The following is a 243,591-nucleotide window of genomic DNA, read 5'->3' as shown; positions in this document are numbered from 1 at the left end:
TGATCGAGGTGCCGAGCCGAGGTCTCCCTTAGTGGTTGAGGTGTTGTCTAGCTCGAGCCCGATTCAAATTAGAGACATGAGCTTGATCTCAGAAGTTCGAGCTCGGCTCGGTTGGAGTTTGACTACCTTTGATTGCAAGTCCCCTAGCAGTCGATATGCCGAAGTGAGGTCTCCCTCAATTGGAGAGAGAGTGGCATTCTTGTAATTTATAAGGAGAGAGAGAGAGAGATGACATTCTTGTAATTTGTAAGAAAAATAGAGAAAGAGAGTTAGTAGGAGAGAGAGTGGTATTCTTGTAATTTGAAAGAAAAAAAGCAAAAGAGAGAGAGTTGGTAGTAGAGAGTGGCATTCTTGTAATTTGAAAGAAAAAAAACAAACTAAAGAGAGTTGGTAGAGTGGCATTGTTGTAATTTCTATGAAAAAAAGGCAAAAAAAATACTGTTAGATTCCATTTCCCTCGTCCTCAAGCCTTATTACGTACACATTTTAGCTTAATATATTTATATAGATTATTGGTTCTTTGTATATTTTATATTATTATTTGATGCCAGCTATGCATCATGAGATGCCACGTAGGAATAAAGTTAAGACGTTTACATGGCAAAAAAAAAAAAAGACTGATGTTTTTTCTAAAAGTTGCTTTCACAAAATTCAAGGCATTCTCATTCTTTATTGTTTAAAATCTCTGAAAAACGCTCAACCAAACAAGCAAAAAACTAAGGGAGATAGATTGTAAAAATAAAATGTCTATATGGAAAGATACAAAGTATCAATACGTATCATATCAGGAGCTTCCCAATACACCCCTACAAAGGGTGTATTGGGATTTTGATCAGTTCAGAGGGTAGATAGACCTTAAACTAGCACCTCTGAATCGGATTTGAAAAAAAAAACTAAAAAAACTACCGAGACTGCCCAATATGCCTCTACCAGAGTATCAAGCGTATCGATATTTTGAACCTTGCTATATGGTACTGACATGGAGGAAATGCCTGGGAAAAACAACTCTAGCACCAAACACTGCCTAAGTATATGTTTGGCATCGATGTTGTAGACATAGAACCGTTTTTGCACCATTCTCAAAAAGCGGTATTGCTGATGTGTAGGTTGGAAATATCGTTTTCTCAGAAAATGGTGTTTTTTTTTTGTTTGGAAACGTTGCTGCCAGGTAGGATGTAAATTTCCTAGAGCAACAACAACATTTCTGTTTGGTACCAATGCTCCAAGAAACGTTTTCAGCACTGGTACCTATTATCCAGTGCTTCTACTATGTGTGTATTATCTTACATCCAACGGTGGAAAAAAATACATTTTTCATCCTATGGTCCCAATTGTTGAATAGACTATAAAAATAAAGAAAGAAATTCAGGAAATCATGAGAAAAAAGACAAAAAAATCTAAAAATTACATGGAAAAAAACAGAAAAATTCATATAATATCTAGATAAATGGAAAAATATAAAACAAAGTACGAAAATCATAAAATTGAATGAAATTGCATGGAAAAAACAGAATATAAATATAAATATAAATGTACATATTTATATATTTATATATATTCTAATTTTCATATATATATATATATATATATATATATATATATTATAAAGAAAATCACAAAAACAAACTGATAAATTTATATTTATGTTTATATAAATATATAAACATAAATATAACTACAACTAAAAACACAACCAAAACACAATAATTGTTACATCGATGTGAGTATCAGATGTGGCAAAAATGAAGAAGAGCAAACTGTAATCAGGTTCGATTGTTTCAAATCAACTTGAAACAATTCCAAACTGAAGTCTCCTCTATTCTCAAAACTAATGTCAATTCAAAGATATTCTTAATTATTTTACTCATAGTGAAAAAATGAAGAAGAGTAAACTGAAAAAAAAAAAAAAAAAAAAAAAAAAAAAAAAAAAAAAAAAAAAAAAAAAAACTAAAGAAGTCTCCTCTGTTCAAAAACATGGTGATTAGAATGATAGAATGGTGAAGGAAACACAAATATGTTTTTCCAAGTAATGAAAGAGCAAATATCACACTAATCGACCAAAACAAAAGAAAATAGAAAAAATAAACTTGGAATGCTTGAACAATGGTATCTCCGGTGGTCGAACAGACGGTGACTAAAAAAATGAACTTGAAGAACACAAACTTCCGGTGAATGAAAAAATGTTCGATGACCGAACAGACAGTAGAACTAATCTCCAGCATTCTATTTGATTCTCCGGTAACTGACTACGCGGGTAGACCTCCGTTGACTGGTTGCACAGGTGACCTCTGGTGACTGGCTGCACTTGACCTCCAACGACTGAAAAAATGCAAAAGAGGATTAGGGTTCGTTAAAAGCAGAGGAGAAGCGTTTAAGATATGGTGCATTGCGATGCACCATATAAATTCAAATAACGACCACGTTGGTTGCCACATCACTGCCATCTCATGTCCCTATTGGCAACAACGAGCTACAGCTCTAAGAAACACCAAATTCGGTGTTGCTCTAAGCCATGCCTTGCTGATTTCCAAGGTGTGACTTGGAACACCATTTTTTATGGAAAAACGGTTCCAAACAAATGGGCATTTCCTGGAGCACCATTTTTTCCGACGTGACACTGATGTATCACCGTTTTTTGGAGCAACAACAACGATGCCAAACAGACACTAAATTTACATATATACAGTTTTGTCCCATTTAGGTGATGTTGGGAGGCTGACAAAAAATAAAAGTGATGCTGGGTATCGTGGTTGTTTCTACTTGAAATATTGCCACACCAGAACCACATGGGCATGCATTTTAAGTTTAAATACAAATTTTATATTTTGTTGAGGCTCTTTTGAGTTAAAAGAGTCATAAACCAAGGTGTGTTGGATTGGAGGAAACCTATTATCTTCCCATTTGAAGGAAGAGTCTAATGAGCTGGTTCTTAGGTGGCATCCTACATGGTAGTGTAAAGATATAATTTGGTGCATCATACGCTGCAAAGATGGATATACACCACTAAATGCCCATAAATCCTATATTCAAAATAAAAGTTGTCTTTTTGGTTCTATGGTAGTAGGGATGGCTATACTCTTCATTCCCAACCCTAACTTTGAGACAAATCTCCATTCTTGACCCTAATCCCCACCAGGGATAAAAATGACCCTCCATCCTCGATCTCAATAGAGATAGGTTCCTTGTTAGGTGTCTGAATCCCCAAAAATTAAAAATTTTTACATATATATATATTAAACATTTATTCCTGAAGCCCTAAAGTGGATTTGTGTATAAATATAGTGCCATTCAACTCCTACATGCAATAAAATATCTTGTATACTTTATGGTGTTTTCATCACCTGCTATATTTCTAGATCTATTTCAGACCAAATTATTTACTTGTAAGAAACCATTGACCAAATGAATAATTTGTTTACTTGACAAGTTGATCCACTGAACTGTGTTTGACCCAATCAGCCGGTCATGGGTTTGTACAGATTTCCTACCTTTTATTTTTAAACCAAATAATAGTGCCAATTATAAGGCATTGGGGACTGAGGCGTTTATGTGTTTGAGGCTGGTTAAATCCATTTAACTTGGATGATTGATCTGTTAGATTGTCACTTGAACTTGAAGCCAAAAAAATGGTTCTATTTTCATGCCAATTTTAAAAACACTATAATTTTGGGCCTTCATCATCACCCATAGACGCTCAGTGTGTTAAACTGTAGATGAAAAATCTTTTAGGGAGTGTTTGGTTTTATTTTTGTTTTAATCAGTGCAAGACCCGTTCGATCAGCCTTGACAGCCTTGCATTGGGAACATTTCCATATTTCTGTATTTTATTTCATTGAAGATATTCCCAATGCAAGGTTATAAAGGGTGTTGGAACGGGCCTTGCATTGACTGAATCCGGATCCGTCAAACACCACGTCCCACTCCAACACTTTGTTGTGCCAGTTTTTAAGTTTAAATATCCTGTGGCTGCAGTATTGGGTGGCTTTTCATCAAACCAAAATGAAAATCCACTTATTATTCATTCAGCTCACGGCTTAATATGTTTGGGTGGGCCAGACCAACAACAGAGGAGTGGGGTATGAATGGATCATTATAAATAGTGATACTAATACATGCCCAACAAAATCATGTCTGTTGACTCTATTTACCCTTTAGCGTTGTTGGCCCAATAGTAAACAACACTATTGAAACTTAAGCCCTTTATACAAGACAACTAGTGATTTCTTAAAATTTATAATTAAATAATTACAACTGTTTTTTTTTTTTTTTAAATACGGGATACAGTAAATCCAATTGGATTTCGGATGTAAATTTTTAACAGTCAGATTGGATTCAGATGTGACTGGACCCGATCCGAATGTTACCCATTTACAGTAAATCCAATTGCCTCTGTTTTCAAAGGCAAAGGTAGACAACAATCAAACTGAAGTTGTATTCTTAATACTGGCTCAATCATGCGACAGAGAACGTACTTCTGTATACTAATGAACACAACAGGCCAAAGCCAGGCTGAAATTGAATCATCATTCGTGTTTTTTTTTTTTTTTTTTAATTCAAGGTAGTGTTTGTTACAGTTCAGCTTGTTAGTAGGCATTTTGGGGGGAGGGGAAGTCTTTGAGTGGTGGTTACACAGTTTTGTTCATCCGAGGTAACCTGAATTTGGGTATGGATCTCACCTTCACCCTCTTGCAATTGACCAGCTTCTACACTTGGGAAGGAAAGAAGAGACAGGAAAAAGGAAGATAGTTAACAAGAAATTTTCCACAAATTAACAATGGGCATGACAAGATGTTTATCGTTAAATTTAACAACAGAATTGGATCATTTGGAGAAGAAAAAGAACTAGTAATAGTATAAGAATTGGCAACAAGAAGATAGATTTCTTTTATATATATATTTAATTCCTTTGTCTGAATTGATACAAGAAATAAAATGGCAGGGCACCACATTATGATAATAGATATGTGATTCAGTATTTGATTTGATTTTGTTTTTGTCTTTTTCATTATTATTTTTGGGTTGATATGATACGGGCCTTCATGGCCCGGCCCATCAAATAAAAGGTGTCTCGGGCTTGAAGTTCTATTCTAATCACATTGCTTGATTGCTCAATCCCTTGAAATGTTAACGATTTTGTCAAGTCCATTTGAAAATTTGGGCCTTTATAGGCCCAGTACTTCGATGAACAGAACCAGAAGCCGAGCCTGAATCCAACCTAGAGCTCATTGACATCCCTACCAAAGATTCAAACCAAGACAAATACGAAAAATTATTAGTTTGAAAAAAATTGCGTAGGGCTTATTTGGGAGGGATGAAGCCATTGACCAATTTCCCCCCCTCTGAAAATCCAAAAAAAGAACGCCCCCTAAAAAGAAACCTCATGGGAAAGCCATTTTCTTGGCTGAAAGACGGCTAATATGGGCTTTAATTTTCAGGGGTTTCACTTCACCAAACATTGCTTATAGGTTATCTGGGCGGGGCCCGCCTCGTAAAGCCGAACGCCCCCATTGCATAAGAATCTCCCAAATGGGCACTTAATTGATGCTACTACCCTTGTTGATGACTGTAAACTAAAGAACCATTCCATGGATTCGAAGGATATAATAGACTAACAAAGGGTAATAACTAGCAAAGATAGATGATGGCTGGGAGAATTAAGGTCAGAACAGAACAGCTTTTGGTGAGCGTTGAAGATTTTGGCATTTCCAAAAGAGATGCACATAAAGATATAAAAACTTAGAAAGGTTGGTTAAAATATGTAGATGTGAGCGAAGAATGAGATAGGCGATCAGATCTATAAAAGGTTGCAGTTGCAAACCTGCAAATGATTCAAAGTTCAAACATTGTATTGCAATGGATGACAGAAAATCCTGTTGCAGAATTCGGTCCATTTTTGCTTCAAATTACATTCTTTTTACTTACTATTCACTGCAAAAAAAGGGTAAAACGTATAGCTAAATTAAACCAAAAAATTGGTCTAAACTCATTTGCACTCTCATACTTTTGTTCTCATGCAAATGAAACTGCACTGTAGACACAAAAAAAAGGCCAAAATGAATAACAGAACTCACCTTGACTAGCATACTGAAATTTCTTATATAAGAAGTAGTGATGTTTCTCTTCTGAGGATAATTGGAGAAAGCAATTTTGATCAAGTGAACTTGGTAAGACTTAACTGAGTCCCAAGTCCCAACTCCCCAGACTTGGAATCAAGTCAGCTTAAAAGAAAACAGAAGTCAGTAGTCCATCAAATGTTTATCAATTGATTGCCTAATGCCTACCTAGTCATGATTCATAGGATTAGTAATCAACAATATCAATTTATCACCCATCTTAACTATCCAGTTGGCTTAATTTTATACAGAGGAAAAAAGGAACTAATCCATGAGATAAATTGGCAGAGGCAAAGATCTGGGCTGCCATTGATACTGAAATGATCAAGCCCTTGATAAAGGAAACGATTGGGAATTTGTTATCACCAGTTCCAACTTGCAAGGCCAAATAATGGAGAAATGGGTTAAAATAAATTGACAAGCTGCAGCAGAATGGTGCAACTAAATTCTCCACCTTTACTGCCCACGATCCTTCCACTTTTGGGACAAAAGATAGAACCGTCCATAAAGTTTCTGAGGCTCACAGAGTGTAGATGGAGACCTCTCATCTCATGTGTGTATAGGATGGGATGACATTATTGCTACAAATGGCGTACATTTATGCCACCATCATGGACAGGAGCTGTCTTCTGTATTCTTTTGTGAGGCTGTCCAGCCCTAAGATGGGCTTAAGGTGCTGACATTAAAGCAATGAATTAGGTGACATGCTATTCCCTTGTTAAAATCCTTAGATTTAAAAGTTTTTTCCCCTAAGATCATAGATTGTTTGTCCACCAAGGGAGAAAAAAGAACAGATCATTATTGATTTTTTTATTTTTTTTTATCATACTTTGTGTATTATCTTACTCTTTTTTTTATTAAAAATGTTTTGAATTGATCAATAGAAATTGTTGTTTCTATCTCAAATATTGAATTTGACATTTCAACCATATATCATGCATGTATTTTTTTTTTTTTAATTGAAATCACTATCTTATGCGATGTAACAAGTCATTTTTGTTTGAGGTAGAAATGACAACCATACCAAACACAACCTTTTAACCCCACAAGTTTTCAATCCATGGTCGAACCAGCTGGTTGGAATGGTTGACTCATTACCCAATTATGCTTTGCTTGCAAGCTCATTTTGCCTCAAAAAACTGTTGACTCGATCGATCAATAAATTGATGACCCAATTGGTTGCAGTGTTGAATCATTTGACCCAATCAGTGGGTCACACAGTAAACATTTTTTTTTTCTCTTTTTATGTCTTTTTGAGTTTTAGCCATTTCCATCCCTTAATAACAATAATTCCCATTTACCATATTTTTTTTCTTAATAATATACACATGCCCAATTTTGAATGATTTTTCTATAATTTTTTATATTTTTTTCTGAGCTACAATTTACTGCAATTTTTATTTACTTTTCTTTATTTAATATGTTCAGTATAGTAGTCACTTACAACAAAGTCACATCATCAGTTATGTTTTCTTTCTCTCTTCTTACTTATTAGACAAAAATGAACACTTCTCTATACAATACTTTATTAATTAACAAACATAAGCTTTTGCTCTTCTTGTGTTAGAATTTAAAAAAGAAGAGAACCATCTTGATAATTTATATTTTTCTATAAACATGCTACTAGTCATTATTTTCTTCATCTTGCTTTCATGAGAACACATTAGATTCTGATTCTCATGTCCTTGTCCATGCCTAATCTGGATGAAGGGAGGACGGTTGCTGTATGAGTGGGTCGGAACAATCCACAAAGTCGCACAAATAGACTGTTTTTTGAGTGGTTAATAGAAGTTCCTGTATTGCGGTATAACTGTTACTATAGGGTGTAGGGAACTCCAAAGTCCAAACAAAAATCTGTGTTGTTTTGTCTTGTGGGTATCAATTATCAAATGCGCATGAGAGTAAGTTGGGGAAGATGTATAGCTCTGGAGGATATTTGTCATGGCAGACTACAAGATAAAATCAAAGACCAGAATAGCCCAGTGCTTGGCATTTTCACCTTTTGCCACCAATTTGATGGAGATGGCACCTTTTCAGTTGATTGTCATTATGTAAACTGATGTCCCGGAGGGCTGAACTCAAGATAACCTTTGGTTCAGCTACATAAGTCTCAGATTGAACTGAGCCTAAATGACACAAGTCATTTATTGACAACTGCTGCCTAAGTCAGACAAGTGGTCAGGTAATCATGCAAGGCACTCCCCCATGATCTATTGATCAAAGAGCGGATCAGAGATCGGATGTGTTCCTCAGTCCTCACAGAGCACACTTAAGACCGCCCTTACAGAGCATCGCAGGCAGGTGTGCATTAAAAACATCTCCCATACATGATGGGAAGATGCTCCCAATGCACAGTCACAATGCGTTGTGAGGCTCTCTCTGTGATGGAATGGGCTAGAAGCAAAGTCATCCACAGCGGGTTAGGCAACCTATCAAGAGCAAACATGCACATGGGGCCCATGTGGAGACCACACTGCATGTATATGGGACAGTGGCGTGTTCATTCATGATGGGTCACCTAGCACATTGCAGCCCCATCCAGGTTGAATCTGAATTTCCTCGTCCAGATAGAGCGCTCCTGACACCAATCTCAAAGAACATTGCAGCCCTGCATTGAGAAATGTACTGTGAGGTTTGGTATGAGGAGAAAATCAGTTGGGCTCATTCAAAGATGCTGAAGCGAACAGTCCTACTAGCTGATGATCAACAGCTTATTTGGCTTTTTGGATTTTTTTTTCACCAAACATTGCTTATGGAAGCCGCTGCTTCTGCCCTCCTAAACGGGTACCACTTAATTTTCTTCCAAAAGTGCCCGAGACCAGAGAGAGAGAGAGAGAGAGAGAGAGAGAGAGGTAAAATCTGAGACAAGAAAGGTGCAGATGAGGAGAATTTGTGTGTGGACACAGTGAGGTGGGAACCTCCTGGTGCCCTGTCAAAAACACGTAAACAACACCTAAAGACAAAGCAGATTTTACCTAAAAGAACAACATTTTTATGTATGTCCACTTCATCCCCCTCTAAGAAGTTGTACCCTTCCAAACGCCAAACTATATTTGTCCAACCTCTTTAACCCAATGTGAGGTGTCTACAAAGAGCTGGGACCTCTTTCCCCCTTCCCCCGACCCCACCACTATGACACTACCAATAGGGCCTGCCCCACCATGATGTCTACCTTCCCCAACTGACCTCTCTGATTTTTCTTCCATTTTGGGGTTTATAACAACCGGGTTAGGGGCTGGATCAACCAACATCAACCAGAAAACTTACCTTTGTGTTTCTTTTTTTTTTTTCTTTTGCCTCATAGAACTTGAGAATAGGAAATACCCATGGTTCAAAGTATCAATACGCTCAAGACTGAAAATTTTTCAGCTTCAAGCACTGTTAACCCCCTTAATCCTTATCTATTATTGTTATCTAAAGTTGCCACCTGTCCCTGATTACTTACATTTAATGTATTGATAACTCCAAAAACCAATTCATTTGTGTGATACTTATCAATACTTTGAACCTTACCCATACCCAAAACTGAAAACCGGAAAACCCTTCAATTCCGACCAAGACAGGAGTTGCTATCAAGTTTCCACTACAACCAGCCAGAGAAGAGACTTTACCAACAGAATCAATTGGCACTTTCACAGTTTCACTCATACATCATTTGCTCACTAATTCGAATGGCTTATTACTTTGTTTTTTAGTGAATAAGTTAATCATAGAATAAAATGTTTAGGCATAATCACCCAACATGACACTCAGCCATTAAGAATCTCAAAAGTCACAACCTACTATTCATAACTTGTTCAGTAAACTGCAAAGCAATAACTCGTTAAGCTCAGCTGCTTCAGCCATTATCAAACGGTCCTTAGTGCTTTGGAGAATATTTCTTAAGCATATGATCAGTACAATAATGTCGAAATATTCTTCCAAGTGTGTTCGCTGTACATACCTAGGTTAGGTTTGGTGAACTCACAAAAAGGGAGATGATGAGTCAGAGATTCATCGTCAACATATATAATTATCATCATCATTATGCCTGAAGAAATTAAATGAAGTTTTTTAACCAGAAAAAAAAGAAAAAGAAAAAACATGTAATAATTTTAATTACGAAAAGGGCAAAGGGATACTTTGGTAAATTGACTATGATGGCGTTTTTGGGATGAAGTGATCCATATAAATCTGCCCTCATGAATGAGTAAAGAGACCGTCCACCAACAATTGCAATTGCGTGGTTTAGTTTGCCTTGCCATCACTCAGAGCTTTTAATACTGTGACGTGCAACAGACAACAGTTGCTCATTCAGGTTTGATCCCTCACTTTTGTTCTTCCCAAATCTTCTTCTCCATAGCATTTATTTCTGTACTACAAATTTCTCTTGCTGAAAGAATTAGCCCATCTCACAGGTTCATTTCTTGTTAATGTTCTTAATCTGTAACTAATCTAGCAGTTGTTTTTGTTGTTAAAGGGTGCTTGGATTCTTTTTCAAGGTTTCAACATGGTGATGATGGGCTTGGAGAGGTTGGTGGTGACTCTGAAGTCCAAACTAAGATCGCTGCGACCGAAGAAACCATACGATAAGATAGACAAGAGTGAAAGCATGAGGGTAGAGATGAGAAGCAGAAAAGCCCAGAAGCTAATAGCCCGGACTCTCAAGATTGCAGATTCACCAAGGAACAGAACTTATGCTTTCTGACTGTTTTGTATCAATAAGTTGCATACAGGGTTCCTCTTTCCCTGCCTTCAATGTCCATCTATCTTGGGTTCCAAAGAAACAATAAATTAAATTGGCTTTAGTTGTTTATCTTCTTGTTCGTTGGTACTGCACAGTCTTTTCCTTGCCTCTGCAGGTAATTTCACGTTGTTGCTCAATTAACCAATCGATGCTAAACTGTGGCGTCAAGTCTTCCTAGTTCCTATATAACTATTATGTTTGGATACTCCGAGTATTCAAGATAAAACAACAAATTAAAGGATGTCATCTCTTGATTATATGATATCAACTTAAAGGGCCGAAGCCTCAGTTCTATTGGTGCTTGCTCTAATGCATCATCATCATCATCAAAGTCTTAGTCCTAACTATAGGGAGTCATCTACATGAATTTTGTTTCGACATTCCATTCTGTTTTAGTGCCATATCCATTCTGTCTGAACAGTCAAACACCCATAACACTATAACCCATGAAATTCCAGTCCTAATAGCCAACTGGGAAGCGGAAATCAACCGACTTTGATTTGCATTTTATTTTAAAGAAGTCCACTATAGATTGTGTTGCCAATTGCCAGTTATTTTCAAGAAATGAATAGATCTCTGCTTTTACTGTTTTAGTCTTGGTACATTCTTTTCCTTTTGGTAAAACTATAGTTCATCATCATCATCATCATCATCCTACTCTTATCCCAACTATATAGGGTCGGCTACATGAGTTCTGTATTGCTATCCATTCTCTTTAATGCCATATCCATTGTTAAATTATGAGCACTTAAATCCTTTCACTAGTACAACACATGTCCTTTTTGGTATAATTGACTCTACTTTCAAGAAAAGCATCTCACTTTAAATGCAACTGTTGGTGCATCCAAATCCAAATGAAAATAGTCCACTACCATTAGGTCCTTGATTGAATCGAAAGCACAAGAGCATAATATAAGCAAAAACAAAACATCTTGTTAACTTAGTGATAATGCTCTATGACGATAGCTAGCTGTGTCTAGTTTGACAGAAACTAAGAGAAACAAAAAGTTGAGAAAAAATAATTCTTGAAGTATATATCAAAGATAGACTAAAGGAAAAGATCAATAAAATATAGATAAACTATGAGTCATGAGGAACCAGAAAAAAAAAAAAAAAGCAGAAAGAGTAGGAATCGGCCTCTGAATCACAAGTGAGTGCTAAAACAAGAAAATAGAGACACAGAGCGAGAGATTCATGGGGAATACGTCAAAAGGGATGTCCTTCACCACTACAAAATTTTCAATTCAATAGATTCCGTTGAGATGAAACTGCTTTCCACGTATGGCTGCTACTCAAAGAAAAGCCACTTTATAATTAGCTACTGTCATCAGTCCTTTAGGTTCTCGAGGATTTGCCTTTTTTTCATTTGAATGAAAAGTCAGAATATATTACTGGTGCAGCAAATGGGTCATTCCGATCGAGCCATGGTCATCATCTATCCTATCAAGATAAGGGGCTCGCTCATTAAGCAGACTAAAAAGGAATACAAATGGAGGCCCAATAATGACACTCCTTTAATCTATATATATATACTATCTATAAAAATACGGACGGATGTGGTTGGCTTCTGATATTTTCACTAGACTAAAATACCCCATCTCTAAGGTTTGAATAAGAGAATTAGCAACAGTAAATATATAATTTTGTTTTCTAATTTAATGCTTCAGAAAATGGCTCTTCTTTCTCATTTAATGCTTATTACAAAAAAAGACAAAAAACTCCATTCTTCTTGTTCATAATTGTAAAACAAGTCAATGACAAAAATGTTATTTAACATTCTCATTTAATGCTTGTTTGGGAAAATACACAAAAATCCCTCTTTTTGTTCAATAGTTCGCAAACAAACCATGGTAATTGCTGAAACATCCCTTAAATTTTTTAACCGTTGGCCAAACCTCCCCTGAAGTTTGGTAATTGCAATCACCTCCCATAAACTTCTTGACACAATTGCAAGTAGACCCCTTTTGTAAAATCCTCTAGCAAGAGGTATGAAAAAGAGAGTTTAAAGTTGCAATTTTACCTTTGAGCAATTGATATGAAGGGCAAATTTGAAAAATACATCAATTCCGAAAAAGAAATTAGAAGGGATTGGGGTAGTGATTGATATGAAAAAAAATGAAAAATAAACATTTTAGTCAAAAAGTAAGTATATGGGTATTTTGGACATTTTTTGTGCTTTTTGTTGGAAGATTTTAATAGAGGGTCTAATTGTAGTTGTGTCAAAAAGTTCATGGGAGGTGATTGCATTTACCAAACTTTACGAGGAACAATATAATAAAAAATTTTACAGGAGCTTTTAGCAATTTACCCTTTAATTTATTTAATTAAAAAAAAACTTGAAATTACATCTTTTGTTCTCAATTGCCAATGTTGGGCCATATTAACCACCATGAATATATTTTCAACTTGCAAATGGCATGGATGAACAATTTGTTCTTTAAACTATATTCTTGTTTTTTTAAATATTTTTAACCTATTTTCATTGGTTTAGTTCTTGATCATATGGTGGGTTCATTTTTAATTTGTGTTACCTTTGCCCACATCATTGAATGACAAGATATTTGCAAGAGTAAGTGATTTTTTATAGCAACTCATTGTAAGGGTTTTAGTGGTTGAAGGAGCTAAAGTTGGATTTATGATTTATCATATAGAAGTTAATTCTTCCAAAAGTAAAAGGTAACGAGAATTCAAATAAAATTCTGAATGAAGGTAACTGAAAAAAATTATTAATTTCATTTATGAAGAATAATAAACAATTTATTAATGATAAATAAAAAATAAGAATAATAAGAATTTTATTAATTCTTGTTATCTTTACAAGAATTTTATTTGGACATATCTTTATATTAATGAACCATAATAAATGTGATAAATAAAAATAATTTTTATAGATGTAGAAATATAAAAAATTATAAACAAATTTTGGAAATATATTATATACTATCTTCACAAAATTTGTTACGTGCAAAACATACAAATACTAGTATATATAAAAATTTAAAATTTAACATTGGATTTGGTTCAAGATTCTCCACAAATTTTACCCGGTTCAAAGAAATAAGATACCATTCTCGAGCATTAGAAAAACATATAAGGAGAAGCTATGAAGGAGGAACTACCACTAAAAAGAAAAAACTAAACTTTCACAAATTAAGATTTGGCTCGGATATATTTACGGATTTTAGAGGTCACGTAGGGTGACCCAAAGCTAACGATGTGAATGGAGTGAAACACAGGATGTTCATACAAGAATTAGTATGAGTTTTGCCCAACTCCAAAGTCCATCCTGATCTAAAAATGCAATCAACCTGAACCCAACAAAGGTTGTATTTAAATTTCTCTTGCAGTAAAAAAAAATTCGTGGGAATTTTTCTTTTGCCGAAAATCGATAAGCTAGTTTTCTTACAGACTTGGATTCCTCTGCTTCTCTCTGCGATTACATATTAGTTGTAACAAAATCATTTTTTTTCCTTTGGTTTATCATTATGCTTTATTTACCATTTTTTATTCGTTTTCTTGATTTCCTTTTGCAGAAGTTGGAAGAAAGTTTCCGTGATTAGGCTAGGATTCTTTATTTACCATTTTTCTTGCGTTTGTTGGTCCATCAAAGGTCAGTACAAGAACTGCATAGACGTAGGCTAGGATTCTGCCATAGACATAAACTTATTTAAAATGAAATCTATTTTATCATTTTAAATGATGAAGTTATCTAAATGCTATGAAAAAACAAATAGGAATTGTTTCCTTTTCCATGAACTTGGATCGTTGGTAAATTACAAGTAATGGCTGCTTCAGTGTTTCAGGGACCTAGGTTTCTGGAGTTCACTCAATTTTCTTTTGCAACGGTATGCTGGACATGAGAACTTCATGTTTTTTGTTTTCTTCATTTAACCTTTTCTGTTTATTTCATTTTCTTTTCTCTCATTGTCTTTGTAGTCAATTGACAAATTCTGTTATGTTTGCAAAATAATGTTGGATATGGTGTTTGGGATAGAAATATAACTCAGCCATTATCAGATGGCAGGAGAAGATGCGATGCGATCTCTGTCTAAATGCCTGCCCTTCATTAGCTAGCACATAAACAAACCAGTATCCTGATCAAACCCGTTTCCCTCTTATTCTCAATAATTCTATTGCCTAATTTTCACTTAATCAAAGCTTCCAGCAACAGAAGAAAAACGAGTTTATCTAATTACGAAGAACAATAATAAAGTACAATAAATCTATAAATTACGAAGAAAAATGAATTGGTCAATAGAATGTTGGTATAGTTGGTTCAGCCTAGTTCCATCCGTCCATCTGAAAATAAATAACCTTAATGCAACTAAAGAGCACAAAAAGAAAAGAATCAATTAGGTTATCTCATATAGAAGAATCAAGATAATAATTGAACAAGCAATGAAGCAACTAATGGACCAAAGTAGGGCTAGTTTAGTGATAGGCTCCTTGGTAACGGTAGCGGTCTTCTCGGCTGTTTCTGTAAGCGCAGCATCCGATAGTGTAGACAAGCATGATGAAGACGAGGACAGAGATGTTGACAATGGCGATCTTCCTCCACCCAGTCCTCAGGTTAGCCAGGAACCCTGCCTTGCATGACTTGCATCCATAGCACAGCGTCTGCTGCTGGTTGCTCCACGCTGTGCAGTCGCTGTCTGGAACAGCTGGGCCCGATCTAGGCACCTTCCAGAAGGTTGCATTTTTGTATATGAATTTGCAGTAAGTTGGGGGCTTGCAGCAACCCGACTGAAACAAATAATAGAAATAAAAACAAGGATGATCAGTAAACAGAAAATAATTTCTTAATCTTGTTAATCTTTTACTATGTTGGAAAGGCGTAAAAGATTTTCTTGCATAGTTTGATAGTGTTTTAGAAAAAGAACTGAGACAAGGCTGAAATGGGTGTCGTCCAAGTAGTCTAAACAATAAACATGGCCATGTTTAGACTATGTAGTGTAATGGGGTGGGTCAAAGCAGGAATCATGTGGGCTGCAAACAATTGGGATTAAGGCGGATTTGTTGAGTTTCCTCTGCAAGTTCTATTTTATCTTATCAGAATTGATGAATAGCACGAATTGGGGGCTGCATATATACTAGAGCAAATATGTTAGGAAAGGAGTTAGGTAACCCCAACTCAGATTTTCAAATTTCATATTGATTAGAAGATTTTCTCCTTGGATGAACAGTTTTAACTGCTTCTGCTTTATCTTGTCTGATGCCTTCTCTGTTTGAGCACTTCTTACTATAACCTATAATACAACACAAATATAGATTTTCTTCTTTGGTATATGTATAACAAGTAAGAGTTTCTATATTTTGTGCATAGAAATATTTAGCCAAGATCAAATGCAAGCCTTTTGTTCATCTCAATTCCAAAATGTTATCCAAAATCTATGTTAGTACGATAAAAACAGAGAGAGAGAGAGAGACCTGTATCGGAGACAAGTTCTTCTGATAGAAATGGGAGGTCCTCTGGTTAGCATCCTGTCCGAGACTCCGGCAGACCTGAGCATCAATCAAGCAACTCTTGATTTTGTTCCATTTGTCGCCATCGACGACATGCTTCTGCAACCAATTGGAGTAATCGCCAAGCTTGTACTCCTTGTACCCTGTTCCCGATATCACTTTGCCAACGCCTTTGTTGGTCACTACGAAGGCAAAGATGGTGAAAACGAAGGTTGCAACAATGAGAAGGAACATCACAAAGAGGTAAAAGCAAAGGAGGTACGACACCCGGCAACACGAACCGATCAAACCCAACAACGATACGAAGAGCAAGAAGGCTCCGAATATCAGGAGCGGAAGTTGCAGGAGCTTCTGGCATTCGGAAAATCCTTTAAATTTAAAGAAAAACCCTATGACGATTATAAAAATCGAAAGGACCGCAGTCAGAATGTTTAAGAACCCGATCAAGTTGTTACTCAAGCGAGCCATCGTATATTTTGTTTTTGTGTATGGGGAGAGAGAGAGAGAGAGAGAGACTTGTCTAGATCTCTGTAAAAGCGGGCGTGAACAATGAGAGTTTCTTCTCTCTCTCTATAGAAATGGGAGAGAGATTCGAATCTAAACCAGGCGAGTAGTAACAGAAGGAACCTCTAAACCAGGCGAATGGGGTGGCGGTTGTTTCTGTGGGACGTGTTTTTCGGAGTCCGATCTCCTGCTCACAGAAGCTCTGCCAACGACTACCTACATAACATCACAGTCACACATGGAGAATATCTCATCACATATAGAGAACATCTCATTTCTTATATAGTATTACATAGTATTATGCAGGAGAGATGTTCCCAATTCACGAAGGGTGTCGGTAGACGTGGACAGAGTTTGTATGGGCGGGAAATCCGGAGTCCGTGTTTCGTCCCTCTTCCAACTGTTGCTGATAGAGTTTCAGTTGTTGCCGTTACTTCCATCTTTTCAAAACTATAGAGTTGTCCTTGTCTTTATTTTTATTACGGATATGCCCTTTATCAATTATTATAGTTTATAGAGCAACGAACGGTTCATTGATAAATCGAGCCGGGTTTAATTAATAACTGTTTGGGTTCGGTTTAGGGATGGTAATTTCGCGAGATTTTTTGGGTACCTGACATGGCCCTAATAGGACCTGTTTATTAAAACCTCATAAGATTTGGGCTTTGACTTTAGGGTATCCGATATTCAATACCTAGTTTTATTTGACGTGATTACCTGTTCCTAATACCTGATTATAAACCCGGTTGTATATAATTATAAGAAATAAAATATGTAGCATGATATAATATAATGTAATATAATATATAGTATAAAACAATTTATAATATATAGTATATTAAGAGGAATTAAGTAGAAACCAAGACAAAGGAGCCCTATGGCCAATGGCATTCTTAATTGGTTAATTTTTAAATTTGGGGCATTTGGTTAGGTTCAAGTCCAATTCAAACAATGCTTTTAGGTGATTTGTCTATTTACAATATTTAAATTTTTATTAGTTAATTTTAAAATTTTATTCACAAAATTATTATTAAATTTAAATGAATTTTAAATTAATATAATTAGGATTTAAGATTGCAAAATACAAATGGCATCTATTTGTCTAAATTCAAATTAAGAATCAATTGGTTTTGGCAAATTTAAGTCCAATCCAAGCAAAAATTCTAGGTGAAATATTTGTCTATGAATTTTAATTTTTTATCAATTAATTTTAAAAAATTTATTGATGTAATTATTTCTAAATTCCATTTAAGTTAATGTTATTAGGATTTGGGATTGCGCATGCTATCTATTTGTCTGAATTTGGATTGAGACTCAATTGATCTAGGTAAATTTAAGTCCAATCCGAGAATTATTTTTAGGTGACATACTTGTTAGTGGTTTTTAAATATTTATAGTTATTTTAAAATTTTATTGGTACAATTAAGATTGCAAATGGGTTCTATTTGTCAAAATTCAAACTCAAACTCAATTTGAAATGATAATCTCATTTTTAAATATCTATATAGACTCTTCTTCAAGAGTTGATTCAATGTACATCTCTTCAGTTAAGGATGATATTCTAGTGGGGGATTAGAAGGCAGAACGAGTTCTTGAATAACAATCCTCTTATGTCACTTAATTTTATTTATCTTTTAACTTATATTATTTTGTTTTGTTCTTCTAAATGAAAGCATTCTATGCAATATTGGTTCTTATTGAATGTTATTGGTTCATAATGAACTTTGAGGAACATTTTTTATGTACTTAATATTGAACTTGAAAAAAAAAAAGTTTAACTTGATCATATGATAATTGGGTGGGATGGGTTTAATGGGTTTGGAAAAATTGAGAGGAAAAGTTAAACGGGTTTTGGATCAAGAGTACCTAGGCGGGTTTGGAAACGAGTAGGCAATCTGCATGGATACCCTACCCTTTGTCATCCTTAGTTCGGTTTGGATTCGATTCTATCCAATTCCAACCCATCCCAATATTAGGTCTGGTTTCCTCAAGTTGAGGTGGATTTACCATTTTTATCAATGTATGTCTATGAGTAGGGATGTCAATGGGCCGGGTTTGAGTTAGATCCTGTTCAACTCAAAACCAATTTTGATGGGTTGGACTTGGACAGTCCAATAAGACATATTAAATTGGATGAATCTAGACTTAATGGTCCAAAGCATTTATTGTAATGGTTGGATCTGGTCCATCTGTAATGGATTTATATTGGACTGGGTCAGGTTGAATCAATATCCCCTGCATTGATAAAAGATAAGAGTAGGGGGGACCAGGTTTAGGTTGGACGCAATCTGAATTAAATCCAATTTGAACAGATTGGACGGTCCAATAAGACATTGAATTGTACCACTCCAATCAAAAATATTTATGGCCTTTTCAGAATTAGTCCATCTTATAATTGTTTTATTGGTTTCCCAAATGTATTTATGCCCACCCCCATAAACACCATTCCCCCTGAATTAAGAATCTTTCTCCCCCTTGACACTGACCCAAATTGTACGATCACATTAGGAATTCTGAGGTGAACTTAACGGACCTGATCCATCTGTAATGGACTCATCGGACCAGATTGGATTGGACCAATATCTGGTCCATTGACAGTCCTATCTGGGGGTAGAGGCATCCCTCGTTGGTGTTGGGCAAATCACGAACCTATATTATCAGGCCCAACTAGAATTGCAAATTGAACAGATTGGGTCTAGTTTTAAGCCTTTAAGGTCTACTAACGCCCAACTGTCCAGACTCCCAACCTAACTTGTGGTGACATCCCAATTTGACCAACCCAAGCCCAACCAAAGATTAACCTTACATAAGTCTGGTAGGATGAGAGAGAGCGAGAGAGAGAATTTTTTGAATAAACTCAGTAATGAAAACTGCTAAAAGTTGATAAAAATGGCTTACAAGCATATTTCAGTTTGACAGGGTAGTAGTAATATCATACCTTAGTTGAAGAATTTACATTTGAGCTACTTGTATCCTTATAAAGCTGCATTTCTAGTGGAAAATCACTTTATTGGAATTTGCATTTCCTTCAACCATTGTGTAGTGCAATCGGACCTCTCCATCTCAAAATCAATGTTTGGACGGTAACAGAGGCCCATGGGATTTTTTGCAAGCAAAAACCCTGCACATATTATGCAACATTAGGAATATCTACTTATGAATTTAACATACATGTATGGGAGTAGTCTCACTGTGTACCTAGAAGTTGTGTGTACAGAGTTTTTATTTATCGGAGAAGGGTAATTATTTTTAAAATAAAGAATATTTTAATGATTTTTCTGATATCTTAAAAAACAAAACCATATATTATACATTGACAAACACCGTTTTAGTTTTCCATATAGCTTGAAAAAAGCTACGGTAGCAAGAATAAATGAAACCCAGTTGTTGAAAACGTCCTCAAAGAAGCGACACTGAATATTCATTGAATTGCCAAAACCCAAAAGAATACTAAGCAGTTTCGCTATAAGTCATTCTTACTTGAAACTTGGATTAAGTTTCAGAGGACACAAGGATGTGAGTGGGCTTGGGCTAAAACTAATTAAAATCTATTGAAAAGCGCAAAGGATGTGGGTGGGCTTGGGCTAAAAAATCTGTTCCATCTTAACATAGCTCTCATTATTAAGTTGTGTTTGTGCTTCCCTGTTGAAAACTCTCTTAATTTGAGCTTCTATTCTGCAACATAAAGTGCAGCCCAATGCACAAATCTTCTACCAATGTGGAGTTTGGGGAGGGACCGATGTACCTAGCCTTATCCCTGTACATACAGAGAGGCTAATTCCAAGATTTAAACCCTGATCACCCAAGTCATAATGGAGCCACCCAATCATTGTGACATACATATCTAAAAGCTAAGGGTTCCTTTGGTTTACAGTCAGAATCAGAATTGACTGGAATAGATTCTCATTACCAAGGGAAGAGGCCATTCCCTCAAATGGGAGAATGACATTCCACCAGGAATAGCATCAGCCGATTCCATCCAACCAAATTCTAATTCTGATTTCAGACCCCTCTATTCCTATGAACCAAACAGACCTTGAGTACTTCCAGATTTGTGAACGAGGGTTGTATTAGGATTCCCACCATTTCTATTAGGGAAGTTCCGAGTAGAAGCCTCCTCAAGTATTTGTCAAAGTCAACAGAGATGGGGCAGTTTCTAACTCCTGTTCAGGTGTCATTTTTACCATAAGAGATGAGATGGGCCAGGTTCTCTTTGGCTCCTTGCAACTGAATCCATTGTGAATCTGTTCTGTTGGTTGTCACTTGTCAATACTCAATAGTGAGCCATCTTGGCGCATTCAGACTTTGATTGCAGACTGCAGAGGAGTTTTACATCAGCTCAACAATCGTCAATTGTGCGGTGTGTTACAATCCAAAATGTTGCAACTTGTAATAGAATTGCTCATAAACAGGACAAAGTAGCCACATCGTTTATCTCCGCAAAATTTGTTTTCGGCAGTTATTGATTGATTGAATGAATTTTGCGGAGGCGGGAGGCCCACATCACATAAACAGTCTTCTTTGGCTTAAAAAGAAAAAAAAAATGATTTTCTTTTTGAAAAAACAAAATAAAGGATTTATTAAATAGAAAAAAAGTACAGCTGAGCCATCGTCCCAAGGCCCAGGACAACCAGCCCAGAAACAACAACCGTCTTGACACTTTGACAGCAAAAGCTCAAACAAAACAAGGCTTCCAAAAACAGAAACACCATAACCACCTCAAGACAACAAGAGTCTTTTGCTTCTCACCCTCCGCACAGCAACTATCCCAGTAGGTACGGCAACGGGGCGGATATCATATTCCTCCGTTCCCAACTCTCATTCTGAAATTATATAGAAATAATATAATAATTTATATATTTAATATAACATTATATATATATATATAATCGGGGTTAGGGTGAGAAAGTTAGATAGGGTCGGGGAAGTCAGATCCCGTCAGGAATGAGGAAAATTTCCATCCCAATACACCATAACTTTGCTCCTTCTCAGTTTTCTGCTTCCAGTCACATAGAAGTCGATGAGTCTTTCTCTCTCTCTCTCTCAGTTGTAATAAGTATTAAGAAATGACATTTGGCTTCAAAAACCAGATATAAACACGTTATAAAAGCATATTACATAGGGATGATCATGGGACGGGCCGAGCCGGGCCGGGCTTTGCACTTATGATAAAGGCTATAGCTTAGGCCCAGGCCCGGCCCAGCCCAGGGTTCTGGGCCATAAACATAAATCCTAGCCCAGGTCTATATGGGCCCAGGCCGGGCCGGGCCTGATTCCAGGCCAATGTCACTCATATATAAAACATTACATGTTTATATATTAAATGACATAACATGCATATAAACTTATTTTATACATTATATAATATAAAATATTATATATAATATAAATTATACATATCATGTTATAATATTTATATACAAAATATATATAATATAATGTAAAATAACATATGTATACATTATACACAAAATGTGTAAATTTAAATATATGGAAACCAGGCTGAACCCAAGCCGAGCTTGAAGTATTAAGCCTAAGCCCAGCCCTAAAATTTGTGGGCCTATTATGGGCCCAGGCCCGGGCTAGGCCTAAACACAAAACCCAAGCCTAAGCCCAGAATTTCCAGGCCGGGCTGAAATAATCACCCCTAATATTACATAGGATATCTGTATTGATAACTATGTCCAGAAGAGAAAAAAGGGTGCGTCTGTGTCTACATCCCTATCCATTTCCAGGCATCATATACTTAAAATTATTTTCCTTATTCAGTTTGGTTGCTGTGTAAATTTCATTTGCATTAGACAGGGAGTGCAAATAGGCTGTGTAAATTATATTTCACTTTTGTATTAGATTTATCTTTCAGAGAAATAAAATAAGTGGTACAATTAATCATATTGTCCCCACCTCATATTCAAGAGAATGGAGGAGGTAGGAGGAGGGGAATTTATTATTTAGGAGTGAGCTAGAAAACTCCACTCTATATGAGAAAGAGTTGAAGTAGGTGGAAAGTGGTATAATTTGGTTCAGTTTTTGAGATACAAATGCTTATAAGTGCAAATGTAACAAAAAGTACAAATTTTATATTAAATAAGAGTGCAAATCAATTATTGTAAATAAACTGTTACAAAATTGAACTGGGTGCAAAATTTGTATCTGTATCATATTTGAATTGCAATCAAACAAGGCCTTAACTATCCTATTTTTGTCAGTTTCTATTAATCCACATGGCATGACTCAATGTGTTTTTTTTTTTTTTTTCCAATGTTATTGTTTTCTTGTTGCAAGTTCGAAAACAACCAGCTGGTTTAAAAACAAACTGGTTCTTGGAAAGAAAATATTCATCTGAATTTTTAACGTCATGTTCCATAAACAATACAACTCCTATACTACAGAAGTTATTAATTTATGTTTTAAAGCCACCATTTTGATGGTTTCAAAAAACGTGTATTATTTTTTAAAATAAAACCAAATTGTTTTTCCTTTTAAAAACAAATCTTATAGTATAGAATTATATGATTTATGAAACATAACATTAAATAACTAAACAATTGAAATAAGGCATGGATGATGATGGAATCATGGAATATTAAATAATCAAATGAAAAAACATGTTTTTTGTATTTCTTGTTTTGAGAAACAATCTATTTTCAAAAGCAGATGATTTTGAATTGTTTATGAAATCTATAACAAGATAAATAATTAGCGGTTTATCATCTGAGTAGACCAAATGGTCCACTTCAACCTTTCCATAAGTTATTGGGTCGTTCAAGAAAAGCTCACCAACATAAAGACAAAGAGGAAGTGATAAAAGTAAAATTGAGTTACCCAATTAAATTGATTACTCAGAATGTCAGGTGGCAATTCAATTGCACCGACTTCAATTGGAGACTGGAGACGTCTACTTCAATTTCTGAAATGCTTTTGAAAAGTCTGGTCATATTTTCTTTTCCAAACAAACAGTGGGAAAATTGAAACGGAATTTGGAGAAAATAAGGAACCAAAGGCGAAAACGATGGTCAAGATTGATGAACTAGGATATGTCACCACGCCGGCATCACTTGTTAAGGAAAGAGAATGTGAGTGGTCTCCTGACCAATTCCACGTGACCAGACAAATGAGATCTTTCTGCGATATTTCTCAATACACAAATCACGAACCAGGATCCTAACTTCAAAAGTTGGAATTAAATTATATTGTATGGCACATTATGCCTGTACGAGACCCTTAATTTTGATGGGGTATGTGTTCTCTTGTTTGGTATTCCTTGAAGAATGAAGATGATAAAAATAGTGTATATTCATCCATATGCAATAAATGGCAAGAAGAAGAAGATGAACAATATTTTTACCCTTTATCGATATTATTTTTAAAAAGTTAACCTGTTTTTGAATTTTTTTAAATATATTACTTTTATTGATATTAAACCCTAAAAATTGCCCTTATATGCTATTAACCCTTGAATATTCACTCCTTTTGAACAAGGTTTCCATGTTCTTTTCAATTGCATGTAATTAATATAGAATCACGTTTAAAAGGAGTGATTGAGCGTTGATTCAGCAAGTAAATAGGAATAATAAAGGGGTTTTCAGGTTACGTTAGAAAAGGATGCAAATTTACCGGAGACCGGAATGAATCTGGATAGGGTTATCGAAATCCAACTGATAAAAATGGCATCCAAATTTACTTCAATATCGAGGGTTCGACTATGATATCGGAAAAGCTCGTAACAAATCAACAGTAAGAGAGTGATAGCAGCCAGTCGGCTAGTATTCATCAAAATTCATGGAAAGGGTTGATTGCTTAAATTAAAACTCTTCCCATATATGATCTTTTCAGCATCATTAATTCTGACCAATCAATTGGAATCATAAACGTGGTAGTCAATCAGGTGTCATTTATCAAAATTCATGGGTGAGTTTTGATTGGTCAAAACTCTTCCCATACTATATCTTTTCCACATCATAGATTTTCCCAAAATATTGATATGCCATGTATATCAATATCATATTGTATTTTTGGTTATCTGCTATACCTCTTTACATGTGTTTTTAGGGATCCAATTTTTTTAATGAATAATATATGTAACTGAAATTTGGAAAAAACTAAAAAATAAATTAAAAGGTGCATGGTTTAATTAAAGTGTATCGAACCATTTGTTTTTTATTTGTCACAATTATTTTTCTTTCATATATTGAATATGTAATATTAGGGGAATGTTTGGAACCGTGGCCATTTTTCAAAAAAAACGGTGCCACATCGGATCCACATAGGCGTTTCAACAAATGCCCATGTATCTCATTGTTTGGTTCAGCCGATTATTAAAAAATCGGGCATGCCTCGAAAATCGGGATCCCACCGATGCATTGGTGTTTCATACATCGGTGAACTGTTTCCCCCAACGGTTGACTGATGTATATCTTATGTGGTGCTTACCTGTCAGCACATACATGAAAAACAGTAATAAAAATCACCTTACAAAACAACATAGTGTTACTCACTGCCTACGTGGCAGAAGCATTTTTTTTGTGAAAAACATAGGGGTGTTCCTTCTTTTATTTTTTCTTTTGTATTCTTATCAATTTTAAATTTTATATTTAATTTTGATATCACACATTAAATTGAACTGTTGACCCACCGCTATGATGGAAAAACAGTTTTGGGGTTGACTTAAACTTTGGTTTTATAACATTACAATTATGGGTTTCTTTTCTTTTTTGGTTTTTTGTCTCATGGAGCTGGACAATGGGGGCTAGCCCATATGGGGTCAGCTGCATGAATTTTGTTTCACCATTCCATTTTGTTATACATATTGTTGAATCATTGGCACTTAAATCATTTTTTATTGCTTATACTCATATCGATTTTGGTCTATCGCTAACCCTTCTAATCCCCTTTAACTTGCAATAAATCACTTCTTACGGGTGTAGTTGATGGTCTTCTATGCATGTGATTAAACGTTTTTACTCTACATTCTCTCATTTTACCATTTATTGGAATTATTCATAAGTTCCTTTGGATGACTTCATTTCCGAACCTATTAGTCTAGCTTTCTACTCATCCATCTCAGATTACACACTTATGTCACATTCATTTTTTAGACATGTTTTTTCTTGATTGTTTAACATTTTGCTCCTTATAGCACAATTAGTCTTACAATTATTTTATGGAATTTTTCTTTTAATCTAAGTGGTATTTTCCTATCACATGAATTTTGGATAAACCCCTCCATTTTGATAATTTCTCTCTAATTCTAGGGTCTTCCTCAAAACTCTCACGTGTTATGAATTATTGAAACAAGGTATACCTTTATTATTATTATTATTATTATTATTATTATTATTATTATTATTATTATTATTATTATTATTATTATTATTATTATTATTAAGTTTGCATTTAATCCACTAGTTAATTTCATCATCAATTAAAACAATGTCATCAGCAACAATGAAATCACCACCCGAATATATTTAATTAATTCATCTATAATAAATGAAAATCAATTTGAGAGAGATAGAGAGATGAACCCAAACCTGGAGCAACTTTGATCCATACCCAACGCGACCTGTGTGGCACATAATTCAATACAATTATACAAATGTTACAATGCTGCAATGTCAACGGATCAAGTTTATCATGGGCCACCTTAACCCAAAACCCAATGACACTAACCCGTTTTGGGTTGGGCCAATGCGACTTTAATTAATTACCCAACCCAATGGCATACATAACTATCCAAAACTGTTGCTAACATGGATCACAGTTTGGTGCAACCTCTCTTCAGCAGTGGGACACATTATCCATTGTAAAAATTGCCTTTGGAAAACTTGTTAATGTGTTCCATGTGCTGAGGATAGGTGGCACAAAATTGCTTTGCATCAATCTATATCCACCTTTTTTTTTTTTTGTTTTGTTTTTTAACTATATTGGCACTTGTGACCAGAAGTGGGCTTCCCAAAGAAGACGACAAGGTTCAGGCTTGGGCTAAAATTAAAACAGTGAATCAGATCTTTTGGTAGGGCCATACTTTCTGTATGGGCCCCACCATGATGTCACTTTGGTAGGGGCACGCAGATATGACATGGAAGGCCGTTTCACGAACCAGTGGTGTCAATAGTTGGATTGACCAAAGACTTCCTCCTTCCTATGCTATTCGTCTATAAATTAGTTGCAAACCTCTCTCCAAGACATATACAAAGCAAAAGAAAAAAAGAAGAAAAACATTTTCTCGGTACTCACTCCAAGGAAGAAGCATGGATATCCAGGCTTCGTCTCTCCTCCTGCTTCTTCCTTTCCTTCCACTTCTCATTCCATGCATGTTCATCTACTTCCTTCCAATATTCAGTTACAGAGCTGCGGCAAGAACCCATTTTAGCTTGTTATTGGGCTTCTTCCACATCAACTCTTCTAATGGCGATGCCTCCGACGACGTTGGCGGAGATCCCGGCGTGAGGCGCTACTTCACTTTAAATCAGCCTGCCGCAGAGTCTGAGACGAAACAAGCAGAGTGCGCCATATGCTTGTGTAAGATAGAAGAAGGAGAAGAGATCCGAGAGCTGAGATGTGAGCATCTCTTTCACAGAGTTTGCTTGGATAGATGGATTGGATATAGGCAGTCCAGTTGTCCCCTTTGTCGGGGTTCTATAATGCCGGCGAGCAGGATGACAGCCAGGCTTTCCGGAGGGAATGAGGAGGTTGTGGAGGAGATAGTCTTCATGTTCTCTTCCTTCCAACGTTCCGACGCTCGGGAAAGATGGTGGCTAAGGTGAACCAAACTAACCATGATAGGTTGCAGTACTAGAGTACTACCAATAGCTACTCCGTCAGGATCAGGATCTCAGAGACCATGCGCGTCGAACCTTCTCTCCACTGAATCGATCGAAACGAATGCTTGCAGCTGGTTGCTGCTAAGAGTTAAAAAGTTGTTGGAGATTCATGGGGCTGAGTTATCATTTTACAACTGTCAATAGCTATATTAGTTATATGTATTATCTTCTTCCTGTTTCTGCCAGAAATAAAAGGGTCTTACCTTCTGCTTTTGATCCTCCTGGCGGTGGTGGTGGGATGCAGGATTCCATGTAAAATAGTCCATTCAAGTACACTTTCATATTAAATAATTAAAATCAATAAATCTTTACTGTAATTGGCTGATAAACCTATTCATCCACAGTAATGCATCTGCGTACTGGTTGTAATAAATAAATATTAATTTGAAAATAGGAGAGGGTATATATATATATATATGCATATATGCTATGGAGCCATATTCATCATCTATTAAATGGGAGGGCCAGTTTAACTGGACCATAATCATATTGGGCTACACTCCACATATATTTGCATGCAAGATGTCTAAACTTTAAATTTTTAAGGGTCATTACTAGATATGTTGTGGTAACAAATCTCCAACTGGTAAAATCTCGAGCTGATCGAAGACAAACATGAAAATGCAAGTGCGACTCAAAGGTATTAAGATATGATTATATCTACTCTATCTGATAATGATAAACAATATTTAAACCTTAACAAAAATGGGTTGAACCCAACTTCCATCCATGCATGGCAGCCGTTATGTTTAGTGGAACATTAATGGTCCATACGTATGAAACAAGAGTATATATTTTATGATTTATGACTCACACACTCTGCAGTTTTCTGAACCCTCATCATCCTCATTGGAGAGGAGCAGGTGAATTCATGGGCCATTTAAAATAGGCAAAAAATGGCAAGAATTGATTATTAAGTTATACTTGCATATGGGTCCCCATTAGTTCTATAGATTTTAATTCCAATTGGTCTCTACACAACGTATCCCAGTCCAGTTCCAATTATTAATCGGGACAACATGATGGACCCAAAACGGAACCAAAATTAGTAATGGGACAATCGAGTCTTCACACAATTAATTTAGAAATTTATTTTAGTAATATAACCTTAATAAAAATGAAACTAAAATATAAAATGTGTTTTTAATAATAATTTATTATGTACTGCCTAGCTATGAAACCAATATAAATATAACTAAAATTACAAAAATACCAAGAAATCTCTATATATTATTAACTTTAATTATAATTGGTGGTTTGGTATGAATGGATTCGGGGCAGCAGGAACAGGAATCAGTCCCAATCCAATTACTAACCGGGACAAAATCTCATAACTAGAACTGACATAATCAATTCGGTCAGTTTGGTTCTGCTGCTGGGTAGACCCGACCCATTCTAGGTCCCCGCTATGTGGGTTCTTTCAAGGGTGGACTGGGACTGGGTACGTTTTAACGTTTGGCATTTTTTTTCAGGTACAAAGTGGCCCCCTCGTATTCAAACCAGAATTTTCACGCTTGACAGCTTGAGAAAGAATAGACTAAAGGCTTGAAAAAAAGGTTCAAAGCTCAAACTTTACCGACACCAGTTAGAAATACATGATTAAGATAAACAAAAAGAGTTCTTTTGGTGACAACAGATTATACTAATTTTGAATTTAGGATTACTAAGTTGTGCGATGCTTAGAACCAATCTTCTTCTTTGTTGTTTTCTTTCTTTTTTTTACCCATAGAAATATAAGGTTGATAAAGACTCTGGGGCTGCAAAAAGGTGGGTATTCTCTACTTTCTCTACTTCAAAAATATGGATAAAGACTTTTCAACTACAGGGGTGAGGGATCTGATACATTGAATCAGGCATGCATACACCCTCGCAACGCAGCCACAAAACGTGAGTCCTACCAGGATACAAGTCGAATAAATTGATGGGTAAATTTCTTAAATTATCTTTATGGTTTAGTTAATTAACCAAGTTTTGAAAATTGACTTACACTACCTCTAATGTTTTTGACAATTGTCTAAACATTACCAAAATCGTTAAACATTGACGGAAAATATAAAACGATTATTTTACCCTTAAACTCAAACACCCGACCGATCTATCCCTCCTTTTAAGTTTTAACTCAAAACATTCGAGCTCTCTCTCTCCCCTTCTTCCAAACCCCAATGAGAGCCACCGAATGTTTTTGCCAGAACCTGAGTGGAGAACGAACACCATTGGCTGCGTGGGTCACCGTTGCAACTCCCAGCAGTGTGACAGTGTTTTTTGTCTAGGAGAGCTCAGTCTGAACCATGGAGAATCAGTCTAAACATGAGTGGAGAACGAATACTATCGGGTGTGTGGGTTACTGCGAACTAGATTCCTCTTCTGATTTTGCTTCCACCAAGAATCTCCAGTAACTCTTACATGGGAATCTACGATTTCGACGAGTTTGAGTATTTTATCAGTCAGTGATTGAGGATTTGGAGAATGCGATGATGGCCGACGATGGGTGGCAAAATGGAGGAAGCGAAAGAGGAGGGGAGAGAGAATGAGAGAGAGAGAGGAGAGAGAGAGATAGTGTCTGAAAATGGAGCAGAGCGGTGGTGTTCGGAGCGATGGAAGGAGAAGTACCAAATCCACCGCTGCAAGTTACAGCTTGCAGCTAGACCTGTTCATGGGCTGGGCTGGGCTTTTACTCTTTACTAATAGAAAAATGTTAGGCCCGAGCCCGAGCCCGAGCCCGAAGCCCGACCTAATAAAAGAAATTTGAATTTTTTGCTATTCAAATGGACATTATCTATTTTAATTCAGATGTTTTTTCCCCTATTTAAATGAACAATGGGCCTACAAGTGAATCAACAACCTTCTTAAATCAAAAAATTTATTCAAATGGACATCACATAGGATTTTTACTTAGGTATGTCGGGTCGGGTCGAGCTCGGGCCGGGCTATTTTGGCAAAGCCCGGCTCGAATTTTATGTGGGCCGGGCTTTTTGGCCCGAGGTTAAGCCCGCGGGCCAAAAAGCCTGTTCAAGCCCGTCCGGGGGCCGGGCCGGCCCATGAACAGGTCTACTTGTAGCGGCAGTGGTAGAACAGAGGAAGTGAAAGAGGAAGGGAGAGAGAAAGAGAGAGAAGGAGAGAGAGATAGAGAGAGAGAGAGAGAGAGAGAGAGAATGTTTGAAAATGGCATGGAGCAGTGGTGTTGGAAGCTATGGAAGGAGGAGTACCAAATCCACCGCTGCAAGTTGCAACGGCGGTGACAAAACGAAGGAAGTGAAAGAGGAGGGGAGAGAGAAAGAGAGAGAAGGAGAGAGAGAGAGAGAGAGAGAGAGAGAGAGAGATAATGTTTGAAAACGATGCAAAGCGGTGGTGTTGGAAGCGGTGGAAGGAGAAGTACCAAATCCGTTGTTGCAAGTTGCAACGACGGTGGCAGAACGGAGGAAGTGAAAGAGGAGGGGAGAGAGAAGGAGAGAGAGAGAGAGAGAGAGATGACTCGTTTGCCCTATGTCAAAGATGACTCATCTTCGACACTCGTTTGCTCTCCGTCAAAGATGACTCATCTTCGACACTCGTTTGCTCTCCGTCAAAGATGACTCGTCTTGCCCCTGTTCCCCCCTCCCATTGAAGAAATTTTCTCCTAACGAGGCATGGATTTAGTGCCAGAAAAGTGCTAGAAAGCAAATCATGTTCTTATTTGTCTCTGGTATCCGAGTCAAACCTATGCTCATGTTGCTAGTGAGAACACTGCCACTGTTGGAGTTGCAATGGAGACTATAGATAAAAAATGAGAAAAATGAGAGGGGGAGAGGAGGCTGTCGAAAGATTAAAGACTTAAAAAATAAAAAGAAGAGAATGGAAATGGGCCAAAACAAATATTGTTAGGAACTTGGTCGTAGGTCAGAGGAAGGAGTTGTAGGTCAGAGGAAGAGAATGGAAATGGTTCTCACCGTCAACCATCAAAATCTAGATTTGCTCCTCCAGTCTGAGAAAGGTGTTATAGGTCAGAGGAAGGGAACGAGGGAGGGGTAATATTGGGTTTAAAAGAATTTTAAATGTCACATGGTCTCACGTGTATTCGAGTTTTGACGGAATATTAACAGATGTTAACGGTAAAGGTAGAGTTAGTCCATTGTCAAAAATAGTAGGGGGTAGTGTAAATCAATTTTTAAACAGTAAGGATACACTTAGTCAATTAGTTAAACCATAAGTATAGTTTAAAAAATATGGATCTTACCCTAAACCCAAATTGATGCCAAAAATCAAAATTTGTCAATCAAAATCCTACTCCTACCCAACTCTAAATATGAATCTTAATCTAAACCCAAATTAATACTAAAAATCAAAATTTGCCGACTAAAACCTAATTTTTGTTCAAATATCTCATAAACCCAATTTTAACATAAACCCAAACCTAACTTAAGCCCTGGCATTGCATGGATTTAGTTTCTAGTTAATACCCAAAGTGTATCGCATGGCAGTATTACCGTTGAAATCACAATGCTTATATGACGTGATGTGTCATTGTTTCAACCTTTTTTTTTTGAAAAAGTCAGTATTTCAAGTTGAAACGATAACATCATATCTGCACAAATGATGACGCAAGACCATATTTTGTCACGCAGATGGTCCAATTATCAAGTGAATTACTTTATTGATCCATTTTAAAATAATAATAATAATAAATAATTCGAATTTATCAAGAAAATATAATTCACGTAGAAACAATATTCTAGAAATATCGTCAACTAACGTGTGGATTTGCCATCACTTGAATGAGTTAAGCGGATTGTTATTTAGTCCAAGCAGTCCAACTATCTGGTCTAATACTGTGATCCCAATGGACCACCAATATATGACATTGACATGTGTAGGATGATTTGAATAAAATAATTAAATAGAAGAACCGATCAAAGTGGAGAGAAATAAGAATCACATTCCATTGGTGGCGAAAAGGAAAAGGAAAAGGAAAATTTATGGAATTTGATCCCTCATTGTTTTGTGAATCTATTGCCCCAAATGTTTTATGCCTAGGGGTGACTTAAAAAACTGAAAAACCGTACTGACCGAAAAAATCAATCGAAATTGAATAAAAAAATTGGTTAATTGAACCGGTCAGTTTGGTTTTGATTTGGTGTTTTTAAAAAATTGAAAGTATTAATTCGGTTTCAATTAACTAATATAGAAAATCGTCAATTAATCGAATCAACCGGTATATATATATATATTGTATATATATTTATGTATATTATAAATTAATAAATATGCATTATATATTATAAATGTATATATTTATAATATATTATATATTATTTATTAGTTAAAATATAATATTTTACATATATTTATAATTTTTATTATATATTTATATATTTTTTATAATATATTATAAAAAATAAAAAAACCGACGAACTGAACCGATCAATCGGTTAACCGACTGATTATGGTTTGGTTCCAATTACCAATTTTCAAAAAATTGGTAATACCGGTTCGGTTCTGAAAAGTGCCCCATGGTTTGGTTAACCGAACCGTGAGCTCCCCTAATTATGCCACAATATTCCCCTTGGTTTGTGATAAATTGCTCTCCTCTGTTATTGTTCCCAATTGTATAAATTCATAAAAATCTATGAGATGGAATAATCAATAAAAACCCCAAAGCTAGAGAAATGTCATAGAAAGATAGGTTGAAAAAACATAAGAGTGGTCAGGATTTTCATGGAACCATACGTCACAAATGGGTGACTTGTTGAAAATATATATCATAAGGTCAATGCAGGATAACCAAGAAAACACTTTGAATTTGTTAATTTCTAGTTTATGTTTTGTAAAAGAGAAATCCCGCATGGTCACAGTGGTTAGGGCTCTAACCCGTTGCTTGGTATTGTGAGAATGGGTGTGGTTGCGGTTGCTGTGGAAGAGAAAAAAGAAACAATGGATTGAGGACAACCAGAACTGGATCGAGGAATAACGACTTATTGGGGAGGAGCAAAACGGGCAATATTATGGTTCATGGTTGCAGTGGCACTGTTGCAAGAGAGGAGCTCGACGGGAGAAAGGAGAAGGTGAGGGGAGAAGACAAAACAAGGGATAAGCTGCTTCTCTCCTGCTTCAAAATTCTTCAGATACAGTAACACCATTTAAAAGTGGTTTCCGGCAGGAAAAGGAGGTTTTCCGGTGGAAGGAAGGAGATCACATCTGCGCCCCCACAAACGCCCCACATATATGCACATCTCAGCGTGCATTGAGAACATCGTTTGGGGCGTTTATGCATAGGGGTGCAATTGGACCGGATCCTATCTAATCCGAAATCAAGAACTGATCCTACTTGGCTGAATTCGGATCACTCCTGATGGGTTCTTCAGATCGGATTCGGATACCCCTATTCAGGCTTGTACTGGATACCCCTATTCAGGCTTGTCACGTAGAGAGACAGCCTGCCCAACGTGGAGACCCAAAGATGGAATTCATGAAGCTTTCTTTTTTTGAGTTGATATTTTTGTAGTAGACAAGCTCATGTGTCTGAAAAGAATGACCATAACAACACCCCACATTGTTGGTCCACCATTTCACAACCCCCCCTCCCCTAGCTACCATGGATCGATCGATATCATTGGCAAAGAGACGGACCAAATTAAATATACCTACAAATACAAAATGACACTCACTTCGATCATTAATATTGCAATCAGATATGGAAGGAAATTCTCCAACCAGGAATCCCCATCAACAGTTAATGTTGAAGCTATATATCACAACCACACAGAGGCCGAGGCCACCAACTATATATTGATCCCAGATAGGGGTGTCAATTGGACTGGATTTGGTCCAATCCGGTCAAGTCCAATGTGAGTCCATTACAAATGGACCTGGTCCAATCCAGTCCAATGAATATTTTGGACCGGTTCAGAGACTATCCAATTTGTTAAAATTCCTATTAATTTAGATTGGTTTCAACTCAAACCTGGTCCATTGACACCTATGTTCTTATTTTCTATCAATGGATTAGATATTGGCTCAATCCAATAAAAATTCACTATGGACGAACCAGGTCCAATCCAATATGTCATATTGGTCTGTTCAATCTATCCAAATTCAATGTCTTATTGGTCCATCCAATCCGTACAAATGGATTTTGATTTACTCCTCTGGTCTGAGAAAGGTGTTGTCAGTTAGAGGAAGGAGATGAGGGAAGGGTAATATTGGGTTTTAAAAGAATTTTAAATGTTACATGGTATCGCGTGTATTCGGGCTTTTACGGAATATTAGCAGATGTTAATGGTAAGGGTAGAGTTATTCAATTGTCAAAAACAATAGGGATAGTATCAATCAATTTTCAAACAGTAAAGATACACTTAGTCAATTAGCTAAACCATAAGGATAATTTAAAAAATTTACACTAAATTAATTCACATTTACTATGATACTTGTCAAAAATTTACCCTAAATTAATTCACATTTGCTATGATACTTGTAGCAGCGCTGCACTGAATCAACGAAACCAAGTCTTAGTGGGGGTCATTGCAATACATGTAAGACCATGATTTTTCAGTTTTTCATGCGCTACAGGGCAGACAGAGAGAGAAGACTAAGCAAGCAATGCACATGAAGAGTCTATTCTCAAGCATCAAACATCGGGAAAAAAAATCCAAAGAGAAATAAAGAGGGCATTACAATTTAGAAACCAAAAAGATTCAGCTTGGACCCAGACAATAGAGATGGATGATGACAAATAGTTGGTTGGTTGAATTAGACCAATTGAGAAGGGAATCAACTAAAGAAAAATGAAAAATCTACTCCATGACATACTGTATTTGAAAAATCGACTCTAAGAATTAGAAGCGAAAGCGACTGCGATCGAGCTTGTGGAAAATAAGATTTTCAGCGGCGTGATGGTGCCAATTACTTGGCTAATTAAAACAGACTTGGGAATGGTATCGTGATTATTATGATTACCACCATTTCAGGCTGGCATGCATGAAAGGGGTCTAATGGGTTTAATTTGGGAAATTGGATAAACTTTCACTCAAATGAAAGGATATCCATTAGAGCTCCTCACCGAGATCCATACATACTCAGAATTGTATTTACACGACTTTATTTTCCACGTTGAAGTACAATCTGACAAATGTGCCCGTAAATTAGGATCTGAATCGATAGGCAAAGCACTGAATAAATATTGGGAAAGTTCTCGATTAATAGCATGTACTTTGGAGATATTGCCACTTTGGTTTATGTAACAATTTAATATTCAAATTTTTAAAACATGACAACCCAGTACCCATTTGAAAAATTTATAAATGTCCTTCAAGTATTATTTAATTTTCTTTATCAATCATCTAAATGTTAATAAAAAGTTAATTATCTTAAATCTTTGTCTCTTCTGTTAAAAAAATTTAGAGTTACTAGAATGTCCACTCAATCAATCAAAGCAAATTCCAATTTAAACTACATGATTTTGAACCATCTTACTAAAAATCTATATCAATCCAAGTATATTTGAACCAAAGTTTTAGCCCAATTAGACCAAGAAAACATTGGCGGGCCTAATAGAAAATTCCTTTGATGTAAAAAAAAAAAAGGAATTTCTTTTTTAATTCAAATCTGTCATCGGACCATAAAGGTCTGAATCTTAAATTAGGATATGTGGAATCTCATTTAAAAGGCAACTAAGACATAATTGGTCAACCAATTAAGGATGTCATGGTTGGTCAATACACTAAATGATGCATAGGCCCAATCCCTTTGCCAAGTGGCGCTTTATACCAAGTGTTGGGAGATAAATTCAATATGGAGACCAGAGATGTATCACGAATTGTGAATTTAATGGGGCCCAATTAAATGGCAATCAAACTTAATAGATGGCTGACCATAGATATGAAGAGGGATAACTTCAGGGGTGTTCATGGGTCGGGTTGAGTCGGTTTTTTGGGATTTTCCCAACCGACCCGACCTGGTCGGGTTAGCTAAGGTGGGAATCGAAACCGACACACTGACAGGCCAAATCGACCTGGTCGGTTTGAGTCGGGTTGGGTCGGTTTCGGTTTTGCTCCTTTACAAAGCCAAATAAAATCTGAATTAATTGATAATTCGATATTCAAGAGTCCAAGATAAATCTAAATTTAATTCAGGTAAAGAATAAAATCAATAAATTCTTCATGTAAAAACAAGTGTCAATAATGGGCCTTCTAGAGTAAAAAACTAGGTAAATCAATAAAATAAAAATTTAGAAACTTTCTAAATTCTAATCTAAGTAAAAAACTAAAAAATGACACCTAATTGAATTCTAATTGTAATTGTCTAATGGGCCTTCTAGAGTTCTAGTTCTAATAGAAGTCTTATGGATATTAGAGACGTGGGAAGAATATTTTGTAAATAAGAGATCCAAGTGCATTAGGATTAGTTAAATGCAATAGTTGTTCAGTGGGCTATGAAACTAATGTATTTCTAGGCCAATAATAAAATACATCTAACCTACAACCTTTTAATTTCTCATTGTGGCTCCATATATTTTTCACTGGCATTGACCAAATGGACATTACCATTGATTCCACAATCCATTGAACAATTATTGCATTCAGCTAATACTCGAGGCAATGAAGCCTAGAAAAAATGCCGACTCTCGTGGTAGTCTTGGTATGACAAGGAGCACTGTAATTCAAACTCAGTCTTTGATTTATGGGATAGACAACTGTCAATTCTTGATTGGAGATTGGCATGGCTCCATATAGTAAACTTTTATTGATAATGCCACATAAGTGCCCCGTCAGCAAATGCATCATTAATTGTATTTGTGTGTATTGAAGTTTGCAAAAGCAAATTTCGGTTTCTATGCGCCTCTCCCGTTTCAGAAATTTTCCTGAAACGGGTAGGTGTTTTTTGGCATTTTGCTGATGTGGTGCCCTAATGGCGCCTATGTGTCATAAACACCCTCATTAAATGTGTTTCTTGATTTTGCAGTCACACAAATACAAAACGTTTACTGAATAAACGTAAGCGGAACCAAACACCCTCATAATTATACCTCTTAAGTCCTAACACTTAAGCCTATGTTTGGTTTGAAGGAAAATGTAAGGAAAGGAAGGAAAAGATAGGGAAAGGAAGGGAAAGGTAGGAAAACCTTTACAAACCTTGTATTGATTTTCCTTCCTTTCCCTACCTTTTCCTTCAAACCAAACATAGTCACAGTACTTTAATAAATTTTTATATGGTAAACTCCAAACCACCCCCTACCCCTACTATATGGGGTGTCACTTTACCACCTAAACTATCAAAAGTTGTAAATGGATCCCTCTTCCCCCAAGAATTTTGACAAGTTAAACGGCATTAATGGCCTAATTTAAACTGTTTATTTTACATGTGTGGCATATGGTGATTGCCAACCCTAACAAAACAAAAGAACCTTGGGTTTCTTTGGAACAAAAACCTCGCACTGCCAAACCTACAGTAGAGTAGAAAATAAAATAGGCCCATTTCTCCTCTTGAAATGTCAAATTGAACACCAACTACGTCTACAAAGTTAAGTTGGGCATTTTTGAAAAATTACATTTTCCATCCATTTTCCTAACGGCCTTACACTTCTCATTTTCCTCCTTTCCTCCTTTCCTCCTTTCCTCCTTCCTATGCTATTCGTATATAAATTAGTTGCAAACCTCTCTCCAAGACATACAAAGCAAAAGAAAAAAAAGAAGAAAAACATTTTCTCGGTACTCACTCCAAGGAAGAAGCATGGATATCCAGACTTCGTCTCTCCTCCTGCTTCTTCCTTTCCTTCCACTTCTCATTCCATGCATGTTCATCTACTTCCTTCCAATATTCAGTTACAGAGCTACGGCAAGAACCCATTTTAGCTTGTTATTGGGCTTCTTCCACATCAACTCTTCTAATGGCGATGCCTCCGACGACGTTGGCGGAGATCCCGGCGTGAGGCGCTACTTCACTTTAAATCAGCCTGCCGCAGAGTCTGAGACGAAACAAGCAGAGTGCGCCATATGCTTGTGTAAGATAGAAGAAGGAGAAGAGATCCGAGAGCTGAGATGTGAGCATCTCTTTCACAGAGTTTGCTTGGATAGATGGATTGGATATAGGCAGTCCAGTTGTCCCCTTTGTCGGGGTTCTATAATGCCGGCGAGCAGGATGACAGCCAGGCTTTCCGGAGGGAATGAGGAGGTTGTGGAGGAGATAGTCTTCATGTTCTCTTCCTTCCAACGTTCCGACGCTCGGGAAAGATGGTGGCTAAGGTGAACCAAACTAACCATGATAGGTTGCAGTACTAGAGTACTACCAATAGCTACTCCGTCAGGATCAGGATCTCAGAGACCATGCGCGTCGAACCTTCTCTCCACTGAATCGATCGAAACGAATGCATGCAGCTGGTTGCTGCTAAGAGTTAAAAAGTTGTTGGAGATTCATGGGGCTGAGTTATCATTTTACTACTGTCAATAGCTATATTAATTATATGTATTATCTTCTTCCTGTTTCTGCCAGAAATAAAAGGGTCTTACCTTCTGCTTTTGATCCTCCTGGCGGTGGTGGTGGGATGCGGGAACAGAAGTTTATAACAGGAACAGGAGTTTTTCAATCCAAGTATATAATATTATTAACTTCAATTATAATTGGTGGTTTGGTAATTGGTATGAATGGATTTGGGACAGCAGGAACAGGAACCAGTCCCAATCCAATTACTAATTAACGGGGACAAAATCTCTATTGCTCCCCGCTACGTGGGTTTTTCCAAGGGTGGACTGGGGAGTTCGGATCTCCTGCCCACGTTTATTGCAGCCATACATGAAGAATATCTCTATTATGCAGAGGGAGATCTTCTCAATTCACGGGGTAGTGTGTTGTGGGTAGACTCTGGACAGAATACGGTTTTAACGTTTGGCATTTTTTCATATTCAAACCAGCATTTTCACGCTTGGCAGCTTGAGAAAGAATAGACTAAAGACTTGAAAAAAATATATTTATTTTTTCGTCCGGAAAAAAGGTTGAAAGTTCAAACTTTACCGATATCAGTTAGAATTTAGAAACAAGGTTTTTAAAACCGACTCGGTGACCGAATCGGTCAGGAGTCCGGTTACTGGTTCAAACGGTCTGAATTAAATGCTCAACCCGTTCTGATAAAAAAATAACAAAAATTCAAAAAAAATAAAAAACGGTCAAAACCGTTCAAACGATTAACTATCCGGTTCAGCGGTTTATTGACCAAAATCAATGGTTTTAGAGGAAAATTCGGTTTTTGGAGAAAACGGAACCAGTCACCTGACTGATTCCTGGTTTTTCCAATCCGATATCATCCGGTCCGGTCCAGTTTTGAAACCCATGGTTAGAAATACATGATTAAGATACACAAAAAGAGTTCTTTTGGCGACAACAGATTATACTAATTTTGAATTTAGGATTACTAAGTTGTGAGATGCTTAGAACCAATCTTCTTCTTTGTTGTTTTCTTTCTTTTTTTTACCCATAGAAATATAAGGTTGATAAGGACTGTGGGGCTGCAAAAAGGTGTGTATTCTCTACTTTCTCTACTTCAAAAATATGGATAAAGACTTTTCAACTACAGGGGTGAGGGGTCTGATACATTGAATCAGGCATGCATACACCCTCGTGACGCAGCCACAAAACGTCAGTCCTACCAGGATACAATAACGAGACTGGATCTGTTCCTCACAAGTACATTCTACCTTGCATTTGGGAATATCTTTCGTACTTTTAAGTTGTCTTTCACGGGAGATATTTTTAATGCACCGTGGATGTGCAAGTGAAGCGCCCAAGTGTGAGGAGCAGATTCTGCCAATAACTTGCTAATTAAAACATAGACTTAGGAATGATGTCGTGATTATTATGATTATTTTTTCAGGTTAATATGTTCCTCACAAATGGGCGCCTCACATGCACATCCACCGTGCATTGAAAACAAATCCGGTCTCGCATGTGAAAAATAAGATTTTTCAATGCATGATAGGATATGTATATGGGGCGCCAGGTGTGAGGAGCAAATCCGGTCTCGCATATCACACGTTTATTACCTGATTGAAAGGGATCAACACAGCTCATCCTCAAGAGCTCCTCACCGAGATGGGCACATACTAAGAATTGTATTTACACAACTTTATTTTCCACGTTGAAGTACAATTTGACAGGTGCCCGTAAATTAGAATCTTAATCTGGTAAGCACAGCATTGTAAGCACAGTGAATAAACATGCAATGAATAAATTTTATACGTGTATCAAAAGTAGGCCGGTTTGGATAGCAACCACCAAATCGATTAGGGTTTATTTTCAAGGAAGAGATGCAAAGGAAAAGAGTTAAAAAAAAAAAAGACGTTGCCTGAGGTTGACCCCATCACTGGTGATGGTTGTTTGTCGCTGCTAGAGGTATATATCGAGTTGTGTTACCCGTAGTCCGCCACAGCCCGGCCTAGTATGGCCCAGCATGATGGCACACTGGCCGTATCAGGACCAACACGATTATGTGGGCCATACTGGGCCTGGGGTTTTAGGTCCGCAGCCCGTGTGTCGATATGGCCCGGAACAACCCATAATTATATAGTAATATATATTATATAATATATTAATAAAATAAATAATTGTTTTCAATTTTATTATAATAATTTTATTTAATTATTGTAAATATAATCAATTGTATACATTAAAGTTCATATTAAATTAAAATTTTAAGTTTTTTTTTAATTTTTAAATAAATAACTTTGACCCGACCTGACCCATGGCCAGTCCGTGAATTTTATTTGCAAGCAACACTCGAGCGAAGAGCGGACTCAAAAAAACAGATTTTATTTACAAGCTAACGGCGTTAAACATTCCGCATGCTTCAAACATTTTAAAGTAAGTGGAGGAGACGTGGCACGTCCTCGTTTAGCGCGAACCTTGCCCTCACCGAAAGTGCCTGGACTGAAGCCGGACTCTCCAATTTGTGTATAAGCATTTCGTTTATGACTAACATGTGTGCTAGGTCTTGAAGCATTCAGATTCAAATCAAATTAGGTTTGGTTTTTAATTAGATGTCACACTTTATCAAGAAAATTGGGGAAACAACATCATCATCACCTCTTGATAGCCTCTGATGCTAAACCTTCTTTTCTATTTCATCAACTAAGTTGTGATTTAAGGATAACATCAGTATATATCTGTGTGTACGTCTGTTGCAGATGAGAGTGCAAATTTTGATTCATTTTTGTTTTAGGCTCAGTTTGGAAGGAATATAAATATAAATACGTACAATTTAAATACATATAAAATACATAGTTCTGCGCTCTATATATTTCTATTTATACTCTTTTCAAATGGGACCTTTAGGTTTTAGGAATCATTAGTTGGTGTAAAGATAAAATCTCATATTGCCAAACAAGACTGAGAGTAGTCATTTTGAATATATGCAGTCTACCACTCTCCAGACCCCAAATGGCTAGGACCAGGACCAACTGACCAACATTGGAGAATGTATGACTCCTTTTTTTTCTTTAGCTTTAGTACTATTTAGAAAATTCAACTGGCCCATCCGGTCAGACCAGTTTAATTGTGACCCGGGCCCCTATCCAATTCGACCATACCCCCAAAACTGTTTCTGGAAGTCCTAAAAATTCAGGCAAAATTGTCAACCCGACCGGTCCACCCGGAAACCAGTAAACTGGTCCCAGTTTTTTTAAATCTTATTTAAAACTTAAATCCAAACTTTTGAATGCCATAAATTTGTATTCAAATGTTCAATTGGAATGATCTTTTTTAATATTTTGCAAAAAAAAAATAAAAGCCTTTTAGCCTTGTATCTTAATTTTTAATATAAGAATTAAAAAAATTAATATTATTACATGTAATCATGGCTTGACCCTAATTAAACATCTGACCCATAAAACTCTCTCTTTTCTAGGCCGGGTCAATAGCTCTATGCCGAGTCTGGTTCAAACCAAATTTACATTTATACATGACGATAAATATGCATATCGCACTCTTAACAAACACAACAAAATAAAATAAGTACATATATTCATGATCTGTATGAGCAAATACACGAAAATCAAGGTTCTATAAATGTTAATGGCAATGTACCACCTTGGTTTGAAGACCACGTTTTTGTAACTAGCCAAGAGAAAACGTTGCAATTTGGCTATTTACATTAAAATCAAGAACCTTCTTTCTTATAATTATGAAAATCAACAACTTGATTGCAGGCAAACAATCAAAAACATATCTGCTTTCAAACTTCAACATTTAATTATTCATACTAAAAGTACTAAGGGTCCGTTTGGTTTGACCGAATAGGTGTTTTAAATCGAAATTGAAATAATTCATTTCCATTCTGTATGTTTGGTTAAATGGAATGGGAATCTCATTCCCATTCTAGGCGGAATGGGATTCCCCATATGGGAAAATGCCCATTCCCCACCCCACCCAAAGAATGCCATTCCCATTCCGGTTTATGCTTTTTGATGATGGTACAATAATAAAATGTCGTGTTTCATGTTTGCTACCAAAATGTGTTACACACCCGCACACTCTCCCTGTATCTCTGGCATGAAATGGCTTTGTATTATATTTGAATCATTGAATGCTGAAGGCATTTGTAGTTGCAAAGAGCTGGTGGTATTGGACCCTGTACAGCCAACAGTTCCTCTCCTCATTTAGAGTTAATACTTACCACATGGTACTTACTACGAGACAAGATGGACCCCACTTATTAGACACCTCTTAATAGAATTTCTTTCTGCATTTTTTTTCTTGCAAAATTTCTACATTTTTTTTTTTGCAATTTCTCTAAATTTTGAGTATTTTCATACATTTTTTTGAATTTCTATAAAATTATTGTAATTTCTGCATTTTTTTTGTATTTTCATGAATTTTCTGCTTTTTTTATTTTTATTAGGGGCAAAATTGGAAATCATGGCTGATTCCGATTCCACCCTCTTAATAAACAAACAGCATAAATCAGAATCCGATTCCAACTCCGGCCTGAACCAAACAACCAAGCAAAATAGGCCATTCCAATTCCGATTTTGATTGCGAACCAAATGGGCCCTAAGTATATGACCCACCGTAAACTTTATGCTACTCTAACCACACAATCCCCTTGTATTAATATGTGTGCCACTTTATGACCTAGGGTCTATGCCCTATGATTCTTACAAGTTGGCATAATTCTTTTTTTTTTTTTTTCAAACACATCAATTGTATCTGATTCCTAATAGGAATCCATCTCCAATTCTAAATATAGACCTAAGCCTAAACTTAAATTGACACCAAAAAAAAATCTTAAATTTATCAATCAAAACCTAATTTGTGCCCAATTCTAAATATGGACCTTAGCCTAAGCCAAATTAACACAAAAAATCTTATTTTTACAACCAGAATCTAATTCAAATTAATGACAAAAACCTAAATTTGTCAATCAAAAACTAACTTCTGCCCAACTCTAAATATGAATCTTACCCTAAACCCAAATTGATGCCAAAAATCAAAATTTGCCAATCAAAATCCAACTCCTACCCAACTCTAAATATGAATCTTAACTTAAACCAAAAATAATACTAAAAATCAAATTTTTCCAACTAAAACCTAATTTTTCTTCAAATGTCTAAATATGAACCTTAGCATAAATCCAATTTTAACATAAACCCAAACCTAACTTAAGCCCTAGCATTTCATGGATTTAGTTTCTAGTTAATATACAAAGTGTAATCTTATGGCAGTATTACTATTACCGTTGAAATCACAATGCTTATGTGACGTGATGTGTCATTGTTTCAACTTTTTTTTTTTTTTTGAAAGAAGTCAGTATTTCAAGTTGAAACGACATCATATTTTACATAGAAACAATATTCTTGAAATATCGTCAACTAACATGTGGATTTGAAATCACTTAACTGACTTAAGCGGATTGTTATTTAGTCCAAGCAGTCCAACTATCTGGTCTAATACTGTGATCCCAATGGACCATCAATATATGACAGTGGCATGTGTAGGATGATTTGAATAAAATAAATAAATAGAAGAACCGATCAAAGTGGAGAGAAATAAAAATCGCATTTCATTGGTGGCGAAAAGGAAAAGGGAAACTTATGGAATTTGATCCCTCATTGTTTTCTGAATCTATTGTTCCATATGTCCACTTATCCCTAAGGGTGAGTAAAAAAACTGAAAAACTGAACTGACCGAAAAAATTGACTGAAATCGAATCAAAAAATTGGTTAGTTAAACCTGTCAGTTCGTGGTTCGGTGTTTTTAAAAAATCGAAGGTATTGATTTGGTTTCGATTAACTAATATAGAAAATTGGCAGTTAATCGAATCAACCAGTATACATATATTTCTATATTTTTTTTATATTTATGTATATTATATATTTTATATTTTTAATTGAATCGGTAGTTAATTGATTCGGTTTCGCTGCAAGTTGCAGCGGCAGTGGCGGGAAGCAGGAAGACATGGGGAGAGAGAGAGAGAGTCGTCGTTGCTGAGAGTTTCAGCGGTGGTGATACGAGAGAGAGATACAGGGGTAGCGTGAGAGAGAGAGTTGCAAACCCCCATCTCCAGCCTCCCTATCTTTCTCTCTTCCTTCTTCCTTCCTCTCTATTATTTTTTTTTCTCTTTCTTCTTCATCTTCTCAAGTACACCAGAATACATTGTTCGACATTGTGCACTCACCCCTTCCTCTCGACAGCGGCAGCAAACCAGTAGTAGGTCTCCGTCCATTCTCTCTCTCTTTCCCTTTCTTTCCTCTTCTTCTTCCCCATGGCATTTTCCTCCTATTCTCCTATTTTTCATCACCACCACTGCAAGTGTTGCAGCAGCAGTTCTCCGCTACAATTTCAGGCAGCGGTAGTTCTCCTCCGCCTCCTCCTCTTCTCCTTATCTTCCTTATCTTCTCCTCCTCTTTCTTCATTAAAAGTTTGCCCTCTCCAATCTTGCCGCTGCAATTTCAGGCAGCAGCAGTTCTCCACCCATCCCTCTCTTCCACTCTCTCCCTCTTCGTTTGCCCATCAGCTCTCTCTCTCCTTTCTACCTCTCTTTTTCTCCTTGTTTTCGTTCGCCCGTCAGATTCTGCAGTAGAGAGAGAGAGAGGCGTTCTTCCTCCCAAAGAAATGATTAGGTTTTTTGGATTTGGGGTAATCAAGGGTAGCGCGTCATTTCTAAAAAATTAGAAGGGTAGATTCGACCTTGCACCAGCTCTGAAACGCATCTGAGCGCGTTAAGAATCGGCCCAAAGTCTATTATTTTCAAATCTAAAAATAAGATTCAGACCATATTTAAGAGGTAAAACCAAACAAGGGGTGAGGTCTGAAAAGCAACATTTTCAGATTCAGACCTCTGAAAAGTGCAATCAAATAACACCCAAGTGAGTTGTATAAATATCGTTGCTATTTATGGAACCATATCAGCTACTAAAAAGTCTTATATGAATTTGAATGAATTTATGGAACCATATCAGCTACTAAAAAGTCTTATATGAATTTGAATGAATTTATGGAACCATATGAACTAACTTTGTTTTTGTTTTTGTTTTTTTTTTTTAATTTCGGGCTCAAGGTTCAAAATATCGATACAGGTCAATATGTCGGCAGGGCAAATCAGCCTGTATCAGTACCGTTTTCTTATGTATTTTTTTTTTTTTTTAAATTAGTTCAGAAAAGCCGATTTAAGGTTGGTCTATCTTCTGAACCATTTGCCGACCTGAAATATCCCCTTATAGGAGCGTATCGAAAAGGCTTAGATACAATACAGATTGGTTGATATGGGCTAATACGTGACGCAATTTTGATCCTTGTTCGGGCTACAATAATATTGTTCGGCTGTTCCAACTCCCCATAAAAAATTGAGCACGATTTCTTCATGACCTAGAGTCATAGCTGGTGAGACTTAAAGATTTTTTACTGCATCATATTGCCGACTTCGGATGATGATTATTTTTCACTGCATCAGGCCCAAGCCTTAATCTTGAGAAGTATTCAACCTCAACCTAGTGTTTGGAAAGAGAGAGATCCTAACGAATTTTACAAAATTTGTTAAGAATTCTCTCTTATTTCTGTCAAACCAAGCATAGCATCAAGGTTGAAGACAAACCTAATTGATTCCCTGAATGTATTGCTGCTTCAAAAGTAAAACACTTTAATTGGCTGATGCGAGTCTGGGTCTGACTTACCTACACAAGCTTCCAACATGATTTACAGCTGCACATCGCAAACATATTTCATACTGTTTATTTGGAGACTGCAGTCATGTTTGAATCGGATTTGCTCCTCACAGTCACAAAGCGTGCCTCACTCACCATCCTCACAGTCGCACTTGGATCTGCATATCAGAAACATCTCCATACTTGTAAGTTGTCAAGCAAATCTGGACTCATCGTGTTTGAGATGTGCACATTTAGGCTATGTTGGAAGCCGTGTAAGTAGCAGATCCGGCCTCAGCTTAGGCAGCATCTCTGGGGCATTTTGGTAATCAACGTCCGTAGGTACATTGATCCAAATGCCAGAGGTGCTCTCTAATTCAACCATGGTGCTTCAGTGCTTTTTTGGTTAATTGCCTTGCAAATTTTTACGAACCCCGGTATTAAACGATTAATACGAGTATATGACATTATTTTAAAGCATATTAATAATTGGAAGTTACAAAAATATATGGCATTCATCATAGAATGGTAGAAAACCCATAAATGACAAATCTCAGATAAATTATATGCAAGTGCAACTAATAATTTTTAATTACAGAATTCATTATTTTGCATCTTACTTGTTTTTATTTCTATTAACTACAAAAAATATAAGTTCAATTTTATTTTGTATATAAGTTGCTGATGGATTCATGAAAATTAACTTTTAGGTTTTCCTATTTTTTTTTTCTGTGTCATTAAGCACACTAGAATACCATAAATTTACATAAGCACATGCTTCATAAAGAAACGGGTAGTGCACCATCCAGGGAAACAGTATGTATAACACATAAATATTGCAAATTGAATGAGCTGAGATACTGGAGAAATCACAATTATTCGGACAAAATTGATATAGAACTGGGACATCCTTACAGTTGGAACCAAATAACATCAATGTGAAGGATAGAACTAGCGGATGCTATGATACAACATTCCAAGGCCCCTGCAGTGATCACATGTCCATGGAACCAAAGGAGGGTCCAGGCAATACGAATGTACACATCTACTCTGGCAAAGATGGCAGGTTATTAGCAGATCTTCAGGTTCTCGAAAGCGACATTTGAAACAGACAGACACTACCAAGGGCTATTCAATCCAAAAAAAATATATAAAAAGTTAGTTATAACAACCAAAGCACAAGTATTAACACAATAACATGTCAAAGTAAAAGGTAAATTTGTAGGATTTGCATTAATGTTATATAACCATAAAGACGGCTTGCGCCTAATCTTAACCATTGCATGATCATCCCTTTAGCATTGTGGAAAAATGGAACATATGGATAGTAATCTAAAACAAGAATTATAAGGAATAAAGGAGTAATGATGCACATTTAGGAACATCTGACATGGACAATTTTATGCACAAGATCTTCAAGGTATCACCAATATTGCATGGCAATAGGCATGGACGCAAATTGTGCATTGCATACAGGGAATATATATAATAACAGCAATAAGCCAATAACCCTTCATGAATTACGTGGAGTTGCAGGCTTTATACAAAGTTAAGGTGTAGAAGAAAATACACACTAAAAGGATAATGTATGAAGCGCATATGGACAATTACACATGGTTAACCAAGGTTTTCTAGTATATATTAACTATATGCATAATCTTCTTCCCTTGAGAATGTAGTCACACTGTTAGAATAATTCTAGCCAAAGAATCCAACAAATGGTACCAAAAAATATCTTAAATGAAATTCTGGCAATTCCCCTGCCCGCAGGAGAAGCTCAAGATGAAATAACTAAATATGATAGGAAGAAGATCCAGGAGGTATGTTCTCAGTTAAAATGTTAAATAAGCAAATAGCTCTATAAGCAATAAGGTATGGAAATTTAAATGTAGCCCAAAAATCAAAGTCTTCGCATTGTTACTTCTCAACAATAAACTGCCAACCAAGAATAGACTGGTTAGTTGAGGAATTACAAGGGATTTGGACTGCCCTTTCGTGAAGAGACAGCAAATCACCTCTTAGAAATTGCCCTCGGACAAACAAATTCGGATGACTGTGGATGATGTAACTGATAAGCCAACAAGTGAAGACAATGATCTCTTTACATGGTCGGAGAAGATAATCCATAATAAATAAGAGAAAAGAATCAACTTCTACTGGAAAAAGTGTTGTACCTATTATAGGCATATGGAAAAGTAGAAACAAAAGAATCTTTAGGAATAGATCAAGAATTTTGAATCAAATGACAAGTAGAAATCATGGAAATGGATAAAAGGGATCCCTCTGGAACTAGGAGTCATAAAAATCAATTTCAATGCTTCAAGAAATGAAAACAGCAGCTATGCAATTGGGTGTATTATGAGAGATCATAGGGGAAAATCACGAAAGCCATGGCAAAAAGTGTAGGAAACACTTCAATCAACATAGAAAAGATGTGAACGACCTACGGGGCCCAAATAATGGGTAAGAACAATGGCTTTAGAACAAGATGGGATCGTGAGAGACTCCAAGATATTTATTGGGAGCCTTCGGAACGAGATCAGTGCCCCATGGAGAGTCAAAGTTATCACATTACATGCATGAAGACAGTGGGGGACATGGAGATTCAGATCTAATATATTTATACTTGCAGGAAAGGCAATAACGCATTTGATTGGTTAGCCAACTTAGGTCACAATGGAGTATTCAGCTTTGATAGGGAGTTTCCTTGGATCTCACTGTCTCAGTTATTTATGTAATTTGGATTATTGAAGAAGAGGTACCCTATGGTAGTATGCCATCACTGTCTACGAGGAATACTGTGTGGGGCCCAGGTATTTGGTAACTCCCTCTGAACGTTGATGGAACTGTACCCATATTATCATGTGCCATATGGTTAGCATTGCTCTCATTATTGTGCATGAACTGTCTTACACTAACATTCCCATCCCTTGCTAGTTCCCTGGATAGGGATTGAGAAATTGAATCAGCTTTGCAAAAAGATTAATAAGATCAAAGATGGAAGGGTCTCAAAAGGTTAGTATGATAAAAGGGCATGGTGTTATTTATTTGTTTATTAATTTCAAAAATGCTAAATAGATCCAGTAATTAACTTGTTATACAGTTGAATAGGTCTTCACCTGGGCTCCGAAATTTGACATTTCTCGATCTGGATACAGAAAAACATCAGTTGCTCCTGAAGCATATGGAATAGTCTGGGAGTATATTTTCTGGTCAGAAGAGGCAGCATCATCCACTTTTGTGATACTCACAAATGTAGCCTTGCACAGAGGGCACGTTGAAACTTTTCTTCTTGAAACCTGCATAGATCATCACTTTTATGTAAGCCTTTATGAAGGACTTAGGTCCAAGGCACAATGTAAGTTCTATACAAAATGGCCAATGTAGAAAGGTCATAAACCATTAACTCTCTCATCCTTACCACCAAAAAGTTTAACCAATTGATAGCCCAGGCACAGAAAAAATTGAAGTGAACAAGGTAAGCTTTTGATAGTCATTAAATTTGAATGATCCTGAGTTATATAAATGTACTCCAAGCCCAGTCAGTAGTTGAGATGGTCACTCAGCGTCCCTCCAAAAATGGAGACACAGAATAAAGGGGACAGAGCAGAAAGCCTGCTACATGATGTGGAGGGATGCGGAGTGACCATATCAACTACTGCATCCCCCTGTGATGCATATTATGTAATACCAAAAAAATGCACTACAAGAAAATTATGACTGGTAGCCAAAAGATCATGGAAAAATAACCTCTGCAAAGCATTTTCCAAATCTAAGTTCCAAACCAAATTGTAGAATTTCACAAATTTCTTAAAATCAATGTTATGGTCATTCCCAGAGAATTGAGTGCATGTGACAAATTTCAAGACTAATAGATCAATATGCTCACTTTAAAGGACCAAATGGCCAACACTACATTGTTTCATCTTTTAGAAAGCCATAGAGTATTTAATATGTATAGAAACTTCAGGAGTATTTAAGGTTTAGGGTAAAGAAAAGAATAAGGATCAAGACCATTGCTATTTATTCATAAGATAAAGCCATCAAGAACACAGGAGTGAATCAGGAAAATTAGCATAACATGATCAGAATGCATACCATATGATCAGCCCAGCTTTGGATGCATGAATAACAAAACCGGTGTCCACATGGCAATACACCCCTCGTTGAACTAAAATCTGTCCAACATATGACACATGATAGATCTGTTGAAGTAGGTAATTCACCTGTTTCTCCAGATAAAACATCTTCAAATTCCTCATTCAAATTCTTCTCAATATCAGGACAAACATTTTCTGATGTCCTTTCTTGAGTGGGAAGTACAAGCTCTCTCACTCTATCCAAACTATTTGAAACATCCATGTCATTCAACTCTGAAATGTCTTCAAGGTTCTCCAGCTCACCATTCCCATGTTCTCTTTTGTTATTTGCTTCTTGGGCTGCCAATGAGTTCTCATTCCTCAAAGCATTTGAATCATTAGATGCATGATTGATGTTGTAAGAAGTTTCAGTCAAGTAAAATTCTTTTTCAAAATTCAAATCTGCAGTCTCCACAATGCCTCCTGAAGCATTCTTTTTCACAAGTCGTCTGCTTTTTCTAGTGGTTCCAGCTGCACTGGTGCTTTCAACAGCACTGACAACATTTGTTTTATGTCTTTTTGAAAATAAAGATGGATGGGGACTAGATTCTTGCTGTTTACAAAAAAAATTCAATTACATAAAACATAAGCTCAGAGATATCTAAATCACCTCCAAGCGCAAATTTATTCAACAAAACAAACAACTGTGTAAACAATGGTCACAGAGGAGAAAGAAATTATATCCAGAAGGCTAATAGAAATACAAAGAAATGAGCAGCTTACTTGCATTCCAACCATGCCAGATAAAAGCGGCTCAAAAGAACAATCTTCAGTACCCGACCTGTACTGCTTTGAAGTTTTTTGACCTTTGCTTTTCTGAGTTACAAGAGAGCTTCCTTTTCTTTCTTCCAACCGAGGTAATAATTTCTGCAACCACGTTTATGTCATATATACCACATTAAAGACTATCTATTTAATGGATGGTTATGCCTCAAAAAGCATCCTTAGTTTAAGTAAAAACCATGGGAAATTTTTCCAGAAAGCAAGAGTTCTAAAATTATACTCAAATAGCATGACTAGAAAAGTTGGTTCTCATAATAAGTGATAAAATCAGTCACACATGAAATATTGAGAAGATTCATTCTTTGACTTTTTTTTCTTCATATATAATAAATAGGATATAACTAGATCTTAAGAGCTTTTGTTCCAATTGGGAAACATATATCATTTAGGATATCTTTATTTAGAAATTTGTAGTCACTGCTTGATACAATGGTAAAATCTCAGGCTGACAAGCATTAGAAATGGGTTCAAGTCTGAGAATGACCACTTTGTGCAAAAAATACTAGAGATTAGGTCTGTACCTGGTCCCTCCCAAGGCCCTGGATGGGATCAACATTGGGTATTGCCCCCTTTCTTTATTTAAACATTCTTAGATAATAAGCTTATAATTCCAAATAATTAAAAACTTATGTTGTTATGTTTTATTAGTAATGCAGAGTCTTTTCATGTTTAGTTATGTCACCCTAATAAAATAAGAGAGTGGTCACCACCAGGCCTACTTTGACTTCCTCCAATTCTGTTCGCATGCTTCTTCTTCTATCCTTTTTCTCTTCCTTTCTCTTTTCCTCTCAATCTACATCAGATTTCAACTAAAGACTGTTTTTGCCTCGATACACATCAAAACTCCTTTTTTATTTTTGCAGATCCACTAATTCAAGGATAGATATTAGGGCTGTAATCAGAGCGGATTCATCTCCATCTAAGTCCAATTCGATTAGATATATGAGACATCCGGATTCTATCTGAAATCAAATCGGATCTACAAACTGTATGTTTGAATTCAAATCCATCGGATATCGTGGATTATCAGATTTAATCCAACTCCAGTTGATGGTTGAAGCCTGCGTTTGTAACCATGTTTCATGCCTCACTCAACAAATCTCAGAACTTGGAACTTGGACTACAATATTATAGATCAGATTACAAAACAGAAAAAGGTTGGTACTTGAATTTGAATCCCCTTCTCTACCATGAAATCAATCTTAAAATCTCAATAGCATGAGTGTACAAACAAAAACAGGAAGAAACCTGAAACGTGGATTGTCTAATGTCTACGTAGAGGGAGATGGGGAAGAGAAGTTAAAAGTTTCAATATGATTTCAAAGAGTACCTTTTCTAGGGAACGGGGATCTCTTCACTGAGTTCTCTCAGTTTCAGCAACTTTGCACTATGTAGGGGTGAGCATAATTCAGTTAAAACCAAAAAACCAAACTGAAAATTCTGGTTTTGGTTTTTTCAGTTCGGCTTTTCTGGTTTTGGTTAATTTGGTTCAGTTAGTTCAGTTTTTGAATATTTCAGCTTCACTTTCGGTTTTTAGAATTAGAAATTTGGTTAACCAAATTAGCCAAACTTTGCTATATAATATGTAATATAGAATACATATAACATATAATATATAATATAATGAAATTTGATTTCATAATATATATACATATATATATTATAACATATAATATACATTACATGTTATAATATATAATATAGTATATATATTATTAAAATTTGATTTTAACCGAAATAACCAAAATTTTCAGTTTCAGTTACTTCAATTATTCTGTAATTCAGTTTCCATTTTTCAAGTTTGGATTTAAAATTTTGGTTTATTTGGTTTGGTTTTTAACTGATTAAACTGAATGTTCACCCCTAGCCACTAAGGTCTTGGTATCTTGCTAACGATGGCAACCACAGCAGAGCTTGGGTTTAATGGTGGTGGAGCTTGAATTTCATGGTAGTGGCAGAACCTAGGATTACACAGCAGCAACAGACTTGGGTTTCATTGCAATGGTGGAGCTTAGGGTTTCATGCAGCGGCAGAACCTAGGATTTCACCACAGTAGCAGACTTTGGGTTTCATGTCAGCGGCGGAGCTTAGGGCTTCATGGCAGGGCAGCAGCGACAAAGCTTGGGTCTCACGACAGTATAGTTTGGAAGGATTTCACAGCAGTAGAGTTTGGAAGGATCACAGCAGCAACAGATTCACAAAAACAACAGAGTTCATTTTTCATGGCAAACAACAGGTTGAGGAGAATGGATTGCAGAACCAACGGAGGTTAGCTTTATGAATAGACAAACAATTTTGTTCAAACAAAAATGGTAATGGGGACTTACCTAAGTTATAAATAATAACAATATATAAAAGGTAATATCGGCCAGTAAAAATAATAACATATATAAAAGTTATAACAAGATATTTTTGAATGTGTCAGCCGATACATTCAAAATATCAGCCTATGTTGATTCTGTATTGGTCAATACAGACCCAAAACAACCCGATGTGGGTCCATATCAATCTGATACAGATGAAAAAGAACAAAGTTACTTGATTTGTAGTGTTCCATGTATAAGAATGTCACCAGAATGATACGTATCGACCGATACATTGTGGTTTTTTAAACCTTGAGTACAAGTATTCAAATTTCTAATTGTCTTAAAAGTAGTAATTTGTTTCTAAGTTTTAGCAAAAGTAGAAGGATAGCTTGGTGTGATGATAATATTCAAGTTAACAAGCATGAGAATATTCAATGGCAAACTTATATTGCAGGCATTTGACAACTGCATATCAGTTAAGGCTACTTTGTGTGAAAAATGCTAAAGTTTAGGTTAGTATACAGTCCATCCCTCCCAAGAGGCCAAGACCCCATATAGCCAGGATCAACATTGGGTAATGGCCTTTTAAGCATAAGTAGGAAACAATCCATATGCTTTATCCCTATATTCTACAAGTATTGGTGTGTCTATGTAACGATGAAATGACAAGCTATTTGAATTGAACCTATGCTTCATGCAAATTCACATATCTTGTATGTGCCATTCTTAAGAGCTCTGAAATAAAAGCTTTAGTTATATTCTAGATCAAAAATCAAAGCTGGATTATTCTAGTTTCCTTTTGGTTTATTTCGTCATTTTTCTTGAATCTTAAATTCTTAATATTGATTTTTAGGAGTTTCAGCTTCCCTCAATCTCTTTCTACTTTTGACTTTGACAGTAATTAATTAATTTGGACTTTTGACCTTTAAAGGTTACTTTCTTGATTTTCTTCCCTACACCTAAACCTTCTTTTAGATCTATTTTGATTGGTAATTTTTGACTACTTTATTAATTTTGATTGTGAATTGAAGAAAACTGAAGAGAGGAGAGCTTGAGAGTTCAGCAATGAGTGTTCTGAGAATGAGAGTTTCGAACATTACCTCTCTCAGCACCCTAACACTCTTTTATTAAGATATATTTGAATAATTACAAGGAGGCCCTTAGTTGGGCAAGAATTTACACAGAACTTAATATAGACAGGATGGGCCCAGAATAAGGCCCATTACAGAAAAGAAACATAAATAACAGGAAAGACTAAACAACCTATGGGCCATCCGGCCCATCTTCTCTACACTCCCCCTCAAGCTGAGCATAGATGTCAATCATGCCAAGCTTGCCAGTATCATGCTGAAGTTTTGCCTTGGGAATGCCTTTGGTGAGAAAATCTACCAACTGTCCTTCAGATGTGATGAAAGGAAGACACACTTCACCCAAAGAGACCCTTTCCCTAATGAAGTGTCGATCAACTTCAATATGCATGGTTCTATCATGTTGCACTGGGTTGTGAGCAATGTTGATGGCAGCCTGATTATCACAGTACAACATCATTGGCTTGTCATACTCAACTCCAAGTTCTTCCATCAATGATTTTAGCCATAATAATTCAAAAACTCCATGTGCCATGGCCCTGTATTCTGCTTCAGCCAAAGACCGAGCAACAACCGATTGTTTCTTGCTTCTCCAAGAAACAATATTACCAGCCACCAAGTTGCAATACCCAGAAGTAGATCTTTTGTCATCAATGTTTCTGGCCCAGTCAACATCGGTGTAGGCTTCGAGTTTCAGATAACCATGCTTGGTAAACAGAATACCCTTTCCTGGGGAGCCCTTCAAATAACATAGGATTCTCTCTGTTGCTGCCATATGAGTGTCTCGGGGAGCATGCCTGAACTGGCTAATGCAACTGACTGCATATGCAATATCTGGCCGAGTCATGCTAGGTACAAAAGTTTCCCAAGAAGTCTCTGAAAGATTCCTTTGTCTTCTAACAATGTCCCTTCTGAGGCTGAGAGTTTATGACTCATATCAATAGGAGTAGCAACTGGTCTAGCACCCATCTTTCCAGTCTCGGAGAGCAAGTCAAGAACATACTTCCTTTAGGAGATAAGAATCCCATCCTTGGATCGAGCCACTTCTATACCAAGAAAGTATCTCAAGTCCCCCAAATCTTTAATCTCAAACTCTGTATGGAGAAAAGATTTTAGATCATGAATTCCTGAAACATCATTACCAGTCACTACAATATCATCTACATACACAATGAGGTATACTGCCAGAGGTCCACTCCTCTTCACAAAAAGAATATGATCGGATTGTGTCTGCACATAACCAAAGTTAACAAGTGTTGTTCTAAACCTCTCAAACCATGCTCTAGGGGACTGTTTTAGTCCATAAAGAGATTTCTTCAGCCTGCATACCTTCCCTTTCATATCAGTTCCATACATCCCTGGAGGAAGAGACATATAAACCTCCTCATGTAATTCACCATTCAAAAATGCATTCTCCACATCCAATTGATAAAGAGGCCAGTCAAAATGAGCAACTAAAGATAGAAGAACCCTCACAAATGTCATCTTGGCAACAGGTGCAAAGGTCTCTAAATAATCAATCTCATATGTCTGTGTGTAGCCTTTTGCAACCAGCCTGGCCTTGTACCTTTCAATGGTACCATCAGCTCGGTATTTGATAGTAAAGACCCACTTGCAACCGACTAGATCCTTCCCTTCAGGCAAATCCACCACTTCCCATGTGTCATTCTTGTATAGGGCATCGATTTCAGATCTCATAGCATCCCTCCACTCTGGAATCTTAAGAGCTTCTGACACAGACTTGGGAATAGGATGAGAAGCAACAGAAAAGGGATAGGCAAAGTATGGAGGTGAAAGCAAACTGTAAGAAAGGTGCTTTGAAATGCAGTGTGCAGTGCACTTCCGTTTTCCTTTCCTAACAACAATGGGAATATCGAGGTCAGGGAAGGATGAATCCAAATGTGCTAAAACAGTACATGTTGTCTCTTCTGTGACTGGAAGTGTATGAGGCTCATGTGTTGTAGGAGAAACAACCTGCACATTTCTGGATCTTTGCCTTTGATACACCTTGGGATTGAGAATAGGACGAGGAGGTAGTGTTGGGACAAGGAGAAGGAGACACATCAAGAGACTCAACAGGGACAGGAAGAGGAAGAACAAACACCTATGACAAATCCTCCCCCTGTGGACAATGTCCTTCTGGAGATGAACCATAAAAGGGGGAAAGCTCATCAAAGGTGACATCCATTGAGACATACCGATTGCCAGACTTTGGATCAAAACAACAATAACCCTTCTGTGTGGGGGAATAACCAAGTAAGATACACTTTTGAGCTTTGGGTTCAAATTTATGCCTTTGGACACTTGGAACATGTACATAACAGGTGCATCCAAAGACACGAATAGGAACGGGAAAAAGATCCTTGTCCGGATGAAGAAGATTGAAGGGAGACTTAAACCCCAAAACCCTGAATGGCATACGGTTTATAAGGTAGGTAGCAGTAAGAACGGCATCACCCCAAAACCTGGTAGGAAAATGTGAGGCAAATAAGATACTTCTTGCAACTTCAACAATATGCCTGTTTTTCCTCTCAGCAACCCCATTCTGTTCTGGGGTCCTAGCACATGAGCTTTGATGAATGACCCCCATGTCAAAGAGATAGCAAGATAGGTTTTTCTCGAAGTATTCTTTTGCATTGTCAGATCTGAAGATTTTAATCTTGGTATCAAATTGGGTTAGAACAAATTCATGGAATTGTCTTACAAGTCTTGGAACTTCATCACGGGATTTCATCAAGAATATCCAAGTGAACCAAGAAAAATCATCAATAAACAGGATAAAGTATTTATAGCCACCCATGGAAGGTAAGTGGTAAGGCCCCCATACATCAGAGTGCACAATATTAAAAGGAAAAGAAGATCTTTTATTACTCAAAGGATAATTGTTTCTACAATGCTTTGACAATTCACAAGACTCACAATGAAGACTAGACAAACTAATTCCCTTAAACAGCTCAGGGAAAAGATGACTCAAGGCAAAAAAAGACAGATGACCAAAACGACGATGACACAACATAATCCGACTAACAGACTCAGAAGAAACAGATCCAAGAGCAGCATTCCCAAGATGATTAGTGCATTGTTCCGGGGTATCAAGCAGGTATATTCCGTTCGCCTCATGGCCACTTCCAATCACCTTCTGAGACTCCAGATCCTGAAAAACACAATAAGAAGGGAAGAAGGTTACACAACAGTTTAGTGACTTGGTTAAACTGCTTACAGATAACAAATTTGTATTTAATTTAGGTACATGAAGGGCAGAAGGTAGGAACAAGGAATCCGTAGCCTTGCCCTTACCAGAGATAGAGGCAAGTGAACCATCAGCTAAAGTGATTTTATCCCGTCCAGGAAGCAAGTCATATGAAACAAATAAGGTAGAGATATTGGTCATATGGTCAGAAGCACCTGAGTCAATAATCCAAGGGATCTTGAGATTACCTGAAGTAGTAGCATGATTAGCAGAAGCCCTTATACCTAAATGAGCAAATGCTGAAGCAATAGAAGAATTGCCTGAAGGGTTGGAAGAAGAGGTCACATCACTCAGCTGATTGATCATCTTCCCAAACTTTTCATATTCTGCTCTCATGGCTGCCAACTGTGCAGAAGCAGACATTTCTTCACTATCTGGCCCGGCAGCTACATTTGCACTTCCTGATCTTTTACTATCATGCCTTCTCTGAAACCAACTGGGAACAAGATTATGATGTAATTTCCAGCACTTGTCTTTGGTGTGCTTCGGCTTCTTACAGTACTCGCATATAACTTCTTTCTTTCCTATGCCACTAGAAGTTCCAGCATTCCCTTTGGGTTTAATCCCCATATTGGCAAAGTGATCATTAATATCAGCCCCTTGAACCTAAATAGCCCTTCTGCTCTCTTCACTACTCTCCAATGCATAAGCTTGTGACAAAGAGACACACTCCTTGGAAAGAATATTCTGTTTTGTGATATCATATTATGGGTTTAGTCCAGTTAAAAACTCAAATACCCTGTTCCTTTCAACCAATTTTCTATAGGCCTCTGCATCATTGGTGGTGTCCCAAGTTACAGCTTCTATTAGATCAATCTCTTGCCATAGGGACTTAAGGGTTGAGAAATATACAGCAAGAGGTTTCTCCCCTTGCCTTAAACTCTTTACATCACTTCTCAATTTATATGCACGGGCCACATTTAGTTTTTGTGAATAGGTTTCCGCAACATTGTCCCAAATTTCTTTTGTTGAATTCATCCATAGGTAGTGTTGGTTGATTTGTGGCTGCATTGAATTCACAAGCCACCCAATGACAGTGTAATTTTCTTGCATCCACTTCTCGTAGAATGGATCATCTTCTGGGGGAGCCTTCTTACTCCCGGAAATGAATCCCCACTTTCCTCTACTACAAACATGAATCTTTACTGATTGTGACCATGCTAGATAATCAGTTCCATCGAGTTTAACTGTGGTCACAGTCAATAAAGAATCACTTGGAGTCCCCTGAACCAGTCCATATTCAGCACCATTTTTGTTTTCAAACTCTGAGGAATACATCATGTACACACTTTAAATATGATTTCAGATGACTTATACAAGTATACTGAATGAGGACAAGCAATAACAGAGTTCAGCCGACCACAAGAAGACAATATTCTGAGTTCAGCCTTCAAGAGGTAATCAGAAACTCCTAGGCATTGTGCACTCAGCCGAAGTACCTTTTCAAAGTTGTGCACTCAGCCAAAAAGAGTAAATACCAATCGGTATTGCTGAACAGGCCTTTTCACAAACACAGTGTGGGCAATAGAGACAACCCCACTGTCAAGGAAGAGAAAAGACCCCAAAAATAGTTCGTACAACCCCCTAAAACAGCCAAAATATGAGTAACAATACACAGCCTTGTTACAAAGATGTTTCGGCAGGTTTTAACAGTCCAAGAAGAAGAGAAAAGCAGTCCAGAAATTTCTGGGTTAAACCAGATTTAATGCAGTCGAAGATAGTACAGAACAGCTAGGATTTTCGGACACTTCAACAGTCCACACACAGTCGAAGATAATACAGAACAACCAGAAACTGAGCACAACTTACAGTTTGCTTCAACAGTCCAAACACAGTTGAGCTTCAAAACAGAACAACTAGAAAACTGAGCACAACTTACAGTTCGAACTCTAACAGTCCAAACACAATCGAGCTTCAAAAACAGAACCGAGTTGTTCCTCTTCCCCTCTTTCTTTCTCTGATTCTTCCTGGCCACCGAACCACTTCACCAAGAGATTCTAGTCTTGGGCTCGTCCAATGACCTCCAAGAATCAGGCAGTACGTAACTAAGTTTCCAGCCCTAAGATATTCAAGTTCAGATACGCTCTGATACCATGAAGAAAACTGAAGAGAGGAGAGCTTGAGAGTTCAGCAATGAGGGTCTGAGAATGAAAGTTTCGAACATTACCTCTCTCAGCACCCTAACACTCTTTTATTAAGATATATTTGAATAATTACAAGGAGGCCCTTAGTTGGGCAAGAATTTACACAGAACTTAATATAGACAGGATGGGCCCAGAATAAGGCCCATTACAGAAAAGAAACATAAATAACAGGAAAGACTAAACAATCTATGGGCCATTCGGCCCATCTTCTCTACATGAATAATACGCAAAAGGATATATGACTTGCACCCCTTATAGAATTAGGCCAACCTTTGCTGCCCTCTCATTGATCTGGTCCTTTTACATTCCTTTCCACCTAACAGTCCAATCCCCCTAGGATGTTCCCTGAATACAATTGTTCCCTTTTTTATCAATAGTACAATTGTTCCCTTTTATTTAAGAGTAACTGAAAACCTTCTAATACTTCATTTTAAAAGAACCAAAGGAACAAAAGGGATAGGACATTCAAAGTCTATGTAATGGAAGTTCTTTTTTTTCTCTCAAGTACTTTTATTATTATAAGTTTTTCTGGTCTGATTCCTACTATTTCATTTTGGCTAATGATAAATTCCGTGCACTTCTTGACAAAAAGAAACATTTCTACCATTCACAGCTTTACAGTATTAATACAATCAATACAACGCACAGGGTTGATAGTACAATAAGCCAAGTTCATAGTTTTATAGGCAAAACCTGAGAGATAAGAATATTGGAAAGGGAGATGGATGCATGACTTAACTGGGTACAGAGATCAGCGAGTGGCATAGCTGACTCTCTAGATAGAAGAGGAGTGAACAGGGATCATATGTACCAAGTAACAATATAAAGGGATGTAATGTAAAAGTAGGTTGCTATTCTGTAGCTTTAGGAAACCACTCTTTATCTATTTTCTTTTTAAATGAAGTAATAGAAGGTTTTCAGTTACCCATAAATAAAAGGGAACAATTGTATTCGGGGAACATCCTAGGGGATTGGACTGTTAGGTGGAAAAGAATGTAAAAGGACCAGGTTTATGAGAGGGCAGCAGAGGTTGGCCTAATTCTATAAGGGGTGCAAGTCATAAAATTACTTGAGGGGGAAAAAAAAAAGACTTAATGACTTATAATCATAAAAGTACTTCTGTACTTGAGAGAAAGAAAAATAAGAATTTCCATTACAAATGCATTTAAAAAATGTTCAGGTTGAGGTTAAAGCCTAAAATCCAGTAGAATCAATAACACAGTCACCACTGAAAATTATGGAAGTCAAAGGACTTTTCTATTATCAAACAGTTTACAGCCATACAATTTTTAAGTAAGAAAGTCTATTGTCATCAACAATGCAACAATAATTTCACTATTATGGAACTACCTGAGTTAACAGATGAGAATTGGTCCAAGCCATTTCCACAAGTTCATCAGTGTCCTCACAAACATTGGTCAGATCCTTGAAGGCTTTACCTCTTTTACTAGTGAATAGAGTCTCCTTACCAGCAAATACCGGTGCTTTCCACATCAAGGGCCCTACTTTCTGCCCACTGTAAATGAAAGCACTACAAATATGAGTAAAGCAGAAAAAGGATTCATATTGGTTACAACAAAATAAGCCTGAGTAGCCTTGATAAGTTTAAAGGACTAGAATGGACAGATCAATGATCTATGCTTTGTTTTAAATCCATGTATGAAGCTTATTAAAAGGCCATCACCCAATGTTGGTCCAGCTAACTGGGATCTTGAGGTCCGCGTATGAAGCTTATTAAATTGCACAAAGGAAAAAAAAACAATGTGGAGTAAAGCATAAAAGTTTCCATGGATGAAGTTTTAGCTGAAACAGAACATGCAATTTCTGGTATTGAACTTCATAGGCAATACCATTGGCATCTTATTATGTTTGTGATATAATATCCAATAGCAACTTATATTTCAGGCATTTAGTAACCTTGCATCAGTTAAGACCTGCACATGAATCAATTGTCATTACATTACTAACCTAATATCAGTGATGCTGGAAATTTAACACAACCCAACTACTTATGTCCAATGCCCACAGAAGCAATTAAAGTTAAGACTTTCAAACTCCTTAAAAGATAACAAGAAATAAGTGTCATTCATATAGTTCATTACCACAGGTCCACACCTGATACACCACCTATGCCATCAAAAATGTCAGTCGGTCCACCCTTTCCAAAAGAACGAAAGGAACAAGAGGGATAGGATATTCCAAAGTCTATGTCATTTATGCTATGACCTTCAACTAGCCATGTTTCAGATTTACAGAAGAGAGTCAGGAGACTAACGATCAGAGACAGGATAACCACAAGCATGAGGAGATTCAATCAGGTTATAAATTCCCATGAACTCAAGGACTTGTATCTTCTCCACCATAGATTCACCTGGTCAAATCTTCAAAGTAACCCTATTTGTTCCAGATTAGATAGATTTTTATTCTCAGTGGACTAGGAGGATCTTTGGCGTGGGTTCTCATCTAGGGCCATACCTAGGGTAACGTCGGATCATTAGCCAATAACTTTTTATAAGGAGTTGAGAGGTGTGGGTCCTGCCCCATTTAGGTTTGAGAATATATGGTTGAATCATCCAGGGTTTACTCAAAAAGTGAAGGTTTGGTGGGAAGGAGAGAGACCTAGAATGAGATGGAAAGGAATTTTTTTCATGGGAAGTTGAAGGCTCTAAAGGCTAGGATTAAAGATTGGAACTTAGAGCATTTTGGGAGATTAGACTAAAGAAACAAGAGGTTGTGGATCAAATTGAAGAGGTGGATGTCAGAGAGTCTCAAGGTCTATTAGAGGAGAGAGATAGGGTATTAAGGTGGTTGCTTAAGAGACAATTGGAGGACATTTTGTTGAAGGAGGAGATTAGTTGGAGACAAAAATCAAGGGTTCAATGGATTCAAGAGGGAGATAGGAATACAAAGTATTTTCATGCTATGGCCAATGCAAGAAGAAGAAAGAATTTTGTAGAGAGACTGGGCCGAATGGGCCCTAGCCCATTAGTGTGTTTCTTATCAGTTCTTTCTTGGTATGTTTTCTTATTGGGCCTTTAGCTCTTATTTATGTTTTCTAAGTATAGTGCTGATGTGGACGCCTACTTAAGGGCAATCCTGTAAATTATGTAACCTAAGTAAGATAATTAAAAGATTAGTGGGGGAAAGAGGAGATTATCAAACTCCTCCTTTCTTTCTCCTTTCTCCTCCAATCTTCCTTCTTCTTCTTCTTGTCTTCTTCTTCTTCCTTACTTTCTTTTGCTTTAATCTAAATTATTTTGCTAATTTTATTAGTTGAATCACATCTTGGTATCAGAGTAGGTCTCCCTTCTGCTTTTCCCTTTTTTTCCCATACACCTTTTTTTCTAATCGAAAATTGTATGGAGAGATAAATTGCTGACTATTCAGAGATCTTGTTTTCCTAGTTGGTAGAGGGTTTGGAGAGTCAGAATCTGGCCAAAAGTTGCCAAGAAAGTGGGACTGCATATTTTTTTCCCAAAACCCTAACTGACTAGAGAATTTCCAGTTACGGGTTGAAGAGGCTGTTTGGGTGTGGCACTCGAGGCTTGGAGGGTTCCTTTTTATCTCCAAAAGTGAGCAGTTGCAGTTGGAAGTGGTTTGGATAGCTCTGGTTTGAGCAGCTACCTCTTCTCTCTTTCTCCCCGGAGGCCGGGTACGGTGAAACCCTAGTTTTGGGTCATTAGTGCTTGACTAACCTTAGTTAGGTCTATAAAGGTTGAAAACATTGTTTTTTTATTTTCGTTTGATTGATGGAGCAATATGGAAGTGAGGTGGAGCAGATCCCGGTGTCGGGGGTTGGTCCCGTAGATTCCATTCTGACAGGAGTGACTACAATTAAACTTGACGGAACAAATTACCTTGCTTGGGCACAATCTATTAAGATCCATGTCTGTAGTAGAGGTAAACTAGGGTTTTTCACGGGTAGTAAGGTGATGCCAGAAGAGACTAATCCTACATATGAAAAATGGATGCAAGATAACTACATAGTTATTAGGTGGTTGGTAAATTCTATGCAGCCCCGCATAAGTCAACACTATCTGTGGATGACTTCAGCCAAGGAGATTTGGGATAGTGTTACAGAAACATACTCTCAGAAATTAAATGTTGCAAGGGCCTACAAACTAAAGAATGATGTGAAAATTTTAAAACAGGGGGAGAAGAGTGTGGCTGTCTACTATTCGATGTTGAAGTCACTATAGCAGGAGATAGATGTTATGGAAGCATTTGTATGGGAGAGCACCAAAGATGCAGAAACTTTCAGAAAATTTGTAGAAGGAAATAGGGTGTTTGAATTCTTTACAGGACTCAATCCTAAATTTGATATTACAAGGCAGAACATCCTGACCAAGGATGAAGTGTCACTTGCTCGGGCATACTCTATGGTGAGCAATGAAGAGAGCAGACGATAGGTACAGCTACAAATCCCACCTCCTCCAGAACATTTTGCACATGCTAGAATAAAACCAAAGGGGATAAATGAAAAAAAGGAGGTGATATGTGAATATTGCAAGAAGCCGAAACATATGAAGGATTCTTGTTAGAAACTTCATCCAGATCATCTTCCTGAGAGGTTTCGCAACAACAACTTTAAGAAGGGTGGTCAGTCTAGAAAGCCCAAGAATGCAAATGTTGCTACAGTATCTGAATGTGAAGAAAAATCTGTTGTGGAACAGTTAGAAGCAGTGAAGGTAGAATTTGAGAGATATGGGAAGTTGATAAACCATTTGGAGTCTACTGTTGCATCTTCCTCCTCAAGCACCCCCTCTACATCCGCTTTTTCCCATTCAAGTAACCGTGCTTTTGCGAATCATGCTATAGCCTCAGGTAATCGTAGAATTCCTTGGATCATAGATTATATTGCATCAGACTATATGACTAGCATACCCAACCTTTTTTGTTCATACTAGCTCCTCTAGGATAGAGAGAAGATTTCTCTTGCCGATGGGTCTCTTGCTCCCATCTCTGGCAAGGGGAATATTAAACCCTCCAACTCACTTGTATTATCCTCTGTCCTTCATGTTCCCAAACTTAGCACTAACCTTTTATCTGTTAGTAGTTTAACAAAATCAATGAATTGCAACATAACTTTTTTTCATACTTATTGTGTTTTTTAGAACCTAAAGTCTCAGAGGACGATTAGGAGTAACCATGAGGCGAATGGGATATACTTGTTGGATGTCTCTGATCAAAGCCCTGGATTACCTAGTGAAGTAGATTTGGAGTCTGTTTTATCAGAGTCAGTTAATAGAGTCATGATATGTCATTTCAGATTTGGTCATTTGTCTTTTTCTGCTTTGAGTCATTTGTTTCCAAAAATGTTTAAGGGAATATCCCTATCGAGTCTTCATTGTGAGTCATGTGAACTTGCAAAACATTGTAGACAATCTTTTTCAATGAGTAATAAAAGATTTGTTTCTCCTTTCCATGTTGTGCACTCTGATGTGTGGGGGCCATATCACTTACCTGCTATGGGGGGTTACAAATATTTCATTCTTTCCATTGATGATTTCTCTCGTTACACCTGAATTTACCTTATGAAAACCCGAGATGAAGTACCAAATATTGTACAAAATTTTCATAAACTTATACTTACCCAGTTTAACACTCAGATCAAAATATTTCGATCTGATAATGCAAAGGAATATTTTAAGAGCCTTTCTTCCTACTTTGATACCTTTGGAGCTACTCATCAGAGTTCTTGTTCCTACACTCCTCAACAAAATGGAGTGTCGGAAAGGAAGAATAGACATGTGGTTGAGGTTGCGAAGAGTCTCCTTTTTGCTTCCCATGTTCCTGTTAAGTTTTAGGGTGATGCTATCCTTACTGCTACATACTTGATAAACTGAATGCCTTCTCGGGTTCTAGGGTTTAAAACTCCCTTTAGCTTGCTTTTCCTAAATGAGGAGGATCTCTTCTCTCTTCCTCTCAGAGTGTTTGGGTGCACTTGCTATGTCCATGTTCACAGTCATCAGAGACATAAGTTTGAGCCTAAAGCACACAAGTGTGTTTTTTGGGATATGCTTCACACGGAAGGGATACTGTTGTTTTGATCCGGTTCATGGCACTCGCTTTGTTTCTAGAGATGTCACATTTGCAAAGTCTGTTCCTTTCTTTAGTACTTCTCTTGAGGGGGAGCATTCAGAGGAGTTGTTTGCATTGTCACCATCTGTTCCTCTTCCAATTCCCATTGAATCAACTATAAAGTCTCCTCCAATTGAATCTTCTCATGTTCCTGCTCCCCCTCCTCCTCCTACTCATCCCCCTACTTTTCCTTCCCATCCTATTATTCAAAGGTTGTACCAGAGACATGCAAGTTGTTTCCATGCCTTCAGATGTGCCTCTTGCTCCTCCCATCACTATTGAGGTAACAAGTCAGCCCTCTTCTACCACTTCGGATACCTTCTCTGACATTGCTCTCCCTATTGCCCTTCGCAAAGGCAAACGGAAATGTACAGCTCATTGTATTTCCAAACACCTGTCCTACAACCTTCTTTCCCCTTCCTACTATTCCTTCCTTGCCTCTGTTTCCAGACATGTGACTCCCAGATCTGTCCCAGATGCCTTGTCCAAACCCGAATGGTGGGATGCTATGATGACTAAACTAGATGTTTGCATAAGAACAATATCTGGGAAATTGTGGACTTGCCTAGGGAAAGGAACCGGTTGGCTGTAAGTGGGTGTTCACAATTAAGTATCATTCTGATGGTACTGTTGAGAGATATAAGGCCCATTTGGTTGCTAAAGGATATACTCAAATGTATGGTATTGACTACTTAGAAACTTTTGCCCCAGTAGCCAAGATAACTTCATTTCGAGTTTTGCTATCTTTAACTATTGCCTTTGATTGGCCTCTTCATCTATTTGATGTAAAGAATGCTTTTTTGAATGGAGACCTATATGAAGAGGTCTATATGTCTTTGCCTCCAGGTGTATGAGAAGGAAATGCAAGGAAAGGTCTATAAACTGAAGAAGTCTCTTTATGGCCTTAAGCAATCTCCTAGAGCCTGGTTTGACAGATTTCAAGCTGCTCTTGTTGCTTTTGGGTACACACAGACTTAGTCGGATCATACCTTGTTTGTTAAGAGAAGAGATACCTTAGTGACCCTTCTGATCGTCTATGTTGATGATATTGTGGTTACTGGTAATGATGTTCAAGAAGTTGTTCATCTCAAAAGTTTTCTTAACATTGAGTTTGAAATTAAAGACTTGGGGGAACTTAGATATTTCTTGGGAATTGAAGTTGTCAGATCTAAGGATGGTATCTTCATTTCTCAACAGAAGTATGTTCTTGATCTCCTTACAGAGACTGGAAAACTGGGTGCTTGACCTGCTTCTACTCCTATAGACCTAAATCATAAGTTGTCAGCTACTGACGGGGAACTGTTGCCTGATAAGGGAGTGTTCCAGAGACTGGTCGGGAAGTTATTATACCTTTGCATGACTCGGCCAGATATTTCCTATGCAATTAGTGTATCAGCCAGTTTATGCATTCTCCCAAAGATACACATTTAGCAGCTGCTGAGAGAGTTTTATGCTATCTAAAAGAGACTCCAGGGAAAGGTATCTTGTTTGTAAAGCATGGACACAAGAAGCTGGAAGCATACACTGATGTTGATTGGGCCGGATGTATATGATAGGAGGTCCACTTCAGGTTACTGTGCTATGGTAGTAGGAAACATTGTATCATGGAGGAGTAAGAAGCAGTCTGTAGTGGCAAGATTCTCAGCTGAAGCGGAGTACAAGGCAATGGCACATGGAGTTTCTGAACTTTTGTGGTTGAGATCACTTTTAGATGAATTGGGTATAGACTGTGAGAAGCCAATGATGTTATATTGTGACAACCAGGTTGCTATCAACATTGCACATAATCCTATTCAACATGATAGAACTAAGCACATTGAAGTTGACAGGCATTTTATACGAGAGAGTTGCCACAAGAGAAGTCTATCTGCTATTTGTTGCATCTGAAGAACAGTTGGCTGATGTTTTGACAAAAGGTGTTCCTAAAGGAAAGCTGGTTCACTATATAAGCAAGCTGGGCATGATGGATATCTATGCTCAACTTGAGGGGGAGTGTAGAGAGACTGGGCCGAATGGGCCCTAGCCCATTAGTGTCTTTCTTATCAGTTCTTTCTTGTTATGTTTTCTTATTGGGCCTTTTCTTTATGGACCTTTAGCTCTTATTTATGTTTTCTAAGTATAGTGCAGATGTGGACCCCTACTTAAGGGCAATCTTGTAAATTATGTAACCTAAGTAAGATTATTAAAAGATTAGCGAGGGAAAGAGGAGATTATTGAACTCCTCCTTTCTTTCTCCTTTCTCCTCCAATCTTCCTTCTTGTTGTCTTCTTCTTCTTCCTTACTTTCTTTTGCTTTAATCTAAATTATTCTACTAATTTTAATAGTTGAATCACATCTAATTTTATTTCCAAACTTTACTAAGGCAGCAAGACCCTGAGATCATATCTCAACAAGGAGCAATTGCAAGGGCCTTTGTGGAACATTTTAAATCAACATATAGAAGGTCGTTAGGTGAGAGATTGTGGGCTGATGGTTTGGATTGGCAGAGCTTATCGGGGGACCAAAAGAATTGGATGGAAAGACCTTTTGAGGAGGAGGAGATCAAAAAGGCGATGTTTTCTATCAAGATTGTTGGGAAGTGCTCAAAGAGGATCTAATGGGGACTTTCAATGAATTCTTTGAAAGGGGAATAATAAACACAGGTTTGAACTCCACATTTATTGCCTTGATTCCAAAAAGAAGTGGAGCTAACCATCCAAAAGACTTTAGACCCATCATCTTGGTGAATAGTTTATACAAAATTCTGGCTAAGGTCTTGGCTCTAAGAATTAGAGAAGTCCCCCCTCTCTTGTAACTTCCAATCAAGGGGCTTTACCCAAAATAGGCAAACCACTGATCAAATCTTAATTGCTAATGAATATGTTCAAGAGATGAAGAGATCAAAGAAAAAAGGATTAATCTGCAAGTTGGATATGGAAAAAGCCTTTGATTTAGTTGATTGGACTTTCTTAATCAAGGTTTTAAGGCAATGCGGGTTTGGTGAGAGATGGTGCAAATGGATTTGGGGGTGCTTAAATTCTTGCCACTATTCTATCTTAGTCAATGGCACAGTAACAGACTTCTTTCCAGCTAAACGTGGGATAAGACAAGGAGAACCTCTTTCCCCCTTTATCTTCACACTTATAGCTAATGTTCTAATCAGAATTATCTTGGGGGCTGATCAGCGAGGATGTGCCTATTACACATTTACAGTTTGCAGATGACACCATTCTCTTTTGTGAATGAACTAAACTGGAATGGGTAAGAAATATGAAGCTCTCAGTGCAGCTCTTTTAAAAGATGTCAAACCTTAAGGTCAACTTGGAGAAAAGCTCCATAGCGGGGATCAATAAGGGAGAAGGGAAATTGGCAGAATGTGCAAAGATATTAGGTTGTAGTATTGTGTCGTGGCCTCTAACATATCTAGGCTTGCCCCTTGGAGCTAACCCAATGATTTAAAAGGCGTGCCTAAGCACACAGGCGAGGCACATTTTAGGGTAGGCGCCTCGCCCAGGTCCTAGGTGCAGCCCTTTCAAAAGGTGCACGCCTGGTGCACCTGGTGTGCCTTGTGCCTTAGCCCAGGCATGCGCCTTTTGAAAATTTGACACTTTTTTGCTTTTTGTGTCTAGCAACTGGGCCACACCCACCAAAGCTTCGAGAACCTCCTATTTGGTAATGTTGTTCATTCATTCATCCTAATAAAATGTCTTCTTAAAAAGCAATTAAAACTATAAAATCATTATTTTTTATGTGAGAACTAAGAATTTAAGGCCTAACGTGGACTTGTTTGGGCTTGCCTCGAGGGGCGTGGCACAAAGGCGGCTCGTAGAATTAGGAATGTAATATATTTTACATCACGTTAGCTAATTGAAGTAATGCAATTGAAAAGAAAAAGATTGTAGGTTTTATATTCTTGAAAATGTTTTATATATTTGATTTTATTTTTAAACTCTCATTTGAATATGCTTTACATGTTATATTTATGTATTTTAATTTTAGATAATAGGTTTTTTAAAACATTTATTTTAAATTTTAAGTTTATATTTTTTATTAATATTATGTTTAATAATTTTTTGATTTTTTTGCATTTTTTTGAATTTTTTGGTTTTTTTTATTTTTTCTGCCTTACTTAAAAAGGCATGCACCTTGCCTTGCACCTTGCACCTCAAGCGCAAATTGATCCCTACACCTTTTTTGCGCCTTGCGCTTTAAAACACTGAGCTAACCCAAAAGAAGTTGTCTTCTAGAATCCAGTCTTAGAAAAGTTCTCTAAAAAGCTAGCCAGCTAGCTGAAAGGTTATTTGTCGTTAGATGGCAGGATTACAATAATCAGCTCAACCCTAGCCAATTTGCTTGTCTACTATTTGTGAGTCTTCAAGGCTCTAGTTAGCATATGCAAAAGCTTAGAGAAGATGATGAGGAATTTTTTGTGGGAGCCAGGAGAGGAAAAGAAAGATCATAGGGTAAGTTGGGAGGTTGTGTGTAAGAACTAAGAAGAAGGGGGGCCGGGCTTAGGAAACATATAGAAAAGGAACTTAGCATCATTACTTGGGAAGTGGTTATGGAGATTGCCTCAAGAGTCGGGATAGGGACAAATTGTGGACTAAGGTGATAGTGAGCATTCATGGGCTCTTGGACAATGGATGGAATGCTGGTCTACTGCCTAGGGCAACCCGGAAGTTTCCTTGGAAGGTTATCAGTGCAATATTACCTATGTTCATCCCCTACATCAGGTACAATCTTTGTAATGGTAACAGTATAAAATTTTGGGAACATATCTGGATAGGTACCTCCCCACTAAAGAACCAATTCCCTTAAAAATGAATCAATATCCAAGTTCTGTACTCAATCTTCTTCAAATAATGGGATTAATTGGGGTTTGGATTTCCGAAGGGGTCTCAGAGATTCAGAGATTCAGAGATCCAGAGTGTAATGAACCTGATATGGTTGTTGGAGGGAGTGTTTTTTGATCCTTCTTTACTTGATAGCCAAATCTGGACCTGTACTACCTTTGGATTTTTTTTCTTGCGCTTCTTTCCTCAAAACTTGGTCACAGTCCTCCCCCAGTATTCTGTCATCTTTTCCTGTGAAAGAGGTATGGTGCAGACCTGTCCCGCCAAGGATTACGGCTTTTGTTGGGAAGTTGTACATGGAAAGGTTAACACCATTGATCTACTTCAAAGAAAGCAGCCCAGTTGGTGTTTATCTCCTCACTGGTGTGTATTATGTAAGGCTGATAGTGAGAGCTTATATCACTTATTTGTCTCATGTTCCTTCACTACTTTGGTTTGGGAATGGTGCTTTTCTTTGTTTGGCTGCAGGTGGGTTCCTCCTGTAAATGTACAAAGCATGTTTGATGCAACTACTTTCTCTTGGCCAAAAAAGAAAGGGAGAATTATGAGGAGGTGCATAAGAGCTGCTACTGTTTTGACGATTTGGGAGGAGTGGAACTCAAGAATCTTCATGGATAAAGCAACAAGTAAAGAAGCTTTTGAAGCAATTGAAATAAAAGTGGTGCACTGGTTGAAGTCCTTAAAAGACTTCTCTTGTGTTTCAGCAGATGATTTATTGAGGAACTGGAGGGCTGTGGTGGATTCATCTGCTCTTAAGGCTGTCACAGTTCACCAATGGAGCCCAACAGACGGGGGATTTATTAAATTAAATTTTGATGGTAGCAGCATAGGCAATCGAAGACCTTCCAGCATCAGAGGTGCATTTACAGATGAAAAGGGCTAAATTATTGCCCTATATTCTGGGCCGGCTGGGGAAGGAGACTCATTGAGAGCAGAAGTCATGCCTGTAATGGAAGGCATACAAAGGGCAAAAACTCTACACATCAGTAAACTAAGTGTTGAGGGGGATTCTAAACTGGTGATTAACTAGTTACAGGATGAGGGAATAAAAATGTGGATGTATAATAATAATAGGAAGAAATTCAGGTGGTTAACTAGAGATATGGAGGTAAGGACAGGGTGGGTTAAGTGGAGTGCAAATGCCTTAGCTGATACATTAGCTAGGCAAGGGATGGAGAGAGACTCATTGTTTTGGGCACAATTGTAAGGGAATTGGGGCTTCTTGGGGGAGAGATAAGTGGTTTTATCTCTCTTGAACTTTCTGTACTTACCACATTCTACCAAGATTAATAAAATTTGATGTTATTGATCAAAAAAAAAACTAGCCATGTTCCAGTGAATCTTAAACAGCTCTACAAGGTATGGATCCACAGTCAAAATTTTGCAAGTAGAATCACAACTCAGCAAAATCTGCTATCAATAGATAGATTATTGATTCCTTGTAGCATGAGGTGCACATATTTCTCATGCCACACTTTCCAAGAGATACGTGCTTCATCATCAGAATTGTATTGAACACCACTGTCCATATGAAAAAGGAAACATCAAATAGGATGTTGAGGGATCAAATCCATCTTCAAGAGTTGGGATTCTCCTCACTCTTTTCTTGAGGGCACCATTGCCTAAATGAAACCCCTTAAGGATTGATTCTTCATTTCATTTAATCAGAAAAATCATTGTCTTTGAAGCTTTGTCCGTTTCAAAAAAGCTAGTTATCATTCCAATTGTATATGAATTAACTTAAAGCTCACAGTTGCAATAATCAATACTACCCAACCACCAATAAACACCCCATATTTATCCAATTCAGTAGTAAGAAGGGTCACAGAATGCTGGATTTAAGGGCATCAAAATATAAAACCCAGAAATACCTCCTTTTGGGATTCAGCGATAAAGTTAGAACCATGGAGTCCACGTGACAAAGTTTACAATATACATAAACAGAGAATATACCATGCTTATTTACCAAAAGAAGGATGATGACTACTATAACTAGTAAAACCGATTCACTTCATATGTCAAATCATATTAAAAAAATTAATAACACTTAGTACCATTGCATGATATAGGGCCGCTCTGGAAGACGTTTCCCTTCCTTCAAACAATCCTCAAACCAACTATGGCTGACTATTAATGTTCCAAAGCTCCTAGCCATATCATATTTCCTTCCTTCAAATTTCCAACAAACCTAATCACCCACAAGAAAGAAGAAGAAAAATCTGAATCCAGTATCATATAACTTCCACCGTTCGGCAGCAGAACACAGAAGGAACCCCCCCCCCCCAATAAAAAAAAAAAAAAAGAAAACTATTGTGACATCAATTGTCCATGATTTCCAACCATAACTCACCAAATGAGTCGTCGATCTAGTCATTGTCCCTACATAGTTTGCACCAGTTTGGTTAATAAGCTTGATGAGTTTGAACCGCTCCGAACCGTGGTAGCCACTAACCGTAGCAACAACAGATCCCATGCCTCGAATGGTAGAATCTTCACATATGCCAAAAAAAGAAAAAAAACTCAAAAAATTATAGCGAAATTTGCATAGAAACCTAACCGGATGAAGCACTTGAACTGATTAAAAGTTCTCAAGACCTCTGATCACCAAGACTATAAGTAAACAGTATCAGAAGTGAACATTATAGAAACGGAAAACCGAAATCTGATGTATCAACCTTCGCTTTTCAACCTTGATTAGAAAGAAATGGTAAACAAAACCCTAGAAAGGTTGGCACGTATGAACAAGGGAGAGAAAAAGGTCGTATGTTTAAACCTTTGGATCGACAATCCAAAATTGATAGAGAAATTCAAACTGAAGAGATGTCGTCTCGAGAGCTTACCTCCATGCAAGTTGCTTCGACGGGTAATTTCACCTTCCAGCGATTCGGCTTCCATGTCTCCGGTTTGCCGGGAAAGTGCAAATTTTGAATTTTTGAGTGTTGAGGGAGGAAGAAGCGTCTCTTGCTTGCCTTGCGAGTTGCGTGTGCGACTTGCGGAACGCAGCAAGTTATATGAAATTGGATAAACTCCACATACACCCCTGTAATTTAGGGAATCTATTATTTTGACTCCTTAGTTTTTGAGTCATTTACTTAAATAACCTATAGTTTCACATGTTTAACTAAAACAACCCCTGTATAGTTTGCAACCGCTTGATAGGGTGTTTGGTTCGTGGGCGTTTATTCACTAAATTCTGCCACATAGGCACAACTTCAGTAGTTCACCTTTCTTGCTATGTATACATCAAGAATGGCGAAAGTGAACTTTGGTTTTGTGCACACCTACCGATTGGGAAATTGTTTTTTAAAGCTTTCATAAATGGTTAGGCGTTTTTTCACTATTTTTGTGTACATCTACATGTGCTTGGTTCCATTTATGTTTATTCAATAAACGTTTTGTACTTGTGTTATTGTAAAATCGAGAAACACATTTAATGAGGGTGTTTATGAGACATAGGCACCATTAGGCACCACATCAGCAAAATGCCAATAAAATGCCTACCCGTTTTAGGAAGCTCCAAAATGAACTTTTTCGAAACAGGAGAGGTGCACAGAAACCGAAGTTTGCTTCACACAAATGTAATTAATGAGGCATTTGCTGACGGGGTGCCTATGTGGCACCGTCAATAAATGTTTACTCAATAAACGTAAACGGATGTAATTATTATCTTTCTCGGTTTTACAAGCAAATAAAGTACAAACGTTGAATAAAAAAACGTAAACGGAATCAAATACATAATTAAACAACCTTCCCATAAAGAAAGTTTTAGGGGGTGTTTTTTAGTGTAGATGAGAAATTGGTGGGTGTGGACCGGTCCACACCACACTTGTGGTAATGACCAATCCACACTACACCACAATCCATAGTTATTTTGAATTGTGGATTGGACCAGTCCACATCCACATGTTGTTCTATAGGTGTGGTATGGACCTATCCACACCACACTTTTTGACTCAATGTATCTCATATACAGTTTATGAATGATCTACATAGTCGATCATAAAATGTCTAATTTTTGCATTTTATATGATAAATATATTGAAAATGCATTGATAAATTAATATTAACCAATAAATATTAATTTTAATAAAAATGATAGTAAAATAATAAATAAATAAATTATTTTAAATATTAAAATACTATTTTATTGATAAAACATTAACAAATTAATATTTAAATAAATAAATAAAGAGTGGAGAAGGAGTATTGTTAGGTTGTGATATAACTAAAATTATAAATTTTTTTATTGATAAAATTTAAAAATAAAATAAAATAAAATAAAAATATTGGTTTAAAATATAAAAAATAAAAAGAAAAAAAAAAGTATGTAGAAGAGATGTATTGATCAAAATAGAGTGGGAATGTTGTGGACCAGACACATCCACGAGATATGTGTGGTCGAGATTTTGGGGTGTGGACGAGGACAGTCCACAATATAGTGTGGATTGATCCTATCCACGACCAACCGAACAGGGAATTCATCCCGTGGCATGGACCGAAATGTTCCATCCATAATATGAACATGTTATTGAACACCACCTTAACTTCCATCTAAAATGGCCACAAACCCATACAAAAAATGTAAAAGAGCATCCGTACAATGTCTTTTATTCCAAAATTACACCTAATATGGGAAGGGGTGGGATGGGATGGGATGAGAAAGTGTGAAGTTTTCACTTTTCATCGTTTGGTTATGCAAGGAAAAATTATTTTTCCCATGTTTGTTTTGTGGGAAAATCATTAGATCTAAACTAAATTTCTTGCACCCCTTCATATTTCTTCCTCTTAATTTGTAGAAATATCATTTTGTTGGAATGATGAGAAACTTGGGTTGGATAAACACCTTTTTCCCTCTTTGGCCACTTTTTTTTTTTAAATAATCCTGCACTTAAACTAACTACCAATCTACTTTATTTGCAATAAAAACTTAGCCTTTTTTTTTTTAATTCAATGCACTATCACTCAAATGCCATAGAAGAACAAAGTAATAAGAGCTCTAATAAAAATGATCTTACGTTGACTAACAAATAAAACGCAATATTCAAGAGGGTTAGATCTAGTTTCTTTGCTAATAGATGCAATCGAAATGACCAAGTCGTTGGGTTAGAAATGACCAAGTGATCTCAAAATAAATAAATAAATAAAATATAGATCTAATGGTAAATGAACTCAGATAAACAAATACATGCAAGATTTTGAGAGAATACAGTAACGATAGATGCAATGAGGATTTCCATCGTTAGGTTAGAATATGAACACAGGAAAAAGAAAACAAAATGCAAGTCTTGACTGCACAAAAAGAATGGAGTTTTTCTCTGTTGGAACTAGTGAAGAATAGGTTCAGTCATTGCAGAGATTGCCACATAATGAAAATGGTTGATGGCTTGCATCGCAAGAGATAAATCAGGTCTCACCTTTGCTCGAGATCATCAGAGAAACCATCAAAGATACGACTGTTGGGACGCTGGGTGGAAGGGACAAGAGACTATCTTGTTTCTGGTCTGACAAAGCCCGATAATTTTTCTTAGACACGTCTCACTTTTTTCCTTTCGCACCTTGGTCGCACTATTTTGGTGGGATCTCACTCACTTGTTTTCGGGATCCTGTATCTCACTCTTTTCTCATTTCAATCCATTGTATCCCAACAATTAAACATGAGGGAAAAAAAAAAACATTTAGGAATATTTCTCTTTTCCCATCCTTTCTTGCAAACCAAATGGAGCCAAATCATGGAATAAAACCCTTCCCCTGCCATTTGGGAGGGGATAAAATGCAACATCATCTAGTCTTCAAGGTAGGCCCTCACATAAAGTCAAATCTCCTATATCCTACCCACGCCTCACTACATTTGCACATTGAGAACATCTCCCCTATTTGCATGTCATGGGAAAATATTTTCGATGTACAGCTGTAATATCATATGGGTAGGTGTGGGTAGGAGATCTGAATTCTTTATGAACAGGCTATAATTATAAGGTATATTTGGAGGGAAAATGTATAGAGCCCAAATCTGCTGCTTATCATTCATTCGAAGGATCATCCACTTCGGCCTCTTTGAATAATTTATCTAGAGTACTCTAAGTCAAATGAGCCAATTTAGCAAAATTTTCATTCAAAATATCAATACAATAATATCCAATACAGTTCTATTGTATCGGTGTTCTGGATTAGCAATAAGATGAATATTTAGAATTCAATGATTTAGGTCGTTTCACTTAATAACTTATGATATGTCATGTCTCCTAACAAGAGGTCAGAATAAAAAAATTAAAAAAAAAGTTTCATTTAATCTACTCTCTCAATATATCAATACTTTTAACCATGAATTCTGCATTCCGAACACAAGCTCTGGAGAATACATGTAGAGGTGTAATCAGATGAAATTCAAATCGAATCAGACAATATTCAAATCCGAATCCGATTAGAAAATTCAATATCTAAATTTGACTCAATATCTGACGGATATTGAAAATTAATATACAAATTTAATTAAATATTTGAATATTTGATTTGATTCAAATTCGACCAATTAATTATTTTAGGCAGTTAATAAATATATAAAATAAATATTTTATTTATATTAAGTATAAAAATATATAAATTATTTATATAATTTAATTATTATACATATAAACCATATAAAACATTTATATATTTATATATTATATATAAAAGTTAAATAATCAATCAAATTCGAATATTTATTGAATCAAATCAGGTAATACCCGAAGTCTAATCTGATTAGCTATTCAATATGAATAAATTATCCGAATTTTATTCAATTATGTCAAACCTCAAATTCAAAATCAGATTTTTGAATACCATTGACACCCCTAAATACATGGACTACGTATGACATGAAATTTGTAGGCCGAGTTCAAAGCATACAAACATATCAGTGTGTACTGTATGATAGTATCGATTTTGGGACATGTGGCCACTTTTGGAGGGCATACCTTAGAGAACATGTTTTACAAATACAAATATGTAAAGCGCAAAATCTTATATTTTGTATTATTTTGTATGAAATTGTATTGTACATATTTGTATTTGTACTCCTTCCAAATTAAGCCTAATTAATTAAACAAATTCCATAGTCATATAATCTTTATACTACAAAATTTGTTTTTATTTTAATAACCACTATTTTTTATGGTTTAAAAAATGTGTTGTTTCCTTGAAATAAAACCAAACTTGTTAGTTCTTACATTTGAAGATATATTTTTTGTTTTTTTTTTCTGATGTAGAAATTAAATAACAAATAAAAACCAACAAGATTCATGTGGCAGTTGTTTTTTGTTTATTAGCAAACAACTGCTATAATAATAAGCATTCATCCACGCCTTATCACACCTATAAGGGCTCACGTTTTACCAATCCATTCTATCACAAAAAGACAAATCAGGATCCATACACCTGCTATAGTAAGAAAAAGAGGGTTGATCAGAACAAGAAAAATGCATAGCAGGAATGAAAAGAACAACCACCCCTGAGGAACTCCCCAATTTCATTAATATCATGCTCCTCCAGACAAGCATGCCTACACTCAGTTCACAGATTGCCCTGTAAATGTGGAGTTTCCAATCATCAACAACACATGTCTTGAGTTAAAAGGAAATGAAGTACGAGACCAAAAAAAAAAAAAAAAAACATGTGAACAGAATCTCTCCAATAGCCCACTTAGTAAAGCAGTTTTCAAGAGCACCGAACTATAAATGATGACAGCACAAACTCATCGCCTAACAGGATTCCCACCACGAGGGGCATCATATCCCCCGCCACCAGCACGAGCAGGAGGGGTTGCTGAGCCATAAGGTAGATTATTTGCAGATTGTACCTGTCCCTGGGATCCAGCTGCACCTCTGGGTTGTGCTTCATAACCAGCGTTTCTTGTTGCATCGTATCCTGAACCTCCTCTTGGTGCATCATACCCTGAACCTCCTCTTGGTGCATCATATCCGGGACCTCTCGGTGCATCGTACCCTGAACCTCCTCTTGGTGCATCGTATCCAGGGCCTCTATTTGAATCATAACCAGGCCCTCTATTGGCATCATAGCTAGGCCCTCTGGATGCCTCATATCCAGCACGTGCAGTAGGACCAGGTGGGCCTCCACCATATGCAGCAGCAGCAGCAGAACCAGGAGGGGGTCCACGTCCCTGTTTGGTTAAAAAAAAATGGAATGAATTTTTGTCAACCTAACTGCCTGAGAAATAAACATGAAATGGCAGTGAAGAATCTTTAACAACTTGGTGGACAATTTGTAATGCTCAATTGTGGCCAAATCCACTCAATTAACCACTAATTGAATGGCCAGTCCTGCTGCTATTTTGGTATTATATTTAGTTAAAAAATTACATGAGCAAATTTCCCAGTTTTGCTTCCGTACCACTTTGTGCGACAGCATTTGAAACTCATAGCAAAACTGTTTCAATCCGTGATTCCTTATTGTTTAGGTCTCTGCACAACGAGACTAACAGTTCAGTTTTTAGTGATATTATTGTTTATTTCCTGTGTCTTATGATCAAAGGGTTACAGTCTGCTGTCTGCTGCTAGGACATGCTGCACAGTGATGTAAGAATATTAATTTGATTACTTTAGAGTTCATTACATTGTGATTGCAATGAAGACCAATAAATAGGTCAGGAACTTAAGAACAAGTATATCCTATTTGTGGTCAAATTTCAATCAGGATTGGCAGAATTGGAGTTATGCTCTTTCTCATTTCTAAAGGAATATAGGGAGCTGACCTTTGAAAGACCCAAAAAAAGAATGTAACATATAACATGTGACATGTGGATCGCTTTCATGCCTCAAATTAAAAGCATAAACCTTATGAGTATGTAGCATTTTAAAAGAATGGCCTATAAATAGGCTATCTCAATCCAGCAGGGCAGTTCCCCAGGGTAAGTTGGGTCCTAGAAACTTGCTCTAATATCAAGTGGGGGTGAACCCAGAATATAGAAAAGGTCCGGTAACAGGGGATAAGAGTAGGAAATTTGACGATAAGCTTGGGTCATCAAACTTCCTACCAAAGCTTCACTGAAGGAATAACAAGAACGAATAAAGAAGAGGAGAAGGCTATCTATTGAAACAAAAATAAAGAAGAGAAGGTTTTCTGGCCACTAGTTGTGAACCCTCCTATCAGTAAAGGGAGTTCTATCCTTATTCTTCATTCACATTTTGGCCCCAAATTCATGCATTGCCACTTTGACTGCAAGCTTAAAACTGTACTGCATTATTGTCAAATTTTCACAAATTACAATACAATTCACAATCCAAAACAGGGTTTCAGTCTGACCATTACATATTAATCCTTTTCTTTTAAAAGAGTTTTAATTTGCTGTTTAAATCTTTTGAATCAATTATGGATATTTCAAATTATATTATTCACAAGATTCAAATTAGCTTAATGGGGATATAGTTTTTTTTATCGGTATTCTATCAAAATATAGCTCTCTACTTTATCATTCCCTTGCTGCTTCTTTTATTCATCAAAAAAAAAAAAAAAATCCCTTGCTTCTTTTTAATTTTTCTTTTCAAGGGACAACTGTTTTAAAACCCTTGTGAGAACAAAATTTATTTAGAGATGGAAATACAAACTTCCAGCTCTTTTCTTAATGAAATCTTAAATTATTTATTGAAAAAAAAATTATTTAGGTTACTTAATACCTACTCAGAAAACTTGTGAGTTTATTTTCTATCATATGTAGGTTAAAGGGCCATTATATAAGAGTTAATTGACTTTCTAGTCAAAATTAAATATATAATCTTGCAGTTCTGATATACAAGTTGTATACACTATATACTGGACAAGGATGCCTCTGTTAGGAATTCTTATGAAATCTTGGGGAACAGGCCAGAATGGTCACCAATGCCGTGTAGGAATTTCAGGATCGGGAGTCTGCTGGTCTGCTCCAAATGCTTAGAACTATTGTCTAATCACTCTCCTAATCCAGCACTAAGTGACAAATGGTGATGAGAAGCTGATGGATCAGGCATCTTTTCTGCCAAGACCTATAAAATCTCTTTTTAATTAGGAGGCAGAAACAGTTCTATGGAAATGGATTTGGACTTCTAGGGCCGAGTCAAGATGATTTTCTGTTTTTGGACAGCCAATATTGGGGAGGATCCCCACTAAGGAATTGCTGGTTGAGTGAGGATTGCAGATGGATGCAGCTTGTGGCATTTGTTATAATGATTCTAAACCCATTCAGCCCTGCTATTGGTGGGCCAAGTATCCAACAGGGTATGGACCCACTTTGTGAACCAGTTTAATAGGTGTTGAGTGCTTCCTGGTAGTATTCAATGTTTGGCGTTTGCTTGGGCAAGTCAAGGTTTCATCTCTAGAGGCAAAATCTCGTTTGGAAATTAATGCCCCTTGAAGTCTATTGGTGTCTTTAGAAGTACAATAGCAGGGTTTTAAAAACTTGCACAGCCTGTGGAGGCAGCCTTTGGAAGGATTGAGAAGACTATATCAGGTGGCCTGTTGCCATAAGAGTTTTCTCCACTTTAAATGTCAGCATTTTTGTTCATACTGGAGGAGATTATTTTTTTATGATAGTTTTGATGTTGTGATATTAGTTAATTCTTTATCTTCCATCTATCCTTTTGCTTCACACACTTGTAAATGTTCTGTTGAGGGAACCTAAACCCTCTTTTATAATCCTTTATTTATCAAAAAAAAGTCACGTACACTGCATATATGGTAAATGTGGAATAAAAATGGGGTAAATTCGCTTTTTATATTTTAATTTTTTAGTATATATGTTTTTGACTTTGTGGAGGAAAGAGGTAGTGGAGCCAATGGAAGAGCTAATAGGTCGGTTTACGATTTCTTTGAAATTTAAGGGTGTGGGAGAAGAGTTTACCTGGGTGATGACGAATGTCTATGGCCCGAATAGATATGGAGAGAGAGGCGAAATGTGGGAAGAGCTCTATGATATAAGGGGTTTGTGGGAGGGTCCGTGGTGTTTAGGTGGGGATTTTAATGTGATTAGGTTTACAAATGAGACCAATAACCCCAATCAAGCGATCACAATTAGCATGAGGAAATTCAATGAGTTTATTAATGAGTGTGGTTTGTTAGAAACCCCCCTCCAACAAGCTGTCTTCACTTGGTCCAACCTACAATCTAACCCGAGATGCTCTAAGTTGGATAGGGTCATCTTTAGTTCAGATTGGGGAGAGCATTGGTTAGGTCTATCAGCTAGGACCTTGCCAAGAGTCACTTCAGACCATTGGCCGATAAGCATTGGAACTAGGAATTTCCTGAGTGGGCCTAAACCTTTCAGATTTGAAAATATGTGGTTAACACATCTAGACTTTACTCAAAAGGTCAAAGAGTGGTGGAGTGAAGAAGTGGTGGGTACCCTTGGGAGGGGTGTCAAATTTCATAGGAAAATTCAAAGGCTAAAATGTAAAATTAAAGAGTGGAATAGGGAGCATTTCGGGAGAGTGAAGGAGAAGAAATTAAGTGTTATTTCCCAGATTGAACTTTTGGATGAAAAAGAATGACACAACTCTCTCTCAGAAGAAGAGAGGACCTTAAGATGGAATCTGAAGAAGGAATTGGAAGAGATAGTGCTAAGGGAAGAGATGTGTTGGAGACAAAAATCGAGGCATCAATGGATTAAGGAAGGGAATGGTGATACTAAATTTTTCCACGCAATCACTAATGGAAGAAGGAGAAAAAACTTCGTGGAGAAGTTAGAGATTAATGGCAAAGTAGTGGATGATCAAGAGGAGATTGCTAATGTTTTCACGAATCATTTCAAGGCAATTTACAAAAGACAGGGGGATGTGAGGCTTAGAGTGGATGGGTTAGAGTGGCCTAGATCGGACTTAGAGGTGGCAAATCAATTGGAAAAGGAGTTTGAATTGGAAGAAATAAAGGGAGTTGTGTTTTCAATGGATAGATCTAAAGCTCCTGGACCTGATGGTTTCACTATAGCTTTCTTTCAGGATTGTTGGGATATCATCAAGTTAGATCTATTGGCAGTATTTGAGAAGTTTGCGGAGACTCACTTTATAAGTCCAGGGATCAACTCCACCTTCCTAGCTTGGATCCCTAAAAAGGGAGAGGTTGTTCAACCGAAAGACTTTAGACCCATCAGTCTAGTGACTAGCATTTATAAAATTTTGGCCAAAGTGTTGTCGTTAAGGTTAAAATCAGCCCTGCCAACTTTAATAAGCCAATCACAAGGGGCCTTTATTCAAGGTAGACAGATCATAGATCAAATCTTGATAGCAAATGAATGTGTGGAGGACTTCAAGAGAAGGGGGAAGAAAGGTTTTGTATGTAAACTGGACTTGGAGAAAGTATATGACATGGTCAATTGGTCCTTTTTGTTGGAAGCCCCGAGGAATTTTGGGTTTGGAGAGAAATGGTGTGGTTGGATTGAAGCTTGTTTAAAAACTTGCCATTTTTTAGTTTTAGCTTAACGGAGTGGTTAGAGACTTCTTTCCAGCCTCTAGAGGGTTGAGACAAAGGGATCCTCTTTCTCCTTTCCTTTTCACCTTGGTATCCGATGTATTTAGTAGGCTCATTTTGAGAGCTGATGGGTTGGATATGTTTAGAGGATGGAGGGTAGGAAGAGAGGGTATTGTGGTGTCACACTTGCAATTTGTGATGACACAATCATTTTTTGTGTGTCTGGAGATCCCTCAAAGGCTAGAAACTTGAAAGGAGTAATAAAGTTGTTTGAATGCGTGTCAAAGATGAAGGTCAATTTTGAAAAGAGTTGTGTAGTGGGGGTAAATTTGGAGATGGAGGAATTGAGTGAGGTAGCAAAGTCCTTAGGTTGCCTTACATCTAGCTGGCCCTTGAAGTACTTGGGTATGCCTCTAGGAGATAATCCAAAAGAAGGAAGATTTTGGAATTCGATCGTAGAAAAATGCACAAAGAAGTTGGCAGTTTGGAAGAGAAACTACATTTCCCTTGGAGGTCGGATCACTTTAAGTAGAGCTACTCTTGCGAACTTGCCAACTTACCTTCTATCTGTCTTTAGAATGCCACAAAAGGTGATTTTGAAGGTAGAGAAAGTCATGAGGGATTTCTTGTGGGAGTCGGGGGAAGGGAGGAAGGATCATGTGGTTAGGTGGGAAATAGTGTGTAGGAGGAAGGAGCAGGGGGGATTGGAATTAGGCAATCTAAGGAAGAAAAATACAGCATTATTAGGTAAATGGCTATGGAGGTGGCCTCTAGAAAGGGAGAGACTTTGGCATAAAGTGGTAAGGAGTGTGCATGGTGTTGCAGACAATGGAAGGGATGCTAGTGTATCTCGGCGTGCTACGCTGAAATCCCCATGGGAGGCTATTCATAGTATTCTTCCTGTTTTCCTAAACCTGATCAGGTACGATGTTAGTACTGGAGATAGGGTTTTGTTTGGGGAGGATGTTTGGATTGGTGATTGTGCCCTCAAGGACCTCTTTCCCTCCTTGTATTCCATCTCGTGCTTTAAAAACGGGCCAATTCAAAGGTTTGTATCATCATCCTTTTCTTCTGGCATAAACTGGAATCTGGGTTTTAGAAGAGGTTTGAGAGATTATGAGCTTGACCAGGCTGCTTTGCTCCTCAAAACTATTGATTTTGTTTGCTTGGACCCTCCTTCTGTAGACTCCCGTATGTTGGAAGCCATTACCTTCAGGTTCCTTTTCTTGTGCCTCCTTCTTTGCTTCCTTGTGCTCCTCTCCATTGCCTCAACCTTTTCATAACAAGGAAGTTTGGTCCAAACCTGTCCCTCCTAAAGTTGGAGCCCTTTGTTGGGAAGTCTCCCTCGGGAAAATCAACACTTTGGATGTTTTGCAAAAAAGAAAACCTAATCTTTGTATCTCTCCTAACTGGTGCACCCTATGCAAAGCTAACGAGGAAAGTTGCTACCATATACTAATCACTTGCCCTTTTGTTGTAGGCCTCTGGGAAAAGCTTTTTGATCTTTTTGGGTGCAGGTGGACAGAACCGGTGCAGATTTGCAATCTTTTTAATCCTACAACTTTCAGGTGGCCAAAGAGAAGAGGAAGAGTTTTGTGGAGGTGTGTTAGAGCTACTTTGGTGTGGACTGTGTGGGATGAACGAAATGCTAGAATCTTTAATGACAAGGAGAGGGATCAAACATGTGTGCTAGAAAGTATCTTATGTAGGGCCATAAGTTGGGTAAAATCCTTGGATCTGTTTTCCACCTACACTTTCGATGACATAAGGAGAAAATGGGAACAACTAGCTAAAAGTTCTGTAATCAGAAGCAAGCCGGTGGTGGATTGGAAGCCTCCTGATGCAGGTGTCATTAAACTAAATTTTGATGGCAGTAGTTTGGGCAACCCAGGGCCATTTGGAATTGGGGGAGTCTTCAGAAATGATGAGGGCCAGATTGTAGCTCTATTTTCTGGTCCTATAGGGTGGGGAGACTCTGTAAATGCAGAACTCCAAGTTGTGTTACAAGGAGCAAAATATGCAAGAGAGTTGGCAGTGGAGCATTTAATGATTGAAGGTGATTCCAAATTGGTTATTAGATGGCTAAAAGAACCAGAGACGGCAGCCTGGCCGTACAAGGGGGCTTTGAGAAGATTTAAGTGGCTGGCTTCAAATATTTCAGTCACAGTTCAATGGGAAAGAAGATCGGCAAATGGGCTGGCAGACCTTCTACCTAAACAACAAGGGATCAAGTTCCACAAGAAATTAAAAAGGTTGAGAGCCGAAATAAAAGAGTGGAATAGAGATCAGTTTGGTAGAATTGAGGAGCAAAAATTGGGCCTAATCTTGGATGTAAAGGAATCTCACAATGGGCTGACCGAGGAGGACAGAGTGTTAAGGAGACAATTAAAAAAGGATTTGGAAGAGGTGTTATTGAGGGAAGAAATCAGTTGGAGACAAAAATCTAGACACAAGTGGATTAAGGAAGGCGATGGGAACACTAGATTCTTCCATGATTTGGCAAACGGGAGATGAAGAAAGAATTTTGTGACCAAACTAGAGATAGGAGATGAGGTGTTTACCAACCAGGATGACATAGCCAGAAAATTTGTGGACCACTTCAAATCGATTTATAGAAGACCTTTGAGAGAGAGGACAATCATGGAAAGGGTGGATTGGCCAAGAATTGATGAAGGAGTGGCAAGGTGGCTAGAAAGGGATTTCGAGGAAGAAGAGATTAAGAAAGCTGTCTTTATAATGGATAGATCCAAGGCTCCGGGTCTAGATGGCTTTACAATGGGTTTTTATCAAGACTATTGGGAGGTGTTGAAAGAGGATCTAGCTGAAGTCTTTAAGGAATTTGCAGACAATCACACTATAAGCCCTGGAATTAATGCCACCTTTTTGGCCTTGATACCTAAGAAGAATGATGCCAACCACCCAAAAGATTATATACCTATTAGTCTGGTGACAAGCATCTATAAAATTCTGGCTAAAGTGCTCTCATTGAGAATCAAAACAGTCCTCCCTACCATCATTAGTGAAACCCAAGGGGCTTTCATTCAAGGGCGAAAAATAACAGATCAGATCTTAATTGCGAATGAGTGTGCAGAGGAAATGAAAAGGTCTAGTAAGAGAGGATTCTTTTGTAAATTGGATCTTGAAAAGGCCTATGATTTGGTGGACTGGAAGTTTCTATTGGAGGTTATGCAAAACTGTGGACTTGGGGACAAGTGGTGTAGTTGGATCTTTGGGTGTATCAGTACTTGTCACTACTCTATTCTAGTAAATGGTACGGTGAGAGACTTTTTTCCAGCTTGCAGGGGTGTCAGGCAAGGGGATCCACTTTCACCCTTCCTTTTTACCTTAGTAGCTGATGTGATTAGTAGGATCATTACTAAGGCTGACAACGAAGATGCCATTAGGGGTTGGAGAATAGGGAGACACCAAGTCCCCGTCACCCACCTTCAGTTTGCAGATGACCTAATGATTTTTTGTGAATGAGGTATTAGTGAAAAGGTAGCAAACCTAAAGGAGATAATAAAAGGATTTGAAAGTGTCTCTAATTTGAGAATAAATCTGGAAAAGAGCTGCATAGCGGGTATAAATTTGGAGGTAGGGGAGGTTGAGGCTATTGCGGAGTGTCTTGAGTGTTCCACCTCTGCTTGGCCTATGTCATATTTAGGGCTTCCTTTAAGGGCAAATCCTAGGGAGAGTAGATTTTGGACCCCAGTGATAGAAAAGTTTGAGAAGAGATTAGCCTCATGGAAGAGGAACTATATCTCTTTAGGAGGGAGAATTACCCTAATAAGAGCTACCTTGGATAACTTACCTACCTATTATTTGTCTGTCTTTAGGATACCAGTTAGAGAAGCCAGGAAACTGGAAAAGTTGATGAGAGACTTCTTATGGGAGTCAGGACAAGAAAAAAAGGATCACTTGGTAAATTGGGAAATTGTGTGCAAAAGTAAAGAAGAGGGTGGCTTGGGAATTGGGAGGGTAATTAGAAAGAATCAAGCTCTGTTAGGGAAATGGTTGTGGAGATGGCCTTTGGAAAGAGAGAGATTGTGGCATGAGGTGGTGGGAAGCATTCATGGGAGGTCAGAGAACGGATGGGATGCTGGTGTATCGAGGCAAGCTAACCTAGCAGCACCGTGGAAGGCTATTCACAACACCCTTCCTCAATTCCTCAATTTTATCAGGTATGAAGTTTGTTTTGACAACTCTGTTCTTTTTTGGGAGGATATTTGGGTAGGAGACTCACCGTTAAAGGACTTGTTCCCTTCGCTTTTTTCTATTTCTTTGTACAAAAAAGAGGTGGTCTCAAAATTTGTTTCACCTTTGGGAACACCCTTAGATCCTACTTGGGATTTTGGGTTTCGTAGAGGACTTAGGGATGCTGAAATTGAGTCTCTTTCTATTTTGCTTGGTTGTCTTAATCAGGTTTGTTTGGATCCCTCCAAGCCAGATAAGAGAGTTTGGACTCCTAGACCCATTGGAACCTTCTCTTGTGCTTCTTTCTTCAAGTCCATCTCTCAACTTTCTTCTCACCAACCCTTTCCGTCTAAAGAAATTTGGTGCAGGCCAGTCCCCCCAAAAATTATGGCTTTTTGTTGGGAAGTATTCCAGGGGAAAGTAAACACTTTAGACAACCTACAAAAGAGAAGACCTTTTCTCTGTATTTCTCCTAATTGGTGTATCCTCTGTAGAGCTCACGGTGAGGATTGTTACCATCTACTAGTATCTTGTCCCTTTTCTGCAGACCTTTGAGCTTGGCTACTTTCATTGTTTGGGGGTAGTTGGAGTCTACCAGCAGAAGTTCACATGCTCTTCAACCATTCTACCTTTTATTGGCCTACAAAAATAGGGAGAATTATGTAGAGATGTGCTCGTGCTGCTTTGACTTGGACTCTTTGGGAAGAAAGGAATCTCAGAATTTTTCAAGACATGGAAAGGAACAACCAAGATTTGAAAGACTGTGTGTTAAACAGGGCAATACATTGGCTGAAGACCTTGGAAATCTTCCATCAATTCTCCTTTAATGACCTTTGGAGAAATTGGTCAGCAGTAGCAAGGTGCTCATCTTTAAAGGACAAATCAATTACAAGCTGGTCTCCTCCACCCGAAGGCTCAATAAAGTTGAACTTTGATGGAAGCAGCATGGGTAATCCAGGATTATCCAGAGTGGGGGGTGCTTTGAGAAATGAGAAGGGAGAGATTTTGTTGCTCTACTCAGGTCCCTTGGGAATTGGGAACTCCATCAGGGCTGAACTCTTAGCTGCTGTACAAGGGGTGTACTTTGCAAACCAGCTGGGGGTACAACACCTAATAATCGAGGGGGATTCCAAAGTGGTGGTGGGTTGATTAAAAAATTCTGAAGAGGCTATGTAGCGATACAAGAATGAAATGAAGAAATTTAGTTGGTTGACAAGGAATATGTTGGTCACTGTACAGTGGGTGGGGAGATCAGCAAATACTTTGTCAGATGTGTTAGCTAAGCAAGGGGTAAATAGGGAAGAATTATTTTGGGCTCAGTTGTGATTATTGTTTTTCTTTCCTAGTTTACTTGTAAGACTCAAGGAGGGGCTGCAGCTCGTGCCTCTCGTTGGGATGATGTATGAACTCACTCTAAAGTTGCTTCTGAATCAATAAACTTATTATTATTCATCAAAAAACAAGGAGTATATAGGAATCAGCTCTTTTGGGCCCAATTGTAAGCTTTATGATGTAGTTTGGAGGCTGCACCTCGCGCCTCTTTGTGGGGAATTGTATGATGAATACTTGGTTCTTTATTTAATAAAATTTTCATTATCATTATCTATCAAAAATGTATATATGTTTTTAATTGTTTGACAGAAGTCTTAAAATAACAAAAAATAATCTTATGGCTTATGATATGAAGCATGATTTGATTCAATTCAGCCTTCTGTTCAAATTACAATACGGTTATATTTCCAGAATATTAGGTACTCAGCCGTAAATACAAGCTCATTAAAACTTCACCTTCTTTCTTATTCTTTTTTAGAAAAAAGGGCAACAGCATTGTGTTGTAATCAAAAAGCAAAATGCATAATGAAAGGACCAATTAGAGCTATGGACAGGCACTCCACAACCCTAAAGAAAGGGAAGAAATTATTAAATAGTTGTTGTTATTAAAACTTTACTTTATTCCAAAGACCAGCACTATTTAAGATTTTATTGGAGTTTTAAACACAGAGCTTGGAGATGGGATAATATTTTGCAAAGGGCATAGCCCTTGATAATGCAGAATGGGAAAAAAGAAAGATTTGTTTAATTGACCCTAAATAGATGGGATAATGTTTTACAGAATTTAATTTAGTTTCTTCACTTATCACAAAAGATGTAACAAGTACCCCCATTTTGACATGTAGTGCAAGCACACAGATAAACTTAGATGTCACCAAACTTAACTATACCATTTTCACAAGTAGAAGATTATAACAATCTTTAAGGAGGAGCTTCTATGATGCTGAAAATTTTAGACATCAGAATAATGTAATAAGTAGCCCCCCCCCCCATTTTGACATGTAGTGAAAGCACACTGATAAACTTAGATCAGACAAAACTTTACCATTTTCACAAGTAGAAGATTATAAATATATCTATCTTTAAGGAGCTTCTATGATGCTGAAAATCTTAGACATCAAAATAAATAGTTTAAAGATAACAGCCATTTAATATTGCAAGAAAATCCTTAAATCAACAATCTCAGCAGTGATTCATGATATTTTTATCCAAGTCAGTTAAAAAATCTTTTCAACATGGCACAAAGGAAGGTGGTTGGGAGGGAGTATCTTTCTCCCAAGTCCCCCAATATGACATAAACAGTTGAGACTGATATGATCAAAATCAGCAAAATCCAGTATAAGGAAGACATGATACCTGAGGAACACTATATCCATCCTCATAAGCATTTTGTCCAACAGTATGGTTTCCTGTTGCCTCATTTTCCATGTATCCAGACATGCCACTATATGGTGTGCCACTATATGGCCCACCTGCATTCTGATTGGCTGCACATACCACATTCATGAAAGTTAGGATGTGAGAATCAGAAAATTCAAAGTAGGTATGAGACTTGATGGACAATTACCAGTTCTTCTCTCAAGGTTAGTGGTGTTAGCCAGTTCTGCTCGAAGTTTTTCTACCTCCCTGGCCATGGAAACATAGTTTTTCTCCATCACCTGTAGCGACTCAAGGTGATCATTGTATAGTTTCTTTTCATAATCATAAGTAGCCCTGCAAGATCAGCATGCAAGCAGCCATCTGCATCTTCAAAACCAAACTAAGAACAAGGAAGAAGAAACAGATAAATGATGAAATAACCAATACCTGCAGTGTTGATATTCCTGCCTGAGGCTGTCAAGTTCTGATATTAGAGAAGGAACCTGTTGAACATCTGAGTGTGTCCTCTGGAGATCCTGTGTGAGTTGTTGCACCTTTGAAATGAGCTCCTGTCTTGCTGCAATTAAGGTCTGGGCTTCAGTTCTTGCCTGCTGCAACTCCATTTTAACAGGTTCTGCAGCCTGCAGGTCCACTTCCATTTTGGCTATCTTATCCATGAGGCCGCTCATTTGTTGTTCTTTATCTGTCTTCATGACGCTTATATGGGCCTGCAATCTCTGCAATTCCTGCTGTGCTGCAGCAAGTTCTTGCCTCAAAGTTGCATGAGTAGCTGCAAGCCTTTGGTTCTCTGTTGCAAGTCTCTGCATCTCCACATGCTGTCCAGCAAGCTTCTGTTCCATGATTTCTGGAGGGGGCATCATATCAAAAGGAGGAAAGCCACCAGGTGGAGGGCGGATGCCGGGACCAAATGGATCAGGATGCATCATGCCAGGGCCAGGAAGAGATCTTCTCAGATGAGGAGGTGGGATACGACCTTTGCTTCCCATTTCAAATCGACTACTATGGCCTGGATGAATAACAGGACAGATCTATTACTACAATCAACTAGCCCATTTTAGTTAGTAAATCATTACTTGATGAACAGATGAGATGATACAAAAATCATCAAAACCAAATCATGCCAATTAAAGAGTAAGAAACTAAGAAAATTCTAACATAGAGATTAGAAGAAGTTTCCTTCTACAGGCCCTATGGATTCTTTTAATTTAGTTTCTGAATTGCAGATAGTCATCTAGATTGATATTTGATAGTAATCTTGTCAATGTAGTGAGGCAGTGACTAGATGTTTTGACCTCCAGCCTCCTTAAACCCTAGTTGGTGCCTAGTCACAGGGGCAGAGCCAGGGGGGACCCAGGGGAGCCATGGCTCCCCCAATGGTCCAGAATTCTTCACTTGGAAATAGAGCTTTCCATGTAAATTCCCCCCCCCCAAACTCTCCACCCCAATGGTTGCCCCCCCTATGGGCCCATCCATACTTATTCCCCCCTCCCCCATTTCACTTCAGGTTTTGGCCCCCCTCACAAAAAACTTCTGGCTCCGCCCATGCCAAGTCACGAATAGTTAACAGCAAAAGGAAACATTCTGAGCTTAAGATATTGAAGCAATCACATATATAAGTTAATATATAGAAATATGCAATAAAAAGTGATATAGAACAACCAAAAAATGGCAATGAACACGTAGTTTATAATTGTTCTTTTGCAAACATGGAAAAAGAATGCTAGATAGGCTGTGATAGAGGTAGTCATTTAATTTTTAAGGAAAGAGGGAACCTTGACTACTTGGTGTTGCCCCCTTGTTTGTGGAAATCCACACCAGTACATATCTGATTGAAAGAGTGCTGAAAAGAACTCATCTTCCACCACCCTTCTTTTATTTTTATTTCATATTTACATTGTATATACTAATCACTAGACCAGTGTGCCACCACAAATGAATAAAACAACTAGTATGCGTACAATAAACTAGAAGGCATATACAGTATTATTTTAGAACTAGAGACATAAATAAACAAATAAAGCTTAACACAATTTTTTGGTTGACTAGATGTAAGGTGCGTGGAGAAGGCTGAGATGGTCAGAACTCCTAAGGTCTGAGGAAAAGGGGTTGGGGAAGATGGAAAATGGCCAGCCTATGGAGAGGCTGTGCTATGTACCCTCTGATGAGGGATCAGGCCACCTGTAGTTCACTGTTGAACGTCAGTGATTTGAGAGAGAAACTCAGACAGAGCAGAGGAGAATCTATGAGAAATTCAGAGAGAGAGAGAGGGGAAGATGAGGATTCAGGTTCTGGATCCCCCCCCTTTGGGGCATGGACCTCCATATATATATAATTTATCCCTCCAAGGGATTATTCTTGAATGTTCTAATAATTTCCTCGGTTAATTATTAGACCAGATTGACTGGACAGACTTAGCCGGGTCTATGGCAATTTGCAACTCTATGCTCTTAAAGTAGTTAGATAGTTATTAATCAATCTAGTCAACCTAGCCGATAGTTAGCAGCCCCATGCAATCACATCATGGATATTGACTGGCTAGTTGATGTAGTTGATATGGCCCTTAACTAGCTAACTCATGCTTTGGTAACACAAATTGATAGAATACTCACATTTTTTTTACTAAGGGCCTGTTTGTTTCCTCTTAACTCTTATCTCTTAAGAGGAATCTTTTAACATTAAGAGAAAAATGGTTGTTCGTTTCCTCTTATCTCTTACCTCTTAAAGTGCAATCACACAACTTTTTGTTTTCCAATGATACCCCAAAAAAGACAAACAAAAATTCTCATATATGGGGTCAAAATGGATGTTTGATAATTTTTATAATTTAGAATTCATAACAACATTCTATGCATTCAGAGTTCAAAGGAAAAAAAAAGTTCACCAATACCAATATACCTCTTAATGTAATTATTGCACTTTCAAATGTCAGACTTCAAAGCAAACGAACAGGCCCTAAAATAAACACCAAGTGGTGTTACTAAATATGCCCTTAATCCAAATTACTAAAACAGAAAGTTACCCAAATAACATAGGCTCCCATCACCATCAACTGAACCACTCGAAAAATGTGGAGGCAAAAACAAAACAAAGATAAGGAACACTATTTGTTCCCCCTATTATTTGGATAAAGATAACAGAAGAAAAGGTAATTACCTACTAATTATTTGTTCCCTCTATTACATCTTCTGCAAAAATCATTAATCATGTCCAATGTTTACATTAAGCACTAATTAAAATTGAGTTCAGGTAAATGTATTAAGTAATAGAGTCAATTCCACATTCAACACCTATGTAACTGATTCAAGAAAGCAATAACCCTCATCTAAGTAAGCTTCCAACATTAAGAAGATGGTTTCCTAATTAAGTCTAATGACAGGCTCCCGAAGCAGATACTATCCCCTCATCCACACGATTCCAGAACAAGACAGATTTTTGCACGTTGTGGTTTTGTAAGTCAGCTTCTCTTGGTTTACAAAATTCCAGAGGACTCTTCCCTTGAAATCTACGGTTCAATAGCCAAGCTGGTTTTCCAGTTCACGGAGTCATTTCTCCAACACGATGCAAACAACGGAAACTCATTATGCATTCACCAGAAAACCCAACAAACTAATTAATCCTAAAACTAACGCCAAGTTACAATCTAAAAGTGATTACTTGTACATAATGGGGCTGCTCAACGAATCCATCGGAACAAACTAAGAGAAGCAAAAAACATATATCGGCACAAAACAAATTCTGCAACTGCAAAAACGCTCATAATCAAGAAAGTTCCTCTCATTCGATTTGCAAACAAAAGCTGCAGGATAGTGCAAAAACATCGAAGTCTGACTTACAAAACAATTTTTTTCTAAAATATCCGAATGGAATAAAAGCCCAAACAACCCTAACCCTTAGCAAGATTAAAAAAAAAAGCGCTTTTCGTTTCTGAACCATGGAATCGCTTGACAGAGAACGAGATGGATAGAGAGAGAAACTCACGAGTCACGACGATTACCAGAAGAAAGATATTGGCCTCTGCAAACAGACTGAAATTGAGCGAAAGATGTTACTCACGGAAACATCTTTCGAACTTAAACCCTGGGGTGGCAAGTGAAAGGCTGGGTCTGAGAATGCACCTCCAGCGGGGGATGGATCGGGTTAAGACCAACCTTAGCCCAACCGTATTTGCTTACGTCGAACCGGACACCTCAACCCTAGTCCCAGCTCCCAACCCAAACCGATTTTCAACCTCGAAAGTCAAAAGTCATATCTTCAATCTTAAGGGTCCGTTTGGTTTCTTGAAATAGGTGCTAAAATCGAAATCGGAGTGGTCCAACTATTTATTTGGCAGGAACGAGATTCCGATTCTCATTCTTGGGAGATGGCCCCCAATCCCCCGTATGGGAGAATGGCCATTTCAAGCACCCCTAGGGAATGGGGTTCCTATTCTGGAGTCGAAAAATAAAGAAGTCATGCAAAAACCCCCTAAATCCTAATATTAATAAAAAATAAAATATTATTAGTTGAATATAAGATGATAATAATAATATATTAATAATAAAATAATAAAATGTTAATAAACTATTAACAAAAATGTTGTAAATTATTAATAAAATAATAGTATTATAATAACATAATACTATTAACAATAATAGTACTATAATAATAATATAACATATTAATTAAAGTAATAATAAGGGAAAATAGAAAATCCCACTTTAGTACCCTGAGCTTTGGGGGTAGTTCAAGTTAGTATTCGAACTTCCATATGTGTCATCAGAGTACCTAAACTTTCAAAAAGTGTCAAATTGATCCCTGCTATTAACCAATCTCATGGTTTTCAAAACCATACTAGACCGGACGGTCATATCAGAAAAATCGGTAATTGTTCAGCCCCCGGGTCCAGTTTTATTGTAAACTGTTATTTAGTAATAACCATTGAAAAAGTCAAAAAATCGCTGACTCAGGTGGTCAAACTGCTAAACGTTCGACCCGGGTAGCGGTTCATGAGTAAGCGAAATGTATTTTCGTCCGATTAAAAAAAAATCCATTCATATCCCAAATTCTCCCTTACGAGTTAGGGTTAGAATGAAAGTTCATTTTCGTTCTAACTTCTAACCCTTCCAAGTTCCAGCCTTCCTTTCTCATACTCCATTGGTGCGACCGACAACCTATGGTAGCCACAACCGACGTCGATCAAAGGTGAATCACGACGACTAGCGACTGTCGTCCGGATTTCCTTCCTCAAAAGGGCTTCATCTACGGTGGTGAGCAACAAGGAGAAGTGGCAAATTTCCTTCTTATTGTCATTAGCAGCAAGAAGAAACAAGAGCAACGATAGCTGATGATTTTGCAGCAACGGATTTCCTTCTTCTTGTCATCAGCAATAAGGAGAAACAAGAGTAGCGACGGTCGGCGATTTTACATAATTTCTCTCAAAATTATTGCTTTTGTTTTCGAAGGAGCACATCTACTATGCTTCGTGAGCAGCGAGAACAATGTCGTTGCTCCTCTCCCCTTTCCATCTCTCCATTTATTTTCCCTAACTCTTGCTTTTACTTTATTAATTTATTCATTTTATTGTTTTTTTTTTAAACTTTCTCCATCTTTAGAATAGAGACCGTCGGCTCTACTCTTTATCGTAGTGAAGAAGAAGAAGGGAGAACATAGAGGATAATTATGTACTTTTTTATTTTCTATTTGTTATATATCTTGTTATTTTTGTATTTAGATAATTTTATTTATACTATTTTTTATTTTAATTTATTTATGACATCACAAGTCAAACCATTTGACCCGAATGGTTGAACTGCTTAATCGGAAACCCGTCCCCTGACCTGTTCTGTTTCCGATTTGTTTTTAAAAACCTTGACCAATCGTCACTTATCTACTGAAAATATCAAAACTACCCTTCAAAAGAAGACATTGTTCATTGTCTTCTACCTTGAGACTGAACAGGTTGAGGTGTTTGAAATTATAGACTAATGAAGTCATTGTATTCTACCTTAAGATCTAAAACACATTATTACCTAGTTATTTATTTTCTTTTAGTCATTGTTTCCCTCTATCATATTTCATGTTTTTTCTCTCTTTTTCTTTGAAAATAGTTGGTTCAATCTCAAGGTAGAAGATAATGAACAATATCTTCTCTTGAATGGTAGTTTTGACATTTTCAACAGATAACTGACTGTTGGTTAATGGTAAGGACCAACTTGACACTTTTTGAAAGTTTAGGTATTGTAATGACACGCTTGAAAGTTCGGGTACTAACTTGACACTACTCCCATAGTTCAGGGTACTAAAGTGGAATTTTCCTTAATAATAATAGCAATACAATATTAATAAACAACTCATTAACTAATAATAAAACATTAATAATTAAATAATAAAACATTGTGAAAGTAATAATACAATAATAGTAATAAAATAAGAATACAATAATAATTAAAATAATAATGACCTATTAGTAAAATAATAGAACTATGATAAAATATTAATAAAAAGCAATGGTGTTATTTATTAAACAATAAACATAATAATTAAGTAAAAATAAAATTTCAATATAATATAATTAAAATAATAATAAAATACTAACATAATAATTATTAAATAATAATAAATTAATTTTAAAATAATAAACAAAAATAAAATATAAGAAATATATGGAAGAAGCACTTAAATAAATATGGGTCAAAAAAAAGAGTACAAATGAAAAAAGAAGTAGGGAAAAAATAAGTTATTAGTTTCTCTTGGATATATCAAGTGAGATTTTTTTTTCTTGTTATTTGAAATCTAACATTTTAAGTTTGTTATTTTCTTCATTTCATGTCCTAATGGATTTATTTTCTTTTTATTGATCTTTTTGCATAGATGAAACTAACTAGGTTTTTTCTTTATTCTAAACTATTGAATGACCATAAATCTAATATCCAATCACATGGATTATTTTTCATATGTTTCCTTACTTCTAAATTAGCCATTTGAATTATTTGAGAACTTTGCATTTTTTAAACATGGAAATGTAGAATTCTTATAGTTGCTATTTGATTAGTTAATATTTTATTTAATACTTAAATGCTGAAACTTATTGCTTATAAACTTTTATCTTATTTATACCCATATCATTCTAATTTCTTATATTATATGTTGTTTTGCCGATTTTAATTATTTTATTCTTAAGCTTTGAGGCTTACGCCTCACGTATTTGGGCCATTACAATTTACACCTCAACTACGCATTTAGCCTTTAAAACCTTAGCCTCATTTTTCACTTGAAACAACGAGGTGCCTTGTAATTTAAAAAATCAACACTCAAGTCAAACCCGATAACATTCTATCAATTATCAGCCTTATCAGGAGCACACAATGTCATGTGCACCTTTTTTTGTTGAGTCTCTAAAACCCTGGTTCTTAACACTTTATTTTCCATTTTATTTCTCAAATTTGGATGAATAGGACATTGAAGCAATACAGTGATTTGCACATTAGGCTTAGTTTGGAAGGAGTACAAATACAAATTTGTGGAGAAGGCTATAAATACAAATTTGTAGAGTGCAAAACCTTGTATTTTGTATTATTTTGTATATATTTGTACTGTACATATTTGTATTTGTACTCTTTCCAAATGGAGCTTTAATGATATACATTTTTGTCATTTCACAATTTTATTCTCTTAATTATGCAAACCATTAATGGGCATTTGGGTAAAATTACCATTCAGCATAACTAGGGGTGTCAATTGGACTAGATTTGGTCCAATCCGATCCACTCCAATGTGAGTCCATTATAAATGGACCAGGTCCAATCCAATCTAATGAATGTTTTGGACCAATTTAGACCGATCCAATTCTGGACTGTCCAATCTGCTCAAATTCATTTTGATTTAGATTGGTTTCAACCCAAACCAGGTCCATTAAAACATATATTCTTATCTTATATATATATATCAACGGACCAGATAGTGGCTTAATCCAACCTAATCCAATATAAATTTGTCCAATCCAATCTAATAAATATTTTGGACTAGATGGGGTCCAACCCAAAACCGGTCCATTGACACCCTTAAGCATAAAGTAAGTTAATTGACTTGGACCTGAATGTTGATTTCTGAAAGTATAGGGTACCTCATTGTTTGCAAGTGAAAGGTGAGGCCCTCAAGTGTCACTACTCTTTTTTTTTAATGAAGTGTCACTACTCTCAAAGTAAAGGCTACCTCTCGTGTAAATTTCCCTAAAATGTATGATTTCTAAATTCATAATACACCAATTTTACCTTTATCGTGCCACGACTAATTTTGTTAAAAAAACATATTCCATAATACACCAATTTTACATTCTCGAAAGGAAGAGACTGATAGGAAGCATATAAAAAGAACAACATCATCAAAAAAAAAAAAAAAAAAACTTATGGCTACATGGGTTCTCTTGGAAAAGGAAAAGATTTGGTTGTATATCTTCCACAACGTATATCTACAGGGTTCTCCCTCCAATAATTCGAATATCTAATCAGTCGAATTTGGATATCCTATTTTTACTGAATACTTAATCGGATTCAAATTCAAATATAACCTGATTCGATTCGATAAATATCCGAATTTGATCGATTATTTAATTCTTATATATAATATATAAAATATTTTATATATAATAAATAAGTTATATATTTATATACTTTATATCAATAAAATATTTATTTTATATATTTATTAATTATCTAAAACAATTAATTAATCGAATTTGAATCGAATATTCGAATATTTAATCGGATTCGGATATTGCCTGATTCGATTCAAATTCGATCCGTTTACACCCCTACCCTCCATAACATGTTAGTCAATACTTTCGATATAAATTTCATGTTTCAACAATAATGATAAGAAATACAAACAGCCTAGGCTTTTTTTTTTGTTTTTTAAGTTCTTTCAACTAAAGTTCTAAATATTGATACGCCCGCCCGTAGGGGCGTATCAGACAGTATCGGTACTGCTTTTTTATTTTATTTTTAACTTTTCTTTTTCAATTCTGGTTTAGGGAACCAGTTTAAAGTTCCTCCACCCCCTGAGTCGGTCAAAACCCCAATACACCATCTGTAGGGGCGTATCAGGGTGCTCCCGATACATAGGTACGATATGTAACAAGTTTTTGAACCTTGCTTTCAACATGATACCTTAACTCATTAAGTCCCATGTTTGTCTTCTTCTTTTTTTAACTAGAGAAATATTGGTTAAATTACTCTAATACCACATCAGAAGCACTCAAACAGCCAAGCCTTTCCCCTCCACCAAAAGAAGCATAATTAGGTTGCATTTATTTTCACTCCTCAAATCTCAAATTAAGGATGAAAGTTTTTTCAAATTATAGCATTGTACTACGATTTGCCATAAGGATACACCACCATCGCTCAGCCTTTGCTTTTTTTTTTTTTTTTTTTTTACGAGGATAATTTTGTCCAAAAAATAAGATTATTATTATTTTTTTTCATTTACAGATATAGGCATCTATTCTCAAACGCTCTTTTCTTATCGGCAATTCAAAGAACACTAATGTTAAAGATAATCTTGTCCAAAAAATAAGATATTTCTTCATTTAGAGATTTAGACATCGCTTTTTTTTTTTTTTTTCCCTCCAAACATAGCTATTTTGTTAACATTGGGTGATTTGCTCTTGGATTGGTTCGAGGCTTTTTGTTTGCAGTGCAATTTCATTTGCACTGGTGCAGAAGTATGGGAATGCAAATGAATAGAGTCAAAACTTTAGTTTGTTTTGTTTACTTGCAGGGCAGATGGAGGAAAATGAAACTTAAAGCAAACTAAAATAAAATCTGAAGTAAGATGAACTAAACATTGTAATTTTCACGCTTGTACTCCCATCCATTTGTATTAATGCAAATTAAATTCTCACTACAAAAAAAAAAAAAATAATGTTCGTATATGGTTGGACAAGAAAAATGATATGATGGTTAGAGCAGATGCACTATGTTTTTCATGTTATTTGTTCCCTTAACTGCAGCTCTTGCCGCCCCCACATATCCACCAACTTCTTGAATCCCGTCACTGCTACTCTCGGGCTCTCAGCAGTCAGCCACTGAGCCTTGAAATGACTACCTATCATTGAAGGGGGAGGGAAGGTGCTAAGAGTTTCCTGAGAGATTTACAGTGGGTGGTTGCTAAAACATCAACAACAACAACATAAGGTAACATTTATGTTACCCTGCCTCTTAGGACAGATCTCTCCTATCTGTTGCTCCACAGTAGAAGATTATTACATCTATACTAGTTCCCACTCAAAAAAGGACATAAATGAAGTAGTAAAAGAGGATCTTCTGGGGTAAGTCTTGGATGATGATGATGATACCAGTTCCCATCCCAAGTCATGAGGCTTCAGTTTAGGCAATTTGAGGAACTTTGGCCAGCGATGCATGCATCTTTTCATCTTCAAATGACAAATCGACCATTTTTCCTTGCAAATACTTCTCATAAGCTGGCAGATCAAAGTGACCATGGCCACACATAGCCATGAGAATAACTTTTTCTTCTCCAGTCTCTCTACAGTGGCAAGCTTCCCTGATGGTGGCAGCTATAGCATGAGTTGGTTCTGGTGCTGGTATCAGACCTTCTGACCGAGCAAATTTTATGGCTCCTAAGACAGCAAGAAGTTTAATTAGTACAACAGATTCTTTTCAATACTTGATTTATATAGATTCATATTTATGGGTATAACAAGTCTAGATTATTTTCTATTATTGGCGCAACATAAAACACACACATCCCAACCAGCCAAATCCCATTAACCAGCTTCTCAAGTAGGGCTATCAATGGGTTGGGTCTACCCAACAGAGCTGAACCAACTGAACTAATTATGTCAGTTCTGGTTCTGGGATTTTGTCCCGACTAATAAGTGGGTCAGTTCTGGTTCTCGCTTGCTCCAAACCAATTATTTTTTTAACAATGTATAAATCTTTTCTAGCTTTCTTATAATTTTAATTATATTTTGTCTAAAAGGGCAAATTTGATAGATAATATATAAAATACTTTTAGTTAAAAACACTTGATAGGTAATACTATCATATCAGTATAGTTGGGTCTATAGGGTCAGACTCGATTATCCTGATCATTAATTGGGATATTTCTGGGTCTATGATTTTGTCCCAATTAATAATCAGTTAGGGACAAGATACCCTGTCCCGACCCATTGCCAGCCCTATCCTCAATCTTGGATTTGGATTTCCCTGAAGGTTAGAGTGGCTAGACAAACCAGCTGGTTATGTTGACCAAAATGAGTATGGATCCACAGTGCTGAGACTTCAGCACACACAAACACATAAAAAAAAAGGTGCTGAAGGACATTTCATTGGCTCAAGCAATATCCGCAGGTCATTTTAGTCATTACACTTGTAGATACTTTATTACTGAAATATCCTCTATATGTAATATGTCATGTTGAATGACCAACATACCCTGGGGATGCTACCACAGCAGAAAACCTGCACTCAATCAAAATGATGAGACATGTTGGTTATACCTAAAACTGGAAAAACTGGGGTGGGGGAGAAGATCTGCTTAGAGTACCACTCGGATCCTTTCATATTCAATTCTAATGATTATGGGGAGAATCACCATCCACTGCCTTATTTTCGAGGTGTGCAGGCTCCATTAATCAAATATTTGGAAATTACTTTTATTTGTCTCACTTAAACACCTCTTGACAGCAAAATATTGAAGTGCTCTCATTGAACAAGACCAGAACTGCACTACAAAAATATGAAACTACACATCATTACAGTATATATTAGTCTCATCTCGGTTATTGCCTGTACTAGCCAAGAAGGTGATAGGAGTTTAACATTGCTTCCTAATTATCAAACATCCCTTTCCAACACCAAGTTCTCACTCTTAAAGACAATTCTTTTTGTAATCTGAAGAGCTATACTCGAAGTAGCAAGGAAGAGAAGAAAACCACAGAACTGAAGAGAATGTCGAACTGTACTAGCCAGTTGACCAGTCCTTTATTTATAGATGAATATAGTACAAGGTACAAGAAATTACTGGGATGCCCCTGATTAGTGATGGGACACCCAGATGACTTAAATCATTAAACAGGATTAGGCCCATTAACACAAGCCCAGTTACAAGATAAGTTAAACATAAGAATGGGCTAATAAGAACTCTTATCAGCCGAACATAACTCTAACATTCTAACACTCCCCCTCAAGCTAAGCATGGATATCAATCATGTTTAGCTTGCCAAGTATGTCCTTGAACTTCGTTGATGCCAGCCCTTTAGTTAATACATCTGCAATCTGCATCTCTGATGGAGTATAAGGCACACAGAGTTCTCCTGAAATAATTCTCTCTCTGACAAAGTGTCGATCAATTTCAATATGTTTTGTCCTGTCATGCTGCACAGGATTGTTGGCAATGTTGATAGCAGCTTTATTATCACAATACAGCTTGAGAGGACCCTCAGTCTTGATACCAAGCTCATTAAGGAGAGTCCTGAGCCATAAGAGTTCAGCAACCCCGTGTGCCATAGCCCGGTATTCTGCTTCTGCACTTGATCTAGCCACAACATTCTGCTTCTTACTGCGCCATGTGACTAGGTTTCCTCCCAAGAATGTACAGTAACCTGAGGTTGATTTTCTGTCTCCAACAGATCCAGCCCAATCCGCATCAGTGTAGGCTTCAATTTCAAGTCTGTTGTTTTTTCTGAATAGAATTCCTTTCCCTGGGCAAGTCTTCAAGTATCTAAGGATTCTTTCCACTGCTCTCATATGAGGGGTCTTTGGTGAGTGCATGAATTGACTGACAACATGCACTGCATAGGCAATGTCTGGCCGAGTAAGGGATAAGTATATCAGTTTTCCTACCAACTTTTGGTACCTTTCCTTATCACAGTATTCCTCACCCAGTGATTCTTGTAATCCATGGCTTGGTTCTATTGGAGTGTCTGCTGGCCTGCACCCCATCATGCTTGTTTCCTCTAGGAGATCTAGCACATACTTTCTTTGACATATGTAGATTCCTCCTCTTGATCTAGCAACTTCAATTCCAAGAAAGTATATCAGATTTCCCAGGTCTTTGATCTCAAATTCTGAAGCTAAGAACTCCTTCAGCCTCTTCATCTCTTTCACATCATTTCCAGTAATCACCATATCATCCACATACACAATGAGTGCTGTAAGTTTGTCATCCTGTCTCCTTATAAACAATGTATGATCTGCACTGCTCTTAGTGTACCCTACTTTCTTTATGGCCAAACAAAGTCTCTCAAACCATGCCCGGGGAGATTGCTTCAAACCATATAATGCTTTCCTTAGTTTACATACCTTCTTTCCAACATCATATCCAGGTGGGGGTTCCATGAATACCTCTTCATGAAGATCACCATTTAGGAAGGCATTCTTCACATCCAGCTGATGAAGTTCCCAAGAGAATTTTGCTGCTAGTGACAGTAGAACCCTGATTGTGTTGAGCTTTGCTACTGGGGCAAATGTTTCCTTGTAGTCAATTCCTTCATTTTGTGTAAATCCCTTTGCCACAAGTCTGGCCTTGTACCTCTCAATTGACCCATCTTCCCTGTGCTTTACTGTGAATACCCACTTGCACCCAACAGTGCCTTTCCCCTCTGGCAGGTCCACCAATTCCCATGTCCTTGCTTTCATTAAGGCTTTCATCTCCTCATTCATGGCTTCTTTCCACCTTGGATCAGATGCCGCCTCTGAATACCTGGAAGGGACACATACAGAGGAAAGAACAGACACAAAGGAATGATAGGCAGGGGATAAGTGTGAGTAAGAAACATAATTGGCTATGGGATGCCGAGTGGTACAAGAATGAACATGCTTACGGAGAGCAATAGGAAGATCCAAATCTGAATTGAGTGAGTCAGAATTACCTTGGATTGCAGAGACAGATTGATCTGAGTTCAACTGGTTGCAATCATGAGGTTGAGGGGCCTTCTTCCTTTTACTGTATGTAAGTATCTCTTTCTCTTGTTTACTGGAACCTTCAGAAGCATCAGCCGAATCTGGAGAAGCAACTGGCACAGTGGAAGTCTCACTAGGTTGACCCGGAATGTTACAGCTAATAGTAGTGGAAGGTGATGAAATGGGAACAAAAAAGAAGGGAGAATGAGAATCCTCTTCCAACCCACTACTCTCCCCTTGAAGAGGATTCTGAGAAGACTGAAAATAGGGTTGAGACTAAAAAAAAACTACATCCCTGGTGACATATTTTTTCTTGGAGACAGGATCATAACACTTATACCCCTTCTGCGTAGGAGAGTACCCCAAAAATATTCCCTTTGTAGCCTTAGGATCCAGTTTGGTCTTCTTTGGATCCTTCACATGTATGAAGCATGTACAACCAAAAACCCGTGGGGGAAGAGGAAATTCTGGAAGAGTGGGACACAAAACAGAGAAAGGGGTCTTCATACCCAGTACCTTAGATGGCATCCGATTTATCAGGTATGATGCAGTGAGAACAACTTGAGACCAATATTGCTTGGGCACATTGTGCTGGAAAAGAAGGGCTCGAGCTGTCTCCAATAGATGCTTGTTCTTGCGCTCAACGACCCCATTTTGCTGAGGGGTGTAAGCACATGATGATTGATGTAACATGCCTGCATCTTCCATGAATGAGTTCAAGGATCTTTCAAAGTATTCAGCTGCATTGTCTGAACGGAATTGCTTGACCTTTTTTATCAAATTGTGTTTCAACCATCTTGCAAAACATCATAGTTATCCGGGGAACTTCTTCACATCCTTTCAACAGATAAATCCAAGTGCACCGAGAATAATGGTCAATAAAACTGATAAAGTAACGAAAGCCATCAATGGAAACAATGGGTGAAGGACCCCAAACATCAGAATGAACCAAATCAAAAGAGGCTTGAATTTCATTACTAGAAATTGGATACATTGATCTACATTGTTTTGACATTTGACACACATCACAAATTAAACTCTGACTCGGAATGCCCTTACATAATTCGGGAAACAACATTGCTAAGGAAGAAAAGGACAAATGACCTAGCCTAGCATGCCACAAGTGCAGCCTAGCTATTGACTCCACACTTTCCGGACTAGTAGTAGAAGCTTGCAAGGCTGAGCTGACATCTTCATCAAAATAGTAGAGGCCCCCATACTCATGACCACTCCCAATCGTTCTCCTCGTCAATCTGTCCTGGAAGACACAATGAGAAGGAAAGAAAGTTATACTGCAGTTCAAGTTTTTCGTAAGCTTTGAAACAGACAACAGATTTGAGGTAAGACTAAGAACGTGTAGGACTGATTTAAGAGAGAGATCCTTGCTTAGGTCAACCACCCCCTTTCCAGAGATGGTGGAGAGGGACCCATCAACTACTCTCATCTTATCCTGGCTAGACAACAAATGATATGTAGAGAATAAGGACATATGTGTCATATGGTCAGTGGCTCCGGAATCAATCACCCAAGAGGTAGAATTAATGGAACTAGATGCACTAAATGCAGAGGCTGTACCTGATTTGGCAAGAGAGGTGGAAGCTAAAGAATTGTTCTTCAGACGGGCTAATGCCTGGCTGAGAACCTCTTCCTCACTAGCTGTGAAGCCCGAAGTACTTGATCCAGAGGAGTCGGCAGCCTGCCTTGCGATGGAAGATGACACTGTCTGAATACTCTGTGAGTTGTCACTACTGTTGTTATTGGCAAGATTCCCACTTGCTGTGTGGCCCTTATGTTGTCTTTTGTCCTTTCTCAGAGCAGCTGGCTTCAAATGAGGGTACAAGACCCAACATTTCTCCTTTGTGTGTTTCTCACCACCACAATGTGTACACTCGAGGGACTTCTTGTCTGAAAATCTATTCCCCTTAGTGGAGACTAAGGCTGAATGTTCTCCAGGTAGTTCTGTTGACTGTGTCTGGGAGTCAACTTGCATCTCCTTTCTCCTTACTTCTTCATTCCTCACCAGGTAGTAGACATGGTGAAGCTCAGGTAATTCATCTCTCCCTAGAATCTGTGACCTTATACCTTCATATACAGGGTCAAGCCCCGCCAGAAACTTGAAGGCTCTGCCCTCCTCAATCTGCTTATCATGCCTCCTCTTATCATTAACATTTTCCCAATCCAAAATCAAATGGTGGTCAAGCTCTTCCCAGAGGCCTTCCAGTGTTGCAAAGTAGGTTGCCACGGACATGTCTCCTTGCCTTAGGGCTGCAATGTCTTGGTTCAGCCTGTAGATTCTAGCATTGTTCTTTTTCTGGCCATATGTCTTAGATATTTTCTCCCAAATTTTAGCAGTTGTGGGGAAGTGATGAACAGTTCTGGCCACCCTAGGAGTCATAGAGGCCAGCAACCAAGACATGACTGTGGCATTTTCCTTGCGCCACACGGTGTATTCAGGACTGCCAATTTCTGGTTGTTTCTTGTCTCCATCCAAATAGCCTGTGAGCTCACGAGAGGCAATGAACAACATTGCTAAGACAGACCACTCTCTGAAGTTATACTCATCTAGCAGCACACTTGTAATCTGCAAGCTGTGCAGATTAGGGTTTTCCAGGTTTGAGGACCTTGTAACAGGTCTGTTATCTCTAGAGGAAACTTCACCGGATAGTGAGGACATCCTGACTTCAGTCAAAGAGTTGTTCACAGTGCTGTAGGTGGTTCTGTTTAGGACTGGCCGAAGTGGTCACAGTGCTGGTAGAAGTGTTCACAGTTCGGGTATTGTGCAGTGCTGTTTAGGACTGACCGAAGTAGCAAGTAAGGGGCTGTAACTGAACCAGTTCACAGTGCTAGTAACTGAAGTTACTTCAGTTAGGGCTTGTTCTGCGACCTGAAGTAACTGTGCAGTGCAGTAACTGAAGTTCACAAAGTAGGACCGATAACCGACCTAAAGAAAATCTGTAACTGAAGTTACCACAGTTCTGCCCAAGTCTTGCTGGGGCACGAAGCTGCAACTGTAGAGAAGGCTAAGTCTTTACCACTTGTTCTGCGCAAGTCTTGCTGGAGCACGAAGCTGCAACTGTAGAGGAAACTCTCCCCCTTTCGGCTAGTGCTAGGACTGCTGAAATCAGTCCTCAACTAGGTCTGTCCTATACAGACCTCTCTTAGTAGCCCAATAGCTACTATTTGCTGGAGATAATCTAGTAGGACATCTACTTCTGGGTCTTACTTCCCTTGAGTCCTACAACCAAGAGAAACCCTAGGTTCGAACTTGCTTTACTCTCTTACACTCCTAGGTCTTCACTGCAGCAACCCAGAAAAGGAAGAGAGAAGATGAAAAGACAGCAAGAGAAGAGAGTGCGCTTGCTGAAACCAGGAGGGAGCTAATGCTCTGATACCATGTAATCTGAAGAGCTATACTCGAAGTAGCAAGGAAGAGAAGAAAACTACAGAACTGAAGAGAATGTCGAACTGTACTAGCCAGTCGACCAGTCTTTTATTTATAGATCAATATAGTACAAGGTACAAGAAATTACTGGGATGCCCCTGATTAGTGATGGGACACCCAGATGACTTAAATCATTAAATAGGATTAGGCCCATTAACACAAGCCCAGTTACAAGATAAGTTAAATATAAGAATGGGCTAATAAGAACTCTTATCAGCCGAACATAACTCTAACATTCTAACACTTTTAACCCCAATTTTCCTGTACTTTGTCACTTATAACAAGACTCAAGACAAGGCAGTGATAACTGGAGGGCATTAAGATAAGCAAAGAATTGGTTGCTTTTAGAATTTATTTTTTAAATCAAAACCTTCTTAAATTACACATAATGTTTTTTTTTTTTTGATGAATGAATGGTATTTTATTAAATAGAGATAGAAATAGTACAAGCATGAAGCACCCTAAGAGGAGGCACGAGGTGTTACCTCCCCTTAAAGGTGGTTCCAAACCCAACTCTTTTCAGATTGCAGTTACAAATTAGCCAAAAACAGAGAATCCCTTGAAGCCCCTAGTTTAGCTAAAGAATCTGCCAAAGCATTTGCCGATCTACTAACCCACTGAAAGCTAACTGACATGGTTCTTGTAAACCATTTGACTTTTTTGATGATGTTCCTATATCCCCAAACAATAATTTCTGGGTCCGACATCCACCCCACTATCACCTTAGAGTCTCCTTCAACTACCAAATTAGTCACTCCAAGTTGGTTGGAAATCTGTAGTCCTTGTACCATAGCTAATATCTCAACCCTTGTAGAGTCTCCATAACCCACTGGACTTGAGAATAAGGACAGGATGTTGCTATCCTTTTTCCTCAAGATACCTCCTATACCGAAGGTCCTAGGTTGCCTTGACTGCTCCCATCAAAGTTCAACTTTACAACTCCTTCTGGAGAGGGTAATCAACTTGCTTGTGTTCTATTTTTCTTGGATGATGTGGAGGCCCTACTGCCCAACTCCTTCGAAGGTCATCACTAGAGTAATCCGCAAAGAGATTAGTAGTTTTTAGCCAAAGGATTGCCCTTGTTAGTATACAATCATTTATTTCAGCAATGCTTATCTCATTCTCCTAGAAAATTCTGGCATTTCTTTCCTCCCAAATGGTCCATAAGAGGGCTGCCCTAATACATTTCCACATTACTTTCCCTCTCTTTGTTGGCCAACCAAAAAAAGACGGATCAAAAAGCAGATTTACTTTAGAAGGCAGGTTCCACCTGTACCCAAACAACATAAAAACCCAATTTCAAATATTTACTGTAAAAGAGCAAGAAATCAGTAGGTGATAACAGTCCTCATTTTGCACTTTACATAAAATGCACCAATTGGGGGACAAGCATGAATAAGGTCTCTTTTTTTGAACATTGTCCACAGTATTAATTTTACCATAATACACTTCCCAACAAAAACCAGCAATTTTAGGTGGAATTGGCCTTGACCAGACTTCTTTAACTTGGAACAACAAAGGGGGAGGAGTAGAGCATAGGGACTTAAAGAAGGAAGAACAAGAGAAGGAGCCACTCGAGGTCAAAGACCAAATTCTTCTATCTGGTTTAGGAGGGTCCAAACAAACAAAATCAAGTAAAAGTGAGAGCTTAGAGGCAAAAACTGATTCCTCACCCCTCAACCCTCTATGGAACCCAAAATCCCAATTAAGAGACAATGGGAGGATGGGGGGAGAAAGAAAACTCGAAATAGACTCCTTTTTATAGAGGGAAATAGAAAAAAAGGAAGGGATAGAGGTCTTTTAATGGTTGGTTGCCCACCCAAACATCTTCCCCCAAAAAGCACAGAATTACCATTGCAGACATCATACCTTACGAACTTGAGAAATTTTGGGAGGATGCCAAAGACCGCCTTCCAAGGTGTAGTGAGTGTGACTCGTTGCGATGCCCCAGCATCCCAACCAGATTTAGAACAGCCATGGATACTACCCACCACCTCGTGCCACAATCTCTCTCTTTCCAGAGGCTACCTCCATAACCACTTGCCCAAAAGAGCTTCATTCTTATTTACTAACCCTAAGCCCCCTTGTTCCTTGCTTCGACTCATCACCTCCCATCTAATCAAATGATCCTTTTTCTCTGCACTTGGCTCCCACAAAAAATCCCTCATCAACTTTTCTATCTTCTTGACTTTCCTAATAGGTATCCTAAAAACAGACAAAAAGTAGATGGGTAAATTTGCAAGTGTAGCCCTAATCAAAGTTATTCTACCCCCTAGAGAGATATAGTTCTTTTTCCAGGTCACTAGCCTTTTTTTAAACTTCTCTACCACTAGGATCCAAAACCTACTTTCCTTTGGATTTGCACCTAGGGGAAGTACTAGATAGGTCAAGGGCCAACCAGAAATAGGGCATTCTAAGCAGGCAACAATAGACTCCAAATCCCTTCCCTCCACATTTATTCCCACCACACATGTTTTTTTTTTTTTGATAATTTATCCCCACCACACATGTTGTTGTTGTTTTTTTTTTTTTTTTTTTAAAAAAGCACATAATGTTGTTTTAAGAACAGTTATCTACGCACATTGGCACTATAAGTTATATAATACCTTTGCTAGCAATTATATATCCTCTATTCTCTAATTATGAAACAAGGGAATCATCATGGGAAAAGAACCGAGTACCTTCAAAGCATTCAGTCTGAGGAATAGATAGTGCTTCCATGAAGCCTAGTTCATAGACATGTGAGATAAGTGGTGCCATACCATGGTAACGCAAGCCTCCTGCAAGAAGAACCAAAACTTAGGATGAGATACTAATGGAAAATGTAGAGACAAAAAGCTTCCCGTACCCAAATAATTATTACCAGCATGAATGGGGTCCGGAATGAAGTCATGTCCAAGAGTATGCATCTTCATTAATGGTGTCATCCCAGCTGTATCTCCATAGTCATATGTGTAGACACCTTTTGTTAGCGAAGGGCATGCTGCAGGCTCAACTGCCCTTATAACAGGGTTAATTTTCCCATTGAGCTTCTCCCGAATAAAAGGAAATGCAAGTCCTGCAAAATTGGATCCTCCACCTGTACAGCCAATGATCACATCTGGTGTCTCTCCTATTGCTTCCATCTGCTTTATACATTCCTCACCAATGACAGTCTGGTGTAGTAGGACATGATTCAGAACACTCCCCAGACAATACTTGGTATCAGCATTTGTAACTGCAACCTCAACAGCCTCTGAAATAGCTATTCCTAAACTACCAGGGCTAGATGGGTCCATCTGTAAGATTTTTCTGCCAGCTTCAGTTATACTAGATGGAGAAGGGTGAACCTTGGCACCCCAGGTTTGCATCATTAATTTACGATAAGGTTTCTGATCATAAGAAGCACGAACTTGCCACACCTACACATAATATCACACTCAAAAGTCATTGACTAATAGACAAGATAAAGGCCATTCAATTTTCATATCCATGGGTATCTGTTCATACTTCACAATTAAGACCAAATAGGCTGCATGCAAAGGCCAATGAACTTCCCCATTGTCCAGCACCAGTTTCTGTTGCAACATTCTTGATGCCTTGCTGAGCATTATACCAGACCTGTGGAACTGCAGTATTGGGCTTATGTGATCCAGCTGGGCTAACACCTTCATATTTGTAGTAGATCTTGGCAGGTGTATCAAGAAGCTTTTCCAATCTCTTAGCCCTGTTTTACATTGCAAAATATATATGCTGTTTGTTTTCTGATAAAGGTAGTAAATTTTCTAACTATAAGTATAAACAGAAGACCCTACTATAGCAGACCTTATCAATGGGGTTGGGCGCCAAAGCCGGTAAATGTCAATAACTTCAGGTGGGATGTCGATGAACTGGTCATTACTTACTTCTTGCATGATCAATTCATCAGGGAACAAAGGAGACAGATCCTCATGTTTAATTGGCTGAAGAGTCTTTGGATGCAAAGCTGGCGGAGGTTTAATTGGGAGGTCTGCAACAAGATTATACCATTGACGAGGAATTTCCACTGCTCTAACATCAGCTGTGGAAGAAATTGCCCTTGCTCTCACTCCATAGCCAGAAGGGAATTTCAAATGTATCAGCTTTGTCTTTTGTGAAAACTTGCCGAACCATTGCTCCTCACCTGCAGCTATCATTGAGGAAGAAAGTATCAGCTCCAATACCCCAAGAGAAAAAATTAACCTATTTCATAGAAATACGTTTTTTTTTCTCTTCTTTTGGGAATGTAACGTGAATGATCACTAGCACAGCTGCCAAGCTCCCATACACTTATTCCAACGGACCACCACCAGCAGAAGCAGCAAGAAAAGCAAGCGGGTAGCAGTTATAAAGGTAATGATACAGTAACAATCACAATTTCTTCTTCAAAATTCTAAAGCAACTAAACAAAACATATATTATCAGAGAGAGAGAGAGAGAGAAAGAGAGAGATTAAGATTTAATTGAACAAAAACAGAGAGAAGAATAAATTAGTACTCCTTTTATGAGTTCCTGATCGTGAAACTAGAGGTGAAAATGCAGACGGAATCGATTTCGCCATCAGAACATTTAAGCTTTCACCTTCAATCAACGCCGCAGTAGCTCCGCAAGTAAATTGAAGATGCGAGTGGGATGAGGATGACAACGAGATTTTAGGGTTGGTTTCTTCTACTTCTACTCTCACCTTCGTGAATATGTCTGGTCAAAACAGAAACCAAGAGAAAAAATTATACATCAATGTTTGTTCGTGAATTAGCATCAAAGCCTAAAAATTTCAACTCTCGGCTGAACCGTCATTCAAATTGTCAGTACGAAAACGATGTCCGTATGACGCCTTTCCCTCTATCAGAAGGGTGGGTACGGGTTGACCGTTGGCCCGACCACCATTAGACCCGACCCAATTACGATCCCGGACAAATTTGGATTGATTATCTTGAGTGCACGTGTACATTTGAAGGGACCAGATCAATCGAACGGTGGACAGTAGATTACATCATAGACTAGCGTCACAAGCAATACATACGTAGACCACATAACTCAGAGCTTCGCTCCACGCTCCTTCGTCTTCTTCCGCAGAGGAGGTTTGCCTTTAGGGAGACGGAGAGGTTTCGTTATCGAGTTGGTTTAGCAGCAGAAGGAAGGTAGAAGGGATGATGAATCAGAACCAGCCACCGAGCGATGGAAGGCACGACGATGATTCGGCTCTCGCTGACTTCCTCGCTTCTCTAATGGACTATACCCCCACTGTAATTCGGATTAAAAGAAAGAAGAATTGTTCTTTTGTTCTTTTTGTCAAATTAATGAATGAATATCAATTATTTATGGGTTTGGATAATGGGTTCTCCTGATTTTACTGGGGTGTTTGCAGATACCTGATGAACTTGTGGAGCACTACGTCGCCAAGAGCGGATTTCAGTGTCCCGACGTGCGATTGTAGGTACTTCTCCCCAAGACTCAATTTGATCCGTTTATGCTTTTATGGTCGTTAGGGTTGATTATTTGGTGAGTTATGTTTGTTGTTTTGTATTCGAGAGAGAAGAGATTACGAGGAGACAAGTTGTATAATTTATTTAGAGTTTAGGGCTTTTGGCTTGTCATCCCAACAATATAATTCAGCTAGTGTTTGGGGATTTATTATTCGTCTTCTTGGATAGACCAGTAGCTTAAAACAGTTGTTGCTATTATGTGCCAATTATGGATTTTTCATGTTTTAGTCCTATATCTTTCTTCTAAGTAGTCAGTAGCATTATCATACTGTAATGCAATCATGAGGTTGAGTACTATCATAGTCCGGCTTACCCGCAAAAGGAGATATCCATTTCCTTGGTACAGGGCAAGGGCCTAGATCAAGAAAGAAGCAACTCATTAAAGCCCAAATAGGAAAAAAAGCAAGAAACTATGGTCCCAGGATTCTTTTTTTTTTTTTTATGAGCAATTAAAAACTTTATTATTAGTATATGCAAAAATGGATAGAAACAGAAGACCAACAGCACCCAAAGCAGCCACCCGGTTGAAAACTAAGGCCAAGTTAAATCTCCTGTTTGAGACATCTTGATGCCAATTAAGAAAAATCCTGATGAGAAAGTGGTCAGGCTTCAACCCACCTAAATATGAATGGAAGAAAGTCCCATAAAGCTGAAACTTCAGGGCAACCAAGAAACACATGATTAATTATTTCCTCCACCACAGATCTACAATTCATATATGACACTTCATTAGAAAATGCAACACAAGGAGCCCTAGTTTCATATGGATAAGGATGTAATGAAATTAGTTTGGGATTATAAAAGGAAACAGCAAGTTTTGGGAATGCTTCCGGAAACCATGCTTTAACCAGTATTTTTTTTTTGCTTTTTAATTTCACCTTGTATTTTTGATAAATGATAGAAAAATTTTACCTTGTATTTATATAATCTTATTTATACTTTCCCTACTGTTACGATCCCCATCATCTTATTTCTATTATAGATGCCACTTCATTATTTCCTTTATTCAAATAAACTCGGGGCCCAAATAACTCTGGCAGCATATGAACTATGCTTTACCGGCATTTTTTCTTATTTCTTAAATCTCCTTTTATTTCCATCTTCCTTTTGTTTTCTGTTTTATTAAGTTGTTTCCTAACCTTCCCTAATCCCTACTGTTTCGGTCCCCATCATCTTATTATCTGTTAATAGATGTTACCTTCATTCATTTCCTTACCATTTCATCATGTTGCCTCCTATTTTGTCACAAAAAAATGCCCCTTGCAACATGATAAGATTTCAGTGAACTAATTTTACCATCAGATACACTATTCAAAATTCTTTTACCATGTGGGTGTATGCCTCTGCAGATAGATGCTCATCTCTTGGTAAAGAAGGGGTTATTTGTTCAGTTGGATGTAAGTGTAACTTCCAAATTCCCAATTTGGAATTGCTACTTTGTATTGAAAAAATGTAGTGTTTTTTTGTTAGGATATTCCATTTGGTTTGTCCTTTTGAAATTTTACAAGCAATCTAGAAATTAATTTACATAGTACAATCTTTCAAAAGTTCAATAAAAAGATTCTGAACTACACTTGGATCATTGTAAAAATCTTCAGAAGAAAAGGTTGCAATTCTTAAGATTATTTTAATTTTCATGTCAATATTAGATCCCAAACCAATAATTCGTAACATGGGAGAGATTGAGGGGGATGTTGCCCATAGAGTTAGAGCAGGATGTGCAAAATGGAGGGGTGCATCCTGAGTCTAATGTGATAGGCAAATACCACTTGTGGTAAAAAGAAAATTCTATAAAACAATTGTGAGGCCACCTATGTTATATGGAGCTATGTGTTGGGCAATTAAGAAACAGCATGTCTAAAAAATGATTGTGACAAAATGTAAATGCTTAGATGGATGAGTGGTAAAAATAAAATTAGAAAGGATAGGATAGGAAATGAAGTCATACGCAGGAACCTAGAAGTAGCTCCAATAGGTGATAGAATGAGACAAAGTAGATTGAAAATTTGAGATGGTTTGGTCACGTGCATAGAGGACCATTTGCAGCACCTGTCAGGAAAAGTGATCTGTTACAAGTTCAAGGGGCTAGAAAGCCCCCAGCTCAAAACATCCTAAAGCTTAACTTTGATAGAAGCTATATTGGTAATCTTCGATTTATATTCAGGAACTCAGGAGTGGTAATGGCTTTATGTTCAGGACCTTTGGAACATGGGGATGCATTGATAGCTGAATTGGTTAGTTTACTGCATGGCTTAAAATTAGCAAAACAATTTGGCTTCCACAATCTAGAAGTGGAAGGGGATTCCCAGGTGGTAATTTCTTGGACAAGAGAAAATGTCCAAATCCCTTGGGCTTTTCGGCAAACATATAGGGAGATTGCACATTTAAAAAGGGAGCTGAATGTCTCTTTCAAATGGGTGAGAAGAACAGCAAACGGAATGGAAGACACTCTAGCGAAACAAGGGGCATCAAGACAGCAGTTGTTCTGGCCACTTCTGTGAAATCTTGTACTTATGGGATGGATCTTAATCAAATTTGATTGTAATCTTCGATTTTCATTAAAAAATCTACTGATCAAAAAGAAATGTTCAAGGGGCTAGAAGAGATAGGGGAAGTCCAAAAAAGACTTGGGTGGAAGTGATGAGAAATTACTTAAGCACCTCTGCACCTATAATTCAACAATGGATATGGCACTTAACAGAGCGGAATAACAAAACATGATTCGTGTAGTCAACCTGTATGGTTGGGACAAAGCTTAGATGATGATTAGATCCTAAACCAGTTAATAAAAAAAATCATAAACCAACATTTATATGTGACTTGAGACTAGGTTCTATGATCAATATATTACATTCTCGGATGCTAATGTTTTTATCATGTAAAGCACTTTCAAATTCTTCGTAGGTAGTATCTTGTTTCTTGTTTATCAGCTTTCTAGTTTGTAGCTAACCAGCATATTCTTTTCTGTTGGCAGAATCAGGCTAGTAGCTGTTGCTACTCAAAAGTTCATTTCCGAGGTCGCCACTGATGCTTTGCAGTATGCTCATATCTTATTCTACTTCTGAGTTTCATTTGTTTACATATACAGATAAATCTACCATTTCTAAGAGAATTTTCAGCCATATAGTTTCTATAATGTATCTCTTATAAGAATGGCTGCACTAGGGTCAGATTCTGTCAATTTGTCTTCAAATCATTGGTGTAGTTTCCTGGTGTTCTTTTACTATGCTCTGACCTGCCTGAAACTATTTTTCTCTCTATGCATCCTGAGCTAGGCAGTGCAAGGCAAGGCAATCAGCAGCAGTTAAGGATAAGAGAGATAAGCAGCAAAAGGTGTATTTGATTCCCCCTTTTTGTTTAAATTTTTGCATATTTTATGCAATCAAACAGCTATACATAACCCTTATACTTTCTGTTGCAGCAGGATAAGCGCCTGATCTTGACAATGGAGGATTTATCCAAGGCACTGCATGAGGTAAGCAGATAGAGAGCCTTAAATTCCATTTCTTTTTTCCAATAAGTTAAAGGTCCTTCTATGTTTTAACACTCAATTGCTTCTGCATAAAAATGCTGGTTAAGTGGCTGGCAGTAATTCAGTTTTAATTTTGTCTAATGTACAAGAAGCCCAACAATAATGGTTTCCTTTTGCTTGGAGTCCAATGGAAAATTTCAAGTTTCTCATTCATGTGCAACTCTACCGCTTGTAATAGTGCATGTATCAGTTTCTTGTGATTATTCATGGATTCTTTGCAGTAATTGGGGCATCCATCATTAAAGCAACCTTTTTTTTCCGAAGGTTGCCCTTATCTCAGATTTGAGGGTTTTGTTCCTGTAACCAAGGATAAATACCCTTGGTTATCAACAAAGTCCTCTTGGCTCTTTCTGTATCTGTTGCATACTCCATATATGGCTCAATTACACAGTGAATTACTGATTAATTTTTTTCCTTTTTAATCGCAAACAGTATGGTGTTAATGTGAAGCGTCAAGAATATTTTGCTGATAGCCCTTCAGCTGGAATTGATCCTGCATCAAGGGAAGAATGAGCCAGGTCACACGAAAGTATTACTGGGAGGATCTAGTCATTGTTTTCTTCCCTTTGGGCTTTAATTGCTAAATATATTCTTCTGTTAAAAATGTATTGGTTACAGAGTTTGTATCTTTTATGCCATGTTACAGAATTGCAGGGAGGCGTAGATTTTTTTACCCCCATGTTTCTCTTTCCTAATATCCCTAGAGGATCTATTTCTTACTTTGGTTGTGTTCTAGTGTGCATGTATTTTTCTCCTTTCTGGTATGCTTTCTACTTTTTCTCGTGCTTGTGCACAGGGAATAGGGGAAGATGATCATAACAATGGTTGATGGCAATGTTTTGCATATTAGACAACAGAAACTGTAGAAAATTTGTGCTTTGGGGTCTCCATAAGGCTATGTTTGGTTTGAACTTTGAAGGAAAAGGTAGGAAAGGAAGGGAAACATAAGGATACAAGGGTTGTAAAGGTTTCCCTACATTTCCTTTCCTTTCCAAACCAAACACAGCCTAAACCCTATCCCGTTTCCCGTCGACTCTTCCAAATGATCATGATTGGTTTTCTGTATATGACACGCATTGGTTCCGGTCGAGGTCAAGGGAGACCTGGTCCCGAACAAATAAGAAAACCTTTCATTACCCCATTTCGGGAGCAGATGGCAATTGGCAGCAGACCCTGTAGGATTTATAATATAATTAATCATCCAGAATTAGCTCTATAGACATAGTTGTACGGTTGTACCACAAAAGCTAAAAAACAAAAATAACCAACCCGGGCGTTTCGAGTCTTTAGCTGTTAATCGGGTTGGCGCTTGGAACTGGTAAAATCAGTCACAAACTCACAATCTGATTCGCCAACCGGCAAGTGGCAACAACCAGTGCTCCCATATTAAAAACCTTCTTGATCCGTTTGTATAGAATATAATAAAACTTTATATAGTTGACGAGGTTTAATTAAACAAATCACCCATCAGCATGACAAATTACTAGACCGTATTACAACAATATAATATTATTTTAACATTTTAGGCATCTTGTATGGAAAAAATGAATGTGGCATAAACAACTCTTAGGTGATAAAATGAGATAAACTATATTAATATGATCTGGTTATATGCATAGAAGATCATCAACTTGTTGCAACTTACAAGTTGGAGGGGCCAGAAGGGCAAAGGGACAGACAAAAAATGACATGGATAATAGTAATAAATGATTTCAAAGTGTCAATAATTTAACAATGGATATGATATTGAAAGCCAGAATGGCGAAGTGTGTCAATAATTTAACAATGGATATTGAGCAAAACAGAATGGCATGATTCATGCAGCAAACTCCATATAGTTGGATAAGACTTGGAAGTTGATTATGATGATGAAGGTACCTTAATTCTTATACCACTCTGCAATGCTTAAAAGTATTTTCCGGTAGCCTAGACTACATAAATTATTAAAATATGTATTTTCTTATATTTATACTTGCATTTACTTGAGCTTTGGATTTGAACCTTCAATGAAATTACTATTGAAGCTTAGAACAGATCTAGAAATAATAATGCACAGGACCTTCCGGGTGGAGTTCTGTACGTTATGACCTTACGGAGCTTATCAACTTGTGGCCAGTAATGCAGGTCCTAAACACCGAATTCCATCTTACACATCTTATGTTCTTGTTTCATGATCACATCTTGTGCATATTTTATAACACATTTAATGTGTAGGTGCAAATACGTTGTCTTCTATTTCTATGCTTGTCATAAGTCCCAGTCCCAACTACTAGAAGTCTAGAACTCACATCTGCAGCAATCATAGTCTCCACAAATTACAGCAGCCACCAATGTTGGAGGGAGACTTAAATTTACAAGAATCTCTTTCCTCCCTTGAATGACTTCTTGTCCCATATTGACTGCGAAAGGGGTGAAAGTGGAGTTCCTGCAATTCATAGTTTCGAGTTCCTGCAACTTCACACCACTGCAACTTCGGTTTGAAAAGTGATTACCGATAAATTCCATATGCTCTCTTTAATATTATTACAACAACCAATCAAAAAGCGAACACATCAGTGCTTATCTTTTTTGCATTTAATGGTAAGTTAATCGGTGGTAAATGTTAAAAATACTTCTCTCCTGTGTCCCCAATCAACCCATTTGTCTTCTCTTCCCCATCTCTCCCCTTCTCCAAGATACAAACCCCATCCCTATTCTCCATTTCGTCGATCACACCAACGCAGGCAAGACTGTTTGAGAATCTCAAAGGATAAGCGTAAGAGATTTTTAATGGACTCTACATAGAAAAGGTCCATGAAGATTTGTAAGGGATAAGCAAGTACTATACTGGTTTGTAGAACACTTTGTCTCTCTAGATTCTGTCATTCTCTACTTAATACGATCAAAACATGTTGAAAACAAGATCACCATCATCTTATTCATACAATCCTCAGAATTAGTCTCAGAAATACAACTGGTCTGCAACAGGTTGTCCCTGTCAAATCCCATCGCTGAATAACACTAAGTGTAATGTTTACAGAAGTGTCGACCATTCGAAAGCTGCAATGAAGCAAATTCATTAATGGGTAACAAGGTTCAAAATATTTATATGCCGGTAGGGGCATATCAAGCAAATCAATACTGTTTTTTTTTTTTTTTTTTTTTTTTCTGAAACTGGTTCAGGGGGCCGGTTTAGGGCTCCTCCACCCCCTGAACCGGTTAGACCCCTGATACACCCATTATAGGGGCGTATCGGAGGGGTCCCGGAATGATACGTATCGGCTGATATATGTCGATACTTTGAACCTTGATGTGTAATAGTTGTTTGAAGGGTTTCAGACCAAAATCTACGGAAGAGTGGATATAGGAAATTGTTCCAGTTGGTGTCACTGCAACAGATCGATATTGAAGAAGAAGATAAAGAAGACAAACAGGGTGGGCCTACGCAATCTATAGTGACCACTGCAACATACACCATTGTTGGCGTTGGTGTAATTGGCAGAGTGAATAATGAGAATGGGGTTTGTAGCTCAAATACACGCTAAAGTGTTTTAACATTTATATGGGTTCCACCTGTTAACTTACCATTAAACGTGAAAAAGATAAGCACTGACATGTTCGCTTTTGATTGGCAGTTGCCAAAGTTGCAAAAACGGTGCAGATGTGAGTTCCAACCACCAAAAGACTAATTACCCTCTTTTCGATCTCTTTATTTTTCTGATATAAATAGGGGAAAATCACGGAAAAGATATGGTATAAAAAGAGACCAATCAAAACCCACTCATGAATTGATAAATAACACCTGAATCATTATCACATAGACATGAAATCTATCGGCCCGGCTATTTGCTTATTTTGTTTGTAAAGCCCAAGTTTCTATTAGCTACAACTCTAAAACTCATAGTTCTCTAGTATATTTTAATTTTCTCTTTGGTTAAAAAAGAGTCCCAACTCCCACAAGGCATGGCCAAGGAAAAAAACCATGGCTTTTTAAAACCAAACCGGATCAAATGGTTGGACCAGAAAAATTGGGAATCGGTCCATTTTCCCTAAAAACTAAATTTCCCCCAAAACCATTGATTTTAGTTAACAAACCACTGAACCGGGTGGTTAATCATTTGAACGGTTTTAACCATTTTTTATTTTTTTTTGTCACAATGGGCCAAGCATTTGGTTCAAACAGTCAGATTGTTCGACCCAGTCACAACAGTGACCAGTTGGTTTTAAAAACCATGAAAAAAACAAAATGAATTGACAGCTAACTAAGACTGATTCAAGGCAACGGGCTGGATTTAGTCGAAGCTTGGACTAACCGTCATGACATCAACCAATGATAAGAACTACCCTCATCAGTTATCATTTCAACCTTCAAATCTACCACGAGTTTTCTCCCCTTGAAAGATATTGCTGGTTTCGATCTTGGCGGCATCTTGATGGATCAGGCTGCATTTGATTCGCATCCAGCCCTACCAACCACGCCTATCAAGTATAATATATCATAGTGGCGATACCCAAGAAAAACACAGCTATTATGCAGACTTGCAGAGTCAAAAGAACCTACTCCGACAAACCAAAGGTTTTAAAAACCAGACTGGATACAGAACCGTTCTGGGAATCGGTTCCCAGGTCAAACAGTTTGACCATTTGGTTCAAACAGATGATCCATTCTGACTTAAAAAAAATAAAATAAGTGGCCAAAAACCAGTCCGGGTTGACAGTTTGACCACCCAGGTCAGCAAATCACTGATCAAATCAATAGTTTTTGGCTAAAAAGCAGCTTTAGGGTGAAATGGAACCGGTTACCTGACTGATTCCCAGGTCAACCGGTCCATCCATCCGGTCCAGTCAGGTTTTCAAAACCATGCGACAAGCCCTTATTCAATACAAAAGCTGGCACTAATTTTTAATCTTTCCTGGGTTTTTATTAATAGAAAATGAAGCGTAATATTCTGCTTCTGCAAACAAATAGGATCTCCAAATAAATTTAGGGAGTTAATGGTAAATCTAACTTATTGCTACCAATTTTTTGGAGGCATTGAGATCTGGGGAAATAAAGGGACGGACACCGTACATCCATAGCTTCTCTAAGCATTTTCCTTGCTTGGCAGTAGTTGGCACTTGGCACCATTCATGTTAACAATTCATTATATAGACATCACTTGGCTCTTCAGTGTACATAGAAGAAAAAATATGAGAATGAAGAATGGATGCAGAATACAAAGAAATAAATAAATAAATAATAAAGATTAAAGACATTTTAAATACATCTAAACAAGAGTTATTTCCAAATAAATCCGTAAAGAATAGAATGCAAACCGTACAAAGATAAAATAAGATGGACCCACACATGGTGGACACTCAACTGAAAGGCAAACCAAAATCTGGAACCAGAGGGAGCACTTCAACTTTACAAACTCAACCATACCGACCTAAGGTTGGTGCTGCAAGAATATGATAAATTAACTAATGGTCAATCAAATATTAAAGTTACAATCACTAATTATTACAAACTTATAATATACAAACAGGAATTAAGCTGTGTTATCGATTCAGGACCGTCTGTATTGCGCTCTGCTGAGCCTGTGCCAAATTCTGCAGTTCCAACGAAAAACAAGATATGCCATTTGTACTTCAGAAACCAGAAAATGTTCCAACAAATAATATCCCTCCTAGTTTACAGAAAGAAAAAAATCTCTCCCATACATATGCTTTGATTGTTGAGTGACAAACCTGGAAAAGATGATCGAATACCATTCTGTCACCGTTGGAGAACTTTATTACGAAATCCACAATAAAATTAGCCAGGTTAATCTGCAATACGGAAATGCAAGAATTAAAGGGGGCAAACTTCAAATACTACATAATACCAAAATGAATGGTTAAAATTGGCTTGGCACAGACCTCATTAATAGGGTCTGACCCACTTAGAAGGTCATCTTCATCATTGTCGTCATGGCTCTTACGAAAAAAAACAAGCTTGATTAGCAACAAAATTGCAGAATGTAGGAGACTAAATGAAGTCACTCACAGCTTACCTCATTAAAAATTTTTGCCATCCTGTCAAGATGTTCAAATTTGGGCTTGTTGAATGTTGTACTGGATGAATATAGCAAGTCTTGGATAGTGTCACCATTTGCATCTGTATCTTCTTCCCAGTCACTATCCTGCCATGATGTTTTGTTCCATGTTTCAAGTGCCATTCCTGAACGAGAAGCTCTATATAACAGAAATACTAAATGCACATTAACTACCTCATCATCACTAACAGAAACTTGCTCTTGGATCTCTATCAATACATCTGCCAACAAGGCAAGTATCTGTAATGCCAAAAAAGAACACATTGTAAGTATAACCGTTCCATATTGGTCTATTGACTCAGAACTTAAACAGACGAAGTCCAATAACTGATACGAGTAAGGAAATAAAGAAAACCTAAAAACCCACATTATCCCCAATTAGAGCATTGCCCACAGGAGTTGAATAAACAATCTCAACTAAAAATTGAAGCATCTAACGCAAAATGACACCTCATGTGGAGGAATTGAGGTATCATGGCGGAAGTCAGTTTTTGACTTGTATTAGTGCTCAGGTAATAGGTGGGAACTCCAATGGATACCCAAAACATCATAACAGTATGAGAAAAACAGTATTCAGATATCTTCTTAGATACCATTTAAATTAATGATAGGAAAAAAGATAAGCATTAAAAAGCACGGCAAGCTTGACAGTAACACTATGCTGGTACTTGTATCTCCTAGATGGGTCAACCGTCAACTCAATCCAACCTTTTGGAATGTTAAGGTCTGAGAAATGCAGCATAACCTTTCTTAAAGCAGTGATTTCTATTTCTAAGCACAAAAATAAATAAATAAATAAATAAAATAAAACACACCATGCCCAGAACAATTGAAGAGAACCAGAATACCTTTGCGGGAAGTGTCATCATAGTCCATTGATCTGGAGCTACTTTGGCTTTTGACCGAGTAACTATGCCTGCAGTTGACTGTACAGGAAACAAGGCTAAGCTTCCTAGGGATTGTGTCCATCAGTAACTATGCAGATGAAGCCTTGAAAAAATTATCCATCCATAACGATGCAGATGGAGCTTATACAAACCTTAATAAGATGACCTTGGGCATAAATTTTTGACAGTTCAACATGCCTTGTGGAGAGCAGTAGGGCCAAAGCTGTTGTTGTCACTTTAATTTGATAGGCCCCTTGAATTTCCCCTGAATTCAATTAACATCTGGTTAGGTTAGAATTCAGTTTTATAAAAGCTCTTAGTTATGAGCATCTAACTTCTTTACTTACAAATAAAAAAACCAAGAGCATCTAATTTTGATAAATTCAGAAACAACTATGATAAGTTCATTAAGTTGCATGTGCAATAATGATTATTTCATGAGAAGCCATTACCTATGTTGGTCCCTGCTACTTATGGGCGTGGGTGGGGAGGATTTGGACTGGATATGGATCTAACCTTGGCTTTTTTTGCGGGTGCAAAGTGGCTGTTCCCAGACTAAAATGTGTCTTTCACACTTGTCAGCCCAAGATTTTTCCATTGAACCAAATTATGAAATTGAATGAATTAGTGCAAACAAAAAACTCCGAAAGGGGAAATTGGAGATAGACCTGTTAATGGGCCAGCTCAGGCTTGGCTTTTGCCAAAATTTAAATGGGCCCGGCCCGAAGCCCAAGCCCAACATACTGTAAAGTCAGGCCCGAAGCCCGGCCCGTGAACAGGTCTAATTGGAGAACAAAGAAACAATTGTCTGAAGCATTGTTTTTAGCCCGTCATTCACCCAGTTGGTCAGACAGGTCAATCCATCATCCAGCCAGCAATCCATGTCCATTTTGCCCCTGAACCCCTGGCTTTTTTGCATGCAAAAAGAATGTTGCTGTTGAATTATTGAAACTTTAGACCCAATCAGTGGGTCACAAACTAGACAATTAACCACCCCCCTTATTGAAGAGCTTTCATCCAAATCCTAATATCGAATGTTTTAAAACTGATATCCATGTAAGTTTTTTTTTTCTTTTTTTTTTTGCATTTTCTTGTATTGTTAGCCATTTCCATCATTAAGTAAAAAAAATTCTAATTTTAAAACTTATTTTTGTTAAATATGAGCTGATTTTATTTTTAAAATTTTTACTGTGTAATTAGTTAATGACATTATGGGCTGACCCATTTGACCCAGAAAATTGAACCACTGACCTGCCACCCAAAGGGAAAAGCAATACCATTTCAAGCTCAGCTTTTAAAACAGAGGTCTAAAGTGGCAATCCAATAGAAAACACAACTTTTGATAGAGCAGAATTGCAGGATATGATTCATTTAGCTGACCCCAAATATTTTCTATTAAAGTTACGTTTTGTGTGATATGGTTAAAATATTAATTGTTCAAGACAAAATCTGTATGAATGATGCTCACCTTGTTGCTTTGTCCATTCTGACATTACATACACAAGAGCATTTTCATGATCTTTAGCCGGCAGAGTGATCAGCAAGTCAATGAACTGCTCAACATTTGGGCAACTTAGATGCACCTAGAGAAACAAATAGGCAACAAAAGATGGAAAATTTATCCAATCAAAAGAAAATATGAGAAGACCAATAACACTAATATAAGCAATCACACACCGAAAATATGAGAAGACCAATAACACTAATATACATGCCACCTTCATCATGGTAGAAAGGAAACTTTAATGTCTGACAGAAGGGGGGGGGGGGGGGGAGTATTCAGATTCTACTCATGGACAAGTGGATAATTGTTCTAGTTAAGGTATTCGACTTTTTGAACCAATCACACACTGAAATTTTGCATGAGTTGGATTGGTTTTTGGTCAACGGGCTACCCCAATGCTTTGTGCTTGCTTAGGCCATGGGTACCCAAGCTTGCCTGAACACCGCTTATGAAACATATATAATACAGAACATGCATTTACATATAGATGACAGATGACACACTAGATACATATACTCCATGAATTTATGCGCTACATATGAAGTGTTAAACTTATATGTTTTATATAATGTTATTGTATTAGAAAAGAACTGCCAACATTATTTACTTTTCACACAGTTCACACTAAAAGCCCAGAAACCAACCAAGTTGAACCCTTCTGAAGATTGAGCAAAAATTTGTTTAGCATTTAGGTTAGGTCTCTTGCAATGGAACATATTTCAGACCGAGGGCCAACCCTTAGTTTGCCTGAATTGAAGCGACACAACCAGCCCAAGCTGTATTCCTAGTTAGAGAGAAAGAATTGGATAGGGCTGCAGCTTGGGTGGGTTGGGCCATGTTCAGGGCCAACCCAAGCCAATCTATAAAAGCGAACCCTTGGGGCTTGGCCCAAGTTGAAGACCACCCAAACCAAAACCAAAACATTTTTTGACCTGTGTTAGCCATGCCTGGGTTGGGAATAATATATATACTCCATATATATATATATATTGTTACTAAAGGTTGATTGAACTTGGCTAAATGGTTGAAGGGTTGTTTATTATATATAAGATTTAGGGTTCAAATCCTCTTACAAAAGCATTTTGACACCATATTTGTAAATTGCATCATTACATCACATTTTTTAATATGTCAATGAAGTCAATCCATACTTTTTTTAAGATAAAATAAAATTTTACTAAACAAAAAGAAGATACAAGAAAGGTGATAAACAATCACCTGAGGGAAAACAACAAACCCGGGAACACCACGCAAGAAAACCCCAAACCCCAACAAAACCAACCCAAACTACACCCAACGACTTTTACAAACCAGAAAAAACATCGAGAATCAACATGGGAGTACTAAAGCAAAAACCCAACCCTAACACCACAGCTAACACTCACAGAAAACCCATCCCACAAAGGACTCCCAAGTCCCAAATACAAACTCTTCTTATCAACTTTTTGAGAAACCTTCTTCTAGTTATCTTCTATCTGCTCTTTTGGTTTTTTTGACGAGCTTTTTAGGCCCAATACCAAATAAGCCTCCTTTTAGTTGTGCAAAAAACTTAAGCTGGATCCATACTTTTTTTTAGGTATTACATATTATACATTACACGGGGATTAAGGGACAAGAACAGAGCAGTGTGCATGTAACGTCATCGGCAAGTCAAGCCATACTTGGGCTGGACCAAACTTGGCCTACATTCAATAGGCTTTGGGTCAAGCTCAGGGCTACCAAGGTGTCAACCTAAACCTAACCCAAGATTTTTCAAGGCCCAGGCCAAATCTGAAGCCTGAAAATTTAAATTCAGGTCCTAAAAAAGCTCAGTTTGGGTTAGGCCTAGCTTAAGTTGCGCCTACAGTTTACCTAAGTTGCAGCTCTAGAATTGGGATATGACCCAGGTTACTACTGAAGAAAGACAGCCAAATTACCAAATAGCAGAGTTCTACATTAAACATATAAATATATATACATTCATATGAAACCCTGGATTCAGTACCAGTATTGATCATTGCTAGTCCAGCCTGTCCAGTGCACAAATTCCTAGGCCTAGACCAAGATTTTCTGTGCAAGCGCGGCTTGCCTGGACCCTAAACTTCCATCAGGCCTCGTATAATATGAAATACAGCTTTTAGGACCAGAAAGTCTGGTTGCAACTGGGGCCCAACATGCAGGCCAGGCTGGGTCCAAGCAACAAAACCCCTTACCAGGTGTGTGGCCCAGGCTCCCAGACCTTTGGGCCCCAATGAAGCCAAAAGCCCTGTCAACCTAGCACAAGACCTCAGTTTTCTAGTGAATTCTTGGCAATCTAAGATTTGGCCTTTTTCTTCTCTTCTTCATGTCCTGCATCATTTTCACTTAGAGGCATATATGTCATAGAAGGTAATATGAGAAACTCAAGCAAATGCAAAGCAGTACAAGATTGCAAATGAAGAACTCAAGCCTCTCAGACAAAATGAAGACAAGTAGAAACAAATTACCAATCTTGCAAAAATAACCAGCAACGAACTTTTCAAAGCTGCAATTTGACAAGATTGCATGCGCCTAACAAGAGCTGTAATGAGATCCCGGATATGTTGTGCCATTTGCAAAGGCAAATGCAAAATAAGTTGTAGAATGTAGCTACCAACAAATAGTGATCCAGAACTTTCCAAATCTGGGTCAAGAAGCCTGCTTGAAGATCACTCAACATTAGGAATGCAAACCCCAAGAATGAATGAGAAGCAAGCATAACCAAACAAATAAAATAAAATAGTTTTGCCAACACAAGTTAAGCTCTGGGTGCTTCGTTCAAGAAAAAACAATCCATCCATACTACTGATGTAAAGAAGAAAAAATTACAAGATGACTCAACCAATTAATTAAGCACATCATAAACAATCATTAAAATATTTTTATGCCTATTGGTAAGTCAGTTACAGGATTCATATCTTTGAGAGGCATGGTACAGGTATATCTGGGAAATGGATACAAAATTTACAGTCTTTCTCCATACCATTAACAAAAAAAAACTCTATTAATTAACAGCATAAGAAAGTATATGCAAGTCTATTGCTCCAAAGACAGGAAAAGTGGCAAAGTGAGCCATCATCAGTACACCCTCCTAAAAAAAAGCAATAGCCCTGTACCATTGATCCCTAACGCAAGTCAATCTCCATTCTTCAAGTCCTTCTAGCAACTATTTTTCATTGAGTTGTTATGGCCACAAACAGTATCCATTAGTCCAAATTCAGATTCAATCCAATTATGGTGATTCAAAATTCAATCAGTTTATAGTTGGATCATATATGGATCCACACACACACACAAGTATAATTCAAAGTTGGATTGAATATTGTTTTTTTACTTAAGAGCCGCAGATTTTATTCTCATAAAAGTCATTTTCAAATTCATTTTATTAATATCAATGCCACTTCTAGTTTGCTTTATTAGTAATATATAAAATTTTGATAATATTTTACCTTATATTATTAATGGTAGGCTGGATATGGCACTGAACAGAACGAAGTGGCAAAACAGGATTCATGTAGCTGCTCCCAAAACGCCCTGAGGAGTATGCCAGAGGCATTAATACCTTTAAGGTATATATGATTTTAATTCAATCCATTTACAGCCCTAACAGTTACCCAACCTTTAAGTGAATCCATCTAAACATATTCAGTCTAGAAGCTAAGGCCCTAGCCTCATTAATAAAGTCTCTCAACTCAAGGTCCATCACCCTCAAAGTCATCTAATTTCCGAACTATCACCACCCTAGAAAACCCCCACAACCTCACATATGTTAATGAATCAACTTTGGATAGAGGCATATATGATTCTAATTCTATCCATTTACAGCCCTAAGAGTTACCCAACCTTAAATGATTGAATCCATTTAAACATATTCAGCCTAGAAGCTAAGGCCCTATCCTCATTAATAAGGTCTCTCAACTCAAGGTCCTTCACCCTCAAAGTCTTCTAATTTCCGAACTATCACCACCCTAGAAAATCCCCACAACCTCAACCTCTCAAGGACCAAGTAGAATATTAACCTAATTCCCTGCAACAATGCCATGATCTCTACTCTCAAGGAGTCACATATGCTAGGGTACCTTCAAAATTTTCTAAACGTATCTAGTTATTCTTGAAAACCTGGCACCAATCCCCTTTCAGACACACGGTTTAGAGTATTTGTTTTGACATTGAAGGTTAGGAATCTGGTTTTGTAAAGGGATTTTTTTATTGTCCCTCCAAGAATTTAAAATCAACATATTACAATTCTTGGGTAGCCTCAGCTGCCCCCATATTGTCCCTTCAAGGCTTCCTTCTCTTCTAAAAATTCTAAGATTTCTTTCCTCCCATATTGTCCAGATCACTGTTTCCCTCATACATCTCCAAAGTAACCTCCCTCTTCTCTTTGGCTACCTGAATGTAGAATAGCCAAATAACCTGTCCATTCTATTTCGAGTGTTCCATCTGCAACCAAAAAATGACAAAAACCAAACCCAAATACAACAAGCAAAGGGGTAGGAGATTAGAAGATGATAAACAGTTTCACCTTAGATTCACACAAGATACACCAATTTGGGGAAGGCACCAGCCTGGTCTCTTCCTTTGGAGCAAGTCACAAGTATTAATAGCACCATGGATCACATCCCAACCTAAAGCACCCACTTTGGGGGGGGATAGGCCGACACCAAACTTCTTTAACTAGAAAAAGCATTGGAGATTGGGCAGAAGACCTAGAAGGATGACTAGTCCACAAATGAGTGCCTCCTTTACTAGTATCAAGGAAAGCCTCCTCAAGGATTTGTAAAAGGTTTGAAACAAGGCCCAATTCTGTGTCTCTCACATTCCTACGATACCCAAATTCCACCCACACCCAAAAAGTGAGGGAGAGGGAATTAAAAACTCAAAAATTGATCTTCCCCTGAAATATGAAAGGGAAAACAAATAAGGGAACAAATCCATTAAAGGAATTTCACCCACACATAAATCTTCTCAAAACCTAATTTAATTACCTGAATTGAGATCAAACCTGATGCGACCGAGAAAAAGTGGAAGAACCTTATGAACAACTTTCCACTTGGAAGCAACTAGATGCCCTACTAGAGACTCCAACATCCTAACCATTCTCAGAGAGCCCATGAATGTTGACCACCACCTTATACCACAGTTTGTTTGTTTCCCACAAGAATCTCCATAGTCATTTACCTAGTAGAGCCAAATTCTTTTCCTTCATTCTTCCTAATTCCAGGCCACCAAATTCCTTTCTTCTACTCACCACTTCCCACCTTACTAATTGGTCCTTTTCCACCCCTGGTTCCCACAAAAAAAAAAAAAACCCTCATAATTTTCTCAATCCCTTTCACAAAGGCTAAAGTGGACTTAATGAGTGTTATTGTGCCTCCCAAAGAAACATAGTTCCTTTTCCACACTGCCAATTTCTTTTCAAACCTCTCCACTACCAAATTCCAAAAAGTCAAATTCCTAGAGTTGGCACCAAGAGGAATCCATAAATATTTAAGGGTTTACACCATTTTAGAATCCCTTTCTATTATAAGTTTGCTAATGTTCAGCTCCTTGGCTCTTTGTACACCTTCCAAGGCTGCTAGAATCTCAGCCCTAAGGGAGTCACCCTCTCCAATTGGTCTTGAGAAAAGAGCAACTAAATTCCCTTCCTCATTACTTATCACACTCCAATGCTTAAGGGCCCTGGATTTCAACCACTGCTTTGTCAAAGTTCAGCTTGAAAAAACCATTGGGAGGAGGGCTCCAAGACAAGACCGGGGCCTCCCTAATCAGGGCTGAGATGGCAATTGTTTTCCAACTTCTTTGCAAATCATCCAAACCTTGAAAGAGTTCCAAAGACTTCAGCTAGTGTACCACTTTGGTAAAAACCAACCCCATAAGAGCTTCCTTCTCTCTAAAAAAAATTCCTGAATTCCTTTCCTCCCAAATGGTCTAGCTAATGGCAGCCCTTACAAACCTCCACCTCCCTCTTCTTTGGCCAACTGGAAAAGATTGAGGCAAACAAGCTTTGCACATTGGGGGGTGGGGAGGGAGGAGTCTACCTGCACCCAAACAAAGAAGAAAACCATTCTCAAATACCTTTAACAAGTAGCAGAAGATTAATAAGTGGTAGCAATTCTCACCATCAGCCTTACAAAGAATATACTGATGAGGGGATGAACACATTTTAGATCTTTTCTTTGAAGAAAATCACAAGTGTTGATCCTTTCCAGGAAAGCCTCCCAACAAAAGCTCTCAACCCTTCGTGGAATAGGTTTACCATTTACCCCAAACCTCTTTTGTAAGAAAAACCAAACCCCCAATACATTTGGCTGCGTCAAGCCTTTGAAAAAGGAAGCACAAGTGAATGAACCAGAGGGAGAAAAGGTCCAAATCCTTTTGTCAAGCTTAGTAGGATCCAGAAAATCCCCCATCAAGAATACCCACTAAAGTCAAAGTACTACTTAACTTTGTGTCCCTAATAGCCCTTCTGAATCCCAAAACCCATTCAAACCCAATACTATAATTGGAAGGCATAAAAAAAAGCATATATAAGCTCATTCTTATAGTTGGAAATAGCAAATAAGGATGGAAATTGATCCCTCAAAGGAAAATTCCCAAACCAGACTTGTTCCCAACTTAATTCGGTTATCAAAATGCAAATCATACCTGAACCAAGGCAAGAGCAATGAAAGAATAGCTTGGATGGCTTTTCACAGGGAAGCTTTAGTAGTCTAGCCTGACTTGCAACATCCCATTCATTAGCCACAAGCCCATGATTGCTCAACACTACCTTCACCCACAACTTTTCATAGCTTCAACTAAAATATTTTAATCTACAAAATCATAGGCCTTTTCTAGATCCGATTTGCACAACACACATTCATTGGCAATAAGTACTTGATTCAAAATTTGTCCCTCTTGTATGAAAGCCCGTTGGAATTGTGAGATGATTGAAGGGAAGACCTTTTTTAGTCTAAGGAAAAGAACCTTGGCTAGAATCTTGTACGGACTAGTCACCAAACTAATCGGTTTAAAATCCTTTGGATGGAAAGTACTTGACTTTTTAGGGATCAAAGCAATGAAAGTTGCATTAACAACCTTGCTGATAATCTCCCTACGAAAAAACTCCTCATACAAAGTCCCCTTTTAACCACTCCCAATAGTCTTGGTAAAAAGCTTAAAGGCATAATAAAACCATTAAGGCTTGGTTCCTTAGAACAATCACAGAGAAAATTGCATTCTTTACCTCTTCTTCACCAAACCATCTACCCAAAATTCTACTCAAATTACTATCCAATGTTGGCCATTCCAATCCTTCTAGCTTCTATCTCCCTGTCACCGGCTTCCTAAAGACTGATTTGAAATGATCCACAAAGGGCATTGCAATATCATTTTGTTGGGTAACTATTCCACCCTCCAAGTCCAACACCGAAATAAAATTTTTCCTTCTCCTACCATTTGCAAAGGCCTTTAGATTATTACATTGAAATAAAATTTTTCCTTCTTCCATTTGCTATCCTATGGAAACATTTTGTATTTCCATCTCCTTTGATCCACCTCACGCTTGATTTTTGCTTCCAAGATATCTCCTCTCTCAAGAGGGCAACCTCCAACTCTTTTTTCTACTTTAAACTCCCCTCCCCCACTAGTTGTCCCTGCTCTTCCTTTTTGTCAATCTCTTTAGTTTGACTTATCCAACTCTTCTCCTTTACCATTGCTTCCTCCACATGTCTACTTGCATCATTGCATGTTTACTCAACTCTTCTATTTCTCCTTCACGTGTTATCCAACCAGCCATGTCAACAACAACTTCCACCTTCGACTTCCCCAACCAGAATGACATTTCCACTTCTAAGGCTACCCAATGCTTTAGAGCCCTTTGGCGGACAGGTAGAAAGACTGTGGAATGGCTTCAGGCTTAACCCTATTAAAATCTAATATGCTCTTGAATTCTGTTAGAATAAGGACTGTAGAAGTAAGAGAAAGATGAGAAGAAAAAAAAGGAGAAGAGAAGAAAATAGAGAAGGAGAAGAATTCTGGTTCGAACAAGAGAGAGTTATATTCTCTCTAGTCGGCCAGGTTTAATTTATATGTTTCTATTCAAGAACAAAAAGACTCCTTTGTCCCCACTTAAGTAAGGAACACAACTACTAATAGAACATTACACATCAGCAACTTAAACATAAATATAAAGACTAAAGTACCCCTACACAGTCGACATTAACACTCCTCCTCAAGCTAGTGAGTATATATTATATAGTCCCAGCTTGTTACATATGTAGCTCACTCTCCCCTGACTCAACCCTTTGGTGAACAGGTCTACCCATTGGTTTCCTAATTATCACAATAGAGCTTCATTGGAGTGTCAATGGAATATCCCATCTCCTGTAGAAGATTTCTTAGCCACACTAATTCACAAGTAGTATGTGCTATAGCTCTATATTCTGCCTTTGCACTGCTTCTTGCTACAACTGTCTGTTTCTTACTTTTTCGTGTCACCAGATTATCCACAAGGAAAGTACAATAGCCTGTAGTGGATCTCCTGTCAGATAAAGAGCCAGCCCAATTAGCATCAATATATCCCTCTATTTTAAGTTTTCCTCCACTTCTAAATATCAAGCCACGACCAAGAGCCCCCTTTAAATACCTTACAATCCTTAAAACTGCATCCCAATGTGGAACCCGAGGTTTCTGCATGAACTAACTTACCACACTAACCGCAAATGAGATATCTGGCCGAGTAATAGTTAGATAATTTAGTTTACGCACCAGCCACCTGTACCTTCCAGGATCTTCAAACTCTTCACCCATATCACTGCTCAGCTTAATATTTGATTCCATAGGTGTTTCAGCTAGTTTGACACCTAACAATCTTGTTTCTTCCAACAAATCAAGAACATATTTCCTCTGACACAAATTAATACCATGCTTAGACCATGCTACTTTTACCCCGAGAAATACTTTAGTTTACCAAGGCCCTTTGTTTGAAAGTGTTCCTGCAAAAAGATCAACGTGGCATTGTTTCATACCAAACTTCTTTACCACCTCACTAAACCTACCAAACCACACATGGGGAGACTGTTTAAGTCCATAAATGGCCTTCTTTAGTCTGCACACCTTACCATCCTCCCCCTGAGTAACAAAGCCCGGTGGTTGCTCCATATAGACTTCCTCAAGTAAATCACCATGTAAGAAAGCATTCTTGACGTCAAGCTGAAAGAGAGGTCAATCATACATAGCAGCTAGAGATATCACAACACGAACTAAACCAATCTTAGCAACCGGAGAGGTCTCTATGTAGTCAATACCATATGTTTGGGAGTACCCTTTGGCAATCAATCTAGCCTTTAACCACTCTACACTACCATCGGGTAAATACTTAACAGTGCATACCCACTTACAACCGACAACCTACTTACTAGGAGGAAGTGTGGTGAGGTCTTATGTATGATTATGAGTTAGAGTAGAGAGTTCTTCCATTGCATGGCACCGCCCTAGAGAGGCAAGAGCTTCCTAGACATCCGTAGGAACAACAACAGAGAATAACAATGAGATAAACTGGCAATGGGAAGCAGAAAGGTTAGTGAGAGAAACATAATTAGAAATAGGATAAAGGGTGCAACTCGTTTACCTTTCCGCAAGGCAATGGGAAGATCAAGTTCAAAAACTGGGGTTGGGGCTGGTGTGGGAACAACTGTCAGGTCTGTCGACAATGATGGAGTTGTAAGAAGAGCCAATACATGTTGGCGATGTGTATACATATGACGAATAGTTGGCCGTTCAACAGGAGGTGGCACCGGAGTCAAAGACTTGGTTACAGCTGGAACAAGTAGAATGGGATCCGCAAATGGAACTGGAAGAGGAGGCGGTGGTGAGGAAACAAAAAACATCACTTGATCCCGAGAAAAACGGAGTGGACTCAAAGAAAGTATCATCAACACACACAAGTGAACGTCGAGAACTAGGATTATAATACTTATACCCTTTCTGGGTCCGAGAATAGCCAAAGAAGATACACTTAAGGGATTGTGCATCTAACTTGTCCCTTCCCGGTCCGGGATTATGAACAAAATAGACACCCAAAAATCCAAAGAGAAAGGGGAAACGAAGACAAGGTAGGAAACAAAGTGGTGAAAGGAGAATGACCATCAAGGATGGACGTGGGCATCCGGTTAATCAGAAAGCAAAATGTAAGCACAACATAGTTGTCAAGGCGATGCCTAGGCGGGCGCCCTTGGAGGCTCGCCTCGCCCAATCACCTAGCAACTTTGTATAGTGTCTTATAAAATACTTTTATATTGTTACTTTTTTGAGATTATAATTATAAAATTGACATTATTAAACAAAAATATTCATTTTTTGTGTTTATAAACTAATTTCTTTTTATTATTTTCTTATTTGTTAGGGCTTAATCAACACAAACATTGCTAACTACTGTATTGAACCCTCAAAGACTTCAGAATTTGAACCAATAAGGGAAAAACATAAAGTTTTGTCTAATCAGCACATTTCTTCCTCCATATCTTCTTCTTCTTCTTCTTCTTCTTCTTCCACCTTTTCTCTTCTTCTTTTCCTATAACAAAAATAGGGGTTCAATCCCCATATTTTTTGAATTTTCTTTTCTTTCTTCTTTTTCTTCTCATAAATATGTTTATTTTCTAGACATAAACATGAAGTTTATAATTGGATCGAGCAGTTTGGGTACATTCATCTGGTGCATAAGGGATCGAGTAGTTTCCAAAAGGTTTGGGTGCATTCATCTGGTGCATAAGGGATCGAGCAGTTTCCAAAAGGTGACGATTCTTTCTCTCAGCTACCCCATTTTGTTGTGGGGTGTAGGTACAGAAAGTTTGATGGATAATGCCATGTTCCAAATACTCCTAAAATGGTGTATAAAATATTCACGGCCATTATTGGAACAAAGAATTTTAATGTGTACACCAAATTGGTTACAAGTTTCAGCATAAAATTTTTGGAAAATGGTAAACAATTCACTCCTTACTTTCATTAGGTAAAGCCACATCATCATTGAATAATCATCAACAAAAATAACAAAGTATCTATAACCATTATATGACATTACTTTATTGGGACCCCAAACATTTGAATGAACTAAAGAAAAAGGACTCGACATACGATTATCAACCCTAGGAATAAAGGGAACACGATGATGTTTCCCCAACTAACATGACTCACAATCCAAAACAAAAAGATGACTCAACGAATGAACAAGAGACTTTAAAACTTTAAGTGATGGATGACCAAATCGACAGTGCCACTAGGGAGGAGAGAGAGATGTCTGCTGAAAAGTTGTTGACGTACTTCCACCACCATCAAGGTAATATAGTTCACCATCTTCATGCCCTCCACCAATCTTCATCCCGTCTTGAGATCCTGAAAAACACACAAAGAAGGGTAAAAAGTGATAGAGCAATTAAGAGACTTGGTCAACTTACTAACAGACATAAGGTCAAAAGGAAATTTGGGGACATACAAAATTGAGGATAAAGATAAAGGATCCACATTAACATTACCAACATCACAAATGGAGGATGTGGAACCATTAGCAAGGGTAACAGATTGTGATGTTGAGCACTGAGAGAGAGAGGAGAACACACCTGGAGTTCTAGTCATGTAATCGGAGGCTCTAGAGTCAATAATCCAGGGATTGGGTTTAGCTGCCAGACAAGCCATACCTGAGTGTGCAAGAATGGTTGTATTCTGTTGAGATGTGGCCTGAACAAACCTCTCATACTCATCACAGGGAACACTCATCATCTCCTTCCCGAGAACATCTGTGGATATAGAGGGCATCTGATCAGCTGAATGGCTCTCCTATCTAGAGCCACTGTCACTAGTCACGGCATGATTGGCCCAAGTTGAAGGTGGACCATGCAAATCATAACAATAATTGATGGTATGTCCATCCATACCACAGTGTGTACATCTTCTCAGACCAGAACTGCGTCCTCTACCACGGACTCCCCCTAAATCTTAACCTCCAATACGGAAACCACCACGACTATACATAGGTCCACCACCACCATTACGACCATACACCGGTCCATTGCTACCACTATAGCCAGATTGAGCTCCTCGAGCTCCACCTCTAACACCATGACCCCTTGATACTGCAAAGGCTGACCTATCAGAGACACTAGAATTCTCGGTAGATCTAATAGAAATCCTACTAAGCTGAGCAAACACCTCTTCTAAGGAAGGAAGAGTTGATCCGCTTATTATCTGTGCCTGCACTAGTTCATATTTAGACTTCAGCCCCACAAAAAATCTAGTCACATCTAGTTGTCTCTCTGCTATTGTTGAATTTTAACATCAAGAGGTGAGGGGGTGATACACATTCAGCTCATTGCGAAGGTTTCACATGCTAGCATAGTATTCCTCAAGACTCTGATTACCCTGTTGCAAATTAAAGCATTCCTAATACAGCTGATATACTCTAGTTGTGTTGTCTTGTCCCGAATATAGCTTCTTAGCATGGTCCCAAACTTCCTTGACAGTATTGAGAAACATGAAATTCATACTAATCTTCGGCTCCATACTGTTCCATAACCAAGTGATAATCTGTGCATCTTCTTGTTCCCAATCACCATACTCATGAGATTCAATAGAGGGTTTTTCTTCCCTTAAATGCTTCACTTTCTTCTTTGCTTTAAGAAAGACTTCTACAGATTTCACCCAAGGCACATAATTTTCTCCATTCAACTTGATAGAAGTCATCTGAACATTCAGGTAGTCGGTGGGAACCATCAAACTGGTTTTTCTTAAACTGTTGTCTCCCATGGCTGAAAAAAAAAATTCTTATTTCACCTCTCACCACACTGCACACTATACCACACACTGCTCTCAGCACCAGTTGTTGCTGAATTCTTCACTCTCTACACCACAACCCTACTACACGACTACCTAAAAACTCACCACACTACTCGAAGATCATTCCCCCTTCAAACCACACAAAAATCTGCACAAACCCTAACACAGTACAACCTGAACTTTCACCACACGACTTGGAACATATCCACCATTTGATTCACACTGAAAAACTGCATAAAAATCACTTACCTAATCACCAAAAAATCAAGTTGTACTCGACACTCCACTACATCACTCGAATCAGCCCTCTTCTCTTCATCGATTAGGGGGAGCTTCCTACAAACCACTGCAAACACTCACGAACTGCATGGCTGGAGGCATAGAAACCTCCAAGGGAAGAGGGCGATCACTCCTTTTCAGCCCCTTTCCTTATCTCCAACTGAAGACGAAGGAAAGATTAAAAAACCCTAGGCTGGATGCGTGAAGATCAGAATTCTGGGCAGATTCGATTTTCTCAACCTAGCTTTGATACCATATTAAAATCTAATCTGCTCTTGAATTCCGTTAAAATAAGGACTGTAGAAGTAAGAGAAAGATGAGAAGAAGAAGGAGAAGAGAAGAAAATAGAGAAGGAGAAAAATTCTGGTTCAAACAAGAGAGAGTTATATTCTCTCTAGTCGGACAGGTTAAATTTATATGTTCCTATTCAAGAACAAAAAGACTCCTTTGTCCCTACTTAATTAAGGGACACAACTACTAATAGAACATTATACATCAGCAACTTAAACATAAATATAAAGACTAAAATACCCCTACACAGTTGACATTAACAAACCCCAACAATCCTCAAACTTACCGCTCTCAAATCAGAGTTTTGAAAGAGATGAAGACTTCACCCAATGCTACTGCAATCTTTCAAGTATGGATTTCCACCAGCAATCTTTCAATGGAAAGATACTATCATTGACCTTCATTGAGTTACAGGACAGGCACCAACTTTCAACCATGATGGTTCCTTCTTGAGTTTCCACTATAACAAAATCAACCACCTTGCTTCCAACATCCAAAATCGTTTTCATCAAAAGGTATTAAGATAGTTGTTTGTGTCATGCCTAACTTCTTCATCACCTCCTCCAAAATCTTCTTTCAGTCTTTCACATCAACCTTCGAAGATAACACTTATCTCTATTCCCAAAATCCTTTTCCCCATTTAACCACACATTTGGTTCTGGTGCAGAGAGGGCAACTGTCCATCCCCAACCTCTCTAACCACTTTCTTATCTCTTTCATTTCCTCCTTTTCCAGTCCCCCTCCTTCCATAGGTTCTTTCTCTCACTGTTTCTCCCTCTTTCTAACCCACCTATTCACCAAAATATGATGCAAGTCATTTGCTACCTTCTCCCTCTTTCTTCCCCCTTTCGAACTTCTCCTCTAATGTCACAAACCACCCTTTGGAATTCCTTTTCCGCTCTGCTACATACTCCTCCAAGTATAATTATCTTTCCAAACTGCCTGCTGACTTACATGCACTGCTCCGTCAAAAAACATTGAAACCAAAATGCTGCATCACCCACCAGCAGGACTTTCCCAAATCATCACTGTAAGCTCCTGATAATACATCTCGTCCAACAGCAAAATTTTCATCTCCTCCTTAATGACACTCTATTTCCTTGCTTGAAAGAAACTGTCGTCCTCCATCTGACACCCCCTCTCTTTCTGCTGTATATTCTCAAAATTCTTTCTAGGGCAGTTTTTATAATAGTAGTACATATCAGTTACCTTTTCTCAGCAAAAAACTAAAACAAACAAACAAGTGTACTCATGTTGAAAAGTGAGGTATTTTTTTTACAGGAAGATGTGTGTGTTGTAGTTTCTAGGCAAAGCATAAGATTAATAACAGGCACATATATAACAAGGAAATTAAAGGGGCATGAATTAGTTTAGCAGGATGTTTTGAAAAAGTTAACAAAACAATCAATCCACAAAAGTACCTGGAAGCTGCCTCAAGTAGACTTCTCATTGTAGACCCTGGATCAACACCCCAGGAAAGCACTTCATGTTTTGCTCCAGATACAAAAGTGGCCAAACATTCAGTAGCATTCTGTACTTGGGGTATATGCCAAAATAAAATATAGAAAGGACATTAAAAAGTCTAATTTAATTTTGATTAAAATTACTTAGCCAAAAGCAACAAAGAAATCTGTATATTTTAGTTTACCAAGAGGTACCTGCAACTCACTATGATCATCACTTTGAAGGACTATCCGGATAACTGAATTGAAGCAAACATCAAACACAGCTTTCACAATGTCAATTGGAGCATTCTGCAACATACCATCACAAACCATTTACTAAAATATATAATATGATGCTGCATAGTTATCAAATCATTTAAAAAGGTGCCCACCTAGGCCACAAGCTGACATCCTGGGCAACAAAAATTATAAGGAGAGCGCCTTATTGTAAATTTGTAATAATACCACTATGTGCGCATCTTTGTCACCTTGGGGGAAGCCCACCAAAGCTGGATTTCGGGCAGGGGTGGGGAAACAATACTTTATTAGAATATGTCTTAAAATACCCTATCATATATTATATATGTTTATGTTTTCTTTTACAGTTTTACCATTGGAACATAAAGAAGGGCTTCAAAATGAGAGAAACAAAGAAGGGGAAACAAGAGGCCCCTTTTTTGATAGACAACAGAAATATTTTATTAAAATGATAAAGACAATATTACATCTGAAGCAGAAAACCCCTAAAGAGTGTAGTTAACTGTGGCTGACCACCAGACAACATACAAATACTAGCCCCTTTAACTTCCTTGATCACAAAACATTTGACCCCAATACATAAATAAACATCCCTACCCATTTCAAATTTACTATTGGGCCCAAAACATTTGTCCCCTACGTATCCCCAGTTTGGCTAGAGCATCAGACAATGAAGAAGAGGTCCCTTTTGTTCTTTCCCTTCTTGGCCACTTTTTTCCTTTACATTATTCATCTTTCTCTCCCGCTCACTAGTATAAGAATATAGCCATCCTTAGTTGATAATATTCTTTTAATTGCTTTATTAAATCCTCTTCTATAATATTGTTTTTGAACTTAGGTTTGTCAAAATCTGTCCCCAAGGCATTCCACTGTCACAAAGAACCCCTATATACCATTACAACTATGGAATAGTTCTGAAAGCCCAGTCATGAAAAAGAAAATTCACCATTGCTTACACCAAACAAAAAATTTACCTTCAGCAGCATAGTTACAAGATCCAAGGAGCCAGCTACTAATCCATCGGGTTGCTTCTGTGGCTTATTGATACAATAAAGGTGTGTAAGAGATCAAACTTTCTAAAACCAAGAATGTTCATACAAACTTTTCTATTTTAGGAAGTACTAAATGTACCTTATCTAGTATGGGTCCAATAGAAGGTAAAATCCGAGAAACAAGAGGGTGAATACATCCAGGAGAATTCTTAATTGCCTGAACAGACACAGAAAGAAATCAGGATTACATTACCATAATGAACAAATAATACTTGAACAACGATAACCTCATTATAGATATGAGTTTCATCTTGCTCATTTATTTCAGCTCAGTTTTCAGAAATTCAATGGAAAACATTGCATTTTTAGAATAACAAAATGTACGTCAGAAATTGCTATAATAGATTCCACCATTGCACTTTGCAGTGTTACTTGAATGTAACAATGTGCATTTGTGCAGTTTTACAGCCTTTATAAAGGCAGCAGAAGAAGAGAGTTCCAACTGGTAGAATGAAACTGCTTTTACAGTCGATGCATTGGTTCAAACAGACTTTGTCAACATATAAGTCAAAGAACAGGGGAATAACAGACAACAGGACATCAAAATATGTTCAATATCCTGTATCTCAACCCGAGGTTAAACCATGTCTCCAAAGTTTCATGTCAATAGACAGGAGGATTGTTCCTTACAAAGATTTTCCTCCTTATTTTTAAAATTCATTCAATGAACAAGCAGTCAAATGTTGAACAGGACCTTCAGGTATTGAGGAACAATACTGAGCACTTTCTTGCTGTTTACTCAGGACCAATAGAGGAAAGGGACTCTACAAGAGCAGAATTGTTGTTTTTCTCCAAGGATTAAAGTTGTGTAAGATGTTGAACCTGCATAATGTTGAGATAGGGAAGGTGACTCCAAAACAGTGATGGTATGGCTAAAAATGATTCTCTAGTAGGGACTTGGCTGTACCAGCATACCTTAATACAAACAAAAGAACTTACAAGACTAAGAGAGCTGCAAATGTGGTGCAGACACAGTGACAAGACAAGGGTCAACAGGGATCAACCATTTGTGGGGATTTTGATGGAATACTCTTCATGTAAAAAAAGAAAAAAGGAAATATATGTCAAAAATGGGTTAAGTAAAAGAAATTAGCCCAAATGTTGGAAACTTAGACACATATAAGTATCATTTTTTACCTGTACCACAATCTAATAAAAGTTTACAGTTGCTGTTCAAAAAAGAAAAAGTTAAATGTTGAATAGTTGGCAAGAAATTTGGTAGAAGATAAAATAGAGCAAGAGGATCTGTGGTTTAAGCTGTTTTTTACTTGATCAGAAGGGACAGGTGTACACAGCCTTACCCCTGCAGATACATATAGAAGCTGTTTCCAGGATTTGAACCCTGGACACCTAGGTCGCAACGAGTAACCCAACTTATGCACCAAGGGTAAGAGTGGCTATATATCTAAGTGAAATTTTTGCACCTCTCATTTTATTGCACATATTATATAGAATGGAACAAAAGCGGGCAAACGTGTAATAAAGAAGGTTGATGCCTTTTTTGGCATCAGTAAAGTTTTATGAATGATTCAAAGAAATTTAGATGGAAAAGGATCATTTCAGTCAGAATAGGAAACTTTGTACAATTCTTTTAGTAAAGATAACTATTTTTCTGCATTATGTACAGCCATGCTACAGGGCAATCTTCTTAAACATGTGACATTCTCATCCCCTTTTCTCTCTAAAATATCTCAGCAAGGTTTCTCTTCCTTAACAATGAAATTGTAATGCACAAGATTTTAAATTTCATCAAAATCCTTGAAACTCCAACTTTTAATTCCAATTTCAGAGGGAACCAGAACAAAATAGATGGGGAATATCATATCCTTTGATGTTGATCCTAGATGGAAATTGAACAAGAGAATTTTAAGAAAGCCGATGGGATTAGGAAAGTAAAGAGGTCAAATAAGTATGATACAGAAAAAATAGGAAAAAGAAGAAGAAATAGGCTATACAAGATTCACCATTTAAGTTATGATTTTCCTTGACACTTACTCTCCAAAATTGCACTGAAATTTCAGAGAATTTCAGCCTGAATCCAGGTTGAAACCCAGTTTTAAACTAAGATTCAAAACCTTCATTATGCAGCACAAGGAAAACTGGACAAAATCAAGTATACCATGAATCCAGATCAACATAAGAACAGTTCAAATATTACCTCCAGAACTTCAACAGCATCTATACTAATGAATGGATCTGAGATATGTTGTGCCCACATATTAAGAACGATAGGAGAAATAATGGATTCTATTGATGTTGATGCCTCGTGACCTACTGTAAAACCAAACAAGCAAATAATACTTTAGAAACAACTACAAAAGAAATACTCATTTATTTGATATACTGAATGTGTAATATACATGCTGGCAAACAAAAAGAAAATTTCTGCAAATACTACACAGACCTGCCTTAACCGCTGCTTGAAGTGTCTCCAACACAAGGTGTAGGGTTTCATCAGATGCCTAAAAAGCCACAAATTCTTCAACCATTGAAGCTTACTTCAACCAATATTAACAAAAGAAGGCTTTACAGAGATACATTACATGCTTAAGAAGATCTGTTAGTGATGAAAGTAAACCCATTATATGGGGCTGCAGCATTTCTTTGTTAGCTTCTGGTAAGAGCTGGGAAACAGCCCGACAAGTACCTACTTTTACAGGTGGAGGGCTGTCCAAAAAAGTAGCAATTTTACCATAAGTAGAGTGCATTCTTCTCTTCTAGATGGAGAAATACATAAGAATAAAACTTCTTACATGTCCAGACCAATTGCCTTAATAGCAGCAAAGAGGAATTGCTCAAGAACTCCCTGGCTAACCTGCATAATTCTAGGAAATATTAATTTGCTTGCAAATGATTGCACCCTAGCAAAGGATACAAAAATAGTCTAATATATACCATGGAAGTGAACTTGGCAACAGCTGAAAATACCCGTGCATGAAGAAAGGGATATTCATTTATACCTGCAAAGTGGATCAAACCACCCAATCAATTAAAGGAGATCATAAAGGCAATTGTGCACCAGCTAAAAAACAACAGCTACCTGTTCCAATATCTTCAGTTAAAATTTTCTCTAGTAGATTTCCTACAGCAAGCTCTTTTGATATAGAATCCTGTGATTTATTTTTAATCAGTACTCAATCCTACAAAGTTGATGGATAACAACAAATTTTATTAATTATGAGTATAATAAGGATGTAAAGATGAAGAGAATAGGAGACATGCTTCAAATGCATTTTTGTAAGTTCATAGCAGTAAAGAACAAAATACAAGAACAAGTGAGTGAACAAAGTGAGCTGCTAGTGCCTCACTAGCCCCTCCTACATGGGACCAATTTTCTGGATATCATAATGCTGTCATAAATTGCAGAGAATCTTGAATCTATAAACTGGACAAAAAAGTAGAAACAGATATACTAAAAAATAGAGAAGTAAATAGATAGCTAATAATTTAGTGTCAGAATTAAATGGAAAAAATGTAACTACCACAGCTTAAAAATAAGCTAAAGTGGAAGGAAAATTGAGTTTAGATTTATAAAAAAACTAACAATGCAACCTTGAAATGGTTAACAATATAGAAGAAACTAACAAAGAGAGGTTTTAAGAGAATCTAAAGGAAAATAGCAAGGCCTTAAAGATATTTGGCGGTGCAAAAAAGAGGTTCAGAATAATAATCAAGGCAAAACAAACATGTTATAAAGATTGGCAAAAAACTAAATCTGTATAAAATTTAAAATAAAAAAATATAAAGACACAAAAAAATAATTTAACTGAATCTAAATTCAAGGAATATGATGATTTCTATCAACAAACCAGGCACTAGAGGGGAAGAAAAAGGAATTTATAAACTTGCAAACAAGAGAGAAAGAAAAGGCAAAAAATTTTTCGATGCATCAAAGTGAAGGATCAGAGAGTGTTGATAAAAAGATAAGGAAATCAAGGAAAGATAGAAAAGCTATTTTGAAAATTTACTAATAAAAAGACTTAAAGATGATGCTACTTAGGGAAGGATTAATAACCCTAAAGTGTTTTAAACTCATCGTTAACCCGGATGGTCAAACTATTTGAACAATCAGCCTACCCTATTTCTAGGTCTGATTATCCTAAAACCTGGGATTTGACCAAAAACCACTGACTTGGTCAAAAACTCATTCGACCTACGTGGTTGAACCATTGACCAACTCGACCCAACCAGCAGGTTATGGGTTACACACTACATGTGAATGCAAATTTCCAGCGTCCATAACTTTGCGATCGGTTGTCCAATTAGGATGATCTTTATATTGATTTTGGGTATCTTTCCGAAATCTACTCGTTCAAAGTAGGTGCCTTGCCCCGCTATTTTGGCCAAAAAACACTTTTTTGGCTTCAGATCCCAATTTTAGCTTTTTTATTTATAAAAAAATAAAAACTGAAATAAAAAATATAAATTAGACCTAATATAAACCTATATATATATATTGCAAGTAGATACATTATTTAATTGATAAAATACATGTTTATACATATGTACACATATATTTATATATATATATGTCTGCTTATATTTTATTTTAACTTGATGGCATGTTACGGCCTAACCCAGACCCGAAGGCAAAAACAGTTTAACCTCCAGGTCAATTTTTTAAAATATTAACCTTGACATTACTAAAAGAAATAGGTACCTTTTCTGATGTAATATATATATATATATGATGTAAAACATATATAAGGCTTGAGGGAACAGATTTGACAGCTGGCCCACTTCACATAAATTTAATTTTTAAATTATTCTGGTTATTGGGGGAGTTAAGCAACCACCCCACATATGAAGAGTGGGGAGGTTGCTCTAACATCCCTGCCCATAACTACATCCTCTATAAAAGGGAGAGAGGAGAGGAAAAAAGGGGCGGCAGATAGAGAAAAGAGAGAAGATAGAGAGAGAAAGGAGAGAAGAGAGAAAATAGAAGAGGGAACTGTAATTCTGCTGATTGAATAGGATTAATACACAGGTACAGATTTTATTTTCTTTTTTGATCTCTTATCTTCTATCCCTTTAAACTTTATCTACTCTCAATCCTTCTCTCTCTCTCTCTCTCTAGAGTTCTGTTGAACTCCAAGTCTTATCTCAATTGTTTTCTTATATATCCAGTGGATTCTTTCCACTATCAAATCAACATAGTGGGGCCCACTATTAAAATATTCAAGCTTAAAATGTCAAAGTGGGCTATGCCCACTATAAAATCAACATAGTGGGTCCCACTTGTCAATGGAGCCACTATTAAAATATTCAAGTTTAAAATGTCAAAGTGGGTCATGCCCACTATCAAATCAACATAGTCGATCCCACTTCTCAGCGGGGCCCACTGTTAAAATGTTCAAGTTTAAAATGTCAAAGTGGGTCATGCCCACTATCAAATCAACATAGTGGGTCCCACTGTTAAAATATTAAAGTGGGCCATGCCCACTACAAAATCAGTATAGTGGGTCCTACTTGTCAGCAAGGCCCACTGTTAAATTTAAGTGGGCCATGCCCACCATTAAATCAGCATAGTGGGTCCCATTTTTTTACCAAAAAATGCCAAAGAAAACGAAACAAAGATAACAAAGAAAATAAACAAAAATGCCATTGAACATGATACAACATGGCACTAAACAGAATGAAACGGCAAAACAGGATTCGTGTAGCCAACACCATATAGTTGGGATGAGGCTTAGATGATGATGAAATATGATATGACAGCCTTTTATAGGTAACCTGGTATCATAGTTGGCTTTACACTAGGGAGATCAACCACAAAAACTTTTTTTTTACTGAGAAAATTGATAGAAAAGTTTAGAGGGAAGAAGAAAGTCCCAAATTATATTCATTAGTCTAGAGAACCATATGGTAAAGTTCCTAGATAGATAATATGGTAGGTTTTGGGAAAAAATGAGCAGAAAATGGATAAGTATGAAGCTTCAACAATCAATGTCAGAATAAATGTGGGAGAGACAATAGAGTTTCCAATCACTATAGAACTTCACCAAGGCTTGGTACTTAGCTGTTATTTATTTGCACTATCATGGATGAATTGACTAAGAGGAGGTGCACCAAGAGCCTTATATGATAGAAGAATACTAGTTAGCCTAAAAGAAAAACTTTATAAACAGTTACAAAGCCAATAATGTTGTATAGGGCAAGTTTTGGACAGTAAAGAAATATCACATCCAAAAGATGATTTTGGCAAAACATGCAAATATTGAGATGGATCAATGGGAAAACTAGATTGGATGGCATCCGAATCAAACTTATTGCAAGGGACCTAGGGGTATGGCTCCAATAGGTGATAAAACGAGAGTAGACTAAGATGGTTTGGTCACATGTAAAGAATATCATCTACACCACTAGCAAGAAGAAGGGATCTCTTAACATGCTTAAGGGGCTAGAAGAGCTAGAGGCAGACAAAAAAGGTAATGGGGTCATGAGAAACAATTTAGCGGCTCATTGTTTAATATTGGATATGGGACTGAAAATAACAGAGTGGTATAACAGGATTCATGTAGCCAACCCACCCAATATTGTTGGTACAAGACTTGAATGATATATGAGAAGTGATTTTACCCTATTCTTAATCCATACCTACCAATATATATGCTTACTACAATAAAGTTTACCACTTAAACACTAGAAGTTCCAGATGATATAATCAAAGATTGACTTGCAACTTGCAAGTCAGCTCATCCACATACTTGATAGTACAGTGCCTTTTTTTATCAATAACAATCAAATTTTATTAACATGATATGAAGAAGTTCATACATGTACAAAATCTCTTTTAGAGATAAGGAGTCTTATCTCTACCCTTTAAATTTCCTTTTACTTCTTTTCATAACTGTACCCAAAACATCTGTTCCCTTCACATACTATAGAGCTTTAACCTACATAGGATGGATAATGAACTCTAAGGTTTGTAAATTGGTCTAAAGTAACCTAAATAAATTGTGTTTGTCTATGGGATTTAAAAGAACAGCCCACTAAAAAAAATAGAAGAAAAGGAATAATGAAGTAGAAAACAACATCTCAATTGGAATGATTCAAGTCATACGAATCATCTAAATCATAAGCTTCATGAATGGATTTGTAAAACAATAATAAGATATTTGCAGAAAATGATCAGGACATAAGATATGAACCAAAACCCTTGGGATTCACAGTTCTGTAGTGTTGTAATGCTTGGGTCTGAAACCAATCGTGTTTAGAGAACTGATGTACTTGCATATCCACTGAATTTTCACATTTGAATTCCACATGGAAAATGAGAACACAATATAATCTAAATTGTAACCGATCAAAAAAACCAAATTGCTGGAATTCTCAACAGCTACAAATACTGGAACAGTGGTACTAGTATAATGAACAAATCAGAGGATTAAGACAAGAGCAAGAAGATAACCACAATACCAGTAACAATGACAAAGAACAGACCTGTGCTTCGACCAATGGCTCTGAAATTGAAGACAAAGCAAAAATGGTGGCCTCCCTTATCTGCCAAAATGATTAGCTTTAATTTAAAACCGATTTCTTAAATTTAAATCAAGGCATACACCTTCATTTAAAACAAGTTCCTTCAACAAGATATTCCTCATTTTAGAATAGCATTTCACTAACAATCCCTCAGAAGCAGGGGCAGAGCCAGGATGTTTAGGGGGCCAAAAGCTAATAAACATGCACCGGAGGAGCAAAAATATAAATGGGAATGGGGCTGTGGGAAGTTTCAAGGCAGGGGGGGGGTGTGTGTGTGTTTGGCTCCCATTCACCACCCCTGCTTGGAAAGAAGTAATGTTTGAACACTTCACTCAAGTTGTTATATACCACCACCACCACCAAACTAGTTATCTGACCAAACCCAAATCCAAATATCATTCACAACCTTCAGATATTAATCACTTTTCTTGCAACATTCCGTTATCCTTCCAATACATCAACCCTATACAAGTAGGAATTCAGAATATCCCTTGTTCTAAGGTTGGATACTATTCTTAAAATCAAACATCAAACAAGAAAAGAGCTTTTCTTAGACATATCGATGCAAGTGGAAAAATCAAACCCTTTCAGAATTTTTTTTTCCTTTCAGTAACAGTGCACAAAGGTTTCACATCAGAAAACAGCAAAGGCAGGTTGATTGGAACATTGGACAGAACCAGCTACAGGAAGGCTGAAATTACACATTGATGGGTGCAGCCTAGGCAACCCATCATTCAGGGCTTTTTATAATAAATAAAAATTTCATTAAGATAAAGCATTACAAAAGATTAGAGTGATGAGGTATCATCCAATACAACAAAAGACATATAAAAAGAAAATACAACCAACTTATCAACCGGAACCTCAATATTCTAACTCTAAAATAGACCAAAAATCAGATCCAAAACACTCTTATAAATTCTGGTAGGACCAAAATCCAATCCAGTAGCTTTGACTAAATGTCCATGTCAGGCTTCTCCTTGCATTTCGGTTTTCCTTCAAAGACTCTTCTGTTCACTCCCTTCCACACCTCCCAACACATTGCAAGGTACACCACTCAATAGAATCTTTGTCATCCTATTCCCATTGAGAAACAGCCAAAGAGCAAAAATGTCTTTAGGAAACCAAGGTGGCCATAACTCCATATTCAAAAGCCAAAATAGGAATCCCCAAATAAAGTGCCCAACACGTTCTCCCATTCGGCTTCACAGAGCAAGCACCTATTAGCCATTTGATATCCTTTTTCTCTTCAATAACCTTAAGTATATTGTCAATTGCCACCAGCTAGGCAAATTCTTCCACTCTTTTTTTATCAGCACAAATGCTTCCACATGGGGATATTGTTAGACAGTTTTGTATGCCCTTAACTTCAATCAGAATGATGTACTTTATGAGTTTATTGTAAATGAATAAAAGTGCATATTTGATTCATGTTCCCTTGGTATGTTTCTGTGTAATACCCTTAAACTGGACACTTAATGAGACTCGTGTTAGTTTAAAATGTTCACAGCCAGTGGGTCGGTCTGGGGAGACCTATCCTGACAAGGCTGACACAGTGGTGCCACCAAGTCGGTTGGGGTGGCCTGTCTCAGCTGCCAGGGTGAGACCCTAGGCACATACAGTGTAGGATTAATTGAATCTTTGAACTGGACCAGATTTCCAGTATTGCCCTGGACCTTGGAGATTGATGGGCAAAACTGGAAAGTTACACCCGACCCCTACTCGATTATGATACTGCACTAGGTGTCGGATTGGGCTATCTTTGATGTACCAATCAATGAGATCCTTAGCAGGGGTCAAAACCTGGGTATGTTGGAACAATCCGAGAATTCATCTGAGTGGGTGATCATAGTGACAGGATCAGCCCCTTTGTCAGACAAAGGTAATGATCGGGGATGCACTCTCACTGATGGAAACCAAGACTGTCGGCAGCCGATTTTAACCGTTGAGATTTGTTTTGCAAAGTATATTTTACATGAGATATAAAAGTATATATATTATGGTTTCTCAAATGTTTGCAAAAAGGTTTTAATTCCCGGGATCCATACAAGTAGAGAGTGCAACACTGTTCCTTGTAGCCGAGGGAGAGGTCCTCTCTTGTCGGGCAGTGTATGATCATTATGGGCTGAGAGGTTAAGTGTAAGACCATTGAGAATAATACCTGATGGGCTAATCTTGCATCTGCCCACAGTCCCTGGGTGTTACAAGGTGGCTTGGCCCAGGGACCACTTAAGGTAAGTGTTGGACCCATAGAGCCCATTTGATGGGTTTTCAGGGGGTGCACTGTCCTTAACAGTGTATTCGGCCAAGCCTTGTAATAAAGGTTGGGCCGAACCCATGTGGCTGATGTGTAGATCAATGCTTGGGTTCCACGCCATACAAGGAAGCCCAACTGGGCAGCAGTTAGGAAGGTTAAGTGAGTACATAAGCTTAATGGGCCTAAAGCCCATTTCGAACTGGGCTATTTATTTAGTTAATAATGGGGCAAATTCTGAGATGGATTAGCAGATAGGATAGGGTCTTGACCCTATCCACTCAGAGAGTCCAGATCTGAATGTGATTCAGATCTAGAAACCTCCTAATGAGATTAGGAGAAAGCTAATCTAATCTGCAAATAAGATAAGGGTTTATCCTTATCACCTGAAGAGAAGGCTGATCCAAATATGATTTGGATAAGCAGCTCCTAATGAGATTAGGAGCTGATCTTTTTAGGTTAACAAAAGAAGAAGGGGGCGGCAACCTTTAAGAGACACACATCAGATTTTCTTCAGTACTGAAATCTCAAGAAGAGAGAATTCTGCACCCTGTGAATACTCTCTTGTCGCCTCCCTGTTCTTGCCGCCCTGTTAGCCAGTTCGATCTCCAGTTGTGGGAGAAGTCAAGATTCAATCTTGACATCAGTTCTTTGAGAAAGAATTGATAGGAAGCTGTACTCACGTGCCATCCTGTTGATTCTTGCGAAGGACAGAGTTCTTGGAGAAGAACACTGTTGATTCTGCTCCATCCTGCACTGCGCCATCTTCAGTGTGAGCAGTCTTTGGATCCTTCCTTGGGCGTGAACACCTTCGTTGGGAGAAACTATTTCTCCGTATCATGTATAATCCTCTCCTACTCCTTTTGGTTCAGATCTGGTTCAGTTTATGGTTCAAGAATGATCTTTAAAAATATGATTTTCTAAAATAGGGAATGTGATTCCCAGTTGAAGGGAGAGAAAAATTTTTGAAATTCGCCCCCTTATTCCGCAATCTTTGGGCGTCCATACGATGGATCTCTCATCCCTTCAGATATTGGATTACCCCAAACACCTTTGACTGAAGATCTATTCACCTGATTTCTTGCCATCATATCCACTGTATATGGGGTCAGCTACATGAATCCTGCTCAACCACTCTGATATATTTAAAACCATCACTGTTAAATTATTGATGCCTAAATCATTTCTTACAACTTCCACCCATGTCCTTTTTGGTCTACCCCTAGCTCTTTTAGCCCCTTCCACTTGTAAAAAATCACTTCGTCTAATTGGAGATGTCGGTGGTCTTCTATGCACGTGACTGAACCATCTTAGCTTATTCTCTCCTAGGTCTCTTCCAACCTTAAAACCATACATTAACCCAGCCTCCACACTTGTATTTATTAATCTACTCAAAACCTCTACCACCAGCAAAAAAAAGCATAGGAGAAAGGGGGACTCCTTGTCTTAAATGCCTGTATGAACTAAAGAATTTGTAGAGACTGTGTACTAATACTGAAAAAAAGGTTAATAAGATGCAAGTAAACATCCAACTTTTCAATTTCTCCATAGGGATATGCAAATGGATCAGATCGGATTCGAATCAAGGCATATCCAAATCCGATCCAATAAATTATAGGTCTGATTCAACTGGATCTCAAAAATATTGATTTGATCTCGAATCCGATAAGGATGTCAGATATCCAAATCTGATCCGATCAAGTCCGATTTATTTTTAAAAATTAATAATTTATTAAAAGAAAAAAATAAAACAATTTAAACACATAAATAACAAAAAAATGCAAGTATTTTTTCAACTATTTTCATCATACTAGTAAACATGTGCGTGCATTTGCACATGACAATATCTCCAAGACAACTATTTACAATTCATGGACAGTTTTTGAACAGTATAAATGGGCAGTTTCTTAACTGTTATAAGTGGACAGTTTTTGAACAATTATAAGTGGGCAGTTTCTTAACTGTCATAAATGGGCAGTTTTTTGAGTGAGAGTAAAGAACATATATGCCTTTTTTTATGCCCGTTGTATGTTGCTTAGGTAAGGGGTAAAAATGACTAATGAAAAGTCCAGAAAATGGGGTTATTCGCTCTTTTTTTTATGAATGATAATAAATTTATTAATTCAGAAAGAGATTTAGAGTGACTTCATACAACATCCCAGGGAGAGGCGCGAGCTGCAGCCCTTCCTTGAATCTTACAAGTAAACTAGGAAAGAAAAGCAAGAATCACAACTAAGCCCAAAAAAACTCTTCCCTATTTACCCCTTGCTTAGCTAACACATCTGACAAAAGTATTTGTTGATCTCCCCACCCACTGTATAGTGACCAACATATTCCTTGTCAACCAACTAAATTTCTTCATTTCATTCTTGTAACGCCACATAGCCTCTTCAGAATTTTTCAACCAACCCACCACCACTTTGGAATCCCCCTTGATTGTTAGGTGTTGTACCCCAGCTGGTTTGCAAATTGCACCCCTTGTACAACAGCTAAAAGTTCTGCCCTGATGGAGTCCCCAATTCCCAAGGGACCTGAGTAGAGCAACAAAATCTCTCCCTTCTCAATTCTCAAAGCATCCCCCGTTCCGGATAATCCCGGATTACCCATGCTACTTCCATCAAAGTTCAACTTCAGTGAGCCTTCGGATGGAGGAGACCAGCTTGTAATTGATTTGTCTTTTAGGGATGAACACCTCGCTACTGCTGACCAATTTCTCCAAAGGTCATTAAAGGAGAATTGATGAAAGATTTCCAAGGTCTTCAGCCAAGGTATTGCCCTATTTAACACAGTCTTTCGATTCCTGACTGCTCCTTTCCTTTTCTTAAAAAATTCTAATATTCCTTTTCTTCCCAAAGAGTCCAAATCAAGGCAGCACGAGCACATCTCCACATAATTCTCCCTATTTTTGTAGGCCAATAAAAGGTAGAATGGTTGAAGAGCATGTGAACTTTTGCTGGTAGACTCCAACTACTCCTAAACAACAAAACTAGAAAAGCCCAAAGGTCTGCAGAAAAGGGACAAGATATTAATAAGTGGTAACAATCCTCACCGTGAGCTTTACAGAGGATACACCAATTAGGAGAAATACAGAGGAAAGGTCTTCTCTTTTGTAGGTTATCTAGAGTGTTTACTTTCCCATGGAATACTTCCCAACAAAATGCCATAATTTTTTGGGGAACTGGCCTGCACCAAATTTCTTTTGACGGAAAGGGTTGGTGAGTAGAAAGTTGAGAGATGGACTTGAAGAAAGAAGCACAAGTGAAGGTTCCATTGGGTCTAGGAGTCTATACCCTCTTATCTGGCTTGGAGGAATCCAAACAAACCTGATTAAGACAACCAAGCAAGATAGAAAGAGATTCAATTTCATCATCCCTAAGTCCTCTACGAAACCCAAAATCCCAAGTAGGATCCAAGGGTATTCCCAAAGGTGAGACAAATTTTGAAACCACCTCTTTTTTGTACAAAGAAACAGAAAATAGCGAAGGGAACAAATCCTTTAAAGGTGTGTCTCCTACCCAAATATCCTCCCAAAAGTGAACAGTGTTGCCAGAACAAACTTCATACCTGATAAAATTGAGGAATTGAGGAAGGGTGTTGTGAATGGCCTTCCAAGGTCCTGCTAGGTTAGCTTGCCTTGATACACCAGCATCCCATCCATTCTCTGACCTCCCATGAATGCTTCCCACCACCTCATGCCACAATCTCTCTCTTTCCAATGGCCATCGCCAATACCATTTCCCTAACAGAGCTTGATTTTTTCTAGTTACCCTCCCAAGTCCCAAACTCCCCTCTTCTTTACTTCTACACACAATTTCCCAAGTAACCAAGTGATCCTTTTTTTCTTGTCCTGACTCCCATAAGAAATCTCTCATCAACTTCTCCAGTTTCCTAGCTTCCCTAATTGGTATCCTAAATACAGACAAAAAATAGGTAGGTAAGTTAGCCAAGGTAGCTCTTATTAGGGTAATTCTCCCTCCTAAAGAGACATAATTCCTCTTCCATGAGGCTAATCTCTTCTCAAACTTTTCTATCACTGGGGTCCAAAATCTACTCTCCCTAGGATTTGCCCCTAAAGGAAGCCCTAAATATGACATAAGGCAAGCAAAGGTGTAACACCCAAGACACTCCGCAATAGCCTCGTCCTCCCCTACCTCCAAATTTATACCCGCTATGCAGCTCTTTTCCAAATTTATTCTCAAATTAGAAATACTTTCAAATCCTTTGATTAACTCCTTTAGGTTTGCTATCTTTTCGCTAAAACCTCCTTCATAAAAGATCATTAGGTCATCTACAAACTGAAGGTGGGTGACAGGGACTTGGTGTCTCCCTATTCTCCAACCCCTAATGGCATCTTCACTGTCAGCCTTAGTAATGGTCCTACTAATCACATCATCTACTAAGGTAAAAAGGAAGGGTGAGAGTGGATCCCCTTGCCTGACACCCCTGCAAGCTGGAAAAAAGTCTCTCACCATACCATTTACCAGAATAGAGTAGTGACAAGTACTGATACACCCAAAAATCCAACTACACCACTTGTCCCCGAATCCACAGTTTCGCATAACCTCTAATAGAAACTCCCAGTCCACCAAATCATAGGCCTTTTCAAGATCCAATTTACAAATGAAACCTCTTTTCCTAGACCTTTTCATTTCCTCCACGCACTCATTCGCAATTAAGATCTGATATGTTATTTGTCGCCCTTGAATGAAAGCCCCCTGGGTTTAACTAATGATAGAAGGGAGGACTGTTTTGATCCTCAACGAGAGCACTTTAGCCAAAATTTTATAGATGCCTGTCACCAAACTAATAGACCTATAATCTTTTGGGTGGTTGGCATCATTCTGCTTAGGTATCAAGGCCAAAAAGGTGGCATTAATTCCAGGGCTTATAATGTGATTGTCTGCAAATTCCTTAAAGACTTCAACTAAAACCTCTTTTAACACCTCCCAATAGTCTTGATAAAAGCCCATTGTAAAGCCATCTGGACCTGGAGCCTTGGATCTATTCATTAGAAAGATAGCTTTCTTAATCTCTTCTTCCTCGAAATCCCATTCCAGCCACCTTGCCACTCCGTCATCAATTCTTGGCCATTCCACCCCTTCCACAACTGCTCTCTCACTCAAAGGTCTTCTATAAATCGATTTGAAGTGGCCCACAAATTTTCTTGCTATGTCATCCTGGTTGGTAATCACCTCCTCTCCTATCTCTAGCTTGGTTACAAGATTCTTTCTTCGTCTCCCATTTGCCAAATCGTGGAAAAATCTAGTGTTCTCATCGCCTTCCTTAATCCAATTGTGTCTAGATTTTTGTCTCCAATTGATTTCTTCCCTCTGTAACACCTCTTCCAAATCCTTTTTCAATTGTCTCCTTAACACTTTGTCCTCCTCGGTCAATCCATTTTGAGATTCCTCTACATCCAAGTTTTCTACTCGAGAGATTAGGCACAACTTTTGCTCCTCAATTCTACCAAAATGATCTCTATTCCACTCTTTTATTTTGGCTCTCAACCTTTTTAATTTCTTATGAAACTTGATCCCCTTCCATCTTACCCCCCTCTCCTCCTCACCCCACCATTCCTTCACTTTTTTCACAAAATCTAGATGGGTAAGCCACATATTTTCGAATCTAGAAGGTTTGGGTCCCGTAGGAAAAAACTCAGTACCTGTCTGGATAGGACAGTGATTGGAGGTGACCCTGGGTAACGCTCTAGCAACCAAGTTTTCCAAACTATTCTCCCAGGCAAGGTTAAATAAGAACTTGTCCAACTTCGGACACAAAGGGGTTTCCTAAAGGTTTGATCAAGTGTAACTGGCTTGCAGCAGAGATATTTCCTTCAATTCACATTCTTCAATAAAACCATTAAATTTCCTCATGCTTGTTGTAATTACCTGTTGGGGGTTACTGGTTTCATCAGAGAATCTAATGACACTAAAATCCCCGCCCAGGCACCAAGGGCCATCCCATAGCCCCTTGATTGCATACAGTTCCTCCCACATCTCATTCCTCTCTCTATAGGAATTAGTGCCATAAACATTGGTTAAGACCCATACACACCCATCCTCTACATTCTTACACTTAATGGAAACTGAGAATCTGCCTATCAATTCTTCCACTACTTCCACCACATCCTCCCTCCACAGTGTTACAAAATCCCCCCCGAGGCTCCCCAAGAAGGAGACGAGCTCCAACCTAAACCTCTAGACCTCCAAAAACTCCTCACCCATCTCCCATCTAATTTCATTATTTTGGATTCTTGTAACAGCACAATATCGGGTTTTTCCCTTCGGAGTAGGTCATTGATCACCCTTCTCTTTCTTGCACTCCCTAACTCTCTTACATTCCAGCTAATAATTTTCATCGAGACAAAATAGTAAAAAACCCATAAAAAGGCCATAATCTCCTCATTTTAGGCCCTTCCTCCTATCCCCTCTACCACTACATTCTAAATCACCCTCAATGTCTGAGATTAGCCTTTCCACTTCAGATCTTTTTTTCTTCTTTGTTCCTTTTTCCCCCCTTCCTAATACAACAATCATCCTCTTTCTTTTCTCCATCCTTTCCAGCCAATATCTGAGGAAGAATTTTACCCTGCTCACACTTATTTTGTCTACAACATTACTCTAAGAATCCTTCCTTTTTTTTAGTTCCTCCATCATTGTACAGATCAACTCCCAAATTCGGTCTGCCTCCCCCTTACTACTTCCTTCCATCACCCTCTCTCCTCCTTCCACTATCACCCTCTCTCTTGCATCAGAACCTTCTGGATGGGAAGTTGGAATATCTGTTACAGGCATAGCAGACAAATCAATACCTAAAATAGAATTGACACCCATACCTGGTAGGACAGGGGTAGGACTAGAATCATTAGAATTGAGTTGTTGACAAGCGACAAATGGTTTCAAGGCATTTCCCCTTTTTGGACAAAGTTGTGAAGTAGACATAGTGAAAGAATCACTTCCTGACGACCTACCCACTTGGAAATCCTTTCTCTATGTTTCTGACACTGGAATACCCACATCCATCCTCACGGCCGATTCTTGTCCCTCTCCACCAACATCCTGTAATTCATTAGACTCAGGGTCAGCTCCCTCGACGAAGGGAAGAGGATTTTTCACAGCTTTAGGACCATTTTCTTCGCCATTTCTAGTCTTCCCGCCACCTGCCTCCTCAATCTCTTCCTCTAAAAACAACAGCTCTGTATGCAAACTTTCAATCAGAATCGTCACTTCAGGTATCTCGGGTTGCGCCTATCTGGTGAGAGACGGTTCGCCAAGTTGGATGGAACCCACTATAGAGAGCCTCAACACTGAGAGTCTTGAGATTTTGCACCTAAACTGTTTGACCAAAAGGAGGGATTCGGGGTAGAAGAAGATGGACGCTTAATCTCGTCTATCAGCTCATCCCTCCTCCCAGTCATGTGCTTACTTAAAGGGTCCCTTGGCCCATCTGTCTTGTAATGGGCCTTAGGCTCAAAACTTGTAATATAAGAACCCAGCTTTAAAGCCTTTACTTGAGTTGCCTTCTCCGACCCACCAGAAAAGGGATCCACTCGACTAGGCCCATTTTCTAAGTCTTTTCCTCCCACGTGACCTTTTAACAAATCATGCCCCCCTGTTTTAATGGTCGAACCAGCAACCCTCCTTGTTTGAGGTTGCTGGGTCAGCACTCTCCCATTAGACACTGGTATATTTTTGTCTATTTCCCCTAACGCCACCTGCGCAAAAGATCTGCCATTTGTATATTTTTGGCTTCCCAGAATTTGTTGGCCCTTTTTAGTGAAACATTCCTTCCCATTTGAATTAACCAATCTCACAAGTCCACGTAATGCTTCTTCTTCCTCCTTCTCCCCTCCTACCATACGAGCCTCCTTCCACAACCCTTCTTCAATGGAGGATGCTAGCCACACAGAGACAAAACTCCCCTCTGTTCGTACCTCTACCTTTCGTGGAATGTCTTCTAGCTTCACACCACTTAGCAGGATTGCTACTGAATAAAGATCACCCCAGAAAGTTCCTTTCAAGATTTCTCCACACAATACTGCCATAGACTCTGCTACTTCGTGTTTCCACAGTTGAAATGGCAAGCCTATTACACGCACCACCATACCATCTTCGACAAATAAATCCTTGGAGTTGGATGTTGGATTCCATTTAAAGACTGTGAATGATTCGAAATCAGCCTGAACATTGATAGCTGATATTTCCAATTCATTCTCTACTGGATCTAGGAGGGCTTTACAGTTATCGAAGGGGGTTACTATGAAGACTCTTCAGCTTCAACCTGGTTGCCAGTAAGTCAGCTACCCTCCTCCTATCATTAACCTTTTCCTTGGCTTGTATCACAAACTTACTATCCCACTCTTCTCTCTCTAGACCTCCCACCATTCTGCATTGGCCTTTTGTTTTTGCCATGAACACTGGCCCTTGTTCTACCCTGCTGTTGCTGAGATATGCCTTCTCCTCCCTTATGGAGGCTTTTTTATCATTTGCTACTCTTTGAGCTAAAAACTCTTTGAGCAACCAGTCAACTTCCCCCCATCCTTGGTTCTGTTTTCCTGCTGGTAGACACACCAGTTGCCTTCGTCCCTTACCAAAAAATTCAGCCAAAGCTATGAAGAAGCCTTTTCTATTCCTCTTACATTCAACAACATATCTTCTCCCTTCTAATGTACTAAAATCCTGCCAGTTTATCTGCTTACCTTTTGAACAGGCTCCAGCTATGAACTCTCGTAGCCACTCGATCACTTCTAATCCTTCCAGCAATATTGTACCCTTTTTCGCTTCCCTTACCTTCAGGCTTACCTTCCCCTTGATTCTCATCTCTTCGAACAGGAAATTTTTTGCTCCTATCTTCAAGGATCTCCTCCACTGACCTGCCTGCACGAACTCTATTTCTCTAATCTCTTATGTTTGATGAGAATTCCAATTTGTATAGAGTAAAATTACTTTATTCTTTTCAATCTAACCTGGAGATCTTTTTTAGCCAGGTGGGTTTGTCCTCCATCAGTTGGCAAGCAACTTGGAAGACATACCTGCATCTAGAATCTGGAATCCTTCCTCCCCCTCAAAAGTTAATGCCCTGGTGTGGGCTGCAGCTTTAGACAGATGTTTGACCAAAGCTCACCTTCACAGCAGGCTTCCAACTCCATGATCAGAGGTCTGTACTGTGTGGGCAAGGTGTTGAGGATAACTGTCACCTGTTTCTTCACTGCCCTGTTTAGTTAAAGTTTGGAACCATTATTTCTCTGCACTAGGCCTTGCATGGGTGATGCCTGGTTCAGTAGAGGAGTTGCTTTGGAGCTGGGACTTAAAGGGGCTGCCAAAACTTGCTGCTGCTATTTGGAGATCCATTCCAGCTGCTGTGATCAGCACCACTTGGACTAAAGGAACAAAAGGATATTTTACAATATTGCTAGAACTCAGGAGGATCTAATTTCGATTTCAGTTGGAAAATCAATCTCTTGGGTGTCGGCAACTAAAGGGATTCAGGCCTCACAGTAGTATAGATATATACATGTTTTTTATAAAAATAATAAATATAAAAATGCAATATAAATGCAAAATAAATGCAATATAAATACAATATTTATAAATAAATAGCATATATATTATATTGGATCGGATTTCGGATTGGATAGGGGTGACCCAAATTCGATCTGATTGTTAATCTGGTCCTATTATCTGACCCGATTGAATCCGAAAATTTGAAATGGGGATATCTGAATCCGACAAAATAGGATCAGATTTTGCACCCCTATCTCTCCGCAACACCCATCCTCAACATCACATCTTTCAATAGCCCCCAATCTAAATGATCATAGGCCTTTTTCATATCAATTTCACATATCACTCCAACCACACCACTCCTAATCCTTGCATCCACACACACACACACTTCCAATCAACACTCCATCTAATATTTGTCTTCCTTCTACAAAGGCCATTTGAATTGGACCCAAAATCAAATGCAACACCCTCTTCAATCTTGATGATAATACCTTTGCAATTATTTTAAATGGGCTAGAGATTAAGCCAATAGCTCTGAAATCCTTTATCCTACATGTCCCATCCACCTTGGCAATTAGATAAATAAATGTTCCATTAGCATTTTTCAATTTTCTGTTCTTCCCATACTTCCTTAAACATCTCCATCATTTTCCTCTTAACGACACCCCAATAGGCTTTAAAAAAAGATAAGTTGAATCCATCCAAGCTCAGCACCTTATCCCCCTTCACTGTTTTGACCACAGGCCCCGAATGTCTTGCTGACTTCCACCTCCATCTCTACCAGTCTCCACATCAATCTTTCTCCGAACTGTATGTGTCTCATCTACTTCCACTTCTTCAAGTTGGTCAATCTTCATCCAAGGTTTCAATGTTGGTTTACATACAAGGATGGATGGATGGATATTAAAGTAGAAAAAGGTTGTAAAACATTAATATTGTGGATGAGAGCTTATCACAAGATTCCTTGTGTTAATGAACCATTAGTAAGGCAAGTGCAAGCTCTAGGGAACAATTTAAAAAGCTCACCAACTGGATGCCTTAGTAAAAGGTTTTAAAAGGCTAAAGGTGAAGTTAAGGAGAATGGATTTCAGAACAGAAAGACAGGTGTAAACCTCAAGGTGGTTTATGGCATAAGCCTCAAAGTATATATATTACACTATTTATATTATGTATACAGACACATATATACATATACGTATACGTATATAATTATTTCACTTTCATGTATATATAAATAGATTACATAATATATATTATAACTTTTATGTATGTTAGTACAATTTATTTCTTTTTTAACCAATTTGCAAATTTTATTTTTGTTACACATAATCTTTTAATCTAAACCCCACATATTTGGTTTTTTATTTTGCACTTTGTTTTATGTTTAAATCTTCTCTACCTAAATTAAATGGTATACAAATAGATATAGAAATGGATATAAATACAGATATAGATACACAAACTGAATGTATTTGTAATTTCAAGAAGCAATTTTTTCTTTCATACCAAATTTATGCATTTACTTATTCATTACATATATATTTGGTTTAATATGAATCCTATGTTTTTTGAAATTTTGTCCTTTATTTTGCTTCATGCTTGCAGCATTTTTTACCTAATTAAAATAATATATTTACTTAATTTGCATAAATTCCTGATTTATCCATATCTCGAACTAAATTTATTTACATTTTTTTATCATTTTTTACACAATTTATCATTTCATAGTCAAATCATACCTTTACTTTTAATTACATGGATATCATTTTTAATATGATATTTTGAAAATTCTTTTTACATTTATAACCTTTTCTACCTAAAGAAAATAACACTTTTACTTAGATTTAATTTAGTCTATTTTTAAATATAAATTTCATTTTTAAATTTTTAAATAAATAATTTTCATCACACTCAACTTCCTTACTGAAACTAAATGGCTTCTAAGTTAGAGTGGGAAACGTGTTTGAAATATTTGTTTGATTTTTATTTTGCATCAATAATTTCTGTTTTATTTATTTTTATTTTTATCCAAAGAAAAATTACAATTATCATTTTTAGTTTGTAGATTGGTGGATCCTGTTCTCACATGTCTTGGATAAATATATGAATGGAGATGCCATTCTTACATTTGGTGCATTAACTCATTAAGACATTTAGTAACAAACTACTATTGTTATATTAAGTAATTGAAGAGCCAAGAAAATTTTTCTAGGGGTTGAGAGTAGACCTGTTCATGGGCTGGGTGGCCCGACGGGCCGGCCCCCGGAAGGGCTTGAACATGTTTATAGGCCAGCGGGCTTAAACTCGGGCCAAAAAGCCCGGCCCACAATAAATTCGAGCCGGGCTCGGGTTTTGTCAAAATAGCCTGGCTCGGCCCGACGTAAAATTAGACTTAAAATGAGTTATGTGATTATGTCCATTTGAATAAATTTTTTGATTTAAGAATGTAAAACTGTGTTTTAAAACGTAAAAGAAAAGGAAAAAAACCATCTTGTAGACCCATTATTCATTTAAATAGGAAAAAAAACATCTGAATTTTTAATTCTAATTTAAATAAGGAAAATTGTAATTTTTTCATTAGGTCAGGCTTCGGGCTCGGGCTTCGGGCTTTTTATCAGGGCCGGGCTCGGGCCCAAGTTATAGGCCCGTTGGTCGGGCCGAGCTCGGGCTCGAGCCTAGCGTATTTCCATTAATGATGAGTAAAAGCCCGGCCCGGCCCATGAACAGGTCTAGTTGAGAGAGATACCATAAAAGATCATTGAGTCGAACCAAATAAACATTCTCTAAAGTTCAATATTTTTTTGATCAGCAACACAGAAAAGATTTTTTTATTAAAAGGAAGAAAATTACAACAAGAAGTCGTGCAGGTGACAACCCATTACAATAGAAAATCCCACTCTATTACAGGTGAGCCCAATACATTTGTTGTTTATGAACTTCTTGCTTAGTTAAGCCATCCGCCAATCCATTAGCTGATCTTCTTACCCAACTTACTATGATATTTAAATCCCTTGACAGCCTTTTGAATCGCCTGAGTTCATTCCTATATTGCCAAACCACCCCCTCTCCTTTCTTCAACCACCCAATAACTATCTTTGAATTCCCTTCATCATCAACCTTGAAAATCCCATTCCCCAAATACTGCAGCCAAGAGTTCTGCCCTGACTGTGTCTCTTTGTTCAACTGGACCCAAATATAATCCACATGTGTTACCAGCCTCATCCCTTAGCACACCCAAGCTACTGCCATCAAAGTTCAACTTTATCCAGCCACCAATAGGGGGTATCCAATCCTCGAGGATTTTTTGTTTACTCAAGAGGGTATCCAATTCACTAAAGTTCAGTATTTTATAATAAAGTAATATACTTTTAATATTTTTTCATAAATTAATATACGTTTTTTGAATTTTAATGTTATATGGATGAGATGCACTCCTTACCATTTTGAGGTGTGAGGTGGTGAAGCAGGGTGTTTTGGCTCTGCCCCACCGCCTTTTAAAAACATTGCTTCGGACTGCAAATGCCTTAGCAAAAGCAGGGGCATGAAGGCAAAGTCTTGATTGGGGAATACCAGCTACCAGGGCTGGGTTCATATATGTAATGTTTTAATTTTACTCTTATTTTCTGAGGTAGGTACATCTTGGCTTTGTAGCTTGCTTACTATCCAACTCCAAACATTGTGGATGGTAGGCAGATTATTCTCACTTTATGTAATGAAAATAGTTACTGTTATTTATTTATTAAATAAATTAACAGCGCACAATAGCAATTTTATCGTCCACTTGCCAAAAGAGTTTCCTCTCCCTCTCGAGTTCCCCAATAATGAGTCTCGTCTTCAAACTAGATAGTAGAAAAACACTGCCATGAAGCACCAATATTAGATCTAAAATTGAGAAGTGATAAATTTTCCACTTACTCTCCACCAGCCAGAAGAACCAGCCGCTTTTTCTTGTTGTGACTCACTAAACCGCTTTTGAGCAGCTCCTATTACAGCAGTAATTCCTTCTCCACCACAAGTGACAACAACTTCTTCTAGTAACAGAGATCCTGAAAGTAACATTACATATGAAGGATGAGAAAGGTGATAAGATTCCATAGCCTTCTAAGAATCTAGAGTTGGAAATAATCAACACAAATTCTAAAAGATAGAAGATGCAGTTTAACAAACTAACTCTGTACTAAAAGATGAAATAACAAGCAAATTCAGCTAATTATGCAAGAAAATTCAAGCATGCCCAAGGTTAAGCAGAATATGCCATGCAATATTTTGAAAAAAAAAAAAAAGGATCCAAAATGAACCAGGAAGAGCCGTGGACCAACCACGACATCAACAACAAAAATAAGTTGACTGAAAAAAATAGAAATTAAAAGATATAGAAAAGTATGTGAACCACTTGACAGTTCCCTTTTAGAACAATGTTTTAACCACAGTCCTACCACAATCCAGGCAGTTCATATTTAGGAGCCAGCCACACTGGTCCAGTTAAACATCAATACAACATACCAAAAAAAAAACTCATTTTTTGAATAATCACACACTCAAAATAAAGTTCGGATCCACTCCTCACAGAGCGCTCCTCACACCGACCTCACAGCACACCCCAGACATACATCAGGAACGTCTCCCATACCTGTATGTTGTTATTCATGGGGACATGTTCCCAATACACGGCTGATTTGTTCTATGAGGTCAGTGTGAGGAGCAGATCCAAACTCCTAAAAATACATTCATTCGCTTATGCTTTCAGATGCATCAATAGAAAAGGTATTATCTCAAACTCCCCTTAACTTCCCCACCTTTCTCTTAAATTTATCCCGACTTTTCCATACATCCATAGGGTTTGTTCATTTGCTTTGAAGTCTGACATCTGAAAGTGTAATAATTACATTAAGAGGTACATTGGTATTGGTAAACTTTTCTTTCCTCTGAACTCTGAATGCAGAGAATGTTGTTCTGAATTCTGAAAACTATCAAATATCCATTTTGACCCCATATATGAGAGTTTTTATTTATCTTTTTGGGGGTATCATTGGAAAACAAAAGATTGTATGATTGCACTTTAAGAGATAAGAGGAAACAAACAACAAATTTTCTCTTAAAGTTAAAAGATTCCTCTTAAGAGATAAGAGTTAAAAGGAAACGAATAGGCCCATAGACTCCCTTGTTAGACATTTTTCATTAGAACATAAACAGCATATGCAATATTATAATGATGCCCCTCTATTCAACTCTGTCCATTGAACCAAATTTTCAAAAATAGAATCATCCATTCACTCAAACTGAATCATTGGTGAGTTGTTAAATGAGTGAATATGAAACAAGGGGTAAAATTGAATTATAGAAATAAAATAGGGATATTTTTATAATATATAATTAATTAAGGGTAGAGCAGTTGATTACCATTGATTAAATGAAACATGTATATGTTAAACTTAAAAAATGTCTGAGAGAGGGATCTCTAGATATATCAAACAGTGAGGTTAACTTTAAGAGAAGGTTACAAGGGTGGAAGGAAGTTTTAGATAATAACCAATATATATATATATATATATATATATATATATATATATTTATATATTGCAAATACAATGACCAAAATAATCCAGAAATTGGATTGCAATTGCAATTGCAATGTTGGGTTAATACCTAAGGAAAGAAGTATTGAAATTCCTTCACCATTAAGCAATTTGCCATTATGAAATAGTGTCAGCAAATCAGCTATTCATTCATTATCCATTTATGTTAAAGATTTAGGGCCAACCCCGGTTGATGTTCCCCTTGTTCCACCAGTGACACATCATCCAAATGGCATATTAAAGGATTAAACAGCAAAAGTAAATTAGTTTGGATGTCTATTCCTTTGGCTGTTATGTGCTCCATATGGAAGAAACGAAGCAACAGAATCGTTGAGTATTGATCAAAAAGGAATCCCAAGTTAAGGAAGTTACCAGGAAGGCTATGGCATCAGGTCTATCTTAGGTATAGGTATCAAAGGAATTCAAAAATGTTCCCCCATCCCTCGTACTGTCCTTGCAAGCTAAGTTCTGATTCTTCCCGTCTTTTTGTTTGGTTTTTTGGTACTTATTGCTGATTGTAGAGTCTCTCACTATAACAGGAACTTTCTTGAAGTATAATGCATCTGATATTTCTATAATTATCAATAATATTTTGTTCAATAACTGAATTGAATTCATTAAACCAAAGAAATACAAGAAAGAAGAAGGAAGAGATAAACTCTCTTATCTCTCCCAAAGCATCACAATTTTACAACAAACCCTGATTGCATCAGGGTTTTCAATTATTTCTTGCATTGGGTGAAAAGAGAATAAGAAATGCTAATTGCTTTGCTGGTGTGTTGGCCAAACAAGGTGAAAGGAGATGCTAATCACAGAAGTACAAGTATTATATTGTACTTCTGTGATGCTATCAGTCTCGGCCTCAGCTGACTAGCCAATACTTTGATAACCCTGGTAAGAACCAGGCAACATCTGATGACTAAAAAACTGCTTACCAGAAACACGACAACTATAAGTAACTTCATCCTCATCGGCAAGATACTGGTTAGCATCCAATGACCAAGTATGAGCCTACAAAATAATAACGTATGAACAAAATAAGACCAAAAAAAGAAAAACATAGCTAGAGAAAACTAAAGGTTGGGGAATATGAAAGGAAATAATATTTAAAAATCTTGTAAACTAGTAGAACACTTCATCTGACAGATGAGCAATTGCAGAGGTAAGCATCAAATTCATTTGCAGTTCTTGCAACAATGGTTATCAACTATGGGAATGTCCATGTCTATAAATTATGGGAGAAAATTAAAATAACCATCTACAATTGGATGGTCATGGATGCATATTGCAAACACAAGCACTACACATGTTTCTCCAATTATTTGCCATTTTTGTCCTAACTGCCTTAGTAAAATTGAAACAACTTATGAAACCAACTTGTCATGCTCCCTTTCTTTCTTTTCTTTTTCTTTTGCTTTTCAGAAAGGACTGTAGTTCTGGATCACTATTAGCACTCAGTAGCAGACATTCAAAGAAGTTTCTGTAGTTTCTATAGTCCTCTTTTGATTCATGGGGCATTAAGTCAGAAGGTAGTATTTTCTGTACAGTTAATAAATATGGATCTATTGTAACTGTTTTTGAACACTCCTTGACAGACAAAGGCTCTGTTTGTTTGCTCTTAAGCTTTAATGATGAAGAGCAACCATACATTTTAAGAGCAATTAAGAGCATTCAGTTGCATTTTTCATTCAGCCTTAAATGTATTAGTCCATACGGGACGGTACCATAATTACTCTTTTTGTTTTCCAAAAATACTTTCACATCCTCCTTTCACACTTGAAGGCCCCACATGGAACATTTTTATTATCAAAATATCTCCTTTATTATCAAAAAAGTATAATAATAGTACAAATAACAAAATATCATAAACAATAATAAAACAATAGATAACTTTTAATTAACATTTAACTATTTATTAAATGCTTAATTATTCAATTATTTTTTAATAGTTAATTGTTAATAACTATTACTTTATTAAGTATTTGTTTAATTACAATTACTATATAATTATAATTACTTTTACTTAGTTTTATTAACTATTTAATTATGACTTCTAAATATGTATTTATTTCAATATTCTTTTTTTTGGGAAAGGGTAAAGTAATATTTATTGAGAAGAAATTACACACAGGAGGCTGAGATCAGTCCCAGAAAAGGCTGACTGATCAAATCAGCAATTACACATTCCACCAGGAACTAGAAAGAAAAACAGCTGACACATTACAATTTCTGAAATCCTCAGACACAGACACCCAAGACATCAGTTTGCCCACTGTTTTCTGAATTAGCTCTTCCGGACTTAAAGCCTTGTTACAGAAAATCCTTCTATTCCTCTCAGACTAGATGGACCACAACACAGCAATTGGAATCATCTTCCAAACAGACTTCTTTTTCTTGCTCAAATCCATGAGCTTCCAACAACACAACAGCTCCTTAACTGACTTCGGCATAACCCAACTTAAATTCATGGAGCTGAGGAAATGGCTCCACAGCTGAGCAGAAAACGGGCAGTGGATGCACAAATGGTCAGTGGATTCAGCACTACTCCCACACATACTGCAAGACAGGTCCAAAATATGAATGCCCCTTCTCACTAGGTTAGCTCTAGTAAGACATTTATTAAGAGCCATAGTCCAAACTAGGAAGTTAGATTTAGTTGGACTGGTGGGATTCCACACTTGACGGTCAGGGAAATCAGGAATACCCCTACTACAGAGGTTAAAAGCCAGAGACTTGACAGAGAACACACCATCTGAGTGCCACTTCCACTGCCACTTATCCTCTGAACTGTAATCCAGCTCTTGGTTCTAAAGACAGGTCAACAGACTCAAAACCTCATCCACCTCCCAATCAAAAAGGTTCCTTCTAAATGAAGGAGACCAAAGAGCTAAACCGCCAGATACACTATAGCACTTTGCAACTAAAGCCTCTTGATCCGAAGCACACTGGAAGAGGAGAGGGAAGGAACCAGCAAGGGGTTCATCTGAGCACCAAGAGTCCTTCCAGAATTTGGTCCTGCTACCATTGCCAACTTTAATTGAGACCCCAGCAACCAGAGCTGAAAAATTCATCATTATCCCTTTCCACAAAGAGTTACCCCAATTGGGAGGAGGGTCCCTCGTTCTCCAATTACCCCAATCCACACCATATTTGCTAGCAATGAAAAATCTCCACCAGGCATCATTTTCTGCTGCAAATCTCCAAATCCACTTGCAAAGGAGAGCAGAATTAAAAGATTTCAACTTCCTTATGCCTAACCCCCCTTCATCTTTGGGGATGCAAACTTGCTCCCAACTCACCAAATGCACTTCTTTCTCCTCCTCTCAACCTCTCCAAAGAAAACTCCTTTGAAGTATTTCAAGCTGATTTGCAACATTGTTTGGAATAAAGAAAAGAGACAGGAAATAGGTGGGTAAATTGGAGAGAGTACTCTTAATCAGAGTCACCCTACCCCCAAAAGAAAGGTATTTTGCCTTCCAAGAAGCTAGCTTTCTTTCCATTCTCTCAATTATTGGGTCCCAAATTGCAAAAGAACCACCACACACCCCCAGAGGGAGCCCCAAATATTTGACTGGAAGGGACTCAATCTGACAAGCTAATATACCAGCACAATCTGCTAAGTTGGAAACCTAGCCCACTGGGATAATTTGGCTCTTGTTCCAATTGACTTTTAGACCAGTAATCACTTCAAACCAAGATAAGATCCCAAGGATTAATTCCACCTGTGAAGGGGAGGCATCCACAAAGCATAATGTATCATCTGCAAATTGGAGAATATTCACCTTCTCTCCCCCTGGAACAATTGCAAAACCTTCCCACTCACCGGAAACTACAGCCTTCTTACAAAATAAAGTGAGGATCTCCATTACACATATAAAGAGTAGAGGAGACAGGGGATCACCCTGTCTAAGACCCCTGGAACTATCAAAGAAGCCTATGGATTGTCCATTAACCAAAACTGAGAACTTTGGAGAGGTGGTACAAACTTTAACCCAATTCCTCCATTTCTACCCAAAATTCATCTGTTGTAACACAAGATCAACACATCTCCAATTGACATGATCATAGGCCTTTTCAATATCAAGTTTGCAAATCAGCCCTTGGGAACCTTCTTTTTTCCTGGAATGAATGAGCTCATTGGCAATGAGTACAGAGTCCAGCATCTGCCTACCCGGAACAAAAGCACTTTGGTTATTTGAGATGACACTACCAAGAACCCCTTTCATTCTCTCAGCAAGAACTTTAGCTAAGACTTTGTAGAAGCTATGCAGAAGACCAATCGGCCTGAAATCCTTAATATTCACTACACCTTCAATCTTTGGAATGAGGGTCATAAAGGTAGTATTCAAACTCCTCTACAAAGAACCCCTCTCACCACATCCCAAGATTTAATATAGAAAAGGTTTGTAAGACCATCAGGCCCTGGAGACTTCTCATCAGCCAACAACTTGATTGTTGCTTTTATTTCCTCCTCCGTGAAGGGTCTTTCAATAAGAGATGATTGCACATCACTCAACTAATTAAAAGGAAGGGACCTAAGAAAAGGTCTGAAGAACCAAGACTCCTTGTACAACTTTTTATAAAAGATGGTAGCCACTAACTTATATCTGCCTTAGAGACACCCACCCTGCCCTCTCCCTCCAACCTGATAATTACAGAGGCTCTAGCTCTTGCATTTGCCATTTTGTAAAAAAAGTGTGCATTCCTATCCCCCTCTTTCAACCATGCCACTTTAACTCTTTGCCTCCATTTGATTTCTTTCGACACTGCCAATTTATCAAACTTCATCTTTGCCTGAGATCTTTTTAGTCTATGCTCCTCAGAAATAGGACCCAACTCTTCTACTGAACCAATTTCCTTTATGGTACTCAGGAGAGCATTCTTTTTAGTATCTAAACTCATTTTTCTCCAATTTCCAAATCTTTAATCTTGCTTTGATGGCCCCCAATTTTTTTGCCAGAATGAAAGAACCGGTACCCAATATCTGCAGATCATCCCCATATAGACTTCAACATATTAATTAATTGTTTCTTTTAAATGTTTAATACCAATTATTTAATTATCTAATTATATAAGTATTTTTGAAGTATTATTTAATTATAATTATTTTTGTTTTCTTATATTATTAGTATACTTATTATTTAATTACCTATTTAATTATTTTATTATCTGGTAATGATTATTTTATTATTTATTCAAAATTTAATAACTATTGTTTACTTATTTTTATTAATATTTCTTAAATAACTATTTACTTAAAATTACTATTTATGCATTTATTAAAATAATTATGTCATTATTTATTTTAAATATCCAATAATGATTATTTAACTATATAACCATTATTTAATATTTATCTAATAATATCATTAATTAATTAATTGTTTCTAATTAATTAAAATAATTATTATTTCAGTTAATAAAATCCTTATTAAAAGAAGCAATTAATTGAAATACCTATTTTAATTAATTAATTATTAAATGCTCTATAATTTAAAACTTATTTAAATATTTATCAATTCCATATTTATTAATCATTTTATACTCATTTAATTAATTGTTAATTGATTTATTAATTAGTTAAACAAACTTCTCCATATTCAATGTTTATTAACCACTACTTGAATCTATTTGGAGTAAGTACCTTCCAGCCAAGATCATCAGCTGAGTTGTTCTCTTCCTGATCAAAGATCAATGGAAGAAGAAAAGCAAGAAGAGTAGGGAGTTGTACTCCTTTTGCTATGTGCTGGGTTATTTGGAATGAGTGGAACAGGAGAATGTTTGAAGACAAGTCCAAAAGTATTGAGGTGCTAGTGGCTTTAGTTGGGCATTATGTCTCATATTGGGCTCTGGTGCTCCTTGAGTTTGAACAGATTGGCATATCAGATTTGGGGGAGAACTTTTGGAATGTGCTTGAATTTCAGATTTAACGGTCACTAGTTTGTATTTTTTTTATCAATAGATGCTTTGTATTGATGAGGTGCCATCTTGTCACCTCTTACTTTGTAGCCTTTTTCCTTATTAATAAAATTTATTTTATTACTCTTAAAAAAAAAAGCTTTATTAGATAATGGGAAAACCATATGTGCAAAATGTTCAGCACCCCCTTTCGATTTTCCGTATATACAATTGTTTCCCATCATATTTCTTCTGTACATCACATTTTTTGCCCAAAAGAAATGATCCCTTGTTGCCACTTTGCTTGGCCAAAATGTCTACCAAGCTGTTACCCTACCTGTTAATCCAAATGCATGTGACCTTCAGCTCCCATGTCAAAAACCTGATATCTTTCATCATATAACAATGCTACCACATACATTGAATGTTGCTTCTAATCCAGCACATACCACCTTAGACTCCCTTTCCTCTTTTATGTCGCAAAGACATACTTCTCCCTATCCTTAAGCCTTGTAGTACAGTCATTAGTTCTGCCTTCAATGAATTGCCTACACCAATCGACACAGAAAATTGCAATGGTATTCCCTCTAACATCTCTAAAAGCCCCTCCTATTCCTGACAGTCCAGGATTTTTGAAGCTGCACCCATCAAAGTTCAATTTCAGCTGCCTTGTCCTTGGTGGCTTCTCCTATCGATTGATCACCCAATTTCATCCTCTAATGTCATCTATTGAAAATGGAGCAAACAATTCCATGGATTTTGCCCAGCATCCAACCATCACTGTTATACTTTCAACAACAACCTCTTTGATTGTTGATCCCTCTTTGAAGATCCTTTTGTTTCTTTCCTCCCATGTTGACAATAAAATAACCTCCCTACTGCATCTCTAAAAGTCTTTTCCCTCTTGGTTGGCATGATTTGATTACTTGAAAATTAGTATCAAACAGCCCAGCTACATTTGAGGAATCCATCTGCATCCAAAAAGAGAAATAAACCATACCAAAATGCTATTCACAAAAAGCACATGAGATCACTGTTTTGAAAACTGGACCAGACTGGATGGTCAGACCATTCAACCCGGGAACCGGTCATGGCTCCAGGTTCAGTTTTGGACTGGACCACTTTTTTACAAAAAAAAAAAAGTATTGAATTAGTCAAAAAAACACCAACCCGGGCAGTCGAACCACTAAACTATTCAACCCCACGGCAGTTCGTGGGTCATATTTTGTGGTATATAGGGCATCAAACAGGTTTTCAAAACCCAGATCCGACCTGATGTGCCTCATTACCTTGTATTTATTTAATTCTGATGGTATTTCTCATTATTTAAAAATATTTTATGGTACATTTTCAGAATTTATAAATATTTTATGTTTTTATTTTATTTATGACATCACAGGTCAAACCACTCGACCTGGATGGTTGAACCACTGACCCAAAAAATGGTGGCCAAAGAGGTTCTATTTCCAGGTCAGTTTTCAAAACCTTGCATGAGATATGTAAATGGTGAGTGGACTCTCCACAAGCAAAACAAAACAAAAATGGGAGGAGATGAACCAACCTGGTCTCTTTTGAAGACTTTCACATTAGTGCTAATTTTCAAGTGGAAGACACTCCCAGCAAAAACCCCTAATCTTAGGGAGCACTAGCCAACTCTAAATCTGTTTCACTAGAAAGGCTATGAAGAAGAAGAAGAAAAGACTTGAAGAAGAGAGAAAAAATAACGCACAAGAAAAGAAAATAAAAGAGGGGTCAACAGTTCAAATACTGGCATCCAATCTAGAAGGCTCAAGCCTCAAGGAAAACATAATCCAATGACTTGAGTAGTGCTATGACATTAGGAGTTTCAAAATCCATATTCCCCAAAGTCCTAGATTATCCCACTAGGAGAGAAAAGGAATTTGATTAAGATTCATGATGATGATGATGATGATGACGCATCATACATGAATTAACTAAACATATTCAGGAATCAGGAAGAGGTACCATGGTGCTTATTGTTTGCTGATCACAGTGTATTAATTGATGAAACTAATGAAGAATTAAATGCAAAATTTGGTCTATGGACAAATACCTTAAAGACAAGAGGTTTTAAAATAATAAGATTAAAATAGCAATCATCCTAATGCTATGTAAAATTAATAAGAATAGGAGGCAAATCAGAATACACTTAGGATTAGAGACCAACAGATAATTCAATATGACCTCTTCCGTTACCTTGGTTCGATAATTCATAACAAGGGGGAGATTGAGGAGGATGCTGCCCAAAGAATTAGAGTAGGATGAGCAAAGTGGAGTTAAAATGAAATTTTTATTAATGGTTTTAAGGCCAGAAATGTTGTATGGAGCAGAATGTTGAGCAGTCAAGAAACAGCACATCCAAAAACTTTAGTGTGGCAGAAATGTGTATGTTGAGATGGATATGTGGAAAAGCTAGAAAGGATAGGATTAAAAATGAAGTCATCTGAAGGAACCTAGGAATAGCTCCAATGCGTAATAAAATGAGAGAAATTACACTAAGATAGTTTAGTCATGTGCATAGAAGATCATCTACAGTCCTAGTGATACACCTCCTTCCCGATTGACTTTTGAATTGGTTAGCTCCTTAAAAAAGCTTTTTAAAAGGCCCAAGTTTCTCACCCTATCCTTCAACCCATCCTCACAAAAAAAAAAAAGGAATGATCTCATCTGACTTGTTGAATAATTCAGCCACAATCAATTAAAGAATAAATGGCATCTACTGTTAAAAGAAGAAAAACGGTACCATCACTCTTTCACTCCCTACCCTCCAAGCCCAAAATTAACCCACATTGTTTACCCTTGAAATTAGGTAATCATCTATAAGGGTGGGAAAAAAGGGGATAGGAGTCCCCTTGCCTCAGCAGTTGGTTCAAAGTGGCTATATGCAATATGCCAAGGCTGATAGTCTCCAATTTTGTGGCATAGAATGGTTCACTAACATAGGCATCCTTAGAAAGACAAACTTTCGCACACATTATGCAAAGTTAAAATGGTTTACAAACTAGAAGTTAGAGATACCTGTTGCTCTGTTATCTGCAAAAATGGAATAGTATAATATACCAACTCTTTGACATTCTTCATGATGACCTTCAAAATTTCAAGACAACATTACATACAGTAAAAAAGTAACCATGAGAACTGAAAAATGTGGGGGAAAACAGGAGACTGAAATATATTGACTGAAGAATAAACCAGAGCTTACCTTCACCAATTTAGAGCTACCCACGATGGTCAACAAAAACTCAAATAACTGCAAATTAATGAAATAATGGAAAGCATAAGAAAGTAGAAATAGAAAATAAAAGATTGCTGGAATCTACAGAATTGATATTGAATCAAGATATTAGAATAAGCACCAATAACTTAAAAGGGAAAATTACCAACTTGTAGTGCATATGTTATATTACAATTAAAATGATAAATAAATAGAAATGAAGAATGAACAAGGTATGGTGTGAACATGAAGTAGGCAACAGTTGCTGAGTGCATTTTGTGTAATAATTGCCAAATGTTGGAATATCCCTCCTAGGTTCCAACCACCTAGTGCAGTCTAAGCTAGGAGGCTGCCTACCAAGCAAAATGGTAATTGTTTTCCTTGTGCAAACGAAGAAAACAATTTACCCATCAGATTTTTCAGAAACAACAACACTTGGGATCAGGACAACAATAACCCATTAAGACCTTAAATTCATCCAAAGAGATATACTTATCAACAGAGGATAAATAGCAAGACCAACTTATTCAACAAATAATAAGTTGGTTGCATTTGGTAGCATGGAGCAAACTTCTAACTGCTAAAATTTTGCTTTCTAGTGGTTGGGGGTTCATTTGGTGGCACGTCCAAATCCACCATCTGACCTCCAATAATCCATCAAAATAATCTATGACAGAAGCACCCCCAAACATGGTAGGAGGTCGTTAAACATCTTTAGGACAGATGCCCCACAACAATTTTCTAATTGTATCTTGTGTGCCACATATTATGACCATAGAATTTTTCTTATTCTATCTCTAGTTGTTTCCAAAATATATTCTATTTTCAATAATGGTTATCAAATTATAACTACAATGTTTTTCCTTTGTTTTCTTACTTCATCAGAGAATCCCTCCGGTGTTTTAAAAGGATAAGGGCCATTTTGTGCCCAAGGTGCAAGGCAAGGTGTACACCTTTCTGAACCAAGGCACAAAAATGCAAAAAAAAAACAAAAAAAAAGCTAAAATTTTCAAAAAAAATGCAAAATATTAAAAATATTAAATGCATTATTAACTAATAATATAAACTTAAATTTTAAAAATAAATGTTTAAAAAAAAACTATTATCACAAATTAAAATACATAAACATAACATGTAAAGCATATTTAAAATGAAAATTTAAAAATAAAATCAAGCATAACATATAAAACATATCCAAGCATGTAACCTCTTAACCTATTATTTTTTTCCCAATTGCATTACTTTAAATAGCTAATGTGATGTTAAACATTATGCATTCATGATTCTATGAATTGCCTTGATACCAAACCCCTCAAGGCAAGCCCAAATAAGTCCATATCAGGGTCTTAAATTCTTAATCCCTATAAAAAAAAGGTTTCATACCTTTAAGTGTCTTTTAAAAATATCTTTTATTATGATGAATGAATGAACAACATTAACAAATATGGGAATATTTTTGAAGCTTCAGCTTGATCAGGGACCGGGGATGGAGCCCCCGGCCTAGCTTCTAAGCACAAAAAAACAGAAAAAAAGTGCACAGATTTTCAAAAGGTGTGCACCTGAGCTTAAGCGCAAGGCAGACCAAGTTGTGCCTTTTGAAAGTGTTGCACCTGGGACCTAGCTGAGGTGCATATCCTAAAATGTGCCTCACCTGTGCACCTAGGCATGCCTTAGGCACGCCTTTTAAATCACGGAATCTTTCAACTTATTTTCCATTCTATTTTTTAGTTGAAAGACAGAAATCTTTGTAGATGTTTCTTGAATGTTATTATAGATGTTTCTTGGATGTATTATCCAGTATAGATCCATTAACATGGAACACCCATTTTTATGTACTTTAATAAGGAAATTTTTCATTAAAAAGAAAAAGAAATACAAAAGAAAAGTGATAAGATTTCACCCGACAGAAAGGCACAACCAAAAACCCCTACAAAGATAAAAATAAACCCAGAACACACCCAAAGCCACATATAGACAAAAGCCAAACTCTACCAGATTTTGGATTTGCATAAATTGTTAAAATGTGTTAACATTTTCTTATGTACTTGAATTTGCATAAATCATGGTTTTGAAAACCAGACCGGAAACGGAACCGCTTTGGCCACTGGTTCCTGGGTCAAAAGGTCCAACCATCTAGTTCAAACCCGGGTTGGACGGTTTTGGGGTCCAAAACCAGGCCCAGACCTATGGTCGTTCCCAGGTCAACCAGTCCGGTCCAGTTTTCACAACCATGGCATAAATTGTTAAAATGTGTTAACATTTTCTTATGCACTTGGATCCTATTTTTCATCCTTGATCACCTAAAGCCCCTCTTTCAACCCACAAAGCCCAGTTCAATTATCAGAAACACACACACACAAACAAAGCCAACCACCAGATCTTAAATTGATAGGACCCACACCCCATCCTACATATATAACTATTGCCTCAAGACATAACCAAGCAATCATTAGACAACTACCTTAAGTGCATCACTATGCAAGTCAACATCAAAATTTTGCAAAATAAATTATTAAAATTGTTGCAAATGACACACTGAATTGGAAATTAAAAACTTAAGTTCTGTATATGTCCATGCAATACTGTCAGGATCTATATGTTGGCATGCCAATCAAGGTGCCCAAGGTGATAAGTATCAGGCCCTTGACACTTTGGTTTGGCAATGGTGCATGATGACATATCCAGTTAAAAAAGCATGTGATACAAAAATCAATACCTGGATGACAAAGGACTCGAGGCTTTTTTCTGAACCGTCTGAATCATATCTTCCCAAATAGGGATCATCCGAACCTTGAATTGATGATTGCTCGTAGACTTTTAGAGATGACACAAATGTCTGCCACAGAGGTGTCACTATAACTGCAACAAAATGGATTTGCACTGGGTCTGTATATGACAACCTAAAAATCCCGACAAGTAGATAAAGTAAAACATGGGCTTTTTTTCTTGTTTGGCATACCAGAAAACTCTGATTCTGTAAGGCTCGGGAAATTCTGAACAAACTGATTCAAACATTTCAACACCTGGAAGTTGAAATTTCATGATATCAGACTTTCATCAGCAGAGTGTTTATACTCTTTAGCAAAATAATAATATTAAGTTTCTACAGACCAAAAAAAAAAGATTTACCTCCATCCTGATGCTCCAATCATCAGGATCCTCAGACTGTACAGGAGGTTGTAATATAATGGAGAATTGTTCCATCCATGATCTAAGCATCGGCAGCATCAATGCACTGGTTTCACTCTGAACAAATAGATCCTACCTCAGATATTTCATTAAAGAATAACCGAATCAAACCAAATACCAGAATTCACATGATACCTTATACATGCCACTCATCACCCCCAGCATGGAAGTACATGAGTGAACTATTGAAAGTGCCTTCATGCGCAAAGGCTTGTCATATACCTAGAAACAAAATATAGATAAGGTTAGAAAATAAACAAGGTAAAATAAGCCAAAATACAGACTGGTATCTTCTAATGTTTGAGGAAAAAACATCTTGTACGATAGGAGAGCAAATCATTGATTAACATGGACTGAGGTGGCTCTCATGCAAAGGAAATTCCTAAAGAGATGCAAGAGGCTTGATGTTATCACAGTTCAGTTCAAGGTTCAAAATATTGTTACATATCGGCCGATACATATAGTATCGTGTCATGGCCTTCCCAATACGCCCCTACAGGGGGTGTTTCGGGTCAGACCATGGTTCAGAGGGTAGCCGGGCCTTAAACTGACCCCTCAAAACAATATTTGAAAAAAAATTAAAAAAAAAATGCACCAATACAGGCCAATATGCCAGTAAGGCGTATCGGCCTGTATTGATACTTTGAACCTTGGTTCAGTTCATGAAATTCTCAATGAACTTTTAACATAAAAAAGGGAAAAAGAATAACATATAAATTAAAATTAATAACAATTAATAGAATTTGTTTAACTCAGCATTCACCCAAAAAGAATCCATCATATTTCTTTTTAACAGAAGATTGAAAAAATATCAGTATCTTGCAACAGTTTTTTAATACAATCTAAAGTTTCTGCCTCTTTTGTTACTAGGAGAAAAATAGATGAACAAAAAAGAAAGAATATTATATATCCAACAAAAAAATCAAAAACCAAGTATAGTTATTATAGCCCCAATATACCCATCACAGTCCCTTATGCTTCTTTTTACTATGTTAGTATATATAGGCTATAGCATCCTTCATTGGATTAATCTACCTCTTGGATCCAAATTGGGCTTCTAGCTTCATTTGATTGGTGGAAGTAGAATTAACTTCTAATCTAGTGAGAATAAATGTTTCCTTAGCCTCTGGTCTGTAGGCTTGTTGGCTTCACTTCCTCTGCTTTAGAATATGCCTATGCCTATGTTTTTGGGCCTATGGGAGCTTAGCAATGTTTTCATTCCCTTGCCCCCTGTTAAACCACTAACTAAATAATATTCATAATGCCCTTTTGCTAATAGCCTAATAGGAACTCCCTTATGCTGCTCAGATAGGACCCTATCAAATGAGCCCCTTCAATCTTTGGAAAAGCACTTTCACTTATGATCTATGTTCCTAAGGTCTGGTTTGTTTGCAGTGCAATTTCATTTGCACTGATGCAAAAGTATGGAAAATTGGGAATGCAAATTCTGATTTACTTTTGTTTTAGTTTTTGCCTTATTTTATTTGTTGGGAATGCAGATGAAATAAAACAAAACCTGAAGCAAAGTAAGGTAAGACCCATAGCAAAAGGGAACCAGACATTGCACTCTTATGCATTTGTACTAGTGCAAATGAAAATGCTCTGCAAATAAATGAAACCTAAATCTTAGGTTATATGTGTCTATGTATAGAGAGAGGGAGGGAGGGTGGAAGAAGGAGAGGGAAATAACCTGGGGAGATGATACAATCGAATGCAAGCATGGGAACAGAACAGGCACTAATGTTGGTACTACAGTATCATCCAAATCACTAGAGAGAAGAGCCAAGCACCTTAGACCTCCATTCACTGTAAAAAAAATTTAATAATGACTCAATAAGCAAAAAAAAATGAAATTGCTCTAAAACAATTTTAAAAAGATAAAACCAAATAGCACAATTTCTTCAAGAAATAACCAATTGGAATTTTGAGCCAAGTTATTTTCAGATAAACTGGCGATGAATTTTCAGTCCCTGCAAATGCTATGCACAGTTCTAAACTTTTTGAATATGACATACAATTAATAGAACCCTAGCCAAGAATTTACCTCCATGCATATTGGTCTGGTCACCAATCAACTTCAAGAGGAATGGCAATAAGTCAGGCCAATCCTCCGGCCAATCATAGTGAGCAATGGATGCTACAGCCATTCCAACTGCTGTACAGATTTTTCCATGAGGATCATCCAACGACAAGAGAAGAAGCTGGCGTATAACTGCCTGGCATTGTTATGTTGACTGAATAAGTTATGGCACAACAGAAACAATAATGAAGAAATGAAAGTAGCAACTGGAAAAGAATCAGTGATCTATAACATTTGCATCTAGTTACCAAGAAACAATCTCATAGTCTAAATGATAGTGTTGAAAAGTGATTAATGAAGAAAAACATGGGCATTAATCAGAGAGGGAAACAAACAAGCAGAGGCATACTTACAAACCTTGCATAAAGGAAAAGGCTCTCAGTAGAAGGTTATAATATAAAAATCTAATGTAAGTATAGAACAACAAAAATCATAGGAACATATTAATTAGAGATGAATCCTAAAATATCTGGTGGACCTTTTCTTCCCTTGAGACAACCGGATGCTCAAAGGTCTCTTCACCTTCCTGCCAATGTTTTTTTATGAATTGCTTCAGAAGGACTGCAGCTAGGTGAAAATATATTAAGCGTAAAAAACAACATATGTTGTTCATGTCCTCATATGAACTCTTGCAATTTCTCGTATAATAGGGAAATTTAAAACACACACACACACAATAAAAATATGATTAAGATGTGGCAAAAGGATATCTGGCGTAATCCCAATGGAAGCTCCTTGTTTACAGCTACCTTGGATAAAGCACCTCCAAAACCTGCAGAAAACAATTAATAACTCACCAATTAGTACTAGTATTAGTTACCAGGCCACCCTACCGCATCTTTTGAGAAGGAAATTGCAACCATAAATAACGAATGCAGCATATGTAAGAAACATAGTTCTCCCAATAACGGCATCTGCATGTGCTTGGATATGTGGAAGTGGCTTCGGAAGGGTGAGTGGCAGTCGGTGTGCCTAAGAAGCAGTAAAAGAGACTCTTACTCCCTACCAACATACTCAGGAATGGAAGAAATAAACGTCTAATTTCTCAGTTGTAACCGACCGCTACAGTACACTTCGTCTCAGGCTCAATTTAAACACAATTAACTCCCAAATTGTATAACTTTCACGAGAAAAAAGAAGTTCATATAGCCGAGAAAACGATGCAACGAAGAATAAACACCTAACAGTCCAATAAAAGCAAATGATCATTGCATCCAAAAGATAACACGTCCTCGGATTTATAAAAAGAAGAAGAAGAAGCGAACAAACAAAACAAACATGTGAAGTTCATGAAATGAACCTGGTTGCAGGGACGCTTGATTGAGCGATGCTTCAGCAAAGGATCTGACCTCTTGGTTTGTATCCAGTGTCGCAGTCAAGCAGTTGAGCAGCCATTGCTGATCTTGATCAATTGCATTCGCCATTGAAAAAATAAAAAAAATAAATAAAAAAATAAAAAGGTTTTTTAGAATGTTTGTTTTAGTGTTCTCTTTCTTCTTTGTCTGTGTTCCCGCTGTTAGTCGAGTGTCTTACGGGGGAAACCAGATGAACTTGACTGCTTTGAATTTGGTCTATATATAACGCTTTGGGGAGAGAGCGGCACAGGTGAGGCGCATTCCTGCTCCCAGACAGAAGATGCATAGGGTTTTAAGTTGCCAAAGATCGATGCTTTTATTTTGCGCGTGGAGTGCGTAGTTGATTAACCTGCGCCTCCGATTGACACTTTTGGCGCGCAATTATTTAGCTTTTTTTTTAATTCCTTTTGCACAACGAACACAGTTAGCACTACAACTTGAGCCGGGTAGGCCCAGGCTCGAGCAACGAGGCTGGATGAGTAACTTTCCACAATAAATCACAATTTTAATCATTCCCACATCTGCGCCCCGGTGGCGTCCCACATCCACATCGGGTTACATTTTTGTAGTTGAGATGCTACCAATATACGGTTAGGATGTGCTGTGTGGCGCATGTGAAAATTCAATTTTAGACTTCAAAACTATGTTACGGAAGTTGGGATCTCCTAACAATAAAATGCGTTTCAACCCCTACCAATATGATCTGACATCGACATCTCAGCATGAGACCGGGATCACCAAAAAAAGGAGGTATGAGATGTGCAATGTCAGATTATGTGGGTAAAGTGTTGGAACTTAATGTCATCCAAATTCAAAGTTACGAGCGACTCAGGTCTATTATTTTCTCTCAAAACATGATTAAATTTAATAAATGGTAAAATACTTAAACTATCCCTCACATGTGATGACATGTGATTTATATAATTTATTTTAAATTTTAAAATTATCCTTTTGCAATTGAAAACATCATTTAGCTTTGGCTGAAATATTGATTTTTCCTTCATTGTTCTTTAGTTTTTTAAATAAAACCCAGTGATTTATACCAATTATCAAGATATGGGCTTGAACAAAAATACAAATGGTGATAATTAGAAGTGGAGCCTATAATGGTATGGTAGAAACTTAGAATTGAACTCTGATCTCAAGCCTTGACTTATTTGGAGACTGTTATTTTTGGATTTCATGTCAAATCTAAAAAAAACCCATTTATTGTTGGGATTCACGTATGAGCATGGTTTTTAAAAACAACCCATAAATGGAATCGCTCTGGCCACCACTTTTCAGGTCAATAATTTGATCATCCAGTTCGAACGAATGGGCCATTCTGACAATAAAAATTAAAAATACAAAATGACCAAAAAATGTTGAACGGATTGATGGTTCGACCACTCAGGTCAACGAGTTGTTAATTGATTCAACGATTTTTTGCTAATGACCGATTTAGGGTAAAACGAAATCGGTTGCCTGAACGGTTCCCAGGCCAAACGGTCTGACCATCTGGGTCAACGGCAATTCAAAAACCATGTGTATGAACAATTAAAGATAATCCACATCAGAAATGAATGAGAGGTGCATGAGACTTATATACAAATGTCACTCATAACCCAATAGCTTAAGCTTTTGGGTTTTACGTGGTGTTCCTCTTCTCTATACAAGTATTACATGCAATCTTTTAATTTTTTTCATTGTTTAGGTCTAGATGATGCTAGCTTAGCATGAAAAGCAAATACAAGTCATTTAGGCTCCATTTGGTTTGTGGGATGGGGATGAGAAAACGGGAATATTCCAAAAATATTCTCTTTTCTCATATTTGTTTTGAGGGAAATAAAGGGATGGGATGAGAAAAAAGTGGGATGCGAGATTCCAAAATCACGAATTCGGGGTCGCACCAAAACAGTGTGACCCATATGAGAAAACTTGAGTTTCCATCTCCCTCCTCCCATAACAGAGAAGGAATCCACTGGTACGTGCATTAACAGAGAAGGAATCCACTGATACGCCACCGCCACTCCTGTAAAATGACCATGCCGAAGTCGACGTTGATCCACTGGTATGTCGCCGCCGCTCTCGTCATTCCTGGTTCAGTGGTGATAGAGTGGTGGAGACAAAAAACGAAAAAGAAAAAATAAGAAGAAGAAAAAGAAAAGAGAGAGAGAGTGAGAGAGTAGAGATGGAACGTGCAGATCTACTGCCGCTGCAACTTGTAGTAGTGGTGACGAAATGGAGCAAGAGAGAAAATGGGGGAAGAGGGGAAGAAGAAGGAGAAGAGATAAGAAGATTAGGGAGAGAGAGTGGGAGAGGGAAGTCGGAGATGGGTTCAGATCCGCCGCTTCTCTTCTTAGTCACCACTCTGTTCGGTCGAGAGGAGGACGAGGGAGAATAGTGCTCCTTTGTAAACTTCTCCCCCTTTTTACATTTTCCCATCCCATCCCATCCCAATAAAACCAAACAATGGAAACTTAATTTTTTACACTTCCCCATCCCATCCCATCCCATCTTTTCTCATCCCACCCAAATCTTCCCACAAACCAAACAGAGTCTTATGGGAAAAGTGTAAATGATGATTACACTATGTTTAAGTGGCATTGGTGCAAAGAGAAGATCAAACACGTATTGTTTCAAGAAAAACATAGATGACGATTATGCCACTAGTTATTTTTTTCCCTTATACTTATTTTTAGAGAAGATGCTTAGGCATATAAAGACCAACGCCTACAAGACTAAGGGTGAAGCAAAAGAGGAAACTCTCCTAACTCTCAAAAGGCCCTTTTGGCTTGGTTGGTTGAAAACCAGAGATGTGTGATCCTTCCATTGTGAAAAAAAAGTCAATTACTTCATCGAATCCACTGTTGCTTCTTAGGCCCCATTCGCTTTTTTGTAAGTTATTTAAAAACATAAAATTAAGATCTTATATAGCTTGCTTGATATATTGGACATGGGTTCATGGTTCAAATTGTCAGTGTACCCTAATATGTTGAAAGGGGTGTATCAAGCATTGAACCATACACATATTTTCTTTTATTTTGTTTTCAAATTTTCAAACAAGGTACAAGTTTATGTTATTTAATCACTAAAAATATAGTTTTTTAACACCTTAAAAGGAGTAACAATACCCTAAAGATACAATACGATATGCTTGACATATACAGGGGCATATAGTATCAATGTTTTGAACCTTGCATGGGTTAAAATCTTATAAAAGTAGTTTTTCTTTTTCCTTAAAATCTAAACACTAGAATAATAAAACCATATAAGTCAAACTTTTAAAATTTAGGGATATGAACCAACCATGTTATAACAAGGTATTCATATTTCCTTCATTGCACTTGTATGCATTGGTGAATAGTGACCATCTATTTGATGTGTGTGCTTTAGAATAAATAGATCGTCAAGTATGGGGTAAAAGTAAATGGGCAAAGTGGGCAGGAATAAAGAATAAATAACAAAGCAATTTTTTTACACGTTTATATGCATTTATTTGTTATTAGTATGCTTATTTATTTGTTCCATACCCCAATATATACAAAACAAGACATTCTTTTTTCATCTTAAATTTATGTTTTAAACATTCATATTCAAACTATCATGCCAAATAATTAAGGCCCAAGCCTTGGGTTTTTGAGGCCAAAGGTCCAAAGGCATAAGCCTCAAATAACTTTTAATGCCTAAGCCTTGCCAGTGAGGTATAAAGTTATTGAGGCCAAGCCTTTTTTTCCTAGCCTCACTTTGAGGGCCTTTTAAAACAGTGTGCGTCGGTGGCTTACCCAATTTTACTTAAATTCAGTCAACTTGTGCTCTTTGTATTTGTTGCTTAATAACTTCTCTATTCGCATCCTACTTACGTTATTTATTCAAATGTTACCATTTTGACATTTTGAATAAAAGTATTGGTAAAATAACATTTTTCCATATCCCCGTTAAAGGTTGTTAACAATTGCCGATTATCAAAAATCCTAAGGGTACTTTAAGGGAAATTTCAAACAATAAGTAAGTTACAATCCATTCTGACACTTAAGGGTAGTTAAAGTATTTTACCCTTTAACAAAATCAAACAAAACACAAATTAGCCAATTAGCATCCAATGTCAATGGTTAAAGTATTAGTATTGTATATTGTATCAAACAGCTTGGATAGGGATTCATATAGGTTTTAGAAATGCACCAATATAAACAAAATGATATGAAAATGTTTGGGTACATTAGGGAAGTACATATAGAACCCATAAATACATTAATAATATCAAATTTAAGGTTAAAAAAACAATAAATAATATATAAACATATAAAAAATGTATATTTGAATGATATATATGAAAAAATACATTACAATTAATATAATGAGATACACAGATATCATACATTTAATTGATAATGCATCAATAAGTGTCCAAAACACATAACATCAAAAAAATACACATTATATAGTTTTTTAGAAATTAATACATGCACAAAGCTATTATTATGCCATTTTTCTACATAATTCTAAAACACAAAACATATGCAACTATTATGGGGGTATTTGGTACAATGATGCTTCATTGATTTATGTTTTGGGTTGATGAATTCAAATTTATGAGAAAATATGATTAATCTACCAGAAAAGTTATGAAGAGCTTTTTAAGTTGGTCTATAAAAAGTTTTGTTTATATCTAAAAATGTCAGATTTGATGTTTATCACATATATGCATTTTATAGTTGAAATCACACACCCATATACAATGCAACAACATGTATTCCCCACAGATTTGTATCGATCAACCCAAAACACGACAATAAAACAGCACACATTAACTATATTTTGACTATTCTACCACTTATTTTCTTTATTTTACTGTTTTTACCTGTCAACATTAACAAGAAAAGTCAAATGGGCGAGGCCAAGGTGGAAGGACGAAGCCACACACCGAGATCTACAACCAGGAGAAGGGTCAGAGGCCCAAGGAGTTGCTCATTGGGTAGGTACTCTGACGCTCAAGTCAGTAGGATAAAGAAGGATGTGGTCGGGACTAGCAAGTTGAAATAGCGTTGGTTTGAGCAGAAGAGATAGTGTCAAGAGGTATTCAAAGAGTGCAGTTCCAAAAGTCCCTTACCTCGAGCGGGGAATACCTATTTATAGTTGTGCATTCGTGTCCTAGATAGATAGGGCTTTTGGGGTTATCGAGATGAGGGCACTCGCTGAGGTTTTTGGGAGGTTTCCTCTTCCTCGGCAGAGTTTGCTTCCATGTTCGTGCAGGACACTCCTTAGTTGTGTTGTTCAGCTGCATGTGGTGTTAATGTGGCCTGAGAGGGGCAGCCGTTGAAATAGCCACATGTCATAATCGGCCAGCTCAACCATCACCCGAACACCACTCCCCCAGTTCCGAAGTCGATGAGTGTAGTGCTTGGCCACGACTGGGCATGGAAGAGTTATGTGATCCTTAGCTGAGGAACTTTAGTTTCTTTGAGTTGACTGGGCCAGGGTAAGACCGACTCGCTAGGAGGACCGACATACGCGTCGTTTCATCTTCCTAAGGTCACATGCGTGCGAAGTGCAGCGTCAAATCGGACCCATTGATTTGAGCTGATCTAGACTGTTGGCCACCCCAATAAAAGGGGAGTGGCGAGCCACCAACAAGGCCGAAGTAAATATTGTGTCAAAAGAGGGGCTTGGTGCTCTTACGCAGTTTGGCAACCACTTTGTGTCTTCACTCTGTAGGTTAACACTTGGAGATCTAGCTCGAATTATGACCCTTTACTGCATCCCCGATGAGTATGAGTTGAGGTGCCTCAACATCGATGAGAGGGCCACCTCAGCTCGGCTAGGAGAGCTCTGCATTTATGAGCATAGCCTGATAGACGAGCTGAGGCTTCCTCTAAGCGAGGGTATCATGATGGTGCTGAGGTGGTACCGCGTCCAGCTGATGCCCAATTCCTTCGGTTACTTGGTTAGCCTCATATGCTACTACTCGGTTCACAACGTAGACATCACCTTGCCGATGTTCACATACTTCCAATACTTGAAGAACCACTAGCATTACTATTATTACTTCTCAGCTTGGTGACACAATAAGGTGCTCACAGAAATCCCCTCCTCGGTGAAACACTAGAAGGAAGGGTTGTTCTTCGTGCGCTGCCTAGGGGGCTGGTCATTCCCCGCCAAGCTGTCAATCTCGAGGACCAAGGTGAAGGCGCCAACCGAGGCCAATCTGTTTAGGGAGGAGTTAGCAGCCATCAGGTGGATAGAGAGGGTAGACGAGTAGGAGTACACGTCGTTCTCCCTGTTAATCCATGCTAGGCTGATGGAACCCCTGGTTGGTCTGTCATTGCTTTTGCAAGTGTCTTTCTTCTTGTTCCATTTCTTCGGCTTTAACTGTATTGTTCTCTCTAGTAGATGTGGCAGTTGTGAGCGAGGCACATGTAGGCTACTGTATAGAGGAGGGCAGTGGCCCAAGCTGGGGGTGGCTTAGCAGCAACACTGCCTAGAAGTCGTGAACCTTTGGTTGCACAAGAGGTCAAGAGGTCGAGGACGGTTGAGGGAGGCATGGTGGGTGTTGGCTTTAACGGTTCTCCACTGCATACTGGGTTGCGATCTGCACTGCGAGGAAGTCTTGAAGTCCCCCCTTTAGGTTTGGTGGAGTAAGGGGCCGAAGTGTACAGGACGAGCTGGAGTGTTTGGCCGGAGGGCACTCTGGAAACTGAGGGCGTGCCCGAGCAGCTAGCTCGGGTATTTTGTTACTCAGCATCTGGAGGGAGACCAGCAACTACACGAGTGAGGTGTTGGAGAGCGATGCCATCAAAGAGTTTGTTGCAGTAATGTTCTTTACATTGTCTTCTCTATTCTTTGTTGTGCTTGTTAACTTAAGTTTTCTTTTTGTAGGCTATATGCGCGGTGATGACACTGGTTGACAGCATGCACGCCCTTCATCAAATGGTCGAGGCTTGGGAGGGTGAGTTTTCCCGTTTACAGGTGGAGATGGCTAAGCTGAGGCAAGTAGTAGTAGTGGCAGCTGCTAAGGACGAGAAGCTACAACGTTTGAAGAGCCATGTGCGTGAGCTCAATGAGGGTCGTGACAAGGCACATAAGGTGAATGAGGAGGCGGTGCTGAGGTACAAGGAATCCGAGGAGTTCCAGATCGCCCCCGATGACTATGCTATGGATTCATGACGGTTTGGTTTTGCTTGCTGCAAGAGGAGAGTGATGCATGAACACCCTAAGATCGTCGTGGTGGTGGAGCAGTATAGTCCTTTTGATACCGAGGAGCCGTCGACTAAGCAACCCGCCCTGAATGACAACACGATGACTCCCGATGAGGTGATCCCCACGGATAGCATGGCTGGCCTGTAGTGACATTCCCCCCCCCCTTTCGTTTTTTGTTGTTGTATGCAACTCGATATGCTGGGCTTATGACTATAATGCCTTTCTTGTTAACGAAGATTTTCTTTGAACCAACCATACTTCAAGGTTCGGTGGCACTTGGTATTATGCTGGCTGAGGTATTTGGCCTTGTGACCTCAATCTTGGGCTGGCTGAGATCTTTGGCTTGATGCTTGATGGCCTCGGTCTTTGGCTTGATGCTCGTTGGCCTTAGTCTTATGTTGGCCGAGGTCTTTGGCTTGAAGCTCGCTGGCCAAGGTCTTCGGCTTCATGGCCTCGGTCTTGCGCTAGCCAAGGTATTTGGCCTAGTGGCCTTGATCTTAGGTTGGCTGAAGTGCTTCCAAACTCTCAACATTGTCGAGGAGTTCGGGGCTTGGAAAGCTTCACGCTCTTTGACTGGGTTAGCCATGGTCTTCGATTAGCTCTACTCCAACTGCAAGTCGGGAAGGTGCACGGAGTTCGATGGTCATCCTCTTGCCATTCAGTGGCAGGGACGTCGTTCTTGCCATCGGTGGCTTGTCCAGGCCTCGACCTTCTATGGTCGATCGGGTCTCGTTGTGGTTATCAGGCCCCAGCCATTATAGGTCGGCTAAGTCCTTAATGAGGTTGGCATCGTGTTGCGATCATTGGTCAATGTGGAGTTTAGCCGTCGAAGTTTGGTTGGACTTTATGCAGGCGTTTGGTCGTTTGTGCTTTAAGGAAAATTCTTTGTTCATTGAGTTTGCACAGCCTGGTCGTCGTTAATGCTTCGATCTGATTGTCGTCACTACATTTAGATTCCTGGCACTCTAGCTCTTTGGTGTGGGTCTTCCGTGCTTAGATGTTCTCCTCTCTAATGGCCTTCTCGCCCAAGATGACGACGATGACCCCAATGGGTGGAGTTCGGGCTAGGGGCTCGTTGGTGAGGTGTGGCTCTTCTCTGGGTTTAAGCTCTTTGATGTTGATGAATTGATGAAGCCACGTAGGTATTCCCGTCGAATATGGTATTCCAGGTGGTGGCGGAGGTCATGGTAGTTTTTGGTCTCGTGGCCATGGTAGTGGTGGAAACCACAATACTTGTCTCGATTTTTTCTTGTTGCCATGGGTTTTCATCTTCTCGGGCCACTTGACGAAGCTACAGTCATGGATTTGCATCAGTATCTTGGCCTACGGAGCATTGAGTGGAGTGAAGTTATGATACGTCAGTGATGGGGTTCTTGGTTTGTGGCCAGGTCGATGATCGTGCCTATTGGCATATTGGTCCGGTCTTTGGCCGTCGTGGTCTCTATTCTTCCGATTGTGCTGGTCTTCCTCCTCCTTGCGCAATGCTTGGGCCTCTTCGGCGTTCATATAATTCTACTTGTGCTTCATAAGCGTGGTCAGGTTGGGTGGAGGGTTCTTTTGCAAAAAGAAGTTGAACATTGAGGAGTGCATCCTAGTCATGATGGTGGTCATGGCCACCAACTAGTCTAGAGCTTGAACTTGGAGGGCCTCAGCGTTGAACCTTGCTATGTATCCCCTTAGGGTTTCTCTTTCCTCTGATGCACTTGCATGAGGCTGACTGAGGTCTTCTAATGCCTTTGGCTGGTGGTGAACTACGCCATAAACTATGTCTCCAACTTCTCCCAGGAGGAATTGGACCATCATGGAAAGGAGGCATACCAGGTCCTGGTGACTCCGTGGAGAGTTGCGATGAAGGCCTTGCATACGAGACCCTCGGAGGAGCCATGCAGCAACAGTTTCACCTTGAACCCCTCAATGTAATCGTTGGTGTCCAAGGCTCCATCGTACTTCTCAAATTGAGGGGGTCGCCAGCCGGCTGAGGGAAGTTCATTAACGATCTCATGGACAAAGATGGGTTCCTTTGTGGGCTAGTTGTGGTGCTGCTCTGAGGCTAAATTGTCAGAGGAGTTGTGCTTCTATTTGCTTGGCTGCGCTCCAGTTTGGCCAATCGCTCTCTTAGTTCTCTGATTTTGGCATCTTTGTTGGTTGGGACCACGTTTGTGGACTTCCCCTTTTGGGATCATGGGTTGTTCTACCGAGCTTGATTCGATTATCAAAATTAGCGACTGCTGCAGATGTTGGCCAAGTCGTTCTTTCGCCAGTACCCGAGCGAAGGAGTGATGGGATCTATTGCAGGTTTCGTGTGCATGAAGTCGGGCTAGGGAGTCAAATCTTCTATATGGTTGTGATAGTCCGCAGTCGGATTGGGCCATATGCATGTCTGCATGGAGCCTTTTGGGGTCCTTAGTGTGAGGATTGGCTATAGAAGGTGCATGCACAGCAGGGCAAATAGCTTGGGGGGCGTGCATCGGTTGCCCCAGTGTCTGTATCATGCCTATGATACAATCGACCTTATGCTACATGGCTTGGAACTGCATGGGTTGACTATTGCCTGATGTTGGGGCTCTCGAGGCAGGGAGCTACGGAGTTAGCAAGATCCCTAAGATGGGGAACGGGCTCCCAGAGTGGTCGGATGTGTTCATTGGCATGATTGCTTTTAGTGCACAGAGAGAGGTTTGGGAAATGACTATTTCCCACAGATGGCACCAATATAATGTTGTCTAATTTGAGGTGTTCCAAACTGAGGACACGATCAGATAGTCCTACCAACTGGGTGAGGCTAAGGTGGAAGGATGAAGTTGCGCACTGAGATCTGCAACCGGTAGAAGGGCCAGAGGCCTGAGGAGGTGCTCTTCGAGTGGGTACTCTATCGCCCAAGTTAGTAGGATAGAGAAGGATTTGGCCGAGACTAGCAAGTTGAAATAGCGTTGGTCAGAGCTGAAGAGATACTGTCAAGAAGTATTTAAAGAGTGCAGTTCCAAAAGTCCCTTACCTCGGGTGGGAATACCTATTTATAGTTGGGCGTTCACATCCGCTAAGGTTTTCGGGAGGTTTCCTATTCCCCGACAGAGTTCGTTTTCTTGTCCATGCGGGGCACTCCTTAGTCGTTCTCTTCCATTGTGCGTGTGTTAACGTGGCTTGAAAGGGGGGGGGGTGGCCTTGGTATAGCTACATGGCATCCTCAGCCAACTCAACCATCACCTGAAAAATGATAATGTATTGGGCCTAACATTTATGGTCAAGGTTCAAAATTTCGATACAATATCATATCATTAGCTTTTTGAAGCATCAACATACCCAATTTGCCTCTTCGTGCGTATCAAGCATATCAATACTCTAAACCATGCATATGATAAAGGTTATAGCCCAGGTTTGGGCCAGGGTGGGCATTAGGCCTATAGCATAAAATAATAAAAAAAACATTTTTTATAAACTTTTAATTTGAATGATGTATAATATAATAAATAAAAATGGTATGGGCCCAAACTAGGAGAAGTTTAGCTCCGGGCCTCTCACAAAAATGTAGGGTTCTTCTGATTCCTAGGCATGGTTGATTTATCCTTTTATAAAATAAATATAAATCCATGTTTAAGATGACATTTGTATAGATGAGTTGGCTCATAGTGGTTTGTGAGTGTAACATTTTGAGTTATGGGTTGATACATGTACATGTATATATATATAATAATAAAATACATGTATATACATATATATAATAATATATATATATATATATGTATATATATATACACAATTTATTACATATAATATATATAATATTTGATAGTATAATCTAGGGAGAATGACCGATAACCCTATGGTCATAATTTATAGGCCTAAAGTATATTTGGGATAGGTGCCAGCTCGGAATTGATGCCAATTCACGGGTGGGTATGGGTGCATAGAGTGTGATTTTTGGACCTTCTGAATGTTTGTAGCTTTGCAGTGGGAATAAAAAATCTGCATTAGGCCTGTCCATACTTTTCCATAATTAAATATATTATGTATATTACATACTCAGCCTGGCCTGGTCTCGGCTTGAAGTGTTGGGCCCAAGCTCGGCTTGATGCTGGATTGGAATTTGGAACTGCACATAAAATCCTTGGCTCGGACTTGGAAATTTGTGGGCTACCCCTAACCGAGCCAAAAAACGATCAACTATGCAGTGAATAATCCATAATTGATTTTTTTTTTCAAAAAAATGTGGTTTTAAGATGGGAAATTTGTCGATTTTTTTTTTTTTGCTCGACAAACCAAAAAACTTTCATTGCTTACTTAGAGAGGTTACAAAGCTCCTATAGGTAGGGATGTCAATCGACCAATTTTGGTTTGGATCCAATCCGATCCAAACCTTATCAAATTGGATTTGGACGGTCCATTATAATTATTGGATTAGTCCCATCCAAAATAAATTGTTCCATATTCTTATTGGTTTGAATTAGACCTAAACCAAATTTTCAATAATCCGATCATGAGGCCAAACCCTTGTCCAATTTGAAATCAATCAAAACTGAAAACAATATAAAATCACTTTTATGAAAATACTTTTACGAAAGCACTTTTACGAAAACATTTTTATAAAAGCACTATTGTAAAAGTACTTTTATGAAAGGTATTTTTACGAAAGCACTTTTATAAAAATACTTTTGCAAAAACATTTTTACAAAAGTATTTTTATAAAAGCACATTTACAAAATCACTTTAATAAAAGCACTTTTACAAAAGTACTTTTATGAAAGCACTTTTATAAAAGTATTTTTACACGAAGAACTTTTATGAAATCACTCTTTTATGAAAGCACTTTTATAGAAGTACTTTTATAAAAGCACTTTTATGGAAGCACTTTAAAAAATCACTTTTATGAAAGCACTTTTATGAAAGTAATTTGATAAAAGTACTTTTGTGAAAGTACTTTTTATAAAAGCACTTTTATCGAAGTACTTTTATAAAAACACCTCTATGAAAAAAGTACTTTTACAAAAGTAATTTTATAAAAGCACTTTTACAAAAGCACTTCTACAAGAGTACTTTTATAAGTCTAAGAAAGTACTTTTCGAAAAGTGCTTTTATAACAGTACTTTTACAAAATCACTTTTTTGAAGTACTTTCAATAAAGTGTTTTTGTAAAAGCACTTTTATAAAAATATTTTTATCAAAATACTTTTACAAAAGTGTTTTTTCAATGCTAAAAGTGCTTTTATATAATTTTTGATATTTCATTCGGTTTGGATTGGATCCAATCCAATAATCCAGTTACATTTGAATGGATTGGATTGGATTTGCACTGGATTGGGTCCAACCCATTTATAAGTGGACTCACATTGGACTGGATTGGGTTGACCAAATCCGTCCAATTTACACCTCTACCTCTAGGGAAGGATGAGTGCAAAATAATTTTCTCGTCCAATAAATTTTAGCTTACTGTGCTCACACAATCTAGCCCTAGAAGTTAACTCATGTGCCATATTATTCTTATCTTTAGGAAAGAAAGATACACTTAGCAAAAAAAGGATTTAAAAAAATAAAGGGTAAATTTCTTAAACTACCCTTATGGTTTAGCTAATTGATTAAGTGTGCCCTTACTGTTTGAGAATTGACTAACACTACCCCTATTGTTTATTACAATTGATTAACTATATCCTTACCATTAACATCCATTATTATTCCGTCTAAACCTATACACGTGGTATAGGTGTTTAAAATTCTTTTAAAATCCAATATTACCCCTCCCTCGTCCTAAATTCATTTTTTTAGAGAATAAAAAAAAGCACTGTTCGTTTCTTCCAACTCTTGACACAAAGGCGACGAACCGACATTACCCTATAAATAACAATGCCATTGCTAATCTGCCATGCCACCACTTTATAAATATGTATTGTATGTGTCTCTTTCATTTCCGGTTGCTGGTCTTTCTCTTGCATTTGTAATTTGTACCTACCCTCTCTGTCTACCTCCTTAGAGTGGGAGAAAGACTAAACCCAAGATTTCTTTTGTCCACCATGGACGTTCCGACTTGTTGAGATTCTCTTCATTTCTCAAGATTGCGGAATCAATGGCCGTCTCTTCGTACAAAATTATCGCCTTTTTTCTTGGTATTTTTGAAATTCGTCAAATGGCCGTTAATCTCCACTCCATAACAGAGGCAACCTTGGAGCCATTGGAGCTCTATTAAGCACAACCATTCTATATCCTCTCCATACCTGTAAAACCAAGTACGAGGCTGAAGTTCAAGCACATGGTTAGCAAAAGTACAGGTTGGTGTTGATTTTGTCTATGTTTTTCGTGATTTGGGTCTCGTGATTTTTAAGTGCTTATTCATTTTAAGGTTTTATGATTTTTAAGTGCTGGTTCATGGTGGAATTTCTTGGAATAGAATGTAGCTTCATCTTTGTCGCTGCTAAACCAGTCGACAACCAGTGCTTGGGAAGATGGAGAGAGGTCATATGAGGAATGAGGTGCCTGTATTTTGCCGTTGCGTCAAAGAGGAGAGGGTGTTGCTGCTGCTGATTAGAAACACTTCCATCTACCCTCTTCCGAACCCGTGTAACCCTGCGAGATGCGATGGAGAACGCTGTCGTCTAGATATACTCTCGTTGGAGAACGTTGCCGTCTAGATCTACTCTCTTCTTTATTTAATTCACTTATTGTTGCTTCTGGTTATTCCTACTGTTTTAGAAGAGGGAAGAAGGGGAGAGAGAGACAGAGAGATGGGAGAGCAGGACAAAGTTTGTCTTCTACCACTTCGGAGACGAGTTGTGTGTTTTGTCATCGGAACTGTTCGAAGACGAGCTCCACTATTTTGTCTTTGCATTCTCTGTTTTTTAATTAAATATCCTTCTTTCAAAACCGCTTATGGGTTTGTTTGGTTGCCCTAATTGCAGCAGCATGAGTAACTGAAGAATTTTGTATATATGAAAGGTGGTGGATTCAAATTGTCATATCTGAATTGTTGGGGCTGATGGAGATTGGTAGCAGATTGTCATATCTTTTATATTTTTAATCAGTCTTTTATTTTGAAAATTCGTAGTCTTTTTATCTTTTTGTTAACGAATGTTAACGGTAAAGAAAATATTAATCAAATGTCAGTAACAATGGGGATAGCCTTTGTAAATTTTCAAACAGTAAGAATACACTTGGTTAATTAATTAAATTATAAGGATAATTTAAAAAATTTACCCAAAAATAAACCTGTTCCCACATAGCGTGTTCCTCCCATTTCAGTTTACCCTGCTATGTGTGCATACTATTTAGAATGTTTTGTGCATCTCTACATTTCACTAGCTTACTCAACTCCAGTTGATGAGCTTTGTGCATAATCGCGCCATTCTACATGTACTACTTGCCGAGCTTTACGTTTGCATCCTACTGCTGCAACAAAGGAGTTGTGAGGAGATATAAATATAATAACATATATAGGCTACAAGATGATTTACAAATGATCCATCAGTGAATATAACATAAGAAACCAGGATCAACATTAATATGATTTTGGTGTTGCATCCTATTTGTGTTGTTTGGTTGTGGGTGAAGTGACAAGGTTGATGGATTCACCGTTGAATATTAGCTTGTTGCGCTTCTCCCAAATAAATTTTGCATAAACTACCCACTTCTTAATAGATCTGCCTTTTCTACCTTCGATCCTTCTAATGTTTGTCGACTTTGAGTTCAATTTTGTTCCCTCTTTGGTTCCTTCATCAGAGAAGCCAAAATAAAACTGTCGACTTCCTCATGCGTCCACACCATGAAAATAATAGAGAGAGCTACAAGGATAATATCTATACGGGGACATGGAGACAGTGATATCAATGGATCAGCTTCTGTGCACGCCCGATTCAATCCAAACCCGAACTTTCTGACCAGTTAGGAGTTAGGACAGGTTACCAAAGCCGAACCTGCTTGTCCTATTTTTCGATAGTCAATTAAGACAGACCCGAACCCGGTCCGATACGATCGCGACATCCCTCGCTCCTTGCACGCAGAAAGAATTCACATAGTAATGAAGTGGGGTCAACTTCCAAAAACAGTTCGAGGGTCCCACGGAACTGCTCCTTACACCTGACGCCTCACAAACGCCTTACATGTACATCTTACCATGCATTGGGAATATCTCCCGTAATTATTACTTATTATTACGGGAGATGTTCTCAATGCACGGTGGATGTTCCTGTGAGACGCCCTTCCAATTAAACACATGCATACCTACTTCCTCCCTTCCCCGATTTCTCTCGTCTCTTAACGTCTCCCAGGGGCCAAACGAACCTTTCTCCGCTTTCTTCGTTGCTCATTGACGGACTTCCCAACGAACCTCTCTCTCTCTCTCTCTCGTCTCTCCTTCGGTCCTTCCGACGTCCCTTCCCGAAGACAGTCTTCAGTTTTCTTACCGCCCAAATGGCTCTAACGTTCCATCCGCTTTCCTCGACCAAACCCAACAACCTCTTCCAAAAGCGCTTCCTTTCCTCCAAAATTCCATCTCTCTCCTCCCCTTCCACTTCCATTTCACCTCCCTCTTCTCGCAAGTCTCGGCCCCTATCCGTCCGAAGCTCTGTCGCCGTTGCTCCTTCTCCGGCGAAAGCCACCAAAGAATCCATCGTGAAATCAATCAAGGCGAGGCAAATTATAGATAGCCGTGGGAATCCGACGGTTGAGGTTGATCTAGTAACTGATGAGCTTTACCGATCTGCCGTCCCCAGTGGAGCCTCAACTGGGATCTACGAGGCATTGGAGCTCAGAGATGGGAACAAGAGCGTCTACGGTGGGAAAGGCGTTCTCAAGGCGGTTAAGAATATTAACGAGGTTTTGGCCCCCAAGCTGATTGGCGTCGATGTGAGGTCAGCCGGAAATCTCCGTAGAAGTTTGCCATGAACATTATTTATTATTTTTTCATAAAAAGCATTTACTTTTTTGATCCGTCAGATGAGTTTATACTCTTGTAGCTTGCTTCCTACTCTGATCTTTGTGATTTAACTCGAAACGTGACTTTTTGATTTATAATTTGTCGTTCACTTGCTGTTCGTGTTAGAGTAGTTACTTTTGACCAGCATGTAGTCATAGGAATTCAAAATTTCAGTTCAATCTATGCTGATTTATCCGTGACCCCGTGCCATCTCAGTTTTGTGTTTATAGATGGTAGTGCAATTTGTCGCTATGTGCTTATATCTGGCACAGTTAATTTGTTACCAACTCAAGTGTTGTCCAAACCACATAACAGTAGCTGGATTTAATTCCTAGATTTCAGACATTCTTAGAAAAAGCATCGTTGTATGCGGGATTGAATAAGATTGTGAAGCAAATCTTGACTAAGTTGTCCACCCACTACTCCCACTAAAGAACTTATGGTGACATTGCTTATATGGTCAGAACTAACATGATTTTGAATTGGGAAAGTTGCTGATCGTGTGTCTATGATACCAGAAGTGATTCATGGAATGAGTTAGTGAGTTTGTCTATTTGTAGGTATGGAGATATTTTGGAAGAAAATGAAGCTCCTAGACTGTAAAGAAAATAATCCAACTTAACCCAGTGAATCCAACTTTAGTGGTGTACCTGAGCACTGGATATCTTTTTCTAATACTCTATTTTCCTGATATTATAACCATATTGCACTGTCATTGCACTTTCAGGACTCGAATATATATATATATATATATATCATTTCTTTTATTTGTGGAGCTTTAGTTTTGATGTTTGTGAGTTTCTTTTTCTTTTTTCTTTTGTTTTGTTGATCAGGAATCAAGCTGATGTTGATGCCATCATGCTAGAGTTTGATGGAACACCTAATAAATCAAAATTGGGAGCTAATGCCATTCTAGGGGTATCATTGAGCATCTGCAGGGCTGGTGCAGGAGCAAAAGGAGTGCCTCTATACAAGCACATTCAGGAATTAGCTGGAACCAAGGAACTTGTTATGCCAGTTCCAGCTTTCAATGTAATTAATGGGGGCAGCCATGCTGGCAATAATCTGGCCATGCAAGAATTCATGATACTACCGGTAGGTGCTGCTTCATTTGCTGAGGCTTTGCGTATGGGCAGTGAAGGTTAGTACTTTCATGTCTTTGTTCAGTACCATTGGATTTTCTCTGCTTGCTCAGTGTTCCCTATTGAAAAGGGACAAATGTCCCATGTTTCCACCCCAATAAAGTGTCATGGGAATCTCTTAATTTGGGCAATCTGCTTCATGCCACCTCTTGGTCATAGCCCCAAAACTGCACCTCCTCACGAACATTACATCAGATCACTTGAATTTCTTAGAATGCTTAAGAAAATGCGGACTACTATTAACTGTCTCAAGTAACTTATCAGATGGTTGTGATCATTGGGCAACCTTAGGGCTATGACTAATATAGGTCATTGTAGTTTGGTATCTTTTCTACTGAATTAATCTATGAGAAGAGAACAAAAACTAAAATAGCCATTGTAAATTATGTTTCTGGAAAGAACAGTTTATCATATTTTGAAGGGCATTGTCAAGGCAAAATATGGGCAAGATGCATGCAATGTTGGAGATGAAGGAGGATTTGCTCCCAATGTACAAGATAATAGAGAGGGACTGGTTTTGCTCATTGATGCGATTGAAAAAGCTGGTTACACAGGCAAGGTAAGAATGTGGAATGCTGAAATCCTATTCTTTATTCATTTATCAAAAAAAAAAAAAATCCTATTCTTTATTCTTTGATCAGACATCTTGCCTGTAGTGTTTAAGAAATAACCTCAAAGTGGATTATGCAGATCAAAATAGGGATGGATGTTGCAGCTTCGGAGTTCTTCACCAAAGATGGGAAATACGATCTGAACTTTAAAAAGCAGCCAAATGATGGAGCTCATATACACACAGCTCAGAGCCTCTGTGAACTGTACAAAGAGTTTGTCAGAGAATTCCCCATTGTGTCCATAGAAGATCCCTTTGACCAAGATGATTGGAGCTCATGGGCTTCACTAGAGTCTTCGGTTAATATCCAACTTGTAGGAGATGACTTGTTGGTCACGAATCCAAAGAGAATTGCTGAAGCTATTCAGAAGAAGGCTTGCAATGCTTTGTTACTGAAGGCAAGTATCCAAGCGTTATCATCAAATACTTGATCTACTGAGCCATTCTGTTAATTTCCATTTTTTCATCTCTTTGTTGTATAAATACTTTCTTCCCTTGCTCTGCAGTTTGAAGGACAAGTTAACCTTTTATGCATGCTAAAGCCTGAAATTTTGTATCGGATTGAGACATCTTGGAAGAAAGAGGCCGTATCCCATGGTGTTTATTATTATTACTATTATTATTATTATTATTATTATTATTATTATTATTATTATTATTATTACTTTGAGATAAAGGGAGACTTTCATTAGGGGGGGTACACATTAGATGATGTACAGAAGGGCTATTTGCACTGTACAAAAGCTCCCTTCCCAACCCAGAATTAGCTAAAGAAGCAGCAAGCTGATTGAGAACTCTTGGAATCCACCTAAATCTAGTGTTCATAGATGCTGAAATGTCTGAAATCTCGTGGACAAAATGAGATAATTTCCAAGTCTCCTTCACCTTTGAGGTAACCCAACTAATGACAGTCCTGAAATCACCTTCAACCAGAATAGTCTATTTTGGAGAGCCTTATCCAGCTGAAGACCCTTAGAAGAGCTTTCACCTCAACTTCAGAAGCATCAGCAGCATTAACAGGGCTACTGAAAGCCCATTGCAGACTGCTGTTAGGACACAAAATGACTCCCCCAATACCAGCTGCCTGAGACTTTTCAGGATCCGTCCTTAAACTTCCATAGTTGTGTTTATTTTTATTCAAAAACTTGCATCTATCTACTATTCAGCTATTCTGTTTTTTTCCCGGTTTTTGATAGCAAAATATCTACCATTCATTTGCAATAGGCCATCCTTTGGATTGTCCAATACTCCAGTCTATGCTAAAGATCCAAGAAATCATGTTCTTTTGCCCTATGATGATTAATCATCCAAGGGATGTGATTAATTTGGAATCTAAGATCGCCAAATAGGTAATAGTTAGGGCAATCCAGCAAGAGGACATAATGTTCTGTGTAGATTGGTGATGCCTTGGATCTTGTATCTGGATTGGGGGGGGATCATTTCTGCAATGAATGATTGCAAATTAGACTGCCTTCTCAGGGAATATTACTAATGTGGATAAGAAGAAATAAGATTGTCCCTTCAACCTAAAACAAGGACTAGCCTGGCTTAGTTGAAGTACCAGTCACCCTTCAGATCAATCTAGTAATTCACCTTTAGACCATCATAAGGTGCCCCATAATGGTGGATAAGGATCCACTTCAACCTGCTATAAGAAAGATCAGGCAATTACTATGGGAATTTAGATATATGGATAAGGATCAAATCATCCAAACACAATTTCAATGATGGTTGGTTGAATAAGAATATATGGTCAACCAAACAGCAAAATCAAACTATTTTTTTGATGGTTGTAGTATAGCAACCCTGGCTTGTCTGGTATAGGTAGGAAGGCAACTTGAGCGGGCTTGAGTTAGGATTTTGTCAAAATTTGAATGGGCCCGGCCTGAAGGCAGGAACCTGAACAGTGTAAAATTCTAACTCTTAATGGCCATCTTTGCGAACCAACAAGAGTTGGGGATTCAACAAGGCCTTAATAAACGGCAATGCTACAAGGCCTAAGATTGGATAGACAGCTGGGTTTGAGAAATATAGTGGTGGAAGGGGATTCCAGGGTGGTTGTGGACTGGCTAAGAAATTAGCCAAGTTTCATGGCAGCATGGGTATGTCATGAGAGAAATAAACTTGCTGGTGAGAAGTGGAAACTAGCCATGATTGGGATCGGAGATCAGCCAATAGTTTGGCTGACATGTTGGCTTTGTCTAAGCAAGGTTTGAATGGGGAACAACTGTTTTGGGGAATTGCTTTGTATTGTAAGAAGGTAATAATAAGATGAGGTAAGGTAGCACTCTTGCTAGCTTAACAAAAAAGGGATGTGTATATTCTGATTTACTGATCACAAAACGGACAGTTACCAATAAAAAAAGATATACTGACCACGAAAGGAAAAAAAAAGATCAACCAAATTAGCTTGAATCCAGAATGAAAATTGGGTTTTGCATTTCTATATGGGTACAATCATGCAGTCAATCTAAATATCAGGATACAGCAGTCTTGAGAGAACCCAACCTGACTTCATCTGTGTATATCACAATGGTTGTGAAATATATCATGCATGCTTATATAAATGAAAACGACAAACATGCAGCTATAAATAATTCTCTCTAGTTTAAGTGCTTGATAAGATGATACATGAACTTTGTGGCCAGTTGTCAGTGTACCATCTGAACATGGGCACGTTTTCCAAACTGGAGTTTCCTTGTTATGTGTTGGTTTCTTACCAACCACTTCTCTCTGAATTACAGGTTGAATACTTTTAGATGGTTAGGATAACTAGAAGGGCTAGAGGGCTATTATTTCCAAGAGAATTAACCACTAAATATGATATAATGCATCTTATGGGATCTTTTATCCTAGTTGGTACCAAATAACGAATCCATATCCATACATTAATAATTTGAAATGTCAGCTGTATTATCAATGGCCATTTTTATTTCTTTGTACATGCTGTGTTGAGGAACCTGTTGTGCCTACTTTTTTCTTCAGGTTAATCAAATTGGGACAATCACAGAATCCATTCAAGCAGCTCTTGACTCAAAAGCTGCAGGCTGGGGTGTGATGGTCAGTCATAGGAGTGGTGAGACGGAGGATAACTTCATAGCAGATCTCTCTGTTGGCTTGGCGAGTGGACAGGTTTGTGGAATCCCCTTAAAAAAATTTGTGTAATGTTCATTTGTTTACATGTTTGAATTTATTTTTTATCCTTCCACCTTACAGATCAAAACAGGAGCTCCTTGCCGAAGCGAGCGGTTAGCCAAATACAATCAGGTAAGATGGCTTCTTTCTTTTTCTGGCTGCTCTTTTGGCTTCTTGAGAAAAAAATGTGAACCATCTCTTAAATCATTGAGGTTTACGAAACCTTGGAAATGAAACCTGCGTCTCTTCAAAGGATGTAATAGATGCATGACTTTTTTTTTTGGTCAAAACTGCCAAGACAACATCTGATATAATCAGGGGACATTGCAATTTACGTATTTTTTGTTAGTTGCATTTTATTGGTTTGTCAAGAAGAGGGACAGCAATTTATATAATACAAGCTTGTTCTTAGATGACTAGGATGGTTCTTTTATGTTGTGGTATGAGTAAATATAATATTGCTTAAATGATGGCGACTGAAATAATGATGTGAAGAATAGCCTTTTCTTATGTCATCATCATTACCAAACTCAACAGCTGTTTTGGTATAGACCAGTAGAATTATGCTTGCCTATCATAAGGGTTTCCACTTCCATTTGATCCCCCCCCAATTAAGTCTTTAATGGTACCAATATTCTTGAGTAAAATAAAGAATTTTCAGAATATTTTCATTGTTCTGTTTACCTTACTTAATATCACAATACTTACTATTTTTTTCTCAATCTCAATGCAGCTACTGCGTATTGAAGAGGAACTTGGAAATGTGCGTTATGCTGGAGAGTCTTTTAGATCTCCTTAGGAAATATTTTTGTTGGAAATTAAGTCCTGGATCAAATTCATCCAATGTTAGAAAATAAGAGCAGATCTGCCATGAATGGAGGATGGCAGATCATGTAGATTAAGGTTCAGCAAGAACTAGAGATGTTTCTTGGTAGGACCATTTGGTTTAGATGGTATTTCTAATGGATATCGGTATTTGGAGGGTTAGAAAGTGAGTTTTGCTTGCTGAAACAATTTATTATGTCACTGAATATAAAAAATTTTGGTTTGTTTCAATGTTTTTGGACTCTGTATCAAGTTGAAATTGATTCTTCACCATTTCTTTCTGGTCCCATTTATGTTTCAATCGGCTTCAATTGAAATTATCTTTGTCAAATCCAAGGAAAAGTTGAAATCTATTAATGCTCAGCAGTCCGCATGTGTTGTTATTCTGTTGCTGTGTTTTTTCCTTTCTTCCCTTTTCTGAGAGATCCCATTACTAATATCTAATTGTTGATTTTTTGTATAATACCCTACTTGGAGCTGCTTTTCAGCTTTGTAGTGCACTATTCTGTAACAAAGCCGAATTGAGTGAAGCAGAACATTACTTGACCATAGTATCACGACCATCTCTATTATTATTTTCCCCTATAGTTGTTATTTGAATTCTTTTACATGGAAGGCTTATTCGCATTGAACCCTGTTTGCAACATGGCCTTAAAATACAAACTCCAAACATGGCAGAGGTGCTTGATTACTCTGTAGTGATGAATTTTACCATGGAAAATATAGTAGACCTCTGAATTGTCATCCATATATCTATGCCCAAACAGTTGAGCTTTGACATTGGCATCAAGTCAACAATATTTTGTGCAGAGAAGTTTTTTATAGATTTATCAGTATCACCTCATTGAAATATTTTATGCCATGAAACCTGTATTATATAAACAAAAACAAAATACCAACATATGCATCTACACTTGTAAAAATAAAATACTAACATATGCATTTATAGTTGTGTTTAATCAGCACTCGGATCATTGGAGGGTCTGAGATACTATACACTGCACTTCACACTGACACACTATTAGACAATACAAAGTCCCAATGCCTCTTTAATACCATAATACACATGAACGGGAGGTTTGAAGAGGGCAGATATAATTTTCAAATTTACAGATTTTCAGATTTATACATGGGATGGAGGATTGTCAGCAGTCGACATGGAATGGAAGGTCTGATACTTGGCTGCAATAGTTAAAGGTTCCAAAGGAGATGCACTTATATCCTGCCAAGCTGATAATACCTATATAACTCAAACAATTTCCAGTTAACCTTATGCATCATCAATACAGTGATATGCATTTAATGTTGCATCTTTTTAGAATTGCACATAGCTCATTCCCATCTGCTTTGGATATGATGTGTATGCCTAAAATCATACGTTAGCAACAAACTTCCATCCATCCTCCTTAAAGCAAATCTTTCCACCAACATGTAACAGCCAAGCTTGTTCCACACACCGTCTCCTCTAAACTCTTCTACCTTCTCCACTCTTACATCTGTTTCCACCCCATCAACCCATCCTACTGTTTCTTGCAGCCATCTCATTTTGCCAACAATTGCTGAACTCAACCCTACACTCAGTCCTCTTTTGTTATGGTCAAGAAGTCTGAACCACATAACCTCATCTACTCCACATGTATCATCCTTCATGGCTTCCATGCCAAATATTATAGCAACTTCCTTTTGTACACTCACATTTACCTTCACAACATTGACTTCATTCTTATCATTGTCACATGTATAAATCTCTTCCCAAAACTGCTCAAGGGTCATCTGATAAAACATGGATTTTTTCATCTGAGCTTTCAGTTTCAGTTTTTCCCTTATGAACACAAAAGGGCAGTACCATTTTCCCACTACAACAGTCCCTGAGCGCTTACTAGACATTGGGAAATCAAATTCTGGGAGGCGCATGCGGAGGGAGATGTTGAGGCCTAGAGCTTCGCTTAATTGGCAATGATGGATGCTAGAGGCATAAGCCTCCCACCCTTTTCTCTTCAGGAAAAATGGCGGATAACCGTCTGGAGATGCAGACTTTGCGACGAAACCACCATCAGGTCCACGACGCCTATGGATTTCTACTTGCTGATAGATGTCTCTGTAATTCAAAATTCTTGGTTTCACATCCTTCTCGAAGTTGCAGAAACAACAGGTGTTGACATATGCTTCTCTTGAGCATCTACATGCTTGCCTGCAAATTCATTGGAAAACTCAGTTTGGAAACGGTTTCAGTTCAGCAGTCACTCCATCAATGATCAATGTGATCTGAAATTCTGAATTAGTACATCATTAAGGCCACTGTAAAACTACATTATTTTGATTGATCTGTGTGCTTGTCCCCCCAAAACGTTCTTACATTCTTCTCCACAAGTGACAAGCTTTCCCCAATTGAGAATGGTAAACCCATATCCATTGGTTGGAATCTCTATCTGATATTGTATGTCTTATGAAAACATATGGGCTACCCCTTTTGTAGCCCATGAAACCCCCCTCCCCCCCCAAAAAAAAGGAAATACGTTTCTAGTTTCATTTCTAAAAAAAAAAAATGAAAAGGGTAAGCCACAGTCTTCACAGATTACCACCCTGTACTTTGGGGGGTAGTGACACTTTGCCCCCTGAACTTTCATTTATAATAAACACCCACTCCCTAAACTTTTGTATTCCAACACTTTGCCCCTGCCTCGTTAACAATCTTGACTGTAAAGGTAAAATTATTAAAAATTGCCATTTGAAGTTCAATAAACTAAGAGGAGAAGATATCGAAATAACGAAAATAGGCATGTTAAAGTACGATATCTCTTGTATTTTTAGTTTTTTAATTTTTGCAATTTTTAGTGTTTTCCATTTTTTTTTCTGTTTTTCTCCTTTTCTTTGTTGTATTTTTCCTGAAATTTCTACTTTTTCTGTATTTTGTTGTATTTTCCTATTTTTCTTATTTTTTTTGTTGTACTTACTGTCATCAAGGTTTAAAGAATCGATACGTGTCAATCGATATGCATCGTTCCAGGACCCCACCGATACACCCCTACAGTGGGTGTATCGGAGGTCTTACCGGTTCAGGGGGTAGAGGAGACCTAAACTGGTTGCAAAAAAAAAAAAAAACAACCAAAATGTGTATCAACGTATCGGGCGTATTGATATTTTGAACCTTGTTTATCATATCTACAATTTCCTATTTTCTCATTTTTGTTGTACCTTACCAATTTTATGCAACATGATCCCGTAATGTGATATAAGGGCAATTTGGGGTTTTATAAATAATTATACTTGCACATGGTGGCACATGAGAATCTTTTCTGAAATTAACTAGGCCCCGCTTGTTTTACTTACTTAGGTAAGCATGTTTATCCGGGCAAGTGTTTTCAAAACAAAACTTGCTCCGAAATATGAAATTCCAGTATTCTTGTATTTTATGTGAGATCGAATCTACTCCTCACATCTGCGCCTCATTTGCACATCTTATTATACATTAAGAACATTTTCCATACTTTTAATTATTATTCACGGGAGATGTTCCCAATGCACAGTAAATATGCCTGTGAGGCACTCATTTGTAAGGAGCAGATTCTGTCACATTATAAGTTACTCATATAATTAGAGTGGTAGCAGGGAGAGATTGCTTTTTGGCATGCGGATAAATTATTCATCCACCTTGTAGGAGGGTATCAATTATTTGGATAACTGATGGTCTCTATATCCTTGATTACTAAAGAACCCAATATAGCGGCACACGAATTTAGATATTGTGGTCAATTTGCCAGTTTACCAACTTGCTAAATACTAACAAATGAGGCCTTGATGTAATACTAATGGCGGGGAATCTGAAAGTTCAGGGTGGGTATTTGTCTCAAATGAATTCTAGGGCCAAATGTCAGTGTGCACTGCCGCAAAAACAAGGTGGCGGTCCATAATTTACCCAAAGTAAAACATTACAATCAAAAAACTTTTTTTTTTTTTTTGGATAAGCTAAACGACTAATAAAACACTACAATAAAAAAATTTATGCTATGTTATGTTATGTGCTTTTATTTTAAGAAAATAATGAGGCTCATATGACAATCTATGATGTAGTTTTGTACAAACATTTCGTAAATTTCTCCTAGCCTTAAACACTGTTTGGACAATGATGAAAACTTCTACGGTCAGGCACAGAAATGCTAGTTAAGAAGTGTAAATCAGGCTGACACGGCTCACATGTGGCCTGTGTAAAGTGTGGTTGTCCCAGGCTATCCCTTTTTCCCTGGGATAATTGGGGGGTTGGTTTGGCATGGCCTACGGCCTGAGTCCATATGGGCCATGAATAGGCCGAACTATGGATCAAACCAAGTTATGAAAGATCTATTTAAAAAAATTGAAAAAAATAGTTAAATTTTTATTTTATATTAATTTTGATATATACAATTAATATAAAGATGAGGACCCAACTCCCAACTGTTGGCTGGGCCCGGCCCAAGAGAGAGGACCCACACAAAAAATTTATCAGTATTCAGATGTCTTAGAACCTTTTCCGGTTAGAATTTTATTAAGACTTAAGAATTCTCAACCGGACTGGGTTTCTGGGTCCCTACTCCCTAGGCGAAAATTATCCATCAAACTCTTGATACTTCAGTGAGTGATGTGTGATGAGGTAAGGAGAGATATACCCTTTGTGCTTGCCTTTTGCTCTAATAACATAGTAACGGTTGGAAGACAAGGGCTGGTCAAGAACCGGAACGAACCAGAGCTTATGACGATCAACTGACGACGACCCATGGTCTTCACTTCCCGATGAATGATGAACAATGGTCAGTATCTTGTTCTGAGGAAATGGGAGCTCTCTAACCTGCTTGTTCTTGTACATACCCCAACAACACCTATCTTGAGCTTCTGATTCTTCATCTGTGATTACGAGATAGCCTGAATAAGGAGCCTCCGGCGTAGGTACTGACAGAGCGCTGGGTTGCATTCTGTACATCGAAAGAGGCCTTGCCACATACATCTTTCCTTTTCTCTACTTTGTTCATCTCTCTACGTCTCTTAAGTAGCCACTTCTGAATTCTGATGGGTCACATAACTTCTGATATTATATTAATGCAGTGTTGCCTTTGGTTGATTACTTGATTTGGAGAATGGTGGGTAGGGCCCATCTCAACACCATCTAATGTCTGTTTCTAATAATTGTATTTTATTACTCGATAAAGGTTCCTTAGTAATGAAGAAATAAGAGGTGGGTGTCGTCATTAGGCTCCACTGTGAGCAGCCGGCCTGAAATGATCTGATTTTATAGTTGGATTTGGATCTTCATAACTCAATAAAATATATGTTGATTCATAGAAAACCCGGAGAAGTACACTGGATATTGTGGGAAACTATCTTGTTGGGGGTTGATTTCAATTTGTATATTGCAGGTTGCAATTCAATGTAGAATTTTAAAATTACAGCCCCCAGTGTACAAGTAGCCCCCCTATAAACCGCTTCCTATCTAAGAATTTGACATCAATCCACAGTCAGGATTAAAATTCTGAGATAGGCTGAACAGTCATTCTCCCTAGAAAGCCAAAAGAGTATGTATAGGCAATTATACAGCTACCTTATTCGTTCATTCAGGCTTGTTAATTCAAGATATACAATGAATGAATTATTTATTATTGCAAATACAACACAACAAAAAACATCCAATCTCATATTCTATTTTATCAACAGCACAACTGAACAAGCAATAAACAAAAGAATGAAAGATGAAAATCAGGAAGGTGATGCTCGTTCTCGCTTCCTTTTAATTCTATGTGTGTGCTAATCATCCAATATATACTTTTTTTTTTCAGTAAAAATCTCTTCACCAACACATAACAAGTTAACATCCATACTTGCTGCATCCACTCTTCTCTCCTCCAAACTCCTCTACCCTCTTAACCCTTACTGGTAGTTCCCTCTCTGCTGGTCTATACCCTGCTCTTTCTTGGTCCCATTTGGTTCTCTCCAGTCTCCACCATTGCCAAACTCAACCTGACGCTTGCTTCTCCTTCTACCCTATTAAGAGAATCTAAAACACATCCCTCCATCTCCATGATCAATAACAGCTCTGTCGGTGTCATGTATTTTTGAAGAAACTGGAGCTTTACAACTTTGAGTATTCTATGGGCTCATTTTGTCTTGGGTTGCTTAGCTAAAGCAGCTTAGGTGTGCCTCTTACCCTTACATCTATTTTGGGTTGGTTATTGGCCCATCTTTCGAGATAAAGCATCCACTTTGAATTCTTATCAGGAAAGCCTGAATCGGCTTTAGTTGAAGTCGGCTTGGATTTCCCAGTAGCAGCAACTAGAGAGATTCCTACGCCAGTAGTTTATCCAATTTCCTTCATTGACCTCCAATACCCTACAAATCATCTGTTCATAGGACACAAAAAGAAATGCATATAAATATACATACCACACAGCCATACAGGTACAAATGTCTCATTCCTAGTGTTTAGATACAAAGTCAACTCATATGCTACTTCATTCAATAGAACAAATAAGAACAGGGTTGCTGTGTTCAATCCCATTTGCTCTGAATCTGATGGGTATGCCTAAACTCATAACTTAGAAGAATGCTTCCATCCATTCTTTTGAAAACAAATCTTTCTACCAACACATAACAGCCAAACTTCCTCCATCTACTCTTCTCCCCACCAAACTCCTCTACCCTCTCAACCCTCACCTGCCTGTCTTTTCCACCATTCCAACCCACTCTTTCTTGCTCCCATCTCATTCTCTCCGCAACTACTAAACTCAAACCCACACTCAATTCTCCTTCTGGACTTTCAGGAGCTCTGAACCATATCACTCCATCAACAACGTTGGTGTCATTCTGTGCCACCACCGTGCCAGAGATCAAAACCACTTCCTTCTGAACGTATACATCGATAGCCACTGTATTGCTTTCACTAAGAGTATTCTCACAAGCATAAATCTGTTCCCACTGTTGTTCAAGTGTTACCTCGTAAAACATTGATCTCTTCATTTGATCTTTCAGATTATCTCCTTCTTTTATGAACATGAAAGGACTATACCACTTCCCCACAACCACAGTCCTAGAAATCTTAGTCTCTGGTGTGAAGTCCAAATCTGGAAGATGCGCTCGAAGAGATGCATCAAGGCCTTGAGCTTCACCTAACTGGTAATGCTTTGGAGTTGAGGCATAAATCTCCCACCCTTTTCTCCTCAGGAATTGTGGAGGAATCCCATCTGGAGCTACAGGTTTGGCAGTAAAACCACCTCTACTGGGGCCACAGAAACCCTGCCAAGGTTTAATCTCGAATTGTTGGTATATGTCTTGATGATCCAAAGCTTTTGGTTTTACATCACTAACGCACCTACAGAAACAACAAGTTGCCATGTCCTCTTGTGTTGAACTTCTGTATGCTTCCCTGCAAATTCAATTGGATGTTTGAAACAAAATTAGGCAACCATTATCAAAAAAAGAAAAAGGAAAAAATAGCATATCGAACAGTTAATTTTTGATTTATCTTCATCTTTGTCCATTATAAAAGCAACTGTCTTCTAACATATAAATAGCCCCCAAAATTCTATGGCTTTTCTCTAAATCTGAATTGTGAATTTTCTTCTAAACTAATCAGCTGCAAATATACTTAAAAGCACTGGAATCCGAAGCATTGATGTGAGTAGGGAAATGGTGTCACAATCAGCCAAGGCAATGGGTGATGGAGTTTGGAAAGACAAACATTAGCTATTCATAAATAACTGAAGCACAAATAAAAAAAAGAGAAAAAAAAAGCAGTACTGGTCCAAGATGAACAAATTTAAATCCTTTAGAACCCTAAAAAGGAAGATATAATTATATAACAAGTAGTAAGGGATAAAAGGCCAAACCCTTTGTGCCTCCGGTGTGCTTTTATGACATAGTATAGATTTGAAGACAGCGGCTGGTTAAGAACTGGGATGAAGTAGGCATCATCATGGCTCTCCCACCTGTTCTCCCCAGCCCCTGTTCCATATCGGACTGTAAGCATCTTGTTCTGAGGGAATGGCAGATCTCGAAATTTGTAGTCCTTACACAATCCGAAACAACATGTATCCACAGACTCCTCATCTTGAATAACAATGTAACCCGAATTGGGTCCTTCAGGTGGAGGCAGAGAGAGGGAACTGGGAGTCTGTCTGTATAGTGAAAGAGGCCTTGTCACATACATTATGTCTTCAATCCAGTGATCTCCTTCTAACCTTTTCGGAATTGTCTCAAGGGAGTACTTAGCATATATAAGGAGAAGTAGAGGATAAGGCAAGCTGATCAAGTGAATGATAGCAAATTTGACAAGTAACCCATTAGCTCCTAGCCAATCTGTATCTTTCTGGATAAGAAAGTCTAATTGCATATCAAGCTCCCAACCTAATAATGCTTGTTGAAGTTTCCAGGAGGTTTCCTTGAAAGAACGGGATAAGGGTTGTGGGAAGTGTCAACGCTCAACAACGTGAATGAGTCATTGAGAATGAAGGAAGCAGACGTCATTCATTGTAACAGCCCCTGCTCTGCGGCTTTGGTCCTTAATTGAGTCATTGAGCACGGACTTTATTGGACGAAGATAAGGCTTTCATTGCTTTCACCCCGGATTTGAAGCCTCATCCTCATCCTCATCCCGGATTTGTATATTTCATGGTATCAGAGCCAGCATTACTGTTCGCTGCGCGACCGATGGTTATCGGCTGCAGATCTTGTTCCGACCACAACCTATTATCGACGACTCTGAGTCCCAGTTCCTGGAGGAGCTCCATCCGAAGCATTTATCTTCCCCCTCGCTTTTTGTATCGACTGTCTCACCTCCGTCGACACCTTGTCCAGCGCCGCAGGCTCTGTTCCCTCGTCGAGTTTCCTCGCGTTCACCACCGTCGCCGGTTTCTTATTCGAGCTCGCGTCGAACTTCTTCACCGTCTAAACCGCTGCCCTGGAACGCAAGGCCTGGTTCACGGCTTTGGGATCTCGGAGGGCCTGGGCATTGGACTTGGATTTGTGCAGGACGACTGGTTCCCAGTCCTGAGTAAGGGCTCCAGGAAATCTGCTCGGCATCCTTGAGTCGATGGATAAAGAAAAGACGACGATTTCTGATACCAACACTAAAGTGCGAGTAAGGCAGGGGAGTGCTCTGTTATTTATTTCGTTTTTTTAGACTCTCCATAGAGTAGGCTTCTTCCCATCTTCTTGGTTTTCGTTCTCTGCTACTTCGCTGATTGGCTCTGATGGCTTCTTCCCATCTTCTTGGTTTTCGTTCTCTGCCTGCTTCGCTGATTGACTCTGACATCTTCTGTGGTTTTTCTTCGTTTGTTTTAAGTCGCTCGAACTCCCGCTGCCATTTTTTCATAGTTTGTTCAGGTAGTCTATTGTGTTCGCTCGAACTCCCGCTGCCATCGTAAGGAAGCTTCTCGGTCCTTCCGCTTCGACGACACCTGGTTTTCGCTCGGCGTTGCGGGATCGGAGGAAACCAGGCAGGAGCTCGGGTTTGACTCGGAATCGGCGGGCTCACTTGTTCTGATTTCTTCGTGAGTCTTATTAGGATCGTCCATCTACGTGTTTCTTGGAATAATCAAGCAGCTCGGATGAATCTTGTTGATCGATTACCATGGCTGCCAACAATGAAAGGAACTGTGAGAGCTCAAATAAGTCTGAATGGTGGGGAGACGTCAACCGGGCATGGAGCTAGTCGAGGAAAAGGGGGTGGACCCTCTGGCGGACGCGACCGAGATTTAACAAAAACTCATGCTGCTCAGCATCGGCAGGGCATGAGGTGGCTGCTAATGCAGCCGTAACTGACGGAGACGTGACCGGACTGAACGACCTTAATGACGAGCAATGACAAACTCTTGTAAGCATGCTTGATGCTTACAAAACCAGGACTAATGAAAAACTCTCTGGTAAGACTTACTCCACTGAATGGATTGTTGACTCTGGGGCGTCACATCACATGATAGGGAATTTAAATGTGCTCGTCGACACCTATGATGTTGCTCATTGTCTTGTTAGGTTACCCAACGGTGCGCACACTGAGGCCGTGAAAGAAGGCACCGTTGAACTTGGAAATAATTTTAAATTGCTGCACGTATTATATGTCCCAAAACTCAATTGGAATTTATTGTCAGTAGGTCAGTTACTTCGTGACACAGATTATATTGTGACGTTTACTAATAAGTTGTGTGTGATACATGACCGCATCTCGAGGACTCTGATTGGTGTAGGTGAACAGCTTGATGGGGTCTATGTCTTCAAGGGTGTGGCGTCGGTTTGAGCTTACAAGACAGATGGAATTGGGGCATACGATTTGTGGCATCGGAGATTGGGACACCCTTCTTATCAAACACTTAGCTTACTTCTTAATCTCAGTAATAGTAAGAACAAAACCTGTGATGTTTGTTTGAAGGCAAAACAAACTAGATATGTTTTTATTCAAAGCAGCAATAAGGTGACTGATTGTTTTGCATTAATTCATTGTGACCTATGGGGTGCTCATAAAGTACCTGCATTTTGTGGTGCGGTATATTTTCTGACAATTGTTGATGATTATTCTCGAGCAATTTGGATTTATTTGCTGGCTGAAAAAAGTGAAGTTGGTAAAACATTCAAAAATTTATGTGTCATGATTGAACGGCAATTTAATAAGAAGGTTAAGGTGGTAAGAAGTGATAATGGAACATAGTTTAAATCCTTGAAGTCATATTTTGACGAGCAAGGAATTTTATTTCAAACTTCCTGCGTTGGGACACCACAACAAAATGGTCGTGTGGAGAGAAAGCATCGTTATATTTTGAATGTAGCCAGAGCACTCAGGTTTCAAGCACATATTCTGATCAAATTCTGGGGTGAGTGTGTTTTGACTGCAGGATACTTGATTAACCGGACACCTTTGACCATTTTTGGTGGTAAAACACCTTACGAGATGCTATTTGGACAAAGTCCTTCTTACAAACATCTCAGAGTTTTTGGTTGCTTATGTTTCTCGCATACTAGGGACCGTGACAAGTTTGCCGCTAGGAGTAGGAAATGTGTCTTTGTTGGGTACCCTTTCGGGAAAAAGGGGTGGAAATTGTACAACCTTGAGTCTGGTGATTACTTCGTCTCACGAGATGTGGTGTTTAGTGAGGCCGAGTTTCCCTTTGCCACTCTGGAACATCAACCCTCTGTAACCAGTCCTCCCGTAGCCAAAGAAAATATTGGGTTGCCTTGGGCCACTCCTCCTGATATGGTATCTGAGTCACCTTATATAGAAGTCAGGGGGAGCGACACGATCGATGAAGAAGAACATCCGAACACGAGAAATGATTAGGAGGCAGGTCCCCTTGATGAGACAAGGAGCCATACAGATTACAGAGATAATGAAACTCCAGCTGCTCCTCAGCCCACCACGGAGGTATTAGGCCGCAAACATCAAGAAAAGCGGACCCCCGGCTATTTACAGGACTTTGTCACACACTCAGCTCGTCGCTTAGACCCCTCCGTTGTTTCTCCTGCATCATCTCAGTCCTCAAGTACTCCTTATCCCATAACTCATTATATGATGTATGATAATTTTTTTTTTGTGAAACACAGACATTTCTTGGCAGCTGTTACTGCAGGCCGAGAACCTACTTGTTTCTCTGAGGCAATGACTGATGCTCGGTGGCGCGAGGCTATGCGCCAAGAGATACAGGCTTTGGAAGACAATGGGACATGGACCTTGGAAGACCTCCCACCTGGAGAAAAGACAATTGGGTGTAAATGAGTATACAAAATCAAGTACAACTCTGATGGATCCATTTAAAGATTTAAAGCACGGTTGATAGCCCTGGGCAACACTCAAGTTGAAGGTCTTGATTACAACGAGACCTTTGCCCCTGTGGCTAAAATGGTCACAGTTCGAACCTTCTTAGCAGTTGCTGCAGCCCAACATTGGGAATTGCATCAGATGGATGTCCACAATGCTTTTCTGCACGGTGATCTCCATGAGGAGGTCTATATGAAACCTCCTCCAGGTTTTTCGGCCTCCGAAACTGGAAAGGTATGCAAACTCCGGAAATTGTTGTATGGTCTGCGGCAAGCCCCCCGGAACTGGTTCTCTAAGTTAGGTGCTGCCTTGAAACTTTTGGTTTTGAATAGTCATATTTCGATTATTCCTTATTTACATATCACAAGAATGGGGTTGTCTTGCACGTCCTGGTTTATGTTGATGACTTAATCGTTGGTGGGAATAACTCGGAGTTCATACGCAAATTTAAACAGTATATGAACCGGTGTTTTCGCATGAAGGACTTGGGTATTCTTAAATATTTTTTGGGCATCGAAGTGACTCACGGATCATCGGGGGTATTTCTTTGCCAAAGAAAATATGCACTTGATATTATTACAGAAGCTGGCTTATTGGGATCCAAACCTGCTCACCTTCCTATTACTTAGAATCATAAACTTGCCCTTGCTAACAGAGCACTCCTGGATGACCCTGAACGATATCGACGTCTTATGGGCTGTTTGATTTATTTAACCATTACACGGCCAGAGCTCAGTTATTGCATTCATGTCCTGGCTCAATTTATGCAGTGTCCTCGTGTTGATCATTGGGATGCGGCATTACGTGTGGTTCATTATCTGAAAGGACGTCCTGGTCAAGGAATATTTTTGCGCTCTGATAGTGATATGCAATTGTATGCCTATTGTGATTCCGGCTGGGCGAGTTGTCCTCTAACTCATCGCTCTCTTACTGGGTATTTTGTCATGTTCGGACATTCCCCTATCTCCTGGAAGACTAAGAAACAACATATTGTCTCCTGTTCCTCTGCCGAGGCTGAATGCCGGTCAATGGCTACTGCCAGTTGTGAGTTGAAGTGGCTAAAAGGTCTCCTGTTGTCTTTGGGTATATCTCATCCTCAACCTATATGCTTGTTTTGTGACAATCAAGCTGCTCTACACATTGCTGCAAACTCTGTCTTCCATGAGCGAACCAAACATATTGAAGTTGATTGTCATTTCATTCGCAATGAGCTGCAAGCCGACACCATTGCGCCTTCCTATGTCCGTACCGGTGAACAAGTTGCCGACATTTTCACAAAGGTTCTCGGACAAAAACAATTTGATTTTTTCCTTCCCAAGCTGGGCATTCACAATCCTCATGCACCACCTTGAGGGGGAGTATTGGACGAAGATAAGGCTTTCATCGCTTTCATCCCGGATTTGAAGACTCATCCTCATCCTCATCCCGGATTTATATATTCCCTGTACAGTTAGGATTTAGAAGTTTTAGAAAGCTTTGTATTTCCTTTTTAGATTAGGAAAGACAGGATCGAATTTGTATATATATATATATCATAAGATATCAATGAAAAGTGAGGATCAAAGGCTTCCGAAAATTTTCAGACTTGGTCAATTTCTTAAGTCATCTGCACTTTGTGGTTTCGATTAATTTATTTAGTCAATTTAAGGTTGTCTAGTTAGTGCTGATTCATGATCCTTTGAAATTTAGAAGGCATTCCCCAGGAAACGTTTCTGAAACAGAAACAGAAAAACGGCAATTTTCGGCTCACTAGAACACAAGAAACGTTCTAAAGGAGTGCTATCAAACGCCACCTTATGGGCTGAAGGAAATCTAACTGTAAAATGCATGGTAAACTGAAAATCAGAACACTAGTCTCATTTTTATTCATTTTATGCACCGATACTACTATTCCAATGGAGTCAAAGCTAGAGCTCGTTCCCATTTGGATTGAATCTGATGGGTATGCCTGAACTCATAAGTGAGCAACAAGCTTCCATCCAATCTTTTCAATACAAATCTCTCGACCAGAATATAACAATCAAACTTGCTCCATCCACCATTCTCCCCTCCAAACTCCTCTACCCTCTCAACCCTCACCTGTCTGTTACTCCCACTAGTCCACCCTACTCTTTCTTGCTACCATTTCATTCTTTCCATGATTGACAAACTCAGCCCAACACTCTCTTCTCCTTCTACAGTTCTAAACCACATTACCCCATCAACAACATCTGTGTCATGCTGCGCAGGTTCCTTGCCCCAGATCAATGCCAATTCACTTTCAACAAACACGTCCACAACCACACTATTGCTCTGGCCAAGATTATTCTCGCATGTGTAGATCTGTTCCCACTGCTGCTCGAGTGTCATCTCGTAAAATATTGATCGCTTCATCTGGTCTTTTAGTCTTCCTTCTTCCTTTACAAACATGAAAGGGCAATACCACTTCCCTGTGACCACCGTCCCAGGGCTCTTCTCAGATAGTGGAAAGTCGAATTCTGGTAGGCGTTGCTGAAGAGAAAAATCAAGTCCCTGGGCCTCTCCTAGTCTGTAGTGCCTTGGGGTTGAGGCAGTAACCTGCCACCCTTCTGTTCTTAAGAACTCTGGAGGAGATGCTTCAGGCATAACAGACTTGGCAACAAAGCCGCTACTTCCCCTGCAGCATGAAGTGTCCAAACGAATGATTTCAACCTGTCGATACATCATATCTTGGTGATCAAAAGCTCTTGGTTTAATGAAGCTGCAAAAACAACTACCCATGTCCTCTTTCCTTGAACTGGTGCGTGATTCCCTACATATTCAATCGAAACACAGTGAAAATTAAAACAACTCATGCAGCAATGTTGAAATAGTTGCTGTTTTAATGGAATAACGCGTACCCTTTTTGTTTTCCATGAGCTTTTATGACATAGTAACGATGGGAAGACAGCGGCTGATTCGGAACTGGAATGAAGTAGGCCTCCTCTTCAGTGGTCGAGACGCTAAGGATTTTGTCTTGGGGGAATGGTAGATCTCTAATGACAGGGTCTCTGTACAGCCCAAAGCAGTAGGTATCAACTGAGTCTTCATCTTGAATTACGAGATAACCTGAATTCGGACCTTCAGGTGGAGGTAATAAGAGGATGTTGGGGAATTGCCTGTACAGTGAGAGAGGCCTTGTCACATACATTTTGTATCTCAAACACCTCTCCTCTCTCTCTCTCTCTCCCCCCACCTCGCCCTTGTTATTATTTGTTGTCTCAACACTGTAAGATCAATCCTTGACACCATTCTATCTTTATACATGAAGAAAGAGGTAATTAGTTTGACAAGAATCAAGAAGAAAGCATTACCGTGCACATTTGGAGGATGCAATTCTTGCGTGTTGCATATTCAAATTCTAATTCTGAACTGCTTTTGGATAGGTTGATAAGAAAATCTCATTTCAAAACATATCCTTACAATCTTTCAGATACAAATTTCAGGAGTTAGGTGGGAAATGAAAGGGTGTTCTAGAACTAGCTCCCTCAGACAAGAATAAGAAGCTGGGAAATTGACTGCTTGCTTGGCCACTCTCGGAAGTGTCTCAACGTCGGTCAGTCACATGTCACCTGACGTATCCTCGTAGATATCTGCGTCTGATGGCCACAATGCTGGTTGAATGATTTCACCCTTTGAATAGTTGAATACGATCAATGCTATGAAACCCATGAACAAGGCCAACCAGCTCAATATAAAAAATGGTGTCTTTTGCGCATGTATCTTCAAATATGGATGCGGAATAGGACGGACACAGCTGTTTCCGCTTCTAGCACACTAATTAATCTCTTGGAAGATTTTATCTCTTAATTCCTAATCTATAAGAAATCGAGTGAAGCCATGAAATGAACACTGCATCTCTGACAAGTAATTAGCTAGGCTCTTATAGACTTGATTTCAACATATTAGATGTGGATACAAGGGATGATTGATGTTTTCCTTTGGAACTTGATTTGGTGGTATATTTCTAGTTCTTACTTCCCCATAGAGAATTAATAAGGGACTCTACACGCTACTCAATCACAAAGAAAACAAATTTGATATTTTGAAAAGTTTCAAGGAGGTTTCCTTGAAAGAATAGAATAAAGGGTTCTGTCAAGTATCAAGTCCCAACTGTCAACACAAAAAGGTGCTATAATTTAGCTTGATGATAGTCTCTGCCTGGTTGTTGTAGCTGAGAGATGGGAGCCTGGGATTAAATCCAGCCTTCACCAGGGTCTGAGGGAGGACTACCACACTGTGTAGCCCATTTTCCTAAACGATTTTCACATTTCAAGATGGAAATGGTTGTAAAATGGTGAAAATCATTTTTTCAGGGCCTGTTTGCTTTTCTATAAGTTATTTATCTGGGTAAATGTACTTACCCAGGTATGTGTTTTCTGGGAAATATTTATCTGAGTAAGTGCATTTTTTCATGTTCTTTTATTTCCCAAGTAAATAAGATAATGACCATTTTAGCCATAAAAATTTCATTATCAAAGGGGACATTTTTGTCCCATCCAAATGTTGATAACTTCCCCCAAATGGGAAAATTAATTTACCCAACTAGGAGATGGGTATCCCTTACCCGAGTAAGTAATGCCTAAGAAAATAAACTTTCCCTGGTCTCCACATAAATCTAAAAAAAGAAGATAGGTTTCTTGGTGAATCCCATTGACCAACTTTCCCCATCTCAAAATCCCAAAAACGAACACCCCCTTAGGGGCTGTTTGGCATCGTTGTTGTTTCCTGGAGCAACAACACCACATCAAAAAAATGGTGCTCCAGGAAATGAGCATTTGTTTGGAACCATTTTTCCATAGAAAATGGTGCTCCAAGCCACGCCTTAGAAATTGGGAAGCCATGGCTTGGAGCAACGCCAAATTTGGTGTTTCTTGGAGCTGCAGCTCGTTGTTGCCAACAGGGCAGTGATGTGGCACTGGATAATGGGTACCAGTGCTGAAAACGTTTCCTGGAGCAATGGTACCAAACAAAAAAAGTTACTGTTGCTCCAAGAGACGTCCTACTTGGCGGCAATGATTCCAAACAAAAATAAAAGGCACCGTTTTGAAAACGGTGCTCCCAGCCACACATTAGCAGCACCGTTTTGTACTGCAACTACAACATCGATGCCAAATATATACTTAAAGTCTCCATTTGTTTACTGGGACCTGGGTAACGTGCTTACACCGTGCAGGTGTTTGATCATGTTTCAACCTATTTGGGTAAAGACGGAGGCAGGGGGTTTTAACATTTTCAACGGATGGGTAAGCAACTTACCCACCCTAGAAGAGCATTGGTTACCTGAAATTTTATTTCACTTTGAGGGTTCCATCTGTTTTTTGGATTTTAATAAGGGAAAAAGTTGGTTAACGGGATTTTGGTTCACATTGATCAAAATATCCATATTCCTTTTTCAAATTTATGTGGTTTTCATGGAAAATTTATTTTCCCTAGGCATCACTTAATACCCATCTCCCATGTGGGTAAAATTGCCTTTGAAAAGAAAATTGTCAACACTTGAATGGGACAAAATTGTCCCTTTTAATCACAGATTTTTATGAATAAAATGGTCATTATCTTATTTACCTAATAAATAAAAAAACATGAATAAATGCATTTATCCCAGATAAATATTTTCCAAAAAACACTTATTTGAATAAGTGCATTTACCCCAAAAAATAACTTCCCGTTCCCAATAAGCGAACGGCGCCTAAGAGAATTTTACTTCACTTTGGAATCGGTCTTTGTTAATTCGCTTATTGCAAGTCACTGGGATTTTTGTTTCTGAGATCTATAAACTAGTCTGGGGTGATCGAGAAATCAATTGAACAACAATGAATTCTCTAGAAAAAACAAATTGAACAACAATGGCGGTAAAGACTTTACTTTGGTAAAAGCAATGGGGACCCACCACCATGAAAGTTAACTAGTCAAAACAAAACTCAGCTTGAAATTAAAACCACAGTTTGCTCTCTAAAGAAAAGTCTCTTGTGGAAACTTGTTGCCCAGAGCAAGACTTAACCATGGGTTGAAGGATGAAGCCCAAGCCCAACTTACCGTTAATTGGGAATGAGTGTTCATTGGTCTAGTCCTTATATAGAGATGTAAAGTGGGCTGTGCTGCCCAAGGCTATGTCTGTATATAATAATATTCTAATTTTATTTTTAATTTAATTTTATTATATCATATATAAACAATTCTATATATCAAAATTTATATAAAATAAAATTTTAAGATTTTTATTTCAATTATTTATTTATTTTGTTAATTTATTTTGAAATTTCACTATTTTTCTTTCAAATTTTATTAAAAGAATTGTGCCGACCCATGGCCCATGGGGCTTGGGCCTCAGGCAGTGCTAGGCTCAGCTCTTAAGGGATTTGTGCTTAGTAGGCACGGTCTGTTAAAGCTCAAGTGCTGCATGACACGGCACACTACAGTGTGAGCGGCCCGAAAAAATGGGAATGACCCATTACACTTCTAATCCTGCATATGTAACTTGCATCAAATTTCCAATGCACTTAAGCCGAGTCTGGTATCTCCCCGACACCAAAAAATGCATTCGATGATTCGAACATCTAGTGTTAGAAGTGTTTTATTGGTTGGAGATCCCAATTCTCAACTGACTTAAGCTATCCATGACTCCAATTCCAATTCAAATCGGACTGGATCAGATAGTTGGAGAGGTTGATCCGGGAATCGGCCAAGTAACTAGTTCTGTTTCACCCTAAAACTGCTATTGGGTAAAAAACCGTTGATTTGATCAACGACTTGCTGACTCAGGCACTCGAACCATTGACCTGTTGACATGGACAATGTTACTTTACCGTTTTTTATTTTAATTATTTTAAAATCAGAATGGGTCATCTGTTCGAACCAGACAATCGAACTGTTCGACCCGAAAACCGGTGGATAGAATGGTTCGGTATCTAGCACAATTTGATCAAATGGGTCTGCATTTAAGCCAGCCCCAATTTGCTGCTTCATCTACTACACCATGGTATTGAGTCCGGATCTTCTCCTCACATTAGCTTCACAACTGAAGGGATGAGAGATCCATCATATGGATGGCTGAACCATGTAGGGTGACTGGGCGAAATTTCAAAAATTTCTTTCTCCCATCCGGGAATCCTATTCCCTAATTTAGAAAACTGCATTTTCAATGTTTGTTCTTGAAACAAGCTGGACCAAATCTGAAACCAAAAGGAAGCAATGAGGGATGTACCTGATACAAAATAACAGTAACTCCCAACGTAGGTGTTTACGCCCAAAGAGGTGACCAAAACCCACCTTCACTGAAGACACAGCGTATGATGAGGCAGAATCAACAAAGTGGTTCTTCAGCAAGAATCACGCAAGGGGCTAGAGAGCATGACTTTAGATTGTTTTCTTCTAGCAAGAAACAATATCAAGAACTATTCTTGATCAGATCCAAGAGTGGAGATCGAATTGGGTGGGGGCGGCAAGAATTGGGGAAGAATTTTACAGATTGCTGAGTGTGTAAAACTGGTGAATTCGCCCCCTATTTATAGCCTTCTTTGGATCAACTTCTTAATCCAATTAGGAAGAGTTTCTTTATCCAAATTTGATATTTGGATCTGGACTCTTAAATGGATAAGACTTATCTTATCCTTTAGCTAATCCTGATCAAATTATAAATCAGAAATTGCCCCCTTTTAATTAACTCACTTAAGCCCAGTTCGAAATGAGCTTTAGGCCTATTTAGTCACATATCTCACTTTCCCTTTAAATGCTGGCTAGCTTGGCTCTTTTTGTATGGTGTGGGACCCTAGCATTGATCTACACATCAGCCACATGTGTTCAGCCCAGCCTTTGTTACAAGGTCTGGCCGAATTCATTGCAGAATATAATGAACCCCTGAGTCCATTAGTATGGGCTCTTAATGGGCCCAACATTTACATTAAATGGTCCTTGGGTCCAGCCACCTTATGAAGGCCCAAAGACTCTGGGCAGATGTAAGATTAACCCATCGGGTATTATCCTCAATGGTCTTACACTTAATCTCTCAGCCCATAATTGTCAAACACTGCCCAACAAGAGATGACCTCTCCCTCGGCTGCAAGGTACAGTGTTGCACTCTCTACTCACATGGATCCAGGGAATTAAAACCTTTTGAAAACATTTTGTGAAACCGTAATATATATGTATATCTCTATATAAATATATTTTGCGAAATAAATCCTAACAACTTGAAATCAATTGCCATCAGTTTAGGTTTTCATCAGAGAGAGTGCATTTCCCGATCATTCACATTGTTCGACAAAGGGGCTGATTCTGTCACTATGATCACCCACTCAAGTGAATTCTTAGACTGTTCCAACATACCCAGGTTTTGACCCCTTTTAAGGATTTCACTGATTGGCATATCAAAAACAGTCCAATCCGACACCTAGTGCAATACCATAATTGAGTCTAGGGGTCAGGTGTAACATTCAAGTTTTGCCCATCTGTTTCCAAGGTCCAAGGCAATACTGGAATTTGGTTCAGTTCAGGGTTTCAAGAAAATCCACACTGTATGTACCTTAGGTCTCACCTTGGTAGTTGAGATAAGCCACCCCAATCCACTTGCCGACACATCAGTGTCAGCCTTGGCAGGATAAATCTTCACAGATTTATCCAACGGCTGTGAAGATTCTAAACTAACACGAGTCTTAAAAGTATCCAATTTAAGGGTATTACACAGAAACACACCAAAATAGTATGAATCAATTACGCACTTTATTTATTTACAATAAATGTCAACAAGTACATCAATCTAATTGGAGCTAAGGACATACACAATCTAACAACAACATGTTCTAATCATGCATCAGGAACATCTCCTATACTTATGTATTATTATTCATGGGAAATGTTTTCAGTATATAGTAGGATATGGCTGTGAAGAACATATCCTAATTCTATGGTACTCTAGTGCTCCGTGCCCATGATCTTGTTTAGTAAAAATGGCAAACCTTCAATCTCCGAGCCGTTAGACAATCCAAGAAAAACAAGTCTCTACAATGGATCCTAGATTAATTATCATGAATTGGGTCCATTGGTTTTGGGGAGGTAAGGTCCATAAGGAAAGAGAGCTCGAATCCCCTTTTTTAAGTCAAGAGAGAGTAACAATATACATTTTATCTATCACACCTCTAACCTCCTATGACCTATCTTAATTCCTCCAATATCTATTCAAAAAAAAATCCTCTCTTATCTTATATAAGAGAATCTAGGGGCCAAATGGTTACCTTGAACTAATGAATTCAACATGGTAGAGTAGTCTCATTACTTGCAAATTCTTACTTCCAGAGGGCATGATGATGTATCATTTAGTTATAAAATATTTTGAAATAATATAGATTAGTCAAAGTATACAATTGCCAAGTTATGATGATTAGACATAAAAGAACAATCAATCAATACTCATAATTATTTGTTTCCGAGAAGTATACTGCAGGGCACCCCTTATAAATCGCATCTCGCCCATGAATTTGATGTCAATTTACGATCAGGATTCATTCTACTTGTACAGTGAGTTAAGAATTTTAAGGTTGGCTGCACCGTCATTCTCCCTATCTGTTTTTCTGCTCTTGCCGTAGGTGATAGGTTGCAAATAAGATTTGATCCTTGCCTACTTACTTAAAAAGTTAGAGATTCAAATCTTGTAAAGTTTAAGCATCAAAGAAAAATCTCATAAAGTTATTTTCAATTCAATTTGTCCATGAATGTATAATATTAAAATGATTCTTAATTCATTTCATTAATAATATATAATGTTTTCATCCTCTTTAATCTAGGCTGCGTTTGGCAAGTCTTTTAATGGTGTCTTCTAGGCTTCTCAGCCCGAATGCCCAATTTTTGAGTTTTTTTTTTTTTTTTGTTTGGCAAAAGAAGACAAGAAGACAGGAAGATGGGCAGCTCAAAAAGCTTATGCAAGCCCGAAAAATCCCCAAAATTGAGAAGCTTCAACCTGAGCTTTTACAAATTCCGGGCCTTCTAAGCTTTATCATGCGTGTGCCAAGAAGTGAACGATTGAGAAAATAGTTGGGGTTCTTCGAACAAAACCACCCATTCCTCAATGTGCATGTAAAACCCTCCATTGTAGAAGGTATTTTCCTGCTCTTCCTCATTTCTTCTTCTTCTTCTTCTAACGTGAACCATCAATGGGGACAGAGGGAGAGAGGAATTATTAATTACCATTACTGTAAATGAGGGACGATGGTTTTTTTTTTAGAAACTCAATGCAGTGTAGATTCTTTCACTGATTTGCTAGTTCTAGCTAGTCTAGAGCTAAGCAAAAACCTCCTTGCTGGTATATCACAAAATTGCCTCAAATCCTACATTACTTTTTATTGAAGAGTTATTTCTGCTACAATTGATTATTAAAAATTCTGGGTCTCCCCAAACCGCGTCTAAAGATTTCGAAGGGACATAAATAGTAATTAATGAATCAACGTAGGTGATGGTGATAAATCGATGTGGACAAAAACTACAACACCTTTCCCGGTGAAGGCATTTTATTTTTCAAACCTGCAAATATTTTTCATTTTTCACCTCAACAGGGATTACCTTGTACGCCTTCTTTTTCTTTACTTTGCTTTTCCACTTGGGTCTGCTTTATTTATTTGTTTAATTTTTTTTTTTTGGGGAGATCCTTTTCTTTATTCATCTGCCATCTGGCTTTCACCTTTTGATTCTTTCGCTATTTATATGATCTGGGTTTTAATTTTTTTTCCTAATTTCATTGGTTTTAAATTCTTCTTTTTCTATCTTGGTTTCCTTCTAGGTATCTCTTCGCCTCTTTATGTCATATCCAATTTGCTTACATTCGCTTCTACTTCCTGTTCCCTTCATGCTAGGTTCTTTGGCCTTCCAATCTAGGCTATTTCTTGTGGTTTCCCTTCTAGGTTTTCTTGTCTTTGGATGATCTGCTGATACCAATAGGAATTCAACTGCGGGGAGGCTTGTTTCATCAAAATTGCAGTGTGTTTTTCGAGGATGAGTTGAGAGATCAGAGACGACCAGCCCGAGTGCTTAGAATTAGAGCGCTTAAATTTGAAGAATTTCTATTTAATTTATTAAAACCCATATGCTTTCTTTGTTTAATTGAAGTTTCTATTGTTTACTTTCCCATGTTCACTAAATTGCTGCAATGTCTTGGAATTGAATTTTCCCTTTTATGGTCAAACTCCCTCCCAAGATCAATTTAAAGGGTTGTTTACTAACGTGAACCAACAATGGGGATAGAGGGAGAGGGAAATTATTAAAAATACTTATAATATCATATTAATTACTATTACTGTGAAGGTGGGACGACTGATTTGCTAGTTCCTCCTTGGGGGCATATCACAAAATTGCCTCAAATCCTATATTACTATTTATTGAAGAGTTATTTCTGCTACAATTGATTATTAATTCATTTATGACTTTTCCCAATTGCCAAATTATAATGCTTAGTTCTCTTTGTTGTTGATGAAGATTAGCTATTTATTGGAAAATTATTTCTGTTACACACAACTATTAATTCTCTAATTTTCTTGTTATCTGCTAGAATTGCTATAACAAATTATCTTGGAACATCTGATGGTTCTTCTTTGAATTATTTCATACTAAAGAGGATATTGAACACTGTAACAGCCATGGTTGAAAGAAATCCATTAACAATTTTATACTAAACAGGATATTGAACACTATAACAGCCACGAGGCCAATAGATAATATATGTGCTGGCCCAAAATGAGAGTTGGGCCCACATTGTTTTATTTGTATAGGTGAATGCATGGGTTGGTCCCACTTCAATATTTTGTATAGGTAAACACATGAGTGGGGTCAAGTAGGTGATGTATGTGTAAGCGAAAGATGAGAGTGGGGCCTACATTGATTTTTTTTTCTTTTTTTTGTTATGGTGAATGCATTAATGAGTCCACTTTATTATTTTGTGTAAATAATTATATAATTGGGACCCATGAGTACTATATATTTGAATGTGTTATTGGGTTTCACACTTGATATTTCACATGTCTTAAGCACACGTTTATTCATCACTGTTAAGGACTTTGCCAAACGATCTTCATGTCTTCCTAGCTTTCTATAATATCTATTACAATTACTGCAACCAAACGATTTTCGGGCTTTCTAGATCTACCTATGAAAGTTCTTGTGGTCTTATGGTTCTTTAGCTATTAGAAGATCTTCTGTTGAAAGACTTGTCAAACGCCCCCCTAATTTAAAAATAAAATTTTATATGAATACAAATAATAATGAATCAGATTTCAGTACAGCCGTACTAGATACGGTAGGATGAAGGGTTGTCTAATAGCTGAGCTACCCCTGGCGTTGATCAGGTTAGCTGTGCTTAAGCTTGTTTCATTCTTAATACAAGTAAGATTTGGCAGTTCACAGTTGCAACATCTAGAGAGTCCAACTACGTTGTCACAACTAAGGGGTGTTGTATTGCATTTATGCTTTGGATTGATTAAAATAAATTTGTGTGGAACATTGTTTTTACCTGATATATTGATATGTTTTGAAAACATTTTGAGTTGAATGACACAAATTAATGTTTCTACTTAAACGTCTTATTTGATGTTTCTTTTTCTAATTGAAATGATCAAATGACACTGACACATATTTCTCACAAAATTGTATTTGATCAATCTAAAATGTAACAACAATGCAATGCCATTACATTTGGTTTGGACTATATTCAGCCATTATATTTCTTGCCATTTTATAATGGCTGAAGTCTCTAAACTTGATGACTTATTGTTTTTCTATGTTGGTGGATAAACAATTAAATAATAAAATATGCAAGTGTATGGAGTTCGGCTTTGGTCAGTGCAAACCCATGCTCACACCGTTCGAATAACCTCTTGCAGCCTTGCATTGGGAATATCTTCCCATAAAATAAAGCACATAAGTACAGAGATATTCCCAATGCAAGGCTGTAAAGGCTGTTCGAACGGGCTTTGCACTGACCAAATCCCAACTCAAGTGTATGGTAATCAACCCCACTTCACCACTCAGCCATTAAGAAGCTTAGAATCTCCCTAAAAAATTATAAAAGACAAAGTAATAAATCATTCACTTCAGCCGTGGTAGGAAAATAATCTAAAACGAATCTTACTCCCAAATCCCAATTTTATGGGAATGGGCCGAAACTCTGTTTTTATTGGGCCCATTTGAAGTTGAATCTGGTTCTTGGTGCCCTGTAATCATGGCCAACTTCAGAAGCCACTCCCAATGAAGCTAATTGAACTTAACAACTAGTTGACTTCATCTTCTTTCATTGTTATTTGCTGCTCTCCATGGTTGCCCATTGCTTTCTGTGTTTTGGACTCGTCAAATACTTCATCCGTATTCAGTACAACTGGTTGATCTACTAAGTCTAAGCTCTAACAGTCTATTTCCTCAAACTAGTGGAAGAGGACTAGTATGCAACGTCGAAGTTGTGTGGAGGAGGATCTGATCACAAGAACTCAGAGTAGATCCCTATAACTTTTTTTTATCAAATACTTTTGGCAGGCTTTCTTCTGTCATCATCAATTCTTTGCGACGAAATCATTTTGATTGTTTATCTTAAGCTGCAGAAATCGTACATACTGCATCAAATGTGGTGGTAACTAATCCTATCTGCATCTTTTCTTTTAGTTGAAAAAGTTGTTTGATAATCCATTCATCAGAACTAGAGATGTATCAAAGAGAGAAGGGTCCAGATCCCTCACTCCAAAGTGGCAATCATTTTTAGCACAGGAGACCCTTTAGGTGGAACCTGGTATTCGGCAGCTGGGTACTTAACCCAGACTTTGCTGTAAACAGAACCTGGCAGTAGCTAGGTTAGATTCAAGGAAAAGTCCATTCTATTCCATTTCCAGAGATCATTGTGATGATCAATCTAGCTTTTAACCACAAAGAATAGTTGTTGGTTGAAAACTTGAAATGGAACCCATAGAACTGTTGGTCCTGTACTATAGTACACTGCACATACCCACTTGCCCAAGCCCAACTCCTGTTCATCCATTGATCATCCACATCAAAAGCTTGTCTCTGGGGATACAGAAGCAGCAGAACCCTTAGAACAGTGTAAGGCTTGGATCATGCATCATGTCATGTTCTCGGGAGGATCAATACCCACCATGGATATGGACCACAAACCAAACCACCAACTGAACCATCCCATAGGGTGTTCTATGCAGGCACTTTTAGATGAGAACCATCCCATTGTGGGACCTAATCAAGCCCAAACCACTAACTGAACCAAGAGCTTAAAGGCTAAGGCAGGAATGGCAATATAACCTCTCATTTTATAGCCCACAAAGCTTCAAAACTGTCTCGGGGTTGTGCTTTTCAAACAGCTATCTCTGAGCAAGTTTTGGAGGAGGAATGGACCACATAGATGTTTCTCATAGCAAAGTAGCTAGCAGCAACAGCTCCCTTTAAAGAAAGAAGGCAATAGAGTACAGGATCTTGGGGGAGGGATTTAGACAAACCAGAATCATCCATCTAAAGAAATGATCGTCTCAGTTGGTACAGCAATATATAACACAAATAGATGAGACAAACGTCTGAAGACATTGTCTTTAAATGTTATTTGTTCCCCACTCGGTGAACCCAGCTTGCTCTTGATTACAGATAAATCTACTTCCAAAATACCATAGAGCTTTGTTTTGCAGAGAGGCAAAGCAAGAAAGTATTTTTGCATGCAAAAATGCACCTGCTTAAGGCCTTATTATTACATATAATGTTGTTGCAACGTTATATCAGTTTTGAAATTGCACATAAATGTGCAGCTCCATCGCAATCGCATGCTCCAAAAAATTTTCAATCTTTTATCGAGTTGAGCATTCAGACATTTCGATTCTGCTTTGCTAAAAACAGACAAAAAGAAGGCTGGATTCATCATTCTTTCTCCTTTAATGGGTACACTACAACGTAAAAGTGTTTTGTTTTTCGCTCAAGAACCTAAAAAAAATTAACTAGGCCTGCAAATCGAGCTCATCATCACAACCATGTATTTTTTTATTATTATATTCATTTGCAATGATCGAGCAAAGTTCCATCGAAGCTACAAAGAAAAGCTCCCAGAAGGCCTAACAGTGTAAAATCAGAAATAGAGAGTAAAGGGGGAGACGCATTCACAACAGATCAGAGATCGAGAGGTGATGGATCGGCTGGATCAATTTGGATTCCTACAGGCTACAGCTCTGAAGTTCATGGAACGATGACGATGAAACTACATTACTTGTCCAGACCATTATATTATACAAGCCATAATGCTTCATCATCTTCATAAAAGAAAATCAAAGAGAAAGCAATGAACACTGCAACTAAGCAACATTAATGATTAACCAGAGATTCCTTCCACCAATAGAGAAAACCCATTTTACCTTGTCGTATATCTGCAGTGAGACTGTGTTCTTTACTTTCTACCTTGAAGTTATGAACCGTTCTCCTTTGAATTAATGCCTGAAAATCCATCTCCACGCCTTCAATCTTTTCTTACCATTCTCGGTTCCTTTATCATTTACTGTGATCCTGCAAGAGCTCCCGTTACTTGAAGTTTCTTCTCCTCTAAAAGAACTGATTCCGTGCTTCAAGAATTCACAACCTCTTAAATCGCTGAACCCGGACTCTGACTGTAAATTACCATCACTCATATTCAGATCAGAGAACTTAAGCCTTGATTCTGAAGAGCAACCGAGATTTAAATCAATGAAACCCGAGTCATCAAGACCATCGAAATCCGCTTCTGACAACACTAATGAGCTACCTTTCTTCACATCACCATTAAAACTATCTTTTATAGACTTTACGTCCTTAACACCACTTCTGCTCTCAGACACCAAAACTGCTTTACTCTCACTGACATCAGAGACTCCTCTGCCTGAGACGGTAGAGCTTAAGCTAGCACCGTCTACACATTCATCAAAACCAGCCCTTAAACCGCTAACAGTCTCGGACCTAGAAACACCCATCTTATAATCGAAAACCCACATCTCACCTTTCTCATCAAACCCACGAATGTTTCTCCTTGAAGACCAATAACCCTTTTCTCTCTTCTTCCTGAAACACCTTCCAAACCTCCAAAACCCGTTTCTCTTGACATCAACACAGTTGATGCTTCGGCTCCTGTTAAGAAGCACACTAGCTTCTGATTTATCATCACTACTAGGCTTTGAATATGAACGTGGGAATTCAGCCTTCTCATTTTCAATGAGGAATGAGATTCTACCCACGCTGCCCACCTCGACAGAATATGAATTGGGGTAGGAGGAGACTTCGGAGCAGGAGCAGGACGAGAGGCGTTGCTCTCCACAGTCAGAGCATACGAGCTTAACCAATCTGTCTTTCAGGCAGTAAGCACAGATTCCGACTGAAGAGGAAGATGGGTGTTTCCTGCACGGAGCATCTGACGAAGAGTAGTAGTCTGGCAACCAGGTACCGGAAGAGGTTTCCGCAGCTCTACCTCTTCCTTTCATGGCTTCGCTTCTTAATTCTTCCTCACTTTTGGGGAGCGGGAATTTGCAAACAACTTTGAAGCCAAGAGCCCAAGACAACCAAAGAAGAAATAACTGTTGATTTTTGAAGCTGAGAGATTACTAAAGAACTTTAGTATAGAGAGAGAGAGAGAGAGAGAGAGAAAGAGTCTGAGAGGCGTCTACTTTACGTTTTCATTTACGAAAGAGTGAGAGAGTTCGTAACTTCTGAAGATTGTGGAGTGATGAAAGACACTGACGACTGAAAGTAATATAGGCTGTCAAGTTGATTGATACAGTCCCAACGCTTAAGTCGGGGCTCTGCCCAATTCCCAAACCCGAACAGGTATGGAAATACGAGACCTCTCGCATGGGACTATGGGAGTCGGGAGATAGTGCAAACTTGGCGGGTTGGGTCAGTTGAGTTTGAAGATTGGGTTTCGGTTGAAAAATGCTACCCATATAAAATCAGAGTGAATTAGGGTTTATGCCATGGGGAATACGAGTCAATTATGTAGATAAAATGTTTATGCATCATGAATATGTATGATTACTTGAACATCATATTGTATATAACTATATTTATATCATGCATGAGTTTGTGAATTTGTTAGCCCTGATTCCAATTAGGGATTTAGGACCCAATCTAATTATCCTAATCTCATGGCTGGACTGGGTCAGGATTGAAACCTTAGGGTTAGGATTGAAGTAAATTAGGTCCTGGGCTGTACCCAAATTGGGCATTTTGTTCTCAAACTGACTTCCCAGATGGGACCAACAAGGCAACAAACCTTTCATCTCTATCAAAACAAGAAAGCTAAGGGGAAAAGGGTCTCCAGATAAAGGTCCAACTGTTCAATCCGGGTCGGATGCAATTGCGTATTTTATGAGACAACCCTAGATTCTTTTCTCCACCGGTGACCGGCCTCTGCACCTATTTTTGCTACCACCCACCACCACCACCTATTTATTTCATCTCTTCTCAAGTAAAATCAAACAACACAATCCCACGGTTTGGCATTTCATCGAGCAACTTTGACATAAATTCTCCCATACCCATGCTTCCTTCCCCTTGCTCCCTTGGTTTATTAATCCTCTCCCAAGTTCTATCAATGTCAGTGACGCCCCTCACCAAGCCACCCGCTGACTATTGATATAACCACGTTAATTTGTCCACATCTCCATTTGCATCACGGAAGATCTAAGGTCATTTTCCTTCAGATCATGGGCTGCCTAGGTGCACTGACACCTAGATTTTTAATCCTTTGTATTGTTGGTGGGCCACCCCCTTCTTTAATGCGTCATTATACTTGGATCATGCCCTTCTCTTTTCTTTTGGATGGTCCAGATCATTCGGGGTGAGGGTGGGGGAGCCTTTGATCGTGGGACCACAGTCGTACATCATGCGCTCAGCAAAAGCTAAGGTGATGTTTACATGTGACACGTAGTGATGGAAACTACTAACGTGTTGCAGTGAATTAGTGATTCACTGATTCTTTGTCATGTCCTTCTTTTCAATGTTTTCATGGAAATGGAAGAAGAAGAGAAAAACGGCAAGGCATGTCAATCTTTCCCAAAGACAGGGGTATGTCAGTCACTTCGCATGCATTTGGAATCAATCTATATATGAACACGTTTCCTGGTCCATCATGTATGGGCCTCACGCGCTCGCGCATGACGAGCATGCACGCGACCTAATCTCAATAGGTATTATGTCCTGGGTTGGTCATATTCTTCGTGGGCAGCCCAACATATTTTGAAAAGACAAAAATAGCCTCGTCCAGTCCTTCGAGGATTTATTTATTTTTTTCTTTGGGGGGTGCCGGGGTGGGGTGGCAAGAATTCTTACCTCTACCCAAAAAAAAAAGCAAGAATTCTTACGTGGCAAGTTAACTTGAGGTTTAAAGTGAGAGTTGCCAAAATTCTCCCTGCAATTTTTTCTCTAACTTTTTATTTCTCTATTATGACACCAAACATGGTTTGGTTGTCGGACAAGTATGAACATGTACAATGCAGATTTCTGAATTTTACTACAGATCTATAAATATTCAAAATGTCAAAACCCTCTATTCTATACATCAATGACCGCTCGTGAATTGACATCAATTTTGAGTTGATACCTACCCCAATTATACTTTGGGCCTAAAAATTCTGACCTTGAGCTGAACCGTCATTCTCCCGTTTGATTATCTGATCTGGACAGATGATTTAATGCAATTTAAAAATAATAATAATTAATTAAAATAAAAAAAAAACAATTAAAATTTATTGTTCTGATTGAACAGATTAATAGTTCAACCACCCATTTAAGAGTTTGAAAGGAAAAAAAAAAGATCAAATCAGCCCTCGACAAGACTGCACCCCACAGTGTCCCACAACACCTCCTACTGTATTTGGAACATCTCCGGATGATAATACTAGAAATGATTTACAGAAAAAAAAAAAAACTAGAAATATTTCCAATACACAACAAGAATGTGCTGTGAAACGTTGAGGGGCGCACTCTTATGGGAAGCTAATTTGAACTCGAAATAAAAAGATGTCAAATGACCATCTCAACAACTATCATCATCAATCAGACTCTTGTATACAAGTGCCGACTTGTGTTGATTATATTTCACAGAAGGGTAATTTTGTACTTTACGCAATCAATATCATTTTTAGAGTCTCCCTCAATCCGAACATTCTGGTCTACTATCACTTTCGTCATAAGGTGGGTCTCAATTGTAGTCCATGGTTGTCAATGGATTTATATTTGACATTCATAATTAGGCCATCAAATGTTTTGCCAATAGAGATAATATTGTGGTTTGTGCTACTACCCACTTATGCATCAAAGTTGATCTGTACACCTTGATGGTGAGCACTTTTCCACTTAATCTATTGAATTTCTAACTTTTGATATAGAGGAATAAGGCGTGGGGCAGAGCATGGCTCTTAAATGGAGCACACCACGGAGAGTCTGTGTATCATGGCTCTTAAATGGAGCAAATTCTAATTCAAGTTTCATTTATTTAACTTAGATTTGGATATCTGTTTAGCAATGAATCCACTATTTGATTGAATTCGGATTTTATTTGACCCAATCCAGTATACAGTATACATACACGTGTATCATTCTCGGAAAATTACGGACATGCCTAATACAAATTTCTAAATTTCCTGTAAATCTATAAACATTTAAAAGGTTAAAAACCCATATTCTATGCATATATACCCGCCTGTAAATTTACATTAATTCTAAACTGTCACCTACACCAATTGTACTTTGAGTTTATGAATTCTTACCTTAGACTGAATGATCATTCTAGTACTAAAATTCTTTAAAATTAAATTAAAAATTCCTATTTATTGTATATATTTTTATATTTAATTTTAAAAATTTATAAATTTGTTGATATTCTAATCAAATCACTCCCATCTTGCCTTATCAAACCATTTTTTAAATGTAACAAAAAGTATCCACTTTTTTATTTTTATTTTTAATTTACAGTAGAACAGAAACAGATATTGATAATTTATTAGATAAAGGACCATGATATGACGCTCTCCCTATAGTTGGCGATGCTTTAAGAATCCAAAGCATGCGGTAATGATGAGGCTCATTGCTCCATGCCAATAAGGAATTTCTTTTTGAATATCCACGGGGAAGCAAATCAGGTAAATTCAAAAGAATTTAAATCATAAGTCTCTATTTGTTTGTAATGTGATAAAAAAAATTTTGTAATTGGTTCAGTTTTGCATCTATTTACTTGTGTCCTACCTGATACAAAACTTTTACTTTGCGTTATCCTTGTATAGTTGTATGCAGTCATTGACAATGGAAATTTTGCATCACAAAAATTGGTGAGTATCACCTTCCTCCTACTTCAATTATTTATCATAGAGGGTGGGGATCACAACATTTGACTTACTATGTTACTTCTAACAAGAAAACAAGACAAAGCCAAAAATAAACCAGAATTTACACTCTCATGAATTTATGTCGGTGCAAATGAAATTTTCACACTGCAAACAAAGTTCTAAAAATTATTGGTAATTTATGAATCAAATTCTCTGCAACTTTGGTTTAATAATGGATATGGCATTAGGTAGAACGAAATAGTGAAATGGGATTCATGTATCCAACTCCATATGGTTGGGATAAGGCTTAGATGATGAAACTCTAAATAATATTGCTCAATTAGATTATACGGTATCATCCTATCATCCTTGATAGTTGATACCTAAAATAAGATAATGAAACTAGGCCTGCAAATGGTGTCACTTTGTTCTAAGTTAAATTCCAATTTGATCTAATTATAATTGAATCAAATGTGGATCAATTCTTATCTGATTCAAAATTCAATTTAAATATGTATGCTTATGTATACATAAGATTTATATTCTACTTATTAGTAAAAATGGTTAGAATGCTACACTTTTTGAACAGAGTCATATATTCAAGTTCAAGCAAGTTTCATTTTGTTCCATAATATTCAATATCAAAGTTATTTTTAGTTCATCTTATTGATAATACAAAATATTTTGATCATATTGAGTTTAACTTAATTTATTAATGCTATTCAATATCTGATTGCAGTCCGACTAGAATTGATTCCACTATAATTCCAAAGGTGAGATTTAATTCTAACCAAAAAATAAACAAATCAAATTGAAATCTACCCATATCCGACTTTATTCAATCCTTTTACAATCTAGGCCAAAGTCCATTTTTTTGGGCTGGTAAAAATGGTCACCCCTAGTTATAGAATTATATAGACTTATAGGTATGGGGATGGGCTAGCCCCGTTGCTTAACCTCATGAACCTAAAAAATGGAAAATCAAAAGAGAAATATTTCATTATTTCCTTAAAGCTCTGTAGTAATATAATAGACCCTCGTTTTATGTTGTCGAAGACAGAACGTTGACACGGGCTGCTCACCCAGGCTCCGGCTTAGATCTTTCCGGTAAACTAGTTATGTCAGTTGTCATTGTCTGTTCTAAGAAAGATTCATTTTATGGATTCGTTGCTACTTGCTACTTAAATTCAACGACTAATCACTTCACCACGTGATTTGTTGGAACTAGACATAAAATGCCTTATATCATTGCCGTATTATGGACCATTCTGAGAGAGAAGCTGTCTTCGATTCGTTGTGGGATTTCATTCGAATTTGAGATTTTAGAAGACAAGGGCCGATCAAGGTAGGTAGGAAGTCGGCAACACTAAGGGTCTGTTTGGTTCGTAATTGGAGTTGAAATCAAAATCCTTTGGGATTGGAAATGGAATGATCCTTTCTCATAGTCTGTTTGATTCAAACAGGAATTAGATGGAATGAGATTTCATTCTCAAGGGAGAGAGAGGAAATCCGATTCCGCCCAACCAAACAATTGAAATCAGAATGCTTCATTCCAATTCTGATTCCAGACCTCTATTCCTATGAACCAAACGGGCCCTAATTATTTCTTCAAAAGCAAGACGTGTGAAAGAAGTTTGTGATGCATCTCTCAATCCTTATTCTAGTGCAGTCATTGTCCATCCCCTCTTGGGCTGCAAATGGGCTACTAGTGGTAGTCTAGTGGGTTGCAGTTTTGGTCGGCCCAATCCACAATCCAAGTTGGACTCGGCGTGTTTGGTATTATTGATGTTTCTACATGACTTTTTTTTTTTTTTTGTTGATCAACACAAATTGACATACAACTGTTATTTGATGATGTTTATAGTTGAAACAGAACATAATTTGTGGTTGATTGTCTGCCTCAAAGGGACTACTCCTCCTTGGAACCTGAGAAACATTGTGGCTGATCGTCTGTTGTGCAAGGATAAGTTTAGTAGTGGATTAAGATACAGACATGTTTATAGGGAAGCCAACCAGGCAGCTAATAGGGTTGCAAATTTGGCTCTCTCTTCGAATTCAGATTGTGTTTTCCTTGAATGTATGTCTCTTCCTTGGGACTTGGAGTTTATTTGTTTTTGTGATTTCTGGGAACGCGCTACCCCCAGGCTTATGTAGCACCTTAGTTATTCTATAAAAAAAAAAAAAAAAAAAAACATAATTTCTTGCTTCCTGGGGTGAAATCTTATAATTCTACCTGAAAGTTGGACTGGGCTGAGAGATATGTAACAACACATGTCTCACTGATTTGTATTCCATAAACGCAAAAAAGTTTCAGGTAAAAACAGCAATGCTATCAAATACAACTAGGTATGCGTTTGGTTTCGTGAGTGTTTCTTAGATAAATATTTAATTGAAAAGCGTTACTTTAAACATTTAGGCTTAGTTTGGAAGGAGTACAAATGCAAATGTGTAGACTGTAGAGTGCAAAACCTTATATTTTGTATTATTTTCTAAGTATTTGCACTGTACATATTTGTATTTGTACTCTTTCCAAACTGAGTCTTATTGATTTTATTGCTTGGTTGTAGGAATTTCATGTAACACCCTATAAAGCTATCTTCCACCTCAGCTTATAATGCTCCACGTAAACATTTCATTTCAATAAAAATTGAGGCATACACATAAAATCCATGTGTTTCTGTTTTTTAATGTTCATTTGACAAATGTTGAAACCAAGCAATAGTTTCATGCACAATAAACCAAACAATGTTTACCGGCGTATTGGCTTGAGTTGGTACATTTTTTTTAGTTTTATTTATTTTTTCAAAACCGGTTCAGAGGGGTTGGTTTAAGGCCTGGCTACCCTCTGAACTGGTGGCTGACCCGAAACAAACCCCGAAGGGGCGTATCAGTAAGCCATCGGCACGATACGTACAGACTGATACGTATCGATACTTTGAACCTTGCAAGATGTGACAATGTTTTTCCAATAAACACCCATGAAACCAAACATAGCCTAGATGGTGTTTGGCTGGATTGTATTTGTACTTGAAGTCCAGTTAGGCAATACATAGGCATTTTGGTTTTGCCTTCCAAAGATCCGTTTTGTTGGGCAAAATCAATTTCTAAGTGTTTGTTCTATCATTTACATAGAATTTACATATAATTATGTGCTCAGAGGTGTTGGAGGAAGATTCAAAAAGTAGTTTTCCCAACAGGGGTTTTTCTACTTTGAGTGTCTTATGTGGTGCCTATTGGAATCCAGTGGCTTCTATATATTCAAAATAATATGTATCGTTTGCCAAAACAGTTCAATTTCCAAATTAAGTGTAAACACTAAAACTAGAAATTCAGCCAATGCCAAACACTCACTTATTGTTTCGAAAATGCTGGTAATAAATAATTAAAAGGGTTCGACTATGATATGAAAAATATATGATATCTGAAAAACTTCTTACCAGTCAGTTCGAATCATAAATGTGGTAGACAATCAGGTATTATTTATCAAAATTCATTGGTGAGTTTTGATTGGTCAAAACTCTTCCCATACCATATCTCTTCCGCATCATAGATTTTCCCTAATTAAAATCTACGTTTTAGGATCAGTTTATACCTATCATGGCAAGTAGCAACCTACTACTGATTTGTTTTTGGATGAACAACCGTCGTTGATCCAAGTGATTGAACCTCTCTCTCTCTCTCTCTCTCTCTCTTTCTCTCTTTGTATCTTGGTATGTCTCATGTCTCTTGGTTTTCTATCGAATTTGAGTTATGATGAAGGGTGATTTGGCATGACTTAGTAAAAAGAGGTCACGTGGATGCGATCTACTAGAGGGGTGATAACTCAGCCAAAGGAACCCAGTCCGCAACAATTAGAGCTCGGGTATTCAGTCACCTCGGCCCAAAACCACCTTGGCATAAAGGCACATCGACACCCACTTCAGTTCAGGGCTAAAGAACCAAAGTACCAATTCGGAGCTAAAGAGCCGAAGCGCCACATAATCGACTCCAGAAGCCTCCCCAACGGACCCCGAATTTCTCGGGATCACGACGAGACTCATCCTCACTCTACCCAAATCGGAGGAAAACGATAAACCTTATCAACTAACACATTGCTCTCCTTCAAAAATGGAACAGATCTTATCTACGCAGCCCGGAGATCCCGGAGCTTTTTCGTAAGATCCACGACTACTCCACTATATAAGGACATCAAACCCCAAGGCAAAGGTACGCGCGATTATTTACTCACTAGCACTCAAGCATTCAAGTATTCAACTCGCATCCGTAATATAGTACTGACTTAAGCATCGGAGCGACCTCGCCGGGTTAGCCACCCTGGGTTCTCTGATCTATTATCTTGCAGCTTGGTCCAGCTCGCCACGCAACTAGTGTTCGGATCATCTTCCAGCTAGGAGTATCCAGATCGTGCACCATCAATTGGCGTTGTCTGTGGGAACTGATCAAAAGGTCATCCCAATTTCAGTTGCAATTCTAGCTTTCGATTTATCTCAATGGATTCTTCTAGCAACATCGGGAAAAGCATCGAGATGAACGTCACCGGGGGGCAAGATCAGCAATCAACCTTCCCCCAAGGTCCCACTATATGCATCGGCTAGTTTACTATTCCCCTTACAGTTTCAGGGATCCCATCACTGTCTGTACTGCAATGCACTACGCAAGTGAGCGTCCCGCTTCCCCCAGTGGGCATAACTTTCTCTGAGCCATCTGTTGTCCCCTTGGAATCGAGCACTCCCAATTCCATGACCTCGTTCAGTGCGTCCAAACAATACAGATCCAGATGCAGTAGTCCAACAGTTCCAATAGTTTCAGCAGTACTACCTGTACCAGTAGTATCAACAGCAGTAGTATCAGCCGAACCAACAGCCAATTCCACCCCGACACCCAGGGTTACGCCAGGGCCAGAATCAGAACCGGCCTGGAACTAGCTAGAACGTCCACCGATCCCCCTATCGGGGTGAGGGGACCTCGCAGGTGCCAGTTCCTCCCAGGGGTCAGGTTTCGCCCCGTGGGAGGAGAGACAGTCAGCACACTCCTCCAGTCTCACAAGGAAATTTTAGAAACAGGCCCGAGGATAGTCAACTCAATAGGGCCAATCCAGCGTGGCACTCCCAGCAGGAAAACAACGAATCGCGAGGAGATAACAACCAGCTCGGAGTTCGAGGTGCGAACTCGAGGCTGAACCCCTCGGTGCCTCGTGATAGCCGGTACAAACTCCATAACTAGGAGAACCCGGCAAGAAGGAACCAGGATACACTTCGCGACAATGTCCATAATGATGTTGAGATACCAGATCAGACCGAAGTCAGCAGCACCAACGCTGAGCCGGTGAAGAAGTAGCAACAGCGGCACCGCAAGATACGTCACTCCTTGGCCAGAAATAGTTTGCCAGCGAAGCCAAGCCAACAAGCAGAGCAAACTAAAGAAAAGGAAGAAGTGAGCTCGGTGGCAACGAAGATTGCCTTCCTTGCTTTGCTGGTCATCTCCTCTATCTCCCGAGCCTCTAGCAACCCCGACGCCGAAAGACTTCAAGGTACCCCCGTTAGATAAGTATTACGAGTCGTTTGACCCCAACGATCATGTGGATTCTTTCCAGTCTCAGATGCACCTAGGTGGGGCTGACGAATCCTGCATGTGTGTGGCCTTCTCCACTACGTTCAGAGGGGTAGTCCGAACCTGGTATCGGAACCTCGCGTCGGGCTCCATCAAAAGCTGGTCACAATTTGCTGATTTGTTTATTGCGCATTTCATTACCAACAAGAAATGCCTGAAGTTGCAAGAAAGCCTTCTGAACGTGGTTTAGAGGGAAGGGGAATCAATTAGAAGCTACATAAAGCGCTTCAATGATACTTGCTTGCAAATACCGGACCTCGATCCAGCGGTACGACTCACTGCGGCAAAGAAAGTAATCACCCATAAAGAGTTCAAGTGGCACGTGGTAGCCAACAAACCAAAAGATATCGACGAGGAGATCAACCAAAAAATTGACAATCTACCAGCGGAAAAGAGGAAGAGAGAGAATGAAGGGATGAGCAATGGTGAACAAAAAAGAAAGAAGAGCAAGTCCCCGAGCAGGGGAAGAAGCAAGTCAAGAAGTCGGTCCCCTTCGCGCGGGCACAAGCCAGGTTGGCGTTCCAGGACCTTGCCAGTGGAGAGAATAAACTATACACCTTTGAATGCTAAGCGAGGAGAGATCTTAATGGCTATTAAGGATTTCTCCTTCATTAAATGGCCTCCCAGGTTAAGGGGAGACCCAGCAACAAGAAACACGAATGTCTACTGCCATTTCCACCAAGATCATGGACACAACACGGAGAATTACAGGAATATCCACGATGAGATCGAGGAACTTATTCGTCGCGGGTACCTGAAGAATTACATACTGCGAGAAGAGAGGGGGCAAGCAGGCTGACAGGGCGACCAGAGGAGGAATGACCGTAAGACTAGCAGGAAGAATGAGCAGCCACCTCAACAACTATCAGAGGAAAGGCCAGTCTGTGGAGTGATCAATATGATCATCGGTGGGTCCATCATTGCCGGATGTACATCAACAACTGTGAGGACCTCGGTCCGCGAATTAGAAAACGAAGGTGAAAACTCGCCAAAGCGACCTCGGCTTGAAGAACCGATCTACTTCACAGGGGACGATGCGCGCGGGATCCAGTACCCGCATGATGATGCTTTAGTAATGAAGCTAAGGATCAACGACTTCGAGGTGAAACGCATCTTAGTAGACTCAGGCAGTTCAGCAGACATACTCTTCAAGGAGACATTCGACAAATTATAGTTACAGTAAAGCGAACTGAAACTGGCAGATACACCTTTGATAGGGTTCAGTGGCGAGGAGGTCAGACCTCTTGGTCGAATCACAATACTTGTGGAAGCCGGCACGTGGCCAAACATTTTACGATTTGAGCACACGTTCTTGGTAATCACGACTCCCTCCCCCTACAATGCGATAGTAGGTCGGCATATCATGCACGTTTTGCGTGTGATAGTGTCCACTTACTACTTAGCGATGAAGTTCCCAACTGACTACGGGGTGGAGTTGTGCGAGGTGACCAGCTCGAATCCTGCAAGTGCTACGTGGCTACTTTGAAAGGAAAAGCAAAGCTGGCAGAGGACGTTGAACTTGAGCAACCGGCGAAGTATACTGACGAGCGAGCTGCCCCAAAAGAAGAAACGGTCCGCATACCAGTCTCTGCCACCGAACCATCCAAAACTCTTTAGATTGGTGCCTCGATCAACGAATCACTTTGAACCCAGATAGTAAGTTTCTTACTTGAAAATTTAGATATTTTTGCTTGGTTTGCGGCAGAGATGCCTGGGATTGATCCAAAAATTATAACTTACAAGCTTAATGTCGACCATTTAGTCAGGCTAGTAAGACAAAAGAAATGCAACCTCGCCCTGAAACGTTGGAGGGTAGTCGATAGGTCGGGAATCTCCTCGCGGTAGACTTCATCAGAGAAGTCCATTACCCCAGCTGGGTGGCCAACCTAGTTTTGGTGAAAAAGGCCAATGGCAAGTGGCGCATGTGC

At 38.1% G+C, this 243,591-nt stretch overlaps 13 protein-coding genes and 2 long non-coding RNA genes across 22 annotated transcripts; 6 read left to right on the top strand and 9 right to left on the bottom strand.

Moving 5' to 3' along the window:
* Positions 1-10,075: 10,075 nt before the first annotated feature.
* LOC104600722 (uncharacterized) lies at positions 10,076-10,908 on the top strand. Its single transcript, XR_735752.3, has 2 exons — positions 10,076-10,410; positions 10,573-10,908. It is a non-coding gene; the product is annotated as an uncharacterized LOC104600722 (long non-coding RNA).
* A 4,090-nt stretch (positions 10,909-14,998) lies between these two features.
* TET12 (tetraspanin12) lies at positions 14,999-16,959 on the bottom strand. Its single transcript, XM_010267297.2, has 2 exons — positions 16,267-16,959; positions 14,999-15,582 (listed from the first exon to the last, which is right to left on the bottom strand). The coding sequence occupies exons 1-2, from the start codon at positions 16,768-16,770 to the stop codon at positions 15,271-15,273; spliced, it is 816 nt and encodes a 271-aa protein (XP_010265599.1). The 5' UTR covers positions 16,771-16,959; the 3' UTR covers positions 14,999-15,270.
* A 10,042-nt stretch (positions 16,960-27,001) lies between these two features.
* LOC109114584 (uncharacterized) lies at positions 27,002-27,979 on the top strand. The gene has a single exon (XM_088902075.1). The coding sequence runs from the start codon at positions 27,060-27,062 to the stop codon at positions 27,573-27,575; it is 516 nt and encodes a 171-aa protein (XP_088758201.1). The 5' UTR covers positions 27,002-27,059; the 3' UTR covers positions 27,576-27,979.
* A 10,304-nt stretch (positions 27,980-38,283) lies between these two features.
* LOC104600714 (uncharacterized) lies at positions 38,284-39,220 on the top strand. Its single transcript, XM_010263818.2, has one exon. It carries the CDS (start codon positions 38,334-38,336, stop codon positions 38,847-38,849), a length of 516 nt encoding a protein of 171 aa, XP_010262120.1. The 5' UTR covers positions 38,284-38,333; the 3' UTR covers positions 38,850-39,220.
* Positions 39,221-47,490: 8,270 nt separating this feature from the next.
* Positions 47,491-74,352, bottom strand: LOC104600707 (zinc finger (C3HC4-type RING finger) family protein / BRCT domain-containing protein). Of its 2 annotated transcripts, none has more exons than XM_010263807.3 (8): positions 74,193-74,352; positions 73,703-73,842; positions 73,407-73,540; positions 61,790-61,955; positions 51,592-51,735; positions 50,828-51,421; positions 49,849-50,028; positions 47,491-47,857 (listed from the first exon to the last, which is right to left on the bottom strand). In XM_010263807.3, exons 1-8 carry the CDS (start codon positions 74,245-74,247, stop codon positions 47,681-47,683), a joined length of 1,590 nt encoding a protein of 529 aa, XP_010262109.1. In that variant the 5' UTR covers positions 74,248-74,352; the 3' UTR covers positions 47,491-47,680. The 2 variants fall into 2 exon arrangements, with proteins under 2 accessions (XP_010262109.1, XP_088756227.1); XM_088900101.1 differs by having other exon boundaries at positions 47,491-47,779.
* A 4,471-nt stretch (positions 74,353-78,823) lies between these two features.
* Positions 78,824-94,819, bottom strand: LOC104600694 (sarcolemmal membrane-associated protein). 3 transcript variants are annotated; one of them, XM_088900100.1, is made up of 6 exons: positions 94,669-94,812; positions 93,586-93,642; positions 91,117-91,696; positions 90,878-91,023; positions 90,667-90,797; positions 78,824-79,510 (listed from the first exon to the last, which is right to left on the bottom strand). In XM_088900100.1, exons 3-6 carry the CDS (start codon positions 91,674-91,676, stop codon positions 79,085-79,087), a joined length of 1,263 nt encoding a protein of 420 aa, XP_088756226.1. In that variant the 5' UTR covers positions 91,677-91,696; positions 93,586-93,642; positions 94,669-94,812; the 3' UTR covers positions 78,824-79,084. The 3 variants fall into 3 exon arrangements, with proteins under 3 accessions (XP_088756226.1, XP_010262096.1, XP_010262089.1); XM_010263794.3 differs by lacking the exon at positions 93,586-93,642 and having other exon boundaries at positions 94,685-94,819; XM_010263787.2 differs by lacking the exon at positions 93,586-93,642.
* A 5,684-nt stretch (positions 94,820-100,503) lies between these two features.
* On the bottom strand, positions 100,504-112,840 carry TSBTYPE2 (tryptophan synthase beta type 2). Of its 2 annotated transcripts, none has more exons than XM_010263767.3 (6): positions 112,528-112,840; positions 111,838-112,180; positions 111,523-111,739; positions 110,897-111,434; positions 110,715-110,813; positions 100,504-101,305 (listed from the first exon to the last, which is right to left on the bottom strand). In XM_010263767.3, exons 1-6 carry the CDS (start codon positions 112,589-112,591, stop codon positions 101,052-101,054), a joined length of 1,515 nt encoding a protein of 504 aa, XP_010262069.1. In that variant the 5' UTR covers positions 112,592-112,840; the 3' UTR covers positions 100,504-101,051. The 2 variants fall into 2 exon arrangements, with proteins under 2 accessions (XP_010262069.1, XP_010262076.1); XM_010263774.3 differs by having other exon boundaries at positions 111,838-112,174; positions 112,528-112,779.
* A 218-nt stretch (positions 112,841-113,058) lies between these two features.
* Positions 113,059-117,767, top strand: TAFII15 (TBP-associated factor II 15). Of its 2 annotated transcripts, none has more exons than XM_019198516.2 (6): positions 113,059-113,276; positions 113,399-113,463; positions 116,491-116,553; positions 116,792-116,849; positions 116,938-116,991; positions 117,481-117,767. In XM_019198516.2, the coding sequence occupies exons 1-6, from the start codon at positions 113,181-113,183 to the stop codon at positions 117,559-117,561; spliced, it is 417 nt and encodes a 138-aa protein (XP_019054061.1). In that variant the 5' UTR covers positions 113,059-113,180; the 3' UTR covers positions 117,562-117,767. The 2 variants fall into 2 exon arrangements, with proteins under 2 accessions (XP_019054061.1, XP_010262057.1); XM_010263755.3 differs by having other exon boundaries at positions 113,060-113,276; positions 116,941-116,991.
* Positions 117,768-122,252: 4,485 nt separating this feature from the next.
* Positions 122,253-182,491, bottom strand: LOC104600656 (ARM repeat superfamily protein). 3 transcript variants are annotated; one of them, XM_010263733.2, is made up of 33 exons: positions 182,151-182,491; positions 181,561-181,622; positions 181,329-181,421; positions 180,815-180,986; positions 180,461-180,576; positions 178,906-178,992; positions 178,711-178,827; positions 178,541-178,604; positions 178,298-178,440; positions 175,570-175,617; positions 175,386-175,454; positions 167,384-167,459; positions 164,788-164,918; positions 149,074-149,133; positions 144,671-144,740; positions 144,526-144,590; positions 144,384-144,445; positions 144,174-144,297; positions 144,035-144,092; positions 143,789-143,904; positions 141,710-141,787; positions 141,553-141,615; positions 140,534-140,629; positions 140,297-140,406; positions 127,961-128,150; positions 125,460-125,574; positions 124,144-124,256; positions 123,953-124,030; positions 123,279-123,344; positions 123,063-123,191; positions 122,929-122,985; positions 122,758-122,838; positions 122,253-122,619 (listed from the first exon to the last, which is right to left on the bottom strand). In XM_010263733.2, exons 1-33 carry the CDS (start codon positions 182,272-182,274, stop codon positions 122,569-122,571), a joined length of 3,084 nt encoding a protein of 1,027 aa, XP_010262035.1. In that variant the 5' UTR covers positions 182,275-182,491; the 3' UTR covers positions 122,253-122,568. The 3 variants fall into 3 exon arrangements, with proteins under 3 accessions (XP_010262035.1, XP_088757085.1, XP_088757086.1); XM_088900959.1 differs by lacking the exon at positions 182,151-182,491 and having other exon boundaries at positions 141,553-141,609; positions 181,329-181,564; XM_088900960.1 differs by lacking the exons at positions 181,329-181,421; positions 181,561-181,622; positions 182,151-182,491 and adding an exon at positions 181,208-181,319.
* Positions 182,492-197,629: 15,138 nt separating this feature from the next.
* LOC104600649 (uncharacterized) lies at positions 197,630-204,273 on the top strand. The gene is made up of 7 exons (XM_010263724.3): positions 197,630-198,209; positions 199,108-199,415; positions 199,821-199,975; positions 200,107-200,424; positions 203,012-203,158; positions 203,243-203,293; positions 203,895-204,273. The coding sequence occupies exons 1-7, from the start codon at positions 197,770-197,772 to the stop codon at positions 203,958-203,960; spliced, it is 1,485 nt and encodes a 494-aa protein (XP_010262026.1). The 5' UTR covers positions 197,630-197,769; the 3' UTR covers positions 203,961-204,273.
* Positions 204,274-204,901: 628 nt separating this feature from the next.
* Positions 204,902-209,102, bottom strand: LOC104600645 (uncharacterized). Its single transcript, XM_010263716.3, has 2 exons — positions 208,630-209,102; positions 204,902-206,177 (listed from the first exon to the last, which is right to left on the bottom strand). Exons 1-2 carry the CDS (start codon positions 208,962-208,964, stop codon positions 205,319-205,321), a joined length of 1,194 nt encoding a protein of 397 aa, XP_010262018.1. The 5' UTR covers positions 208,965-209,102; the 3' UTR covers positions 204,902-205,318.
* Positions 209,103-209,580: 478 nt separating this feature from the next.
* Positions 209,581-213,503, bottom strand: LOC104600638 (uncharacterized). Its single transcript, XM_010263707.3, has 2 exons — positions 211,837-213,503; positions 209,581-211,373 (listed from the first exon to the last, which is right to left on the bottom strand). Exons 1-2 carry the CDS (start codon positions 212,337-212,339, stop codon positions 210,500-210,502), a joined length of 1,377 nt encoding a protein of 458 aa, XP_010262009.1. The 5' UTR covers positions 212,340-213,503; the 3' UTR covers positions 209,581-210,499.
* Positions 213,500-214,510, top strand: LOC109114972 (uncharacterized). Its single transcript, XR_002022918.2, has 3 exons — positions 213,500-213,870; positions 213,980-214,098; positions 214,192-214,510. It is a non-coding gene; the product is annotated as an uncharacterized LOC109114972 (long non-coding RNA).
* Positions 214,511-217,557: 3,047 nt separating this feature from the next.
* Positions 217,558-219,659, bottom strand: LOC104603282 (uncharacterized). Its single transcript, XM_088902135.1, has 2 exons — positions 218,612-219,659; positions 217,558-218,523 (listed from the first exon to the last, which is right to left on the bottom strand). The coding sequence occupies exons 1-2, from the start codon at positions 218,899-218,901 to the stop codon at positions 217,872-217,874; spliced, it is 942 nt and encodes a 313-aa protein (XP_088758261.1). The 5' UTR covers positions 218,902-219,659; the 3' UTR covers positions 217,558-217,871.
* Positions 219,660-230,939: 11,280 nt separating this feature from the next.
* LOC104600630 (micronuclear linker histone polyprotein-like protein) lies at positions 230,940-232,852 on the bottom strand. Its single transcript, XM_010263696.3, has one exon. The coding sequence runs from the start codon at positions 232,211-232,213 to the stop codon at positions 231,194-231,196; it is 1,020 nt and encodes a 339-aa protein (XP_010261998.1). The 5' UTR covers positions 232,214-232,852; the 3' UTR covers positions 230,940-231,193.
* Between the last annotated feature and the right edge of the window lie 10,739 nt (positions 232,853-243,591).

This window comes from Nelumbo nucifera, chromosome 3, assembly GCF_055504915.1.
Source record: "Nelumbo nucifera cultivar China Antique chromosome 3, China Antique-T2T, whole genome shotgun sequence".
NCBI classification, from domain to species: domain Eukaryota; kingdom Viridiplantae; phylum Streptophyta; class Magnoliopsida; order Proteales; family Nelumbonaceae; genus Nelumbo; species Nelumbo nucifera.
This window is presented reverse-complemented; position numbering and strand designations above follow the sequence as displayed.

Coding starts and splice junctions, on each gene's coding strand:
- TET12 (XM_010267297.2), bottom strand. CDS start 16,770: ATGGCTCGCTTGAGTAACAACTTGATCGGGTTCTTAAACATTCTGACT. Junction 15,583..16,266: donor AGAACTTGTCTCCGATACAG/GTCTCTCTCTCT, acceptor TATTTGTTTCAG/TCGGGTTGCTGCAAGCCCCC.
- LOC109114584 (XM_088902075.1), top strand. CDS start 27,060: ATGGATATCCAGGCTTCGTCTCTCCTCCTGCTTCTTCCTTTCCTTCCA.
- LOC104600714 (XM_010263818.2), top strand. CDS start 38,334: ATGGATATCCAGACTTCGTCTCTCCTCCTGCTTCTTCCTTTCCTTCCA.
- LOC104600707 (XM_010263807.3), bottom strand. CDS start 74,247: ATGGAAGCCGAATCGCTGGAAGGTGAAATTACCCGTCGAAGCAACTTG. Junction 51,422..51,591: donor CTGGCATGGTTGGAATGCAA/GTAAGCTGCTCA, acceptor TTTTGTAAACAG/CAAGAATCTAGTCCCCATCC. Junction 50,029..50,827: donor AAAGCTGGGCTGATCATATG/GTATGCATTCTG, acceptor TGATCTATGCAG/GTTTCAAGAAGAAAAGTTTC.
- LOC104600694 (XM_010263794.3), bottom strand. CDS start 91,676: ATGGGAAGCAAAGGTCGTATCCCACCTCCTCATCTGAGAAGATCTCTT. Junction 91,024..91,116: donor CAGGAATATCAACACTGCAG/GTATTGGTTATT, acceptor CTGATCTTGCAG/GGCTACTTATGATTATGAAA. Junction 79,511..90,666: donor ATGGATATAGTGTTCCTCAG/GTATCATGTCTT, acceptor TTAACCAAACAG/GGACGTGGACCCCCTCCTGG.
- TSBTYPE2 (XM_010263767.3), bottom strand. CDS start 112,591: ATGGCGAAATCGATTCCGTCTGCATTTTCACCTCTAGTTTCACGATCA. Junction 110,814..110,896: donor TCCGGACCCCATTCATGCTG/GTAATAATTATT, acceptor TTCTTCTTGCAG/GAGGCTTGCGTTACCATGGT. Junction 101,306..110,714: donor TCAGACTGAATGCTTTGAAG/GTACTCGGTTCT, acceptor TTGCTGTCTTAG/GAGCCATAAAATTTGCTCGG.
- TAFII15 (XM_019198516.2), top strand. CDS start 113,181: ATGATGAATCAGAACCAGCCACCGAGCGATGGAAGGCACGACGATGAT. Junction 113,277..113,398: donor TAATGGACTATACCCCCACT/GTAATTCGGATT, acceptor GGGTGTTTGCAG/ATACCTGATGAACTTGTGGA. Junction 116,992..117,480: donor TATCCAAGGCACTGCATGAG/GTAAGCAGATAG, acceptor AATCGCAAACAG/TATGGTGTTAATGTGAAGCG.
- LOC104600656 (XM_010263733.2), bottom strand. CDS start 182,274: ATGGCGAATGCAATTGATCAAGATCAGCAATGGCTGCTCAACTGCTTG. Junction 175,618..178,297: donor TCGAGTCCTTTGTCATCCAG/GTATTGATTTTT, acceptor ATTAATTTGCAG/TTATTTGAGTTTTTGTTGAC. Junction 122,986..123,062: donor TGGCAAAAATTTTTAATGAG/GTAAGCTGTGAG, acceptor TTTTTTCGTAAG/AGCCATGACGACAATGATGA.
- LOC104600649 (XM_010263724.3), top strand. CDS start 197,770: ATGGCTCTAACGTTCCATCCGCTTTCCTCGACCAAACCCAACAACCTC. Junction 199,976..200,106: donor AAGCTGGTTACACAGGCAAG/GTAAGAATGTGG, acceptor TGGATTATGCAG/ATCAAAATAGGGATGGATGT. Junction 200,425..203,011: donor GCAATGCTTTGTTACTGAAG/GCAAGTATCCAA, acceptor TTTTTTCTTCAG/GTTAATCAAATTGGGACAAT.
- LOC104600645 (XM_010263716.3), bottom strand. CDS start 208,964: ATGTATGTGGCAAGGCCTCTTTCGATGTACAGAATGCAACCCAGCGCT. Junction 206,178..208,629: donor GCAAAAGGCAAGCACAAAGG/GTATATCTCTCC, acceptor ATGAATTTGCAG/GCAAGCATGTAGATGCTCAA.
- LOC104600638 (XM_010263707.3), bottom strand. CDS start 212,339: ATGCAATTAGACTTTCTTATCCAGAAAGATACAGATTGGCTAGGAGCT. Junction 211,374..211,836: donor GCACACCGGAGGCACAAAGG/GTTTGGCCTTTT, acceptor TTGAATTTGCAG/GGAAGCATACAGAAGTTCAA.
- LOC104603282 (XM_088902135.1), bottom strand. CDS start 218,901: ATGTATGTGACAAGGCCTCTCTCACTGTACAGGCAATTCCCCAACATC. Junction 218,524..218,611: donor GCTCATGGAAAACAAAAAGG/GTACGCGTTATT, acceptor TTGAATATGTAG/GGAATCACGCACCAGTTCAA.
- LOC104600630 (XM_010263696.3), bottom strand. CDS start 232,213: ATGAAAGGAAGAGGTAGAGCTGCGGAAACCTCTTCCGGTACCTGGTTG.